The sequence below is a fragment of the Quercus robur genome, chromosome 2, assembly GCF_932294415.1.
Source record: "Quercus robur chromosome 2, dhQueRobu3.1, whole genome shotgun sequence".
Classification (NCBI taxonomy): Eukaryota; Viridiplantae; Streptophyta; class Magnoliopsida; order Fagales; family Fagaceae; genus Quercus; species Quercus robur.
In genome coordinates this window covers 92,825,744-93,044,959 of record NC_065535.1, presented here as the reverse complement: position 1 = coordinate 93,044,959, position 219,216 = coordinate 92,825,744, and the positions used below count along the sequence as shown (strand labels likewise).

The 219,216-nt window shown below is 34.4% G+C and overlaps 11 protein-coding genes, 1 long non-coding RNA gene and 5 pseudogenes across 25 annotated transcripts; 4 read left to right on the top strand and 13 right to left on the bottom strand.

The window, feature by feature from the left end:
* Positions 1-9,047: 9,047 nt before the first annotated feature.
* LOC126715873 (serine/threonine-protein phosphatase 7 long form homolog) lies at positions 9,048-17,622 on the bottom strand. Of its 2 annotated transcripts, none has more exons than XM_050416708.1 (9): positions 17,093-17,622; positions 12,965-13,076; positions 12,075-12,841; positions 11,884-11,974; positions 11,309-11,707; positions 10,312-11,067; positions 10,118-10,210; positions 9,909-9,972; positions 9,048-9,201 (listed from the first exon to the last, which is right to left on the bottom strand). In XM_050416708.1, exons 2-7 carry the CDS (start codon positions 13,073-13,075, stop codon positions 10,118-10,120), a joined length of 2,217 nt encoding a protein of 738 aa, XP_050272665.1. In that variant the 5' UTR covers position 13,076; positions 17,093-17,622; the 3' UTR covers positions 9,048-9,201; positions 9,909-9,972. The 2 variants fall into 2 exon arrangements, with proteins under 2 accessions (XP_050272665.1, XP_050272666.1); XM_050416709.1 differs by lacking the exon at positions 9,048-9,201 and adding an exon at positions 9,677-9,764.
* A 12-nt stretch (positions 17,623-17,634) lies between these two features.
* Positions 17,635-19,991, top strand: LOC126715875 (uncharacterized). 2 transcript variants are annotated; one of them, XR_007651947.1, is made up of 3 exons: positions 17,635-17,929; positions 19,118-19,324; positions 19,540-19,991. It is a non-coding gene; the product is annotated as an uncharacterized LOC126715875 (long non-coding RNA). The 2 variants fall into 2 exon arrangements; XR_007651946.1 differs by having other exon boundaries at positions 17,636-17,929; positions 19,118-19,286.
* A 639-nt stretch (positions 19,992-20,630) lies between these two features.
* On the bottom strand, positions 20,631-22,780 carry LOC126715874 (uncharacterized). Of its 2 annotated transcripts, none has more exons than XR_007651945.1 (4): positions 22,411-22,780; positions 22,157-22,253; positions 21,916-22,042; positions 20,631-21,025 (listed from the first exon to the last, which is right to left on the bottom strand). XR_007651945.1 is itself a non-coding variant. In XM_050416710.1 (4 exons), the coding sequence occupies exons 1-3, from the start codon at positions 22,676-22,678 to the stop codon at positions 21,917-21,919; spliced, it is 522 nt and encodes a 173-aa protein (XP_050272667.1). In that variant the 5' UTR covers positions 22,679-22,774; the 3' UTR covers positions 20,631-21,025; position 21,916. The 2 variants fall into 2 exon arrangements, 1 of the variants encoding a protein (XP_050272667.1); XM_050416710.1 differs by having other exon boundaries at positions 22,126-22,253; positions 22,411-22,774.
* Positions 22,781-27,398: 4,618 nt separating this feature from the next.
* On the bottom strand, positions 27,399-40,556 carry LOC126705533 (uncharacterized; annotated as a pseudogene).
* Positions 40,557-41,752: 1,196 nt separating this feature from the next.
* Positions 41,753-141,303, top strand: LOC126715870 (coatomer subunit delta-like). Of its 8 annotated transcripts, none has more exons than XM_050416704.1 (12): positions 41,753-41,773; positions 132,254-132,299; positions 133,557-133,596; positions 134,786-135,009; positions 137,005-137,247; positions 137,348-137,531; positions 137,849-138,153; positions 138,717-138,915; positions 139,013-139,166; positions 140,067-140,129; positions 140,237-140,333; positions 141,036-141,303. In XM_050416704.1, exons 2-12 carry the CDS (start codon positions 132,297-132,299, stop codon positions 141,123-141,125), a joined length of 1,602 nt encoding a protein of 533 aa, XP_050272661.1. In that variant the 5' UTR covers positions 41,753-41,773; positions 132,254-132,296; the 3' UTR covers positions 141,126-141,303. The 8 variants fall into 8 exon arrangements, with proteins under 8 accessions (XP_050272661.1, XP_050272656.1, XP_050272657.1 ...); XM_050416699.1 differs by having other exon boundaries at positions 132,212-132,299; XM_050416700.1 differs by lacking the exon at positions 41,753-41,773 and adding an exon at positions 49,540-49,596 and having other exon boundaries at positions 132,212-132,299.
* On the bottom strand, positions 43,876-57,671 carry LOC126705524 (uncharacterized; annotated as a pseudogene).
* Positions 67,397-71,922, bottom strand: LOC126705517 (G-type lectin S-receptor-like serine/threonine-protein kinase At4g27290; annotated as a pseudogene).
* Positions 74,637-79,500, bottom strand: LOC126715869 (G-type lectin S-receptor-like serine/threonine-protein kinase At4g27290). Of its 2 annotated transcripts, XM_050416696.1 has the most exons (8): positions 78,528-79,500; positions 77,561-78,066; positions 76,801-76,935; positions 76,470-76,624; positions 76,189-76,399; positions 75,829-76,066; positions 75,610-75,760; positions 74,637-75,350 (listed from the first exon to the last, which is right to left on the bottom strand). In XM_050416696.1, exons 1-8 carry the CDS (start codon positions 79,286-79,288, stop codon positions 75,033-75,035), a joined length of 2,475 nt encoding a protein of 824 aa, XP_050272653.1. In that variant the 5' UTR covers positions 79,289-79,500; the 3' UTR covers positions 74,637-75,032. The 2 variants fall into 2 exon arrangements, with proteins under 2 accessions (XP_050272653.1, XP_050272654.1); XM_050416697.1 differs by lacking the exon at positions 76,801-76,935 and having other exon boundaries at positions 78,528-79,499.
* Positions 82,867-87,373, bottom strand: LOC126715867 (G-type lectin S-receptor-like serine/threonine-protein kinase At4g27290). Its single transcript, XM_050416694.1, has 8 exons — positions 86,481-87,373; positions 85,581-86,086; positions 84,750-84,884; positions 84,462-84,616; positions 84,184-84,394; positions 83,818-84,055; positions 83,597-83,747; positions 82,867-83,324 (listed from the first exon to the last, which is right to left on the bottom strand). Exons 1-8 carry the CDS (start codon positions 87,248-87,250, stop codon positions 83,013-83,015), a joined length of 2,478 nt encoding a protein of 825 aa, XP_050272651.1. The 5' UTR covers positions 87,251-87,373; the 3' UTR covers positions 82,867-83,012.
* LOC126705507 (G-type lectin S-receptor-like serine/threonine-protein kinase SD1-1) lies at positions 93,199-96,168 on the bottom strand. Its single transcript, XM_050404565.1, has 6 exons — positions 95,988-96,168; positions 94,867-95,021; positions 94,606-94,815; positions 94,249-94,487; positions 94,030-94,180; positions 93,199-93,785 (listed from the first exon to the last, which is right to left on the bottom strand). The coding sequence occupies exons 1-6, from the start codon at positions 96,166-96,168 to the stop codon at positions 93,474-93,476; spliced, it is 1,248 nt and encodes a 415-aa protein (XP_050260522.1). The 3' UTR covers positions 93,199-93,473.
* On the bottom strand, positions 100,685-106,686 carry LOC126715868 (G-type lectin S-receptor-like serine/threonine-protein kinase At4g27290). Its single transcript, XM_050416695.1, has 7 exons — positions 105,200-106,686; positions 104,667-104,783; positions 102,211-102,371; positions 101,893-102,103; positions 101,520-101,757; positions 101,283-101,433; positions 100,685-101,101 (listed from the first exon to the last, which is right to left on the bottom strand). Exons 1-7 carry the CDS (start codon positions 106,488-106,490, stop codon positions 100,796-100,798), a joined length of 2,475 nt encoding a protein of 824 aa, XP_050272652.1. The 5' UTR covers positions 106,491-106,686; the 3' UTR covers positions 100,685-100,795.
* On the bottom strand, positions 115,120-119,447 carry LOC126705501 (G-type lectin S-receptor-like serine/threonine-protein kinase At4g27290; annotated as a pseudogene).
* Positions 123,772-128,825, bottom strand: LOC126715866 (G-type lectin S-receptor-like serine/threonine-protein kinase At4g27290). 3 transcript variants are annotated; one of them, XM_050416690.1, is made up of 7 exons: positions 127,482-128,825; positions 126,646-126,762; positions 125,287-125,447; positions 124,970-125,180; positions 124,601-124,838; positions 124,364-124,514; positions 123,772-124,210 (listed from the first exon to the last, which is right to left on the bottom strand). In XM_050416690.1, exons 1-7 carry the CDS (start codon positions 128,776-128,778, stop codon positions 123,905-123,907), a joined length of 2,481 nt encoding a protein of 826 aa, XP_050272647.1. In that variant the 5' UTR covers positions 128,779-128,825; the 3' UTR covers positions 123,772-123,904. The 3 variants fall into 3 exon arrangements, with proteins under 3 accessions (XP_050272647.1, XP_050272648.1, XP_050272649.1); XM_050416691.1 differs by lacking the exon at positions 126,646-126,762; XM_050416692.1 differs by lacking the exon at positions 123,772-124,210 and having other exon boundaries at positions 124,384-124,497.
* A 361-nt stretch (positions 141,304-141,664) lies between the features above and the next one.
* On the bottom strand, positions 141,665-150,761 carry LOC126715872 (kinetochore protein NUF2 homolog). The gene is made up of 12 exons (XM_050416706.1): positions 150,474-150,761; positions 150,137-150,358; positions 148,784-148,874; positions 148,523-148,702; positions 147,766-147,855; positions 145,968-146,075; positions 145,170-145,223; positions 144,826-144,940; positions 144,583-144,740; positions 144,402-144,497; positions 143,189-143,264; positions 141,665-141,902 (listed from the first exon to the last, which is right to left on the bottom strand). Exons 1-11 carry the CDS (start codon positions 150,635-150,637, stop codon positions 143,196-143,198), a joined length of 1,347 nt encoding a protein of 448 aa, XP_050272663.1. The 5' UTR covers positions 150,638-150,761; the 3' UTR covers positions 141,665-141,902; positions 143,189-143,195.
* A 30,739-nt stretch (positions 150,762-181,500) lies between these two features.
* Positions 181,501-184,703, top strand: LOC126715865 (glutelin type-B 2-like). Its single transcript, XM_050416689.1, has 3 exons — positions 181,501-181,844; positions 183,237-183,963; positions 184,266-184,703. The coding sequence occupies exons 1-3, from the start codon at positions 181,649-181,651 to the stop codon at positions 184,417-184,419; spliced, it is 1,077 nt and encodes a 358-aa protein (XP_050272646.1). The 5' UTR covers positions 181,501-181,648; the 3' UTR covers positions 184,420-184,703.
* Positions 184,704-191,202: 6,499 nt separating this feature from the next.
* LOC126705488 (uncharacterized) lies at positions 191,203-193,626 on the bottom strand. Its single transcript, XM_050404535.1, has one exon. It carries the CDS (start codon positions 193,624-193,626, stop codon positions 191,203-191,205), a length of 2,424 nt encoding a protein of 807 aa, XP_050260492.1.
* Positions 193,627-203,388: 9,762 nt separating this feature from the next.
* LOC126707548 (glutelin type-B 2-like) lies at positions 203,389-206,192 on the top strand (annotated as a pseudogene).
* The last annotated feature ends 13,024 nt before the right edge of the window (positions 206,193-219,216 follow it).

Genomic DNA, 219,216 nt, shown 5'->3' with positions numbered 1-219,216 from the left:
ACTCGAGTCTCTGAAACTCGAGTTCTACTGGGAAAAACAGAGGAAACCAGAGCAAGCCTCTTGGACCTCTCTGAGTAAACAGAGCAAAACCAGGAGAAAAAATTTCCTACTGGAACTCGAGTCTATAAAACTCGAGTTCCACTGGGAAAAACAGAGGAAAACAGAGCAAGCCTCTTGGACCTCTCTGAGTAAACAGAGCAAAACGTAGACAAAAATTTTTCCAGTAAAACTCGAGTCTATGAAACTCGAGTTCCACTGGAAAAAACAGAGCATCCTATTGGGCCTCTCTGAGTAAACAGAGCAAAACCGAGGGAAAAATTTTTTCCAGTGGAACTCGAGTCTATGAAACTCGAGTTCCACTGGAAAAAACAGAGCATCCTATTGTGCCTCTCTGAGTAAACAGAGCAAAACCAAGGGAAAAATTTTTTCCAGTGGAACTCGAGTCTATGAAACTCGAGTTCCACTGGAAAAAACAGAGCACCCTATTGGGCCTCTCTGAGTAAACAGAGCAAAACCAAGGGGGAAAAAAAACATTTCCAGTGGAACTCGAGTCTATGAAACTCGAGTTCCAGAAGTTTCGCGAGTTTTATAGACTCGAGTTCCACTGGAAATTTTTTTCCTCCGTTTTGCTCTGTTTAGGCAGAGAGGCACCAGTGGAACTCGAGTTTCATAGACTCGAGTTCCACTGGAAATTTAAATTTGTTTATTTTTTGTATTTAAAAATTGTAAAGGTCACAATTGTTGTTCTTCTCTACAAATGAGCTTTTTATAACTGTTTAAGGGAAAAACTTCTGAATAAACTATTAAATATGAGTAACCTATAGATGCATTGCATTGAATAAACTATTCCACTCCATAACACCAAATGAGTGCTTTTCACAATATAGTGAAATGATCTTAACTCCAAATAACCAAATAGAGACACAAGGTTTTGATCCAAAAAATGTATCAACTACATAGTTCTCTATATACAAAACATAAAATTCCTGCCAATCAAGGCTTAAATATCCACATCTCAATACATTGTTCGCTCTATACAAAATTTGCAATCACACTAAGAAATGGCACGGAAAAGAAAGTTATCCACCCTTTTAACTTCCAACTGTCAGGCATTGGGGATGGCTTTACTCGGTCCTTTGAAATCGTCATGATGGTACCTAATACAAATCACAAACAGAATAATTTTATCACATTTCCCATATAATGCAAAAAACAAAAATCTATCATTCATTATGTATGTCTTTATCAAATGTAAATCCAACTTACATTATTTTTGTCTTTATCAATTTTTCCCTGGTCGATGCATGTTCTGGCGCTCATGCATACGGTGCTGAAGCAAATGCATCTTCTGCATCGAATGTTGACGAGCTTCATCAAGAAATCTCAGTTCGTTCAGCAGTAGTCATAATTCCATTGATTATTGTGTGGACACACACACATATTCCTTGGAGTATTTTCTAGAAAATACATAGAGGAGGTACAAGAGAAGAAGATGTTGCTGGAAAAGCTACAAGTCAGAATGAATGAAGCAGAAGCAAAGGCCAACAAGCTTAAAGTGTCATTGGAGAATCTATGCGGTATACTGACAAGGTTTTTACATTTCAGATTTTGTTTTTATTATAAATTATTCCAATCATTGAAGACATTTTTCTTCCATAAGGGTATGTTAGAGCGCAATCAGACGATGGGAAATATATATCGTAGGAAAAAGTAGAACATGATCTGATAAAGGTTGAACAAGCCCTGCATGATGAAGAAGCGGTCTGCCTTCTTTTCCTGGACTCTTCACCTTCCAATGCTTCCAGAGGTTTGATATAACAGTGATATCTGTGCCTACAAATAACGCAATCATTCTAATCAAAACCCAATGCAATTGAAATTTTGAATATGTATGTCATAATAGTTTTTTTTTAAAAAACATTGAATCTAATACTTGCCTAAAACGACTATGTTTCTCAATGAAGGAATACAACTGGCTGCAACGTCGTAGTACTAAGTGCACAAAACTTAGTTATATTTGTGGGGTTTTTCAGTGGTTAAGGTTGAACCCACAACCTCTTTTGGTGAAAGGCACTTGTCATTGCAACAAGGCTTGACCAGTAGTGCAACTGCTAATTCTCACTCTTACCATTTTCAAAACGCATTATTAAAAGAAATTAATTTTAAAAGCCAATCAACCATACCTTAACCCTTTTCAAAAGATCTTTTGCATTATTGTCATGCTTGAACTGTTCTCTTACACGCTACAAATAGACAGAACAAAGATGGTAGAGCACAGAGTTAAGGAATTTAGGTGTTGATTTCAGTATCATTATGCTATGCGCAACTAATAAAGAAAACAGTATGTAGCCCCCTATATGGCAATTTGATACCCCTATACATGCACCCTACCTCGTCATCTTCCATAAAAGTTGAAGATAGTGGATCACTTTTCGACATCTTCTCCTGACCTTGTTGTAAACTGGGTAACATGTTTGTCAATTACGAGTAAGCAAAACAAATAAAGACCACACATAAGCACATTGCATGCGTGGGTAGAACATTTGTGCTGCAGTGAACTCGTCCTCATCACTTCGACCCATAATGTGACGACACCTGCAGCAAAATATAATAGAAGTAAAAATAACGACTACATGACCAGCATATTAAAGTAATAATAATAATCATCATACCATAATTCACGTTTTTATCCTTGAAACCGTATTCCTTTGTGCCATATCCATCACAAGAGGCTAGTGCTCATGAGCTTGATTCGGTTTATCGTTCCACGACCGCAGAAACTCCACCTTCCCTCCATCAGTATCCATCCCAACGGCCTTCCAAATCTGAATGAGGTAGCGCCCAACAACATCAATTTTCCTCAACTGACCTCCCATCTTATTGGTTAGCTGGGCAAACCAATCTACAATCCATATTTTCACTCTACACCCAGCAGATCTCAACTTGTTCACATTTATTTATAATAAAAACAAAATATAGTTCGTAAAAACCTTGTTAGTATACCACATAGATTCTCCAATGACACTTTAAGCTTGTTGGCCTTTGCTTCTACTTCATTCATTTTGACTTGTAGCTTTTCCAGCAACATCTTCTTCTCTTGTACATCCTCTTTGGATTTTCTTGAAAATACTCCAAGGAATATGTGTGTGTGTCCACACAATAATCAATGGAATTATGACTACTGCTGAACGAACTGAGATTTCTTGATGAAGCTCGTCAACATTCGATGCAGAAGATGCATTTGCTTCAGCACCGTATGCATGAGCGCCAGAACATGCATCGACCAGGAAAACAATCATAAAATTTAAAGGACCTTCATAGTCCAGCCCATAACAGACCTACAGAGTCTAGCCCATAAAGGACCTGCATTTGGGAAGTTAAAGGAATAAAGTTTAAAACAAATTTATGCAATAGGTCTTCCATGCAATAAGAAAAATCAAAATAATTTAGTTATTACATAATAATGCAATAAGTATGGAATAAATTTTAGGATTTCAGATTCTCAATAAAAATGGCGTACTAACCAGCACAGTTTCCCATTATTTACAAGTAAAATAAATAAATAAAATGTTTTAGGATTTTAGAATCCTAAATTATCTTTGTGTTTTACATTTATTTTTTAACATTCGTTATTATGTTCCACGGTTGAGATTCAGGATTTTGGAGTTGTGCAATATTGTTAAGGATAAATTGCTATGTTTAAGGATAACAATATCCAATAGAGTTTTGGTGAAAAATAAATGCATTACTTTTATTGTTTCAGTTAATCAATTGTGATCCTTGAACGTTGCGTTGATAATTTTTTTACAATTTCAAGCAAAAAAAAAAAAAAATTTAAAACCCATGTTTAGGTAATTTTATTCCTAAAAGTTTGCCTATTATTTAGAAGCCATTTTTGGATATGATTTTATAATTATAACTTTAAACAGAAGAGGAAAGAAAAACGTTTTTACCCGGTATTTTTATTCCTAAAATTTTGCCTATTATTTACAAGCAATTTTCTCCATGATTTTACTGGGCATATCTTGAAAGGAAAAAAAATTTAAATAAAAAAACCCCCGCGTTTTAGGTTTTTACCCGTAGAAGTTAGTCTATTCTTTAGTAATAATTGTTCCATTTTTATCTACTTCCGGTGTGCCTATTGTGGTGTATTTGGAGGGAGCGTAATTGGCGTACTTTTCAGGATAGGGACAAGTCCGATGACTAGTTGCTCGCTTATTTTAGTGCCTCTCTTATTGATTGGTCTAAGGCTTGGGGACTCACCTCTAGTGATTCTATCCCTATGTTCCGTAGTTATCTTCTCGGTAATTAATATGCTCTTTGTTGTCTCCGTTTGTTTTCTTGTTTCAGTTATCTCATTGTCTCTATTTTTTGTTTGTTTCCAGGATTATTCTCTGTTCTGCCTTGTGTTTTCATGAGGTACCTTTTAATATATATCTTTCTTACTTATAAAAAAAAAACAAAATTTCTTCCATTTTTCTCTCAATCTGTGGCAATTTATTTTTTATTTTTTATTTTTTTTTACAAATCTATTAGTAATATGTATATAATGGTCAATCACTCTCCTTTGCCTATATATTGTATGCTTCGAAATAGAGGTCACTGCAATATAATTAATTGATACGTGATACTTATCCAAATTGCACAATTTGTATTTCTTGTATAGAAGATCATACTCATCCACATTCCACAGTTGTTGTCTCATAATATTGTAATCAAAAAAGTCACAGTAATAACCCAATAAAATTGCATCTCGAAAAGCAATGACTAAGCTTTAACCTACAATAAAAACAGGAAGTAGTTGATTTGGAGGGAACATTACACCTTCGCCCAGGCTCTTCCTGACCAAATTCTTCGCGAAATTCCCTAAACAACTTGTGTTGAATTCTTTTTTGTTTTCAGACTTGGAACCATCACCCATCATGCCGTAGTCGATGAATTTGACTGCACGACTGGTAACATCGTGCTACAATTCGTCCAGATTGGGTTTCTCCATTCTCTTCTTCTGTGCAAGATAAAACCATTAGCGAAGAAAAGTTACCGACCTTAAAATGTGAAATGCTTAAGAGCATAACTAACATAACTAACACAAACGTAGTAGCACATTCTACAAAATTGCATGATAAGGCTATTACAAGTCCAAAACACGTAAGGTAAGAAAACTTAACAATTGTCTAGAAAGGAAATTTAGAAGCTTTGAGAGGTGTGAAGCGAGCACTTTAGATTTCAGATTGGTGTTTTGAGGAACCACAATTGAATGGATGACCAATGACAGCAGCAGGATTATTTTCATTTTCTTCTCTTATTAGATTTTATTGATCATTGAACCTTTAGAGTTACTTATTGTATACTTCCTGTGTACTTGGGCTACATATGTCTATTTCTTAATAAAACTTATCACTTGATAACACCAACGGTTTAGGCTATGTTCGCACATTTTTCTTCAAAGGAGAAATACATCTTCTACACTGTTCTGCAGTGCTCTTATTGCAGTGTTAAATGAAGAAAAGTATGGTATATGTTTGAAGTTTTCTGTAAAAAAAATTAAAATTGAAAGTTTTTGAAAAAATAACATATGAAATTAGAGAGTATCACAAACTATTAATGTTATAGTTGGCAAAAAAGCAATTAGTGCTATGCTTACTGATTAGAGCAATAGAAGGAAACAAATCTTCATAATGTCACTCAGTCACAACAGAATTACGAACGCTTTATGTAAGTGTACAATATTCTAGGCCAATACCAAATGCCATTTCAGAAACAATACAATTAGATCTTGTTAGATACAGGACCTGACCTACGACCCATGGATTGTCCACATGGATTAGAAGACTAAGAAAAGATTGAATTTAAACTAAGGATGACTTGATAAGCAATGTCAAGTAATGGATGAGACGATTATGTAGATAACTCCTCACTAAGTTAAAACTCCTCTTAACAAGAGAAATCAATGAGTGCACAGAAAATCTTATGTAAAGCTTCTAAGAGAAATCAATGAGTGCTCCAAAAATATACTCCTCTCTCTAGTGCCATCTCTTCAGAATCACCATCAACAGTACCCTAGAACTTGGAGTAACAGAATAATTTATTGGAGAGACCCCGGTAGCCTCTCTGGAGGCTCGTAAGAGAAGCTAAAGGTCCAGTTTGTGGTCCCATTTCCCTAGATTTCATTGATCTAATTTTAGAACAAATTCATGTATCGTAAACCAATTAGCTTTAGCTCATATATTACCTCCTCCCAGGAAAAACTGGGAGGATGGCATGGCTGTAGGTTCATGACCCACAGGATGCTGTGACTTACAAAAAAAAAAAAAAAAAAAAAAAAAAAAACATTTTAAGAACAGATTGATGTTTCCTATGTTTATATTTAACATGATGCTTGGAAAGACCTTCTCACAACCCTGATTAAAGACAACTTGGGGTTATTCAGCCCAAACATGTACCCCACCACCGGCCAATTCTGTTTTAGGTAAAAGTAAAACTAAAAAATAATATAGCCAGGATTCTAACTTAGCTAGTCTGGAAAATTGTGAACTCTAGCAAGGATGTATAATGTGCATCTATATAGTGTTTAGGAATGAATAAATTTGCAAGAGGAAAAGACATAAATGGGGAAAAGAAATATTTTTGCTCTTGTAACTATTAGTAATGGCTCAAAACAATCAGATATTTGTGCTCTAGTTTCTCAAAAACAAAATAATAAAGATATATAACTCTATATATTCAAATTCATTTGTAGTTAGCAATATAAAAGGTTTTTTTTTTCTTTTTTTTTTATTATTATTGGTGAGTTTACAAATGCACCTAGTAGTGGGTTTGAACCAGCAATCTTACCCTCCACCCTTTCTTATAAGCATTGTAGAATAATTATAAACATTGCTTTCAGTGCACAGTATCAATGCACCTCAGGAGGCAGTGATCCAAGCATGTCCTTCAATATATATGGTTCCAAAAGCTCAAAAAATGTGTCTGAAAAATGTAATGAAACAAAAGGTAAATCACCGAAAGAGTAATGTCTAAGGACTGCTAATATGGAAAAATTATCGCAAGTGAAGGGCTGCTATATATATATATATATATATTGCTCTTACTTCACAAGCAATTAGACCACAGCAGACACTAACTCAACCTAATTTTGCACTAGCAAAGTGTCAACACAGAATACATCACTCTCAAGGTGCTAGGAGAGCTGAATAACACTTGCACCCTTCCTAGTAACAAACCCAATCTTAAAAGGCGAAGGTAAAATAGAGTATAGCATTAGAAAAACTTCATCACAAGGAAAGCTCTCTAAGCAAACAGTCTGACCTTCAAAGTTTGTTAAACTTTCTAGCCTCATGTTATGTAGTTACGGCTATCACAAATTGAGTTACCAAGTTTCACTTAAAAAATGAACTTCAACCTGGACATCAAAGATCAAACTGCGTAGTAATTGAAGCATTCAACACAAGAAGACTCAGAGATGTAATGATACCTCTCTGTTGTACCGCCACAAACTTGGAGAAAATTTCATCAAAAAGGATGTCAGTCCTCTTGATATGAACACAGAATTCCACAGCAACTCCACCAACACAAGTGTATTGCTCTTTTATTTCAGAGTGCACAGAACTGCTTCTACTATTTGGGTTGTCCAGTGGTTCCATTTTCTCAACTTGGTTGCAAAATGCCACCAAAATATAAGAAAATACTTCATCTACATATGACAAAAGCAACTCCACAAGGTAGGGCATTATGGCCTCCTGTACAGCATCCAAGGTTCTAGGAAGGTCAATAACACCATGCGCCTGGCCATCATAAAGTGTCATTGACATGTTCAGTGCACCCATCCAATCACCCGCTTTCCACAGAACCTGAATCTGTTCCTTCCATGGGAGAAGGCGAGAAACAGCAAGATGCATAGGACCAAGGATGTATACTGAAGCTCCTCTTACAGCTATGCAATTGTGAAAAGCTTTCTCAGGATTTCCATAGATATTAATAAAGTGGGTATGGTATGCAACAAGATCATCTCCACCATAACCATCCAGAGAAAAACTTGTTTGGTGAATCATAGTTCCATCCTTAGCAAACAGACAGAGTTGTCCAGTTGATGTAAGAACAACCAGTATCTGGTCAAGTACAAAAATCTCATTACATGCAAAGCATTTACAATTATTTACTAGGCACCCAACCTAAATAACACTATTTAAATACAACAAAAGACAAATCAACAATATATGAATAACTAAATACGTACCTGATCATCCAACCAAGCCACACCTATAGCTGCACTGTCAAGAGACCATTTCCCATATACTTTTAGCTCTGATTTGATTAACTTTGCAACCTGAACTTTTCGGTCCCAAGCAATTGCGAGCAAGTAGACTCTCTCTGATGCTTCTACAGGTACGTTTTCTGTAACAAATTCATATCTTAGAAAGATGAAATGCAAATGTGGCTTTAACACATTTTGAACAAGATATAACCACTAAGAAGAACAACATCAATTCACAAGACAAAAGGTACATGGAATTTGTGCAATCATTTGAGGGCTTCATACCACCAGAGCAGTTTGATGGGTGACAAATATGACCACACCTTCTTCAGCTAAAGAAGAGCCTTCATTAAAGAGTTTCCAGCCAGCATCTCCACCTACTACACCTCCCATCATACTACCAAGACTGCTGGATGAAACTGCATTGTTTCCCTGAGAGGACAGGGAAGCACCTCCAGAGAATTCATCAAAAAGGACCGGTGAAGCTGATAGCACAATTCCCGTTTTTTGTCCATCAAGAAGACACTATTTCAAGTAACAATATGATCATTAGTTTGGAGATGATGTCAACTCACAAGCATATTATACATAGTGCCACAATCATAAATCACATATTGATGCATACTAACGTTTTACCTAGGTTTTGATGGAGAACCTATTGAGCAAGGGAACAACTGAGAAAGCATGCAACAGAACGAGACCCTTACTATCACCAGTAACTGCTTTAAATTGACGAGTAACCTGAGAATCCTGCCCCAGAAATAACTGGGAAAAACTGGTGCTGTATGCTCTCCAGTAATAACTTTTGCTGATGATGATCTCTGCACATCCCAAACAGTTATATGACCATCACCATAACCAGCTAAGAGCAGGTCCCCTTGCTGATTGAAGCGCATGGAAGTTACAGGGGCATGAGACCTATCCCCTTGCAGACCGAGCATCGACATCTGGAACATAAACAGCATGGTTTATTGAGTAAAGTTATTTCTGTCGTAACTACAACGTGGCTCATAGCAAAAGCAAATGTACTTAGAAGCTTCACAATTTAATTAAGCATCCAGATGTTTGCATACTGAAATTACCATAAAAAGCCAAATTCCTCACTTAACATGTTCGATTTCTGTAACAGAAGAAATTTAGATATTACCAATCAATGGTATCTTAACGGATAACCATATACTAAGGGCATATCTGAATAAGGGCATATCCGCATCAAGATCAAAGTATCCTAATGTGGTTGATCCTCTCCGTACGCCCTCAAGCCTCATTGGCTGAGCAGCTGCACCCTCTTCCCAATGCAAACCAGTAGAAGCATGCTTCTTCTCAAGCTCCTCAGCGAACTCCAATGGCTTCATAGAAGCAGCCCAGGATTTATTCTCCGCTCTCTTACTAATCCTCCTGCTCTCCAATTGCCCAATTCTGTCTTCCACAAGTTCAGTAATATCACTCAATGAAGATGCCTTAAACTACAAACTCAAGAGGTGGACCACTACCAAACAGAATGTCTATTCTGCTTCATACATTTACAAAGGGGAAGATCCATATCAACTACACTGACCTAATAGAATGTCTAAACCTTTGAACTAGATTGACAACACATAATTATAGGTCAACAAGCTTGAAATAAGTAATGTGCATAATAGTTGAGACTTACCCACAAACTCTCGACAAACTTGAAGATCTAAGAAATTTTCAAACTCAAAAATGTAACTTCCACCCTGGAATAACACATAAATAGAAATTTGCATACATCATCAAATGAGGGAAAATAACATTTACTACAATGGTAATGTATTGAAAGTCAATTAAAATCCTAAAGTTTCTAATATGTAAAGTATGAAACATAATTTTCAAGGCACTTACTCAAGGTTCACCAATTTTGTGTTTTTTAGCCCTCGTGTAATGTTTGTGTGGGGGAGGAGGCTGCGGGGCATCAACCTTAGGGTCATCATCGTGCTGCAAATTCCATTACATGCATGCAATCAATATTCTCCATAATGGTAAGAGTAAAGTGAAGTAGAAAATATATTATTACATTCAAATTAAAGTTATCATACCATAGCGGGGCCTCGGTGTCCTATTTTGTGTCCACCTGTCCCACACGTGGGTGCTCTTCTACTGTGTTGCGGTCTACCTCGTGGGGGTGAGGCCTGATGAGGGGGATTAAGGTCCGGTACATCAATATGTGGCTCTACAGTGTCAATCCCAACCGGAGATCCTAGAGGGTCAGATGAGGATGTGGTAGGTGGGTAATCCTGCTCTATGTAGAGGCCAGGAGTGGGTGCACTAGAGCCAGTGTGTGGGTATGAGGGTGTCTCGGGGAGTATAGGAGGGGTCACATTTTGGTCAATACTGACATCGAAATTGGGCTGCGAAGGTGGGCTGGGTGAAGGGACCTCGGGCTGAGGAGATGCATATGGGATGGGTGAAGGGATCTCATGCTGAGGAGATGCTTGCGGGATGGGTGGAGGCATCTCAAGAGTAGTTACAACCCGAGGGGTTGTTGCACGCCGACCACGGCCCCTAACTGCACTTGTGCTTGGGGTTGCTGTAGCAGGCCGAAGACGACCCCTAGCTGCGCTTGTGCTTGGGCTTGTAGTAGCACGATGACCACGGGTCGGTGTACTTACGGGTGCTGCACTTGTGCTTGGGGTTGCAGCAGCTGCTAGTTCAGTCTCATCCCCATTGTTTGCATGCTCATTTACTGCAGGACCACCACCAAGGCCAGCCACATTATTTAGGATACGCCGGACATGGTTGTGAGCTTGGCTGCCTTCAGGAAGCATCGCCAACAGCGCTAAATGGCTTTGAATCTGAAACGGAGAAAGAACCAACATCATTTATGTATCAATTAATGAATGAATAATATAAGACTTATGAATCTACTCAAAACTAACAGTTCTATTAGAATACTATATGTATCAAAAACTATTTCATTACATGTCAGTCAAAGCAAACCAGATTTGCTGAGAAATTCATAGAAATTGATTTTATGTTCATACATGTACTCAAGTAAAACGAAGTAGGCAATCAAATGTAAGTAGAACACATTACCATAATATCTAATTTAGCGCTGTTGCGGTCGACATACTTTCGAGTGACCGGACGGTACCAGACGTAATAGGCATGATTGCGGGGCATCTCACCAATCTGAGGAGGTGCACGACAAACTTGTTGTCGTCTCATTTCCCAAGAAATGATATACGGTCCATGCTCCTCCCTCCAATTCCTTTCCACCTTCCCACGTAAGTCGATTTTATGCAGCCTATCATCGTAGACAACATGGTCAGGCCGCTCCTGCGCCAAGCCAAACTGTCGAAGGACACGGTCTGGGTGGTGTCTCTCTACTATGCAAAAACACAGAAGCGGCACCCTTGCTGTCCACATATCCCTCCCTGCAACGCAGAACTCAGGAAGGTGGCTGAAGTGTGCCTCGTATGGCTGCCACACAATCTACGATAGAAAAAAAAAAAACAATTATCATAGCATCTTCAAATATGAAACAAGGGAAAATACATATATAAAGGGTAAAAAAACTAAAATTATAACAAAAGATATGTTAAAGGATGAAGCAATCATATTATTAACGAAAATGATCATAACCAAACAAATTTTTTGAATATTATTACCTGCTCTGGTTGCATTGTAACTAATAGCTCGCGATAGTGGACCAAGGCCATGCCGGATGGTCTACTCTTCGAGCTTGGCACCCGCACCCACCTACAATTACAAGCAAGCAAAAAACATAAGAACAATAATACAATTTAGTTACACAAAAATGTACATTGCAGAAGACACTTGGTATGAAGAAAAGACTTACTTAAATGCAAGTGGAGCATATGGCCATGGGCCATAATCACATCCAGGTGGGGGCTCTATCCTCGGGCACAAGAATGGCAACCTTGCCCATGCCCAATACTGGACCAAGGTGCACGCCCCACCAATCTGCGATGCCCCTTTCTCGCTTGCCCGACACAACTCCCTATATAACCAGGCCAGGCAACCACTACCCCAACTATAATGTGGCGGATCACGAAGGTTACGCATGAAGTCCAGGAACATCAAATGCACCCTATCTCCTGACTTGTCCATGAAAAGTTTGTCCCCTATTAGCGCTAACATATAGCACCGGGCATACCGGTGTATCTGCATCTCCGTTGCGTCATGAGGCAATGGCGCTGCAACGGCCTCAACAAGTCGGCTGATGAGAATTCTTTGCCCCACCAATGTTTTATTGTCATTCGGCGGAGTAAAACCCAGCAACTCCGTACACAATCGCCTCCAACCCCCATCATCCACCACAGCAGTCGGCCCAACCAAGACGTCACCGTCTATCGGAAGTCCAAAAATTACCTCCACATCTTCTAGGGTGATTGTCATCTCACCATGTGGAAGATGGAAAGAATGAGTCTCCGGCCGCCATCGCTCAACTAGGGCCGATATTAGGCAATTGTCTATCTCTCTTGAAGGGGCTCTAAACAATCCTTCTAGCCTTAGCAATTTGATAATATCAATGACTCGATTATCTTGCATCTGAATGTTTGCCATCTCCTTAGTGCGACCACGGCACGTAAGTGGGCCCGAGTCCTACAAAATCGATCAAAATGATAGCGGTTGTTAGAACTAGAAATACAACATTGAAAGAACTTGCTAACTAACAATCAAAGACAACGTAAATATTAAAGCAGTTGTTAGAACTAGAAATTTCACCTCGCCATTCCAAATGGCCTCTGATCGATGATATGGCTGTCGTGTCAACAATGACCTCTCACGCGGACCGGGGTCCAAGACCTCTAACTCCTCATCAATCCGAGGCTCCATACTGCAAACAATGCAACTGTGAGATCATTAATAGTGTAGGGGCAAAGGAGTGCTACTGTAAAATAGAATTTTCTTCAAAAAACGTAAGTTCGCAATCATACCAAAAAACATGCAAATCGATGATGTTTACGCAATCAAAGAAATTAGAATTGGTAAGTTAGAAAAAAACATAATGAATTTTTTGGAGTTGGAATAATTTTGTAAACTTTTACAATTAAAAGAAATTGAATTCTGTACCAAATAAAATGACTACTTTCATTAATTCTGCTTTGTGTTGGTTATGAACTTTTAGCATGCTTATTTATCAATTGGTTGAACATATATGGACTGTGTGAGTATCATGTTTCCTGCCACTTATCAATTGGTTGAACAATGGTTCAGAATGATTCTTCCCCTTATTGAATTGTAATAACTAGATTGAAGTCCATAAATGGATATTTAGACGTCTAAAATAGTTGAATTTTGCATATCTATGGTGTTGCCACCACACAAATAAGAATCTGGTTTTTGTAGTACATTTTAGCTTTAGTTGTACGTGGCTTACTGGCTTTTGCCATTGACTGAAAGGAACTTGGTTACTTGATTCCCCCTTGATCTTATGTTCACTAAAGTAGTCCAAACAACAATGAAGGCCCTATCTAAGCCCTATTGCTGTAAAGAGACAGCTTGAGAGTTGGCCGGACTTTCTATGTAATTAGTAAATGACTTTCTTAATTCTACAGGACTCTTCCTCATAGGCGTATGATTGTACTTCTCCCATGTAATGCTTCCTCTTATTAATTAAGGATATCTACTCAGAGTTCCCAGTCTGTGTACTTTTTAAATAATAAATATTGTCATTCAGATTAAATTTGAGTTCAGAATCACTAAATAGAGTGGCTGGGTATATTATTTTGATAAATGAAGGCTCTTTACTGAACTGCATGGTCTACATTCCACTTTCTAAAATTTAATGCACACTTCTTTACTGGTTCTGCTTAATGGTCAATCACTGAGAGAAGGCACCTTTGATGAAAATTTGAGTAAAGCTGCTTCGTTATATAAATTATACATCCTGTAAAGGGACTTTGTTTAGGTGTCTGTAGCATCTTATGTCAAACTGAAGCAGTCTTGATACAGAAAATTTCAAGGGGATGGGAGAAATTTTTTGTCGGTGTAATTAGTTCTGGGGGGCTCAGGTACACAAACATTGAAATGGTGCCCCCTTGTATGTCTGTCCTTGAGAGGCTTAACTTCATTTTATTATCTCTAATGTGTTATTTAAAGGAGGAGATTGCACTTATTTAGCTTGCTATGAGATTGGTAAGATTGAAGAGCATGAGAGTTTCAAGTCTTAAGTTTTAGTTATCATTGAATGATATATCAACTTATCATATTGCATAATCTTTGTCATGCAAAATAAATGACCATTGGGCATGGGGCATGGGGGATGAAAACTGCAGTGGTTTTGGCTGATATTTTATTGAATATTTGGGGTGATTTGGTGATATTATTAATTGCCCATATGCAACTTAAAAATCAAGAGGAATCTAATTTGTTATTATTATAATGTTTTCATGAGAAAATCTAATGCCTGTTTTATTTAATCTATTGGTGACAGAGTACTAATTTTATGATTTTTTTTGGGCAGAACATTTGTTAGTGAAGTAGTTACAGGATACCTTCCCAGTCTTATTCTTCAGTTGTTTCTGAAAATAGTGCCTCCTATAATGGAGTTGCTTTCATCTATTCAAGGATATGTTTCTCATAGTGATATAGAAAAGAGTGCATGTAACAAAGTCCTTTGGTTTACAATATGGAACATTTTCTTTGCAACGGTATTTTCTGGATCAGTTTTATATCAGCTTTCCCTCATCCTTGATCCCAAGAATATTCCTGCAAGGCTAGCTGTTGCGGTCCCAGCACAGGTGAGACTAATTTTCCACCTTTGAAAATTCTACCTTAGTGTTTTATATATATATATATATATATATATATATATATAAAATAAAGGCTAGCACAAATAATTCCAGAAAGTGAAACTTACAGAAGAATGATATTTTCTATTTATGGATTTTTTGTTTGACAGATAGTTCTTAATATATTTCCACCCATCTGGCTATGCCTTTTTGGCTAATATATGAAGGGATAATGATAAAACTGGCTGCATGCTTTAGGCAATAATCTGTTGTGTTTTTTTCTTGGATTTTATTGCTTTTTTAAATTTTCAAATGTGATCATTTTATAGGATGTAGAAATTACATGCTATTTGCTGAATTCGTTTCTGTTCTAGACAAATTTCTTAATTTGTCAAGAAAAGAAAAGAGAGATACTTATCAAAGAAAGAGAAAAAGAAAGGATAGTGGTAACATTTTACAACTCTGGTTACTTAACGGGTAATCCGACTACCCTACCTTTTGAATCTTGCCAAGTTTTTGTCCCCTATGCCCATTTTGATAGATACTTATAGTGTGTGTGTGTGTCCAATATAGTTTTAATTCTTTCCCGAATGAAGTAGTGAGTTATAGCATTGTATTTAAAATATGTGGAGTAGGGGGCGGAATAAAGAGTTTCAGATGAAGGGTTGGAGCATAATGGACTTTAAATATTTATATAGATCAAGAAAATGTTTTCAGTGATTATGTAGGCCAGTGAAAATGTATTTCAGTTATTTCTTTTCTTTGCAGATACAATGATGTTAGAAAAATCTTGACAATCATCTCCTAGTTCAGGTGGTTAAAACTTCCTACTTATTTTAGCATTTTCCTATTGCAGGAGCATGCTGCTATGGCTCTGCAGTATTTCCTTGGAAATCAAGCTGAAACAGCTCTACATTCTCTTCTGGTACCATCTCTTTGAGTTTATTGGGCTAATTATATTGTCTACTATTATTTTTTTGTACAATCTTATCATACATATTTAAGATTTATAACTTTCTGCTTTTGTTTTTGTAGCATTGGATCTGTAGTTATCAAACTTTATTTTCAAAAGTCTGCAGGTGTGACTCTGTTTCCCACTTTTTAAGATTTCTTTGATGGTGTTTGACTTCTAAATTTTATGTTGTTGGTGGTGCAGTAAGTGTGGACAGCTAACTTCTAACTTCTAACTTCTAACTTCTAATTTCAGCTTAGTGTTACCTCTGCACAATCACCCGAATGCATCAACTTCTTAATGTTTAGTTACACATGAGGTTCCTAACCTTTGGGTGGTTAAGAATTGAAAAAGACTTTTTTATAATCCTCGTCCTCTTCTTCTTTTTTTCCCTCCCTTCCCCCAGATAAGTAAATATAAATTAAAATTAAAAATGTAATTGCAGAAAACAGATTTGTGGACCAATGTTATATAAGATCCATAGGTTCCGGTTCATCCTGAGATGCAAAACACAGAATCGCTCTTGGTCCAAACACTCCAAACACAGGTATAATCCTCTTCTTCAACTAATATTTTTTTATCTTTCGTTCCTTGGCTTGATTTGAGTATTTTTAACCCAATAAAAAAAAATTCTTAGATGTATTGTTGACTCCATTTCCTTCCATTATTTTTCAGGTGTAAGTTCTCATTTTTTTCAAATGAATATTCTCACTTATTACTTCACAACTCATACACCGTTCATAGAACCATTTCATCAAACCCATAATTTGCTTTACAAACCCACAAACGAAAATACAATCAGAAAATTAAAACAAACCCAAAACAAATCAGTGAAAATACCATGAAACAAGATACACAAACAAATCAAACAAAACCCACAAACAAATCAAACAAAACCCACAAACAAATCAAATGAAACCCCAACAAACTAGATTAAATATCAATGTAATCCAGATATTAACACTTTTTAAACTAATGAAACCCAATCAAATGCTCAATCAGTTTTGCTAACATTAATTTCCCAAACAACCAAACAGAATAATATACATGCATTCACTGAAATGACATGAACAACCAAAACCCAGAAAGATCCGAAATTGAAAAACGAAATAGGAAACATCATGAAACTCCAAAACCTAAGATTGGAGTTCGAGAAAGAGAGAGTACCTTAGGCGCACGGTGGTTCAATGGGAGCAGTACTGACTTTGAGTGCCTCACTGTCAATGGGAGCAGAACTCAGTTTCGGTGGCTGAGTCTCAATGGGAGAACCACCTTCGGCACGGCGAGTTTGACAGAGTTTGAGAGAGTTTGAGAGAGTTTGAGAGAGTGAGTTGATTTTGAAATTTCCACAGTGAGGGGAAGAGTTTGAGAGAGTTTGAGAGAGTTTGAGAGAGCGGTGTCTGAGATTGAGAGATTTTGAACGGGTCTCTGTAGATTGTTTTAAGTGGGAAGGGAAAAAAGCGTTAAAGCGAAAGCGAGTTTATAAAACTCGATTTCCAAAATCGAGTTTTATAAACTCGCTATCCAAGTGGAAACTTTCGCCATGTCAGCAACTGAAAAACAACAAAAACGAGTCTTAAAAGCTCGATTTTTAAATTGGATCTCGAGTTTAAGAAACTCGAGATGCTATTATTACAAATTGTTTCGTAACAGGACAACTAACGAAATACTTAGAATTTTAGGGTTATTTAGCAACGAAAATCGGCTTTTTAAGTGGAGAATACCTTCTGTCCGGAGCTGGCAGAAAAGGACTTATTTACGCCACCAACCAGAAACTGCCACGCCAGAAATTTAATGAGGAAGCAGTACACTCTGTCACACAGGATTATAACTCAATTAAAACTAAAATCATCAAACACGTATCAGATCAGAAGCCCTTACCTGGAGAAACAGCACCAACGCCTAACCCATTCCATCTCCTCCTCTCCTCTGACCACCGGAGCTCTACCCCACCGCTGGAGTCGCCACGGCGTCGTTCTGAGCCGGCGCCCACCCAACCTCAAGGTTTGTTTTAATTTCTGTTTATTGTTTGATTAGTTATTTTCCCAAAATTTATTAGGTTTCGAAATTTTGATGGATTTGGTTTATTTTTTGGATATCAATCTGTTCATATTGGTATGGGTTTTGTTGATTTATATGGATTTTGCTTTTTTCATGGGTTTTGATTGGATTCTTAAGTGATAGGCCACCCACCTCTCTTTTTTATCTATGATTTATAGTAGCCTTTTTTTCTGAAGAAACAATTTCAAAAGAAGGGGAAATTGTCACAAGCTGGCTTACAACCCCAGCGTAAGAATCAATAATGAAGTTTTGATAGGTGCTGAAACTCTAGACAAGACCCAATCCCCTGTTTCGCTCCACACAGTTGATAGCTAGCAACACAACTCTTTTAATTAGAACCCAATCCCCTGTTTTGATATGTAAGTTTACGTTCTTTTTTCTCTCACCTTTTATTTTTATTATTGATGTGTTGTTGATTGCATACTCAACTCAGATTTATGTCATTGACTCATCTCCCCAGCAAGTTTCATTTTATCTAGTTGAGGTTGCCACATTAGGTATGCGCAAATTGACAGATCAGTGATCTGGGTTTGGAGTTACTTTAACAAGAGAGACATTGGTAATGATATTAAGTATCAATTAATTGAATAGTGGGGTCAGGGAAGATCTTAAGTTCAAATCTTTCCAATTAAACTAATTTGACAAATAGTAGAGAGCCTTGATATGTTATTTAATGATATTAGATAGTGTTTCAAGAACAAATTTTGATAGAAAGTAGCAGGGTTAAGATTGGACTTTAAAACTATTATGTTTCATTGACATGGCATTGATAATATTAACAAGCTTCAACTAATTACTAAAAAACGCACCGCCTTTAATCAAAAAAAAAAAAAAACTGAAAAGCATGAGTAAAAAAACTCCTGCCTCATCTCTCGAATTAGGATCAAATAAGTAGGGTGTGTGACATTGGAAAGTTTAACAACTGACACTCACATTCTATATTTACTTTAGGCTTGGTTGTGATACTTTTCTGTTGTAGTGTTTGTTGTATTCAACTTTACACATTAATAATACTATACTGTTTAGGCTTTAGAGTTTAGTTTCATTGTTTTTCAATTAAGTTTTGTTGATTATCAGGTTTTATGTAATTGTTACATAAATCTAGCTTATGTCAACTCATTTTTCTTACAGGTTTCAGTAATTGATATAGAAGGACCCACTCTATTATATCAAAACCACATTGCAAGTGAAATTTGTACTTGTGTCATCTCTCTTTTCAATTCCAAACCTGCATTTTACATGGTTTTGAGAGGAATGTTTTAGTGGTTGAGACAGAATTTGTTGAAGTTCTAGCATTCAGGTTAGAAAGTCAATGTGTTCCATCTTTTTGTAAAACAGGTATTAAATGCGGGCAAAAATAACTATTTCTAGGTTGCCCCGTTGCGATTATATTGTCATATTTATTTAATTTTCAGTTTGTGTTTCTTTTTTCTTTTTTTTAATCCTTGACTTAAATTTTTGGATTTGCTTTTCTTGGGAGCTTGTGTTCAATTAGGAATCCAACACTAAAATGAATTTAATTAAATGAGAATCTTGTTTTTTTTTTTTTACAGGTGTCTTTTCGACAAGTTTTCTTACTGTGTTTGTTGAATTCTCCATCGTCAACCTAGGCCTCTGGGACACAGCTGGTATCATTTATTTGATAGCTATTGTAATATTTTTAGCTTCAAATATAATTTTATACTACTTGTAATTACAATTTTCTCCTACTTGTAATGTCAATTTGCTCTCTATATGTAGCAGAGTGCAATTAAAGATATAGTTGGAGCTGTTTTATGTAGAGTTTATTGAGTTGCTGAGCAGGGTGGTCAAATGTACCATGCCTTTGTTGTGCTTATGTGGAATTAATTTGAACTTCTAAAAATTCAAATTGGTTGTTTGGTTTTGTATTAAGTGGTTGGATTTGCTCTTTACTTGTATCCTAAAACAAGTTTGTAATTAAACAAGTTTGCCAAATTGGGCAAGTTTGGTATTGTAATAGCACAAAATTTGAATTTATTCTCAATCGTTTCTTATGAATTTTTCTTCTCTTTTGTTTTATATAGGTTATTTTGAAATTTAAAATTACTTGAATTGAAAATATGAGTACGAGCAATAAGGAACCTAAAACAATCTCACTTTATGATATGGTGGAAGACTTAGTACATGATGAGTCAGAAATAAATGAAGATCAAAATTATTAGACTTGTCATTGAATGATTCAAATCAACCTTTTGTATGCAATAGGCATTTGGAACCATGTCTCGATATGGTATTTGATAAGTTAGGATGCTAAAGCATGTTATAATGCATATGCAAGGCAAAAGGGCTTTGGCATTCAAGTAAATCACGGCAGGACACTAAAACTTAGAAACTTTCAAAAAAATTTGTGATTGGTGACCTTTTTGCTAAATTACGACAGGACACTAAAACTTACGTGCAAGGCATGCTAGTGGAGTTTTAGTTGGTTTTGTGTATCATTAAGTGAGTAAGTAAAGCTTTTGGTTAGATGAAATTCCGCACAACTATTAAAATATCCAAGTAATATTTGCTCTAGGTTGCTATTTCTATCAAGAGAAAAAAAGTAGCCAAGGATTTTATATGGCTGAGAATTTCTTATAGATAAAGATAAAATTTGATAATCAATCCTGGGAAAGATAGAAAATAGTTTTAGACAATTTTTTCGTTGCTTATTATTCCTCTAGTGTTTAAATACAAATAATCTAATCATCAACAATTCATTATCAAATATTTGATATTCAAATACAACTATATCTAATCATCAACAATTCAAATATGGATATACATGCATCAGCTATCCTTATATGCAAAGCATCTCGTGCAATCTCCTTGGCTAACCCACTCCACCCTTCACACAAGTCATTCCCACCTTCAAACATAGCAATATATAACAGTTTCATCACTTGCATCTTTCATTTTGATCACTCAAGTGCTTTGTAGTACATAAGTTTCATTTCTTGGCCAGTAGTAGCATTCAACAAAAGATATAAGCCAAAATCTGAGACATAATGGCACATTTATGATATTCATAGCTTCCATCTGCCAATTTTAAACACAAATTTACTTTCATTAAAAATAAAATAATAACAACAAAATAAATTAAATAAATAAAAACATCGTTTATGGAATCTTTGCACTCTTGTACATTGCAATAAAGTAGACAGACAGGACAAGTTAATGTCTTCCACCACCAAATGGTCATGAAATGGAGGTATTTTCACCTTTTTTTGGTTTTACATTGGTTCTAAATATGTTTCAAGTTTAAATTGAAATGGAAAGTATCCTCAAATATACATGAATGAGAGAAGGATTTCAAGAATGGAAGATGTGGAATAGTTTATGCTAGTCTCAGCCATAAATAAATAGAGTTTAGAAAATATCTTGAATTAAGAAAAAGCACAAATTCAACCATCAAACAAGTACAACCCTAAACCACATGGCCTAATTAAAAAGTTCCCTATAGGCTGGAAAAGAACATATTATTCTGAATGCCTATTTCTGCATTGTGATTTTTCCAACGTCATTTTGCCTAACAAAACTAATGCAATTTTATACTCAAATCTCTAATCTAAGTTGATACCAAGCAAAACAGTCTGTGAAGTATTATTGCTATCAAAAAGTACCTGTGCTGCTTCAATCTCTAAATTCTGCTTCTCAATGTCAAAGGTACGTGGTTGTAACATGCAAATAAAAAGCAAATCTGATTTGCCAAAGAATGACTTGTGGTTTTTTCTTATCATAAAACATAATTTTCATTTACAATATAGGCACATAGTATAAGATTAATGTTACATGATGGAAGCTAACTACATGCATAGAGCATTAAGGAAAATACAGGTTAAGAAAATACAGGGTATGACAACTGTTACTCCTCACATCTGAAATTTATTCATGAAACTCGGAAAATACAGGTTAAGAAAACCCTGCACCTTATCTGAATTTTTCCACTGGTAAAAAGGAGAATAAGCCAGTTAACATCAGAGGAACTATAAAATGTTGATGGCCAGCAACAAGAAGAGGTTTGAAACACTTCTTGTAGTGCACCTTCTGAACTCCCTGAAACAAAAGAGAAGGGAAGGTTAGGTATGATCTTATGTAGTTTCCCAGCTCATTGCCTACATAAATAAAGCACTGGTTACCTGAATGATGTGTGTTAAAGAATAGACATACACAGCTTTCTCAGAACATAGCAAAACTAACTGCTTTGGAATGGCATCCTCCAATGAATTCCGTTTGCTCAGATCTGGAGCATTTGGGTCCTGCCCATCTGTGAAGCATTCAAATATAATTCTTTCGGTCAAATTCTTCAATGTTCTCAAGAGTATATTAACTAATCATCAAAGAAGTAATACTTAAGGATATCAACATGTATGACAGATTTTTTATTGCTGCCAAAAATGAAACCTGAAGCCAGTAGCACTTACCCAAGCTCTGCATGAATTGAGCTTTTGAAGGTTTCTTGGGTTGAACTCTGCTAGTGGTTAGCATGTTTCCAGTCTCACTGTCCAGAGTCAAGACAGATGAAACCTTTGTTCCAACCACTAAAACATTCTTCTCAAAACCATGTAAAATGCTGGTTTGGAATTGAAGAGAGATGACACCAGTACAAATTAACAAAACCTTGAGGTTGAGTGCGTCGACGCCGGATGATACCAAAAAAAAAAAAAATCCATATAAATCAACAAAAACCATACCAATATGAACAGATTGATATCCAAAAAATAACCCAAACCCATCAAAATTTCGAAACCTAATAAATTTTGGGGAAATAACTAATCAAACAATAAACAGAAATTAGAACAAACCTTGAGGTTGGGTGCGTCGGCGCCGGCTCAAAACGACACCGTGGCGGCTCCAGCGGCGGGGTGGAGCTCCGGTGGTCAGAGGAGACGAGGAGATGGAATGGGTTAGGCGTTGTTGCTGTTTCTCCAGGTAAGGGCTTCTGATCTGATACGTGTTTGATGATTTTAGTTTTAATTGAGTTACAATCCTGTGTGATAGAGTATACTGCTTCCTCCTTAAATTTCTGATGTGGCAACTTCTGATTGGTGGCGTAAACAAACCCTTTTCTGCCAGCTCCGGACAGAAGGTATTCTCTTTTAAGTGACGAACTATTATTAGTAGGCAAAAATTTCATTTATAATTTGTTACGGACATATTGTAAAAATATTACCTAATTAAATAGTAGTTCTTTGGTTATTTCAAATACATATTTGTTTTCTTCACAAAAGAAGTACACCTTTAGGGTATGTTTGGTAACTATTTTCTCTCATTATTTTTTGTTTTCAAAAATAATATTCATTTTTTTAAGACTAAAAAACTTGTTTGGTTATCCAAAATGGACAGAAAACAAAAACTGTTCTCAAAACTCAATTTGTGAAGGAAACCGAAAATATGCAAAATGTTGTTTTCAGTTTTTGATTTTCAAAAGTAAATAAAAACATGAATTTAATTTAATAAATCTGTCTCATTTAATGAGTTAGCATTAGAGTTCAAATCCTAGTAAAAATATATTTTAGTATTTTCTATTTTTTTAAACTATTTTTTTAATTTTAGCTAACCAAACATGCTTTTTATTTAAAAAATACAAGAAATTTTTTTTTTCTTTATATTCTCAGGAACAAGTTTTTGAAAATAAAAAACAAAAACCGTTACCAAACATAACCTTATTTTTCAAAATTGTTTTCATTTTTTCATTTTAAAATTTTTATTTTTCTCCTTCAAATTTGTTTATGATTTCATATTACCTATATTGTTCATTTCAGTCAATAATCTAGTATGTTAAATGCCAACTAAATGTTGTTCATTAAGACACATTATCCATATAAGCCATTTTTGTAAGTAATTTGGCCATTTAGTATCAATCTACTATAAGTATTGTCTACAAGTCACCCATATAATGCTAGGTGTCATTGTATTACTAACGGAAATGGATAACATGGCCAGTATGAAAACAAAATCAAAAATGAAGGGCCAAAATGAAAAGTTTGAAATGTAAAAGACCAAGATGAAAAAGACCTCAAACTTTTGAAAAATGATTGTGTAAAATTAAAAAAAAAAAAAAAAGTAGATTTTTGTGCTAAAATAGACAAAATATTTTAGAATAACTAATGCAAATACTCTCCATATGAAAAAGTCTTTGTCAATAAGGCCCATGAATCCAACCTCTCTGGGGTCCAAGAGTCCAACATCCTAATCCTGTCCTCAAAGACCTCAACGCCAAATTACGCAAATCACGTGATCTCTGGGACTTTGAGTTCGAATCACTAGAAAGTCTCAGTGAAGGATGTTTCTTAATTCTCACCATGATTTTTGTGAAGTCATTGATGCCTCCAAACAGGGATGGAGCTACTCTTTGACTAGGGGGGCCCATGTCCCCCCCTCGATTTTGGGGAAAACATTTTCTATAGGTATAGGTATATTTAATGTTAATGTTCAATTAGCCCAAAAAATTTAATCTCGGAGCCATGTTATGACCAGGGCTGTCACAACACCCCATATATATGTTGTTGGCTATCTCATATGAGAAGATAAACTTAGAGATGAAGATGAGAGAAAATTATTTCTCATTAAATAAATAAGCAAAGTGCAGCTCTGCTTATATATACAAGGAATAGAGGACTTGAATGAAACAAAATATAAGCAATTAAAAACAGGATTTTTAATTTTAACACAAATCAAGTTCTAGTACTGCACTTTTTGGGTTCTCAATATCAAAATTAGCCTGAATTCTCTCTCTTAATGACTAAAATATTGCAATTTTTAATATATATATATATATATATATATGTATTTTAAAGTCCAAACTTTGCCCCCCAAAACCTTCAGCTTTGGCTCCGCCCCTGCCTCCAAAATAGAATTTGATGTGAACACACCCAAAATCAAAGTTGATTAGAACAAAAAAATAAAAATAAATAATAGAAAAAAAAGAGGAAAGAGAAAATGATTTTTTAGGCGAGTTAACAACATAAATGTGACTACTGAAGGGCATTTTAATATTATTAAAATAGTTACAAAATGTAAATTGCAAGTTTTAATAAGTATTACCGTTTACTCAAAAAAAAAAAAAAAAAATCAACCAATTTAGAACCTAAAAGTTAGAGGGTGGAAAGTGCATTTTAATCAAACATTGTCAACTCAAATGTTTATGGCAACGTTAATGTTTACAGAGATTAAAATTCTGAGGGTGGCATTGCATTTGATAGCAATACTAGTAGGTGTCTGGGCAGTTAAAATTGTCAACCGTTCAGGAGAATGAAGCACTACTAGGAACGCAATATTCTGCGAAAAACAAACTCAACTTATCCAACTAATGAATCATATATGGTATGAAATTAATTCCTGACCACATTCCAATTTTTTTCAAGACTGAACCTAATTGGGTGCATATTCAATTCATTTTCTGGTTTTTTTTTTTTTTTTTTTTTTTTGCTGGTCCTATATGTGTAGTATATATATATGAACAAGGTTTTGTTTGTTTGTTTGTGTGTCACATTCATTTGTTATATATTTTGTTCTTGTTGCATCCATCGTAAGCAAGTCCGGGAAAGGTGAGTTCTTTGCTTGTCACTTGCACTTTTTCTTTGAGTGTAGTAATAAAAATCTTTGATTCCCTTGCTATCAATCTCAACAACCATCCAACTTGATCAACAGCAACTCCTAAAGAATTACCATCTCAAAGTTTAGAAGAACAAATTTGATGAAAGAAGAACATAGACTAACTAGCATACACATACAATCATACAAAATTGTCGGGAAATAGAGATATAAGCGAAATCAATAGAAGCTCAATTCCGTCAAAATTCTAGCTATTCTTTTCTCTTGATATTATCCAAGTAAGACATAGTGGAACAGATATTCTTAGACTGGTTAGACTTCCCTTGTCAGCAAGCAAGCGAATTAACAAGTTTCTTCCCCATCATCCCTCTTACCCCAAACATGAACACGAAAAAGAAAAAAAAAAGGAAAATTAGAGACCAAAATTGTCTTGGCTTTCCTTTTATGATGATTGTACTTTATCATTCAACCAAGATATTAATTGGTTTTTGGTATAGCTAGGTTTGAATTCGAATTTCTTATTGAACACACTCAACTGTGTTGGAAAAATAGCATGAAGTGAATAAGAAATTGATGTTTTCTATGTTCACTTGAATATGTTATTATAAGTGGTGAAAATCCTTGAGTCCCACATTAGAAATAATAGAAAATATGAGCTTTGGGCTAGATATTAGGTTGAGCTTTAGGCATATGTGAGCTAGGCCCACTTATCCAATTAGTAATAATATTTATTATTTTTATTATTGAGTCAGTTAGTCTGTGCACAGTAGTTATCTTTGAAACAGTGTTTTAGTTTTAAGTTACGTATAGTTTCATTGTTCCTCATTCATGAAAAAGAACTTTTCAGAGAAAACTCTCCTAGTGAGATTTTTGTTCATTCATTTTGTGTCAAAGAGAGAGAGAGAGAGGCATTGAGTAGTTCGCAAAGCACGACCTTGTGTGCTTCGTTTTCGTGCTAAAGATCATTTAATCCTGGGAGGCAGACGTCCACAAGTCTCAAAACATCACAGTGAAAGTGTGAGGGGCGAAATCTGCTTTAAGGAGATTGTGTAAAACATAAGACTTGATCTCAATTGTTCATCCTTTCATGCATTGTTCATCCTTTCACGTATTGGGTCTGTGAGTCTTTAAGTATTTGCAGATTTCTATTTATATTATTCCGTATTTGTTTATTGCTTTTGCCTATCATATCTATTTGTGTTACTATTTAATTTTAGATCTGTGTATTGTTTCTTTTTGCTTTATCACAAAAGTAATTTGTTAAAATATATCCAACAAATTGGTCCCCCTCTAAAAAAAATTTCTACTCCACCACTAAACTAGAGGTTAATTCTTGTTTAAGCCAAAACCCATGCAACTTTGTATTGGGAATAAGCTTATTTTGATATTTACATTTGGGAAGGAGGTTAATTTTGGTTGTCTAGGAGGAAAAGCCAATTGAGCTATACAAGGCTCTTGGCAGGAATAAGCTTCTTAAATGTAGAAGTTTTATTTTAAAAATGGAAATAAACATGTCAATGGGTTTCATTTGAAATAAGCTCTTCAAATGTGGCACAAGAGGAAAAGTGAAAAAAAAGTTAATCATGACTTAGTAGCTTTTATTATTATTGCAATAATTAAGGAGTAAAAATGAAGGAATTGATAATGTTGGGGAGTGGGGAAAATAATTTATGGGCCACCAGTTTCTTCCTTCTAGAGAATGTGTATGATGTGCAGTTCATCAAAAGTGTCAGATTCCATAATTCTAATTGCAATTAGGTTTATCAAAAAAGTGTCAGGTTCCATATTTCTGACCCTTTTTATCAAAAAAGGTTTAACGAAAAGAGTGGTGGCACACACTGCACCAAGTCAACTGAAGTCGTACTTTGAAAACATGATTTCAGTTAAATTAAGAGTTTGTAATAAAAATTAGCCTAAAGAAAATAAGCAGTACTTTACAATGAACACAAATTTTGCCACACATAACTTGTAGTGTAAAAGCTCCATCCCTCTAAACAAAAGCTATTAAACCGCACACTCTGTTATGAACAACACCACCTTGCTTCTTTCTTCTTCGTTCACTTCTTTTTGCTCTCAAGTCTCAAGTGATGTTATCCTACCTTGCTTCTAATGATGTAAAGGTGATTTCGTTTATTGAAGGCGCTTCAAGCATTCTTGATGAATAATCTTCTCCAACTGGAGCCTTTTCAGTGTAAAAACCTGGCTGGCTTGGCTTGGGCAATGAAATCTCACTGCTCAACATTAGAACCACGGATGACATGTTTGGCCTATCTTCTGGTCGTTGTTGTACACATAACAGACCCACATGAATGAATCGTAACAGTTCCGATAAAGTGCATGAGTTGTCGAAGAGTAAGAATTCATCTATAAGTTTCATTGGCTTATCTTCAATCCATAGTCTCCATGCCTAAAACAAAAACCAGATTTTGTTGGAATGCTAGAATTACATGAGTATTGTATGACCGAATGAGTTCGCATGTCAAGACTCACTTGAAATGGAGAGTTCATTTCATAGATAATAATTTTTGTATGCGTCTGTCATTTAGTAGTTTTAATGATGTGAAGCTAAATATTCCTTTAAATTTGAAAATTTTAATTTTTACAGTATGAAATGTGTCCAATTTTGTATGAAGATATCCTATACCATTGAAATAGTAATGAACTAATGTCAATGTTAATACTTACATGTCCTAGAAGATTAAGGAATTGGTCAGATTTACAAAATTCCTTGTTCTTCTTCCCACTTATGATCTCTAGTACTAAAACTCCAAAGCTGAAAACATCGGTTTTTACTGAGAAATGTCCATATCCGGCATATTCAGGAGGCATATAACCACTGTCAAAGCAAAAAGAAGTAAAAAAAAAAAAAAAAAAAAGAAGCTCCAAGCATAAGCTATAAATTTTTTTTAAGAATACTTAGTAATTACTCACTATGTTCCAACAATTCTATTGGTATTAGCCTCTATCTGATCTGTCCCAAATAATTTAGCAAGGCCAAAGTCAGAAATTTTTGGGTTCATATTATCATCTAGTAGGATATTGCTAGCTTTGAGATCTCTATGGATAATTCTCAATCTAGAGTCTTCATGAAGGTAAAGAAGCCCTCTAGCAATGCCACTAATAATGTTGTTTCGCATATGCCAATCAAGCAATTTACTCTTCGTTTGGTCTGCCAATTTTCATATTGTTATTAGTACACACCTGGCCAAAATCTCAACAAAAGAATTCATTAATAAAAGATGAAAGGGCTAAACATGAATTTGTTTGATTAAATGAGGGTCAAAGTTCAAACCAAAAATAAACGAGTCCAAACTTTTGTTGTGCATGTACTCATAGATTAACAATTTTTCATTTTCTTGAATGCAACAACCAAGTAGCTTCACAAGGTTGCGATGTTGAAGTTTGGCAATTAATATAACTTCGTTTTTGAACTCGATCAATCCTTGTCTAGAATTCTTTGAAAGTCTCTTTACAGCTATTTCTTGCCCCCCAAGGAATGTACCCTAAAAGAAAGAACTATAGTTATGTTTTGAAAATAAAATAGTTCAACTAGTTAGGTTGTTACTTACCTTGTATACAGATCCAAAGCCACCTTCTCCTAACTTGTTGCTACTTGCAAAGTTATCAGTGGCGTTAGAAATGACTGTCAAATCAAATATCGGTAACTCCATATCTTCCTTCTTGCCTTCATTGTTATAATCGTTTTGGCATCTTATATTCATTTCTGTAATAGTATGAAAGTCATTAAGCACAGATAACTTCAACAAATTGTTAAAAGCAAATTGTTTGACTACCTTATTTAAAGTTTCTTCTTTTTTTTTTTTTTTTTTTTTTTTTTAATCTATTATCAGGCATAAGAAATGATCAAAATCCATGTCTTATAAATTACCTTCATTTCTAAGTTTCATCCTCCTCACATATGAGACCAGCCCCACTACAAGCATTACCGAGAGTAGTATTGCACTGCATACTATGATTATTATATGAAGGTGCCTCTTCTTCTCAATATGATCTGAAAGATCAAAAGTAGAGTCAACAAACTTATATTTTTTACTGCATGCAATTTTAATTTTCCTGCCTTTTCTTTTATATTTTTTTTACTATATGATATGTCATATATATATATATAATTTTTTTTTCTCTTCTTTTAAGGGTAACTTTTGAGATGCATGGTAGAACTTCTTTGACATTTTATGAAACTTTTGGTAACAACAATAGAGTTTTACTTATAGCAGATTATGAAAATAATTTTAATACGCCTAAAGTGTGCCACATGAAGGAAGAAAGAGGAAAATAGGAGAAATTACACATTTCCACCTTAAATTATACCCCATTTAACACTTTCTCCAAGAGCTATCAAAATGAAAGATTGACCTTCTAAAATTATAACTTTGTAACACTTAAACCCCCTATGGTTTGTTTTTGGGTTAAGTCCAACAAAATTTAGCATTAAAAACCCAATTTACCCTACCCTCCAAAACAAACGGTAGAGAGTAAATTGGTCTTTTAATATTACATAATGTTAGATTTAACACCAAAATAGATGACATGGGGGTTGATCGTGCATTTCAATAGTTCGGAAAGTAAAGAGTAAAATGAGGTATAATTTAGGGTGGAAAAGTGTAATTACCTTGAGAAAATATTAAGATTGGAAACGTAAAAAACATTCACTTTTTTTTTTTTTTGAGAGTATAAAAGACATTCACTTGGCACAATTATAAGACAACTTTTTCTTACATAGTAAATGATGACATAATATGTGATTTTGAAATGATTAGTGCAAAATAAAAATGTTGTTTGTGGTGGACATTGGTGATTTTTTTTAATTCAATAATTAAAATGGATAAAGGAGGATTTAAACCCTAAATATCTCCGTTAGAAACATTAGGAGATGCTAGTTCAGTTACAAAACTTAGACGACATAAATGAAAGCTAATTTTATTCCAATCATAATAAAAATGTCAATAATTGTGAATAAAAGTTGTCAAAAGTACTGTCTTCATAGCATTACTTGAAAATAAAATTACTCAAAAATAAAAAGAAAAGCAAAGGGGATACTTAGTAGTGAAGCGGCCTCACGAATATAGAGCTCCTGCCCACCTATTTGTAGTACTACTATATCAACCAAATCAGCAAACCAAAGTAAGCAACCACTTCCTTCATTCCTAATATCTAAATTTGCATATGCTTTGCATGAGCAGTTTTTCAAACACAATTCTTCACATTCCTTAAGATACATGTTCCTATCAAACCAGGAAGAAGATGTGTCAGGCAATTTCACATCCTTTAAGTTGAGGAATCCATCTCCATCATTGCAACCTAATGGAGTCCCTCGAACACACTTACACACCCACCAGACCAATCTGCTGAATTCCAATCTTTTGGAAATTTTGGTATAAATCCATTCAAACATGCGCATACAGGAGACTTATTGATATTGCAACTAGCGTATGCCCCACAGTGGCCATAATTTTCACACTCATTTGACTGGGATGCAGATACAAGCTCCCAACCTTTGGTGTTATCCATCCATTTAAACTTTTGCCCAATACCTAATGGGTTTAACATATACCTTGAGAAAACAAAATTGCTCAAAAGTTAGAAGTTTATACTTGAAACATGTATTTTTCTCATTCTAACAAATTACCAATTGTCATAAAAACTAAAGTTATTGGGAAATAGTACATGTAACACATGACATTATAACAATAATAATAATAAATAAAAATAATCTCCCTCACGTGACATTGCATGTTCTCTTTATTGTTGTAAACTTGTAACTATCAATTTATAAAACAATAATTAAAAATAAATAAAAATATTGGTACCAAGATAAATTATTAAGCATCTAAAAATTAAGCCTATAGAAAATTGTAAATTTAATCATTTAATTATAATTCTAACATTTAATACATACCTCATTAAAATAGAATTGTTTAGGAGTTCATACTCAAAATAAATCTCTTTCTCATTCATCACGAATTCATACTTGAACTGATTCGGTGTTAACCATGGCCTCCCCGTAAAATAAAGGCCATTCCATGACCCTGATCTAACCTTTATTTTGTCTCCCTTCATAGCAACTAATTGTGGGAGCCCTCGACGATCAAACCCTTTTGAAATTTCACCTTGAGCCGGATCTTCTGCGCTCTTCCAAGATGTTAAATACCTATCTAGACCACTTACTAAGTCCCATCCAAGCTTCATTTCCGGTAGGAATGTGTCGCTAGGATAATCAAAACTCTGCCACAAAAGCGTCTTTGGGTCACTAATATTTCCATCTTTCACCACAAAATTTCCTGAATCCAAGAGCTGTGCAGTTGGATAATTGATCTTATTCCCTCCAGTTCTTGGTGTATTGGATGACCAAATAGTAGTATTTGTCTTATCTAGAAGGACAAGAATTCCTTTGTTGGTAACCTTTAAAACTCCATAGTGATTTTCAATTGGGGTTTCTCTGTTGGCTACCCATACAGCTGTTTCCTTAGATACCACATACCATATTCCCACATATCGGCTTTTCGAACTACCCGGGCTGAAGAATCCCAATTCAAAGATTCTACCAGCTGAAACCAAAGTCTCACCATCTCTGATAGATTGACTTGGAGTGATGGTGTCTAGTGTAGTGGAGGTTCTTAAGAAGGAGAGTAAGAAATAGTACACAAACAGAGCTATAAAGGCTTCCATTGATTTTCCAATTGGTGTATCAACCAACCATTCAAGTGAGTTTACAGGACTTATTCTTCGATTTTCTTTGCCCGACACAACATATAAGAACCATGCACAGTCCTTAAAAAGTATGTGAAGCAGTTAAAAAGACATAAACTGAGTGGTTTAAAATGGTTAGATTTAAAAAATCACAATCACAATCACGTTTCGTGTATGACTCGACAGCTCTTTCCCATAAAACTTTCTTTTCAATGACTTGCTTTTTAAGTCTTTGCTCGCTACAAACGAGTAAGCACTAGTTTAGTCAGATTCAAGTTTCGGCATTGGCGGTATTTGAGTCTGCTTACCTACCCTGTACACCTTACTTGGCCAATTGTCCGCTGGTGACTCCGTGAGCACTTGAAAGCTTGTGATTTGAATTGAGAGACGGAGATGCCACTGTGTGTGGGCTAAAGAGATAATAGAATCCCTTAGCAACACACAATACAATAGCTATCAATGATAGTGATTGAGAGTCGAAAAAAAAGTAACTTTCAGTCTCAACTATTAAATAAAAAAAAGTAATAATAAGTAAAAAAGTGAGAGTGGTAAAAACAATTTGTGAGTGAGATGGGATAATCGTGCTTGATCCTAATCCACATTTTCACAAACACTTTACCGTGACTTGCGCATTTATCTATACTTAAATTACATTACATACAGACCATCCTGACCTCAAGAAGGTATTTGGTATCAAATGATATCATGCTAGCGATATCAAAATTCAATAAATGTGAGACATGTCAGTAAAAAATAACTAACTCACTAATAATTGAAAGACATGTATTAGTTGATAGTTATTTTTGTATACATATTTTTCGTTTTATTGAATTTTGATATAAGTAACATAGTATATTTGATACAGAATATTTTTCTAATATATGGTGAGAACAATTCAATCAACGTTGAGAAGTGTGTCTGCCCGTAGAGTTTTAGTTAAACAAATGGTCCCATCAAAGAATTTGGGCCGAAAGCAAAAGTGCACCCAATTGATAACATAATCGGCTACACATTAAGCACTTGGCCCACAAAAAAGTCCATAATTAAAACCAATCTCCTATGTCCTCTCTCCTTTCATAATAATTTCCCACTCGTTTTCGTTCTTTCTCTCTCCCAGCAATCTTATCTCTCTGAATTTTATCTCATTATCTTCATAGTATTCAATTTAATTTATAGCCAGCCGAGTCGTTGAATTGTGCTACTCAGATGAGTTTTTCTTTGATTTTCCTACATTTTCTTGGCAACCAAACGATCTTTTATGCTATCCAGATTGGTCCATCCGCAATTTTTGAGTTTCGTTATTTTTTTTTGAGCAACACCAAGTATTGTTTGTACTTTTAGTTATTAATATTGTAAATATTATAAGTATAATATTGAAAATGTTGCAATATATATATTTTTGGGAATTTGTGGAGTATAATACTATTAGATCTAATTCAAAACTTCTGAATTCGTTAGATTTTGACAAAATTGAATGCTGTTTTGTAAAGCATTAGAGAGTGAAATTGGAATAAACCATACGCTGCTTTATATGTCATGATATGATGATGATTATGATGCCCATAGTTGAAGAAGGTATCTAATGCGTCTCTCGCGTTGTGTGGGTCCATTGTTAGGGAGATGATAGATATAGACACATATATATATATATATATATATATATATATATCTATATCTATATCTATATCCATTAAATAACATTATGAGAGCTCGATATAGGCATCATCCCTCACAGAGTGTGGGTTCCATATAGTTGTAAGGCCTATCCACTCTGAGAGGGAAGATGCATAAATCCAATGCATGAAGTAATTATTGTAATAATTAATTGAACTGTATATGCGTGCTTGCACTTGTAAGGGTTCCTTGTGTGATTTGGGTTATAAGTGATTGTGATTCATGTTGTAATATTTATGAGGTTGACAAGGATGTTTTATTCTTTAGGTGCCGGATACAAGTCTCAGCTTGTTCATGTGGGTTCTCGTTTATGAACAACCAAGATGGTAAGAGTTTTTACTTTATTATATGTATATATGTTTCAATCTTTTGTTTTTGTCATTTCTGATGTTGCTTAAAGTAGACAAAACTGAGGAAAGTAGACAATTTAACATATAATACCAAGATTTAGAATCTCTACTCTATAATACATATTAATTCATAGTTTGTTATTCAGGAAATGATCTGCCCACTAGACATGTAGAGTCATAGATTGGGGATCCAAATGTTCAAACTGGAGTAAGTAGTACGTTCTTATTCCCAAGTAAATGTAAAGATGAACTTTGTGCATAGCGCAAATTTCTTTTGAATTTGACTCTTAAATCGTTCTGTAATTTTTCAGTTTTTATTTAGGCACTCATACAGAGTTCATATAGGAGCCCCCAAGTAGGAAAACTCAACCAACTACTAGGTAATAGTTAAATAAAACATTCAAGTATCCTTATCAATTTATCTCAAAATTTTAGACATATAAACTGGGTTAATACCTGAAATGAGGATATCAAGTTGATTTAGCATCTACTTCAATGATAATCTTACGGATATTCAGGCAGACCATCCTTGAGTCCCCAAAGTTCCACTATCATTGTGTTTATTGACGAATGTTTCTTGAAAAACCTTTGATCCATAATACATTTTATGTTTTTAAAACTCTTATTATATTCTAATGTGTAATCTTTAGTTTATTAACCAAAAAAAAAAAAAACCTTATTTTAAATGTTTAACAAACATTAACTGCATGTGATTAATATTCTTTTAAAAATATTTACACATTACTTAATGAAAGAAAATTATTTATATAAAACTAATATGATGGAATTTTATTATATACATGAAAATAATATATAATATATCTTGATAAAGACATGTATTAAATACAAATTACACACATATGTGTGTTATTTTGAGGATTAAAAAATTATTGATATATTTAGCTTGGTCTCCTTAGATTTTTTTTTTTTTTTTTTTTTTTTGACTCCACCATTGAGCAAGAGCTTGATTATTGTTTAAACCAAAACCATGCAACTTGTCTTGGGAATAAGTTTCTAAGATGCAAACATTTATTTTAAAAAAAAAGTTTCTAAGATGCAAAAATTTATTTTTAAAAAGAAAATAAATGTGTCAATGGATTTCGTTAGACATAAGCTCTTCCAGTGTGTGACACGAGGAAATTAGGAAAAGGGGAAAAAAGTAATCATCATTTAGTAGCTTTTATTATTATTATTAGCAGCAAGGAGTAAAAATTAAGGAATTGATGATGCATGGGGAGTGGGGACTGGGGATGATACTATGATGTACAATTCAGCAAAAGTGTCAGACTCTATCCTTACAATTGCATATAGGTTTAGCGAAAATAAGCACTAATTCACAAGGAATGCATGAATTTCCATACATGATATCGTTCGGTATGAAGGCTCCATTTCTCTAAACAAAAGACATTAAACCGTATGTTCTGTTGTCAACTATCAGAATGATGGAAGAAAGAAGAAACAATAGCCTGAAGAAGACAAGACTGGAAAGAAGATTAAGTGAAAGTTGAATAAATAGATCTAAACAAATGTAGTTTTACCTTTGTTATTAGTTTGGGTGGCAGTTATGTGCTTCCCTCTTGTATATAAACAGAGGTCATATTCCTCTCTAATCAATGAAGTTCATATTCATACATTTCTAGTTTTCTAATATGAACAGCAGCACCTTGCAACTTTCTTTTTCCGTCACTCCATTTTGCTGTTGAGTCTCAATTGATGATACCCTACCTTGCTTCTAACATTGTACAGGTGATCTCATTTCTTGAGGAATAATCTTCTCCAAGTAGAGCCTTTTCTGTAAAAAAACCTGGCTGACTTGGATTGGGCAATGAATTATCACTGCTTAACATTAGAACCACGGAGGACATGTTTGGTCTATCTTCTGGTTTTTGTTGTACACATAACAAACCCACATGAATGCATCGTAACACTTCAGATAAAATGCAGGAGTTGCCTAAGATTAAGAATTCATCTATCAGATCCATTGGCTTATCTTCATTCCATTGTGTCCATGCCTATAACAAAATCCAGATATTGTTGGAACACTAGAATTACATGAGACCGAATGATTTCACATGTCAATACTCACTTGAAATAGAGAGTTCATTTCACGAATAATATATTTTTTTTACAAGTGTCTGTCATTTAAAAGTTTTAATAACATGACACTAGATACACCTTAATTAAATTTATAATATTTAATCTGAAGCATTAAATGTATCCATTTCGAATCGAGATATCCTAATATCACTAAAATAGTGGAATGTCAATGAAAATACTTACATGTCCTAGAAGATTAAGGTGTTGGTCAGAGTTACACAATTCCTTGCTCTTCTTCCCACTCACAATCTCTAGTACTAAAACTCCAAAGCTAAAAACATCGGTTTTCATGGAGAAGTGTCCATACCCAGCATACTCAGGAGGCATATAACCACTGTAAAATTAAAAAGAAGTAAAAAAAAAAAAAAAAAAAAATCTCCAAGCAGAAACCATAAAAGAAGTTTGAGAATACTCACTATGTTCCAATAATTCTATTGGTATCAGCCTCTGTTTGATCTCCCCCGAATATTTTAGCAAGGCCAAAATCAGAAATTTTTGGGTTCATATTATTATCTAGAAGGATATTGCTAGCTTTGAGATCTCTATGGATAATTCTTAATCTAGAGTCTTCATGAAGGTAAAGAAGCCCTCTAGCAATGCCACCGATAATGTTGTGGCGCATACGCCAATCAAGTAGTCTACTCTTCGTTTGGTCTGTTGATTTTCATGTTATTGTTAGTACATACTTGGCTAAAATCTCAACAACATAATTCATTAATAAAAGATGAAATGGCTAAACATGAATGTGCTTGATTCAATATCAAGGATCAAAGTTCAAACCAAAAATAAATGAGTCCAAGCTTTTGTTGTGCATGTATTCATAGATTAACATTTTTTCATTTTCTTGAATGCAACAACCGAGTAGCTTCACAAGGTTGCGGTGCTGAAGTTTGGCAATTAATGTAACTTCGTTTTTGAACTCATTGAATCCTTGTCTAGAATTCTTTGAAAGTCTCTTTACTGCTATTTCTTGGCCCCCATGCAATGTACCCTAAAAGGAAAAAAGTTTAGTTACGTTTGGAAAAGAAAATAGTTCAACTGCTTAGGTTGTTATTTACCTTATATACAGATCCGAAGCCACCTGCTCCTAACTTCTTGTTTATTGCAAAGTTATCAGTGGCATTAGATATGGTTATCAGATCAAAGATCGGTAACTCCATATCTTCGTTCCATCCTTCATTGTTAGAATCATTTTGGCATCTTGTATTCATTCCTGAGACAGTAAGGGAATTATTGAGTAGAAATCATTTTGACAATTGTATAGCTAAAAGCAAATTGTTGACCACCTTATCTAAGATTTCTTCCGCTTTAAAGATTTCAGATTCAAATTACCTGGCTAAAAATCTATTATCATGCATAAAAAATTGTAAGAATCCAAGTCATATAAATTACCTTCCTTTCTAAGTTTCTTCCTCCTTACATATGAGACCAGCCCCAGTACAAGCATTACCATGAGTAGTATTGCACTACAGATTATGATTATTACTTGATTTTTTTGGCCAAAGTGCCTGCTCTTCTCAGTGTGATCTGAAAGATCAAAAGTAGAGTCAACAAACTTATATTTTTTACTATATGATTTGCCATACTAATTTTCATCACTTTTCTTTTGTATTTTTTTTACTTTATGATGTGCCTTATAAAATTTTCTTTTCTTTTAATGGTAAGCTTCAAAGATGTATGGTAAAACTTGTTTGGCATTTTATGAAACTTTTGGCAACAACAATTGAGTTTTACTTAGCTCATATTAGGTAAACACTTTTAAAATTTTAATACGTCTATACTGTGCCACATGGGGAAAGAAGAAAATATGAAGTTTGGAAACGTAAAGGACCATCACTTGGCACAGTTATAAGACGTTTTATTTGTTTGCTTGTTTAATTTATTTTTATTTTTATATAGTAGTTGGTAATGTAATATATAATTTAATAATGATTCGGGGACATAATAAAAAACAAAGGTGATTTTTTAAAAAAATTTATTTATTTGATAATCCGATAGTTTCAATAGGAAGAGAGATTTGAATCCTAAATGTTCCTGTTGAAAATACTTAGAAGTGTCAGTTAAACTACAATACTTTTGATGATAAAAGTGAAAACTAACGTTATTTCAAGCATAACAAAATATATTAGTCATTGTTAAAAAAAGTTGTCAAAAGTGTTGTCTTCGTAGAAAATACTAGAAAATAAAATGACCCAATAATAAAAGAAAAGTAAAGAGGATACCCAGTACTGAAGCGGCCACACGAATATAGAGGTCTTGCCCACCCATTTGTAGCACTGCTATATCAACCAAGTCAGCAAACCAAAGCAAGCAACCACTTCCTCCATTTCTAATATCTAAATTGGCATATGCTTGGCATGAGCAGTTTTCCAAACACATTTCTTCACATTTCTTGAGACTCATGTTCCTATCAAACCAGGAAGAAGATGGGTCTGGCAATTTCACAATCTTGTAGGTGAGGAACCCATCTCCATCACTGCAACCCAGTGGAGTCCCTCGAACACACCCACCAGACCAATCTGCTAAATTCCAATCTTTTGGAGATTTTGGTATAAATCCTTTCAAGCATGCACATACAGGAGACTTATTGATATCACAGCTAGCGTATGCACCACAATGGGCATAATTTTCACACACATCTGATTGGGTTTCAAGCTCCCAACTTTTGGTGTGATCCATCCATTTAAAACCCTCCCCAATGCCTGATGGGTTTATCACATATCTTGAGAAAACAAAAATTTTGAAATGTTAGAAGTAGAAATTTATACTCATAAGTCATAACAAGTATTTTTCTCATTTTGGTATATTACCAATTACCCCCAAAACTTAAGTTATTAGGAAATATTATTTTTAATAGTTATTTTAACACCATCTCACGCACAAAATTGTTTGCTCTCCTTTATAAGGAGAATCAGGATTCAAATCCATTCCTCTCAAATTATTAGAATTAACAAATTATAAGAACTTATTTATAATATTAGTAAAAAACACTCCCCCACGTGGCATTGTCTATTCTTAAAGAGGACCAAAATTTAATACTCTCCATTATTGTAATTATCATATTATAAAAAATAATAATAATAATAATTAAAAACAAAGTATACTATGATAATTCACTAATTATCTTAAAAACTTACACTAAAATGGTAAAGAAGAAATCATGTAGCAAAGGGGATTCTTATTTGTACAAATGGTACTTTGAACTAATTTTGATGCAAAAAAAAAAAAGATGGTAAATTTTTCTTAAAAAAAAAAAAAATTAATTATTTACTCGTAATACTAACATTTAACGCATACCTCAACAAAGTAGAATTGTTTTGGACTTTATACTCGTAATAGATCTCTTTCTCATTCCTCACGAATTCATACTTGAACAATGGATTCGGTCTTAACCATGGTGTCCCTGTAAAATTAAGGCCATTCCAATACCCTAGTCTAACCTTTATTTTGTCTCCCTTCATAACAACTAATTGTGGGAGCCCTCGAAGATCTAACCTTGCTGAAATTTCACTTGGAGCAGGATCTTCTGCGCTCTTCCAAGATGTTAAATACCTATCTAGACCGCTAACTAAGTCCCGTCCAAGCTTCATTTCCGACAGTAAGGTGTCGCAAGGATGATCAAAACTTTGCCACAAAAGACTCTCAATATTTCCATCTTTCACAACAAGATTTCCTGAATCCAATAACTGTGCCGTTGGATTATTGATCTTATTCCCTGCAGTTCTTGATGTATTGGATGACCAAATAGCAGTATTTGTGCTATCAAGAAGGACAAGAATTCCTTCGTTGGTAACCTTTAAAACTCCATGGTGATTTTCAAGTGGGGTTTCTCTGTTGGCTACCCATACAACTGTGTCATTAGATACCACATACCATACTCCCACATATCGGCTTTTCGAACTACCCGGGCTGAAGAATCCCAATTCAAAGATTCTACCAGCTGAAACCAAAGTCTCACCATCTCTGATAGATTGACTTGGGGTGATGGTGTCTAGTGTAGTGGAGGTTCTTAAGAAGGAGAGTAAGAAAGAGTACACAAACAGAGCTGTAAAGGCTTTCATTGATTTTCCAATAGGTGTATCAACCAACCATTCAAGTGAGTTAACAGGACTCATTCTTCGATTTTCTTTGCCCGACACAATATATAAGAACCATGCACAGTCCTGAAAAAGTATGTGAAGCAGTTAAAAAGATATAAACTGAGTGGTTGTTCTTGTAAAATAGATGTAATTTTGTCTTTTCCTTCTAAAATGGTTAGATTTAAAAAATCACAATCACAATCACAATCACGTTTCGTGCATGACTCGACAGCTCTTTCCAATAAAACTTTCTTTTCAATAACTTGCTTTTTAAGTCTTCGCTCGCTACAAACGAGTAAGCACTAGTTTAGTTAGATTCAAGTTTCGGCATCGGTGGTATTTGAGCCTGCTTACCAGTTATCCTGTATAGCTTACTTAGTCAATTGTCCGCTGATGACTCTGTGACCACTTTCTTTTTTTTTGAGAAAGAAATCTGTGACCGCTTGAAAGTTGAAAGCTTGTGATTTGAATTGAGATGTGGCTGTGTGTGGGCTTAAGAGATAATGGAATCCATTAGCGGTCCACATTTTGCAATACATTTTGGAATAATTATACTACCACACATTTTTTAAGATTGAGAATAGGTGTACCGGATACAATAAAATAGCTATCAATGACAGAGATTGAGAGTAAAAAAAATAAAAAGTAACTTTCACCATTAAATATAAAAAAAGAGATAAAAAGTAAAAAAAAAAAAAAAAGGTGAGAGCGGTAAAAACAATTTGTAAGTGAGATGGAGTAATTGCACCTGATTTTAATCCACATTTTAAGACACACTTTACCACGACCTGCACATTTATCTATACTTAAATTACATTACACACCGACTGCCTTGACCTGAAGAAGGTATTTAGTATCAAATGATACAAGTCAGCGGTATCAAAATTCAATAAGTGTGAGACATATTAGAAAAAAATAACTAACTCGCTAGCAATTGAAAGACATGTGTTAGTTGGTAGTTATTTTTACACACATATTTTTCATTTATTAGATTTCGATATAGATAATGTGTTGTATTCTATACAAAGTACTTTTTCCAATACTTGGTGAGAACAATTCAATCACCATTTGTTAAGTATGTGTGACCGTAGAATTTTAGTTAAACAAATAGTCCAATCAAAGAATTTGGGCTGAATGCAAAAGAGCACCCAACTGATAACATTATCCGCTACTCATTAAGCGCTTGGCCCAGAAAAAAGCCCATAATTAAAACCAATATCCTATATCTCTCTCCCTTCATAACAGTTTCCCACTCGTTTTCGTTCTCTCTCTCTCACAGAATTAGAAATTAGAAGAGGAAGAGTATCAAGTAGATCAAGCTGGTGGGTAAGCTCTCTTTCTCAGATCTCAGCAATCTTATCTCTCTGAATTTTATCTCATTATCTTCGTAGTATTCAATTTAATGTAAAGCCGGCCGAGTCGTTGAATTGTGCTACTCAGATGAGTTTTTGTTTGATTTTCCTACATTTTCTTGGCAACCAAACGATCTTTTATGCTATCCAGATTAGTCCGTCCGCAATTTTTGAGTTTTGTTATATTTTTTTGAACCACACCAAGTATTGTTTGTACTTTTTAGTATTAATATTGTAAAATTATTAGTATAGTATTGAAAATGTTGCAATATATATAATTTTTTTTTGGACTTTGTGTAGTATAATACTATTTGATCTGATTCAAAATTTCCGAAATTCATTAGATTTTGACAAAATTGAATGTTGTTTTGTAAAGCATTGGAGAGTGGAATTGGAATTAACCATACGTTGCTTTATATGTCATGATATGATGATGATGATGATGTTGATGCCCATAGTTGAAGAAAGTATCTAATGCGTCTCTCGCGTCGTGTGGGTCCATTGTTAGAGAGATGATACATATATTTATTGAATGACATTGTGTGAGCTCGATATAGGCATCATCCCTCTCAGAGTGTGGGTCTCCTATAATAGTAAGGCCTATCCACTCTGAAAGGGAAGATGTATACATCCAATGCATGAAATAATTATTGCTATAATTAATTGAACTCTATATGCGTGCTTGTACCTGTAAGGGTTCCTTGTGTGATTTGGGTTATAAGTGGTTGTGATTCATGTTGTATTATTTATGAGGTTGACAAGGATGTTCTATTCTTTAGGTGCTAATACAAGTCTCAGCTTGTCTCTTTGGGTTCTCATTTCTGAACAACCAAGATGGTAAGATTTTTTACTTTATTATATTTATATGTTTCAATCTTTTGTTTTTGTCATTTCTGATGTTGCTAAAAGTAGACAAAACAGAGGAAAGTAGACAATTTATCATATAATACCAAGATTTAGACTCTCTACTCTATAATACATATTAATTCATAGTTTATTATTCAGGAAATGATCTGTCCTCTAGGCATGTAGAGTCATAGATTGGGGATCAAAATGTTCAAACTGGAGTAAGTAGTAAGTTCTTATTCCAAAGTACATGTAAAGATCAACTTTGTGCATAGCGCAAAATTCTTTTGAATTTGACTTTTAAATCGTTCTGTAATTTTTCAGTTTTTATTTAGGAGCTCATACAGAGTTCATATAGGAGCCCCCAAGTAGGAAAGCTCAGCCAACTACTAGGTAATAGTTAAAATAAAACATTCAAGTATCCTCATCAATTTATCTCAAAATTTTAGACATATAAACTTGGTCAGTACCTGAAATGAGGATATCAAGTTGATTTAGCATGTACTTCAATGATAATCTTATGGATATTCAGGCAGACCATCCTTGAGTCCCCAAAGTTCCACTATCATTGTGTTTATTGACCAATGTTTCTTGACAAACCTTTGATCCATAGTACATTTTATGTTTTTAAAACTGTCATTATATTCTAATGTGTAATCTTTAGTTTATTAACAAAAAAAAACCTTATTTAAAATGCTCAATAAACATTAACTGTGATTAATATTTTTTTTTTATATTTACACAATACTTAATGAAAGAAAATTATTTATATAAAACTGATATGATGGAATTTTATTATATACATGAAAATAATATATATAACAAATCATGATAAAGACATGTATTAAATACAAATTACACACATATGTGTGTTATTTTGAGGATTTAAAAATTATTGACATATTTAGCTTGGTCTCCTTAGAATTTTTTTTACTCCACCATTGAGCAAGAGCTTAATTATTGTTTAAACCAAAACCATGCAACTTGTCTTGGGAATAAGTTTCTAAGATGCAAAAATTTATTCTTAAAAGGAAAATAAATGCGTCATTGGATTTTGTTAGACATAAGCTCTTCCAGTGTGTCACACAAGAGGAAATTAGGAAAAGAGGAAAAAAGTAATCATCATTTAATAGCTTTTATTATTATTATTAGCAGTAAGGAGTAAAAATTAAGGAATTGATGATGCATGGGGAGTGGGGAGTGGGGATGATACCAAGATGTACAATTCAGCAAAAGTGTCAAACTCCATCCTTATAATTGCATATAGGTTTAGTGAAAATAAGCACTACTTCACAAGGAATGCATGAATTTCCATACATGGTATGAAGGCTCCATTTTTCCAAACAAAAGATATTAAACTGTATGTTCTGTTGTGAACAGAAGCACCCTGTAACTTTCATTTTCATTCACTCCTTTTTGCTCTCGAGTCTTAAGTGATGATACTCTACCTTGCTTCTAACATTGTAAAAGTGATTTCATTTATTGAAGCCATTACAAGCTTTCTTGATGAATAATCTTCTCCAAGTAGAACCGTTTTTGTAAAAAAACCTGGCTGCCTTGGATTGGGTAATGAATTGTCACTGCTTAACATTAGAACCACGAATGACATGTTTGGCCTATCTTCTGGTTTTTGTTGTACACATAATAAAGCCACATGAATGCATCGTAACACTTCAGATAAAATGCAGGAGTTGCCTAAGATTAAGAATTCATCTATCAGCTCCATTGGCTTATCTTCAATCCATTGTGTCCATGCCTAAAACAAAATCCAGATATTGTTGGAACACTAGAATTACATGAGGCCAAATGATTTTGCATGTTAATACTCACTTGAAACAGAGAGTTCATTTCATGAATAGTATTTTTTTTTACAAGTGTTTGTCATTTAAATGTTTTAATAACATGACACTAGATACACCTTTAAATTTATATTATTTAATCTGAAGTACGAAATGTATCCATTTCGAATGGAGATATACTAATATCACTAAAATAGTGGAATGTCAATGAAAATACTTACATGTTCTAGAAGATTAAGGCGTTGGCCAGAGTTACACAATTCCTTGTTCTTCTTCCCACTCACAATCTCTAGTACTAAAACTCCAAAGCTAAAAACATCGGTTTTCACTGAGAAATGTCCATACCCGGCATACTCAGGAGGCATATAACCACTGTAAAATTAAAAAGAAGTGAAAAAAAAAAAATCCAAGCAGAAACCATAAAAGAAGTTTAAGAATACTCACTATGTTCCAACAATTCTATTGGTATCAGCCTCTGTTTAATCTCCCCCAAATATTTTAGCAAGGCCAAAATCAGAAATTTTTGGGTTCATATTATTATCTAAAAGGATATTGCTAGCTTTGAGATCTCTATGGATAATTCTTAATCTAGAGTCTTCATGAAGGTAAAGAAGCCCTCTAGCAATGCCACCGATAATGTTGTTTCGCATACGCCACTCAAGTAGTCTACTCTTCGTTTGGTCTGTCAATTTTCATGTTATTGTTAGTACATACCTGGCTAAAATCTCAACAACATAATTCATTAATAAAAGATGAAATGGCTAAACATGAATGTGCTTGATTCAATAACGAGGATCAAAGTTCAAACCAAAAATGAATGAGTCCAAGCTTTTGTTGTGCATGTATTCATAGATTAACATTTTTTCATTTTCTTGAATGCAATAGCCGAGCAGCTTCACAAGGTTGCGGTGCTGAAGTTTGGCGATTAATGTAACTTCGTTTTTGAACTCATTGAATCCTTGTCCAGAATTCTTTGAGAGTCTCTTTACTGCTATTTCTTGCCCCCCATGCAATGTACCCTAAAAGGAAAAAGGTCAGCTAAGTTTGGAAAAGAAAAATAGTTCAACTGGTTAAGTTGTTATTTACCTTGTATACAGATCCGAAGCCACCTTCTCCTAACTTATTGTTTATTGCAAAGTTATCAGTGGCATTAGTCATTAGATATGGTTATCAGATCAAAGATCGGTAACTCCATATCTTCGTTCCATCCTTCACTGTTAGAATCATTTTGGCATCTTATATTCATTCCTGAGATAGTAAGGGAGTCATTGAGTAGAAATAACTTCGATAGTTGTATAGCTAAAATCAAATTTTTGACCATCTTATCTAAGGTTTCTTCCAGTTTAAAGACTTCGGATTCAAATTACCAGGCTAAAAATCTATTATCATGCATAAAAAATTGTAAGAATCCAGGTCATATAAATTACCTTCCCTTTCAAGTTTCTTCCTCCTTACATATGAGACCAGCCCCAGTACAAGCATTACCATGAATAGTGTTGCACTACAGATTGTGATTATTACTTGATTTTTTTGGCCGAAGTGCCTGCTCTTGTCAGTATGATCTGAAAGATCAAAGGTAGAGTCAACAAACTTATATTTTTTACCATATGATTTGCCACATTAATTTTCCTCACTTTTCTCTTGTATATATATATTTTTTTTTACTTTATGATGTGCCATATAAATTTTACGCCATATGAAATTTTCTTTTCTTTTAATGGTAAGCTTCTAAGATGTATGGTAAAACTTGTTTGGCATTTTAAGAAGCTTTTGGCAACAACAAATGAGTTTTACTTAGTGCATATTACGTAAACAATTTTAAAATTTTAATACGTCTATATTGTTCCACATGGGGAAAGAAGAAAATATGAAGTTTGGAAACGTAAAGAACCGTCAATTAGCACAATTATAAGACATTGTTTTTTTATTTATTTTATTTTTATTTTACTTTTACATAGTAGTTGATAATGTAATATATGATTTTATAATCACTGGGACATAATAAAAATGTTGTTTGTGGCAGACAAAGGTGATTTTTATTTATTTATTTATTTATTTTTATAATCCAATAGTTACAATGGGAAGAGGGATTTGAATCTTAGAAATTTCCGTTGAAAATACTAAGAAGTGCCAATTAAATTACAATACTTTTGACGATATAAGTGAAAACTAACGTTATTCCAAGCACAACAAAATATATTAGTTGTCGTTAAAAAAAGTTGTCAAAAGTGTTGTTGTCGTAGAATTACTTAAAAATAAAATGACCCAATAATAAAAGAAAAGCAAAGAGGATACCCAGTACTGAAGCGGCCACACGAATATAGAGGTCTTGCAACTCTTGCCCATCCATTTGGAGTGCTACTAAATCAACCAAGTCAACAAACCAAAGCAAGCAGCCACTTCCTCCATTCCTAATATCTAAATTAGCATATGCTCTGCATGAGCAGTTTTCCAAACACATTTCTTCACATTTTTTGAGACTCATGTTCCTATCAAACCAGGAAGAAGATATGTCTGGCAATTTCACACTCTTGTAGGAGAGGAACCCATCTCCATCATTGCAACCCAGTGGCGTCCCTCGAACACACCCACCAGACCAATCTGCTGAATTCCAATCTTTTGGAGATTTTGGTATAAATCCTTTCAAGCATGCACATACAGGAGACTCGTTGATATTACAGCTGGCATATGCACCACAGTGGGCATAATTTTGACACTCATCTGATAGGGTTGTAGTTCCAAGTTCCCAACTTTTGGTGTGATCCATCCATTTAAAACCCTCCCCAATGCCTGATGGGTTTATCACATACCTTGAGAAAACAAAAAATTCAGATGTTAGAAGTAGAAATTTATACTCATAAGTCATAACAAGTATTTTTCTCATTTTGACAAATTACCAATTACCCCCAAAACTTAAGTTATTAGGAAATATTACTTTTAATAATTATTTCAACGTCCTCTCATGCACGAAATTGTTTGCTCTCTTTTATAAGATGTATCATATTCAAATCCATTCCCCTCAAATTATTGTAATTAACAAATTATAAGAACTTAATTATAATAATAAAAAAAACTCTCCCCCACGTGGCATTGTCTATTCTCAAAAAGAACCAAAATTTAATACTCTCCATTATTGTAATTATCATTTTTTTTATAAAAAATAAAAAATAAAAACAAAGTATACGATGATAAATCACTAATTATCTTAAAAACTTACATTATTAAAAAATGATAAATTTAATTATTTAATCATAATACTAACACTTAACACATACCTCAAGAAAATAGAATTGTTTAGGACTTTATACTCGTAATAAATCTCATTCTCATTCCTCACGAATTCATACTTGAACAATGGATTCGGTCTTAACCATGGCATCCCGTTAAAATGAAGGCCATTCCAAAACCCTAGTCTAACCTTTATTTTGTCTCCCTTCATAACAAATAATTGTGGTAGCCCTCGACGATCTAACCCTGCTGAAATTTCACTTGGAGCAGGATCTTCTGCGCTCTTCCAAGCTGTTAAATACCTATCTAGACCGCTAACTAAGTCCCATCCAAGCTTCATTTCCGGTAATAACGTGTCGCAAGGATGATCAAAACTTTGCCACAAAAGACTCTCAATATTTCCATCTTTCACAACAAGATTTCCTGAATCCAATAACTGTGCCGTTGGATTATTGATCTTATTCCCTGCAGTTCTTGATGTATTGGATGACCAAATAGCAGTATTTGTGCTATCAAGAAGGACAAGAATTCCTTCGTTGGTAACCTTTAAAACTCCATGGTGATTTTCAAGTGGGGTTTCTCTGTTGGCTACCCATACAACTGTGTCATTAGATACCACAAACCATATTCCCACATATCGGCTTTTCGAACCATCCAGGCTGAAGAATCCCAATTCAAAGAATCTACTAGCTGAAACCAAAGTCTCACCATCTCTGATAAATTGGCTTGGAGTGATGGTGTCTAGTGTAGTGGAGGTTCTTAAAAAGGAGAGCAAGAAAGTGTATACAAACAGAGCTGAAAAGGCTTTCATTGATTTTCCAATTGGTGTATCAACCAACTAATCGTGTGAGTTTACAGGGTTTATTCCCTTGGTTTTCTTTGGCCAACACAACGTATAAGAGCCATGCACTCTTGAAGAGGTAGGTGAAGCAGTTATAAAGACAAACTTGGGGAAAATTGTCGTATACTCTGGGAGTATACTTCCTCCCTCTCACAGGATTGGGCCCTCTGTGAGAGGGAAGGAGAATACCTCAGATTATTCTGGTAAAATAGATGTAATTTAGTCTTTTCTTTTTTTAAATGATTAGATTTACATTAAAGAAATCACATTCACTATCTCGTTTAGTGTCTGGCTTGACAGCTCATTCCCACAAAACTTTCTTTTCAAAGTCTCTGCTCGCCACCAAAGAGTAAGGACCAGTTAGATTCAAGTTTCGACTAGTAAGGACTTGCTTTTCCAAGTCCCATAAAACTTTCTTTTGAATGAATTGATTTTTCAAGTCTTTGTCACTTCAAACGAGTAAGGAATAGTTAGATTCAAGTTTCGGCATTGGCAGAATTAGAGTCTGCTTACCCTGTACCTTACTTGGTCAATTGTCACTGCCTTTGACTCGGTCAGCAATTGAAAGGTGGTGATTTGATTTGAGAGACAGAGATGGCGCTGTGTGTGGGCTCAAGAGATAATGGGGTCCAATAGCGACACACATTTTGCTATTCATTTTGAAATAATTCTAGTATCACACTCCATACACATTTTTACTATAACTTGCACATTTATCAATTTATAGTTGAATTACATCATTTACACATGGACCACCACCGATACTTGGTGAGAAGTAATCTAATCACCATTTAACACATACACTAAGTTGTGGTAATGCTAATGTATGTGATGAACTGTGTTAAACAAATAGCCCAATCAAAAAATTTGGGTTGCATGCTAAAGTGCACCCAATTGATAACATAATTGGCTACTCATTAAGCACTAGGCCCAGAAAAAGCCCATAATTAAAACCAATCTCCTATATCTTTCTTTTTTTGTAGTCATCTCCCACTCGTTTTCGTTCTCTCTCTCTCTCTCTCTCTCTCTCTCAAAGAGAATTAGAATTTAGAAGAGGAAGTACCAAGTAGATCAAGCTGGTAAGCTCTCTTTCTCAGATCTCAGCAGTCTTTATCTCTCTGAATTTTCTCTCATTTTATTCATAGGCTTTATTTCATTTTCCTCAGTACTCTCTTCGTAGTATTCAATTCAATGTAAAACCGGCGGAGTCGTTGAATTGTGCTACTCATATGAGTATTTCTTTTATTTTCCTACATTTTCTTGGCAACCAACCTAAACTTTTATGCTATCCGGATTGGTTCGTCTGCAATTTTTGAGTTTTGTTTTTAACCACACCAAGTTTTGTTTGTACTTTGTAGTATTAATATTGTAAACATTATTATACTATTGAAAATGTTGCAATATTTTTTTGGACTTTGTGGATTATAATACTATTTGATCTGATTCAAAATTTCCGAATTCGTTAGATTTGACAAAATTGAACGTTGTTTTGTAAAGCATTAGAGAGTGGACTTGGCATTAACCATACGCTGCTTTGTATGTCATAATATGATCATGATTATGATTATAATGATGCCCATAGTTGAAGAAGCTATTCTATGCATCTCTCGTGTCGTGTAGGTCCCATTGTGAGGCCCGTACATTGTTAGAGAGATGATGTATATATCTGTTACATGAGATGACTATTTACTAATTTACTATAGTTGAGTTTTGTATGCTCTCTATATATGCATTCTCCCTTTCACAAAGTGTGGGTCCCATATAATTGTAAGAACCATCCACTTTGAGAGGGAAAATGCATTACATTCAATGTATGAAATAATTATTGTTATAATTGAGCTGTGTTTGCGCGCTTGCAAGGGTTTTTTTTTTTTTTTTTTTTTTTTAAAAATGTGATTTGGGTTATAAGTGGTTGTGATTCATGATGTAATATTTACGAGGTTGACAACGATGTTTTATTTTTTAGGTGCTTGATACAAGTACAGTATTACTTGTCTGCCTTTCTCGGCTGGTCTCGGTGGGTTCTGATTTCTGAATAACCAAGATGGTAAGAGTTTTTACTTTATTATATATATGTTTTTCTCTTTTCTTTTTGTCATGTTTGAATGCTATTGCTTAAAGGAGGCAAAACCGAGGAAAGTAGACAATTTATCATATAATACCAAGATTTAGACTCTTCACTCCATAATCCATATTAATACATAATTTATTATTCAGGAAATCATCTGTCTTCTATGTATGGACTGGGGATCAAAATGTTCAAACTGGAGTAAGTGGTTAGTTCTTATTTCCAAGAGAGAAATTAGAGCATTTTATATGTATATATCTGGTGCAGGTAGATGTGAAGATCAACTACGTGCATAGTGTAAAATTCATTTGAATTTGACTATTAAATCATTCTGTAATTCTTCGGTTTTAATTTAGGAGCTCATACAGAGTTCATATGGGAGCACCCATTGGAGGATGGTGGTTGTTAAAAGATGTTTAATGTGCAAGTGCAGTTGTGAAACCAATGAGCAGATTTTACTTCATTGTCTCTTAGCAAAAGAGGTTTGGTCTTCTGTATTCACAGCTTTCAGGGTAATACTTGTGTTGCGAAGGCAGGTGATAGATTTTGTTTGTTGTGTGGAGAGGAATGTTTTGGCCATCACAAGAACAAGGTGTCTGGCAAGCTACTCTGCCCCTTGTCTCATATGGACGATATGGAGAGGGGAATTGATGAAAGCTATCTTTGGAGGAAATTAAGAAGAGTTTTCATGAAATCTCTGTAATTATCCCTTTTTTTTTTGGAGATCTTTGTTTGAATATTATACTTAGATCAGGGTCGTCATGTAGTTCCAATGTTGATTTTTTGGATTATATGAATGTTCGCTTGTAATACTTTATGGACGCTTGCCTTTGGACACTCCTTCATTTTAGAAAAACATTTTATGTTTTTTGAAACTATTATTATATTGATATATTCTAATGTGTTATCTTTGGTTTATTTACAAAAAATAAAAAGACAAAACCTTTATTTAAAATGTTCAATAAACATTAACTGTGACTAATATTCTATAAAAAAAAAAAAAAATACTTACACATGACTTAATGAAGAAAAATTATTATATTGAATTATAGAAAACTGATATGATGGAATTTTATTATATACATGAAAATAATAGTTTGAATCAAGGTTGTCAAAATCGGGATCCTACGTAGGATCGTTGAAGGTAGGTGGGATCGTAGATCGTAGGATCGGATCGTGAATCGTAAGATTCTACATATTTTCAGATTTAAAGCAAAAAACACATTGATTATGACTTTGTATGTTAAATAATCACGTAACTTATAAATTCATCCATAAAAAAACTTAGATTTGCATCATATGATATAATTTGCATGTCATACATCGCTAAGTCTATACTAACGAAACAAATATATTTAAGTTTTGACTTAATGTATCTAAAAAGTTCAATAAATATTTAATTAGCAACCAAATACCAAAATATTTATCAAAACATATGGAAAATATTTTTAAGTTCTAAGTTCCAAATTTGAAATCCAAAATAAGTTAGCAAATGGAAACTAGCTAACTACAATATGAAATCCAAAAGTAAGATGAATATTAAGGTGAAGTGAACATTTAATTATTCTCATTCTAAGGTTCTTATAACCACCATCCTAAATTCCTAATCATCATCATCCATATCATCATCTATATAGACATTATATATTTGTATACTAGAGTTGTAAAAGATATCAAGATACAATTTCATACTCAACTATTCAAGTTATACCACTCAGCAACAATTAAAAAATATACTCAAAAAAATCAATCAATCAATATACAAATACAAGCATAACTGATAAAATTATATATAAAAAAAATTAAAAAAAAAAATTTAGTAATATTAGAACACAAATTAGTATATTGATCAAACAAATTTAACAATATTATAGCTTAAAATGTAGCAAAGCCAAGTCAAATTCTTCATTTAGAAATGAAGAAACATTTTTTCATTTTGATTACAAGTGAACTAGAAACTAGAAAACATTTTCTTAGGTTGACATAATTTTATAAAATAAAAAATAAAAAGTCATACCATCACAACATGAAAAAATAAAAATCCTTAAAACTTCATCAAAACAAAAAATTTATCCCAAAAAAAAAAAAAACAAAAAAACTATGTTTTTGGTAGGATCGGTAGGATCGGTAGAATCCCATACGATCCTACGATCCTATACGATCCTACACGATCCTACGTACGATCCTACCATTTTTACGATCCTAGTGCGATTTTAATCGTTTTGGTGAGGTGGGATCGTAAAATCGTGCGATCCTACGATCCAGATCGCGATTTTGACAACCATGGTTTGAATGGGGGGAAAAAGTAATCATCATTCGATAGCAATTATTATTATTTTTAGCAATAAGGAGTAAAAATTAAGGAATTGATGATGTATGTGTGGAGTGGGGATAATAGTTTGAAAGGAAAACAGTTTCTACTTTCTAGGGAACATGTATGATACTATGCTGTACAATTCAGCAAAAGTGTCTACTTCACAAGGAATGCTTGAAATTTGCTATACATGAAATCGTTCGGTATGAAGGCTCCATTTCTCTAAACAAAAGATATTAAGTGCAAGTTGAAGAAATAGATCTAAACAACTGTAGTTTTACCTTTGTCATTAGTTTGGGTGGCAGTTATGCTCTTCCCTCTTGTATACAAACAGAGGTCATATTCCTCTCTAATTAATGAAGTTCATATTCATACATTTACAGTTTTCTAATATGAACAGCATTACCTTGCAAATTTCTTTTTCAGTCACTCCTTTTTGCTGTTAAGTCTCAAGTGATGATACTCTACCTTGCTTCTAACACTGTACAGGTGATCACATTTCTTGATGAATAATCTTCTCCAAGTAGAGCCTTCTCTGTAAAGTAACCTGGCTGCCTTGGATTGGGCAATGGATTGTCACTGCTTAACATTAGAACCACGGATGACATGTTTGGCCTATCTTCTGGACTTTGTTGTACACATAACAAACCCACATGAATGCAACGTAACACTTCAAATAAAGTGCATGAGTCGTCTAAGATTAAGAATTCATCTATCAGTTCCTTTGGTTTATCTTCATTCCATAATCTCCATGCCTAAAACAAAAACCAGATACGGTTGGAACACTAGAATTACATGATCATTGTATGACCAAATGATTTCACATATCAATACTCACTTGAAACAGAGAGTTCATTTCACGAATAATACTTTTTGTACAAGTGTTTGTCATTTAAATGTTTTTAATAACATGACACTAGATACACCTTTAAATTTATAATATTTAATATGAAGTATGAAATGTATCCATTTTGAAAGGAGAAATCCTAATATCATTGAAATAGTGGAATGTCAATGTTAATACTTACATGTCCTAGAAGATTATGGCATTGGACAGAGTTGCACAATTCCTTGCTCTTCTTTCCGCTCACAATCTCTAGTAATAAAACTCCAAAGCTAAAAACATCAGTTTTCACTGAGACTTGTCCATACCCAGCATACTCAGGAGGCATATAACCACTGTAAAAATAAAAATAAAGTAAAAAAAAAAAAAAAAAATCTCCAAGCATAAACTATAAAAGAAGTTTAAGAATACTCACTATGTTCCAACAATTCTTTTGGTATCAGCCTCTGTTTCATCTCCCCCAATTGTTTTAGCAAGGCCAAAGTCAGAAATTTTTGGATTCATGTTATTATCTAGTAGGACATTGCTAGCTTTGAGATCTCTGTGGATAATTCTCAATCTGGAGTCTTCATGAAGGTAAAGAAGCCCTCTAGCAATGCCACCAATAATGTTGTGGCGCATACGCCAATCGAGCAATTTACTCTTCGTTTGGTCTGTTGATTTTCATATTGTTGTTAATACATATTCAGCTAAAATCTCAACAACATAATTCATTAATAAAAGATGAAACTGCTAAACATGAATGTGCTTGATTCAATAATGAGGGATCAAAGTTCAAACCAAAAATAAATGAGTCCAAGCTTTTGTTGTGCATGTATTCATAGATTAACATTTTTTCATTTTCTTGAATACAACAACCGAGTAGCTTCACAAGGTTGCGGTGTTGAAGTCTGGCAATTAATATAACTTCATTTTTGAACTCATTGAATCCTTGTCCAGAACTCTTTGAAAGTCTCTTTACAGCTATTTCTTGCCCACCAAGCAATGTACCCTAAAAGGAAAAATCCAGTTAATTTTGAAAAAAAAAAAAAAAGAAGTTCAACCGGTTAGGTTGTTATTTACCTTATATACAGATCCAAAGCCACCTTCTCCTAACTTGTTGTATCTTGCAAAGTTATGAGTGGCATTAGATATGGTTATCAGATCAAATATCGGTAACTCCATATCTTCATCCCAGCTGTCATTATTATAATCATTTTGGTCTTTTATATTCAGTCCTGAAACTGTAAGGGAGTCGTTGAGCAGAAATAAGTTCAACAATTGTATAGTTAAAAGAAAATTATTGACCACCTTATCTAAGGTTTCTTCTAGTTCAAAGACTTCATATTCAAATTACTTGGCTAAAAATCTATTATTTTGCATATGAAATTGTAAGAATCCATGTCTTATAAATTACCTTCCTTTCTATGTTTCAGCCTTGATAAATATAAGACCAGCCCCACTACAAGCATTACCATGAGTAGTATTGCACTGCATACAGTGATTGTGATTATTACTTGAGGGTGCCTGTTCTTCTCATTATGATCTGAAAGATCAAAAGTAGAGTCAAAAGAGTTATATTTTTTTACTATAGGATATACCATATTAATTTTTCTCCTTTTTGTTTATATATATTTTACTTTATGATGTGCCATATGAATTTTACGCCAAAATAGACTTAACACCAAAATAGACAACATGGGGGGTCAATCGTGCATTTCAATAGTTCAGAGAGTAAAGTGTAAAATATTGTATAGTTTAGGGTGGAAAAGTATAATAATCCCTAGAAAATATTAGGATTAGAAACATAAAGGACATTCATTAGGCACAGTTATGACTTATTAGACATTTATTTTTTATTTTTTATTTTACATAGTAAATGATGACATAACATGTGACTTTGTAATGATTTGTGCATAACAAAAATGTTGTTTGTGGTGGACATAGGTGATTTTTTTTTTTAATCCAATAATACAGTGTGGGAAGGAGGATTTAAACCGTGGACGTCTCCATCGAAAATACTAAAAGGTGTCAGTTGAGTTACAAAGCTTTTGACAACATAAATGAAAACTAATGTTATTCCAATCTTATCAAATATATCTGTAATTGTGAATAAAAGTTGCCAAAAGTGCTGTTTTCATTAGCATTACTTGAAAGTAAAATTACTAAAAATAAATAAATAAAAGAAAAGCAAAGTGGATACCTAGTACTGAAGCGGGCTGACGAATATAGATGTCTTGCCCACCCACCTGGACTACTACCATATCAACCAGGTCAGCCAACCAAAGCAAGCAACCACTTCCTCCGTTTCTGACATCTAAATTTGCATATGCATTGCATGAGCAGTTTTTCAAACACATTTCTTCACATTCCTTAAGATTCATTTTGCTATCAAACCAAGAAAAACAGGTGTTAGGCAATTTCACATTCTTGTAGTTTTGGAACCCATCTCTGTCATTGCAAGCCAGTGGAGTTTCTCGAAGACACCCACCAGACCAATTTGCTGAATTCCAATCATTTGGAAATTTTGGTTTAAATCCATCCAAACATGAACATACTGGAGATTTATTGATGTCGCAGGTAGAGTAGACACCACAATGGGCATAATTTTCACACACATCTGCCTGGGTTGTAATTCCAATCTCCCAACTTTTGGTGGTATCCATCCATTTAAAGCCCTCCCCAACGCCAGATGGGTTTAACACAAACCTTGAGAAAACAAAATTTCTCAAAAGTTAGAAGTTTAATTATTATACTCATAACAAGTATTTTTTCTCATTCCAACAATTCACCAATTGCCCTCAAAACTTAGGTTATTAAGAAATAGTACATTTAATCATTATTTTAACACTCTCTCCCAGGCAAAATTGTTTACTCTCCATTATAAGGAGAATCGAGATTCAAATCCATTCCCTTCAAATTATTGTAATTAACGAATTATAAGAATTTAATAATAACAAATAAATAAAATTACTCTCCCCCATGTGACATTGTCTATTCTCCTTTATAGGGAGAACCATGATTTAGTACTCTCCATTTCTGTAATTATCAAATTATTAAAAAAATGATAAAAAATAAAAACATTGATACTATAATAAAGTACTAATTATCTCAAAAACTTAAACCGTTAAAAAATGGTAAATGTAATCATAATACTAACATTTAACACATACCTCAAGAAAAAAGTGTTGTTTGGGACATCGTACTGGAAATAAGTCTCTTTCTCATTCATCACGAATTTATACGTGAAAAACGGATTTGGTACTAACCATGGCATCCCCGTAAAACGAAGGCCATTCCAAGACCCTAGTCTAACCTTTATTTTGTCTCCGTCCATAGCAACCAATTGTGGGAGCCCTCGATGATCAAAATATCCTGAAAATTCACCTTGGGAAGGATCTTCCATACTCTTCCAAGATGTTATATGCCTATCTATACCACTATCTAGGTCCCATCCAATCTTCATTGACGGTAATAATGTGTCACTAGGATAATCAAAACTCTGCCACAAAAAGGTCTTTGGGTCACTAACATTTCCATCTTTCACCACAAGATTTCCTGAATCCAAGAGCTGTGCAGTTACATTGTTGATCTTATTCCCTGCAGTTCTTGATGTTTTGGATGACCAAATAGTAGTATTTGTGCTATCAAGAACGACAAGAATTCCCTTGTTGGTAATCTTGAACACTCCTTGGTGATTTTTAAGGGGAGTTTCTCTGTTGGCTACCCATACAACTCCGTCATTATTAGATACTGAGTACCAAATTCCCAAATATCGGTTTTCCGAATTACCTGGGCTGAAGAATCCTAGTGTAAAGATTCCACCAGGTGAAATCATAGTCTCACCATCTCTGATTGATTGACATGGAGTGATGCAGTCATGTGTTGTGGAGGGTCTTAAGAAGGAGAGTAAGATAGAGTATACAAACAAAGCTGAAAAGGCTTTCATTGATTTTCCAATTGGTGTATCTACCAACTATTCAAGTGAATTTACAGGGCTTATTTTCTCGGTTTTCTTTGCCCGGCACATCATTGAAGAGCCATGCACTCCAGAAGAGGTATGTGAAGCAGATGAAACGACCAGAATTGAGTTATTTTTCTGGAAAAATAGGCGTAATTGATTTGTTCCCCCAAACCAGTGAAAAAAAAATCTCAAAAAGTGAAGACAAGAAGACTGAAAGGGTGATATGTCCTCTTAAACAACACATTTTTTTCATCTTTAAAATTTGGATCTGCACCAGTAATATTATATATAATTAGGATTTTTGTAATTCCATCCACGTGCCTTGATAAAATGTTTGTTAAGTGCTTCCTAAAACTTTGAGAGTGTAAATTGCAAACTAATTATTAAAAATTTAAAACAACATAGTTTTGAATGAAAAAAAAAAAAAAAAAAAAACAACTTTGTTTTAAGCTTAGTTGGTACTTAACAGACAACTCATTATAGCGCATTGATTCTATGACTTTTGTCAAAAATTATAGCGCATTGATGGAAGAATTTAAATCCAAACTATATGTAACATATTCCCAAATTTTAAGGATGCAAATTATAATTTACTTTCTTCTTTTTTATAATGTTGGATTTATTTTTATTTTTTTTTTGTATTAAAAAAAAAAAAATCACACTCATGTTTCGTCTATGATCCACAGCTCATTCCCATAAAACTCTCATTTCAATGAAACCATTAATTGAACGTAATAAGAGTCTTCTGTTGTAACCGTGCTTCTCATGTACTATAGCTAAAGAGACTTTCCAGAGAGATTCTGTTGGGATGTGGGTTGACGACCATTTCTTTTACCATACAGCTATCGTTTTCATAAAACGAAAAAAATAAGAGTTCTTTTCCTACCTGACTTGCTGTTTTAAGTCTTTGCTCGCCACAAACGAGTAACCAATAGTATTTTTTTTTTCTTCTTTATTATTTATTTATTTGGTCTTGTTAAAAAGTGTTAGAACATTTGTTATTGACCAATTTTAAGAAAATTTTAATAAAACTTTTATGGATAATATAAAAAGTTGTAACAAAAAAAAATTAGTTACTTTTTTCCTTTTTCTATAAAAAGTTTCTAAAAATAGTTTATAAATTAATACACTTAAGATATCTGTTAACATTTCCCTTTTAATAAGTCTTTACTTGTTAACTTTTCTCTTTTAATAAGTCTTTGCTCAATACAAACAAGTAACCAATAGTTAGATTCAAGTTTCGACAATGGAAGAGCTAGGGTGTTTTTTTTTTTTTTTTTGGTGGTTGGGGGTGGATATTGCACTGATCTCATCCTGCCAAAACCAACTAGTCCTAATCATAATTATTAATTGGGATCTTTGCAAATCATAAGTATTATTATTTGATATAAATGTGTGTTTAGGTATTTGGAATTTTAATCTAAACAATTAAAAAAAAATGTTCTTTTCTTTTGCTAAATAAAACAACTAATTGATGTGTAATGCTATATATAGTGCCCCCTTACAGGGGAGTAGGTCTCACGCTTGTGGGGTTCACCCCATCAACATGTGAGGGAGGCCTTAAATACACATGATACATCTAGTAATAATAGGGATGAGTCTCATACGTGTGAGATCCATCCATATGAAGGGGGCATATATATGTCATATGCTCATAACATATAATATTTTTTAATTGATGGCTAGTGCTTGAAATTCACAAGACTCCTAACAATTTTTTTTCTTCCTTTTGCTAAATAAAAGTCATAAAACCACTAATTGATGGCATAAACTTGATGTTCGGAAGATTCTTTATGGTCCGTTTGGATCGAGAGAGAGGGAGGGGGAGTAGAGTAGATTTGACCTAAAATTAGCATATTTTCAACCAATTTTACTCTACTCCCCTCCACTCCCTCTCCCTCCCCCTCTCAATCCAAACAAGCCCTTAATCTTTGGAGTTTTCTCTGATTTGACTTTGGGTTTAGGTTTGGGCATTAGACATGGTTTGGTCTTTCCTTCTCTCCTAAATTTCAGTCATATAATAGTCATATTCCTTCTTTTTTTAGGGAAATTATTGTGTACTCTCGGAGTACCATAAATGCGTACTCCTTCCTCTCATATGAATGGTGAGTCCCACTAATTAAATTCACGGTGAGACCCACTATTCATGTAAGAGGGGGGGGGATTACGCATTTATGGTACTCCGAGAGTACCTAATAATTTTCCCTTTTTTTAAATTCCAAGTTGTGACTTTCATTCCAAATTGAAAACCAAAGAAGTACAATAAAGAGTCCCAAACAAAGGGAAAATTATACCATTGAACCCATTTGTTGTGAGAGAGAGAGGCTACATGTAGCAGATATATGATATACTTTCTCTCGACAAAGATAACATATTAGTATTACAATTTTTTAAAAGCTGTTATTATATTTTAACGTGTAATCTTTAGTTTATTAACTAAAAAAAAAAAAACTAGATTTAAAAAGTTTTATAAACATTACCTGTGATTAATATTTTAAAAAAATTATTATATTGAATTATATAAAACTGATATGATGGAATTTTATTATATAAATGAAAATAATATATATAATAAGCATGTTAAAGACATGTTTTAAAGGTAATTACAGTAAATTCACATGTGATTAGTCCAGTTTTAATAACAACTACTTGTGATTTGGATTTTATCACTCTACCCACTTGAAGTAGGTTCTGTTAGAATTCCATAACTCACATGTATGTTTTAAAGGTAATTACAGTAAATTTACATGTGGTTAATTAGTCCAGTTTTAATAATAACTACTTGTGGTTTGAATTTTATTACTCTACCCACTTGAAGTAGGCTCCGTTAGGATTCCATAACTCACTTGTGAAATTTCACTGTTAAAAACATATATAAAACACATCATAAAAATAAACAGATCAAGATTTAAAAATGATATTTATAAAAATTTTGAAAATTTTAAATCTTCAATAAACACTAAATTCAAAACCCCAGATCTTCATAAATGGTTTTACGGATCTATTTATAGTCAGAATAATGTTCGTCTCTCTTACTCCACAATCCTCAAGCATAGAAAGCAATAGGGCTGTAAATAAACCAAGCTGTTCATAAACAACTTGGGTTTGGTTCGATAAAAAGCTCGTTCACGTTTGTTTTTTTATAAACAAGCCAAGGTTAAGCTTTGGTTTTAGGCTTGTTTAATAAACAAGCCGAGCCTGAGTAAAAAATATTGTTCATGAACAAGCTCATGAACACCAAGGCTCGATACAAAAGTAACAAAACAAGTTGAGTCTAGGCTTATTTATGAGTTTGGTAATAATTAAAATTGATATGAGCTTGACATATAAACTCATATCCTTCTAAGACTTTAATTAATTATAAGTTGAGACCACTCATCAAATCAAATAGGCTATGAAAGTTCAAAAACGTGTACAAAACACTTTTGAACGTTTAGACCCCCAAATTACAACTTAACCAATACAAGCAATATGTCAAACAACTAGTGTGCGGAAACTTAACACATGCTATAATACGGAATTGGTTAAAAACTATCTAAGCCATAACAAAATAAAACCACAGCAGATAATAAAAAGGCAAAGATAGAGAGGAAGGAAGATGCAAACACAAAGACAACACGCGATGTGTTATCGAAGAGGAAACCCAAGTCCTCGGCGAAAAACCTCTCCGCCGCCCTCCAAGTGGTCAATAATCCACTAGAAAATGTAGTTGGGATACATGAACAGCAATAGACCCTCCAAGCCTAATCTACCCGATGTACCTAAGCCCTCCAAGCTTCTTGCTCCAACGAGGTTGCGCCGAACCTTTTTCTTTTCTAGCTTCCCGGATTCCGCTACTAGACCGTAGCATCAACCAATGAAGATTGGTTCCTTCCTAACTGCTTCCCAGAAATCCAAACAACTGTCTCACAGTGATGATGATGGTGAGAACCAGGTTTGGTATAATGCCTCTCAAGGATTTGACAATGGAGAGGAAGAGAGTAGAGGAATTTGAAGAGACTCTAAGGTATAGATTGTGGGTGAAACAATCTTGTTTTTCTTTAGGGTTTCTCTCTCAAAATTCTCTCTGGAAGCCCTCTTTCAATCGTGGGTAAAAGGGGTATTTATACTGGAGTGGAAGAGGAATGTGAAACGTCAGGTTTTACAAAACAGGGGTGGCTCGCGGCTTGACCTCGCGGCTTGACTAAGTCACGAGATCCAGTCGCGAGTTAACCGTATGGCCAGTTGTCCTGTAGTGCTCCAGCTAGCATGACTGTTCATCTTCCAGCATGCTTGGCACGAGTGCTGCTTCTGGCGGCTTGCAGCCGCGAGTCACCCGCGAGTCCCAGCCGCGAGTCTCTGTTTTCTTGCACACTCTTGAGCAATCTTCACTCTATCTCACTCACTACCCTTACAACAAACCCACCTAAATACAGGGTTACTAAATGCTGAATTACAAGCAAATTTGGCACGAAATAAAGCCAATTAGATGGTTGAATAAATTCAACTTTACAGGCTAGATAATAAACTTGGTATAAGTTTGATAATATACTTGTGTTGAATTTCAAACTCAAAAACTTGATATTGAGCTTGATATAGAGCTCAAACTTGGCTTGATTAATGAACCAAGCCAAGCCAAGCCGAATCGAGCTCAAGCTTTTATACTTTATAACAAGCTCAAGTTTGAATATTACCAGTAGGCTCATATCAAGCTCAAGCCGAGGTTGAACATTCTACTTTTGCTATTGAGCCGAGCTTGAACATTCACTACTTGACAAAGCTTGGCTCATTTACAGCCCTAGAAAGCATACCCGAGCCACCTTTTAGCCTCCCATGTAGCAGCTCCTGTTTAACCATCTTTCTTAACTGAGTAAAACCTTTATAGCAATTTTAGAAATTAATCAACAAAACCAATATGACAATTTCACAAATTAAACAAACCAATAGCAATTTCACAAATTTAAACAAAACCCAGTTAGCATTTTTGCACTAGGCAAAGGTCCACATTGACGATTTGAATATATATAAGCAAGATTGGATTTGATATATAAGAAAACACTGGATTCTGACCCCTTAAAACAAAGACTAGATTCGATATATAAGAGAGAAAGAGAAAAATGTCAGAACATCCTCATTCCCATGCATCAAAATCCCGACTTCTTCACCGTCATCACCATCATCATCCTATCCTTCTTCATCAACCATGTCTTCTTCTCTCTTTCTCTCTGACCTTTGAACCGATCCACCCTCCCATCTCGTTTTCACATCATGCAAACCCCACCTTAGCTGATCTCTCTCTCTCTCTCTCTTTGTGTCCTGGGATTTGGGTTTGCTTTCTAAATGAGTTCAGATGTAGGTTTTGGGTTATGTAACAATCTACATTATGTGGGTTTTGGGTTTAATGTGCAGAGGGTTGAAGGATGTGGCTGATTGTGTGTTGTTCTATGTGCTTACGAGTCTGAATATATGTTATGGTTGTTGAAAGAGGTGTGTTCTTAACTTTTACACAACCCTAAATTTTAGATCTTCATTTATTTGTTTTTATTATGTTTTTTCTGTTTTTAACTGTGAAAAGATGAGGTGAGTTCACGGATGCCTAACAGAGCCTACTTCAAATGAGTAAAGCTATAAAATCCAAACCACAACTAAACACTATTATAATCAGCCTAAACATAAGTGGGTATACATAGCCTAATCATAAGTGGGTTTATTGTAATTATTCTATGTTTTAAATATAAATTATACATATGTGTTACTTTAAAATTATTGATATATTTAGCCTGGCCACTTTTGGAAAAAAAAAAAAAAAAGAAACACTTTACTCCACCATTGAGCTAGAGCTTAATTATGGCGAAAATGGCCAAATGGCCATAAAATCTAAACTATTTAGTTAGTAGACCGGTTTTGAAACTATATATTTTATTAACAATTCGAGTATAAGAGAGTCGATTTTGACCTGAAAATCGAGTCTTTGAGACTCGATCTTCATGGTCTATTCACATCTGATATGGCATCATATTTCACGTGGCAACTGCTTAAAAATCAAGTCTTAAAGACTCGATTTATAAGCCTATATATAACTAAAATTAAATCATCGCTATAATAAAAAAAAAAAAAAAAAAAAAAAAAAGACGACAAAGAAAAAACCCAGAAAAAATCAGATCCACCCAGGTCGCAGCGAACCTCAGGCCGCGCGAGCCTGGCGGCCTGGGTCGCGCGAGCCCTAGGCCGCGCGAGCCTAGCCGCGCGGCCTGCGTCACGCTGCCCAGGTTGCGCGACCCAGATCGTGCGACCTCTAATCTGGTCTCCCTCTCTCTGATCTGATCTGACTCTTTCTCCCTCTGTGATCTGATCCGATTCGGTGAGGTGAGGCTGCGCTTGAGACTCAAAGTTTTAAAATTTTTTTTGTTTATAAATCGAGTCTTAGAGACTCGATTTTGAAATGGTTGCCACGTGGAAAAAGATGCCACATAAGATGTGATTAGACCAAAAAAATCGAGTCTTAAAGACTCGATTTATTGTCCAAAATCGAGTCTCTTAGACTCGAATTGCTAATAAAATATATAGTTTCAAAATGGGTCTATTAACTAAATAGTTAGAATTTTATGGCCATTTGGCCATTTTCGCCCTTAATTATTGTTTAAACTAGAACCATGCAACATGTTTAGGGTAAGACTGGTAAGTTTCCTAAATGCAAAAAATTATTTTGAAAAAGAAAATAAATGTGTCATTGGATTTCGTTAAACATAAGCTCTTCAAGCGCAGGTAAAAAAAAAAAAAAAAAAAAAAAAAAAAAAAAAAAAAAAAAAAGGCTCTTTAAGCGTGTGACACAAGAAGAAATTAGGAAAAAGGGAAGAAAGTAATAATCATTTAATAGCTTTTATTATTATTATTAGCAGTAAGGAGTACAAATTAAGGAATTGATGATTTATGTGGAATGGGGATAATAGTTTGAAACCTGAAAGGCCAACAGTTTCTATTTTCTAGGGAATGTGTATGATAGGTTTAGCGAAAATAAGCTAACGTGATAGGCCAACGTGTATTGATGAACAATTCAGCAATATAGGTTTAGCGAAAATAAGCACTACTTGACAAGGAATTCATGAGTTTTACTATACATGATATCGTTTGGTATGAAGGCTCCATTTCTCTAAACAAAAGATATTAAACCGTATGTTCTGTTGCCAACTATCAGAATAATGGAAGAAAGAAGAAACAATAGCCTGAAGAAGACAAGACTGAAAAGAAGATTAAGTGAAAGTTGAATAAATAGATCTAAACAAATGTAGTTTTACCATTGTTATTAGTTTGGGTGGCAGTTATGCTCTTCCCTCTTGTATATAAACAGAGGTCATATTCCTCTCTAATCAATGAAGTTCATATTCATACATTTCCAGTTTTCTAGGGGAAATTACACTTTACCACCCTAAACTATACCCCAAATTACACTTTGCACCCTAAACTATTCGAATGCACAGTTTACACCCTAAACTATAACTATTGTTACACTTTGCACCCCAATGTTAGTTTTACGGTTAAGTTTGATAGAAATATAAAACATGTGACTTGCACATGTGAATTACTTAAGTGACACAAACTTAAAAAGACCAAAAACCCCCCATCTTCTCAATCAATTAAATTTTTTTTCCCAGCTCTCTCATGCATACCAGCCCCTCTCCCCAAATCAAAAATCCCTACAGTCATAAAATCCCTAAATCAAAATCATCTTCGGCACTACCCCATTGCTCCACCACCGTGACACCACTCTTAATTGTGGAGCAACACATTTTATTTATCAACTTTCAGATAAGCCGATGATTTTGCAACATAGCAAGTGAAAATTCCTAAATGGTTTTGAAGGAAAAGATGTTATGGTGGAGCAATGAGTAATGGTTTTCAGAATAACCCTCCATTCTAGTTTCCTGGATTGCTGTAAAAGACTAAATATGTGCACAAACAACAAAGAACAACAAATGACGATAGAAAAATTCAGTTGAAAGCTTTGTACATAATCCAATTATTAATATTGCAGAATAGTATTTTCTTGTCCTTCCCTAGGCATCAGGATCGAAGAATGTCAAATATCATCCATATCTACACACTTCCCATCCTTGAAGCACACTACCAACTATATAAATATGAATAGCAAAAAAATACTAAGCTACAATGAGCATGGAAATCTAGATCGTTATTTTTTTCCAGAAGGTTATCTAAAACATGAAGTCCAGAGACTGATGCTTCTAGGAATAACGGTAGTGGAGTGGTAGTGGTGTCAAAGATGATTTTGATTTGGAGATTTAGGGTTGCAAGGATTTTGATTTGGGGGAGAGGGGCTGATACGCACATGCACATGAGAAACCTGAAAAAAAAAAATGTTTTGTTTTTAATTGATTAGGAAGAAGGGGTTTTTGGTCTTTTAAATTTGTGCCACTTAAATAATGCACATGTGAAAGTCACATGATTCATATTTCCATCAAACTTAACTGAAAAACTAACATCGGGGTGCAAAGTGTAACAAGGATCAAAGTTTAGGGTGCAAATTGTGCATTCGAATAGTTTAGGGTGCAAAGTGTAATCTGGGGCATAGTTTAAGGTGGTAAAGTGTAATTTCCCCAGTTTTCTAATATGAACAGCAGCGCCTTGCAACTTTCTTTTTCAGTCACTCCTTTTTACTGTTGAGTCTCAAGTGATGATACTCTACCTACCTTCAGTGGCGGAGCCACGTTGGGGCCGAAGGGGGCCTTAGCCCCCCCAAAATTTTTGAAAAAAAATAGTAGATATACAATCTATGAGTCATCCAAACCAAATTTGAAAAATTTTAAGCAATAGATATGCAAGAACCAGACATTCACAAACTTACAATAAACATACAGATATTTCAACAATTATCTCACAAAATAAAATGAGAAAGAAAAAGGGTTTCTAGCTTTTCATCCATCGCCACAAGTCCGCTAGAATCTCATTCCAACGTGCCTAAAGCAATAGAGCAACATACGCATGATGCAACGGTGGAAACCATAACAAGTGAGTCTTCACACTTTTCTCAGTCTCTGGCATCCTAATCTGATCTGCTCTTCTTTTTTTCTTCTATTTTTCTTTTCATTACTTCTTTGGTTCTTCCGTTGTTTACGAAGTAGAGTACTAGAGTGTTACATTTTGCCCAACCAAGAAACACTTATCAATTGCCTGTTGCCTCTACCACGTGTATGGTTGAACTTGAAGTCTTCAAAAGCAATTGATAATACCCACACAAGTGGTTAGGTATGGGCCATATGATTTTTCCTTTTCATGCTTATTTGTTGTTAAAGTATTTTATATTATATAACATTATGAATGAATATAATATACTACAGTATATCATATCTAAAATAATACTATAAAATTTAATTAGTTGTATTTAATAATATTTTTTATACATTTAAATTTTTTATGAGCATTGAAAAAATATTTGTCTACTATTGGTATTTGTTGAATCTCAGTCATTATACTTAGTGGGTTATAATTTGATTGATAATATGGGCAAAGATAATAATCATTAATTCATTCTTCAAAAGAAAGAAAGATAATAATTCAGAAAATAATACACTTGTAGGTTTTAATGTAAAAATTTTGACATCTAATAAGCGTTCTTCTAAATTTTTAGTGATTGAACCAAAAGAGCATTCTTTTGGATCGTCAATGGTGGAACTTGAAGAGATTAATTTTAAAGCTCAAATGATTTAATTATTATCTTATATTCTATTTGGCCCCCCCAAAGATAAATTCCTAGCTCCGCCACTGTCTACCTTGCTTCTAACACCGTACAGGTGATCACATTTCTTAATGAATAATCTTCTCCAATTAGAGCCTTTTCTGTAAAAAAAACCTGGCTGCCTGGGATTGGGCAATGGATTGTCACCGCTTAACATTAGAACCACGGATGACATGTTTGGCCTATCTTCTGGTCTTTGTTGTACACATAACAAACCCACATGAATGCATTCTAACACTTCAAATAAAGTGCACGAGTTGTCTAAGATTAAGGATTCATCTATCAGTTCCCTTGGCTTATCTTCAATCCATAATTCCCATGCCTAAAACAAAAACCCGATATTGTTGGAACACTAGAATTACATGAACATTGTATAACCGAATGATTTCACATGTCAATACTCACTTGAAACAGAGAGTTCATTACAAGAATAATATTTTTTTTTGTACAAGTGTTTTCCATTTAAAAGTTTTGATAACATGGTATTAGATACACTTTTTAAATTTATAATATTTATTTTGAAGTATGAAATGTATCCATTTCAAATGGAGATATCCTATATCACTGAAATAGTGGAATGTCAATGTTAATTCTTACATGTTCTTGAAGATTAAGGCATTGGCCAGAGTTACACAATTCATTGCTCTTTTTTCGGCTCACAATCTCTAGTAATAAAACTCCAAAGCTAAAAACATCGGTTTTCACAGAGACTCGTCCATATCCAGTATACTCAGGAGGCATATAACCATTGTAAAAATAAAAATGAAGTAAATAAAAAATAAAAAATAAAAAGTTCATGCATAAACTATAAAAGAAGTTTAAGAATACTCACTATGTTCCAACAATTCTTTTGGTATCAGCCTCCATTTGATCTCTGCCAATTGTTTTAGCAAGGCCAAAGTCAGAAATTTTTGGATTCATATTATTATCTAGTAGGACATTGCTAGCTTTGAGATCTCTATGGATAATTCTCAATCTAGAGTCTACATGATGGTAAAGAAGCCCTCTAGCAACGCCACTGATAATGTTGTGGCGCATACGCCAATCAAGCAGTTTACTCTTTGTTTGGTCTGTCGATTTTCATATTGTTGTTAATATATACCCTACTAAAATCTCAACAACATAATTCATTGATAAAATATGAAATGGCTAAACATGAATGTGCTTGATTCAATAATGAGGATCAGAGTTCAAACCAAAAATAAATGAGTCCAAGATTTTGTTGTGCATGTATTCATAGATTAACATTTTTTCATTTTCTTGAATACAACATCCGAGCAGCTTCACAAGGTTGCAGTGTTAAAGTCTGGCAATTAATATAACTTCATTTTTGAACTCATTGAATCCTTGTCCAGAATTCTTTGAAAGTCTCTTTATAGCTACTTCTTGCCCTCCAAACAATGTACCCTAAAAGGAAAAAGTCCAGTTAAGTTTGGGAAAGAAAATAATTCAACTAGTTAGGTTGTTATTTACCTTGTATACAGATCCAAAGCCACCTTCTCCTAATTTGTTGTATCTTGCAAAGTTATGAGTTGCATTAGATATGGTTATCAAATCAAAGATGGGTAACTCCATATCTTTGTCCCAACCATCATTGTTATAATCATTTTGGCATTTTATATTCATTCCTGAAACAAGGAGTCATTATTGAGTAGAAATAAGTTCAACAATTGAATAGTTAAAAGCAAATTGCTGACCATCTTATGTAAGGCTAAAAGTCTATTATTATGCATAGAAAATTGTAAGAATCCATGTCTTATAAATTACCTTCCTTTGTAAGTTTCTTTCTCCTCACATATAAGAGCAGCCCCAGTACAAGCATTACCATGAGTAGTATTGCATTGCATGCTATGATTATTACGTGAAGGTGCCTTTTCTTCTCAATATGATCTGAAAGATCAAAAGTAGAGTCAAGAAACTTATATATTTTACTATATGATATGCCATATTTTGATGTGCCATATATATTTTTCTCTTCTTTTTAATTTTAGGGTAACTTCTGAAATGCATGGTAAAACTTATTTGACATTTTATGAAACTTTCGGTAACAACAATAGAGTTTTATAGAAATAATTTTAATATTCCCATGCCCCATTTTACACTTTGTTTCTTGAACCATCAAAATCCATGATTGACCCCAAAAGTTATAACTTTGTAACACTTAATCCCCTACCGTCATTTTTTATCTAAGTATAACAAAATTTAGTATTAAAATATCAATTTACCCCGGCCTTCCTCCAAAGCAAAAAGTATAGGGTAAATTAGTCTTTTAATACTACATTCAAATAAACTCAACACCAAAATAGACGATGTGGGGAGTCGTTCATGCATTTCAATAGTTTAAGAGGCAAAGTGTAAAATGAGGTATAGTTTAGGGTGGAAAAGTATAATTACCCCAAGAAAATAATAGGATTAGAAACATAAAGGACATTCACATTGGCACAATTATAAGAATTTTTTTTTTTACATAGTAAATGATGACAGAACGTGTGGTTTTGTAATGATTAGTTTATAATAACAATGTTGTGTAGTGGACATAGGTGAAAGCTTAAAAAAAAAAAAAAAAAAAAAAAACCAACTCAATAATTAAAATTGAGGAATGAGGATTTAACTCCTAAACGTCTTTGTTGAAAACACTAAAATGTGCTAGTTAAGTTACAAGACTTTTGACAACATAGATGAAAATTAATGGTATTCCAAAAATATATCAGTAATATTTGTGAATAAAAGTTGTCAAAAAGTGTTTTCTTCGTAGCATTACTTGAAAATAAAATTACTAAAAAATAAAAGAAAAGTAAAGGGGATACTCATGAGTACTGAAGCGGCCTGACGAATATAGATGTCTTGCCCACCCACTTGGAGTACTACTATATCAACCAAGTCAGTAAGCCAAAGCAAGCAACCACTTCCTCCATTCCTAATATCCAAATTTGCATATGCTTTGCATGTGCAGTTTTTCAGACACAATTCTTCACATTCCTTGAGACTCATGTTCTTATCAAACCAAGAAGAAGATGTATCAGGCAATTTTACATTCTTATGGATGAGGAACCCATCTCTGTCATTGCAAGCTAGTGGAGTCTCTCGAACACACCCACCTGACCAATTTGCTAAATTCCACTCTTTTGGAGATTTTGGTATAAATCCTTCCAAGCATGCACATACAGGAGGCTTATTGATATTGCAGCTAGCATATGCACCACAATGGGCATAAATTTCACACTCATCTGATTGGGTTGTAATTCCAAGCTCCCAACTTTTGGTGTCATCCACCCATTTAAATCCTTGTCCAATGCCTGATGGGTTTAACTCATACCTTGAGAAAACAAAATTCTCAGAAGTTAGAAGTTTATTCTCAAAACAAGTATTTTTCTCATTCTAACAAATTATCAATTGCTCCAAAAACTTAAGTTATTAGAAAATAGTACATCTAACATTATTTTAGCACTCTCTCCCACGTGAAATTGTTTGCTTTCCTTTACAAGGAGAACCAGTATTCAAATCCAATCTCCTCAAATTATAGTAATTCACGAGTAATAAGAACTTAATAATAATAAATAAATATAAAAATACTCTCCCCCTAGGTGACATTGCTATTCTCCTTTATAAGGAGAACCATGATTTAATACTCTCCATTGTTGTAATTATCAAATTATAAATTACTAATTATATCAAAAACTTAAAACTGTTAAGAAATTGTAAATTTAATCATAATACAGACATATAACACATACCTCAAGATAAAAGAATTGTTCAGGACTTCATACTCAAAATAAATCTCTCTCATTCATCACAAATTCATAGTTGAACCATGGATTCGGCATTAACCATGGCAGCCCCGTAAAATGAAGGCCATTCCATGACCCGAGTCTAACCTTTATTTTGTCTCCCTTCATAACAACTAATTGTGGGAGCCCTCGACGATCTAACCCTACTGAAAATTCACCTTGGGCAGGATCTTCTGCGCTCTTCCAAGATGTTATATACCTATCTAGACCACTAACTAATTCCCATCCAACCTTCATTGTTGATGGTAATGAGTCGCTAGGATAATCAAAACTCTGCCACAAAAGCGTCTTTGGGTTACTAATATTTCCATCTTTCACAACAAGATTTCCTGAATCCAAGAGCTGTGCAGTTGGATTGTTGATCTTATTCCCTGCAGTCCTTGATATATTGGATGACCAAATAGTAGTATTTGTGCTATCAAGAAGGACAAGAATTCCCTTGTTGATAACCTCGAGCACTCCATGGTAATTTTTAAGGGGGGTTTCTCTGTTGGCTACCCGGCCATACAACTGTCTCGTTGGACATCCCAAACCAAATTCCCACGTATCGGCTTTCCGAGCTACCTGGGCTGAAGAATCCCATTTCAAATCTTCCACCAGCTGAAATCAAAGTCTCACCATCTTTTATAGATTGACTTGGAGTGAGGGTGTCTAGTGTAGTGGAGGTTCTTAAGGAGAGTAAGATAGAATATAAAAACAGAGCTGAAAAGGCTTTCATAGTTTCATTGATTTTCCAATTGGTGTATCGACCAACTATTCATAATTCAAGTGAGTTTACAGGGCTTATTTTCTTGGTTTTCTTTGTCCGGCACAACATTTAAGAGCCATGCACTCCTGCATGCAGAGGTATGTGAAGCAGATAAAAAGACAAAAACTGAGTGATTGTTCTGGAAAAATAGATGTAATTGATTTGTTTCCCTCAAACCAGTGGAAAGAGTCTCAAAAAGAGAGGAAAAGAAAATTGTAAATATAACGATTGAAAGGGTGATATGTCCTCTGAAACAGCACTTTTTTTTTCATCTTAATAAATTGGGGTAATTAGATTTTTGCCTTAAAGTTTCCAAATTTGGATCTACACCTGTAATATTATATATAATTAGGATTTAAGTAATTCTATCAATTTGCCTTGATAAAGAGTTCATTAAGTGCTATCTCAACTTAAAATGACATAGTTCCATGGATTTAAAATTTGAAATTTTAGGGTATGAAATCAAAATTACCTCAAACTTTAAGAGTGTAAATTGCAAACTACTAATTAAAAATTTAAAACAATGTAGTTTTGAACAAAAAAACAACGTTGTTTTGAGCTTAGTTGATACTTAACCAACAACTTATTATAGCGCATTGATGGTAGGACTTTAATCCAAACTATATGTAACGATAAGAATACAAGTTCAATTTTAAAACTTTATGGGATAAGTTCAAAATTATTCCAAATTTTAAAGGTGCAAATTATAATTTAGTCCCTTCTTTTTTATATGATTAGATTTATTATTATTATTTGTTATTATTATTGTATAAAATTAAAAATCACATTCATGTTTTATGTGTGAACCATAGCTCATTTCCCATAAAACTCATTTTTCAATGAAACCACTAATTGAACGTAAAAAGACTATTAAGAGTCCTCTGTTGTAACCGTGCTTCTCATGTACTATAGCTAAAGAGGCTCTCTAGAGAGTTTCTGTTGGGATATGGGTGGACGACATTTCTTATACCATAAATTCATATTAGAGCTGCGTTTGGATTGGGCTGATTGCGTCTGCTTTTTGTTTTTTTGTTTTTTTTTTTTTTTTTTCATGCGTTTTTGAGATTGCGGTTACTGTTCATGCACTGTTCAAAGAACAGTAGCCACATAGTTTGACTTTTCAAACTTTTTTGGGCCAATCAGTGTACATCGTGTACTGTTCACGGATCCACAAATTTCACTTTTCAGCAATTTTTTCATTAAAAATGGGTCCCACGGTACTATTTACACATTTAAAAATTATTTTGCTACAGTGTTTTTCAGTTTCAGTTTTCAATTTTCAGCTGTATCCAAACGGACCCTAGCTATTGTTTTCATAAAAAAAAAGAAAAAAGAGTTCTTTTCCCACCTGACTTCTTGTTTCAAGTCTTTTCTCACCACAAATGAGTAGCCATTAGTATTTATTTATTTATTGAGTTCAGGTATCCTTAGAAAATTTGTTAATAAAATATTTTAAGAAAGTTTTAATACCACTTTTATGGAAAATATAAATTTTTTTCCAACAAGTTAGTTATTTTTTCTTTTTTCATAAAATTTTTATATAAAAATAATTCTTAAACTGATATCTTTACGGTATTTGTTAACTTTTCCCTTTTAATAAGTCTTTGCTCATTACTAATAAGAAAACAATAGTTAAATTCAAGTTCCGATGTTGGTAGAGCTAGGGTGTTTTTGGTTGTGGGTGGATATTGCACTCTCATGCATCCTGCCAAAACCACCTAGTCCTAATCATAATTACTAATGGCAACCTTCACAAATCACAAGTATTACTATTGGAATGTACTTGACATAAATGTATGTTTAGTATTTGGAATTTGTGTGTGTGTGTGTGTGTGTGTGTGCGCGCGCGTGCGTGTAGAGATAATATAAACAGAAGACATAAGATATAGAGGATAGGGAAAGAGGGAGTGAAAAGACAAAACTTGCAACACTAGTACTTACAAACCGAAAACTCACTCACTAGCTAACCAATGTGGTATTTTAGACCACTTATCTTTTTTTTTGGAGATAATATAGACTGAAGACAGAAGACAGAAGACATAGATGATGGAGAAGGAGGGAGGAATTTTAATCTAAAAAAGTATAAAGAAGATGTTCTTTTCTTTTGCTAAATAAAACAACTAATTGATGTGTAATGGTATATATAGTGCTCCTTCACAGGGATAGGTCTCATGCTTGTGAGGTTCATCTTATTCCCATGTGAGGGAGGCCATAATTATGCCTAATACACCTGATAATTATAGGAATAAGTCCCATGTTTGTGATATCCACCCATATGGAGGAGGTGGGCATTATATATATCACATCATATAACAGTTTCTAAATATATATATATATATATATATATATATCACATCATATAACATTTTCTAACTTATGGTTTGTGCTCGACGTTCACATGACTCTTAACAATTTTTTCTTTTCTTTTGCTAAATAAAAGTCATAAAACCACTAATCAATGGCACATACTTGATGTTCGGAAGACTCTTTAGTCTTTGGAGTTTTCTCGGATTTGACTTTGGTTCAGGTCTTTGCGCATTAGACACGATTTGGTATTTCCCATCCCTCCTAAATTTCTATCAAATAGTAATAGACTGATAGTCGTATTCCTTTAATTTTTTTTCTTTTTTTCTTTTCTTAAATTCCAAACGGTGATTTTTATTCCAAATTGAAAACCAAAGAACTAGAACAAAGAAACCCAAACAAAGGGAAAATTCTACCATTAGACCCGTTTGGTACGAGAGAGAGAGAGAGAGAGAGGCTACATGTAAGGTATACTTTTTGTTGATACCATTTTTTAAAGTTGGTCCAAAGCCCAAAGCCTGGTAAGAAACAGGGCCCAAGAATCCCCTATGAAGAAGTGCACGAGTGAGAAAATGGCAGAAGAATCCCCGAAATGTTATGAGAGAAGAGAAAAGCCCAAATATGGCCTCTTGCAGAGTTGCTTGGAAACAAGAAAGTAACATCCAACAGGCCCAAAGCCCAGTTGGGTGAATTTTTCCATACATGTACTCAGCAGCACCTTGCAACTTTCTTTTCCAGTCACTCCTTTTTGCTGTCGAGTCTCAAGTGATGATACTCTACCTCGCTTCTAACATTGTAAAGGTGATTTCATTTGTTGAACTTGAAGGATTCTCAAGCTTTCTTGATGAATGATCTTTTCCAACTAGAGCCTTTTCTGTATAATAACCTGGCTCCCTTGGATTTGGCAATGAATTGTCACTGCTTAACATTAGAACCACGGATGACATGTTTGGCCTATCTTTTGGTCTTTGTTGCACACATAACAAACCCACATGAATGCATCGTAACACTTCAAATAAAATGCACGAGTCACCTAAGATTAAGAATTCATCTATTAGTTCCGTTGGCCTATCTTCAATCCATAGTCTCCATGCCTAAAACAAAAACCAGATATTGTTGGAATGCAAGAATTACATGTGCATTGTATGACCGAATGATTTCACATGTCAATGCTCACTTAAAACAGAGAGTTCATTTCACGGATAATATTTTTTGTATAAGTGTCTGTCATTTAAAAGTTTTAATAACTGCTTTTAAATTTATAATATTTAATCTAAAAGTATAAAATGTATCAACTTCAAATGGAGATATCCTAACATCACTAAAATAGTGGATGTCAATATTAATACTTACATGTCCCAGAAGATTGAGGCACTGGCTAGAGTTATAGAATTCCCTGTTCTTCTTCCCGCACACAATCTCTAGTAATAAAACTCCAAAGCTAAAAACATCGGTTTTCACTGAGACTTGCCCATACCCAGCATACTCAGGAGGCATATAACCACTGTAAAAGTAAAAAGAAGTCAAAAAATCTCCATGCATAAACTATAAATGATGTTTAAGAATACTCACTATGTTCCAACAATTCTATTGGTATCAGCCTCCGTTTGATCTCCCCCAAACATTTTAGCAAGGCCAAAGTCAGAAATTTTTGGGGTCATGTTATTATCTAGTAGGATATTGCTAGCTTTGAGATCTCTATGGATAATTCTCAATCTAGAGTCTTCATGAAGGTAAAGAAGTCCTCTAGCAATGCCATTGATAATGTTGTGGCGCATACGCCAATCAAGCAGTCTGCTCTTTGTTTGGTCTGTAGATTTTCAAGTTGTTAGTACATACCTAGCTAAAATGTCAACAACATAATTCGTTAATAAAAGATAAATGGCTAAACATGAATGTGCTTGATTCAGTAATAAGGATCAAAGTTCAAACCAAAAATAAATGAGTCCAAGCTTTTGTTGTGCATGTATTCATAGATTAACAATTTTTCATTTTCTTGAATGCAACAACCAAGCAGCTTCACAAGGTTGCGGTGTTGAAGTTTGGCAATTAATATAACTTCATTTTTGAACTCATTGAATCCTTGTCCAGAATTCTTTGAAAGTCTCTTTACAGCTATTTCTTGCCCCCCAAGCAATGTACCCTAAAAGGTAAAAAGTTCAATCAAGTTAGGAAAAGAAAATAGTTCAGTACTGGGTTAGGTTCTTATTTACCTTGTATACAGATCCAAAGCCACCTTCTCCTAACTTGTTGCTGCTTGCAAAGTTATTAGTGGCATTAGATATGGTTAGTAGATCAAATATTGGTAACTCCATATCTTCCTTCCAATCTTCATTGTTATAATCATTTTGGCATCTTATATCCAATCCTGAAATAGTGAGGGAATCATTGAGCACAAATAACTTCAACAATTCTATTGTTAAAAGCAAATTGTTGATTAACTTATCTAAGGTAGTTTAAAGACTTCATATTCAAATTACTTAATTAGATAAAAATCTATTATCATGCATAAGAAATTATCAGAATCCATGTCTTGTAAATTACCTTCCTTTCTAAGTTTCATCCTCCTTACATAAAAGACCAGCCCCAGTACTAGCATTACCATGAGTAGTATTGCACTACAGACTATGATTATTACTTGATATTTTTGGCCAAAGTGCCTGTTCTTCCCAATATGATCTGAAAGATCAAAAGTAGTGTCAACAAACTTATATTTCTTACTATATGATATGCCATATTAATTTTCCTCCCTTTTGTTTTGTATTTTTTTACTTTATAATGTGCCATATATATTTCTCTTTTCTTTTACTGGTAAGTTTCTAAGATGCCTGGCAAAACTTGTTTGACATTTTACGTAACTTTTGGTAACAATAATAAAGTTTTACTTAGTGTAGATTGCGTAAATAATTTTAATACGACTATAGTGTGCCACAATAAGAAAGAAGAAATTATGATGATTGGAAACATGAAGGGCATTCACTTGGCACCATTATATGACATTAATTAAAAATGTTAATTGTTTGTGGTGGACAAAGTTGATTTTTTTTTTTAATTAATTCATTTATTTGATAATTTGATAGTTAAAATGTGGAAATGAGATTTGAACTAGGGAAGTTTTCATTGGAAACACTAAAAAATGCCAGTTAAGCTACAAGGTTTTTGGCGATATATGTGAAAACTAATGTTATTCCAATCACAACAAAATATATCAACAATTGTTAAAAAAAGTTGTCAAAAGTGTTGCCTTCGTAGCGTTACTTGAAAATAAAATGACTCAAAAATAAAGTAAAAGCAAAGAGGATACCCAGTACTGAAGCGGCCACACGAATATAGAGGTCTTGCCCATCCATTTGGAGTACTACTAAATCAACCAAGTCAGCAAACCAAAGCAAGCAACCACTTCCTCCATTCCTAATATCTAAATTTGAATATGCTCTGCATGAGCAGTTTTTCAAACATAATTCTTCACATTCCTTGAGACTCATGTTCCTATCAAACCAGGAAGAAGATGTGTCAGGCAATTTCACACCCTTGTAGTTGAGGAACCCATCTCCATCATTGCAATCTAGTGGAGTCCCTCGAACACATCCACCAGACCAATCTGCTAAATTCCAGTCTGTTGGAGATTTTGGTATAAATCCTTTCAAGCATGCACATACAGGAGACTTATTGATATTGCAGCTAGCATATGCACCACAGTGTGCATAATTCGCACACTCATCTGACTGGGATGTAGTTACTGGCTCCCAACTTTTGGTGTGATCCGTCCATTTAAACCCTTGCCCAATGCCTGATGGGTTTAACACATACCTTGAGAAAACAAAATTGCTAAGAAGTAAGAAGTTTATACTCATAATAGGTATTTTTATCATTCTGACAAATTACCAATTGTTCTAAAATAAGTTATTAGAAAATAGTGTATCTAATAATTTAATCATTATTTCAACACCCTGTTAGGTGAAATTGTTTGCTCTTATTTATAAAGAGAATCAGGATTCAAAGCTATTCTCCTCAAATTATTGTAATAACGAATTATAAGAAATTAATAATAATAAATAAAAAATACTCTCCCTCATGCAACATTGTCTATTATCCTTTATAAGGAGAACCAATGTTTAATAATCTTATTTGTTGTAATTATCAAATTATAAAACAATAATAAAGAATAAAAACATTGATACTATAATGCAATGATAAATTACTAATTATCTCAAAAACTTAAACTTTTAAGAAAATGATAAATTTAATCATAATACTAACATTTAACACACCTCACGAAAATAGAATTGTTTAGGACTTTATAATGATAATAGACCTCTTTCTCATTCATCACGAATTCATACTTGAACAACGGATTCAGTCTTAACCATGGCATCCCAGTAAAATAAAGGCCATTCCAAGACCCTGGCCTAACATTTATATTGTCTCCCTCCATATCAACTAATTGTGGGAGCCCTCCACGATCTAACCCTTCTGAAATTTCACTTTGAGCAGGATCTTCTGCGCCCTTCCAAGATGTTAAATTCCTATCTAGACCACTAACTAAATCCCATCCAATCTTCATTTCTGGTAGTAATGTGTCGCTAGGATAATCAAAACTCTGCCACAAATGACTATCAGTGTTTCCATCTTTCACAACAAGATTTCCTGAATCCAATAACCGTGCAGTTGGATTGTTGATACTATTCCCTGCAGTTCTTGATGTATTGGATGACCAAATAGTAGTATTTGTGCTATCAAGAAGGACAAGAATTCCCTTGTTGGTAACCTTGAACACTCCATCGAGATTTTCAAGTGGGGTTTCTCTGTTGGCTACCCATACAACAGTGTCATTAGATACCCCAAACCATATTCCCACATATCGGCTTTTCGAACTACCTGGGCTGAAGAATCCCAATTCAAAGCTTCCATCAGCTGAAACCAAAGTCTCACCATCTCTGATAGATTGACTTGGAGTGATGGTGTCTAGTGTAGTGGAGGTTCTTAAGAAGGAGAGTAAGGAGTAAACAAACAGAGCCGAAAAGGTTTTCATTGATTTTCCAATTGGGTATCAACCAACTATTGAAGTGAGATTACAGGGCTTATTCTCTCGGTTTTCTTTGCCCACACAACATATAAGAGCCATGCACTCCTGAAGAGGTATGTGAAGCAGTTAAAAAGACAAAAACTGAGGGGTTGTTCTTTAAAAATAGATGTAGTTGATGTGTTTCCCAAAACCAATGGAAAGATTCTCAAAAAGAGAAGAAAATAAAATTGCATATATAATGATTGATAGGGTGATATACCTTGTAAACAACACTTTTTTTCATCTTTCAAATTTAGGGTAATTTAGATTTTTGCCCTTAAAGTTTCAAAATGTTGATATTCACCCGTAATATTACATATCGTTTGAATTTAAGTAATTTGATCCATGCACTATGATAATGTGCTGTTAAGTGCTACCTCAACTTAAAATGACATAATTATATGGATCTAAATTTTAAAATTTTCAGGTGCAAAATTAAATTACCCCATACTTTAAGTGTTGAAATTGCAAACTAGTGATTAAAATTTTAAAACAACATAATTTTGAATGAAAAAATGACACGACGTTGTTTTGAGCTTAGTTGGTATTTAACGAACAACACATTATAGTGCATTAATGGAAAGATTTAAATCCAAACGATATACAACATTAGAAATACAAATCTAAATTTTAAAAATGTTTATGGGATAAAATCAAAATTAATTATCCCAAACTTTAAGGGTGCAAATTATAATTTAACCTTTTCTTCTTTATATGGTTGATTTTTTTTTTTTAATATTAAAAAAAATCAGAATCATGTTTCGTGTATGATCCACAGCACATTCCCATAAAACTTTCTATTCAATGAAACAACTAATTGAACGCAATAATAGTCTTCTTTTGTAACATGCTTTCTCATGTATTATAGCTAAAGTGGCTCTGTTGAGAGATTCTGTTTGGATATGGGTGGAGGACCATTTCTCTTAGCTACATTTAGATTAGTTTCAATCAATAAAGCTGCTATTGTTTTCACAAAAGGAAAAGAAGAAAAAAAAGTCTTCTTTAGTTCTTTTCCTACCTAACTTGCTTTTTTAAGTCTTTGTTCGCCACAAACTAACAAACAATAATTTTTATTTCTTCTTTCTTATTTATTTATTATTATTTTAAGTAGCGGTAACCACTTTTAGATTCAAGTTTCGACATTGGCGAGTCTTCTTTTCCTTCCTGACTTGCTTTCGTAATGAGTCTTTGCCCGCAACAAACGAGCATAACAGTAACCAATACTTAGATTCAAGTGTGTTTGTTGTTGGGGTTCGATATTGCACTCTCATCCTGCAAAACCACCCAGACCTAATCATAATTCCTTATTGATTGGAACCTTCACAAGTATTACTGAAATTTGATTTTATAATTTCAATCTGAACAACTATATATATAAAAAAAATGTTCCTTTCTTTTGCTAAATAAAACAACTAATTGATATGTAAATATGTAATGATATATATAGTGCTCCCTTATAGGAGTGTGTCTCATGTTTATGGGGTTCACCTTATCCCCATTTGTGAGAGGCCTTAAATACGTGTGATACACCTAATTGGATGAGTTTCACGCTTATGAGATCCACAAATATAAAGGGGCATTATATATGTCATACCATAAAATATTTTCTAATTGATTGCTTGTGCCTGACGTTCACAAGACTATCACAACAACTTTTTTTTTTTTTTTTTTCCTTCTGATAAATAAAAGTTTTAAAACCACTGATTGAGGACATGTAATTACTGTTCAGAAGTCTCTTTAGTCTTTGGAGTTTTCTCGGATTTGACTTTGGTTCAGGCCTTTCAACCGTCTTTGGTCATTAGTGATTAGATACGATTTGGTCTTTCCCTCCCCTCCTAAATTTCAATTAAATAATAATCATATTCTTTCTTCTTTTTTTTCTATTTCTTTTTTCTTCTTAATTACAAACCAGTGATTTTCATTCCAAATTGAAAACCAAATAAGTACAATAAAGAAGCCCAAACAAAGCAAAAATTATATCATTGGACCCACCTACTATAAAGGGGAGGTTACATGTAGCGAATACATGATATACTTTCTCTCTATACGGATAACATATTACAATAAATCTATAACTATCTTGTCATAAGAGGTGAAGCATGGTGGTTTAGCGCCCTTCTAGATTTGCATGTTCCTTGAGGACTTTTAAGTTGTTGCACTAACTTGTGTGCCATGTGTTAGAAGTGTGTGTTTAAATGTTTAAATTTACCATATTCTAATAGTTTAAACTTTTAGAAAAATTAGTCTTCATCACAGAGGAAATACCCCATTAGTGTCAATACCCCTCCTTCATAGATTTTGCAGTGTGGGAAGAGCATTTATATATGTGTATATGGGCCTGTTTGCAATTGGAATCAACTCATGGTGTATGTAGGCACAACCTGAGCAATTGCTTCAAATAAGGATTTCTCTTCCCCTCATGGATAATAACTTCTCTTTCCATCCGATGAGTTTCTTTTCCACCCGCCCCTTTCTCTTTTGAGCGTTATGACTAAAAAACACCAACGATTTATCAGTGTTGATCTTTTGTCTCAAGGCAACTTCATATACCTCAAGTATTTCCTTTAGCTTCTGGTACTCTTGGCCTCTCGTCCTACAGAATAGTATGTTATCATTTGTAAAGAATATGTGAGTGGAATACGGGCATCCTCGACATATTGAGATTCCACAAAGAATTTGGTTTTGTAAGGCTTCATTAATAAGCCTCGAAAAACCTTCTACACACAATAGGAAAATATATAAGGGGTTTATGCACCCATGAGTGGCCCTATTATTTAGTGTTGAATAGGAAACAATAGAAATACAATGCATAATCAGATTAATCCATTTTCAGGGAAACCTAATTTCTCCATCACTTTTTCAATAAAACCCCATTTCACCTTATAGCTTTCCTTCCTCTCTTCCAAAAATTTTTCCTGAGATATTTGTTTGGATATTGTACTTAGAATTGGGGGACGAGGGGGTGGGGTCATCATGTACTTCCATTGTTGATTTTTTTTGGATCATATTGTTTGCTTGTAATTCTTTAAGGAGGCTTGCCTTTGGACAATCCTTCATTTTTTAAAAATATCTTATAAAAAACTATGGTGAGGTATATAAATGGGTATTTATCATTTTATTTGTATACATTTTATGTTTTCTAAAACTATTATATTATATTCTAATGTGCAATATTTAATTTATCTAACAAAAAAAACCCTTGATTTAAAATGTAATTCAAAGAACATTAACTGTGATTAATATTATTTAAAGGATACTTTCACATGACTTAATGAACGAAAATTATTGTATTGAATAATTTGAATTACATAAAACTGATATGATGAAATTTTCTTCTATATACATAAAATTAATATATACAATAAATCATGTTAAAGACATGTTTTAAATATAAATAATATACGTGTGTTATTTTGTGGATTTAAAAATTATTGATATATTTAGCTTAAGTCCCCATTTAAAAAAAAAAAATATATATATATATATATATATGACTCTAACACTGAGAAAAAGTGTCAAATTCCATCCTTACAATTGGACTTAGGTTTAGCGAAAATGAACACTACTTCACAAGGAACACATAAATTTTTCCATACATAATATCGTTCGGTGTAAATTGTTAAGGCTTTATCTCTCTAAACAAAAGATATTAAACTGATCGTTTTTCTCTCAAGACTCAAGTGATGATATCCTATCTTGCTTCTAACACTGTAATGGTGACTTCATTTATTGAAGGCATTTCAAGATTTCCTGATGAAGAATCTTCTCCAAGTGGAGTCTTTCCTGCAACAAAACCTGGCTGCCTTGGATTGGGCAATGAATTGTCACTGCTTAACATTAGAACCACAGATGACATGTTTGGCCTATCTTCTGGTCTTTGTTGTACACATAACAAACCCACGTGAATGTATCGTAACACTTCAGATAAAATGCAGGAGTCACCTAAGACTAAGAATTCATCTATCAGCTCCGTTGGCTTGTCTTCAATCCATAGTTTCCATGCCTAAAACCAAAACCAAATATTATTAGAACACTAGAATTACATGAGCATTGTATGACTGAATGATTTTCACTTGTCAATACTCACTTTAAATGGAGTGTTCATTTCATGGATAATATTTTTTGTACAAGTGTCTTTCATTTAAAATTTTAGTAACGTGACACTAAATATACCTTTAAATTTGTAATATTTAATTTGGAATATGAAATATATTCATTTTGAATGGAGATATCCTAATATCACCAAAGAAGTAAAATGTCAATGTTAATACTTACATGTCCTAGAAGATTAAGACATTGACCAGAGTTACACAATTCCTTGTTCTTCTTCCCGCTCACAATCTCTAATAATAAAACTCCAAAACTAAAAACATCGGTTTTCACTGAGATTTGTCCATACCCGGCATACTCAGGAGGCATATAACCACTGCAAAGTAAAAAGAAGTCAAAAAAATCTCCAAGCATAAACTAATAAAAAGAAGTTTAAGAATACTCACTATGTTCCAACAATTCTATTGGTATCAGCCTCTGTTTGATCTCCCCCAAATGTTTTAGCAAGGCCAAAGTCAGAAATTTTTGGGTTCATATTATTATCTAGTAGGACATTGCTAGCTTTAAGATCTCTATGGATAATTCTCAATCTAGAGTCTTCATGAAGGTAAAGAAGCCCTCTAGCAATGCCACCAATAATTTTGTGGCGCATACGCCAATCAAGTAGTCTACTCTTCGATTGGTCTGTCAATTTTGCTATTGTTGTTAGTACATGTACCTGGCTAAAATCTCAATAACATAATTCCTTAATAAAATATGAAATGTCTAAACATGAATGTGCTTGATTCAATAATGAGGATCAAAGTTCAAACCAAAAATAAATGAGTCCAAGCTTTTGTTGTGCATGTATTCATAGATTAACAACTTTTCTTGTTCTTGAATGCAACAACCGAGCAGCTTCACAAGATTGCGGTGTTGAAGTTTGGCAATTAATATAACTTCATTTTTGAACTCATTCAATCCTTGTCCAGAATTCTTTGAAAGTCTCTTTACAGCTATTTCTTGCCCCCCAAGCAATGTACCCTAAAAGGAAAAAAGTTCTGTTATGTTTGGAAAAGAAAATAGTTCCACTGGTTAGGTTGTTATTTACCTTGTAGACAGATCCAAAACCACCTTCTCCTAACTTGTTATTGTTTGCAAAGTTATCAGTGGCATTAGATATGGTTATTAGATCAAATATCGGTAATTCCATATCTTCCTTTTTGTCTTCATTATTATAATCATTTTGACGTCTTATATTGATTCCTGAAACAGTGAGGGAGTCATTGAGCACAAATAAAGGAAACAATTCTATTGTTAAAAGCAAATTATCAGAATCCATGTCTTATATATCATGCAAAAGAAAATATCAGAATTGGATCCATGTCTTATAAATTACCTTCCTTTCTAAGTTTCATCCTCCTCACATATGTGACCAGCCCCAATGTTAACATTACCGTGAGTAGTATTGCACTGCAGACTATGATTATTACTTGATATTTTTGGACAAAGTGCCTGTTCTTCTCAATATGATCTGAAAGATCAAAAGTAGAATCAACAAAGTAATATTTTTTTACTGTAGGATATACCATATTAGCTTTCCTCCTTTTTGTTTATATATTTTTTACTTCATGATGTGCCTTATGAATTTTACGCCATATAAATTTTCTTTTCTTTTAATGGTAAGTTTCTAAGATGCATGGTAAAAAAATGTTGACATTTTATGAAACTTTGGTAACAGCAATAGTCTTACTTAGAGAGCAGATTATGTAAATAATTTTAATATGCCTATAGATTGCCACATGAAGAAAGAAATTATGAAGATTGGAAATGTAAAGGACATTCTCTTGGGACAATTATTAGACTTTTTAAATATATATATATATATATATATATTGTAAATGATAATATAATATGATTTTATTATGATTGGAACATAATAAAAATGTTGTTTGTAGTCGACATAAGTGACAGCAATTTTTTTTTTTTTTTTTGATAATTAGATAGTTATAATAGGTGGAGGGATTTGAACTTTGGATATCTTCGTTGGAAATAATAAGATGTGAGAGTTGAGCTACAAAACTTTTGGCGATAGGTGAAAATTAATATTATTCCAGTCCCAACAAAATATATCAGTAGTTGCTAAAAAATGGTTGTCAAAAGTGTTGTCTTCATAGCATTACTCAAAAATAAAATGACTCAAAAAATAAAATAAAAGCAAAGAGGATACCTAGTTCTGAAGCGGCCACACGTATATAAAGGTCTTGCCCACCCATTTGGAGTACAACTAAATCAACTAGGTCAGCAAACCAAAGCAAGCAACCACTTCCTCCATTCCTAATATCTAAATTTGCATATGCTCTGCATGAGCAATTTTTCAAACACAATTCTTCACATTCCCTGAGATTCATGTTCCTATCAAACCAGGAAGAAGATGTGTCAGGCAATTTCACCCCCTTGTACTTGAGGAACCCGTCTCCATTATTGCACCCCAATGGAGTACCTCGAACACACCCACCAGACCAATATGCTGAATTCCAGTCTTTTGGAGATTTTGGTATGAATCCTTTCAAGCATGCACATACAGGAGACTCATTGATATTGCAGCTAGCGTATGCACCACAGTGGCCATAGTTTTGACACTCATCTGACTGGTATGAAGTTAAAAGATCCCAACTTTGTGTGCGAGCCATCCATCTATATGCCAGCCCATTACCTAATGAGTTTAACACATACCTTCAAAAAACAAAATTTCTCAAAAGTTAGAAGTTTATACTAATTATTTATATTTTTCTCATTTTGATGAATTAGCAATTGTTGCAAATACTTAATGTATTAGATTAAAAAAAATATTTAATCATTATTTTAACACTCTCACTCATGTGACTGTGTTTGCTTTTCTTTGTAAGGAGAATCAGGATTCAAATCCATTCCTCCGAAATTGTTGTAACTATTGAATTATAAAAAATTAAAAATTAAAAATTACTACCCCACATGTGACATTGTTTGTGGGAATTCAATACTCTCATTTGTTGTAACTATCAAATTATTAAACAATAATAAAAAATTAAAAATTAAAAACATTAGTATCAAGATAAACTACTAATTGTCTAAAAAATTTAACACATACCTTAACAAAATCGAATTGTTCAGGAGCTTATAATTATAATAGACCGCTTTCTCATTCAACACGAATTCATACTTGAACAACGGATTCGGTCTTAACCATGGCTTCCCTGTAAAATAAAGGCCATTCCAGGACCCTGGTCTACCCTTTATTTTGTCTCCCTGCATACAAACTACTTGTGGGAGCCCTCGACGATCTAGTACTCCTGAGAATTCACCTTGAGCAGGATCTTCTGGGCTCTTCCATGCTGTTAAATACCTATCTAGACCACTGGCTGAGTCCCATCCAATCTTCATATCTGGTAGTAATGTGTCGCTTGGATGATCAAAACTCTGCCACAAAAAACTCTTTGGGTCACTATTATTTCCATCTTTCACAACAAGATTTCCTGAATCCAAGAGCTGTGCAGTTGGATTATTGATCTTATTCCCTGCAGTTCTTGATATATTGGATGACCAAACAGAAGTATTTGTACTATCAAGGAGGACAAGAATTCCTCTGTTGGTAACCTTGAGCACTCCAAGGTGATTTTTAAGGGGGATCTCTCTGTTGGCTACCCACACAACTGTGTCATTAGATACCCCGAACCATATTCCCACATACCGGCTTTTCGAACTACCTGGGCTGAAGAATCCCAATTCATATCTTCCACTAGCTGAAACCAAAGTCTCACCATCTCTGATAGATTGACTTGGAGTGATGGTGTCTAGTGTAGAGGAGGTTCTTAAGAAGGAGAGTAAGGAGTATACAAACAGAGCTGAAAGGACTTTCATTGATTTTCCAATTGGTGTATCAACCAACTATTCAAGTAATCTTACAAGGTTTATTTTCTTGGTTTTCTTTGCTCGACACAGTATGTAAGAGCCATGCACTCCTGAAGAGGTATGTGATTCATGTGAAGTGGTTAAAAAAGACAAAAACTGAGTGGTTGTTATGGAAACATTGATGTAATTGATCCCACATCCACCCCCCCCCCCCCCCCCCAAAAAAAAAAAAAAAAAAACCAATAGAATGAGTTAAAAAGAGAAGAAAAGAAATTTTTTAATATAATGATTGAAAGGGTGATATGTCATCTTAAACATCATCACATTTTTTTCATCTTTAAAATTTGGGGTGATTAAAATGGTTGCCCTTAAGTTTTCAAATTTTGGATCCACACCGTAATATTATATATCGTTTGGATTTAAGTAATTTTATTTATGCACTATAATAAGGTGTCTGCTAAGTGTCACCTCAACTTAAAATAATGACATAGTTTTGTGGATCTAAGTTTTGAAACTTTATGATTCTTTAAAAAAAAAAAAAAAGTTTTGAAACTTGACAATGCAAAATCCAAATGTAGGTTCCAGTTAACTCAACTGGTAAAGTCTTTAATAGTTGAATAAGAGATTTGGGGTTTAATCCCTATCTACACTAAAAACTGATTAGTGTCTTGATCTGATAATATAGAGCTATCATTAGGAGTAGACACCACTCTCTCTCAAAAAGAAAAAAAAAAATCCAAATAATTTGTAATGTTTGAAATTTGGATCAAAACTTTAAATCGGAGATAAAATCAAAATTATTACAAATTTTGAGGGTGCAAATTATAATTTAATCTTTTCTTTTTTAATGGTTAGAAAAAAATCACAATTATGTTTCGTGTAATGTTTCACAGCTCATTCCGATAAAACTTTCATTTCAATGAAACCACTAATTGAACTCAACATCTTCTTTTGTAACATGCTTATCATGTATTAATTATTAGGGTAAATTCCACAATCCTACCTGAGGTTTGTGATAATACCAATTAAGTTCAAAACATTCTAAAACCTACCAATTTAGTCCAAAAAGACAATTTTATCCCTACCCTTTAGGGATAATACCAATCTTCCTTTTCTTCCTTCTCTCTTCTCTCTCTCTCTCTCTCTCTCAGATCTCTCTCTCAAAACCCACCGCCCAACAAACCCATATCACTCACAGCCACTAGAAAAGCCACTGACCACCACATGCACTTACATCACCCACACCCACACCCACACCCACTGCTGCCTAGAAAACCTATTGCCTAGCAAACCCATATCACCCACACCATAGCCGGCTAGGAAAACCACCTCCCAGCAAAACCATACCACCCACAACCATCAGAATGGAACCATTGCCATTGCCACGGTGCCACCCAAAAACCAACAAAGTTTATTTTAATCCACTTACCTACCCAAAATCATAATCCACTTCCACCCAAAACATAACCCACCGATCTACTACTCAGTTACTGCTCCTTCACCCAAAATCACGAGACAAAGAGAGTTGAAGAGTTAGGGGGTGAGAGGGAGAAAGCTGAGAGAAGGTTTTCTTGCCAAAGGAGCTGCTGAGGCTCAAGCCGAGAATCCGACACCGGTCTAGCTCCCAAAGAGAAGGCGGATTCTCCCTAGGCGAGCAAGAAAAAGATGAAGAAGATGGGTTTTTGAAATGGGTATTTTTTTTTTTTTTTTTAAATTTGGGTTTAGGGAGAGATCTGAGAGAGAACTCAGAGAAAAGAGAGGAGATTAATGGAGACAGAGTGGGTGTGGGTGATATAAGTGTGGTGGTTAGTGGTTTTTCTAGTGGCTGTGGGTGGATATGGGTTTGTTGGGCGGTGGGTTTTGAGAGAGAGATATGAGAGAGAAGAGAGAAGGGGAGATGAACGTGAGATAGATTAGAGAGAGAAAACAAGTTAGGGACAAAAGTGTCTTTTGAGGATTAAAATGGGAGGCTTTAAAATGTCTTGAATCTAATTGGTATTATCACAAATTTCAGATAGGTTTGTGGAATTTATCCTAATTATTATAGCTAAAGAGGCTCTTCTCAAAGATTCTGTTGGGATTATAAGTTCTAAAAATCAACAAAAAAGCTGCTAACGTTTTCATTAAAAAAAAAAAAAAAAAAAAAAAAGTCTTCTTTTCCCACATGACTTGCTTTTTTATCTTAAAAAAAAAAAGACTTGCTTTTTTAGGTCTTGTACCCACTAGATAGATTCAAGTCTTGACATTGCTGAGTCAGTGGAGTCTTCTTTCGCTACTTGACTTGCCTTTTTTTCTTGTTTTCTTTTTTCTTTTTTTGCTGAAACTTGAGTTGCCTTTTTAAACCAGAAGATTTAATCAATGAATTAGAACGAATCAATCGATCCATTTTTTTTTATACTATGTTTCTAATGGATACGTTTCTTTTAGATCATGATTATATTTTCTTTTTTAGACTATGATTCCATATTCATAAAATTTATAAGATTTATTTCTAGTTTTAGATCTTTCAATAATAACTCCTTACTCCCATGGATCTATTTCAAATTCATGAATCATCCCAGGAATTTTTCTATTTGATTGTATAGTTTCTACCCACTATGTAATGCACACAACACAAAACAGATGGTTAGTCTTTGGTTGTTTCAAACGAGTAACCAATAGTTAGATTCAAGTTTTGACGTTGGCAGAGCCAGGGTGCTTTTTGTTGGGGTGGATATTGCACTCTCAATCTCTCATCCTGCCAAAACGAGTGACCAATAGTCCTAATCATAATTTTTGATTTGGACCTTCACAAGTATTGCTTCTTCTTTTCTTTTTTCCTCTCTTTTTTTCTTTTCTTTTTTTCTTTGAGTTAGTTACAATATGCTAACTTTTTTTTTTTTTTTGGGAAAAACAAGGAAGTGAAATATTATTACTAAAGAAAGTCTTTTTGAAATACATCTTTTAATTTGCTAACTTTCTAATTCAAACATTTTTCATCTTTTTTCTTTAAACCCCCAAGAACTTTGTGCATAGAAAGATATCAATTAAGGTTCTTAGCTTCACAAATATATTACTATTGGAACTTGGCATAAATGTATATTTAGTATTTAGAATGAATAATTCTAGTAAACGTGGCTTCTCATAAAACAAAAATCAAAAAATTCTAGTACACTTTGCCACAACTATTTTACATGGTAAATTATGAGTAGTAGAGAATAAAGATAAATGGTGAGTCTATATGATAGTGATAGACAACTGATTACAGTTTGTCACATAAGACAATTGTGGCAAAGTGTGTAGTACTAGAATTATTCAATTAAAATTTCAATCCTGAACAATTATTAAAAAAAATGCTTTTGCTAAATAAAATAACTAATTGATGTGTAACGGTATGGTTTGAGAAGATTAACCCATCCAAAAAAAAGAAAAAGAATTGAGAAGATTAAAATTATCTGCTTCACATTAGATTCTACTTGTTTACCAAAAAAAAAAATTGGATTCTACTTTCTATACTATGTAGCCCATTATGCTGGCCCAAGAAATCCCAACATTTTGGGTTGCATACAAAAGTATACCCAACTGATAACATAATCGGCTCATTAAGCACTTGGGTCAGAAAAAAGCCCATAAACCCAATCCCATATATTTTTCTCCTTTCATAAAAATTTCCCACTCGTTTTCGTTGTCACTCTCAGTCTCACTGCAAGAGAATTTAGAAGATGAGGAAGTAATTCAAGCTGGTAAGCTCTCCTTCTAAGAATCTAAGATTAGATCTCAGCCGTCTATATCACTGATTTTTCTCCCGTTTTATTCATAGATTTCGTTGATTTGTGCTACTCAGATGAGTTTTTCTTTGATTTTCCTGAATTTTCTAGGAAACCAAACGGTCTTTTATGCTATCCGGATTGTTCCGTCCGCAATTTTTAGCTTCGTGATTTTATTTTTTAAACTACACCGAGTATTGTTTGTAGTATTAATATTGCAATTATTATTATATTGAAAATGTTGCATTTTTTTTTTTTGGTGGACTTTGTGGATTATAATTGTATTTGATCCGGTTCAAAATTTCCGAATCCGTTAGATTTTGAGAAAATTGAATGCTGTTTTGTAAAGCATTAAAGAGTGGACTTGGCATTGCAACAATTTTCTGCTTTATATGTAATGTTGTGATGATGATGCCTATAGTTGAAGAAGGTATTTCATGCATCTCTCACATTGTTACGGTCCCACTGCGAGGTTCACACATTGTGAGAGACAAATATCCTTTACATGAGATAATTATTACTAATTTGCCATAATTGAGCTTTTTGTGCTTTCGATATATGCATCATCATTCTCAAAGTGTGCGGATCCTATATAACTGTAATGCCCATCCACTCCGAGAAGGAATTATTGCTATAGTTGAGCTTTGTGTGTGCGCTTGCACGTGTAAGAGTCGGTTGTATGATTTGGGTAATGATCAGTTGTTATTCATTTTTTTAAATCATGTTGTAATATTTATGAGGTTGACAAGAATGTTTTATTCCTTAGGTGCTAGATACAAGTACAGTGTTACTTTCCTGCCTTTTTCAGCTGGTCTCTGTGGGTTCTCATTTCTGATTAACCAAGATGATAAGAATTTTTACTTTATTATATATATTATAACCATTTGTTTGTCTCACTTCTGAATGCTGTTGCTTAAAGGAGACAAAACTGAGGAAAGTAGACAATTTATCATATACTACCAAGATTTAGACTCTCCACTCCATAATCCATATTAATACATATTTTATCACTCAGGAAATGATCTGCCCCTCTAGGTATAGACCAGAGATCAGGAGATGATTTTTTCTTTTGCTACAATACTATTTACCTTTAGGGTCACCTCTAAATCAGTCTGTTGAATATGAAAACTAGTCATTTACACCATCGAGTATTACTACAATGTCAATGTATCCCTTCTATCAGCATTCATTAGAATCTTTGATGTGAACACACCCAAAAACAATGTTGTTTTGAACAATAAATAGAAAAACAGAGGAAAAAAAGTGACGTTGTTTTTGGGCAGGTTTCATGATAAAAATGTGATGACCGACCATAACAGAAGGGGCTCATTGATATCATTATAATAGTCATTGGTGTTAATTGCAAGTTTTGAAAGTCGAGGGACCAAAACTTAGAGGGTGTAAAGTGCATTTTAGCCATAAATTTTCTATACTTATAACAGACCACCTTTCATGATAAGCATGCATCATTTCATGGCAACACAAACATGTATGAAGATTACAATTCTGCGGGTGGCATTGCAATTGAAAGCAATATTAGGCAGTTAAAAATTGTCAACCATTCAGGAAAATGGAGAACTACTACAAATGCAACATCCTGCAAACAGACTCAACTCATTCCAATTAGTGAATTATGGTATAAAATAAATTTTAAATCTCATTCCAATTTTCATTCAAGACTGAATCTATTTGGGTGTTGATTCAATTCTTTTTTTTTTTTTTTTTTTTTTTTTTGCTCTTCCTATATTTGTAGTATATATGAATAGGATTTTTTTTGCTCTTCCAGGAAAGGTGAATTCTTCGCTTGTCACTTGCACTTTTTTTTTTTGAGTTTAGTAATAAAAAATCTTTGATTCCCTTGCTATCAATCTCAATAACCATCCACATGATCAACAGTCTTGCTATGATGCATCTAACAAAATTTATTGAATTTATTTTTGCCTTTTTTTTTTGGAGGCTTTGAAGATTGCATGTTTCCTTGATGCTCGCTTTATTTCAAAGTCATGCTATTCTTTTCACCTCATTTCTATGTTCAATTTTCATTTGTGTGTGTGTGTATGTGTATGATATTAATAACCAAAAGATGGAATTCCAAGGTCTGCAATAGTCTATGATAGACAAGAAGCATACTAGACTACTAAAGAATTACAATCTCAAAGTTTTAAAAGATCAACAAATTCTACAAAAGATGATTGAAGACTAACTAGCAAACATACAATCATACAAAGTTGACAGGAACAGAGATTTAAGTGAAATCAATAGAAGCTTAATGCCTTCAAAAGTCCAGTATTCCTTCTTAGACTGATCAGACTTCCTTCACCAGCAAGCAAACAAATAAACAAGTTTCTTTGTAAAAGCTTCATCCCTCTGAATGAAAGCTATTAACTCTTTTTTATTAGACCATACATTTTGTCATGGACAACAGCACCTTGCATCTTTCCTCTTTGGTCACTCCTTTTTGCCGACAAGTCTCAAGTGACTATATCCTACCTTGCTTCTAACAATGTAAAGGTGATTTCATTTGTTGAAGATGCTTCAAGCTTTCTTGATGAATAATGTTCTGCAAGTGGAGCCTTTTCTGTATAAAAACCTGGCTGCCCTGGATTAGGCAATGAATTCCCACTGCTTAACATTAGAACCACGGATGAAATGTTTGGCCTATCTTCTGGTCTTTGTTGCACACATAACAAACCCACATGAATGCATCGTAACACTTCAGATAAAATGCACGAGTCACCTGAGATTAAGAATTCATCTATAAGTTCCGTTGGCCTATCTTCAATCCATAGTCTCCATGCCTAAAACAAAAATCAGATATACACTAGAATTACATCAGCAATGTATGACTGAATGATTTCACATGTTAATACTCACTTGAAATGGAGAGTTCATTTCACAGATAGCATTTTTTGTACAAGTGTGTATCATTTAAAAGTTTTAATAACACTAGATACACGTTTTGGGAACCCATCTCCATCATTGCAACCCAATGGAGAAATCCTAATACCACTGAAATAGTGGAATGTCAATGTTAATACTTACATATCCTAGAAGATTAAGGCATTGGCCAAAGTTACAAAATTCCTTGTTCTTCTTCCCGCTCACAATCTCTAGTACTAAGACTCCAAAGCTAAAAACATAAGTTTTCACTAAGAAATGTCCATACTTGGCATACTCTGGAGGCATATAACCACTGTAAAAATAAAAGAAGTCAAAAAATTGTCCTAGCATAAACTATAAAAGAAGTTTAAGAATACTCACTATGTTCCAACAATCCTATTGGCATTAGCCTTTATTTGATCTCCCCCAAATGCTATAGCTAGGCCAAAGTCAGAAATTTTTGGGTTCATATTATTATTTAGTAGGATATTGCTAACTTTGAGATCTCTATGAATAATTCTCAATCTAGAGTCTTCATGAAGGTAAAGAAGCCCTCTAACAATGCCACCAATAATGTTGTGGCACATACACCAATCAAGTAGTTTACTCTTTGTTTGGTCTGTCAATTTTCATATTGTTGTTAGTACATACTCAGCTAAAATCTTAGCAACATAATTATTCAATAAAAGGTGAAATGGCTAAACATGAATGTGCTTGATTCAATGAAGATCAAAGTTCAAACAAAAAATAAATGAGTCCCAAGCTTTTGTTGTGCATGTATTCGTAGATCAACAATTTTTCATTTTTTTGAATGCAACAATCGAGCAGCTTCACAAGATTGTGGTGTTGGAGTTTGGAAATTATTATAACTTCGTTTCTGAACTCGTTCAATCCTTGTTCAGAATTCTTTGAAAGTCTCTTTACAGCTATTTCTTGCCCCCCCCCCCCCTTTAGTTAAGTTTGGAAAGAAAATAGTTCAACTACTTAATTGTTATTTACCTTGTATACAGATCCAAAGCGACCTTCTCCTAACTTGTTGTTGCTTGCAAAGTTATCAGTGGCATTAGATATGATTGTCAAATCAAATATCGGTAACTCCATATCTTCCTTCTTGTCTTCATTGTTATAATCATTTTGGCATCTTATATTCATTCCTGAAATTGTGAGGGAGTCATTGAGCACAATTAACTTCTACAATTCTATTGTTAAAAGAAAATTGTTGACCACCTTATCTAATGTTTCTTCTCAATTTAAAAACTTCAGATTCAAATTACTTAGCTAAAAATCTATTATTATACATAAGAAATTATCAGAATCCATGTCTTATAAAGTACCTTCCTTTCTTAGTTTCATCCTACATACATATGAGACCAGCCGCTAGCATTACCATGAGTAGTATTGCACTGCATACTATGATTATTACTTGATTTTTATGGCCAAAGTGCTTGTTCTTCTCAACATGATCTGAAAGATCAAAAGTAGAGTCAATAATCATATTTTTTTACTATATAATATGCCATAATAATTTTCCTCTGTTTTCTTTTATATATTTTTTATGATGTGCCATATGAATTTTTCTCCTGTTAATGTTAAGCTTCTAAGATGCACGGTAAAACTTGTTTGACATTTTATGAAACTTTTGATAACATCAGTAGAGTTTTACTTAGAGCAGATAATGTAAATAATTTTAATACCCACTATAGTATGTGCCACATGAAGAAAGAAGAAAATATTAATATAGTCTGGCACATGAGGAAAGAAGAAAATGTTAAGATTGGAAATGTAAAGGATTTTTTTTGCTTTATTATTGAGAATCACATAAATTAAGGACATTCACTTGGCACAATTATAAGACATTTTTTTTAACATAGTAAATGACAATATAATATGTGATTTTATTATGATTAGTACATAATAAATGTTGTTTGTAGGGGACAAAGGTGAAAGGTTTTTTTTTTTTAATAATTCAATAGTTGTAATAGGGGAATAGATATTTTAACCCTAGATGTCTATGTTGGAAACACTAGAAGGTGTCAGTTGAGCTATAAGGTTTTTGGTGATATAGATGAAAACTAATTTATTTCAATCACAACAAAATATATTAGTAGTAAGGAGGATACCCAGTACTAAAGCAGCCACACGAATATAGAGGTCTTGCCCACCCATTTGAAGTACTACTAAATCAACCAAGTCAGCAAACCAAAGCAAGCAGCCATTGCCTCCATTCCTAATATCTAAATTTGCATATGCTTTGCATAAGCAATTTTTCAAACGCAATTCTTCACATTCCTTAAGACTCATATTCCTATTCAACCAAGAAGGGGAGTAAGAAAGAGTATACAAAGAGAGCTGGAAAGGCTTTCATTGATTTTCTAACTGGTGTATCAACTAACCATGCAAGTGAGTTTACAAGGCTTATTCCCTCGGTTCTCTTTGCCCGACACAACATATAAGAGCCATGCATTCTTATATTCGAATGGTAGTTCTGGATTAATACATGTATTTGATTAGTAATTGACTTTTTTTCCCCAAACCAATGAAAAGAGTCTCATAAAGAAAAGAAAAGAAAATTGTAACTTTAATGATCGAAAGGGTGACACGTCCTCTTTCAAGTTTTAAGTTTTAACATTACATTTCAGGGTAGAAAGATTTTTTTTTTCTTTTTTAATCGAGTTGGCATGGAAAAAACGAAGTTTACATGTCAGTAGCCGGTAGGTTTATATGTAAGACCGAGTAAACTTGAATAAAACCAACAGGTTGGATTTATCCCAACTAAAAATAGTTATCAGAATCATGTTTCGTGAATGAACCGACAGCTAATTCCCATAAAACTCTCTCTTAGGTGAGACTAGTAGTTGACCGTAGTGTTTCCATCAAAAAAAAGGTTGACCTTAGTGTACTTCACACAAGAATTTTTATATAGATTAGAGTCTTCTTCTCGTACTTGATGTGCGTACAAGTCTTTGCCTACTATCGTGATGACAATGGGTAATACCAAATATACCACTAGGGTCTTGATGAATTTATCATCATGGGCACAAAAGATTCGTTTAAACACTATTATTTGAACCACTTAATTTCTACCAAACATTATATAAAACGACATGAGAACTCCTACTACCAAGCCACGTCGTATTGGAAGTTGACGCTAAGTGTTTAATTGCTATTTGAAATTTCTTTCTGAACACTCATCCTATTTGGAATCTTGGATTTTATGTCTCTAAAAAGTGAACATTCTTTTAATATTTTCAATAATCAAAGTTTAACAAATTTTGAATAATTTAATCAACCAACCCACCTGTTAAAAGAAAAAGAAAAGTTTCTCCCAATGTTGCCGTCATATTTTTAAAATGTTATATATATTTCAAATTTAATTCTTTGATTTCTTTAAGTTCTTTTCATTGAATACAACATTTATTTTATGTGGCGTTTGGTACGGGAGAATCCACATTACCCCTGACATCTAGATTCTTAGGAATGTGATTCTTTGCAATCTAAATGCCCGGGAATGTAGTTAATCCTATGTTTGGTTTCATTGGGAATCTCTTAACATTCCTAGGAATGTGAGATAATAATGTTTGGTTTATTCCCAGGAATCTTAAATGAATTATTTATTTTTCCCATTCTATCCTTTGATTTGAATGTGAACTACCAAGTCCTTTAAAAAAAATCTTTCTCTAAATAAATAATGAAAAACAAAATATAAACTATTAATAATTTGTTGAGCAACACACACACAACAACAAAAATGAATACTTGGCAATAATGGAGGTTCCCTTTAAACTTTTTTTTTTCCACATGTTAAACCTAAATAGAACTTTGTTAAAGAATATATCAACAAAGTTGTTTATCCTGTTTATTTTATTTTGTGGAAAAAGATAAAGACAAGGGAAAATATATTGATGATTTGTTTTAATTTATATTTTATCTTAATTGCTTAAATGATAAGGAAAAATGGTTAAAATTGTCAATTTATAAAAAATACAATTTCCCTTAAACATGGGAATCTGAAAAATATGTATTATTTGACATGTGATGTAATTCCTAAAACATAATTCTTCCATACCCTACATCTAAGCTCTACTTACAAAATGTTAGACTAGGCTACTCATGATTTTGAGCCAATCTTCTTTCTTCTCCATTTTGTGGAACCAACTTAACCTATTATTTTCCCTCAAAAAAAAATTAACCTATTATTAAATTGGATTACACTTATTTGATTATTGAATTATTCCAATTGAAATTTTTATATTAGCATTTTTAACATCTAATTTTTGAAATATGAACTACTTATTGGCCTCACCTATGACCTTTTGGTGCGTGGAACACAAACCAAAAGATCCGCTATTTGAGGACCAATATACTAGAGAGAAACTAATTGCCATTTTTTACCACTGTACACCCTTAACATGATAGATCGATAACTTCACAAGTATAAATTCTTATGGAGTGAGGGAGGGTAATGGCGAAAGTTCAAGTCTCTATGAGGGAATTTCACAAACATATATGCACTTTTTTTTAGAGATTAGGTTAGAGTAGAATTTTATCTCAGATAAATAAATAAATAAATAAATTATATATATATAGACGCACACACACTAAGAGAGAGAAAGTAAGGAATAATGTATTTCTTAATATAATACTGTAATTTCATAATGGTTTAAGCATTGACAAATTTAATACTCCCTCTGTACCTAAATGTTGGTCATGTTTAGAAAATCCAACTTTTTAAGAGAACATTAATGTATGTCTATCAATTAAAAATGTACAAATTATCAAAATCGTCCTCATTAATTTAAATTATATAGAAAGAATGACTTTGTCTTTTTAAATAAAGTAAAAGGTAAGATAGGAAACAGGACTTCATTACTGGACATCCCAAAATAGAATGGAGAACTTACAATTTGGGATGGAGAGAGTAAATTTGAACACCGGTCTTTTATACGATAACAGAAAAATTTACCAATCGAACCAATTAAAATTTATCTACCTTTTAGAATTAGATTTCTTAGATTGAGAAGATTAAAATTAGGCAAAAAACACATTTTGGTCTCTACATTTTCAGCCGATTTCCGTTTTAGTCCCTAAGTTTTTTTTTTTACCGCTTTTAGTCCCTCTCCTGAAAAACGCTTTCATTTTAGTCCCTGTCGTTACATCAGAAACGGATATTGCAAACGTGGCAAACGGCAAAGTTAAATAATAATAAACTAATGTCCACATGGCCTAAATTAATAATAAAAAAAAAATTTTAATGCCACATCAGCATCTAAATTAAAAAAATTAATTTATTAATTTTAACTAAATAAAAAAAAATTAAAAACAGAATTAAAAACTAAAAATCTTATGAATTGAAATCTAAGTGTGCCTTGAACAAAAACAACAAGAACACAAACCCAGAAATTATTTAAAAAAAAAAAAAAAAAAAACTAACCAAACCCAGAAATTCCGATCTCAAAGCCAACCCACAACCACCAAAATAAAACCCACAACAACCCAGGCCAAGAAAATCAACCCACAGCCACAAATCATCGCCAAATCATTGTCACTGTTCGCGAACTCAACCACTCGCTCTCACTCTCAAACCCAGCGACTGAGCTTCCCTCTCTTCAAAACCTCAAAAGCCTTTGTCTCTCTGAGACTAAGAACCTTCGCGATCATGGCCGGTGCAGACGAATTCGTAAAAGGAAGCGTTAATGCAAACGGCGTCGCAGTGATCACACTCGATCACCCCAAGGCTCTCAACGCAATGAACCTAGGTTGGTTTCACTTTCCTCATCCGAATTTTATTACTTTTCGCTCTCTTTCGTTTCTTGTTTCCTCTATTGAAGTCTGAGCTAAAAGCGATTCGTTGAAATTCGTGCAATTTTGGATGAATTTGAGTTCTATAGCTTGAAATTGTTGAATGGAAAAAAAAAAAAAAAAAAAAAAAAGAAGAGAGGAATTTTGTGATTGAAAAATGTGTTCTTAACTGATGATTAGTGGGTTTGTGGCTGTGGGTTGATTTTCTTGGCCTGGGTTGTTGTGGGTTTTATTTTGGTGGTTGTGGGTTGGCTTTGAGATTGGAATTTCTAACTTTGATTAGTTTTTTTTTTTTTTTAAATAATTTATGGGTTTGTGTTCTTGGATCTGGGTTTGTGTTCTTGTTGTTCTTGTTCAAGGCACACTTAGATCTCAATTCATAAGATTTTTAGTTTTTAATTCTATTTTTAATTTTTTTTATTTAGTTAAAATTAATAAATTAATTTTTTTAATTTAGATGCTGATGTGGCATTAAAAAATATTTTTTATTATTAATTTAGGCCACGTGGACATTAGTTTATTATTATTTAACTTTGCCGTTTGTCACGTCTGCAATATCCGTTTTTGATGTAACGGCAGGGACTAAAATGGAAGCGTTTTTCAGGAGAGGGACTAAAAGCGGTAAAAAAAAAACTTAGGGACTAAAACGGAAATCGGCTGAAAATGTAGGGACCAAAATGTGTTTTTCGCCTTAAAATTATCTAATCGAAATTGGTCTTTAGAATATGTAGCCCAAAATGCTAGCCCAAGAAATCGCAACCGTTTAGGTACTGGGCCTAGAAAAAAAGCCCATAAAACCAAACTACTATATCTTCCTCCTTTCCTAAAAATTTCCCAGTTGTTTTTGTTGTCATTATCTCATCTCAGTCTCTCTCTGTGTAAGACAGCAAATTAGAATTTGGATCAAGCTGGTTAAGCTCTCTTTCTCAAATCAGATCTCAGCCACCTATCTCTCTGAATTTTCTCTCTTTTTCTTCAGTGTTCTCTTCGTAAGTGCTAAAAATTAAAGGTCCTTAGGTACCAATAGAATTGACATAGCTTACTTGAATGTAGGAAAAGTTTACAGATTATAATCATGAACATGATTCTGTATCGACAATTCTCTATGAGTTTTGTTAGTGCAAAGTTCTTACCGAGCCTCCAATAATGTAATTGTCATTTCATTGGTCGAAAATAATTCCTGCTTACTTGAGAAACAATGTGCTTCATTTGAATCTTTTTCCAAGAAAAAACCAGGTTGTTTGGGCTGAGGCAATGCACCCTCACTGCCCAACATCACAATCACAGATGACATGCTTGGCCTATCTTCAGGACACTGTTGCAAGCATAAGAGGCTAATGTGGATGCAACGTAGAACCTCTGACAATGTGGACGATTGTCTGAAGCATTCATCAGTCAATTCTAATGGCCTTCCCTCATTCCACAGTCTCCATGCCTAAAAATTTAAAACAATTCTGTTAGGTCCACCAATTTTTCATTGAATTTTTCATTGTTACTGAAATAGTCAGATAACTTGTTAAGAAAATTGGGTGTCTATGGACTTAGAATATAAAAACATGATTTATCATTCATTTGTCCAACTTATCTAGATAAGAAATCAAGTATTTGAAACTTACATATCCAATAAGGTTAAGGCTGTGGTTTGGATGAAAAAGCCCTCTACTTTTCTTCCCGCATATGATCTCAAGCAACAAAATCCCAAAGTTAAAGACATCAGATTTTGTCGAGAATAGCCCATCAAAAGCATATTCCGGTGCCATATAACCACTACAGGATATCACTAGTGTTATGTGAGAAAGACTAATTAGGAAAGAAAGTAGATTTACGTTAGAAGCATGTCAAGATATACTTACCAAGTTCCCATTACTCTATTTGTGTTTCCTTCTAACTGATCTCCTCCAAAAGTTCTAGCTGCTCCAAAGTCTGAAATTTTAGGATTCATCTCAATATCAAGTAAAACATTACTTGCTTTGAGATCTCTATGTATGATTCTCAATCTGGAATCTTGATGAAGATATTGAAGCCCCCGAGCAATTCCGCATATAATATTGAAGCGCATGGACCAATTTAACAGTGTACGTTTTGTTTGATCTGGTAAGTTTCAAAATCAAGTTAATTATATAACCCTAAATTTCAGCCAAAATTGGAAATTTTCTATATTTTATGAAATATTGATAACATAGTTGCACTAGCTCAATCAAATGTATTAGGTTTGTGGACTCAAACCAAAAATGAAGGAGTCTAGACTTTTATTGGGCATGTATTCATAAACCAAAATTTTCTCTTCTCCTTGAATGCAACAGGCTACAAGCTTTACAAGATTCCGGTGCTGAAGCTTGGCTATCAATCTTACTTCATTCTTGAACTCATTCAATCCTTGTCCAGAACTCCTTGAAAGCCTCTTGATAGCTATTTCTTGTCCATCTTCTAATATACCCTGAAATTCTCATATGCAGAAAGATTGCTAAAATCTGTAACAGAAGCATAATAAAATATTGTCTCATCATCTATCATTGTTTTTGTACAAGCATATCACAAGTTTACCTTGTAAACAGGTCCAAAACCACCTTCACCAAGCTTGTTGTTGGGTGCAAAGTTGTCAGTGGCACCAACTATTGTGGATAGGTCTAAGAAAGGGAGCTCAAGGTCTTCCTTTTGACCTTCATTGTTTTGATGACTTATGATTCCATTTGACTCCTTTTTAACTGAAATAGAAAAGAAATTTAGAAAACAAAAACAAAAGGAAAGAACTGAGTTATGAAGGAAACATGAAGTAATATATTGAGAATGACTGGGTTTAGTTGAGCTGCAATAATCACCAAAATCTCAAATTACTAAATTTCTATCATAGCAGCAATGATAATGACTTATAAACGCAGATACTTGCTCCCAGAAAGATACTATCCAACTTGAACATTGAAATTAAAATGAAACTAAATCTAATACATAGCGATATGAGCAGAGTTATGCTTATATAGTGATTTAAAGGAAATCAAAGTACCATTCACCAAAGAAAAAAAAAACTATGCTAATCAAACTTGAAAAGCTTTAAAATTCAACTTGTACCAATGAAGACCAGGCCTAATATGCATCTGTTAAGATCAAAGAGAGTTGTAGCTGGATTCGAGGTCAGCTGGGCCTCCAAAGAAGAAGAGAGAAATAGAGAAGATTTAGAGAATTAGAGAGATAGAGAGAAATTGAAATGAGTTCATTTTTATTGTCTAACTCAATACAACAGTAATAGGGCTTCCTAGGTCACAGATGAAAGATGTAATTTTTGTTGTGGTGGATAGGTGTAATAAGTTTGTCCACTTCATGCCCTTGGCTCATCCTTATACTGCTTCCAAAGTAGCTATTCTTTTCTTGCAAAATGTGTTCAAGTTACATGGCCTACCTTCTTCAATAGTGAGTAACAGAAATCCTGTGTTTACCTCTCATTTTTGGCAAGAACTGATGAAGTCACAAGGAGTTCAGCTTGCTATGTCGTCAGCATATCATCCACCAATTGATGGCCAAACTGAAGTAGTTAACAAGAGTCTTGATCATTACTTACGAGCCTTTGCAACTGACAGTGTGGATGTTCATTTGAAATCTCGACAGCAACTCACTGCTCTGTTGAAGCATAATTTGTTGGCAGCTCAAGAGAGAATGAAATTGTTTATTGATAAGCATAGAATTGAGAGGGAGTTTGCAGTGGGGGATTGGGTCTATCTTAGGTTACAACCTTAAAAATAAAGATCGATGAAACAAAGGCATTTGGGAAAATTATCTTCTAGATACTTGGGCCATTCCAGATTCTATAGAAGATTGGTCAGGTGTCTTACGAATTAGACTTGCCTCCAGACTCAAGACTTCATCCCATCTTCCATGTCTCTTGTCTCAAGCTTAAATTGGGCCAACATGTTGTACCAATTTCATCCTTGCCACCTGTGGATTTAGATGGCTTTCTTAATCCAGAACCTATAGCTATTCTGCAGGACAAAACTCAGCAGCTAAAAAGTAGGACCATCACTCAAGTTTTAGTCCAATGGCAAGGAGAAAGTTAGGATGATGTTACTTGGGAAAATCTATATTTGCTTCGGAAACAATTCCCTCACCTTATGGGCAAGGTGCTTTAATGGGGAAGGAATTGTTAGGATTGCAGAGTGTATTGCTGATGTAAGCTAGTAGATTGTATTGTATTGCTGATGCCAGCTAGAAATCTGTTTCTGGTGGTTAGTACAGCTAGCTACCAGCTGTAGATGGTTATGACAGTTATCAGTTAGAGTAGGATTGATTAAGGAATGTATAAAAAGGGGCATTACTATTGTATTGAGTTAGGCAATAAGAATGAACTCATTTCAGTTTCTCACTATCTCTCTAATTCTTTAAATCTTCTCTATTTCTCTCTTCTTCTTTGGTGGCCCAGCTAACCTTGAATCCAGCTACAACTCTCTTTGTAGCTCATTGAGTGTGAGATCAAATGAGTTGCGGCTTTATGGTTGGATCTTGGAAGGGGCGACCTAGAGGCTAGATTAAAATAATTGATAGGTTAGTAGAGCTACCAAAAGAGAAAGGGCTACCATCGGGTCAATGTTGCTAGAGTGAGCTGTCATAGACATCGGCTGCAAAGCGTGGTGGTATGTTATGATCCTAGTGTCCCACATGGATTAAGTATAAGCTTAACCATGTGTTTATAAGTTCTTGGACACCCTCCCCTTGCAAGCCGGTTTTCAAGGTTGAGTTCTACTTATGGATTTGTAACATTTGATACCAGAGCCAACCACCCCTCGAGGAATTGATTGTAGCTTTGTAATAGCATCTTGCTAATTTAACCATTCCAACAGATATGTACTAATATGAGCACCTTGGCCTATTTATTCAAGAATGTCCACTTGGAAGTTGGAACCCAATATTTGTTTTTCTCCTTTGGCTAAGTAATTAAGGAGAACACAATGAGTGTATGAAGGCCTTATAGGTGTAAGCAACGATAACTCAGTGTCAAAGTAAAGTTATTTTACCTTTTAATTTTGTCCCGATTTTGCAAATATAAAAGCCAACTAAGAGTGTTCCAGAAACTACAGCAACGGCAGCAGCAACTGTCACTGCAATCTTGATCTTGGGACCATGTTTTTCCTCTTCATAATTTAATTTAACAAAGCAACAAAAATATAGTTAGAATACAGCTAAAAGATATGAAAAAGCAAGGGAAGCATTAAACATAATAAATTTAAAAAAATTAAGCTATTACAAAATGGTGAATTACAAAGCTTAAGCTTAATTATTTAACCATTATTCGAACACTTCCCTTCACATATGGGTCCAACACTTGAGATTTTTAACTTTTAAATAGAAAATAGAGTGGAGACAAGGTTCAAACTCAATTTCATTAACTCTAATATCATGATAAATTACTGACTGTCCTAAAAGTTTAAGCTACTACAAAATAATAAAATCTAATCATTAAGTCATTATTCTAACAAAACAAACAAACAAGAAACAGAATGCAAAGCATACTGGAAACAGTAATTTAAATCCAAAAAAAACCCCACACCTTGTAGCTCTGAAGCTGACATTCTGATATATAAATCTTGCCCACGTGCCGGAAATTGTCTAATATCCATTAAATCACCAGACCAGATGGCGCAGCCACTACCTCTTCCTCTGATATCCGAGTTTGTATAAGCCATACAGGTGCAGTTGTTCAAGCATTTGACCCTGCATTCATCAAGGCTCATACTTTTGTTCACCCAAGAATATGTAGTATCCGGCAATTTCAAGTCAACAAATTTAACAAACCCATCTGTATGGCAGCTCAATGGTTTATTGCGTACACAACCTTGAGACCACTCCGTTAAGCTCCACAATTCTGGTGATTTAGGCTTGAATGCTTTTAGACATTGGCAGACCGGTGATGCAGTAAAGACACAATTTCCATTGGCTCCACAAAGTCCATATCTGTCACAGTAGTCCCCAGGTCTTGATGAGTAAGCCTCCCAAATTTTCTCTTCTTCAATCCATGTATAGCGATCCCAGGATTGGGTGGTTTGGTTCAAAACAGAAATTGAGATTAGAGACTTATTTTTGAGGGTGTACGTGTAGTACACTTCATTCTCATTAGAGACAAAGTTGTAATTATAAACTGGATTGGGGTTTAAATCTGGTGAACCACTGAACCTAAGGCCATTCCATGGACCAGTACGATAGAACTTTTTGTTACCCTTCCAAGTATAAGCTTCAGGATATGAATGAATTCCCATTTCTAACATCCCAAAAGTAAAATCTCCAGGAGATGGATCATCTGGTTTCTTCCATGCTGTTAAAAACCGGTTAACACCTTTCTTCAAGTCCCATCCCAACTTCATTCCTGGTAAAAATGTATCAGTCGGATAGTCGAAACTTTCCCACAAAGAGATTCTTGAATTTTCATCTTTCTCATCTGTTACTGTTAGTACAAGATTTCCAGAGTCTAAGAGCTTTAACACTGGATTCTTGGCTTGTCTTTGTGGACTTGTTGACCAAACAACACTCTTATTCTGACTCATAACCACAACACTGCCTGTACTACTGTTTATCATCAACAAGCCAGAGTCATTGATCGGGTTGAGTCGATTTGCAACCCAAACAATAGTTTTCGCTGAGATATTCTTGTACCATATTCCCAGGTAGCGATTGTTGGAACTACTAGGACTGAAGAAACCCAGTTCGAAGTTTCCATCTTTGGAAACTAAGGTGTTTGCTTCACTGATAAATTGGGATGTATTAATGCTATCTAGTGCAAAGGACACTTTGGAGGATAAAAATAGTAAATAAGGATGGACAAGAATAAAGAAAATAGCGCCCATTTGTTTCTAGTTTAAGACCACCTTGCTCATCACTCACAACTTAAACTTAAACCTATATGTTGGACACCAAAAACCGCATAGATCGTTGACACCACAATGGCTGACTTGTATTCCACGTATACACATACACACGACCAATTTAGTGTACTGGAATATTAGACCTAAGCTTTGCTCCACAGAAAAAGTGTGAAGGGAATGAACGAAAATGTGCCAAATTTTCCACATTTTAACCACGAGCACTGACTTTTCATGCATCAGAATGCCATGGTCCACACGGAAAATTATTGGCCTTTTATCTTCAAATGAAACTGGAGAGGTGACTTTACTGCCTTGTCTCATTAGATTGTGAGGGCAAATGCATACTCTTTGAAAAAAGATGTCCATCGCTGTTGTAATATATATGGCTTGACTTTGGAAATCAAAGTCCGTTACTTTGCCTACTTGGTATTGGAAACCAAGTCGCACGTCTTGCTTGTTTTGCCGTGAACAACAAGGACTAGTAAACCAAGTTCCACTTGGTTTAGGAATTGAACTAGACAACCTTAAGAGCATCTCCTATAGAGTAGGTAAAACCAAACTACTCTCCATTGTAGAGAGTGTAACTAGAAAAAAACGACTCCAACAGTCTCTCTCAAACCTGATGGGCTATTGTAGATTAGCAACTGATTTTTTTTCATTAAAAATTTTCAGCAACTAATATTTTATCACTTCTTTCTCTTTCTTCTTTGATTTTTTTTTTTTTTTTTTCTCTCTTCCTCTTTCTTGATAAAAGTGAGAAGAGTCAGCTAGGATGTTATTTGATGAGTGGATGCCAACTGCTGACCTAGCATTTATTTCAATGGTAATCTTGTGGAAATTTAGACTATGTACTAAGCTAAGTCCATCTCTAAGTCCTTAAAGTTTCAGCTATCATAAGTGAGTCTTCTATTCTCCAAAGCCCTTGTGCCCTTGCAATGAAGAAAGTATATTATGTTTCGGTAATACCAATTCAGCATCTGTTTTGATATTTCCTACCTAATAAATGAGTGACACTTGTTTCAAAAAACTACATTAGACCACTCCAATAAATAATTAATTTATCTTCCCGATAGTATAGAAGATTATGATTAATTTATTGGTGTAGTCTGATGTGGTTTTTTGAAACAGGTGTCACTCATTTATTGGGTAAGAAATACCAAAACAGAAATACCTAATAAATGAGTGACACTTGTTTCAAAAAACTACATTAGACCACTCCAATAAATAATTAATTTATCTTCCCGATAGTATAGAAGATTATGATTAATTTATTGGTGTAGTCTGATGTGGTTTTTTGAAACAGGTGTCACTCATTTATTGGGTAAGAAATACCAAAACAGATGTTGAGTTGGTATTACCGAAACATGATATACTTTCTCCTTGCAATGAAAATAATTTTAGCACTAATTAGAATATTAGCATTAATGACGGTCTTTTTTTAACTGTTGGATCTACTTAAATCTAATGATCTAAAAAAGGTGTAACTCTATGTAGACCCTCATTAATCCAATGGTTTAAGTAGATCTAGTGGTTAAAAAATACCCTCATTAATGCTAATATTCTAATTAATCTCATTTATTATCTCTTATTTAATACATTCCATACATATTTCTAAACCCAAAAAAATTTATACCATTGATTTTCTCTCTCCACTGCATGTTTCTTTCTTTTTATCTTTGCACGTTCCTCTCTCTATCTCCTCCACGACTTTTCCACCTACACAGTTAGGTCGCCGACAACACACAAAAAAAAAAAAAAAAAAAAAAAAAAAAAAACACTTAACATGATCTCCAGTTGAACTGAAGCAATGATTATTACTGAGATTTTATTTTTCTTTTCATTGTTTAATATGTTTTGTACTTATGCTAGACGGACTTGAATCCCCATTAATCGTCACAGAAAGATGGCCCTTGAATTTTTTTCAAAAAACTTAACATTAGCTTATAAATTAAAAAATAAAAAACTATATAATCACATCAAAGTTATTACAGTCTCCAAATTAAAATTTTGCTATATATTCTCCAAATGAAAATTTTGTATTCTCTATTTCTTTAATTAGTACTAACCACAACACTTTCCTTCATCAATATCTTTTGTCTCCTATGACATTTTCTTTTTATGATACCTTCGGCCAACCATGCCACTCTCTTATGGTCATTGGAGTTGTTGCCGACAATCCACTATTCATCATTGTCCATATTGTCAATGTTTGTCGTACATGCATATGCGATCCTTGAGCCACCGTTCTTCTATCGATATCCTCTAGTCAGTGGTGCATTGTCCTCCAATGACAATAGTCATCTTTTGGCTCCCATCCATCATTAATTAATAGTTGTCATTTACCATGATCTTGGGCATTTCAATTCATGTCAAGCTCAATCCATTCTACATCTAATTGGGTCATTTATGGCTTGTGGTTAATTTCTTTCTGCAGGAATTTTCATTCCAAACACGTGACATCTTCAAACTTTCATCTTGAATTTGAGAGGGGATATTCGAATATATTAGGATGTTATTATAACTATGTAGACCGTAGCTTTGTAGAATCCTATGAGCTATTAGGACAATTGAGTTCAAAACTAGCACACACCCATTCATCAAAAAATAAATAAATAAATAAACAACACACAACCTATTGTTTGTGAGATTAAAGTGTGAACCCATCTCATATGAGATTACACCAGGTGAGATTAAAGTGTAGTTGAGATTAAAGCGTAGTTGAGTTTAATTTACATATAAAAAAAAAAAAAAAAAAAAAAAACAGCACACAACTAGATGAGATTAATGCAACTAATACTTGTTTGTAATGGGTTCTTGTTGAAAAAACAACCTTCATGGTCATGAGAAAAGATCTGGAGTGTTCATGTTGATGAGGCAAGGAGCGGAGAAAGAGAGAGTAGAGAAAAACGTGATTATGGAAGAGAGAGACAGAGAGACAGAGAAACGTAGACTTTTTTTGGGTTTAGAGATAAGTATAGAATGTATTAAATAAAGGATAATAAATGAAATCAATTAGAATATTAGCATTAATGTGAGTCTTTTTATAACCACTAGATTTACTTAAATCCAATGGTTTAAAAAATGCTTAACAATCCAATGGTTTAAAAAATGCTTAACTCTTTAAAGTTACACTAGATGTAACTTGAACCCATCTATATATATATATATATATATATAAAGTTACACATACATAAAGAGAGAGAAATCAAGGAATAAGTGTGGATAAGAATAAAGGAAATAATGTCCATTGGATTCTTGTTTAAGACCACCATGCTCATCACTCACAACTTAAACTTAAACCTATATGGACACTGAAAACAGCATAGGTCATTAAATGAAGATGTGACCAAAGCTTTGCTCCAAAGAAAAAGTAGGAAGGGATTAAATGAAGATGTGACAACTTTTCCATATTTTAATAGAGCATTTATGCATCAGAATGCCGTGGTCCACACAGAAAATTAAGGAATAAGTGTGGATAAGAATAAAGGAAATAATGTCCATTGGATTCTTGTTTAAGACCACCATGCTCATCACTCACAACTTAAACTTAAACCTATATGGACACTGAAAACAGCATAGGTCATTAAATGAAGATGTGGCCAAAGCTTTGCTCCAAAGAAAAAGTAGGAAGGGATTAAATGAAGATGTGACAACTTTTCCATATTTTAATAGAGCATTTATGCATCAGAATGCCGTGGTCCACACAGAAAATTAAGGAATAAGTGTGGATAAGAATAAAGGAAATAATGTCCATTGGATTCTTGTTTAAGACCACCATGCTCATCACTCACAACTTAAACTTAAACCTACATGGACACTGAAACAGCATAGGTCATTAAATGAAGATGTGACCAAAGCTTTGCTCCACAGAAAAATTAGGAAGGGATTAAATGAAGATGTGACAACTTTTCCATATATATATATATATATATTTTTTTTTTTTTGATACAAGATAGAATTAACTTTTCCATATTTTAATAGAGCATTTATGCATCAAAATGCCGTGGTCCACACGGAAAATTAAGGGGCCGTTTGGTAACATTGTTTGTATTTTTTGGAAATACGTGTGGGTAAAAAGGTGTGTGAAAATACGTGTAATGTTGTTTAAAAACTGAAAATATGTGTTTAAATACATGTACCAAACGGCCTTAATTATTGGAATTTTATCTTCAAATGAAACTTTACTTCCTTGTCACATTAAGATTGTGAGTAAAAATGCATGCTCTTTGAAAAAAGGGCCCGAACATGGTCAAAACACAAGAGTTAGGAATTTTTGTCCTAACGACGTAAGCATTCACATTGCCTCTTGTAAATGATATATGTTAAAGGATTTTAGCATCAAAATTATAGAAGTATGCAAAAGTAGTGTGCAAAAGGGTGCATTATCTAGTATTGTAAATGTAAAAAAATTTACAATTGTGCTACAGTAGCATCTTATTTATATGATACTACTGTAGCACAATGGTATTCTTAAAAATTATTTTTTAATTTTCTCTCTCCTACTTTTTATTAATAATTCCAACAAAATTTCTCTCTTCTACTTTTTGGGTTTTATATATTTTATTGTGTAAATATATTATTTTAATGTGTTGTATTGGAAAATAAAAGTTAGGACGTTGGGTGTGTGTTGTAAAATGGTATGGTATAATTAATAAAGTAAGTTTTGAGATGGTAAAATATAATTTTTTGAAAAAACCGGATGTGAATGCTGTAGTACACAGGCTTGTGGAGGAAAAGTTGTAAATGAATTTTTTTAAATATAGTCAAAATGGTATTCATAATATAGAATTTGTAAATTAAACACTCCTTATGTGTTATTTGAAAATGTTTTTTTTATTTTTTATGAGACTTTTTTGGGGGGAATTCTTGTAAATTTTCTTCGGTTACCCCCCCCCCCCTTTTATGGTATTCTTCCTTTCAATTTTAATCATTTAGTTTTAATACTCAAAGGAGTACTCGGGTTGTAGGCTCATTAGTTGAGATCTCAAATTTAATCCACCATATTATTGATTTATAGTGTTTCAAGGTGTCATATAGGTAAGAAGTAATTAACCACTTCCTTAAAAAAAATCATTTAGCTTTAAACACACAATGATGTCTTTTATCTCAATGGATAAGACAGAAATTTCTTACACTAAAATAGGGGTGGCAAAATTTGACATAATCCACGAACAGGACTCGACTTGACATGAAATTAGCAGGTTATGGGTTGAGACTTGACAAGTTCGTGTTATATTCGGGTTGACATGACTGACCCATTTGATAAACGGGTCGGGTTAGTGTCCAACCCATGGAACCCATTTGACTAGTCTGACCTGTTTAATTAAATGATATTTCACCAATATACCCTTCAAACTCTAAGTATATAAACTTATTAGTTGTTATGGTTTATTTTCCTTAACATGTTGTGATTTATTATTTGTGATATTGAGATATGCTTTAATTTGAAATGATTATTTGTGATGCATTTACTCTTTAGTTCTAAATTTCATATTAATTTTTTTTTTTCATAATTTAGATCAATTTGGTTAATACTAAAATTTGTAATTTTTTTCGCTTTGATAAAATCTAATAAATGGGTCGACACAATTACCCATTTAATAAACAGGTTGTGTTAGGATTAAGGAATTTTGACCCGTTTAATAAACGTGTCACATTAGTGTTGACCCATATAGTCGAATACTCATTAGTCGACACAACACGAACACGAATTGCCACCTCTACACTAAAGAGTGCGTTTGGAATCAAATTTAAGCTTTAAATTAAATCAACTTTTAGCTACCCCTTTGGCCCTTTCCCTCTCTCTTGTGTGTGTGTATGTTTGTTTCTCCAAAAAAAAAAAAAGTTAATTGTTCCACATTGCTTAAGAGAGTATATTATGTATAGTATAACTTGCCCCACATTCCCTTAAAAGTTACCATGACTTTTGAGTGGAGTTTGTGGTGTACCTTTGTGTTAAAACCTCTTTTTCCTTCCCTTGTGTGTGTTTGTTTGTTTCTCAAAAAATTAAATAAATCAGCTTTTAGCTTTTTTTTAGGTACTATTTATGGATCCCATTGCATTATTTATGAGCCCATATTGTTGGAAAAAATCAACCTATTTTATGTATGTGCATCAACTATTGTGTTCATGGAAGCTCTCTTCAGTTCCAATGTGACAATGTTTTTGGTGGCTATTGTGTCAACGATTTTGGGTACTATTCATGGGTGACAACGTTTTTGAATACTGTTAATGGGTTTCATTTCTACGCTATTGTTGTTATAATTATCATTCATATTACGGTATTTCTTGTCAAACTCTAGTTGACTATTGTTATAATTACCGTTAACATTATGGCATTTCGGAAGTCATTTCTTCAAAGGTTAGGATTTGTGTAATTTTCCCTATGATTTTTAAACTTTAAATTTTGGGTTTCTTAGAATTGAGCTGATTAAAAAAAAAAATTAAATTATTTCCTCCACGTCAGAAGGCAGCCCAAAATGCTGACCCAAGAAATCCCAACGGATAACAAAACCGGCTTCTCATTAAGCACCTGGGCCCAGAAAAGGAGCCCACAAATCCAAACTCCTATAACTATCTCTTTTCGTACAATTTTCCCACTCGTCTTCGTTTTCGTTCTCTCTCTGTGAAAGAGAATTAGAATTTAGAGGAGAAAGCATGAAGTAGATCAAGCTGGTAAGCTCTCTTTTTCTCAGATCAGATCTCAACCTTCTATGTCTTTGAATTTTCTCTCATTTTATTCGTAAATTTCATTTCATGTTCCTTAGCGCTTTCTACGTAGCATTCAATTCGAAGTAAAATTTGTCGTTTGGTTGAATTGTGTTAATCAGAATTCAGATCGCGATTAGGTTTCGGTGAGCCACTGAGCTTTCATTTCATTTTCCCACATTTTCTCGGCAACCAAACGATCTTTTATGCAATCGTGATTTTATTTTTAAGTTTTTTAAACCGCACCGAGTATTGTTAATTATTTGTATTATTATTATTTTTTAGATGATGTTGCAATTTAATTAAAAAAATAAAAAAGAAAGATTTTGTGGAGTATAATTCTGCTTTGTCTAATTCAAAATTTCCGAATTAGTTAGATTTTGACAAATTGAATGTTGTTTTGTAAAGCATTAGAGAGTAGACATGACATTGCAATTATATGCTTCTTTATATGATGATGATGATGATGATACCACATGCATCTTTTACATTGTATAGGTACTACACGATTGTGAGAGAGATGATACATATATTTGTTACATGAGATAGTTATTACCATTTTGCAACAGTTGAGCTTTGCGCGCTCTTAATAAATGTATCCGCCCTCTTAAAGAATGTGGGTCCCATATAATTGTAGGGCCCATTCATGTGAGAGGGAAGTTGCATATAATAACTGATGTATGAAATAATTATTACTATAGTTGAGTTGCGCGTATGCATTTGCGCGTATAAGAGTTGGTTGTATGATTTGGGTCATAAGCGGTTGTGATTCATGTTGTAATATTTATGAGGTTGACAAGAATGTTTTATTCTTTAGGTGCTAGATGCAAGTATAGTGTTACTTGCCTGCCTTTTTCAGCTGGTTTCTGTGGGTTCTCGTTTCCGATTAACCAAGATGGTATGAGTTTTTACTTTATTATATATATATTTTTTTAATCATTTGTTTTTCTCATTTCTGAATGCTGTTGCTTAAAGGAGACAAAACTGAGGAAAGTAGAGAATTTATCATATAATACCAAGATTTAGACTCTCCACTCCATAATCCATATTAATACACAGTTTATCATTCAGGAAATGATCGACCCCTCTAAGTATCGATTGGAAATTAGGAGATGATTTTTTCTTTTGCTACAATACTATTTACCTTTAGGGTCACCTATAAATCGGTCTGTTGAATATGAAAACTAGTCATTTACACCATCGAGTATTGCTACAATGTCAATGTATCCCTTCTATCAGCATTCATTAGAATCTTTGATGGGAACACAGCCAAAAACATGGGTGAGTATCCCTTTTTTTTTTTAGGCTTTGAACATTGCATGTTTCCTTGATGCTTGCTTTAATTCAAAGTCAAGCTATTCTTTTCACCTCATTTCTATATTCAATTTTCATATGTGTGTGTGTATGATATTAATAAGTAAAAGATGGAATTCCAAGGTCTGCAATAGTCTATGATAGACAAGAAGCATACCAGACTACTCCTAAAGAATTACAATATCAAAGTTTTAAAAGATCAACAATTATACAAAAGATGAATGAAGACTAACTAGCAAACATACAATCATACAAAGTTGTCAGGAACAGAGATTTAAGACTTATAAAAAAAAAGGAACAGAGATTTAAGTGAAATCAATAGAAGCTTAATTCCTTCAAAAGTCCAGTATTCCTTCTTTCTCGAAATTGTCCGTGTAAGACATAATGGAATAGATATTCGTAGACTGATCAGACTTCCCTTGCCAGCAAGCAAACAAATTAACAAGTTTCTTTGTAAAAGCTTCATCCCTCTGAATGAAAGCTATTAACTCTTTTTTATTAGACCGTACATTTTGCCGTGAACAACAGCACCTTCCATCTTTCTTCTTTGGTCACTCCTTTTTGCTGTCAAGTCTCAAGTGACCATATCCTACCTTGCTTCTAACAATGTAAAGGTGATTTCATTTGTTGAAGACGCTTCAAGCTTTCTTGATGAATAATCTTCTGCAAGTGGAACCTTTTCTGTATAAAAACCTGGCTGCCCTGGATTAGGTAATGAATTCCTACTGCTTAACATTAGAACAACGGATGAAATGTTTGGCCTATCTTCTGGTCTTTGTTGTACACATAACAAGCCCACATGAATGCATCATAACACTTCAGATAATGTGCATGAGTCGTGTGAAATTAAGAATTCATCATTCAATTCCATTGGCTTATCTTCAATCCATAGTCTCCATGCCTAAAACAAAAATCAGATATTGTTGGAACACTAGAATTACATTAGCAATGTATGATTGAATGATTTCACGTGTTAATACTCACTTGAAACGGAGAGTTCATTTCACAGATAGCATTTTTTGTACAAGTGTCTATCATTTAAAAGTTTTAATAACACTAGATACACCAAAAGGAACCCATCTCCATCATTGCAACCCAATGGAGAGATCCTAATACCGCTAAAATAGTGGAATGTCAATGTTAATACTTACATATCCTAGAAGATTAAGGCATTGGCTAGAGTTACAAAATTCCTTGTTCTTCTTCCTGCTCACGATCTCTAGTACTAAGACTCCAAAGCTAAAAACATCAATTTTCACTAAGAAATGTCCATACCTGGCATACTCCGGAGGCATATGACCACTGTAAAAATAAAAAGAAGTCAAACAATTCTCCAAGCATAGAATATAGAAGAAGTTTAAGAATACTCACTATGTTCCAACAATTCTATTGGTATTAGCCTTTATTTGATCTCCCCAAATGTTTTAGCTAGGCCAAAGTCAGAAATTTTTGGGTTCATATTATTATCTAGTAGGATATTGCTAGGTTTGAGACCTCTATGGATAATTCTCAATCTAGAGTCTTCATGAAGGTAAAGAAGCTCTCTAACAATGCCACCAATAATGTTGTGGCGCATACGCCAATCAAGTGGTTTACTCTTTGTTTGGTCTGTCAATTTTCATATTGTTGTTAGTACATACTCAACTAAAATCTCAACAACATAATTAATCAATAAAAGATGAAATGGCTAAACATGAGTGTGCTTGATTCAATGAAGATCAAAGTTCAAACCAAAATAAATGAGTCCAAGCTTTTGTTGTGCATGTATTCATAGATCAACAATTTTTCATTTTTTTAAATGCAACAACCGAGCAACTTCACAAGATTGCGGTGTTGAAGTTTGGAAATTATTATGACTTCATTTTTGAACTCGTTCAATCCTTGTCCAGAATTCTTTGAAAGTCACTTTACAGCTATTTCTTTCCCCCCAAGCAATGTACCCTAAAAGGAAAAAGTTTAGTTAAGTTTGGAAAAGGATATAGTTCAACTAGTTAGGTTGTTATTTACCTTGTATACAGATCCAAAGCCACCTTCTCCTAACTTGTTGCTGCTTGCAAAGTTATCGGTGGCATTAGATATGGTTGTCAAATCAAATATCAATAACTCCATCTCTTCCTTCCTGTCTTCATTGTTATAATCATTTTGGCATCTCATATTCATTCTTGAAATTGTGAGGGAGTCATTGAGCACAATTAACTTTTAATATTCTATTGTTAAAAGAAAATTGTTGACCACCTTATCTAATGTTTCTTCTCAGTTTAAAGACTTCAGATTCAAAATACTTAGCTAAAAATCTGTTATTATACATAAGAAATTATCAGAATCCATGTCTTATAAAGTACCTTCCTTTCTTAGTTTCATCCTGCGTACATATGAGACCAGCCCCAGTACTAGCATTACCATGAGTAGTATTGCACTGCATACTATGATTATTACTTGATTTTTATGGCCAAAGTGCCTGTTCTTCTCAACATGATCTGAAAGATCAAAAGTAGAGCCAACAATCATATTTTTTTACTATATAATATGCCATATTTAATTTTCCTCTGTTTTCTTTTATATATTTTTTATGATGTGCCATATGAATTTTTCTCCTGTTAATGTTAAGCTTCTAAGATGCATGGTAAAACTTGTTTGACATTTTATGAAACTTTTGATAACATCAATTGAGTTTTACTTAGAGCAGATAATGTAAATAATTTTAATACCCACTATAGTATGTGCTACATGAAGAAAGAAGAAAATATTAATATAGTCTGCCACATGAGGAAAGAAGAAAATGTTAAGATTGGAAACGTAAAGGAATTTTTTTGTTTTATTATTGAGAATCACATAAAGGACATTCACTTGGCACAATTATAAGACATTTGTTTTTTACATAGTAAATGATAATATAATATGTGATTTTATTATGATTGGTACGAAATAAATGTTGCTTGTAGTGGACAAAGGTGAGAGTTTTTTTTTTTTTTTTTTTTTTTTTTTTTTTGATAATTCAATAGTTGTAATAGGGGAATAGATATTTTAGCCCTAGATGTCTATGTTAGAAACACTAGGAAGTGTCAGTTGAGCTATAAGGCTTTTGGTGATATAAGTGAAAACTAATGTTATTTCAATCACAACAAAATATATTAGTGGTAAGGAGGATACCCAGTACTAAAGCAGCCACATGAATGTAGAGGTCTTGTCCACCCATTTGGAGTACTACTAAATCAACCAAGTCAGCAAACCAAAGCAAGTAGCCACTGCCTCCGTTCCTAATATCTAAATTTGCATATGCTTTGCATGAGTAGTTTTTCAAACACAATTCTTCACATTCCTTGAGACTCATATTCCTATCAAACCAAGAAGATGTGTCAGGCAATTTCATCTCCTTGTAGTTGAGGAACCCATCTCCGTCATTGCAACCCAATGGAGTCCCTCGAACACACCCATCGGACCAATCTTCTGAATTCCAATCTTTTGGAGATTTTCGTATAAATCCTTTCAAGCATGCACATACAAGGGAGTTATTGGTATTGCAGCTAGCGTATGCACCACAGTAGGCATAATTTTCACACTCATTTGATAGGATTGTAGCAAAAATCTCCCAACTTTGTGTGTGATCCATCCATCTAAAGCCCTGCCCAATGCCTGATGGGTTTAACACATACCTTGAGAAAACAAAATTGCTTCGAAGTTAGAAGTTTATACTCATAATACATATTTTTCTCATGATAAATTGCTAATTGTTGCAAGAACTTAAGTTATTATTAAGAAATAGAGAATCTAATTATATAATAATTATTTTGAATTCCTTAAAAAATAATTATTTTAAAACTCCTTTATAAGGAGAACTAGAGTTCAAATCTCTTCTCTCTCTATTGTTGTAATTATTGAATTATAAAAAATACAAAGTCCTTTATAAGGAGAATTGAAGTTCAAAATAATTATCAAATTAAAAATAATAAAAAAATAAAACCCTCTCAAGTGTGGGCATAGATTATTCTTAATAATTGGATTCTAACACATGGGAATTTTATCTTTTTAAATAAGAAGTAAAACAGAGACTATATATCATTATAAATTGCCAATTGTCCTAAAAATTTAATCCATTAAAAAAATGGTAAATTTAATCATAATTCTAACATTTAACACGTACCTTAAGAAAGCAGAATTGTTTAGGAGTTTATACTCAAAATAAATCTCTTCTTCATTCAACACAAAGTCATACTTGAAAAACGGATTCGGTCTTACCCATGGCCACGCCGTAAAATAAAGGCCATTCCAAGACCCTCCTCTAGTCTTTATTGTTTTTCCTTCCACAGCAACTATTATTTGCGGGAGCCTTCGACGATCTAACCCTCCTGAAAATTCACCTCGGGCAGGATTATTTGTGCCCTTCCAAGATGTTATATACCTATCCAGACCTAAGTCCCATCCAATCTTCATTTCCGGTAGAAATGTGTCACAAGGATAATCAAAACTCTGCCACAAAAACTTCTCTTGGTCACTAGTATTTTCATCTTTCACAACAAGATTTCCTGAATCCAAGAGCCTTGCAGTTTGACTATTTATCCTATTCCCTGCAGTTCTTGGTGTATTATTGGATGACCAAACAGTAGTATTTGCTGTGCTATCAAGAAGGACAAGAATTCCTTTATCAGTAACCTTTAAAACTCCAGAGTGATTTTCCAGTGGAGTTTCTCTGTTGGCTACCCATACAACTGTCCCCTTAGATACCACGTACCATTTCCCCACATATCGGCTTTTCAACTTACCAGGGCTGAAGAATCCTAATTCAAAGTTTCCACCAGCTGTAACTAGAGTTTCACCATCTATGATGGATTGATTTGGAGTGATAGTGTCTGGTGTACTGGAGGTTATTAGGAAGGGGAGTAAGAAAGAATATACAAAGAGAGCTGGAAAGGCTTTCATTGATTTTCCAACTGGTGTATATCAACTAACCATGCAAGTGAGTTTACAAGGCTTATTCCCTCGGTTCTCTTTGCCCGACACAACATATAAGCGCCATGCATTCTTATATTTGAATGGTAGTTATGGAAAAATACATGTATTTGATTAGCAATTGACTTTTTTCCCCAAACCAATGAAAAGAATCTCATAAAGAAAAGAAAATAGTAACTTTAATGATCGAAAGGGTGATACGTCCTACATTTCAGGGAAGAAAGATTTTTTTTTTTCTTTTTTAATCGAGTTGGCATGGAAAAAACGAAGTTTACATGTCAGTAGCCAGTAGGTTTATACGTAAGACTGAGTAAACTTGAATAAAACCAACTGGTTGGATTTATCCCAACCAAAAATAGTTATCAGAATCATGTTTCGTGAATGACCCTACAGCTAATTCCCATAAAACTCTCTCCAGTGTGACTAGTAGTTGACCTTAGTGTTTCCGTTAAAAAAAAAGTTGACCGTAGTGTACTTCACACAAGAATTTTTATATAGATTAGAGTCTTCTTCTCGTACTCGATGTGCTTACAAGTCTTTGTCTGCTATTGTGACAATAATAGGTTATACCAAATATAGCACTAGGGTCCTAATGGATTTATCATCATGGGCACAAAAGATTAGTTGAAACACAGTTATTTGAACCACTTAATTTCTACCAAGCATTATATAAAACGACATGAGGACTCTTACTATCAAACCACATCCTACAGTAGTATTCAAATTTGACGTTAACTGTTTAATTGCTATTTGAAATTTCTCTCTGAACACTAATCCAATTTGGAATCTTGGATTTTATGTCTCTAAAAAGTCAAACATTCTTTTAATATTTTCAATTGAAGTTTAACAAACTTTGAATAATTTAATCAACCAAGCCACCTGTTAAAAAAAAAAAAAAAGTTTCTCTAAATGTTGCCGTCATATTTTTAAAATGTTATATATATTTCAAATTTAATTCCTTGATTTCTTTAAGTTCTTTTCATTAAATACAACATTTATTTTATAGGTTACATTTGGATTTAAGGATGAAATAAATATGTTAGAAGCATAATTATTATTGCCAATTACTCGGTTTTTTTTTTTTTTTTTGAGGAACCACTTGGTATAAATTTTAAGAATACGTTATGAATATAATTTAAATCATAAAATTACATTTGTGTTATGAATATTAAACGACATCTCATACCCAAAGAATTCCAAATTCAGATATTAATAAAATATATACTCATAAATTTTATTTAAGATTTTTTTTATAAAAAAAATTACATTTAATATTGAAATTTTAAACTAAAATCGATATCCAACCTTTTCTTGTGCAAGTAAATTTCATGCAAAAGTTTTTTGAATCCTTAGTTATGACTTGTCTTTTATGTCATTGCAATAACAATTTACATGTGCATAATATTTTGTATGACAATCAAATTTTAATTTATTTTATTACTTATATTAATTATTGTGGGGTGTCCGAGGACCAAGAAGAATAAGGAGTGGGATGTCCTGCACCCACTCATTTGTAAAGCGCATCTGACCTGAGAAGTTGGTCTACCTGAGAAAAAGATGGGGAAGGTGCTTAGAATCTAATGAACGCCCGAATGGGAGAAAAAGCATTCTAGGAAAGGATCAGCATGGTGGGAGGAAGCTTCCTGAAAGGGTATACCTTCCACCCCCGCATTGAATACTCTGTAACAACCTTATAAGCTACATTAATGAAGAAGTAACCTCTGAACAGTGTCTTCACAGCTAGCAAACCCTTCTACCACCTTCTGCAGAACCTTGATGGGACAAGTATCTAGGGGGCGTACAAGTGGAGGGTCAGGATGCCAAGAAGGAGGATATATAAGAGGAAAGAAGCTCTACAGGGAATGGGGGATATTTTCTGAGAGAAACGGAGTGAGAAATAGAAAATGAACAGTGTATTGCTTGATAAAACTAAAGTAAGACATATATAAGAACTTTTCCTCGGAAGTGACCAAGGAGCACTTTTTTCAACAATTGCTTGATTCATTCTTCCTTATTTGTGAACCACTTCATTAGCCCTAAGCTTAGGTAGCAACTCTATTGTAATTGCCTTCCCACCTCTACACAAAAACAATTCTATTGGGTTGAAGTGCAAGGCACTACTAATCTAAGTGGGCTTGGGCTTCCAAATCTAGCTCTTACAATTATCATTTTTCCAATTAGTTTTTCTTTAATATTATTTTTTAGTCTTTTCCCCTTAATAAATCTTTGGATTAAAATGTGGGTTTAATCCTTAGTCAATTAAACCTTTGACTCTTTCAACAATTTAGCCAAAAAAAAAAAAAAAAAGATTCCTTCAACAAATTTGACTTTTGTGTCTATTAGAAGACTAGAGTCTATTAGATTGGAGTTTTCTCAGACTTGACTTTTGTGTCTATTAGATTAAACTCGATTTGGCCCCTCCCTCCCCTGCTAATTATCAATTAAATATAGTTTTTTTTTTTTTTTACAAGATAAAAATTCTACTATAGCCTAATTTAAGTGTATGTGTGTGAAACTCCCGCCTGGAAACTTGAATTCCGGCTCTTGCCTCTCCCCCCCAACACCCCACAAGCACTTATACTTGTGGAGTGACCATCACACCAAGAGTGTGTGGTGGTAATAATAGTGATATTCCTAAGATGCATTCTTAGGGCATATAATGAATTCCACCAAGGGGAAATTCAATGTAAGCCTTTCTTAAACTAAGATATCTTTATTCTTTAGGCACTTGATAAAGATATCATACAACTCTCTCTAGTAGTGGAAGCCTATTTACTTCAATGGGTGCATTAGACACCGATTATATCCATAAAAATCTTAGACAACAAAAAGTTGATAAAGTATTAAAAAAAAAAAATTACCCATTGAAGAGAAAAGTGAGCTCAATTCTTAGAAACTATTTGAAAGATTTAATTTTCTTTAAAAAAAAATTGAAATATTTGATTTTACTACAATTTTAAAATTTTATATTATATTGGTATATACATATATAAAAAAGGAATGAAAAATATGTATTATTTGACATGTGATCTAAAGGAAAAATGAGGAAGAAGAAAAAAAAACTGTGGATGTAAATAAAAAGTTATTTAAACTAAGCTCTACATACAAAATGTTAGACTAGGCTACTCATGGTTCCGAGCCAATCTTCTTTCCTCTCCATTTTGTGGAACTAACTTGACCTATTATTAGATTGGATTATACTTATTTGATTATTAAATTATTCCAATTGAAATTTTTATATTGGTATTTTTATCATCTAATTTTTGAATAATGAATTACTTATTGGCCTCACCTTTGACCTTTTTTTGCGTGGAACACAAACCAAAAGATCCACCATTTGAGGACCAATATACTAGAGAAAAACTAATTGCTATTCTTTACCTTGCTAAACACCCTTGGCGTAATGGTTACTTTATAAATATAAATTCTTGTGGAGTAAGAGGGGCAATGGCCAAGGTTAAGTCTCCACGAGGGAACTTCACAAACATATATGCACTTTTTTTCTTAGGGATTAGGCTAGTGTAGAATTCTATCTCAGATAAATAAATAAATAAATAATATATATACACACTAAGAGAGAGAAAGTAAGGAATAATGTATTTCTTACTATAATACAATAATTTCATAATGTTTTAAGCATTGACAAATTTAATACTCCCTCTGTACTAAAATGTTGTTCATGTTTAGAAAATCCAAATTTAACCATGCTTATGTTGGTCATGTACAAATTTTCAAAACTGTCCTCATTAATTTAAATTATATAGAAAGAATGACTTTGTCTTTTTAAATAAAGGGTAAAATAGAAATTTTATTTATTAATTTTGGAAAGAGAACTTCATTAATGGACATCCCAAAATAAAATGGAGGACTTACAATTTGGGATGGAAAAAGTAAATTTGAACACCGGTTTCGATGACAGAAAATTTTACTAGTTGAACTAATTAGAATTTATTTACCTTTTGGAATTAGATTTCTTGGGTTGAGAAGATTAAAATTATCTAATCCAAATTAGTCTTTAGAATATGTAGCCCAAAATGCTGGCCCAAGAAATCGCAACCGTTTAGGTACTTGGCCCAGAAAAAAGCACATAAAACCATACTACTATATCTTTCTCCTTTCCTAGAAATTTTCCACTTGTTTTCGTTGTCACTCTTTCATCTCAGTCTCTGTGTGTGTAAGACAGCAAGAGAATTAGAATTTGGATCAAGCCAGTTAAGCTCTCTTTCTCAACTCAGATCTCAGCCACCTATATCTCTGAATTTTCTCTCATTTTCTTCAGTGCTCTCTTCATAAGTGCAAATAATTAAAGGTCCTTAGGTACCAATAGAATTGACATAGCTTACTTGAACGTAGGAAATGATTACAGATTATAATCAAACTTGATTCTGTATCGACAATTCTCTATGAGTTTCTTTAGTACAAAGTTCTCACCGAGCCTCCAATAATGTAATTGTTATTTCATTGGTCGAAGATGGTTCCTGCTTACTTGAGAAACAATGTGCTTCATTTGAATCTTTTTCCAAGAAGAAACCAGGTTGTTTGGGCTGAGGCAATGCACCCTCACTGCCCAACATCACAACCACAGATGACATGCTAGGCCTATCCTCAGGACGCTGTTGCACACACAAGAGGCTAATATGGATGCAACGGAGAACCTCAGACAATGTGGACGATTGTCCTAAGCATTCATCAGTCAATTCTAATGGTCTTCCCTCATTCCACAGTCTCCATGCCTAAAAATTTAAAACAATTCTGTTAGGGACACCAATTTTTCATCATTACTGAAATGGTCAACATGTTGTGAAATTAGATGTATGTAGACTTAGAATACAAAAACAATGTTTCTACTACATATCTTGATAAGAAATCAACTACTTGAAACTTACATATCCCATAAGGTTATAGCTGATTTCTGGATGATAAAACCCTCTGCTTCTCTTCCCACTTATGATCTCAAGCAACAAAATCCCAAAACTAAAGACATCAGATTTTGTTGAGAATAGCCCATCAAAAGCATATTCTGGCGCCATATAACCACTACAGGATATAAGTAGTTTTAAGTGAGAAAGACTAATTAGGAAAGAAAGTAGATTTGCATTAAGAGCATGTTGTGATATACTTACTAAGTTCCAACCACTCTATTTGTGTTCCCTTCTGATTGATCTCCTCCAAAAGTTCTGGCTACTCCAAAGTCTGAAATTTTAGGATTCATCTCACTATCAAGTAAAACATTACTTGCTTTGAGATCTCTATGTATGATTCTCAATCTGGAATCTTGATGAAGATATTGGAGCCCCCGAGCAATTCCGCATATAATATGGAAGCGCATGGACCAATCTAACAGTTTACTTTTTGTTTGATCTGGTAAGTTTCAAGTTCAAGTTAATTATATATCCCTAAATTTCAGCCAAAATTGGAAATTTTTTATATTTTATGAAATATTGATAACTTAGTTACACTAGCTCAAATGAATTAGGTTTGTGGATACAAACCAAAAATGAAGGAGTCTAGACTTTTATTGGGCATGTATTCATAAACCAGCATTTTCTCTTCTCCTTGAATGCAACAACCAACAAGCTTTACAAGATTCCGGTGTTGAAGCTTGGCAATCAATCTTACTTCATTCTTGAACTCATTCAATCCTTGTCCAGAACTCCTTGAAAGCCTCTTGATAGCAATTTCTTGTCCATCTTCTAGTATGCCCTGAAATTCTCATATGCAGAAAGATTTCTAAAATCTGTAACAGATACAAAATAAAAGATTGTCTCATCCTCTGTCATTTTTTTGTACAAGCATATCACAAGTTTACCTTGTAAACAGGTCCAAAACCACCTTCACCAAGCTTCTTGTTGAGTGCAAAGTTGTCAGTGGCACCAACTACTGTGGATAGGTCTAAGAAAGGGAGCTCAAGGTCTTCCTTTTGATCTTCATTGTTCTGATGACTTATAATTCCATTTGGCTCCTTTTTTGCTGAAATGGAAAACAAATTTATAAAACAAAAACAAAAACAGAGGGAAAGAACTGAGATATGAAAGAAACATGAAGTAATATTTTGAGAATGACAGGGTTTAGTTTAGCTGCAATAATAACCAAAATCTCAGATTACTAAATTTCTATCATAGCAGCAATAATAATGATTTATACACACAGATTCTTCTCCTACCCATCCTGCCAACTGGCACATCCAGACCACCGTCTCGAATGCTGTTTCCCTAGCAGTTTTCTTTAATTCCTGCCCTTTTGTGTGGGAAAAGAGGAACTGCAATTCTGCAGCCCACGCAGCTGCAAAACTTGCTCTTGCCTCTATACACTCTTGTTTTTTCAATAATGGTAATCTTCCCCCTGCCTTGGCGGCAATCTGTAAGGTTGATTACCCCTTTTGTTCTTTTCCTTCTTGTTAATGCATTGAAGTTTATCAAAAAAAAAAAAAATGCAGATTCTTTCTCCCAGAAGGATACTATCCAACTTGAGCAATGAAATTAAAATGAAACTGAATGCAATATGAGCAGAGTTATGCTTATATAGTGACTTAAAAGATATCGAGGTACCATTAACATAATAAAAACTGTGCTAATCAAACTTGAAAAGCTTTTAAAATTCAACTTCTATCAATTAAGAACAGGCCAAGTCTAATAAGCATCTTGCTAATTTAACCATTCCAACAGATGTATACTAAAATGAGCACCTTGGCCTAAATATTCAAGAATGTCCACTTAAAAGTTGGAACTCAATATTTTGTTTTTTTTTTTTTTTTACTTTTGCTAAGTAATTAAGGATAACACGGTGAGTGGATGAAGGCCTTATAGGTGTAAGCCACAAGCCAACCTCAAAAAGAGTACTCTATTCAAGAATGTCCTCATGGAATTCAAGTTCATTAAAGGTCTATATCATACCATTCACCAAGCAACAAATTGCCTAAGTTTGCGTAGTCTGATGACAGTGCCACGGCTCAATTTGTGAAATTGTTTTGCAAAGCACTGACAAACTTTGAACAAGATTATATCATGCATCATGATAATCCTAGTCCAAAATATTGTGTTATGAGATGGGAATAAGTTGACTTGATTCTGTTTATATTATTAATAGATTCCATTTATATATATATATATATAAAAGAAAAAAAAAAAAAAAGGGCGTTTTAATTCATTGTCATAGTGAAGTTATTTACCTTTTAAATTTGTCCTGATTCTGCAAATATAAAAGCCAACTAAGAGTGTTCCAGAAACTACAGCAAGGGCAGCAGCTGCTGTCACTGCAATCTTGATCTTAGTACCATGTCTTTTTTCTTCATAATTGAATTTGACACAGCAAAGGAAATATAGTTAGAATACAGCTAAAAGATATGAAAAGGCAAGGGAAGCATTAAACATTATAAATTTAAAAAGTTAAGTTGTTACAAAATGTTGAATCACAAAGCTTAAGCTTAATCATTTAACCTTTTTTCTAACACATCCCTTCATATGTGGGTCTAACACTTGAGATTTTAACTTTTTAAATAAAAAATAGAGTAGAGACAAGGTTCGAACTTAGTTTCATCAACTCTAATATCATGATAAATTACTGATTGTTCCAAGAGTTTAAGCTACTAGAAAATAATAAATTTGTTTTTTTGATAAGTAATAAATTTTATTGATATCAATAAAATGGATACCCTAGTACACAGGGAATGTACAAGGGGTCAACAAGAATCAAAAAATCAAGAAAGGAAGAGAATGATGGTTTTGCAGAGTAGCCAACCAATCTAATAAAGTTCTAAAGAAAAAAGTCTTGAGATCTGGTTTGGATCTCTCATTAACTTCAAAATACCTAATATTCCTTTCCCTCCAAAGACACCACATTAAGCAATGGGGAACAATTAACCATATATGACCATTTCTATGATGACCAGCTAGAAAATAATAAAATTTAATCTTTTTAACCATTATTCTAACAAAACAAACAAAGTAGAAACTGAATGCAAAGCATGCTGGAAAAAGTAATTTAAAGCCAAAAGTAACCCCACACCTAGTAGCTCTGAAGCCGACATTCTGATATATAGATCTTGACCACCTGCCGGAAATTGTCTAATATCCATTAAATCACCAAACCAGATGGCGCAGCCACTACCTCCTCCGCTGATATCCGAGTTTGTATAAGCCATACAGGTGCAGTTGTTCAAGCATTTGACCCTGCATTCATCAAGGCTCATACTTTTGTTCACCCAAGAATATGTAGTATCTGGCAATTTCAGGTCAACAAATTTAACAAACCCATCTGTGTGGCAGCTCAATGGTTTATTGCGTACACAACCTTGAGACCAGTCCATTAAGCTCCACAATTCTGGTGATTTAGGCTTGAATGCTTTTAGACATTGGCAAACCGGTGACGCAACAAGGACACAATTTCCATTGACTCCACAAAGGCCATAACTGTCACAGTAGTCCCTAGGTCTTGATGAATAAACCCTCCAAACTTTCTCTGCTTCAATCCATGTATAGCGGTCACGGGTATGGCCGGTTTGGTTCACCACTACTCTTGAGATTAGAGACTTATTTTTGAGGGTGTACGTGTAGTACACTTCATTCTCATTAGAGACAAAGTCGTAATTATAAACTGGATTGGGGTTTAAATCTGGTGAGCCACTGAACCTAAGGCCATTCCATGGACCTGTACGGTAGAACTTTTTGTTGCCTTTCCAGATGTAAGCTTCAGGATATGAATGAATTCCCATTTCTAATATCCCATAGGTGAAATCTCCAGGAGATGGATCATCTGGTTTCTTCCATGCTGTAAAAGACCAGTTAACGCCTTTCTTTAAGTCCCATCCCAGCTTCATTCCTGGTAAAAATGTATCAGTTGGATAGTCGAAACTTTCCCACAAGGTGATTCTTGAATTTTCGTCTTTCTCATCTGTTACTGCTAGTACAAGATTTCCAGTGTCTAGGAGCTTTAACACTGGATTCTTGGCTTGGTTTTGTGCTTTTGTAGACCAAACAACAATACTGTTATTCTGACTCATAACCACAACACTGCATGTACTATCGTTTATCATTAACAAGCCAGAGGAGTCATTGATCGGGTTGAGTCGATTTGCAACCCAAACAATGGTTTTAACTGGGATATTCTTGTACCATATTCCCAAGTAGTGATTGTTGGAACTACCAGAACTGAAAAAACCCAGTTCGAAGGTTCCATCTTGGGAAACTAAGGTGTTTTCTTCACTGATAAATTGGGATGTAGTAATGCTATCTAGTGTAAAGGAGACTTTGGAGAATAAAAATATTATGTAAGTATGGATAAGAATGAAGGAAATAATACCCATTGGTTTCTGCTTTCTAGTTTAAGGCCTCCTTACTCATTACTCACAACTTAAACACAAACCTCTATAGAATACGTTTGGATAGCATTTGCATCTGCGGCAGCAATAAGTTTGCATTTTTATGTGGGTCCCATGCACTATTTACAATACTCACAAGTACTTTTTTTAGCAAATTTTTCTTTAAAATTGAGTCCTACACTTCTACTTTACTATTCACACATTTAAAAATTATTTTGCTACAATATTTTTAATTTTCAATAATAAGCGGTATCCAAACAAACTCTACAGTATAGCACCTAAAATGGTATAGCCGTATAGGTTGTGAACTACAAAGGTTGACTTGCATTCAACATAACCAATCAAGTGCAATGGAGTACTAGACGAAAGTTTTGCCCCCACATAAAAGGAGAACTTTTCTACATTTCAACCAACAGAATTGCTTTTTCATGCATTGGTATGCTGAAGTCCACACGGAAAGTTATTGGCATTTTGTCTTCAAATGAAAATGGAGAGCTGCCTTACTGCCTTGTCGCATAGATTGTGAGGGGAGAAGGATATTTGAAAAAAGAAGTCTTTCGGGCAATTGCAGCCACAAGAGGACCCTCCATGGTCAGAATTTAGGAATTTCTGTCTCTTGAGGACCGAATTTTTTTAGTGCGCAGACTTGTGAGGAAAAGTTTGGTAGAATTTTTCTTATATGGTCTAATCAAAGAGTGACGATAGTTATACGTATACATAAAAATAAAAAAAATAAAACACGAATTTAGCAAGTGTGTACAAAAATGCATAATTCAGAAAATATAATATTTGTAGAGTAAACGATCCATATTTATTATTATTTGAAATTGTACTTTAATTTTTGCAAGTTTTCTTCTTCTCTTTTTTGGGATTTTTTTTTTTTTTTTTTTTTTAAGTTTTCTTGTATCCTTCCAGTTACGATCATTCAACTTTACTTAAACTGAGGTCTTTTATCTTAATGGGCAAGACAAAATTTCAATTCAATTGATTATATAGTGAATATGATTTAGAATAATTATGCTATGTTTAATAGCATCTGTAGTGATACTTAGGCTGTGTTTGGTTCGTGTAAAAGCATTTCCAGAAAATATTTCATTTTCCGGAAATGCTATTTTCCGGAAAGGAAAACGTTTTCAAGTGTTTGGCTGTCACAAAATTCATTTTACGGAAAATTAATTTTGGTGTTTGGTTCATTCAAACATTTTTACAGAAAATGCATCAAATCCAACAAGAGAAACAAAACGCTCGTCCGACGAGCGTCCGACGAGTGGCGCGATCGACGATCGCGATCGCACCACTCATCGATCGACGAGCACTCTCGTCGGACGATCGCGCCGCTCGTCGATCGACGAGCGCGCTCGTCGAACGCGCATCGCTCGTCAATCACGTCGCTTGTCGATCACGCCGCTCGTCGGCGCGGCGCGATCTGGGCTCTCTCTCTCTGATCTGGGCTCTCTCTTCTCTCTCTCTCTCTCTCTCTCCGGAAATGATTTGAAGTGAAAATGAGGGGAGAAAATCATTTCCGGGTCAAAGGTGAAAATATTGGTCAACCGGAAGTCATTTTCCGGAAAATATCATTTTCCGTGACAGCCAAACACGTGGGTTTTACGGAAAATGATTTCTGGAAACGGTTTTCACCTAATTCAAACACAGCCTTATATCTTCAATCCTGAGCTAAATTTTTTAGCTGTAAATATAAATAAGTTTTGTTGTTTATGTTGGGTTAGATATATGGAACATTTAAAACTTAAGGGGGCATTTGGTTCGTTGTAATGTTACATTACACCTTAATATTACGTTATTGTAATCTTACATTAATGTAATCTCAATACAAGAATACGATATTACATTGTTTAAGAAGGTGATGAGATTAAGATAATATACTATATTTTGTAATTTTAAATTATGGTAATGTTAAAAAAAATTAAATCAAATAAATCAAAAACTTTAATGTCACATCATCGTAATGTACATAACATTAAAGGCACATCACAGCGAACCAAACACCTTCTAAATGCCATTTTTGAAACATTTAAAGAAGTGGTATTTGATGAAATCTCAAAGAAGATTGGTCTAATTTCCCTTATAATTTTAAACTTTTAGAATTGGGTTAGTTAGAATTTAGCTGATTAAAAAAAATTAAAATGGTAGATTTCAATTAACTTGATCGGTAAAATCTTTTGTCATTAAATAAAAAATTTGGGCTTGAACCTTGAACCTCATTTACACCCAAAATATATATATATATATAAATCAATGTCTTACCCGGATAATAATGAGCAATTGGGCATTATAAATTAAAGGAAAGATCATTTTTATCAAAATAAAAATAAAAATTATTTGGTCCACGTTAAGGTCTAGCCCAAAATTATGGCCCAATAAGGCCCAATAGTATGGACTGCACTTGCAATCTTGTATGCAGAAGTGTCTGATAACATAATCGGCCTAAGAAAAAGCCCATAAAACTAATCTCCTATTATCTTTCTCCTCACAAAAATTTCCCACTCGATTTCGTTCACTCTCTCTCTCTCTCAAAGAGAATTAGAATTTAGAAGACGAAGTATCAAGTAGATCAAGCTGGTAAGCTCTCTCTTTCTCAGATCAGATCTCATCCCTTTAATCTCTTAATTTTCTCTCATTTTATTCCTAGAATTCACTTCATTTTCCTTAGCGCTCTCTTCGCAGTATTCAATTCAATGTAGAATTTGCCTAGTGGTTGAATTGTGTTAATCTGAATTTCAGATCGAGATTAGGTTTCATTGAGTTTTTCTTTCATTTTCCTACATTTTCTCGGCAACCAGACGATCTTTTTGTGCTATCCGGATTGATCCGCTCGTAATTTTTGAGTTTCGTGATTTGATTTCAGATTTTAACCTCGCCGATTACTGATGTAGTAATGTTGTAATTATCATTGTTATTATGATTTTTTCGCAGCTTTTTTGGATTCTGTGGAGGAAAATGTTATTTGATCTGATTCTGAATTTCCGAATTCGTTAGATTTTGACAAATTGAATGGAAATTGTATGCAAGATGATGCCTATAGTTAGTTAACGAAGGTCGGATCGGATATATAGTGAGGGGGGAGGATGCCTATAACCGTTGCATGAGATTATTATTGCTATAAGCTATGTCTCTGTTGCTTGAGATGATAATTGCTATAGTTGAGCTCTGTGCTTGTGTGCGTGCACGTGTGTAAAAGATGATAATTGCTATAACAAATGTGTGTCTGCACATGCACAACAGATTTGGGGTTCACACACAGTGAGAGGGAGGATGCACATACTCGTTGCATGAGATTATTATTGCTACATATAGATTTGTGTGTGTGTGTGCACATTTGTAAGAGTGGGTTATATGATTTGGGTTATATAAGTGGTTGTGATACCTGTGAGGTTGATGAGGATTTTTGATTCTTTAGGTGTTTGATACAAATACGGTGTTTCTTGCCTGCCTTTTGCAGCTGGTCTCTGTCGGTTCTCAGTTTTGAATAACCAAGATCCAAGATGGTAAGATTTTATACTTTATTATTATTTTTCTTAATCTTTTGTTTTCTCACTTCTGAATGCTGTTTCTTAAAGGAATTATGAGAATTGGATATAATTTCATTCCATAATTCATTAATTGGAATGAGTCAAGTCTCTTTGCTGGATATTGCATTGCTGCATACGGAGTATCATTCATAGTAGTTCTTCATTTTCTTGAATGGTTGACAATTTTTACTGCTTAAAATTGCATTCAACTGCAATGCCACCCTTAGAACTTTAATCTTCATAAAAGTTTGCATTACCATAAAGTGATGCATGATTATCGTGAAAGGTGGTCTGTTAGAAGTATAGAAATTTTTTGGCTAAAATGCCCTTTACACTAGTTTTTGGTTACTTCTAAATCAGTCTCTCGAGTTTTAAACTTACAATTTACACCTTCAAATAAACGATGTCAAATGTGACCCTTCTATTATGGTCTGTCACATTTTTGCTGTTAACCTGGCTACAAACAACACTGTTTTTTTTCTATTTTATGTTCAAAATGATATCATTCTTTTTCCATATTTTATGTTCAAAACAATTTTGATTTTGGTTGGTTAACACCAAGATTCTAATGGATGTTGACTGAAGGGATACATTGACATTGTTGTAATACTCAGTGTATAAGTCAAGAGACCAATTTAGAAGCGACCCTAAATTGACAAGGATACCTGAATATTTTACTATTAACACTAAGTAGTTGGTTGAGTTCTGCTATGGCAGGGCTCCCATATGAATTCTATATGAGCTCCTTTATAAAAAATGAAATATTGAAGAACTCTGTAATAGTTAAATTTGAAGAATTGTGCCTTAAGCATGAATTTGATCTTCTTATCTATCTGCACCAGATATATACATACAAAATGCTCAAATTCCTTTCTTAGAAATAAAAAGTTACAAACAATTTACTCCAGTTTGAACACTTTGACCCCACTCTATACCTAAAGGGCAGATCATTTACTGAATTATAAATAAACTAGGTAACAATATGGATTATGAGGTGGAGAGTCTAAAGCTTGATGTTATATGATAAATTTCCTACTCTTCTCTGTTTTTTCTCCTTTAAGCTTTCCCTGAACTTTTTGTTTAAGACTGAACCTAGTTTGGAAGCTGCTTCAATTCATTTTTGGCACCTTTTTTTTTTTTGGCTGTTCCTATATTTGTAGTATATATCTGAATAGGATTTTGTGTGTGTGTGTGTGTGAATTGCTTCTTTAATCACACTCATTTGTGATATAGGTTGTTCTTGCGGCTTCCATCATAAGCAAGTCTGGGAAAGGTGAGTTCTTTGCTCGTCACTTGCACTTTTTCTTTTAGTTGAGCAAAAAAAAAAAAAATCCTTGATTCCCTTGCTATCAATCTCAAGATTCTCAACAACCATCCAACTTGATCAACCGTCTTGCTTTGATACATCTAACAAAATTTATTACAATTATTTTTTCTTTTTTATTTTATTATTTTTTACGGCTTTGGAGAATTTCATGCATATCCAATCAAACAAGGTTTTCGGGAATAGAGATTTAAGTGAAACCAATGAAAACTCAATTCCTTCAAAAGTCCAGCTATTCCTTTCTCCTGAAATCATCCACATAATAGTGGAATAGATATTCTTAGACTGGTCAGATTTCATTGCCAGCAAGCAAACAAATTAGTAACTGTATATGGAATCATCCCTCTTACCCCAAACATTGAAAGAAAAACAGTTAACCTAAATTGTCTTGCTACCACATAGTGAAGTCAAAGCTGATTTACTGTTTCATCTTTCCTTTTACATATTACACTAATCCATTATAATTATGCCCAAATTTTGAATATTGTTCATTGAAAAAATCTTCCCCCATTCAGCTGTCCAGTCAAAGATTGCAACCTTTCAGAACCATTACCTTCCATATGTTCTTCAAATTTTTTCTGTAAAAGCTTCATAATGGTAAGAACTAATATCAAATTTACCAGATTGTGTGACCTCCAAGACATCCTATTTACTGTCCACTAGAAGAGAAATTGCTTCTTTTTTTCTTTTTCTTTTTTCTTAAAACTCTGTACTTCACTCCAATGCCACATCTTCACAACTGATCCTGTTCTACTCCAATATTCAAAGCCACTTTCCTAATAAAGCCTGGTTAAAAGTACTCAATTTCCTCATGGTCAAACCACATGGTATGTTGTTTATGGAATTTGGTTGATTTGTATTTTGAAGAAAAAAAGACTCATATTATCATAGAGCCTTCAGCATTTCTGTTGTCAAATGTGTTTACTATGGTATTTGCTGTATTTATGATATTATCTGTGTGTATCTATATATATATATATATATATATATTTCATATCAATGAAATGATTCTTTCTCCCTACATTTTGGGCAGAAAATACTTTTTGCCTTTTTTTTTTCACTGACTGTTCCTAGATGTGTTAAGTCTAGACCTGGATCTGTTATTGATTCCTTGCTCTGTATTTCTTTTTTTTTTCAGTGCTTGTTTCGAGGCAGTTTGTGGATATGTCTCGTATAAGAATTGAAGGTCTTCTTGCAGCTTTTCCCAAGTTGGTAGGAACTGGAAAACAACACACATATGTTGAGACAGAAAATGTGCGCTACGTTTACCAACCAATTGAAGCTTTGTACTTGCTACTTGTGACAAACAAACAGAGCAACATCCTTGAAGATTTGGAGACTTTGAGGCTGCTATCTAAGCTTGTATCCTTTTCTTGATGATATATATTCCAGTTCATGTTCTTGTATTGAGTTCAGCATGATTTTTTTGATCCACCTATTTGGATATTTAGGAGAATAATGAAGTTGTTGCTGTAATTATAACATGATTTGCATGGATCCAAATCCCGGTTTAGGAACTTTCAGTTTCAGCACTAAAATTTGCCTCGGAATATGGTTTGATATAGAAAGGTTTAGCAGTTGTTAGGGCATGCTGGAAGATGATTTTGGAATATAGTTAGGATTTTTTTCTTTGTAGGTTTAATTGAAAGATTTAAGGTCTGGTTATTTGGATTTAGATGGTTTTAGGAAAACAAAGATAAAGAAATTAAAAGCCTAGGTACTTGCACCTAGGTTTCCCAAGCAATCACACTGGAAAGCATGTGATTACACTCTTTCAATAGCTTCAAAACTTCTGAAGATTCTCTGGATTAGCTCTCCTAAGTTGACAGGTTACATGGCCAATCTAATTATGATAGATTGTAAGCTGACTACATTTATATGCTGATTTGGTGAGCTAAGCTTAGGGAAAACTATAATTTAAGGGCTCCAATAAGTGAGACAGCATGACTAGGGTTTATAAGTGGGTTGGGCAATAATTCATGAGTGACTGACTCTAGGATAAATTCAGGTTGTAGGGAATTCTGGGTAACAGCTTTAATAAAGTTTGTTGGATGACAGTTTAGTGTAGAAATTCATTTTTTTTCTGATTTGGGTTGTGTTGTAGATAGAGGTTAGTTATGTTTAGTCGAGGAGACAGCGAATCAATCAATAAACATAATTTCATTACAAAAGTCTACGAAAATTTGAAATTCCATTGCACATTAAGTTGTAACGGTAAAATTGTTTACTCAAGTAAAAACTGATTTAACCCCATACTTTTATGTGGCATTTGGGTCATGGAATATTTTAGGATGCCTAGGAATCGTCTCAAGTTATCAGGTCTTCCCACATTTGGTTGTCCGTGGCGTATAGGAGTCAAGATGCCTATAGGTATCGAGATTTCCACAAATTTTTGCTTATGTGAGGATGTGGATTCCCATTGAAAATAATGAGAGTCTGCTTCCCCATGGCTTGGGAATGTGGCTGTTTTAGTTGAATGACAAAAATAATATCAATTGAATTTTTTTTTGTTAGACAAACATGTAAATGTTTTTTTTTAAGAAAAATTTTGCGTGTGTTTTTATGCAATTTATTCAGCAATGTATTTGATTTAACATTGTAGCATCCTTATTAAATTTAGATTAACAATTAAACAAACAATTGTTGTAAGGTTCCAAAGAATAAACCAAATGTGGACATTTCATATTCCTGGAAATCTTGTTAGCTTCTTGATTAAACTAAACTGAATATCCTTATTCTGAGGCATTTGCCATTTTGGACATTACACTCCCAGCAATTTAATTGCCATGGTTCATATTGAATCTCCTAAACTAGACACTATGTTAGTGACTGAGTCACCTAGTCTTCAAATCCACATAACCCATGTCTCCATTGGATGTTGTATATAAGCCCACTCAGTAAAAATTAAAAGTTCCCAAATAGAAAGTTTGAAATTAACCACCAGCCATGCCCTTTCTCCATGGCTGCATCAATGGGCTGCTCCATTCCATGAAATCTTGAAAGTATTAGATTATGTCTCACATGACTATACAACTTTGAAACCATAAACATATCTGTATCAGGGGCATACTATCTTAGAGAAAATAACAATAATCATAATTGAATTTGAGACAATCAACTAAATTTGTCGATGGAATGCCCCAGTTGGCCTCCAACCATTATTTTATATTATTTGCATTCCATTTTTTTTTTCTTTTGATCCTATTGTATTCTTCGTAATTTTTTATGTTCACAATTTCTGAAGTTTCTGTGGTGTGCAATGCTTTTTAAGATATTTACATTAAAGATGCTCACAAAAGATATACATGTCAAAGATGTCAAACAGGGGCATTGAGTTTTTTCCTTAAACATTTCTAGGTACCTGAATATTCTTATCCTTTAGATGAAGAAGGTATTTGCAGGACAGCTTTTGAGCTTATCTTTGCTTTTGACGAAGTCATCTCTCTTGGGCACAAGGAAAATGTAACTGTTGCACAGGTTAAGCAGTACTGTGAGATGGAGAGTCATGAAGAAAAGTTGCACAAACTGGTATTGCAGAGTAAGATCAATGAAACCAAGGATGTTATGAAGCGCAAAGCTAGTGAGATTGACAAAAGCAAGGTATATTCCAGAGACCTGTTATGGCTTCTGTCCTTATTTTTTGTCTGTTTCCCCTTGTGTTAAGTCATCCATTATTCAATTCTTATTATATATTCTGCAGATTGAAAAGGGCAGAGGTGATAAAGGAGGGTTTGGGTCAATGTCTATACAGTCAATGGGCTCTGGAAGACTTGAGAGTAGCTTTAGTGATATGAGCATATCTGGTGGTGGTGGAGGTGGTTTTGGAAGTGGTTCTGGCTTTGGATTGAGCACTGACTTTGATTCCTTTTCTAGCAAGTCTAAAGGTTTGTTCCAGTTTATCTGCATGAATTGTACAAGGGCACTTCCAATTTTGATGATTTGTGGATGATGTTGATAAATAACACATGCTGTCTGTTCATTTGAATCTTCTGAGCACATTTGATTATTTATAAAAAAAAAATGTATCAACCTCTAGAAACAGGTGCTGTAATCTCTTTTAAGTAACACTGCAATGCTCTGTGTGTAAGGTTTACATTAGTTGCCTCTTTGCAGAACATAGGTGACTTTTTCTAGATTTGTTTTTGGTATGGTAAGTATTTCTCACTTAGAACACTTTTGACAATGTATGCATCATCCTTAGGTCGTCCACCTTCTTCTGCCACTGCTCCTCCAAAAGGTCTTGGCATGCAGCTTGGTAAATCTCAAAAGACAAACCAGTTCTTGGAATCCTTGAAAGCAGAAGGTGAAGTAATTGTTGAGGATGTGCAGCCAAAAGCAAGCCATTCCAAATCATCTGCTCCACCACCTACTGATCCCATCACTTTGACTGTTGAGGAGAAAATCAGCGTGACACTGAAACGAGATGGGGGACTTAGTAACTTTGATGTTCAAGGAACATTGTCACTTCAAATTCTTAACCAAGAAGATGGGCATATCCAGGTTCAGGTATTCTGTTTGTGTGCGCGCGCACATGTGTGCATAATTTAGGCAGTACTTTGGTTTCAAAATATTTTTTAAGCTTGGGACTTTCTTTTCTAACTAAGTAAAAACAATAGAAATGGGGTTGTACTTTTCATTTGCATCTTAGGAACTATAATAAAATATTGTTGCCAAGAGAAACTTCTCTAGTTGCATTTTTTTTCCCAGAAGTTTAATTGAAATTTTTGTCCTTGCTTTGAATTTTTTATTTAGTAACAATCTTTTTCTGGCTTCATATTTTCTGCAAACTCTATTTATTTGGATGTCGGCATCAGGAAGTCTCTTTTGCTCAAGCTTATTAGAGTTTATTGATAGAACTTAGAAATTTTGAGCCTCTAGTATACAATATGTTGAGCATCTAGTATACTACTTGTGTACCCAATGACTTTTCATTTCTAATAAATTTTTTTACATATAAAAAAATAATGAAATTATATATATTATCTGTTTCTGGCTGCGTTGAAACAAGTGACCATGGATTTTATGCTTTGTTTCGTTGCAATTATGATATATCATGCCTTATTTTTCAGATTGAAACTGGTGGGAATCCAGGCGTCCTTTTCAAGGCACACCCTAACATGAACAAAGAATTATTTGCCAATGAAAATATTCTAGGACTGAAGGACCCAAATAGGCCTTTTCCCACAGGTCAGGGTGGTGATGCAGCAGGTGTTGGTCTTTTGAAGTGGAGAATGCAAAGTACAGATGAGTCAATGGTGCCACTGTCAAGTGGGTTAAAAACTTAAAGCCTTACACTTCTCATCTTCCCGATATACAATTTGTGTTGTATGCTCTAATCATTTACATAAATAAATTTATGTTACAGTCAACTGCTGGCCCTCTGTTTCTGGAAATGAAACTTTTGTCAGCATTGAATATGAAGCTTCGTCAATGTTTGACCTACGAAATGTTGTGATCGTGGTACCTCTTCCAGCTCTTCGAGAGGCACCAAGTGTTAGGCAGATTGATGGGGAATGGAGGTGAGAAGTTCAAGTTTATTTTTTTTTCTTTAATTTTAACTTCTAATTTGTGAAGGTTTACTGATGGTTGCCATAACTGGCTTATAGACTATGAAGTCCTTGACTCAGGTTTTTTATGTCCTTGGGTATGTCTTACCTATCAAAAAAAAGGGTGTCTTGGTAAAAGTTAAAATTTCGTGAGATACTGGTGGTTTCCACAAGATGTTCACAATTTACATATATGGACGCAGAGACTTGGTTGACATTGATCTGTTTTAAATTGTGTTTTGTCCCACATTTTTCATCAAATTTTTGAACCCTCCAAATTCATTATGTACTAAGTTGTTTTAAAAGAATGAGTAGCTTTGGCCCATATGAAACTTCCTCCTCCCACAAAAAAGGATGGAAGATGAGGTCGTAGGTTCAAAACCCTTGAGGTGTGTGGGTAACTTACCTATAAAAGAAAATAGTGAACTATTGAGAGGGGGAAAAAAAAGGAAAAACTTCAGGGAAATTGTTTTGAATTGAGATTTGACTGTCTGTATTCTTACTCGGTGGAGTTCCATTCATTACTCTGGTACAAACTTTTCATTGCAGTTGCAAGCTACACCTAGAGGCTTTTATCATTTTTTTTTTTTTTTTTTTTGGGGTAGACAAGCACTTCTAGAACTAATTGTAGAGCTCTAGCAATTTGTCACATTCAGATCTTAAAATCACAATTTAAAATAATAATCAAAAGAAGGTGCCAAAATCTTTTTTTTTTCTTTCTTTTTTTGTACAGAAAACTTGAGAAAATGCTTATAGTTAACATATTTAAAATTATATCTTCCAAACATCACGTGGTTTAAACTTTAAACATTTTGGCTTCTTTAGTTTTTTTTCTGTATCCATTATATTTTATGCACCACTTATGTCTTGCAGGTATGACTCAAGGAATTCCGTCTTGGAGTGGTCCATACTTCTTATTGATGACTCAAACCGCAGGTGTGCAAACCTTGGGGTGTTATTTTCTCTTCAAAACTCTGTGCTACATATATTTTTAATACTAGTGCTTGCAGATTTCTTATATTTCACTTTTGAATCCTTGACAGTGGATCAATGGAGTTTGTTGTTCCCCCAGCAGATTCATCTGTATTTTTCCCCATATCTGTGCAGTTCTTAGCTACTAACACATTCAGTGACCTTAAGGTTTGCTCTTGCTTCTTATTTGATTTTGTTACAGGCTATGTTTCTGAGGTTCTTTCTGTAAGTTTTGCCTTCTGCTTTACTTGCTTTGCCCCTGTTAACTGCAACAAGCACATATGCTTTATAGCAATTCATATCTAGATCATTTTGGGCAGTTCATAATTTGATTTATTTAGTTGTCAATTTTTATTTTTTTTTAAGTTTCACTTTGTATAATCAAGCTCTTTTGTGCTTTATGATTCAGTATGTTCTTTTTTATAACACCATATATGAACCTTAGATGTCCTTTTTTACTTGCTCAATACTACTAAAGTGGAATATAATGCCTTAGTTACCATTAGCCATCTATAAAGCATGTAATTGAACATCGCACAAGCTTGCATCTCTAGTCTGATGCAAGTGAACATCACACAAGCTTGACTAAAGTAGAACCATATGTAATATTCTTGACTTGTTTCTTCCGAAGATGGTTGAAAAGGGTATTGGGGTCATTGTGATGCCCTCTTTTCTTTTTTCTTTTCTAAATCACCTTTTACGATAATGGGTATTGAAGAAAGATGGGGCCATTGAATCTCCACAGAATGTCTGGAATTATATGCTACTAATTTTTTTTCTCTTAATTTTTATTCATTTCATCACTCACCATCTCCTATTCTCTTATGATTCAATGCCTTGTATTAAGTTGTCTTTAAATTCCGTTTACAGGTTGTAAGTGTCATACCTCTGAAGGGTGGAGCCCCTCCCAAGCATTCCCAAAGAACGCAGTTGATCACAGAGAATTACCAAGTGGTGTAACTGGTGCTTACATGCTCTACTGGATTCAAATTCTGAATCAGCAGTTGCCTTTCATGTTATTCCTTTTCTACTTCAAGTGAAATAGCTAGACTTGCAATATCCACTTATATTAACCTGATTTTTTCTCTATTAGGATATCTGTTGGTATACATAAATGCAATTTTTCGGTATTTGCATAGCTTGATTTGTTTTCTCTAACATGGTACTCTAGCAATTGTCAAGTCAATGCGCATAATAGACTACCAATTGGTCCAATTCTTCTGCTCATTAATGGATGTGCATAATAGCAGTGCTCATGAAATAATAATTTATTACCACAAAAATTTTCAGGTGGAAATGGGACACAAATCTCTTTTTTTTAAAGGGTATTTGTCATTTTGATTGCAAATATTGTTGCTTTACCGCGATGTGGAAAGGGCAACAGTTTAGAAAGTCAAAAACCCTATTTAGAGGAAAAAAAATAAAAAAAATCACTCCCACCTATTGGAGGCATGATTATACCACCGCATGGCATCCTTGGTAGCTTGTCAGTTGTCACGAGAACAAAAACAAGTTAGTCTAATCTATATATACATACTCAAAACCCCAAAATAATAAATATCTGTAGTTTGTCAAGCTCTAACACATATACTTAGAGCTCAAAATACATGACTGCTAAAAAAGAAATTAAATAAATCTCAATCATTAGTATATATACATCTCGAGTTTGATGCATAAGAGAGTATATTACTCCTCACCTTGCATTTGACCGTAACGGCTTCTAAGGGAACCAGTTCACTGTAAAAAATAATTAAAAATGGACAAATGTGAGATCTGAAAAGCCCACTTAAAGGCTACGTGACATGAGAATTTAGTAAACATGCATGTATAATGAGACATTTCATGCTATATGGATATGCTAAACAGATAAATTTTCTCATAAGTGCATCTCATGTTTTCTCATCCTTAAAAACAACATTGTAACTTTCATGAAAAGATTAAACTACATCAGCATAATCATGAAATCCATGCTTCTAAATTTCATAAAATATTTCTTATGATCATAATAACAAAACTACCCATTAAAACAACATTAAGGTCAGCCAATCTGCTAAGTTTATAAAGGCTTGTGAAACATCCAATTCTACAGCCAAGTATCCAGCGCTCCCCTCAGGGTTGATAACTTCATCAACCAAGCAGATGGTTGGCATCCATCACAAGTTGGACTCAGCCAACAAAAGCCAAGTGCATCATTCGTCTCACTAATTGACAATCAAAAACAACATTTACCATGGAAGGCCCACTAATTTCACCCCTGCTGATCAAGTTTAGAATATACCATAAAACTTCACCCACTAATTCAGTGTAATGTAGCGTATGCACCATATTCTTAAAATATAATGCTCATGAAATATGTAACACTTCCAACATAAGTAAACAAATATTTTGAATTTCATGTACATGAATGTACACCTTTTTTTTAAAAAAAAATATTAAGTACTACTACTATGTAGACCCAAGTCCAGTCCTATTGAAACATACTGTGTGACATTTCTCAAACATTCATGCACAATAAACTTTTTAAATACAGTTCATGACATATCAAAAGCTCATATCAATCACTTACTTGAAAACAGCAAAAACAGGAACTTAGAACCAGAGAAACTCAAGTAAACTATTTATTATTAAATATATATATAAATAATTTAGCACATATATTATCCCCATGGACAATGTATAACTTAGATGATTATTACAAGCACCTACTATGATAATCTTAATGAAGCCAAGAAAAACACAAGTGCGAGGTATGACAACTAGAGCTTGGCTAAAGCTCAACATTACCATGCCTAAATCTAATAAGTGCCTTTGCAAAAAAATAACATTAAGCTTGAACTTAGCTAAAAAGCCAAGAAAAACATGAGCCCAACTTAAACTCTATGCTAGCATAGGACTGGGCCAAGGATTACTTCCATTTGTGTATCACAGGACCCAAGAATTCAGCTTTGCATGGAACATGATGCATTTTGCTGTCAAACCAGCTATAGAAATGATGAACTCATGCTAGTTGAAGGATAACATACCAACTCTTCAACCAACAACTGGCTCAGCTTCTGTCATTGGCAGCAAGACATCAATAGAGTTTGCGTATCGGTGAAACTGCAACCAGCCATAAAACATTGGATTATCTTCAGTTCAAAACTTACAGACATTGAAGGCACCAAAACAACTGACTAGGTGAAAGCAGTATTAAGAAAGAATTTAAGTTTAGTTTCCACATTTCCTAAGTGAAAGTAAATAGTAATAATAAATCATTGAAACAGCTTGATTTAGTTTCATTCAATATGGTTCAACACACTTATCCAAAAAAATATTACTATGGATCAACACAACCATGATTCTGAAATCTTAGATTCCATTTAGTTGATCTTTTTATTTTTAATATTTTAAAAAAAAAAATCAATATTTTTAAATATTTTTGTTGTATGTTATGAAGTCAATGCAATACAAATAAAAGCATGCTTGGTAACTCTGAAAGACGTCCTTGATAACTTCCTAAGCAAGTAAGCATCATTGCTTTTTCTTTTTTCATTTTTTCCTTGTTCTTCTTTTATGAGTGAGTTTTGGGCCTTTTGGACCCAATGGGAAGGAAGGAGAGATTTGAACCAGTAACCTCTGCTTCATGAGACGTGGTAATCATTTTCAGTTCCATATACAATCTTTGGCATTATTTCATGTTTATTTTTCTTAATGCATTACAATTATTTATAGTAATGCAGTACAAGTATCTATAGTGGATCCATTCATAATAAAGTGACTAAATTTTACTCTGGCCATCAACCTAACACAACCTCCTTTTCCCGGGCATGGAACCAGCTATGAACAAAATATATGACACTAAGCACAAACAAAGACAGAGTTATTTTTCTTAAGGCATTGACCACTTAAAAAGACTACTCAATATATTTTTTAATCATTTGGTTCTCTACATGTCTGATTCCTATCTTTATACCAAGGCCCTCTCTTTCGGAATTTCATTTAGGGTTTCATGTTTCTAATATGTTTGAATGATAAAGGTTCTGTAATTTCTCTTTTCTTTTCTTTTTTCCTTTTTGGTAAAATAAGGTTCTGTTATTTCACTTGTTTTGTAAACAATTTTTACTTTTTTTTTTTAAAAAAAATTCATATCCTGTGTTCATCTATTTCTGTGCATTGCAAGGGTAAAGTGGAAATTTCAATTTCATAAGAGACAACCATATACATATAGGTTCAAGAAGGGAATCTATTTAAGTTCACCTCTTTCACAATCTCTTCAGATTTTTGAATTAACGCCTGCACTTTAGCTGCCCCAGATTCTTTTATTGAATCAGCTTTTGAAGTTTTGGCATCCACCTATTAATTGCAGAACAGAAAAACTAAAATTTAGGCAACTTTGTATCAATGGCTAACTCCACAATGAAGAGGAGATGCAAAATACCTCCACTACCACAGCTTCAACATTCTTTTGCCTTGCTTCCAGCTCACGTCTCCTAGATTCCACCTCCAATCTCACATTATTGAACTCTAAGGTAGCCTCCTCACACTTCAAATCTCTTTCTTTCTCTAACTGATTTCTTAATTCATCCAACTGTTCAGCTGGGGATGAAAGAAGAAAGGTTTAAGCTGACAACTACTGGCTCAGAAAAGGAAAATACATAACATAGCATGGATAAGAGGTTACCTTTGGCTTGCCTTTCCACCAGTTTAGCTTCAAGTGACTTATCCAGTATTCCTTCATCACTAATTTTAGCTTTTAAAGCCTTAAAGTCCTTCTCAATGGATTTGGCAGAGTTTACCTATTAAAGGTGCTGATGTTATAAGCTTTATTATGAACAAAGTCAAAAATGACTTTATCTTAAGGATAGGACAGCTAATAAATTTTTCACAAATAAGGAAATTTCTAAATGGCCATCACTTCAGCACTTCATTCATTCAAATTACACAAATTCTTTCCCCTCACCAAACACAGAATCTGTCAAATCATAAACTGCAGAGCATAAGATAACCAGCAGAGCATATACTCACCTGTTCTTGTATAGCCTGCATCTGAGCAAAATGTTTTGACATTTTCTTGGAAACCTGTGAGAAAGCACACAAAGAAATCACCAATTACCCTTTATTTAAACTTTTTTTTTTTTTTTTTTGTTCACATGCATGTTTACTATGCTTAGTCTTGGACTACTTGGCACCATAAATCAGACAGTAATATCTACCACATAGGTGACTAACTTCTATGTGTTTACACAGTCTAGAAAAATTTTACAGAGAAACCAACAGCAAGATAAATGGTATGATTCTCAATGACCTTTTGACTACAATTATTTGAAAATTTTGAGGATATATGCATGCAAGCATGCATCTTTGTCCAATCCAGGAAATAAGGTAAAATAGCACTAGTGTGATTAACTTGTAATTCAATACATGGAAAACCACTCATCAAGATGACACCCCATTCAAATTGATTAAGGAAAAGCAACATGTGCACATAAAAGATGCCATTAGTATATGCTGAAAACATCAGATTAGTAGAAGTTGAAGAAGAGTGTCTCATTTATGAGGTTGATGGTAGCTTATGTAAACTGTGTATCATGTTGTCAAAAGCCATTTTAAGAGTGAAGGCATTAAAAATATATATATTTACCTGAAACAGCCCAACCAAGCATTCTAAACCATGAACATATTAACGCAATTTTTGACAGGCAAAACTTCCAAAAATCTTAAAATGAAAGAGAGCATTAACAATAGGTCCATGAAAAAAGTATGGCATGCAAACGAATGAGAAATGAGAATAAATGGTTAAAATGGAAGTAGTTGATAATACACCTTTGTATAAAGCTCAACAACGGAAGTCTTGTCCTGATAGGATTGTGTAGCTATTTTTTCAGCATTCTTTGCCGCCTCGCGAACTATTTTATTCTCCTCTAAAGCCCTCTTTAAGTAAAAATGTGAAGAAATTAATTAAATGTTGATAAGAAAAGCATAAAGAAAATCTTTAATGTGTGAACAATAGAAACAACCACACCAAACCAGAAAGAGAAAAATATCACAAAATTAATAGATTGCATCACATTTAAATTTTCTATCTACACATTGCAGAGAATGAATAAAAAATACTTTACTTTTGAAAAAAACTAATGAAACAAGAATGACATTGTAGAGCCCTTTTATTTAAAACCCATGATATGTTATCAAGGATCATAGTATCCACCACTACATGAATTTGGAAGTATAAAAAGAGATTTTATATTTGCACACAAGTTGCCAGATGTTTACCCATGCATGCACAATTCAACTAGCAAGAATGGAGGAACAAGTTAACAAACACCATAATTAACAATTTAACACACAAGTATAGATGATAAAGAAAAACCAATGAGAATATGAAAAAAAAAAAAAAGGAACCGTTTGGTGGGTGAGAGGGGCAAAGAGGGAAAGTTAGAGAGAGGTAGCTTCCATAAATTTCACATCCAACATTGATAAAGTATCACTTGTGCCAAAAGTTTTGTTTTTTTCATAAGTAAAAGTATCACTTGTCCCAAAAGATTATGTTGATAGTAAATTGTAAATTTTATCCTTGAACCATTTTTCTAACACTTCCCACTCACTTGTGAGCCCAGACTCCCCCTCAAAAATGGAGTCCAGCAAATGGAATTTTTTTAAAATTGAAGGTAGAGTAGAGACGAGGTTTGAACTCAAAAGTCATAACCATTGACTCTATTGTTCTCAAAACTTAAGCTGATAAAAAAATGTGAATTTAATCACTTAATCATTACTCTAACATTAACAAGATGCTCATCATTATAGGAACTGTGATGAATTCTAAGTTCTGGGAGCAATTAGTCTAACAACATTACTGACTTTGCTAAATATGAAATTTGCATCATGTTCAAGATAAGAAGACTTGGCAAGAAGAGAATAATAACCAATATGTGAAACTTGGGACATCCAAAAACTAAAGTCAAGAAATGAACATCTCCAGTGAAGTGATAGTTACTAAAATCCCACCCTAATGTTTAGCTTCACTGTTTACCCATGCTAGACACATTTGGGCCAGCATGTCAAACACCATCTGGGAACTTAAAAGAGAAAAAGCTATAGTACCATTCATTTCAGTTTGAATCCGCTGTGTTTGACATCTAATATCAGTGTTGTAAACAAACATGATCTTTTCAAAAAACTAAGTTGACCCAGGGTATTACCCATGACATTAAAGAAAAACTTAAAATGACCAGTATAATCATACGATTCTCAATCTCGTAACTGCCAAGACATAGTCATTTAGTGATTGAGTGCTGCCTACAATGAGTATAGGTGGGCTAAGGCCATTTATATATCACTGTGGAAACGTATCCATTGTTACCTCTTTATCTAAACCCAACTTCTAATGCGAAATCATATTGTGGCCTTTACGCTACAATGAGGTTTTCATAGCAAATGCTAAAACATATTACTAAGACAATTAGACCAAAAAGTTTAAACTATATTTGTTTTGTGTCTAACTGTAGCACATGTATTGAAGTTCAGTATCCTAAATGATTGAAATCTTGGATATAATCAACATAAATGTAGTACCTGTTTTATGAATTACCATATCATACTTTATTAGAGAAAAATAAAATACCTGTAACTTATCTGGTGACTGGACAATTTTCGAACGCAAATTTGCATTTTCTTGGACACTTTGTACTAGAACAAACTCAGCATTAGAAATCTGGAAGAAAAAGAAAAAACTGTAACAACAAGAGCAATAGCGGCTATAAAAAGAAGCATGCATATTTGTAAAACCAATCTAAATGATGAACTTAAAACAGGAAACTTCTTTTCAATAGAGCAGTAAGACCTTAAACTGTAGCTAATGTGGAAAGCCAGCTCCACATGAATAAAGGGAAATTTCTTAAAATATACAAAATTATTTACTAGAAAAATCTCAGGTAATGGTTCAAAAAATAATCACCATACCTCACTAGCACTTACAATCTAATAATGAAAAGATAATTAAACAATCTAACAATTACAGTAACACACCTTTGACAGATATCATTGCAGTCAAAGCAGACAAGACACAAGCACCACTACAAAAATGAAGTAGCTACTAATGGAATGAACAGGAACTTCACCGATTAAATATTAGCATACGCATATGCTTGCCCTTATTTTGTAGATATAATCAATCAAGAGTTCAAGTCTTTGCTATACATTTATCATAAAACAATGGATTGATTAAATAGTTTTTCCATATTAACTTTTAAACAATTTGATACTGCTAAGCAAAGAACTCAAAACAAACAACAAACAATTGCCCTGGTTGTCCTAGCAAACCCAAAATTTGTAAAACTAAGCTTAGAACTCAATCTGCTAATTTTCCATAACCTCCTGACCTTCTCATCCATTTCTCCAGCCTTCTCCTTTAACTTGCGATAAGAAGCTCTCATTGACATCTGTTGATTGTTAAGGCCTGCAATGGTTTGACGCAATTCTTTAACCTTTGCATCTACCTCTTGAACAAGAGGTAGCTCCCTCTCTCTTGCTTCATTGTATTCTTCAATCTCTGCATTCAACTGCAATGCAAAAACATTTAGCACATTTGGATGCTTATACAGAAGCATTCATTTTTTTTCTTCTGGATCTAGTAGAGAAACCTGGGAAATCCTAGCCTCCGACTCTCTTTGCTGCTCCTCAAGAAAGTCCAATTCATCCACAATTGGCCGTAGGAAATCTAGTTTCGCCTGTCTGAGATTGAAAGCAACCAATTAACATATAATAGAAGTTCAAAGATTACTGAACCAATTATACAAATTCTATTAATACATATTTCATTAAATTACAATTTTTACCCCCTTGTGGCTTGGTCGTACCCAGTGCACAAAGCTCCCTTTGTGGCTTTGTATGGTCACAATTTAGTTCACAAACTTTCAACTGCTACATTTGAAACCCCCCTAAAGTTTGGACTAAAATGAAATTGTAAAGTTCCATCCAAATTAACAGAATTTGCATTTTTTGGACAAATAAATCATCCCCTTATGATTTAACCCAATAACAATTTTATCCTATAAGTTTTTCAATTGTTACATTTTGACACCTTAAGTTTGGATTAAAATGAAATTGCTAGGGGTACTTTGGATGGAACCATAATGATTTCATTTTAGTCCAAACCTTATAGAGTCAAATGAAACAACTAATAGTTTGTGGACTAAATTGTGATAAGTCCAAACCACAATGAGGCAAATTATAATGTTTCCCTATTTCATAAACAAAGCTATAAAACTAAATTTCATAATAATGCATTTGAAAGTAAGAATTTTATGAAAATGTGCCAATCCTCTTTATTTTCATTTAAATCTTAACAACTCAACAATCACAAATCATTTCTTCGAAAATCCATGGTTTACTCAACTAAACAAACTCAATCAAAAAAGATAATTTTTCTTTTGACTGTAAATTGATATATAATAAAAGTCCAAAGATTATAGAATCAATCAAACAAACAAATCCTATAATAGTAGATAACTTCATTTCATTAATAAAGCTATTAAAACTACAATTTCATAATGCAATTGAAAGCATTTTCATATTAAATTCGACAATTACAAATCATTTCTCAGACAATGCATCGATTGCAAATGATAATTTTTTTTTTTTTTGAATGCCAATTAACATATAACAGAAGTTCAAAGATTACAGAACTAATTAAACAAACAAATCCTACTAGCAGATAATTTCATTTCATTAATAAAGCCATTAAACTACAACTTCATAATGCAATTGAAAGAGTATTTTCATATAAACCTCAACAGCTCAACAATCACAGATCATTTCTTCGACAATCGCATGGTTTACTCAATCGCAACAGAGAATTTCGCAAATTAGTACATAATAGAAGTTCAAAGATTATATAGAACCAATTAAACAAACAAATTCTAATGTAATTGAAATAGTAAAAACTTCATATAAAACCTCAACAACTACCACAAAAAATCATTATTAACCCTAACCTGTGAAGACCGAAATTGAGAATCGCGCTAAGAAAAAGTTCAGTCCGATCAGACGCAGGTTTGATGAGGTCTTTGAGGGTAAAACTCTTGGGACAATCCATGGAGGCCAGTACATCCTTGATCCGATTGTAGAGCTTGATAATCCGCACCGATTCGACGTGAAAGTCCGGATTCTCGAGGTGATCGAGCGCCGCGAACTCCAACTGTCCATGCTCTTCTTCCCTGCACAAAAACTCAAAACTCGAAGTTAGGGTTTTTTTGGTTTGGTTTGGATTTTGAAAATCGAAGAGAGAAATGAGAGAATCGAGAGGGAATGGAATATAAATAGGAAGAGTACTCGTGGAGACAGTCGATGTGGAAGAGGAGTCGAGTGTAGAGATCGGAAACGAAATCGAAGTTTGGTTTGGAGAGATCGTTCTCTGAAATGTTGGCGATTTGGGATTCGCTCAATATCGCTACTATTTCACCTCGAGACATCATTGGGCACTCGTACTTCGACATTTTTTTTTTTCTCAATTCGATTCAATTCACTGTAGGTTGAGATTTGAGAGAGAGAGAGAGAGAGAGAGAGAGAGAGAGAGAGGAAAGTGGCCCTGTGTGAGAATGAGATTGAATGAGTGACACTGTTTTCCCGCCCAAATCCTACTTGAAAAGAGTCTTTTGTAGTTTTTTTTTTTTCCAATTTCATCTAAAAAATAAATAATAACCTGCAAATTATAGCTTCTTTTTTTTTTTTTTTTGGAAGTAGCAAATTATAGCTTCTTAAGAGCCCATTTGGTAAAGAAGTTTGAGTAATATTGTTTAAGTGCTTTTGATATACGTGTGGATGAAAAAATATTTGAAAATGTGTGTTAGAACTAAGCTACCAAACAGGGCCTAAGTTTTTAGAGGAATTCATTTCAGTTCTCTAATTATAGATTTTTTATGTGAGAAATTTTTTTCAAAAATATTTTTTTATTATTTAATTGTTAACTTAATTTCAAAAATTTTAACAAAATTGAACAAAAAAGTTTTAATTGAATAAATTTGAAATTTATGGGACTCAATTAAACAAAAATAAGTGGGTTCTAGTTAACTCAACTAGTAAAGTCTCTGATGGTTGTATAAAAAATCTGGGGTTCAATCCCTGCCTACACCAAAAACTGATTGGTGTCTTGGTCTGATGATAAAGAGCTATTATCAGAAACGGACACCATAGGTTGAAACTCTCTAAAAAAAAAAAAAACAAAACAAAAATAAAGTTAGAGTAATTAAATGAATTTTAGTCAAACTTATAAGGTGCAATTTGCATTTTAACCAAAATAATACTAATAATCAAGGTTTTCATAACCAAACCGGACTGAGAGATTAGACCGTGAAAACCGAGAACCGAGATGAAAATCAGTTTTTTAAGCCTAAAGAACCGGATTTTTTGTTAATTCCGTGAACCCCTAAAACTAGGGTTGGACCGCACGAACTGATGAGAACCATGCGGTCCAACCCCTTAGCAATTTTTTTTTTTAAAAACAACTTAACACAATTTTATTTTACTTAATTAAATTATCCATCTCTTACAAGGAATAAAAAAAATTATAATTAAAATCTTTCAAAGATATTCAACTTTACTTCAAAAATTAATCATAAATTTTAATGTTTTCATGATTATTATTTTATTTTATTTTATTATATTAACTTTTTTATTTAATTATTAAATATATGCTTGAAAATCATTAAATTTCTCTCACATATATAGATATATTGTCAATTTTGCTAGTTTTATAGATTTAATATCTATATTTAGGTTTTAATTAATTATGATGTCATGATGGTTCGACCCCAGTTCGACCTCAAAAACCTTAAACCTCTCCCTTTTACGGTTCAATGAATGGTCCGATTATAAAAACCTTGCTAATAATAACTGTATGGACAAAGTTTGGAGCCTAAGCCCGAACTATATGGAATCCTAGTCCAAAAGGCTCAATACAATGAATTTTGTAGAGTATGGGACAAAGAACTAGATTTAGGTGAGTTGTGCAACGGCTTGCATGGGTTTAAGAAACAATCAGACAAGAATAAAAGCTATTATGATCAAAGGACCTTCCGTTCGAGGAGACTAGAATTTTACTTATAAACACAGATCACCACATTAGAGTTTTTTTTACATGCTACAGTATTCTCTTCTTCTTTTTCGCTCTCCCCTCTTCATGGGGGTTTTTTCTACATTATATAAGCTCTTCCTGATCATCTGGACCTTATACTTGTTGATCACCTAGACCCCCACTTGAACACCCATCCTATCAGACACCCCTTTCAGTCTTTTGTGAGTTATGGCAGCCAAGACAACACTGTTCAAGAGTCTTCTCCATATTAATGCGGCCAGAAAAGTAGCTACAGTGCATTTAATGTGGTGGTGGCAATTTTTCCTTAGATATTTTGAGTTTTTTTTCTCTTTTACGTGTTTAGGGGGCGTACTTCAATTGCTTGAATATACACTTGGTCTGGGTCTACTGTGTCCAAGGAGAAGTTCCTCCTTAGACTTTCTTCTCTTTGTCTCCCAATGATGAGTCTTGTAAAGTAGATCATCTAAGTCATGTTTCTCTCCTCGGACTTGTTAGTGTCCTCGGACAAGGCCCAAGGCCCAATACATTATTTTGGGCCATAATCCCCACAATAACAATAAGGCTAAAATGCAAGTTGTGCCCTTTAAGTTTGACTAGAATCTATTTCAGTCCTCTAACTTTTACTTTCGTTCAATTGGATACTCTAATTTTCAAATTTATTCAATTCATATTTTTTATCCAATTTCATTCAAAAAATTTCATTAAAGAAATTTTTTTCTCACATTAAAAAATATATAAAATTAATAAAAATATTTTATAGATTTTTTATGTGAGATTTTATATTAGTTAATTGCATACTTAACAGCAAATTTTTAACATAATTAGACAAAATACCTGAATTTAATAAATTTAAAATTTAGAAAACTAAATTGAATGAAAGTAAATTTAGAGTATTGAATTTCAATCAAACTTAGAAAGTGCGACTTGCATTTTAGCCTAATAATAATAATAGTAACGAGTAATAATGCTGCATACACAACAATTTTAATTATATTTTTTACTATACTTGATTTAATAGATTTTTATTAGTTTTTATTTGAGTCTACTACTAACATCATGAAAAAGTTATGGTTTTGATATGATGGAAGTATTGGGCTTATTTGGTATACAATTTATTGGTATTATGAAACTATTTGGTGTGTTTGGTATTGACGACACATTGAGTTGCAGGTGAATTGTTTGTGTAATTTCAATATTTTGTAACATTTTAAGTTTTTGACAAAATTGGTAATTTATCATTTCTTAATCTTTCCCTCTTTTTAAAGAAATTTATATGTTCAAGTTCAAGTTAAGCATGGCTTTTTATTTTTTATTTTTTATTTTTATAAGGATTGAGTTTACTTCCAACCAGTTTGGAGGAAAATTCGTTCATCTCATATTCTCATTGTATGGTGATATATGAAACCATTCATGTGTGCATTCCCACAAAATAATTAAAAAACAATAAATCACATAACATGCTGATCAACAATTAATATGACTTAGTCCCTAATTAAAGGACTTTGAATAAGAATATACTTATGTTTATGCATTGATAATGAAAAAAAAAATAGTAAAATTTCTTGCCAGAGTTTGCAACAAGTATAAAGATACAGAGGATAGCAAAGAAACAACTATATTTAGAATTACTCTTAATCATGTTTTTCCTTGTTTTCCAACATACAAATTGCAATTATTATATGTTATAGCATGAATGATCGAGAAGAAATAAAAAATGTTATAGCATGAATTGCTTGAATTAATTATATTTACTTATTATTTATTCAGTTGAGTGAATTAGACCCATTTTCATGGACGGAAGGGGAACCTTGACCCCGCTAAAAAATAGAGAGCCAACCCTTTGGGAACTTTAAAAGTTTGATCAGTGAGTCTTATTTTAAAAGGGAGCAAAAAAAGGAAAAGTTTAAAATCTAGGTGATTTGCAATTTTAATAAATTCATTTTATAGTAATACTGTCCTTCCAAGTTTCATATCAATTTCAGTTTTTTTTTAATAATTTGATAATTGAGAGGGGAGGATTTAAACAACGAACATCTTTGTTGAAACTTGAAAGTAAACTACTAGTACAAAATGTTGTGAATGATTTCCATCAACTCATGATGTCTTTGAATTTGGGATTTGGTTCAAACAAGCTTATTCCAAACTCAAAACATCATCAAACTTCGGACCTTGAGTTTGAGGAGTATTAAAGATATATATATTTGGGTTTATAATAATGAATGTATTGGCCCAAAAGACCCAATTATATAATAAGTTCACTTACATCTAACCATAGCTCATATTCTCTTTGTATAAGCCCTATTAGGGTCAATGTAACACACACCACTGACACCAGTAATGTCAAATATGCAGAAATCAAGGGTTTTATCCCATGGACATGAGCCACCAAGCTGAAACACATAATTCTCTCTCTCTCTCTCTCACTTTTACATCTCTATTATTTTTTCTATTTCCTTCAATTTATTTAGCATTTTTTCTAATAAATTTGATAGTTACAATGAAGAATAGAGATTTTAAAACGTTGAATGTCTCTATTAAAAACATCATAATGTGTCCACTAAGCTATGATGGTACATATATATATATATATATATATATATGAATTTGATACCTTGAAGTAGTTAGTTATTATATATATATATATGGGATAGAGTTTTACCTATAATTTTTAGATGTCTCTTCAAGTTCTTAATAGCTAATCAGAACTGGTCTATTGCTTGATATATGCTTCGTCAGAGATGAACCAATTGAAGTTCCAATTATAGTTTAGTTTATAGGGGGCAAATTTTAATAAAACACCAGATGCGGCTAGTGGAGGAAATCAAAGGAATCAACAGCGGAAGTGCTTGTTTGAAAATTAGCTTGAAGAATTTGTATACAATTCTTTAATTTTTTTTGTTAAATGGCTATTGTTTGAAACCTACCTTGAAGGATTTGTACAAAATTCTTCAATTAAAAAAAAAAATTATAATCATATTTCTACTATAATTGACAAGTTTCATTAGCTTCTATAAGTCTCTTGAATAACTTTTATTATAAATGAATGGTTTTCTTCCGAGTTAACACAATTATTGGTGAACATTGCTGACTTAGTGACTTGCTGTGTCACGTACTCATGTTATCTCCTAAGAATATTAGTGTATTGTTTTATACGTAAAACTTCCTTCAGTTAGCCACATAACCAATTTACACTAAAAGTTAGTACTCAGTAGAACCATTGGCCTTCAATAATTGGCCATCTTCTTCCTCATTGTAGCTCCCTGAAACTAGTGGTCTGTTTGGAAGTTTAGAGAGAGAGGAGAGTAGAGGGGAATGGTTATCCTCCACCTTATTTGGATGTTTTTAAAATTAGGAAGGGGAAAGGGAGTAATTAACCTTTTCTCTTGTTTGGATATTTTAAAATTAGGATGGAAAGGAGAGAAAATTATTTAAATAGACAAATTTACCCCTATTTGAAAATTGACTTATAATATTGGTCTATGATTAACTTATTAGATTAAATAATTATTTAATCAACATTCTATTTTCATCCAATACCATTAATATGATTAATTTATTAGATTAAATAATTATTTAATCAACATTCTCTTTTCATCAAATACCATTAATAAAAGTATAAAACTACTTTACATAAAAAAAGAAAAAAAAAAAAAAAAAAAGCAAAGAAAGAAGTATAAAACTATAATTATCTATTATAAAATAGTTAATAGTAATTTAGAAAACAAAAATAAATAGTAAAAACTAAAAACAAATAATAAAAATGAAAAATAGAATGTATCAGACAAATTGGTTTCCGGTTTCTCGGGCTTCTTCTCGTCCCAAACCACCATGTCCTTGCCTCCGATCACCGGCAACATCATCAGCGCCAGAAAATGGAAATTACCGGCCACCGAACGAGGAGTTGACGTCATCGATCTCGAAGCTCCACACTCAGTCTCAAACCGCCAGCATGAGAAGCTACTGCTACAGCTCTCCGACTCGTTGACGTCAGAGCTCAGGCTGTAGCTGCCGCACCGCTCACTCTACTCCTGGTTGGAGTCAAAGCCGGAGCCGGAACCGGAGGCTTCCTCCAACGAAAGGCTAGCCATTGATCTGGAAAAGATCAAAAGCTCACAGTGATCGAACGGCCAAAGGTGATTACAGTGGAAAAAGAAAGCAAAGAAAAAGAAAATTGGTTTGTAATTTTGTTAATTTAGAAAGGTTAAATTGGAGAATTCATTTTGTCAATAATTTATCTACTCTACTCTCCCTCCAAATCTCTCCAATTTGGGGGAATTAAAAATGAGGGGTTAGAGGTAGTTGAAACCCCTCCAAACCCCTCCCCCTCATTCCTTAAAAAACTTCCAAATGAGGTAATTGAATTACTCTCTCTCCCTTTACTCTACTTCCCCTCCTTTTTTTAACTTCCAAACAGGCCATAGGGGTGGCAATTTTTATTCATATCCATTAACCCGTTCATTACCCACCTTATTTGGATAAGTCTTAACCCAACCCATTTGAGTATTTGAGTTAAATGGATAAAGACCCATTTGGTTATTTAATTAGATGGGTCTAAATGGATAAACCCACTAATACCCACTAAACCCATCTAAAATTTAAAATTAAATAAACCCACTAATAACAAATAACCAATGAAACCTTCTACATTCTAAAACTTAAATAAACAAACCTTAGTCTCACTTTCCCTCAGATTTACTCAGTAACCAAACACTTTCCCAAACACTTTAACCTCTAGATTTTTAAGCTATATGAAATGGAATAAAGATGGACCAAGCTACTTATGGATGTAACCACAATTAACATCACTATGGTCGGGCTATTGAACACGGAGTCAGAAGTGAATTACGAGTCGGACCAATTTCAAACACTTTCCCTCAGATTTTCTCAGTAACCAAACAAAAGGAAATTCTAGAGAGAGAACGGGGATGGAATCGAAGTTCACCATTCCACTCTTTTCCTTGTCATTCGATTTCCCAAAGAAACGTTAATGCCCTAGCCCCAAACAAACTCGCGTTCAAACATAGAGAAAAGAGAACACCACTGAGTCAATGCCTCTCGAGTCAACTCTTGACTTGCCGATTCCGATGCATTTCCACCTATTACCACCACAGCAATCCTTTCGCTTCCTCTTCTTCTTCACTGATGAAACTGTGTGCTGCTTCAGTGCCTCCAGTATGGCACCGTTTGGAGTGCGTTGTTAGCTCCGCTGCTTCGTTTGCCTCTGGAGGTGGAGGCGATGGCGGTGGGGTTGGCGAAGAGAGCAGTGGCAGTGGAGGTGGAGGTGGATCGGATGGTGGAGATGCGAAGGCGAATTTGGTTGCCAATGGAGCTAGGAGATCTCTGCGTTGCCGTCTGATGTGATTGTACTCGACATTGGAGTACGCTCTCTCTCTCTCTCTAATATTGCTATGTATTTTGCTAAATGGTTGTGTTTTTGTGTTGTGTGTGTATGGCACCGATTACATTCCTGACCTCCTTGTCTGTCTGTCTCTCTCTCTCTTTCTCTAACGCTTTGTTTGGTTGCTGAGAAATGAAAGGAAAAAAAATTGATTTTTTTATCTGATGGGTCTTTTGTTGCAGAGAAAATGAAAGGAAAGAGAAGGAAAAAGTTATTTTTGAACTTTTTTTTTTTGGTTTTTTGAAGTTGACAACTTTAACTTTCTCTCTTTCTTTCTCTGATGGTCTGTTTGGTTGCCGAGTAAAACAGAGGGAATAGAAGGGAAAGAGTAAATGAAAGGAATTTTATGATCTTCAGTGATTTTTGAACTTTTTAATTTTTGTTTTTAAAGTTTTTAACAAGTTATTTATTTATTTGGGTTATATTGGGTTAAATGGGCGAGTTACTAATTAAATGAGTTGGGCGGGTAATGGATAATTAATTTATATATAAACGGGTCATAAATAGATAAATAGGTAATATACACCTAACCCATTTATGACCTAACCCATTTATGACCTTACCCGCCCATTTGCCACCCCTACCTGAAACTTCTTTAAATATATATATATATATATATATTAGGCAGAAATATAAATTATTATTCTTATATCTAGAAAAAGGAAATTTTTATTTTTATTCTTCCTCCTTTTATGAAATTCATAAGTTCAAGTTATTCACAGCTTATCTATAAGACTATAAGTACGGAGTTTATCTCCAAATCAGGTTAGAGGAAGATTCCTCCAACTTATTAATGAAATTATTTATGTGTACTTTTAGTTTTAGTTGCATAATTTATTTAGGTGGTGTTTGGTATGGGAGAATCCAAATTAATCCTGACATCCAGATTCTTGGGAATATGATGCCTTACAATCTAGATGCTTAGGAATATAACTATTCCTATGTTTGGTTTAATTGGGAATCTAATAAGATTCCTAGGAATGTGAGATTATAATGTTTGGTTTATTCCTATAAATCTTAGCTGAATTATTTATTTTTCTCATTCTATCCTTAGATTTGTAAATCTAGTATAAGTCTTTTAAAAAAAATAATAATAATCATCCTCTAAATAAATAATGAAAAACAAAATATAAACTATAAATTATGACATATTTATTAAAACTATAGTTGTAAGGACACAGAAATCAAACAGCTCAAGCCCACTTAGAACAGTGAGGTTTACACAATTCAACCAGGCCCAAATCAATGTATTTTTGAGAGAGTGGATCAAACAAAAAGGGAGGGCTCAGCTCGAGGACAAAAACAGGGAAGAAAAACAAAAGGACATGAATTAATATATGAAATAGGCTTATTACAAGCTTGCCTAAAGAGGCAAATCTTACCCAGAAGAAAACACTGTTCACTCTCTTCTCTCTTTGTTCTTGTTTTAGATTCTATTCCTTTCTCTTTTTTCGGATCCCCTTTTCTGGAAATTTTCTCTCCCTTATATGCTCCATTCCTCTTTACATCTTGACCCCCAACCTTTACCTAACCAAATTTTCATCATGACACCTGTCCCCTTAAACATCTGCTGAAAGTGGTAAAATGAGCTACTTAACTGTGAATTACATTGTTCAAGTCACTTCCCCATCAATGCAACTGATAAAGCTGTTGCCCACCATTTAATGCGGAGGCAACAGACTACTTCTCTCTGGAAACTTCCCCTACTTTCCATGAATCTCTCTCCTCCACCCATCCTTTCCACCTGGAGCTCCTAAGAGACTTTTGTCTCTTCTCCTCCTCTCCTCGGGTGAATTCTCTCCTCGGGCACATGATGTCTCAATAACAAGACTAACAGCTCAGCAATCCCTTCCTCAGTCCTCGAGCACCCACAATAGCCTCCTAAAACTTTGCTATTAACTTTGAGATAGAAGCAAGGTTTTATCTCAAACTAGCCTAATACGTGCCACATGCATTCCCACGTGGTAACGTCCCCTCACCTATCTCCAGTACGCTCCTGATGCTTCAATATCCAAGATTTCACATTTATGGTGTCAGGCGGTTGCTTGTCCCCACACGTTCTACAGTGCGATGATGATCCTACGGTCCTCATTTTATCTCATTTATGGGCATGAAATTTACTGCTCATTTTTCACCCCTATATAAGGAGGGGCTGCGGCTGGCTTTCTCTCATTTTACTTATTTGGAAATTTTCGTTGAAGCAGCAACCCGAGGAGAAATTCTTTTACTGCGCATAGGTGTGTTCAGATTCATATTTTTTTGCACAGATTTGTATTTCTTGTACTATAAAATTCCATGGGTAGATTTGCTAGGCTAGTAGACACACCTGAAGGCATGGCCGCCTTTAGGGCTAAGTATAGGATCCCTAATGGTGTTGAACTCTAACATTGCTTGCTGGGCAAATGGATGGTTATGAACAGACCTCACGGATCCGTAGTTATTCTGATGATCGCTTTCATAGAAGGTGGGATGGAAATTCCTATCGGAAGGGTCACTAGAGACTTCCTAATGAACTATAGGCTGACCCCCACCCAATGTTCCCTAAACATTTTTAGGGTCCTTGGGAGCGTAGACGTGATAAACCGAAAAATGGGGACCAACCTCACATGGCACGATATGAACTGGGTGTACAACTGCCAAAAGGGGATGGAGACTAAATACTACTTCAAATGTAGGGTCCCTTCCGTTAGGTTAATCTCCTGTTTGCTTGATTCAAGCAAGGGTATGGACGAGGACTTCCTTATCGTCTCGAGAGACTGGCATGATGAACTGCATTGTCCCACCCAATAAGGGGAACCAGGTAGGGTTCCCTCAGATCATAGACGTGGATAGGATCTTTCCTAATTTTTTTTTACTGGCTTATAACTCTTATTGTTTCTTCATTGGCAAACGAATACCATACCACCCCATCCAAGTATCTTGTGAACTTTACTGACCTAAACCGGATCCTCAGGTCAGAGATTTTTCTGCACAAGGATGGTTAACTTCAAGCGGTACACGTCATCCTCAGGTTTGAACCCATTTCAAAACACTTCCAAAGCCCGAAGAACGTCATTAAAGCTAAGGACTTACAATTAGCTTTAATTGATGTCATAGTCCTAGGCTTACAATTAGCTTTAATCTTCAAGTGGAGGGGTTTGATATAGGACGCAATCTACAATTTAATTTATTAATTTTAGTATTTAATTTGTAATTTTAGTTATTTTAGGTTTAGGGTTATTATTTCATTGTTTTTAGGTGCTTTTAATACTTTTTAGATCAAATTTGGTTCCTATTATAGTTAGGTATCAATTAGGAGTTATTTTAGAATATATTTTATTGTTTGTCAAATTTTACGGAGCCCTTTAATAGGCCCCTAAGTCTGTACACGTTTTTTGAACAATTATTTAATCAATAAAATTCATACTTTTGTCGTTTTATTTTTCCAGTGGATTCCAGACCCTTTCTCCTTGTGGATTCAAGGACTCTTGTGGACTCAAGAAACCCTTGTGGATTCGAGATTATTTTCAGAAACAAACATGTTTTGTTTCTTGTTTTCTAGAAGTAGATGTGTTTTGTTTCTTGACGCTTCCTGCATCACTTTAAATTTACAACAAGCTCAAATGTTTAATGCTTTTGTGCTAGACAAAAACAATAGGGAGCACTAACTAGACAAAAACAAGAAATCAAGGGAAGGAAAAAAAAATTCAAAACATTACACCAGAAATTATTTTTAGCAAGGAACAAAAAAGAAAACCCAAGTAAATCATCAAGCTTCATACTCAACGAGGAAACCCAGTCACTAATCAAATTAAAACTGAGACAAAATGAGAGCTAAGGGGTTTCAAAAAGCAAATAAAAGGAGAAAACAAAAAGAAAAATAAAAGAGAAAGAGAGGGAGAACCAGCGGCCACCAATGGTGGCGACACCGGCAATGGTACTGTGGGTGCAAGAAGAAGTTCAACTAAATATAAATATAGAATAATGAATGTTTTTCATTGAAAATAAAAGCTGAAAATTTATGTATTAACATTGTACTTATCATATATAAAAATTATAACAAACCAATATATGATCATGAGAGATGATGACCCAATTGATAAAGGACAGTTTCAAGATAAAATTTCTTAAGAAATTGTTGAAGTGTATCATACCTATACAAAGAGAAACATCCAGGATTTGTTTGGGACTCGTTTATTTTACTGAAATTGAAAATTTTTTTGTTGAAAGTACTGTAGATAAAGGTAAAAGTTAGCTGAAATAGTACAGTAGGACTCCTGAAATAATACCAAAAAGTACAGTGGGACCATGAATAGTAGCAAAAATAAGCTGAATAATAAAATAAGGTGTCTTTTTAATTGGTAGCCAAACGCACACTCAATTATCAAAATTTTCTATCCCCGTGACAATAAATTTTTATCATTAAATTCTGATTGCAAACTTGAAATGCAAAGACTAAAACACTACATTTTAAACACAATCAGGACCTAAAAGCATAGAATTCAACCAATGTAACATCTAATTAAGTAAAATAAGGATTTTAGCTATATCCCCTGTGTCACTGATCAATCCTTCTTTAATTTTGCTAGACCATATTTCACATATCTATTTGAAAATGTGCAATATTCAAGTTGTAGCAAAAAAAACAACCCAAAAAATTTCTCAAAACAAAAACTAAATAATGATTCCATGGTGAAATATATATTTCTAGTAGAACTAAAATCAAATCTCAACTATTCTAACCCCTAACCTAACTCTCCTCTTACCCAAATGGTAAGTTGCAATTTTTTCTTTGTTTTTGCTAAGGGGTCTGAGTTGGGAATGTTGGCAACGGTGACAATGGGTTGAAGGAAAGGTAGAGAGCAAGCGTGGAGGAGGGCAGCTGCGCAAGAGAGAGAGAAATTTGATTTTTTATAAAGGTTGCGTTTGGGATAGCTTATACTATTAGGCAGTTTATTTTACTATTTAGCTTATTTTTACTACTATTCATAAGTTTATTGTACATGTGTACTTTTTAGTGCTATTTATGTGTCACACTGTACTATTTCGGCTAACTATTAACTTTATCTATAATATTTTCAGTAAAAAAATTTTAATTACAATTAAATAAAGAGAATATATTAGGTCAGGAGCTCGCGTAAAATGTGTATTTTACGTCAGCCAATCCTAACCCGCCATGTCATATTTTTACCCACTAAGCAATAAACTTTAACACACAATTACCGTCAAATCTTCATAAATTAAAACCCAATTTCACCGTGTAAATCACAAAAGTGACCGCTGGAGATAGTGCCGATGATGTTGGCCATTTTTTAAATCTTAATGACTAGGGTTCGATGGAACAGTTTGAATAATATTGTTTGTATTTTTTTGAAATACATGTAAATAAAAAAATATGTAAAAATATGTGTAATATTGTTTAAAAATTAAAAACATGGGTTTAAGATGGTCTACCTATAAGCTTGGAATTCTAGACCAATTTTCTCTTCAATCTCACAGAGAGTAGCTAAAAACATAAAAGAAAATGCAATAACTCAGAAAAAAATCCGGCTGTTTACAAATCTCCAACAACTTCTCAGACTATCTCGTCGGACTCATTTCCAAAAGCTCTTGCTGTAACTGTTCTTCTGAACGGTAAGATTGGGTTGTGATTTTCTGCAGATTTTGGGTTTAATTTTTCTTTATTAAATTTGGTATTTGAGAGGGAGTGATAGTGTGTGTCATCGTTTATTATTTTTATGGGTAAAAAACGAAAAAAATTTCAGCTTCCACAGTCCACACTACAATGATGTTCTTTGATTTTTTTTCTTAAAATAAAAATTATTAATGACCGTGTTCGGTAGAGAAGAAAATTATAAGGAAAAAGCCACATAAATCTTCTCCACTTGTGTTCGGTAGCCTAGATTTTTAAAAGTTAAAGCTAAACAAAGTTTCATCTCTATTTAGTGTTTGGCAGCCAAGAAAACAAAAAGGAAAATCCTCATGTTCTTCACAAAGAAACCCAAAAAACACCCTATGGCCTTGATTTAACCACATCGGCCAAGGGCCAAACCTCTGACACAAAATTGGCATCAATCACCACATCAAGTGCCAAATACCCACTTCAGCCACACCAAAATCTAGTAAACCCAATGGCCAAAAGGACAAAAAAAAAAAAAATTACTGAAAGAAAGAGAGAGAGATTCAGACGGGATTTATGAAGATTTGGGGGTAATCGTGTGTGTTAAAGTTTATTGTTTAATGGGTAAAAATCTGACATAGCAGGTCAGAATTGGCTGGGAATTGTGACATTGCATATGTGTGGAGTCCACTTCTTTACGAGCGAGAGGATGCCTGTTTTCGAAATATGCTGAAATTTCTCATTTATTGCACATGTATGGAATCCTTTTTCTTATGAGGGGAGGATGCATGGTTCCGAAATACTGAAGTTTCTCGTAAATGAGAAGGCTGAGATTTATGACATTGTACACCTCTCAATCCAAAATTGATGGTGCTAGTCTGCTAGAACAGTACTTCTGAAAGATGCCTGATAAGAATGGATTTTTGATTGATCTGCACAGTATGGCAAAAAGCTGTATGCATTTTATCTTCTTCTTATCATTTTTTTTTGATGAAATCTTCTTCTTATCATTGTACCTTGAACCATAAAATCGTCAATTCCTTTATCATTTTTAAATTGAAGAAGCAGAGAGGAGCCGACGTGTGACCAAATTCTACGTATAGCCATTACTTTTTGGATAAATTTCATTTAAAAACTTGGTGACAGCTGGCTACCACTTTCATTTTTTAAAAAATTAACATTATTTTGTATTTTAAATTTTGTTATTTTTGTTCTTTGCACCCACTTCAAATTTTATATCATTAGAAAAATTTGAAGTTATTTACTATTAATTTGAAGTTACAAAAATTTAAAATTTAACTTTTGATTGATAATAAAACTATTAATTTTTGATATTTTAAAAATTTTACAAACATGAATAATAAGAATAAGATTTTATCTAATGATAAATTTTGTTTAAATTCACATTTAATAAAAAGATATTGAATAAAATCATAATTATTAACTACAGTTAAATTTGTAACCAAACTTTTTTTTAATAATCCGCTTAATGGGTTCTCTTAGTTTATTGGTTAAAAAGTCATTTTAAGAAAGTTTTGATAATAAGTTTATAAAAATTATTTTGTTAAAAAAAAACTATAGAAAACTCAGTTGCTCTTTTTTTCTTTCGTAAAATAAATTGAAAAATCCCCTAAAAAAATTGAAAAAAAAAAAAAAAACCAATACCTTATGACATACACTAACAATTTACTTTTTTTTTTTGTTTGTTTGATAAACAATTTATTTATTTTAAGGTAAAGAGATTGTAACTTTGTGAAATTTGAGGTAGATAGTCGTATGCAAGCACTTATCCAAAAATTGAATTATAAGTCCATTTGAGTTTTTTATTTTTATTTTTTGAGAAATAATATGTCTATAATATTTTCACAATATTTTTACAACAAATCTTAAGTGGCATATTATTACTTATTGTTATTATTAGGGCAAAAATATTATCTTAGTATTAGATTCAAATTTGAACTTGTGGGGGTAAAATTCATTAGTCAACAGTGGGCCTTGGGACCCGTGCGGAGCCCAGCCATAACAGGAAGTGAAGACATGGCCGGAAGACTTTTAGCCCTATCCTATTGGGCCGGGCTTGTTTAAGGGGCGTCCGAGGAGGAGTGTCTCCTCGGACGCACCAAATGGGAGTCCAATGCACACCCTGTACACGGTGAGAAATCGTCCCAAATAGAAGGAAAATGCTAGACGTTCAGGGGGCAACCACAACTGCCGCATTAAATGCAAGGAAGCTACTTTTCCAGCCGCATTAATGTAGAGAGGACATGAGAATAGTATTATCTTGGCCAGTGCAACTCACAAAAAAAGAAGGGGGATGTCCTATGGGACAGACACTCAAGTAGAGGCCCAGATGGTTAACAAGTGTAAGACCATTATCAATTGAAGGATGCTATATAAGAGAAGAAAATCCCCATGACTAGGGGATCGAAAAATTGATAGAAAAAGGAAGGAAGAGAGAAAGAGAGAAAGGAATTCTGTAAACAGAACATAAGAAGCACTCATACAGCCCCACGGACTGTTATCCCATGAAACTTAATGAAATATCCCCACGTTCAAATTGTTGCATGGCTTACTAATAATTACGTTTACTCTGTCAAGACCTAGTTCTGTGACCCACTCTCTACAAATTCATTGTTAAGGGTCTTTTGGGCCAGAATCGCCTGCTTGCTGGGCTTGGGCCCCAAAAATCGCTCTTACAATTGGCGCCGTCTGTGGGAAGAATTTGTGTCTCGACAAGTGAAACAGTAAGAAATGGAAGGATCAGGCCTGCGCCAAACCGGACGTTCAGATTCTCAACGGCAGGACAATTTTTTAAATATCGAACGAGGGAAGGACCAAGATAATCAACGAGAGGGTAGCGTTAACACCTTTTGCACGAGTAAAAGCCGCTCAAAAGGGAAGGATCATGCATCCTATAAGCAAAACGATCGAAAGGCTCTACAACAAGAGATTGATGATTTGAAGAAAAAGCTGTGCCGAGCACAGCAGAAACGTCCTTCACCCGGCTCGGGCACTAGCAGTGACGAGGATAACGAATACCGGCGAAGATCAAGAACCCCTCCGAGCGAGACCTTTTCCTACGAGGAAGAGAGGCCTCGCAAACGTAGCCACAAAAGCCCATCTTACCAAGGCCTGGCCAACGATGCCATGAGCAAGGCCCTGGATCGCATCTCCCAGTCGTCGTTCACGCGTAGAATAGAGAGGGCAGTGCTTCCTCGGCGGTTCCATCAACCAACGTTTGCCATATACAATGGTCGGACCGACCCAGTAGAGCATGTAAGCCAATTCAATCAGAGGATGGCCGTCCACTCCAGGGATGAGGCGTTAATGTGTAAGGTATTTCCATCCAACTTGGGACCCATGGCGATGAGATGGTTTGATACCCTCCAGCCGAATTCCATAGATTCCTTTAAACAGCTGACGCAGGCTTTTGGTTCCCGTTTCATCACCAGCACTAGAGTCCCTCGGCCCCTCGACTCCCTCCTATCCTTGTCCATGCGGGAAGGAGAGACGCTAAAGGCCTACTCGGATAGGTACTGGGAAATGTATAACGAGATAGAAGGGAATTATGATGACGTCGCCATCAGTACGTTCAAAAGGGGCTTGCTGACAGAACATGGCTTAAGAAAGTCCCTCACTGGAAAGCCAGTCACCAGCGTGCGCCAACTCATGGACAGAATTGACAAGTACAAAAGGGTCGAGGAGGACCAGCAGATGGGGAAGGGTAAAGCGAAGGTCGTCCCTCAGGAGAGGAGGGACTTCAGGTTGGAATGATTTAACAACAGTAACAGACCGAGAAGAGACTATATAGAGCAGCCCGGATCTATTGGGGCTCAGGCAGTCCATGCTGTGTTCCGAGAACCGCTTCACAAAATCCTAGAGAAGGTGAAGTATGAACCTTTCTTTCAGTGGCCGAACAAGATGGCTGGTGATCCTTTGAAGCGCAATCAGAACCTGTATTGCGCGTACCATCAGGAGCCAGGTCACACCACTGATGATTGCAGGAACCTGAAGAACCATTTAGATTGGCTCGTCCGAGAAAGGAAGCTGAGACATCTGCTGCATCGCCCTGAAGGATGGCAGGAACCATCGAACAATGAAACTAGACAAAGTACGTTGAGGCCACCCATTAGCACAATTAATGTCATTCTCGCCGCACCTGGAAAGATAGGCTCTGTCCCCTTCAAGGTAATGTCAGTGAGCAGTTTCCCAACTGAGCCAGACGACAGGGAATCCAAGAGAGCCAGAGTGAATGCCACGCCATTAATCGGGTTCACGGAGGAAGACAAGCAAGGAACTATTCAACCCCACGACGATGCCCTAGTCGTCACGCTCAGAATAAGAGGTTATGACGTGAAAAGGGTGTTAGTTGATCAAGACAGCGCCGTGGAGGTAATGTACCCTGATTTGTATAAGGGGCTGAACTTGAAGCAGGAAGACCTGTCGCCATACGATTCCCCCCTGGTTAGCTTTGAAGGAAAAATCGTCATTCCGAAAGGCATGATTAGGTTGCCTGTGCAAACAGACTCAGACGTGGTAGAAGTGAACTTCATTGTCGTAGATGCATACTCCCCCTACACAGCTATCGTGGCCCGGCCATGGCTTCATGCACTAGGGGCTGTGCCGTCAACCTTGCACCAAAAAGTGAAGTATCCGTCAGGAGGTCAAATCAAAGAAATAATAGGGAACCAGGGAATGGCTAGACAATGCATGGTGTCGGCAATCTCACGACGGCCGAATAGCGAACCTTCCACTTCAGCCGAGAACGGCTTATAGCAATCAATGACCCCGGTCCTAACTGCGGGTAGTGGAGGACCGGCCATGGAGGTGAATTGTGAGGAGCTGGAGAAAGTACTCGTCGGATCAGACCCTGAGAGGTTTTTTAAAATTGGTTCAGAATTACCGCCCCAGGAGAAGTCAGCACTGATTGCTTTTCTCCGACAGAATGTAGATGTGTTTGCTTGGGACCCCTATGAGGCCCCCAGGGTCGACCCAGATTTCGTCTGCCACCACCTTAATGTGAATTGGGCTATAACACCTAAGAGGCAGGCTCCTCGACGACTGTCGAAAGAACATATCAACGCCGTGAGAGAAGAGGTCGCAAGATTGAAGAAAGCAGGGGCTATCAAAGAAGTCTTCTATCCCGAGTGGTTAGCCAACACAGTCGTGGTAAGGAAGAAGTGCGGGAAATGGCGGGTCTGCGTAAACTTCACAGACCTAAACAAGGCGTGCCCAAAGGATCCCTTCCCTATGCCCCGGATAGACCGGTTGGTAGATTCAACTGTCGGACACCCTAGAATGAGTTTTCTAGACACCTTTCAGGACTACCGTCAGATACCCTTGGCTGTCGAAGACCAGGAGAAGACTGCTTTTGTCACCCCAGTTGGGAATTATCATTATAAGGTGATGCCCTTTGGCCTGAAGAATGCCGGGTCATCCTATCAAAGGGTGATGACCAGGATGTTTGAACAGCAGATGGGTAAAAGCATTGAAGTGTACATAGACGACATGGTGGTTAAAAGCAAGTTGGTTCCCGACCATATTAAAGACCTCGGCAACGTTTTTCAAATACTGAGAAAGTACAAGTTACGACTGAACGCAACCAAATGTTCATTTGGAGTAGGATCAGGAAAATTCTTGGGTTATATGGTGACTCACAGAGGCATAGAGGTTAACCCTGACCAAATAAGAGTCATCCATAGCTTGCAGCCTCCTCGAAACCCTAAAGAGGTCCAGAAGCTTACCGGTATGATAGCTGCTTTAAATCGTTTCATCTCGCGCTCAGCAGACAGATGCAGGCCATTTTTTCTCCTATTACACAAGTGGAAAGGATTTGAGTGGAATGAGGAGTGCGCTATAGCTTTCCAACAGCTAAAGGAATACCTCGCCCAACCACCGATTATGTCCAGTCCCGATGCCGACGAGGTTTTGTTTGCCTACATCGCAGTAGCCCCACATGCAGTAAGCTTGGTGCTAATCCGAGAAGACAACGGCACACAACGACCGGTCTATTACGTTAGCAAATCACTGCAGGAGGCAGAAACCCGTTATCTTCCCCTCGAAAAGGCTATCTTGGCCATCGTACAAGCCACACGAAAGCTTCCCCACTACTTTCAAGCACACACTGTAGTAGTGTTAACTCAACTCCCCCTAAAGTCCATCTTGCGCAGCGCCGATTACACATGCACAATTGCAAAATGGGGAACGATTCTGGGCGCCTTCGCCATTAGATACATGCCTCGCACCGCTGTAAAAGGCTAGGTCCTCGCCGATCTAGTGGCAGAATTTGCGGAGCCCACACTAGAAGGAAAAGAAGTGTCGGTATTACTAGGGGCTGATGAGAAGATGATCAGCACAGTTTCTCCGCATGGACACACTTGGTGGAAAGCATACATTGATAGCGCAGCGAATCAAAGGGGCTCAGGGGTAGGACTTGTCCTGCTTTCACCTAAAGGGATAACCATAGAGAAGTCATTGAGACTCGGATTTTCAGCCACGAATAACGAAGCCGAATATGAGGCGCTATTGGAAGGAATGTGGATGATCCGGAAAATGGGGGGGAAATCCGTGGACATGTTCTCGGATTCGAGACTCATTGTGGGACAGGTAAATGAAGACATGGAGGCAAAGGACGAAAGAATGCAAGAGTATCTGGTTCGGGTTAAGCACCTACAGATCCATTTTCATCACTTCCGCTTGACGCACGTACCCAGAAGTGGGAACACTCATGCTGATTCTCTCGCGACGTTGGCTACCTCCTCGGCTCAGCCCCTTCCTCGAGTCATTTTGGTAGAAGAGCTCATCCGTCCATTAACGGAGAAGGCCAACGGGATTGGAGTACATAACATCAGGACAGGACCGAGCTGGATGGATCCTCTAGTGCTGTACTTAAAGCACGACACCTTGCCACATGATAAGGTTGAGGCTGACAAAATCAGGAGAAAAGCTACTCGATTCTGGTTGTCGGAGGACTCCAAGCTTTACAGACGCTCGTTCTCGGGGCTGTATTTACTGTGTGTGCACCCAGAGGCTACTGAACTTATCCTGGAAGAGTTACACGAAGGAATTCACGGAAGTCACACGGGGGGTAGGTCTTTGTCTCACAGGGCCTTAACGCTGGGTTATTGGTGGCCGAGCATGCATAAAGAAGCCCTGGAGTATGTGAAGAAGTGCGACCAATGCCAGAGATTCGCCCCGAACATACACCAGCCTGGTGGAGAGCTGAACCCATTGTCCAGTCCCTGGCCATTTGCGCAATGGGGCCTAGATATACTTGGTTCGTTCCCCAAGGCAACAGGGAACAGGAAATTTCTTCTCGTCGGCACCAACTACTTCACCAAATGGGTGGAAGCTGAGGCGCTGGCAAACATTAGGGACGTCGATGTCAAGAAGTTTCTTTGGAAAAATATTGTCACCAGATTCGGCACCCCACACACCCTGGTGTCGGACAACGGGCTACAGTTTGACAGCAAAGCCTTCAGAAGGTACTGCAGTGAGCTGGGAATTGTTAACCGGTACTCCACACCAGCTTACCCACAGGGTAATGGACAAGCAGAAGCCGTCAATAAAACCATAGTGAATAGATTGAAAAAGAGACTAGATAACGCGAAAGGAAGATGGGTTGAGGAGATAGCCCATGTCTTGTGGACATACCGCACCACACCTCGAAGGTCCACAAGGGAAACCCCTTTTTCAATGACCTATGGAGCCGAGGCTGTCATTCCACTGGAAGTGAACTTCCCAACACAGAGGACTATTGCCTTCTGCCCCACTGCCAATGACAAACTTCTGGAAAAGAGCTTGGACCTCATCGACAAAAGAAGGGAAGGCGCGATGGTCCATTTGGCTTACTATCAGCAGAAGCTCAAGCAAAGTTACGACGCCAAGGTAAAATCCAGACCATTGGCGCCAGGGGATTTGGTACTAAGGAAGGTCCTGGGCACCGCGAGGAACCCTGCATGGGGAAAGCTCGGACCAAACTGGGAGGGACCGTACCGTATCACTTCCGTAGCCGGCATAGGAGCTTACCTTTTGGAAGACTTGGATGAACATGTAGTGCCATGCCCTTGGAATGTAAACAACCTAAAAATGTATTATTATTAATGAAAGATATAATTCTTGATGCCGTATTACTGTGCAGCCACTTAATCTAAGTGTTAAACAGAACCCAAGTCCTGCATGGCTCCTCGGACCACAGACTTGGGGAAAATTAACCGCTTAGTCATTCTTACTAGGTGTTAAACAGAACTCAAGTCCAGCCTGGCTCCTCGTACCACAGACTTGGGGGAAATTAACCGCTTAGTCATTCTCACTAGGTGTTAAACAGAACCCAAGTCCAGTTTGGCTCCTCGAACCATAGACTTGGGGGAAATTAACCGCTTAGTCATTCTCACTAGGTGTTAAACAGAACCCAAGTCCAGCCTGGCTCCCCGGACCACAGACTTGGGGGAAATTAACCGCTTAGTCATTCTCACTAGGTGTTAAATAGAACCCAAGTCCTGCCTAGCTCTTCGGACCACAGACTTGGGGGAAATTAACCGCTTAGTCATTCTCACTAGGTGTTAAACAGAACCCAAGTCCTGCCTGGCTCTTCGGACCACAGACTTGGGGGAAATTAACCGTTAAGCCATTCTCACTAAGTGTTAAACAGAACCAAGTCCTGCCTGGCTCCTCGGACCACAGACTTGGGAGAAATTAACCGCGAAGGGATTCTCACTAAGTGCTAAACAGAACCCAAGTCCTGCCTGGCTCCTCGGACCAAGGACTTGGGGAAAATTAGATTCGCAGCCTTTTCGCCTAATTATTAACTATCGTTCTTTTCACGTATTCATTCACTTATGCTTGGTTTTCAACAGTTATTGATGGAATAGACATCCATTCATGATGAAAACAAAAGAGAAGAAAACAATGATATTTGAAGGGAAATAACCTTTATCATTAAAACCCAAAAGCGGTTCTGTTTACAAACATTAGCAAGGCAAAACAAAACAAAATACAAAAGGTAAAACAAATAAAATCCTACACTACTTTCCTAAGAGCCCTGAGTAGGAGCAAGCTGATCATCTGCTGCTTGGGTCCCCGGGGCAGTCTCTTTGACCTATGCAATGATCTCATTAATACAAAGGCTGTCCTCGGGTAACTTGCCCTACGCGGCCTGCTTCGTACCCCCAGCTTCGGGAATGGAGGAGTCCGTTGGAAGAGGCTCTTCGGAGGCAACTTCGTCATGAATCTCACGTATGTCCTCCGGGAAAAAGATGTTCTCAGCTTTCCTGAGATCGGAGTCTTCCGGGACAACTGCCCGATCCAGGGCTACACCCCAGGACATGGTGATGTAATCCCTGCAAACGGTGGCCACTTCCTCGGTCAGCCTGACCTCAGTATCACGGACTCCACGATCATATGAGGCCGCCACAGCCTTCTCGGCAGCCTCCCTGGCCAAACGGGCCTCCTCCTTGGTTCTTGCGAGCTCAGCCTTGAGCGTTGAAACCGCCTACTGCTCTGTCGTAAGTTTTTCCTCAGATTGGCGGAGCTGTATGCGCAGATCGTCAACCTGCTTTGTGACATTCTTAAGGCCAGCGTCCGCGCTCGCATGAGCCTTCTTCACTTCCTTTATTTCATTATTCAAGCGATCAAAATCCTGTTTGAGATTGCCAGCGGTCTTCTCGGCAGCAGAGCTGGACGAGCCTCCCTATGCAAGTCCTCACGAGCCTTCTTGGCCCATTCCTCAGCAATATAAATTTGTTGAGTGACCTGCGCCCAAAAGGAAATAAAGACCTTGTTAAAACATGACGATAAGAGGGTACATAATATGAGAACGAGATAGAAGATTCCATTTACCATGGCCATGTCCCTCTTCAATGACATGAAGAGGTCTGGTTGCCGAGTATTTCTGAGACCCTCCATATCACGAGGCAAGAGAAGAGGCTGCTGCAAGGCCTCAGCCAAGAATGATGCCTGCCCTCGTTGGGATTCCCACAGGGTCGCATCCCAGGAGATCGGAGCGTCGTCTAATTCGAGCCTTGGCGACCATGTTCGTTGTTCCCTCCGAATGGCCGCCTCATCTCGGCTATCGACGGACCTAGTCCTCTTCTCTCGTGGCTCTTTCGTCTCCTTGCCCTTCTTCTGAGGCCGGGCCTTTTCGCGGCCAACCTCTCCCTCCTCCGATTCTTCTACATGCCTTTTTCGCTTTAAATTGGGCATAGGCTGTAGTGCCGCATCCGATGTGGGAGGGAGAGGAGGAGTAAGAGCCTTAGGGGCAATTTGTTCCTTCGGGACGTCCTTAGAGGATTGCCCCTTGTTCCTGTTGGATAGAAGGCCCCTGAGGCCAGACCTTGGTTTCAAGTTCATTCCTTCTTCCTCAGTCTCTTGGCTGGTATCAACTTGTGCGATGACTAAACCAGGGTCAGGAGCTGTTGAGGCACGGTCTAAATCTGTGTCGAAGTCCGAGAGCTCTAATACCCTGGCCGACACCTCTCCCTCCTCGGCAAATTGGAACTGGTCTATTTGTTCCTCTAAGGATGAATGCGAAGAACCAGCCTCCTCCTCTGGGACAACCGCTGCGGGAAGGGCGCGCTGGGCAGGCAGCTGAACGGGAGGTAAGTTTGTCGAAGCAAGAAACCCTGGTATGGATACGTCAATACGTGCCAATCTTGGACTGCCAGCCCTTATAGCTTGACCGGCGTCCACCAAGGATTGAGTAAGGGGAACAAAGTCCAAAATCAAAGGAGCCGACCGTAATTGTCCGTCCTTGCTTATGAAAATCTCAGATCTCAGGAGGTAATTTAGAGCCGGGACGTTGACTAAGCTCAGCCGAGGGGATGTTCGCTCCTTGTCTGCAAAGACCGTAAAAAGGGTTACATTAGTCCGAGGAGGCATGCAACCAAACCAATAATTAAAAAAAAAAAAGGGGGGGGGGGGGGAGAGCTCAAAACTAAGGTCCTCTCCACGGAATCTAGTTCTATGACACCCCACCTGGCGTTCCTGCCCTAGTCGGACAGTGAATGCTGTCGTGCCATGGTCCGGAGACGATTAAATGGTCGTCCTTCAAGCCTTTGCTGGACTTGGGAAGGCAGGATATCAACCTCACTTCATCGGTCCTGGACTTTAAGTAGTATGAGTCGCCGAGCTTATGGCATTCATAGAGATGAACCACGTCGTGCCATGAAAGGCCGAGGTTCATCTGGTCGTTTAAGGCGTCTGTGCACCCCAAGATCCGGAACAGGTTCGCAGTGCACTGGTGGGGGGCCAATCTATGACCACGCAGGTAGTCCCTAGTTATTCTCCCCATTGGAATCGTCATTCCTCCTTCCACGAAGGCTATCATTGGAATTGCGACCTCCCCTGTCCTCCTCTTGAACAAAATTTCCTCCTGGTGGCAATACTCTAAACCTACCTCCGGTGGAATACGATACTTCACCCTGAAGCCCGCCATACCGGCCGGAGAGTCTACCATTTTTTCAAGCCTACCCATCCCCCCTAATCCTAGACAACGCGAAGGCAATTTGCCTAAAGAAGAGTAACGAAGAAGAAGCGTGCACTTACGGGTAAGAAACTCGACGGAATCTTCAAGAGAATGACGGCGAAGGTAAGAGCGTGCTGAAGGAGAAGGCACTGAGATGTTCTGAGTACTGGAGTGTTCGTCAAAAGTGAGGAATGAACGCCTTCAAAACCTTATATACTCAGAGGGAGTTGGACAGACATACTCCCGCCTAGAGCAAATAAAATATTGTCCACCGTTGATCTGGTCTCCAATCGTTGGATTGAAAGAACGTAAAACTCCAAAAAGCTGCAGTTAATTCCCCCCGGGTCATTAAATGCCTTCAGCATTAATGAGGCACGTGAGGGCACACCCCCGCACGGGTGAAGTAGGAATCCACAATGAATTGTCCAGTAGGTATCAAAATCCCGCCTTTCCTCCTCGGACCAAGAAGAAAAAGCCGGAATTTTGAGGGGCTATTGTGGGGGTAAAATTCATCAGTCAACAGTGGGCCTTGGGACCCGTGCGGAGCCCAGCCATAATAGGAAGTGAAGACATGGCCGAAAGACTTTCAGCCCAATCCTGTTGGGCCGGGCTTGTTTAAGGGGCGTCCGAGGAGGAGTGTCTCCTCGGACGCACCAAATGGGAGTCCAACGCATGCCCTGTACATGGTGAGAAATCGTCCCAAATAGAAGGAAAATGCTAGACGTTCAGGGGGCAACCACAACTGCTGCATTAAATGCAAGGAAGCTACTTTTCCAGCCGCATTAATGTAGAGAGGACAGGAGAATAGTATTATCTTGGTCAGTGCAACTCACAGAAAAAGAAGGGGGATGTCCTATGGGACAGGCACTCAAGTAGAGGCCCAAATGGTTAACAAGTGTAAGGCCATTATCAATTGAAGGATGCTATATAAGAGAAAAAAATCCCCATGACTAGGGGATCGAAAAATTGATAGAAAAAGGAAGGAAGAGAGAAAGAGAGAAAGGAATTCTGTAAACAGAGCATAAGAAGCACTCATACAGCCCCACGGACTGTTATCCCATGAAACTTAATGAAATATCCTCACGTTCAAATTGTTGCATGGTTTACTAATAATTATGTTTACTCTGTCAAGACCTAGTTCTGTGACCCACTCTCTACAAATTCATTGTTGAGGGTCTTTTGGGCCAGAATCGCCTGCTTGCTGGGCCTGGGCCCCAAAAATCGCCCTTACAGAACTAATAACAACTAACCACTTATGGAATATTGTAAAAATATTATGAACATACTATCTCTCTTATTTTTTAAGGTAAAAAGATTGTGAGATTTGAGGTGGATAGTCATGTACAAGCGCTGATCCAAAAATTGAATTATTGAAGTCCATTTGAGTTTCAACTTTTAACTTTAAAGAATAGATATTCACTTCACAATAAATAAAAAATAAAAATAACTAAAAAAGGGGAAAAAAAATTAGGATTTCGCTATACGCATTAGAGCATTTGTAATGAGAATGCTAAATGTCATATGTTGCCTCTATTTAGCATTCGTCTCTCAAAAACCTCCACTATTCGAATTGTAAAAAAATTTCCAATACTGCTACATTACCGTCTTACTTTTATGACGGTACTATAGTATCTTGCATAAGTTTTATATTATTTCTCTCTCTCTCTCTCTCTCTTTCTCTCTCTCTCTCTCAGCCACTCAGGGTTTTTATTTATTTAATTTTCATCTCAGTTCTCACTCCCTCTCTGATTCTCTCTCGTTCAAAGCATGCCATCGAAGCTGGGTTGCTGGGTTGGTGATTGATGTTGAGATGGATTTGGGTCGGTGATCGATGGGGGCGACGTGGGGTGGTTTCAATGGTGGCGGTGTGGGTCTGGGTCGGTGGGTTTGGGGTGGTCTGTGATGGTGGGTTAATCTGATGGGTTTGTATTCAATGGGTTTGTATCAGTGGGTTTGTATCTGATGGGTTTATATCGGTGGGTTTTTTTTTTTTTTTGGGTAAGTCCAGTAGTTATATATAATCTGCTCAGAAACATGAATATATATATATATATATATATTGGTGGATTTGTATTTGATGGGTTTGTATCGGTGGGAGTTTGTATCTGATGGGGTGGTCTGGGTCGGTGGGTTTGTATCTGATAGTTGGTCTGTATCTGATGGGTTATTTCATGGTGGTGGTGGGGGGATTCTTGTGGCAGAGATGGTGGTGATGGGTGGCTGAAAAAGAGAGACAATGAGAAATAGATAAACATTGATGGAGAAGAAGGGTGGGAGAGAGATTAGATTAGTATTATTTTATTGGGTAGTTATATTATTTTAATGAGTTGAATAGAAAAATAAAAGTTGGGATATTGGGAGTGTTGTAAAATGGTATGATATAAATAATAAAGTAGGTTTTGAGATGGTAAAATAGAATAGTTTGAAGATTTCGGATGCGAATGCTATTAATGTGAAACTAAACTTTATGGGAAAAAAAAATCTATTTAAAGCTCGGAATGGAGTTGATGGAAAAATAAATTGGAATAAATTTTTTTTTTTAAAGGTAACAACAAATTGGAGCACTTCTTATTTTTTATGAGAAATTCTATATCTACAATATTTTCACAACAAATTTTAAATAACAAACTGTTACTAGTTGTTATTAGTGGGCAAAAAAATAATTTTAGTAATGGGTTTAAATTAAAATCAATAACAACTTATTTATGCATATTATTCCAACAAAAAAAAAAAAAAAATTATTCATTCACTACTCCCTATATCTTTTTTTTTTTTTTTTTTTTTTTTTTTTTTGTGAGAATCTTATGCATTCACTTCTTAAATTTCAATAGATAACATAACTGTTGGCAATAAAATTTATTTATTTTCTATTTTTTTAAGATACAAAGAATTTGAAATATTTGGCTTCCTTTCCACTAGGACGATGATTTGTTCTACCATCTGAAAGTGATTTTTTTTTTTTTTTTTTTTTTTTTTTTTTTTTTTTTTCTGTATAGTTGAGATTTAAATTAAAAATTTTTTTTTATAACAAAAAATTTTATTAGTTAAACAAATTAGAAACCACTTTTTTTTTTTTAATACAGTAATAAATATGACACAATTTAAATCTAATTTGTCCTCTCTAAATTTACTGGTGGACAAGTAGTTAAAGATGTACAACTTAGTACAAAGTGAAATACGTGTAAAAGGAATCAAAAGATAAAAGAATTGGAATGCCATATTTAGTTCCCACTGTCAAAAAGAGGTCTATTCACCTTTCACATGGGAATGATACTCACAAGAGCGGAGTCCACTTCCATACAAGAACAGATCTAGAATTTTAAGTTATCGGGGCAGAGTATAAAGTAAAAAAAAAAAAAAAAAAAAAAAAAAAAAGTTCAAACAGACATTCATATAGTATTAAAAAATTGTAAATACAAAAAATCGTTATTTATAAATATATTAATATACAATTATCTACCAATCAAAGTAAAAACAAAAACAAAATAATGTTTTTTTAAATACTATGAGGGTGTTTGGTTATTGATTTCAAAACATATTTTAAATTTTTTTTTTAAATTGAGCTAGGACTTTTTAAATTTTTTTTTTTTTTTGAAGTTAGAGCATTTACAGTAGTGATACTAAAAATTTTAGTTTTTAGTAGCTCAAAAAGCTACTTTATTTGTTTTACCACCTCAATTTACATTACACCCAATATCAAATGTTTTATTTTTTTATCAGTTCATTTAAAATAATATAAACAATTCATTAAAATCATAAGGAAGAGAGGAAATTTGAGTTTTTTAATTGAAGGAAGAGATATAATTTTAATAAAATATTGTATTTTATTCTTAACAACTTGCTACAATCAGTTAGTATTTATACCAGTTTACTGTAGTTGCAAAAAATTTAGCTTTAGCTTCTCCAATAACACATGATTTTTTTGTTCTTTGTTGGTAAAATAGTTTTTTTTTTTTTGGTGCTAAAATACAATTATTATTGTGAATATTTTTATTGTTTTTATTAAGTTTTTAGGTTAGATAATTGCTATTTGAATTATGCTAGCTAGACTGATTGCGAAAAATGGCCTTAATTACAAAAATAAAATATAGAATGACAAAAAAAAATATGGACCCAGGGCCAGGCCCTTGGGCCCCACTTGAGTCCGACCTTGCTTCTGTGTGAGAGAATGGATATTGGGATGCATGTACTACGTGCCACTTCCAAAAGGCGAGCCACTGACTACTGCCTCAACCAAGGACAAGTTGCCAGGCTGGCTCAACAACTCTGGGAGCTTTAAATGAACATTTTAAGTGGAGTATTTTTTATATTTAAATATTTACTAAATTTTTTATTTAAAATATATTTTTCTTGTTTTTTGAGATGCAAAATTACTAATTGGTTATTGCAAATTTTCTAAATCCATAACTACTTTATACTTTAAAGTCTAAACTTGTACAAATAAAAATTAATATATTACATGGTTCAATAAATTAATATCATTATAATACAATTGAGTTAATATGATATACATCAAATTATTAGTTAATGTAATAATTTATAATAATCCATAAAGTAAAAGCTTGCATAAAAAAATATATATGTTAATTTGAGTGGGTATACATTGGGTATGGGTGGGTTACTGGGTTAGTGAATGTGTAGGCAATGTAGCTGTGTGTGTGGGGGCTAGCTAATAGCTATATGCAGAGATCTCTTGCACTTGGGCAGTAGTTATGAAATTTTTCTCAACTTTTTTAGATTATAAAATATTATATACTCAACAGTTGAGTACTGTAAGGCTATCATTCTATAAAGTTGTGTGCAGTGTGCACTGTCACTGTAGAGTGTGATAGTGAGCAGACTATGCATTGTTTTTAGGATAGAATGGGATATTTGTAATGCAATACATTGATCAATAAAAAGATTAAATTTTTTTTATATTTGTAATTGAAATATATAGATAAATATATTATATATATTTTTTAAGTGGGGCTTTATTTTATTTGGGGCTTCAGCGATTGAATCAATTGTATCTATTGTTCAACGGCTTCAAACGGCCTGGCAAGTTGCGTCTTTTGTTCTTATCTATAAAATGTAGTGCTTAGCAATATGGCCACTTCATTATATTGCTCATCATTCTCTCAATGCAGTGCAAACTTGCTACTGTTCTCTTCTCCTGAAATAAAGGTATGGAATTCTTATGCTGCCAACACTTTCTCCTGTGGAAATTATTCTCAAATTTATAGCTCTTTATTTATGGATAGGAGCACATATATATTCAAGTATTTTTGAGTTTCCTCCATTAGCAACACACACACGGTCTTTATTTATGGATAGGAGCACATCTTCACGTACTTTGTGTTCCATTAGCATTTAGCAATACATACACACACACTCTTTTTTTATGGATAGGTAGTAGTGCACATCTTAAAGTACTTTATTCATTAGCACAACACACACAGTCTTTATTCATGGATAGGAGCACATCATTGGGTACTTTGACTTCGAGTTCCATTAGCACAACACACTCAGAGTCGTAGATAATCATTAGCATCCTCTAATGTGTCTTTTTATTTTATTTTAAATGGGGAAAGTAGGATAATAATTGAATCTTTATGGATGTATTCGCTGGCAATACTATAAAGTGTCAGTTGAATTTCAAGACTCTTGTCTATTTTAATATTTCTTAAGACTTTACAAAATAATATTTCTCCAAAATATTGATGAATGGCACGTGCTCATTTGTAGTTTGTATAAATGTTGTAGATAAATATATACCTAACTCTTCAAATTATGGACAAAGAGACACATCTTCATCACCGTTTATATATATATATCACGGAATAAGTTTGTCTAACTTTCGTAATGAACAGTTCTTTTTAACAAAATAAATTTTTTCCTAAAATTTGGATGAAATGATATATAAATATATAGCAAGATTAAAAAAAAAAAAAAACCAGAAATATTTTGTTAAAGAAGTTGCAGTGTGAGAGGGAATAGATTTATCTGAAACATTTATACAATTCTCAAGAGGGGCCATGTCATTTCAATTACGATTTGAGGTAGCGTAATTTGGTGAATCTCAAAAGACATTGGTGTAATTTTTTTTATTTAAAAAAATCATACATAAAACAATCTAATGATTTTTTTTCCTCATTTTTATTACAAAATTTGAAAATATCTCTCAAAATTTATCATCCCATATGTTTTTATTTAAATTAATCAGTGTAAGGGCACTTAGTTTGTTTTCTTTTTTAATTTAATATTATTACTCAATAATCCATACAATGCCTAGAACAAATTAAAATATAATATAATATGATTTTGTTTTTGTTTATTTTAAATATGAAAATTTGATTTTTATGAAAAAAATTAGAAAATAATTATGATAGTTATAAATAGTAACTGTAATTTATTGTGAATATATATGTATATGAAAATACACATTCTACCATAGTAGCATTAGACATTGAATTCTTACGATTGTGTTTGTAACTTTGAATATGGAACCATATATTTTATTATTTAAAGAAAATATGTTATTAGAGATTCTAATAGAGGGTTTAAATATAAAATAAAATTTAAATTCAATTAAAAAATACATCAAATTTATGATGTGTAAAATTGTGAGACCTCAAAGTTTATGTGACATAATAGTATGAGAACAATCAAAAATCAAACTTCTTCATTTTTTTATATATATTATAGATTGTTTCATTATTTAACAATTAAAAAATCAATCATCAAGCCCATCTACCAAGTGCTTACTATTGGAATTAGTTAGGTTAGAAGAGTAGTAATTAAGTTTTGACTTTGAAAGGTAGCTAGTTAAGCTATGTCTTCTCGATTTGCTTACTACTGGAATTTGGAATCAAGCTTAGCCAAAGGGGGAAAAATTGAGTATGCTCTCTGTTTACATTAATACTAACGAACATGTTTGGTTTTTTTTGTGGCATTAATTGAAGTGCAAACAAAGATGGAGTTTGACTTGACACCAAAGTTTGCCCAAAAGTTATTCGAGGGAGATGGTGGCTCATACTATAGTTGGTCAAGTTCTGAATTCCCTTTACTTCGTGAGACCAAGGTCGGTGCTGGCAAGCTTGTTCTGCAGCCACGCGGCTTTGCTCTTCCCCACTATGCCGATTCTTCCAAAATTGGTTATGTTCTTCAAGGTCAGTAAATATTTATGCATTTAATTTTTTTTTTTTTAAACGTATGACATTTGCTATCTAATCATCATACTTTATTATTAGAACAAAACATCAATAAGTATTGATTAAAAAAAAAAATGTTAGTTTTTCTAGGTGTAGGCGAGATTTAAATCCAATTCCTTATTCGAAGAGGGGAAAATTGTATTATATATCATTTAAATTAATTGAAAACCACAATAGATCTACATCTCTTGTCTTTTTTTAATTTGTAACTTTGGACTAAATAATGAGACCAATGATAACAAAAATATTAATATAAGAATGAGACCAATGACTTATTGCGAACTTAATTTGTTGCAAACTTTTTCTACTAAAAAAAAAAAAAGTGGTGGGCCTCTAAGGTTTTACCCTTAATGACAGTTTTTATGTTTGCATTAGAGGGAAATTAATTAATGTTAACATGTAGTAAAAAGTACCTTTATCAAAGGAATCCTTTGATTCCTAACCAATAAGGAAAAGGATCCTTATCATTTCCATAGTTAGTAAAATATTATATTGTATATTACACGGACATCATATGCTTTTTAAAATTCCCATTTATTGTATGAAAATTTTATTTTTCTAAAAAATACATCTTTTCTAAATTAAATGTGTAAAACACATATTCAACGTTTTTTGTATTATACTTTGTACAAAAAAACTTCAATTTGTTTATCAGAAAAAAAAAAAAAAAAACTTCAATTTGTCTTCCCTTCAATACTTTTATCAACAAAATAATTTTTTATTTTATATACGACAATATTGAAATGATCAAAATTAATATTTTTATTAAACATCAACAATATTTTCATATTAATATTTAGCAAAAAAACATTTTTGTGTTTTATTATAATCTTGAATTTTTTTTCATCTATTAAGATTTTCTATAATTTGAATGATTATATCTTATATATAATATGTCTGTATGTATATTAGATTTTAAATAAACAAAAATAAAATTATTTTAAGTTATGATACTACGAGATTATTTTTGGGTTCCATCCATCAAACCTACAATGAATAAAAGTAAAACCTAATACTAGGCTATTACTAGCTTACAATTTGGGAGGAGATTTAAACTAGATTCCCCTCCATGATGTTGCAATAATAATGATTAAATGATTAAATTTATAATTTCTTATAAACTTAATCTTTTGAAATAATTAATAATTTATCATGATTAAAATTTTCAATTTTTCACATGTTAAGTTTTTAAGACAACAATTAGTTTAATAGTTAAATTTATATTATTTCTTTGGATAATCCATGAGTTTCTGTGCTTCGATAATCCATGAGCTACTGTACCATTCCATATACGTAACAAGGGCTCTCATATTTGTGAACAAAAATCTTATTAACTTATAAGTAGTGCAGGTAGTGATGGAGTAGTTGGAATGGTATTACCTAACACAGCAGAGGAGGTGGTATTGAAACTTAAGAAAGGAGATGTTGTACCAGTAGTACTGGGATCAGTGTCATGGTGGTTCAATGATGGAGATTCTGGACTGGTTATAGTATTCTTGGGTGAAACCTCCAAGTCTTACATTCCCGGAGAATTCACCTACTTCATTTTAGGTGGGGCTCAAAGTATCATGGGAGGTTTCTCACCTGACTTCATTAGCAGAGCTTATAATGTGAACAAAGATGATGCAAATAAGCTTGCAAAAAGCCAAACTGGGTTCCTAATAATTAAGCTTCAAGATGGAAAAAGATTGGCTAAGCCCAACAAAGACAATACCAACAAATTGGTGTACAACATCAATGTTGCAGTGCCTGATATTGATGTCAAGCATGCTGGACTAGTCACATCATTGACTGAGGCCAAGTTTCCTTTCCTTGGACAAGTTGAGCTGATTGCCAAACTTGTTAAACTTGATGCTAAAGCCATGTCTTCACCAATTTATACTACTGATTCTTCAGTTCAACTAATTTACGTAGTGAAAGGAACTTGTCAGGTTCAAATTGTGGGCATTAATGGTAAGCAAGTCTTGGACACGGAATTAAAGCCTGGTCACTTGCTTGTGGTGCCAAAATTTTTTGTTAATGCCAAAGTTGCAGGCGGTGATGGACTGGAGTATTTCTCTATAATAACAACTAGCAAGTAAGCATCAGTTTCATTTTTCTCTACTCAAGCTTGAATATCTCATACTGGAGAATTCTATGTCAGACACAATTTTTTATAATTTTTTTTTGGTATGTACTATACTTACCTAATCTTAACGGTTATATCGAATATTACCTTATCTAATATATATTTTATAATAATAGATGAACAGTATAAAATTGAGACAAACAAAAAAAAAGTATGTACAATAATATGATCTGTCTAATAATATAATTATTGTATGTTTAATAATACTTATTCACATAAAAACTTAATTAACATTTATTTTTTCTTTGCAGGCCTGCCTTTGAAGATTTATCTAGCAAGGAATCAGCTTGGGGAGCATTATCTCTTGGGGTGGTAGAAGCTTCCCTCAATGTTTCCGCAGAGTTTGGGGAACTTTTCAAGTCAAATATCGGAAAGAGCAAAATCCTCATCCCTCCAGAGGATTAATCAGCTTGCAAATCAAATATAATGCTGTGTGGTTAATTATATAAAATAAAATATATATGTTTTTATGTAAAATTGTAACTCCTAAGGAATAAGCTATATTCTCTACTTTGGAAGAAGAAGATGTATACTCTTTTTGGTGGTGTAAGAAGCAGCTATATAAGCACTTATACTTGAGGAGTTGCAGTTGCATACTTATATGTCACAACTTTGTGAATTGTAAAACCTTTCCATTCAGGGTCAACACAAGGTATATTATAAGCTAAAATACAAATTGTATTTTCTAAGTTTAACTGAAATTCATTTCAGTCTTTTAACTTTACTTTCATTCAGTTGAGTCTCTAATTTTCAAATTTATTCAATTCAAGCCTTTAGTCTAATTTCTTTAAAATTTTTCCATTAAAAAAAAAATACTTTTCATGAAAAAATCTATAAAATTAATATAAATTTTTTATGTGAGAATTATTTTTCAAAAAATATTATTTTTCATTAGTTAATTGCATACTTATGGTGTAGCATCTTTCCACCATAAAATGTAAAACATCTGGCTTTTTTTTATTAGAGACAATTTTAACTTATGACATCATCTTCTGATAATTATTCTTTATCATCAGATCAAGAAACCAATTGGTTTTGGTGTAGGCAGAAATTAAATCTCAGATATTTTATTCGACGACAAGACACTTTACTATTTAAGTTAATTGGAACCCACACTATATCAGACCTAAATAGCAAAACCAAAGGGGAAAATGTGAGAAAACTTAAATTCTAGAATTAATACATCAAAAAATGATAACAACTAGATCAAGAGGGCTTACCAATTCATGTGGGCTACCTTCTCCATTTTTCAACTGTCTACACAGATGCTTGCCTGCTCAAGTCTGATTACTGTAAAGACGATTGTACTCCAGATGATTTTCTTAGTAATTTGGTGTGAAGTCTATCATATGCTCAGGTTTCTCTACTGTCTTTTGCTATCCTGCAGTTTTATTCTAGTTGAGTCCCTTAGACAGACTTATTCCACACACCAAAAAAAAAAAAAAAAAAAAAAAACCTTGGTCATGATCTGAGACAGGCAATAGGACATCTTTTTAGTCAATAATTTTATTCAAAGTAAATTTTTTAGTAGGTGAAAAGAAATTATACTGCTCATTGCATAACACTACTTCCTTTCCACCTTCACTTTTGTTTCTAGTTGTTCAGAATTGTGATTTATTGCTAAATACTCAAATGATTCATTTAGATAGGAATATTCGGGAAAATATGTTCTGATTTCAATTTCAATTTAAATAGTTTAAGTATAATATGAAATTTACATTTTTCTACAAATGAAAATTATGGATGATTTTTTTTTTTAAATTTCAATTAATTTTTTTTTTTGGGATAAAATCATGGATAAGGTTTTTTCAAAAATAAAAATCATGGATAAGTTTAAATCTCAACATCTCTTCAAACTTGGTCTCGATAAGAGCATGATTTTTGGTTAGATTTGGGTTAAGAGGTCGGAGGGATGCTGAATAATTCCACTGGTTTTGGCTTTTTTTAACGGGTAAGTTCAATTAAAAAAAAAAAGGATCGATCAAGGAGACCTTACATTTGTGGCAAATCTTATTAACAAGTGAATATATATGATTAGACATGATATAATTTTCAATTCATAGTATGTACATAACACTACTAAGGCATGGGAGAATGCGTAAGTGGTTGAATCTAGACTCTACATGTGGAGCAACTGTGAGGGAAGGGAGCAGAATAGGTGTTGGCTAAGAGAGTTTGTCTTGGTCCATGCTAAAGGCGTGACTACCTTGGGAAGGAAGTAAGATTTACACCTGGCATGGTACTCAAGCACTCACAAAAATGGAGATAGTGACTTTCTAAGGTCAGAGGCTATGAGGACACCCCTTATTAGTTGAGTGCACCATGAGTCACCTTAGGAACATGTGTACCGATCACAGTACTCCTGATATCCCCCTCAATGTCCAAGACTTATCTCCCAAGCAATGGTAAAGCTACCTACTTACGAGTTCCAATGCTACGTTGGCGTAGCTCTTATCCTTTAGTCAGCAAATAATATCATAGCTGTGAAAAGATCCAAAAGAGAGAGAATATGATGACTTGATACCTGTCTTTGTATTCAACCATGTTCGTGGTTTTTTATCCCTTATCTAGGGTTTTCCACGTACATTCTGTGTTGTTTTATTAATAAACTTCTTCTTCTTGTTTAAATGTGCGTCTATTTCATGTCCTACCATGGCTTTCTTTATTTCTTGTTTGAGTGTCATGTTAAAGCTTGCATCTTCTCGAGCTTTTTTTTTTTTTTTTTGAATAAACAGTAATACTTATTAGAACACATACGAAAATAATATTATTAGTATTTTAAACCGAGTTTATAATATATTATATAACTAGAGTACAACTACGAAAGGGCTTAACCTTTGTAGTTATAGACTGAGGTTATAAACAGTGGACATTAGACACATACAACCAATGTAGGATAAACATCCCTATTTTTTTTTAGTAAACAATAATACTTATTAGAACACACACGAAAATAGTAATATTAGTGTTTTAAATTGGGTTTATAATACATTACATAACCAGAGTACAACTACAAAAGGGTCTAACCTTTGTAATTGTAGATTAGAGTTATAGATAGCTGACACTAGACACACATAACTAATGTGGGATAAAAATCTTTTTTTTTTAGTAAACAATAATATTTATTAGAACACACATGAAAGTTAGGCCCTTTTGTAACCCCAGTCTATATTTACAAATGTTAGGCCATTTTATAGTTATACTCTGATTATATAATGTATTATAAACTCGGTTTAAAACACTAATATTATTATTTTTGTGTCCTACGCCAGCCAATGATATTTCCTTGGAAGAACGGAGGTTATTTTTTACGTCCCACATGTAAACCACCGCGTAAGGTTTCATTCTTGTGACATGATTTACATTTTCCAACCCCAGGGCAGACTCAATCACAACTTCTAAAGGACTGTAAGGGTTAGCCATAAGGTGTAGCTAGCTATTGGAGAGATTGGCTTGGTGGTTTTGTGTTTATTACACACATGAGACACGAATATCAGGCAATGCAGCTACAATGTTATAGACCAATTTGTTAGTGTAGCTTTCATTTGGTTTAGGCATAGTTTTTCCTTCAATGTAGCTTAATTATCAGAACCCCAGTTTGGCTTTTTGCGAGCTTATTTGCTTCATCCTTATTCATTTTATAAGCTCTACTGAGGAACTCTGGTGAGAAACCTCCCATGATACCTTGAGCCTCACTTAAAAGAAAGTAGGTGAATTCACCAGGAATATGTGACTTTGATTTCAACCAAAAATACCATAACGAATTAAGAACTTTTAAAACCGATAAATCAATAGTGTTATTTATGAATTGAATTTAAAACTTCTAAATTTACCTCACAGCCTAAACCGAAATCGATAAACCCACCATCTAAATATTTCATGGGGATGCTCCTACTAAATTATTATACTCTAATAGGGCACGTGTCATGAAATGTTGTGGTCCTAGCGGTGTATAATAATTGAAGTAGAATTGCCTTGCCAGCACCCTTATGCTAATTGGCAACCATGAGTTAATTAAGAACGTGGTATAAATGTGACAGCCAATAGACTTTTGGTGAACATTTATCCATAGAGTGATTCTAGGATCATAAATTATTCTACAACTTTTTTGCCACAATTTTAACGTGTCAGATTGTGATTAGTTAATTATCATTTACACATGGACCAACAATTTTTTCTTTACCAATCACACTCTACCACGTTACAATTTTGACAAAAAGTTATGAAAAATTATGTGGTCCTAGACTTTTCCTTATCGATATGGTAATATGAATGGGAGATGGGAATTCTTATCTGATTTGGTGGTCAGAAGGGGGCCTCTTTTTAAGACAGCAATTACTAAAATCAGTATCAATTTTACTATAAAATATTCACAAATATTCATGATAATTAATTGGAAATCTGTGTAATATATGGAAAATTTAACATAATCTAATTTATATATATATATATATATATCTATATATTAATATGATTGTATTTTTATATAGATTTTTTTAATAGTTTGATAGTTACAATAGGGGAGGAGGATATGAATCTAAAAGATTGAATGTTTTGGAAATACAAAAAAGTGTCAACTAGTTGAATTACATATTTTAGTATTAGACTTTAGACATATATTATGATCATGTTTGTATATGAAATTATATATTCTAATTGAGGGGGGTTTTGAACTAAAACGAACTGTATTCAATTTTATATATATAATAGATTAAGGAAAATACTAAAAAGTTACTACATATTTTACTACAAAAGGTTGTAAACTAACATGACAATGAATGTGACTAGTGTCACTACAACAAATGATGAATAAATATCTAAAGTATCTTTATATGATTGGTGATATATCAATTTGTAAAATTTATGCAGTAAAATTTGTTGAATCTCTATCATTACTCATAAATGAATATTTGAACTAACTTTTTATGATTAATTACAAATCAATTTGTAAAACTTATGTAACTTGTAGTCTAAGGCAACAACTCTCACAAAGTCTACTATCAATTTTCTCTCAAAAAAAGCAACAATAGGATAAATTTAAGATATAGAGAAAGGAGAAAGCAATGTGTTATGATCATTATTTACAAACATAATTTTCACATTATCTTTTTGTTAATCACCCGATTAACTATATATTTGTCGCTGTTAGAGCAAAGTCAAGTAGAGAAGTCAGATATTTAACAAACATAATTTTATCCATTAAAAAAAATTTCTGGCAGCAATGAATTTCGTGTACCTGTAAATGTATTTGAGGCTAGAAAGAACCGTAGCAAATAGCAATTTCCACTATATTTATAGAACTAAGGAAATCTGTATTTTTCTTTTTGAAAACAAACTTAGAAGGAAACCTTTTTTTTTTTTTTTTTTGAGAATAACTTAGAAGGAAACTCTAGATGATGAGAAAAATGGGGAGGTTGAGCACTCCATATTAAGTTTAAACCTGCACAAATAAAAATTAATTTATTACATGGTTCAATAAATTAGTATCACTATAATAGAAATGAGTTGATATAATATACATTAAATTATTAATTAGTGTGATAATTTATAATAATCAATAAAGTAAGAGTTTGCATTAAAAAAAATGTGATAACTTATTAATTAATGTGGGTCTGTGTGGGGCCAGCTTAATTTAGGCCTTGTGATGTGTTGGGGCTTGTGGACAAGACTTCATAGTGCACATAACAATTTGCAGTATTGTCCTATCAAGTTGTGTGCACTGTTATTGTGCAGTGCAGTTTAGGATACAATGTAACATTTTTAATGCATTTTATTGACCAATAAAAGTACTTAAATTTTTTTAAATTAAAATATATAGATAAATATATTATATATATAATTTTTTTTACAAGTGGGGGCCTTTTTTTTATTTGGAGGTTTTAAGCGATTGCATCTATTATTCAGCCAGCCTTGTATGAGAAATGTTAATACTGCAAAAAAAATCATAATTTTTGCCATAAACTTGCTTTGTGGCGAGTTGTGAGTAGTAGAAATGTAAACATTCACTATTTTTTCTCTAATACTCACAACTTATCACGTGATAAATTGTGGTAAAAGTTATGAAGTTTGTTGTGATACACTCTGGCATAAACAGTTATCTTCTATCGGAAGTACAGATGTCATTCACTCCTTGGCTGTTTATTTTTCAAGTGGACTTCGTCTTTTTTTTGATAAAGATAAACACGTACGTGTACTACGTTTGCAGGTGTACTACGTTTGCACCACCTGAAGTTGTAGATAATTTTTTGTTTGTCCTTTTCCACCCTGCCAACTCTATTGTTTTCATTTTGTTTAATTTCGGCAAAAACTCGTTTTTGTTGACTTCTAATCATTTTTATCTTGTTTGAAAGAACCGTTTTTGTCCTTATTGTCATCTTCCTTGTGAATCCCAAGCGTGCCCTTGTCCCTTCTTCCGTTTTCTGTTCATTCATTTCATATATATTTGAAATAAATTTATTTTTGATGGTTTAAATTAAATATGGGTCTTCTCAAAAAAAAAAAAAAAAAAATTCCAAAAGCCACAACAAAATGTTATAATATTTTCACAACACAATTGTCTTCAGTTGTGATAGAGACATGTATACTATTTTTAGGGACAGAACTAGAATTAGAAATCGAAAGGGGCAAATATAATTTTCTTGAGGAGGGTAAATATAATTTTTCTTGGTCTTATTTTCTAAAATCATAAATATATACCTACTATTTAATATTTTAAAAAATTTGGGGGGAGGGGGTGGGGGGACAGCCCCCCTCAGCTTGTAAATGGTTTCATCCTTGACTATTTTATTTATTTTTATTTTGACGTATGAAGAGTCAACAACTTAGCTTGTTGTGACATTTTGATATGCCCATAGAAAAACTAAATTTAAAAGTGTATCCACAACAACGTTATTTAAAATTTTAAATGATATGACGTTTTATACGCTATCAAATCTAAGAAACAAAACATTAAGTAACCATTAGAAGCAGGGACGAACGCAGGATTTTAAGCGGGGGGGGGGGGGGGCCAGAGATAAGCAAAATTTTTTTTTTTTTCAAATATGCATCCATATAGTATTAATAAACTATCAACCAAGACAAATACCCAAAAATCATTGTTTCTTAATATATTAAGATACAATCTACTAACAAAAACAAAAGATGTGAAACACTATTGTTTCTTTATACAATCATCTATGAAAAGGGAACTCAACGCTCTTTCAAATCTTCAAAATCATCTACTGTTGAATCCAAACTAAATGTCGAAGCTATATCCTTTTCAATGTATAACATCAAAGAGTCATTCAAAAAGTCATCTTCCATTTTGTTTCGAAGTTCAGTTTTGACAAGTTTCATAACTGAAAATGCTCGCTCTATAGTAGCAGTAGAAACTAGAAGAGTAAGCACAAGTATCACCATTCTATAAACAAGTTTGTAGTGTTCTGAATTTCCAGTTCTCACTAACCATTGAGACAACTCAGATAAACTTTTCAATTTTTTGAACTCTGGATCTTGGACTACATTATGCTCAAAATGATAAAGCTCCTTCTCTAACACTTGTTTGTCATAATCTGTGAAATCTTGTGGATAGAAATTCTTTACCAACAAACAAAGATCACTAATTCTGAAAGATTTTAATGCCTTTCGAGGTTCTAAAGCTGAGCTAAGCCTAAGCAACTCCATTGCATCTTCATTAAACCGATAATTTAGTTCCTGTAGTTGAGAATCTATTGAAGCATAAAAAATATTTACTCGATAATGATGCTCATTTGTAACGTTATCTGGTTGATTACGAGCTCGACCTCGCCTCGCAACATAACGAGCATTCATATCCAGGACATCAATGCGATGCTTCTCACAAAATGATATCACAGTGGTGAGTAAGCCATCCCATCCATCATCTCTAAATTTTTGGATAAGTGCTTTAGTAGATGAAACTAAATGCATGGCATTTAAAATGTCTTGAGATTGGCTTTGCAAAGCTTGACAAAGTTTATCAGTGATCTCCATAGTTTCCTTCTCAAGATGCAAGATGAAAACAAATTCAAATGAAGTTAAACCTTCATAAGCTGACTCTTCTTCTGTCCGATTTTCTCCATCAATTGCACCATCAATTATATTTTGTAAAACTTCAACAGTTGAACTAAACATCCTTAATAAGCTAGAAACTGATCTAAAATGTGAACTCCAACGTGTTTCTCCAGGTCGTTGTAAAGTGCCAATTTGATTAAGTCCATTTCCAGTCTCAAGCTCTTCAAGATCAATCAAACGTGCTATTTCATTAGCATTAACAACTTTCAATTGCTCATTGCGCTTGCATGAAGCACTAACAATTTTGATCAGAAAAAGCAATGTAAGAAAAAAATGACTAATGGGAACAACTTGTTTTGATGCTTTTACTAATGCCAATTGTAAGCGATGTGCAAAACAATGGATATAGTAAGCATATGGGCAATCATTCAAAATCAAAGCTTGTAATCCATTCCATATACCTCGCATATTGCTTGCTCCATCATATCCTTGCCCTCGAATATTTTGTATATCTAAGCAATATTGAGATAACAAAGAATATATCCCTTTCTTTAGAGTCAAAACTGTAGTGTCAACAACATGAATAAGCCCAAAAAAGCGTTCTTTCACAAAGCCTTCTGCATCAACATATCTAAACACCACAGCCATTTGCTCTTTCATGGACTCATCACGAGCTTCATCAACCATTATGCAAAACTTTGCATCACCAATTTCTTCTCGAATGGCCTTCTTCACTTTGGCTGAGAAAACATGTAGAATTTCCTTTTGAATCCTAGGTGATGTGTAGGTTGCATTTTTTGGAGCTTTTTCTATTATTTCAGCAACCTTCTCATTCCAAAAAGTCACAATACCCAATGATTCATGAAAGTTCCCACGATTTAATGAACTAAAACTTTCATCTCGACCCCTAAAAGCTATAGCTTGAAAGGCAAGATATCGCACAATAAAAATTGTGGCCTTCAATTGCAACCGATTATTTGCAATTTGTTCAGTAGTGAAATGATCAACTACCCTTTGCAAGTGCTGTGATTGGTTCATTAAATCCTTACACATTTGCTCAGCAACTCTATGAGCTGAGTTAGGATTTTTTCCTATATGAACTTGAAAAGAACAATCTTTGCCCCCAACCTTTTTCCAATTTCTAAATCCACCAACAATAAATGTATTTTGTCCCACAACCACATTTGGATTATGAAAGACAAAGCAGGGTAGACAATAAGCTGCATCTATTGTAGGAGAATATTCAAGCCATTTTGAATTATTTCTATACCAAGAAGCTTGAAAGCTACGATTGTGCTTTTCACTTTTTTTAAATGTCTCTAGAGGAGGTTGGTGCGGACCTTTTTTAATGTAAGCCCGTCGAATTTCATCACGTTGATTAACATGATATTCCCATATTTGTTTGCGTGTTCCGGGATCATAATCCAAAGAATCAAGGTCAATTCTTTGAAATTGTGTTTGAGAGATTGGAACATACGCATTTTCCGGAATTGGAACATCCGCATTTTCCGGAATTGGAATAGCAACATTAGTTGTTGGCAATTCCACGTTGACTTCGGAAGAATTTGAAGTTGGACATTTTCTTTTGAAAAAATCAAGCATTGTAGTTGATTTTTTCATGATCTACAAATAAAATAAAAATTATATAAGAATTACCGTTATTTTTTAAAATTTGTGTGATAATTTCTTATATTATATGATTTATTTTTTTTCTTTTTGTCTTTGGTCTGCCTTTAATGTCTTTGTGTTTAAACTGCCTTTATTTATGTCTCTGTGTTGTCTCTTCCTTTATTTATATCTTTTATGTTTTGTGTATCTTTGTGTTGTCTCTTGTCTTCATCTTCCTAATTCTGACCCACTAACCCAAATATCCAATGAATCCCACTACAGACAGTCAAGCACTACTAACAAAAACTTTTCTTGACTTTACCTTTTTTTTGTTTTTTTTTTTCTCCCCTGTCACTTGTCTTTGCCCAACAACAACTCCACTTTTCCCTATTCCCTATTATTATGTCCAACTAATGTCCAACTACCGGTCAACAAAGAAAAAACCATCTGACTGTCACTACAATCTCTACTCTCTCTATCTATCTCTTTTATCTATATAATGCAAGAGCCACAAACACAGAGTCACAAAGCCAAAAACCCAAAAAAAAAAAAAAAAAAAAAAAAACACAAACAGTTCAGTTCAGTTCAGCCGCAGCACAAGCACCAAATCACCAAATCAGTTCAGTAACTTCAGTTCATCAGTAAAAACACAAACAAGAAACACTCAAACACCACAAGCACAGTTTCTTTGATTCTCAGAATCTCAGATCACAGATTCACAAGGTTTTGAAATTTGAAGGAAAAGATAAGAGTTAAAGAGTAAATACCTATGATTTTGTGAAGGCTCGAAGCTGGGCTGGGCAGATCGAGAAACGGCAACCGGCGGCAGCGGCGGCAAGTGGATCTCGTCTCGCGTGGCGGCGTGGGTTTCGCTCGAAGCTGGGTTCACACTTCGCACTCTCTCGCTTTCGTCTCGCTCTTTGTCTCTCTCCGTCTCGCTCGTAGCTCTCGCCTCTCGGTCTCTCACTTTCCTTTTTTTTTTTTTTTTTTTTTTTTTACTTTGGTTTTTGCTTTCTTCGTTTGGTTTTGGACTGCTGAGGGCTGAGATTTTTTCCTTTTTTTTTTTTTTTTTTTTTTTTTTGTTGTTGTTGTGGATTGACATGGGTTATGGGCTCTGCTCTGAGCTGGCTGGATGATGGGCTAGGGGAAGGGGGGCCGGAGCAAAAATTTCAGGGGGGCCCAAGCCCCTTTTTATTTTTTTTTTGGAAAAAATTTACTTGCTAAATTTTTTTTTTTTGGGCCCAAGGGGGGCCCGGGCCCCCTTAGCCTTGTACCTGGGTCCGTCCCTGATTAGAAGGACATTCTCCATATAAAGTGAATTTGAGATGATCATGTTCCACTTATATCCTTGTGTTGATGTGAATCTTCATCGTTCTAGGCATAACATACTAATCTAAAATATGGACTTATGCCATTAACTTTTATAGTTTTGGACTCGACCAAATGATATTGGGAAAAATTCCTAATTGAAGAAAACAAGAAATGGGACTCACTCAAAAGTATAATAAGTTCACCACCTATGGAAAATCCAAAGTGATGCAAAATAATCCCCACCCAAAAGAAATCACCAAGGATATAAGACTAAACACACTCGCCACTCAATGGAATCTACCTAAATGTTGTATATACTATATATAGGTAAATACAAGGATAGATTGTAATAATGATGTTTGAGTTTGGAAAATATGGTTTCATAAAGTGAAAATTCGAAAATCTGAATTTTCTAGAATTTTTTTCAAAATTTTCTGGTGACTGTTCAGAAAAGTTGAAGAGGTTTCAATCTTTGTTAACCAGTTTATGAAAAATAAAAAATAAAAAACTAACTCTCCATACGTGCTTTTTCATAAATAGAGGCTTATGTTCACTGGAAAAATAACTAACTCTCTATACGTGTTTTTTCATGAAACATAACCCTATGGGTATAAATAGAGGCTTATGTTCACTTGAAAAGTAACACAAGAAACATAAGAAATTCTATGGTCATTCTCCAAAATTGCTATCTGTAGAACTCAATATCTTGTTTGTATCCTGGGTAGGACTGATATTGGGTCGGGTCGGTTCGGTTTTATTGTGATCCGAAACCCGACCCGATAAACATCGGGTTTGGTTGTCTGAAACCCGATCCGACCCGAAAAATCGGGTCTATAATTGGGTCGGTTTTCGGGTCTCGGGTCGGGCCTCGGGTTGGACTGGCATGGGATCACCCAAATGGGATTGCTACTGCTGAGTCCACTATTGATGTCTGATCTCTCTAAGGGCCAGACTCCATTTGTTAAGGTTTGGGCCTTGGCCCCATTCGTCTGGGAAAAAACCTAAAACCCAAAAAAAAAAAAAAAAAAACCCACATACAAAACCCTAAAGAAAGCACATCTCTCACCTTGCAGCCGCATCTGCTCCACTCCGCCCCATTCTCTCACATCCAACACGAAGGTCCTGTGTAGGAGCAGAGTATCATCGACGGCACTGGTGAAATCTTCTAAGTATACGAAGCAATCAGAGTCGAAACTGAGAGAGGGAACGGAGGTCCAAAGAGAGGCCCATCTTTTGGATAAAACGCCTGTTTTGATAGCGTCGTTAATGGGCAAGAAGCAAAGGATGCTGAGGAGGATCGAGTCAGGTAAGGCACTGATCCGATCTTCTTCTTCTAAGATGGTTGCGTGTTTGCTTCGTTTGGTTCGATGATCATGGCTCGATTCTTTTTCTTCTTCTTCTTCATCATAAGATATATGAGAACTTCAAACAGATTCAGAAGTCTATAGAACTGGGAGAGTAGCTAAGGGAGGCAGAGGCGGAGAGAAACCAACGTAGAGTAGAGTTTTTTTTTTTTTTTTTTTTTAAATCGGGTTCAGAATTTGCATATATAAGAGACCCGACGCCGACCCGAAACCGAAAATAACCCGAAATTTAGACCCGAAACCCGATCCGAAAATTTTCAGACCCGCCCAAAACCTCTCGGTTCGGGTCGGGTCGGTCGGGTTTTCGGGTGGGTCGGGTCCCTTGCTCAGTCCTAATCCTGGGGACAAATTTGTGATAACCCTTTAGCAACAAAAGTGTGGGGGACAAATATTGTTTAAGGAAAACGATATAGTGCCTCCAAGTTATCTATTTTCTGTTTGTCTTTTATGTTAATCTTGCTCTTCTATTATTACTTTGTGTAATATCCCCAACAATCTTAGACAATATTTGACTACAAGATAAGGAGTAAATGATGGTACAACTTTGAAATGTTGAACTATAGTTTGGTGAAATTGGATCGCTTTAATGGAACCAATTTTACACAGTAGAAAGAGCAATTGGTTTGGATTTGAAGAGTTCTTCAAATGATGAATCGATTATATAAAAGATTCAATGGAACAAGGCTTAAAGAAACAAGTTTCTTTGTTGGCAAGACAAGGAGATGATTCTTTCACATTATGAATGCATTAAATGTTCATAATTTGAACATTGAAGGTATGAATTTCTTGTTTATAGGCAATTTGAATTTCAAATTGATTGATGAGTTTCTTTGTTAGAATCTTTGCATGTGTTGCGGATTTATGTACAACTTGAGAATTCTGACATAGAAGCATTTATGAAATGATATCTGTGAAATAACTATTTCTTTGCATTGTTTGGAATCTTAGTATTGAAACTAAGTAATTCTAGGAGGTTTATTTATTTATTTATGGGCTTCTTGTTATCACAAGAAAGTTAGAACTTTGGTATATGGGTTGTCATGTTTTCTATGATTTCTAACTGAAATTGCTATCAACAAGTTCAGTCTTTTTCTTGTGTTGAATAGACGTGGAGTATAAACATTAATTGATGTTTTAATAGAATTGTTGATGCTACTGTTTTCATTAGTAACCATGTGAATAAAAAACACTACGGACACCCACCCACCTTGATGGTTTTCATGACATCTTGATTGATTTTAAAAGGCATGATGGGTTTTAAGTCATTTATATGTATATATATTTGACTTATCATTCCTTTGAGAATTTATATTAATTTCATAGGTTGAATAGTGCTTCTTATGACAAGAAGAATATGTCATGTTTCCTTTATGGAAAGAAAGACCATTACCTTTGAGTATATAAATTCTTAAAAAATAAGAAGGATAAAGATGGAAATGCCAATGAAGCATGTTAGGTTCTAAAGACTTAGTATTTATGTATTTAGAACTCTAATATGTATTGTTGGCAAACCATGATCAAAACAATGTGTTTAGAAGTGTTTTAGTCTTGCTCAAAGTTGTGTATTTAATGTAAAGTTGGAATCGAGCTAATGCAGAAAAGATTAATGCATTTCGGCCTGGCTCGATCGATCGAAGCTTAGGCTTGATCGATCGAAGCTCGGGCAGAATGTTTTTTTTGCAGATTTCCAACTCAGTCCTAATTGTTTAAAACGTTTTAGGGTTTTCTAATTTGTCCTAAGTATAAAAGGCAAATCCTAGCTACGTTTTAGTGTTGCTCATATTGCGGTTTGTGTAAATCTCTTGTGAGATCTAGAGGAGCTTTCCTTTACACAAACTTAGAGTTTTCAAGGAGGAGATATTATCTACACCTTGATGATCAACTCGGTTGCTGCCATTAAAGCTTAAAGAAAACACAAGCGGGTGTGCTTGTATTTGGTGGTGAATCCAAGAAAGAAGGAGTCCGTGGATTCGGAGCTTGCACGTGGTCGTGTCAGTAAGTTCTACTGGTTGGTAGCAATAAGAAGTTGAGCGTGGGAGCTTGTAAGTCTTATTGTATGAACTTCGATTCTTTCAAGATAGTGAATTCAAGTTTACCTTGAGGATAGTTAGGTCAAATCCTCCCCAGGTTTTTATCGGTTTGGTTTCTTGGGTGATCATATCTTGTGTTATTTATCTTTCCGTTGCTTTGCATGATATGATCTTTGTAATTGTGATAACCTAGATTTGTTAAATTGGACTAAGTAACAACTTGGCTAATTACATAGGTTAAATCAATTGTGTTTTAAGGGGTCTAAAAACTATCAAAGCAATTGTCATTAAGGACATTATTGCTATGGTAAGTGATGCATGTAATAAAGATCATTATATTTCATATGGTTGTAGTTATAAATCCTTCCGATTAGTGGTTTGATTGGGGTGCAATGTTGCATGTGTGCAACTACAAGGCACAATTCAAGACTTATGAGGAGTCCTCCATATAACTAAAGGTGTTTGTGGATATCCACAATAAGGCAAAAGTTTATGAAAAGTGCATTGTTGAAGTGAAATTGAGTTTTGGCAAGAAGTTCTTTTGGCCAATGCTATGTTTTTCACATACCTGATATCAAGAGAAGCCAATTTGTTATTTAAGAATGGTCGTGTTCAAGTATGGGACACTAGTAGGCAATGGATATGCTACTAATGATATGTTCAAACTTAGTATTATTTATCAATATGTTTTGGTTGTGCTTATATTATTTGTGGCATGCTAGATTGAGATTTTTAAATTTAAATTTCAAATTCTTGAAATTTATGTAAAAAAATGATATAATTTATATAAGCATGATGATTTGAATTGAATGGTGTATTAACTGAAAATGGTGAATATTTCTAAGTGTCTATTCTTCTTTGTGAGGAACATGTCATAATACACCAAAATGCAGTCCCTTATACACCCTAATAGAATGGTTTGGTCAAAAGAAAGAACTCTATCTGATATGGTGATTGTCATAAACTTGAGTGCAATCAGCTAAGTTTTGCTTAGTATATGCTATGTACATAATAGAGTTTCATCTCAAAGGTATTTCATATGTGTTATGAAATGAGAAAGTGACCAAATGCTTATCATTTTAAATTATGGGAGTGTTTAACCTCTTATAAAATGATAGACCAAAGAGAACTAATTAGTCGAAGAGCTATATAAAGCGTATATCTAGGTTTTAAGTAAATTCGAGGGTATGTAGTTTATTAGACTTAATGTCTAATATAAGAGCGAAATCAAAGGATATTGAATTTATTGAGTTTAAATTCAAAGATGGTTTCAAGGATATCCCGATACCTACTTAAACATGAGTAAATTACTCCAATGTTAAATCTCACATTAAGTGGTATTAAAAATTTAAACATGGTTCACCAAGTGAACAAAGGTAGAGTCAAAGTGTAAGAAATAAAAGGAATTTTAATCCAAATTTTATTTTATGTGAAGCTCTTGTTTACTTTGTTAAAGGTAATAAAAGTGTAGTTCTAATTAAATACCCATGGTATTCTTTGATGGAAGTGATCCTAAAGTTTGAGAAAGTTTTGTACTTCTAAAAAGATGTAGCTTTCTATTGTAAAAGCTATTAATGATGAGATAGACTCGATATTATTTAATAATAATTGGGTCTTAATGGATCTACCTCTAGTTTTAAAACCAATTGGTTGTGAGTGGGTATTAGAATAAGATATAAAATCTTTTGGTCTAAGGTTAATAGTAAAAGGTTTGAAACAAAGGGAAAAAGATACATTTTTGATATCTATACACTAGTAACTATTTGTGTTATTAGTTTGATATCTTTAAAACCATTCATATAATTTTAAAGAAATTCACTATATTCTATGATTCCATTTTGATATATGTAATTATAGTGTGTGTGTATATATGTGAATTTTGGAATGGTTGAGAACCCAAATTGTGAGGTTTAGAAACTCAAATTGTGGAATTATGATATCCAAGAAAGTGTGGGGGTATAACCCTTAAATGAGTCATGGACTCATAAGAATGCTAATGTGCATCAAAGATGTGCTTGATAAAGGTATTGAGAATTAACATCGAGGGATGTTAAATTCGTTGTGATTAAATTCTACCATGTGTGGTAGATGTCTTGAGTTTAAACAAGCACATTTTGTGATCCTATTTTGAAAGTACCTCTTTGTGAAATAAAGAGAGTACAAATGAGTTCATTAATTGAACATTCAAGGATCAATAATGAAATATTGGATTGGGTCTCCACATATAATTTGAGTATGCATCATATAGATGTGAAGTGACTTTCTTAAAAAAATGATCATGGTAAGAAAGTTTTCTTAAAAGACCTGTGGGTTTGTACTTCCTTAATTAATTAAATGAAAGTCTTTTATGAATGTAAATCAAGTATAGAAATATAGTGGAGATGTGCACTATATTAATCTCATTTTGAGATTTATGATATCTCATTTTGTTGAGATTTGAGTAATCTCATTGTGTTGAGATTAGTGTTGAGAACTTGCTTTTTAGATTTTGATATCTTTAAAGAGGCAAAGACACTCTGATTCCAATAATAAATAAAGAAATTACTGAAAGGGCAGATGCACAACTCGAGTTTGCTAGTGAATTAAGTACATGTTGCGCATCATATATGGAACTAAACCAGAATATCTATTATATAGAATATTCAAGATTAATTCTATTATTGATGTGAGTGATAATATCTATGTCTAGTTAGATAATCATTGCATGTGGGGGTGCTGTGTGTAAGCATTAAAGAAATAAGATGTATTTCTTACTCTACTATAGAATTAAATTGAGAGCATTGATTATAATGGTAACAGGCAAGGAAAGAAAATGGCTAAGGTTTTGATAAAGTGTCGTGGCCACGACCATAGTGAGCCATTCCTTGTACTATAATTGTGAAACCACAATGCATATGGTATACATGAGTTGTGTACAATGTGAACTTAGACTTAAAAGTTTAGGACAAGAATACGTAAGACAGGTCAAGTGTGGTTGGACTAGTCCATCGCCTACGTAATTCTATATATAAAATAGGTCCTTTACTGAAGTGTGTCTCGAGACTTGGTAAGGATAACATCCATTGGAATGAGACTAAAACCCTTCTTTTAAGAGAATCACCAATAGTGAGAACCCAACCTCGAACTGATTATATCTAAGAGGTTTAAAGGGTAACAATAAGCTATTGATACGTGGTTAGTAAGAGCACTAAATTTGTGTCTCATTTAGGATGGATTAGTGCAGACTGTTACGATGAAATTAAGGATGAGTTTTAAACTCTTAATGAAGTTCATAAATCATAAATGTCTGTGTAACAGGGACATAAGAAGGAACTTCACCTTTGTGAACATAGGAGTGGTGCCGCTTCTAGCAAGAGTAAAAGGGTTTTCTCTTATACACGTTCACTAAACTAGGTAGAGCATAAGGCCATAATAGTGCTAACAACTTGGATTTCTAAATGTATTGTGGATGTTCTCATGTATGTGTTGTTTCCGATTTTAACATATAAGAGTTTTGGTTTAAGCACCAAGCCACCATTAACTCTATTGATTTCTTGAACAATTACACTAAAGGGAGGTTTAAGTTGAAAGACACCTTCCATTATGCATGATAGCATATCAATCAAGTGAGACATATATTATTACAACCTAGTTGGGGATTGTTGTATATATAGGTATATACAAAGATATGTTGTAATAATGATGTTTGAGTTTGGAGAATATGGTTTCATTAAGTGAAAATTCAAGTTCTGGAATTTTCTAAGTGAAAATTCGAAAATCTGAATTTTCTGAAATTTTCTAGAATTTTCTACAGAATTTTCCGGTGACTGTTTAGAAAGGTTGAAGAGGTTTCAATCTTTGTTAACCATTTTATAAAAAAAAAAAAAAAAAAAAAAAAAACTTACTCTCCATACGTGTCTTTTCATGAATAAAGGCTTGTGTTCACTTGAAAAATAACTAACTCTCCATACGTGCATTTTCATGAAACATAACCCTATGAGTCTAAATAGAGACTTATGTTCACTTGAAAAATAACACAAGAAACACAAGAAATCCTGTGGTCATTCTCCAGAATTGCTATATGTAGAACCCAACATCTTGGTCGTATTTTGGGGACAAATTTGCGATAACCCTTTAGCAACAAAAGTGTGAGGGGCAAATATTGTTTAAGGAAAACGATAAAGTGCCTCCAAGTTATCTATTTTCTGTTTCTCTTTTATGTTAATCTTGTTCTTCCATTATTATTTTGTGTAATATCCCCAACACTAAAGAGATACATGGTACAACACAAGTAATTTTTGCATAATCATCCTATAATTTCTTGATTACAACCAACCAACTATATATAGTGCTTAGAACAAACCTCTAAGTTTTGGAGAATTAAATGACTACATGATTTCCAAAACATATAAAAAAGAAGGGTCCAATTTCATGAAAGTTTTTATACCACTTTCATGGGGAATATAAAAGTTACTAAAAGATTGGTTTTTTTTTTTTTTTTTCATAAAAAGTTTTCAAAAATATTTTATAAACCAATACCTTCAAAGTATCCATTAACTTTTTCAAAAAATGAAAAAATAAATGATATGGTATTTACCACAAAAGTGGATTTTAGGATTGACACAAAAAATGCACTAGGACCAACAAGATTGACTAAATAAATGGTGTAATACTAGCCTTAATGACCTTTGACAAGCAGAACCAACTATGGATAATTGGGCTGGAATTGGGCTCCAAGTCCAAACCAGAATTCCACTATTTAGGCTTGTAAGATAATTCAAAGTTTATAAACTGACTTAATAAAAGTAAAAAAACAAAAAAAAAAATTGTTGTTTAGAATACTTACGTAAAGAATAATTACTTGGCCACCAAAAAAAAAAAAATTGTTGTTAGTCCTTTGGCATGAAGCTTTCAGTTTTTTACTTTTAGTCCAACATTTTACTAAATAAGTAATAAATTACATGATGCTAAACTCACTCGTCCTACTGGCCAATAAATGTGATTTCTTTCGATAATTCATAAACTTCTGTACCATTCCCAAATATATATCATTGACTGTTAACTAGTGCAGGTGGTGATGGAATTGTTGGAATGGTGTTCCCTAACACATCAGTGGAGGTGGTATTGAAACTCAAGAAAGGAGATGTCATACCTGTAGCAATGGGAACAGTCTCACGGTGGTTCAATGATGGAGATTCTGAATTCGTTATAGTATTTTTGGGTGAAACTTCAGAGTCATACATATTCCTGGTGAATTCACCTACTTTCTTTTAAGTGGGGTTCAAGGTATCATGGGAGGTTTCTCACCAGAGTTGCTTAGTAGAGCTTATAAAATGAACAAGGATGAACCAAATAAGCTCGCAAAAAGCCAAACTGGGGTTCTGATAATTAAGCTACAAGAAGGAAAAACTACGCCTAAACCAAATGAAAACAACACTAACAAATTGGTCTATAACATTGAAGCTGCATTGCCCTTATAGGAGAAAATGCATTTTTCGTCCCTACATTTTAGGTCAATTCCCATTTTGATCCCAAAATTGATTTCTTTGCAAATTTCATCTCTAAAAAGAGAAAATCGTTTTTAAAATGGTTCCTGCCATCAACCCATTGACGGAAATCTCTTACGTTGCAGACGGAGTGCCCTTCTTGCTGACGTGGTCATTAAAATATTGTTAAAAATAATTATTTGGCATTTTTAAATCCATGTCAGCATTTTAATTTTTTTTAAACAAAGCCACGTCAGAAAATTTATATAAAAAAAGAAAATAATTTTTTTTTAAAAAAAACCTTAAATCTAATTTAATTAAAAAAATGATTTCTTATCATTATTAATTTTCATAAGAACATTACAACTTGTTCTTTGTGTTCTTCCCTATCAAACCTAGCAACGAAGAACTCAACCCAGATTACAAGAACACAAACCCAGCAACCAATAACTCAAACCTAGATCATAACAATACAAACGAAAAAAAGAAGAAGAAAGAAACAGAGATCAAACACAAACACACCCAGATCACAACAACACAAACGAAAAGAGAGAGAGAGAAAGAAACAGAGATCAAACACAAACACAGACCTAGATCACAAATAGAGATCAAACACAGACCCAGATCACAACAACACAAACGAAAAAAAAAAAAAAAAAAATTAGAGATCAAACACAAACACAGACCCAAATCCAAAATTTTCCCATTGTTTTAACGACATTAAGACCCCATGGCCTCTATGATCAAAACTTCGAAGATCAGCCTGTTGATATGCTCGCCGTTGGTCAATATTGGGTGTAAGGTTTTGAGTGGAGATGAGATTTTAAAATTAGAGAGTTTGGGGTCAGATCGGCGGTGCATGGTGGAGAAGAATCCTTCTCCAAATCGTTCACAAACCCAAACCACCGAAGTGGTGGCACTCTTCTTCACCGGAAAAGGCAACAACCTCAACGCCTGAGCTAGATTGGCACTGTCACAAACCAACTTGATTCGTCTTGGGTTGCTGGGGTTTGATTGTGGGATGGGTTTTGTGGGTCTTCAATTTAAAGGGTTAGGGTTTGTCGGATTAGGGATCATGAGATTTTGGGTTCTCTTGATCTTGATTTTGATTTTTGGGTGGTCATGCTGTTTGGCTCTTGAGACCGAGAGAGGTGTTCAGTGTGTGTGAGAGAGTGAGAGATGAGAACACGATGGAGCTTGATCTTCAATCTTTACAGCTTAAAAAAAGTAAATTTTTTTCTGTTTGTTTTTCATTTTTTTAATTAAAATTAAAATTGAGAAATCTAGCTTTTTATTTTTAATAAAATTAAAATTAAAATTGAGAAAACTGACGTGGTGCTAACATGGATTTAAAAATGCCAAATAATTATTTTTAATAATATTTTAATGGCCACGTCAGCGCCACATCAGCAAGAAGGGCACTCTGTCTGCCACGTAGGAGGTTTCTGTCAGTGAGTTGATGGCAGAGACTATTTTAAAAACGATTTTCTTTTTTTAGGGATGAAATTTGCAAAGAAATCAATTTTGGGATCAAAATGTAGGGATGAAAAGTACATTTTCGCCTTGTCAAGAATGGTGGACAAGTCACCCATTGACAGAAGCCAAGTTTCCTTTTCTTGATCAAGTTGAGCTGAGCGCCAAACTCGTTAAACTTAATGCTAATTCAATGTTTTCACCGACGTACACTACTGATTCTTCAGTTCAGTTGATTTATGTTGTGAAAGGGATTGGTCAGATTCAAATTGTGGGCATTAATGGTAAGCAAGTCTTGGACACTGAAGTGAAGCCTGGTCACTTGCTTGTTGTGCCAAGATTTTTTGTGGTTGTCAAACTTGCAGGTGTTCGTGGACTGGAGTGTTTCTCTGTAACAACATCTAGGAAGTAAGCATTAGTTATATTTTACTTATACACACGCACAAAGTTAACCTCAAATTGTTTTGTAGAAATTATGTGGTGACTTAAAGGATCATTTATATATATTTTAAATCACATAACTTATTTATTGAAGTATGTGAATTTTTAAAATAATTTAATAAATCATATGATTTAACAAATATGAATGGTTTTATAAATATTCACTTAATGGATTGAAAAAGGTTCTCCAAACAAATTTAGAAGAAAACTTGTCATTTAAATATAGTTGGAATGGTATTGCTTTTTACTAACCATTTAAATTCATCAAAAATATTTTATACATTAAAAAATTTGTTAGTATGTTTTTTTTTTTCATGCAGGCCTGTGCTTGAGGATTTAGCTAGTAAGGAATCAGTATGGGAGGCATTATCTCCTGCACTGATTGAAGAGCCTCCTTCAATGTTTCTACTGAGTTGGGGGAACTATTCAAGCCAAAAATTGGAGAGAGCACAATCCTAATTCCTTTCGAGAATTAACTAGACCCTAGTCATTTAAATATAATGTTTTATGGTTATATAAAATAAAAGTAACAACATATTCTGTTGTTCCTACGAAAGTACGAATATATTAATTAATAAATAAAATAAATATTCGTGGAATCACAAACATATGTACCAAATAAATAATATTTGACATACCAGAGAGAGAAAATCTGGACGTATTGTTGTGCATCAAATGTATTGTATGAAACTTTACTTTTTATGTACTGTTATAATTTCACAAGATTGAAAGTTATACCAAGTATGAGTATTGGATTATGTCATTCTCTTTCTATAATACATGCCATCTACAAAAGAATATATATCTCAACCGATGAGACAAATTGTCTGCCATATGAAATGGTCAAAGTTATACATACTGTACTTGAAAGGAAAAGTATTTATGCCTAAATATGAAGGTGTTAATGTGCTTGAATGCTCACCTAATGAGTTAGAAACTCTAACTTTAGATTCATCAGCAGATGGTGTGTTGAACTTGAACTATAGTTGTTGGCTTGTTGAATACAAGATGTTGTATCACATACATAGCAATCAAGTGACTTGGAATACGTAAATGATAGAGCATGCATAAATTTTATATTTCTAAAGTTGTAAAAAATGAATGCCATTTTCTGACTTTTGTTCACTTGACTATTGATAACTACAAATAGTACTCCTACTCTTTTAAGAGTACTGCACTGAGAATACTCTATATATACCCAGGGGCGGCTCTACATAGAGTTCAGGGTGGTCATAGGACCACCTTGATCGAAAAAAAAACAATTATTATATATAGTTTTTAAAAATTTAAGATTTTTTTATCTTTAAAAAACTTTGTGACCACTCTATATTTTTTTAAAGGCCAACATAATTAAAAATTGGACAAAATTTGGCAACAAGCTTGATTGTAGACTAAGATTACAACTCTATTCAATATTTTTTTTATTGAATGTGAATTTTAATAAATCCACCATTTAATTACATTTTCTTTTTAAATTCTCCATACTTGCATAATTTCAAGAAGATAAAAGATCAATAGCTATGTTGTCAATCAAATATTTAAATTTCAAGTTTTTGTAGTCTTAAATTATATATAAAAAATAATTTTATGGATTGAATAGTAAATAACATTTGATTGGCATGAAATTTGAATGCGTTTTAAGAACATAGACAACGTGCAATTCATTGATTAGATTTTCAAGATATGTAACAATGTTAATTCATTTAGTGAGAGTGACTACAACTAAGTTTATAGCCAAATTTTGTTCTTAAACTTTGGTCCCCTTAACAATATATTAGGTCCTTACAAATAAAAAGAAAAATTCCAAGAAAAATTTTATTTAACTAAACTTTTGAAGAGATGTAGCTTGCAATATTGATAATAAGATTATCATGTAACGATTTCAAAATTTAAAAAAAAAAAATTTAAAAGGAAATTATAAGATTTTATGTATTTGCGCGCGTGTGTGTGTGTGTGTTTTGTCAATGTATGAAGTTCTCTTTTTTATTAAATTTTGTATGATTTAAGTTTCTTAATGATCACCAAAAAAAAAAAAAAAAACAAAAAAATCCTAGATCCGCAACTATATAAACCATTACTATATTTCTACCTTACAATATATACTCTATATATCATATACTATATAATAAAAGTTGAGCTTAGAAGCCGTGATTGCGTCAAGTAGCTGCACCATATTGCAAATTTTTTTTTTAGATTTTTTAAAAATATATATGTAGGGCCACAATTTGTATCGACCCCAAAAATGATATTGGGTTCGTACGTTTTAAGGCTCAAACAATACAATTTGTAGAGCGTGAGCTTGAAAGGCTAGGCATTGGTCATCGAACAGCAGTTAGTCATGGTTTCTATGGAAATTTACACGAGAGTGGACTTGGCGTGTCTAGCAGGGTCTTCTTCCAGTGCGACCTGAGTGGCTCCGGTCCTTAGGCCTCATCCGAGGAGCTTAGTGTGCTTGTTATTCTCCTTCTTTTAGACTTTTTGGTCGGGGAGATGACCTCCTTTCCATTGGTTCTCTTTCCCTTTTATACTAACATTTGCCCTTCTTCCAGTGTCCACGTGTAAGCTCCACTTTCTGGGGTTGAGACTTGTCCTATCAGCCCATACTTAGAGTGGTTGGGGGTGGTTGCAAAAGGTGAATAGCATGGTGAAGAGTATGGACCTGTCAGACGCAGAATTCTTTATTGCAGTATTGGCAGCTTTTTCACTTGGCCTGTTCCTGCATTGAGCTCGTCCTGTCCTTTAGGGACTCTATGGGGTGCCGAGCATAAGATCGTCCTCGGCTATATCTTTAGGCCTTTTTTGGGACTTTCATTATGCGTCCTCGGCAATAGTTCTCCTCGGCTTGGGCCTTGGGCCCTAATGTAAAGTGGGCCGGGGCCATAAATTCTCTAGCCTCACAATAGCCCTTCAAAATCCTGCTTCCCGACCTCTTGGTTGGGGAGGAGGGTTTTGATGATGTCGGGCCCACATCATGGCTGGCCCAACTCTGCCCTTCATTAATGTCGGCGTCTCTTCATTTACCTGGGAGGTGCGCCGGATTACGAGACATTCCTTTAGATTTACTCATGCGGCGTCCTCGCCGTTTCAGTGTTCGAGACGCGTCTTTAATATGTCCCCTTCACGAGGCCACCCGAATCCTATGGTTGTGGATGGTGTTGGGAGTTGAGTAGAAAATGTCTAGTTTGTAGCACTTCTTGGAAATCTGCGTAGATTAAATGCCACCCAACCTGCCTTCCATATAAGAAGCAAGGCAGGAGGTCACTTCCTTTACGTACAGACCCTTCAGTCTTTCCAAAGTCCTAAACCTTCAACTACGCTTAAAATTTTCCTTATCAGCATAATCAAACCTTAGGGTGTGATATGTTTGAGGTAAAAACGGGGGTGAAGAAACCACATCCTCTCCAGAAGCTCCGGGTCCCTCCGAAACTCAAGATGGCTCGGTCAGGGCATGGTAGGCAGAGACTCAAGACATTTCTTCGCTTTCACAAGGTGGGAGCGATGCCTCCATCTTTTTCAGTCAAAATCCGAAGCAAGTGCTGGTCGCGTCAGATTTTTGGTGCGACAGCAGTAGGGTTTTTCGTCGTCAGTACCATCTGCTCTTTCGCGAGTGCTACTAATATGACACCTGCGTGTTAGGAGTTAGAGATGATGCGGGGATTAAGCATCCCTGCTTCTTCCTCTCTTCCTTCACTGATGCCTCTTTTCGCCTCCGCTTCTTCTTCTTTCTCATCACCGGGGCTACCCTGGTGTTTCTACTTCTTCTTCCTCTGCTTCTTCTTCTCTTCCATCAGCGGGGCCATCTTGTCATGCATAATCTCTACCAAAGCAGAGTTTTGAAGGATTTATCTCTTCCTTATATCTTTTTCTTTTTGCTTCTGTAGTTAGCTTTTGGTATAGGCTTACTTAAGCCCCTTATTGTACGCTGTACTGTTTCTTTGTTTTAATAAAAGATTATTCTGTTTTGTTCTACATATTCTTTCTTTTCTGTAGTAATTACTTTATGAATGGATGTATTTCATATGGGTGTTTTTTACTATTATATTTTTTTTTGAACGATACTTAGGGCAAAAACCCTTGTAACAAAAAGCTGTTATTTTGAACTTATTGAGACTGTTAAGCATAATAATACCAACCTACAGTAGATTAAACATACGAGACTAACCGTGATAACAGCTGAATGTCCTGTATTGCGCGTGAGGCAATTATCCGAGAATGAGTAACCTAAAATAAACCATCCGAGAGGGTTGCCAAGTACTTGGGGGCTTGACTACGTCCTTGGTAACACGACCTTAATCGTTTTTGGCATCTGGTCCGAGGACCGAGGTATGGCTATACCGGGCCTGAACACTCGTTTGCGTTAGTTCCCTTAAAATTGAGGATCCGAGGATAGACCGGGACTTCCATTCGGTCCAGGACTTAACCCAATTTTTGATAGGTAATCTCTCTATGGGTCAGAGTTCGAGGACCATACAATGCCCTAGTTCTGTCCAGAAGTTATAATAACAATTAATTAATAATAATAAAGATCTCTTTGTTTTTTTTTTTTTTTTTTAATATATATATATATATAGGCTCGGGTTCGAGGACCATACAATGTCTTTGTTCTGTCCAAAACGCATGATCTTTCTTTTAAATAGTTGGTTTCCCCATAGGCTCGGGTCCGAGGACCATACAGTGCCTTGGTTCTATCCAAAACGCATGATCTTTCTTTTAAGTAGTTGGTTTCCCCATACGCTCGGGTCCGAGGACCATACAGTGCCTTGGTTCTGTCCAAAACTCATGATCTTTCTTTTAAGTAGTTGGTTTCCCTATAGGCTCGGGTCCGAGGACTATACAGTGCCTTGGTTCTATCCAAAACTCATGATCTTTCTTTTAAGTTTGGGGGGATTAGCCCCTTGGCCAAGGTGTGGGACGTTGATCTGACGTTGGAAGCCCCTAGAACCATCCGCGCTACTGACGCTTCGAAGCATAGCCCTTAGTGGAACTTTATGTTAGGGCATTGCAACGGGCTGCTGGATGTGATGGAGTGATTTTCTCGATCCACCGCCTGTGCCAACGCGCAAGCCTTCCCACAGACGACGCCAATTGTAGGACCATAATTTGTATCGACCCCAAAAATGATATTGGGTTCGTACGTTTTAAGGCCCAAACAATGCAATTTGTAAAGCATGGGTTTGAAAGGCTAGGCATTGGTCATCGGACAACAGTTAGTCATGGTTTTTATGGAAATTTACACGAGGGTGGACCTGGCGTATCTAGTAGGGTCTTCTTCCAGTGCGACCTGAGTGGCTCCGGTCCTTAGGCCTCGTCCGAGGAGCTTAGTGTGCTTGTTATTCTCCTTCTTTTAGACTTTTTGGTTAGGGAGACGACTTCCTTTCCATTGGTTCTCTTTCCCTTTTATACTAACATTTGCCCTCCTTCCAGTGTCCACGTGTAAGCTCCACTTTCTGGGGTTGAGACTTGTCCTATCAGCCCATACCTAGAGTGGTTGTGGGTGGTTGCAAAAGGTGAATAGCATGGTGAAGAGCATGGACCTGTCAAATGCAGAGTTCTTTATTGCAGTATTGACAGCTTTTTCACTTGGCCTATTCCTGCATTGAGCTCGTCCTGTCCTTTAGGGACTCTATGGGGTGCTGAGCATAAGATCGTCCTCGGCCATATCCTTAGGCCTTTTTTGGAATTTTTATTATGCGTCCTCGGCAATAGTTCTCCTCGGCTTGGGCCTTGGGCCCTAATGTAAAGTGGGCCGGGGCCATAAATTCTCTGGCCCCACAATATACAATTTTCCTTCTCCTATAATTTCTAAGTTGATAAATATCTTAATTTAATTACAATTTAAATTCTTCACTTGATCCATCTAATCCTTATTTAATTATTGTACTATACTACATGTAAAAAGAAAACATTTATATATATAAAAAAGGTAGCAACGTGTATGTTAAAAAAAAAAAAAAAGCAGCAACGTAGAAGTCTAATGCATTGAAGAAATTGAAGAATTTTTTTGAAATTTTAGATTTTAAAAAGAAAACATTTATCTACACTTAAAAAAAAGAGGTTTAATGCATCTTGAATTGCAGCAACTAATATATATTAGATTAACATTGGACTTTTTGTTCATATCAACTTTTAATTACAAAGATCAACAAAACTAATTAGATAAACCCAATCCGAATCAAATATAACTCCCAAAACTAATTAGATAAAACAAGAATACATAAACTTCTAATTAAAATGAAATACAAGTAACAAAAAAAAAACTAATTAGATAAAGAGTAAGACGCATAAAACATAAAAATAAAAATAAAAAAACAGAAAGGAGAAGATGAATTTGATCACAATTGAAATCTTATCTGCATCAAATACTACTTCCAAATATTAATATTTTACTATTATATATTGACTTCTTTAATTTTCAAACTAAGTCTCTCTCATGGTTTTTTTAAAAAAAAATCTTTCTCTCTCCCTCTCCTAGAAGCAGTTTGACATGGAAGACATCACTACCACCACAGGCAAGTATTTTTTTTACACTTTACATGCACTTGATTTGTCTTTCAAATATGCATATAGTTTACACTTTACATACACTTGATTTGTCTTTCAAATATGCATACAGTTTGGTTGTGTATTTTATAATCATTAGCAAGATTAAAATGAAAATCCATTATGAGTTTATGACATTCAAGATTTATAGATCCGGCTAACAAAAAGCAAAGAAACACTATTCTTGTAAATAGATCATATAAGCAATGAATAATTGAAGGTAACTAATATGGTCATACATTTATTTTACATAATAAATTTGTATTGAATTACAAAATTTATCTACTTCAATTGTGTACATTTATTTTATAATAAATTTGTTTCAATAAACTATTCTTCTTGAATCATGAATACTTCAACAAACTAGGATGCTAATGCTGTTGCAATAAATTTGTTGTAAAAAAAAAAAACTGCAAACTCATCTACTTCGATTGTGCACATTTATTTCATTATAAATTTATTGTGAAATACAAATGAAGGTAATAAACTTAGTTGTGTATTTTTCATATTTTTTTTTCTTTGCAAGTACTTTTTAACATTTTTTTTTTTACTTTTCTTAATTGTATCTTTATTTATTTACTCAATGAAAATTCCTATAATCCTACTAACATATGGAAATTTTAAAAGATAAAATTTTGTAAACTAAATCATTTAAAAAAAAATGATTTTAATTGTTTGCACTATTTCATTATGTTCGCTTATGCAAAAATCTATATCAATTATGCCTACCTTTATCTAAAAATAACGTTATCAACAATTTTTTATTTTCATAGTTATCTTCAAGTATATTTACAACTTCAGATTAGATCATAGGGAATAATTTGTTGAGATTTTATATTAGAGTTTAGCTTGAAACTATACTATCTCTTAATAGTAAAATTTAGTTGGAAAAAAAAAAATTTGCAGCTAAACAATACTTTAAGGATGCCTACACAGAAAGCTACAAGTTCTCTTTTTCTCTCCAAGGTTATTTAACTCTATTGGTGCCTCCTCCCTCGCTTTCAAAGAAAAAAAAAAAAATCAATTCTCATGTAAGTCTCTCTACTTTTATTTTTTAATGTTTAGTAATTTATATTTTTTAATGTTTAATAATTTAGGTTTTTCTTAATTCTTAACTATTAAATTGAGGTTACCACTTAAATAAGCTTTCAAATAATTTTTTTTATTGTTTTTAATTATTTAATTCAAGATTTTTTTTTTCATTTTAATATGTAGTGCTTGAGCTTTAAAGCTTAATATATTATTTTGCAGACTCCCTTTATATTTTTTTAGCTATCTCTTTTTATATTAGTTACATAGTTAATTTTGGAGTTATATATGATTAAAAAAAAACTAAATCTTACGTGCATGCATTCATTATATAACTTAAAATAAAAGATTACTTCTCTTTACTTTATTTTAATTATCTATTTTATTATTTAATTTTAATTAAATTAAAAACTATTTTCTTATTTTCTTTAGTTTACACATGATTCTTGATTAAGCCGTGCATCGTACGGGCATATTACTAGTATATATAAAAGCAGAGATCTCATGCAGGAGAGCATAAAGTTCTGCCATGTGGCACTCTAATTTTGCATTTAGCTTTTTCTTTACCTCTTTTCATTAACTTATTTTTACTATTACCTAAAAGTTCACATTAACTTATTTTTACTGTTATGTAATTAATCTCTCATTAATTGCTTGAGTATACACCACACATTTCATGTCTTTTAGCATACCCACCATTTTAGTATTAAAAAAAAAATAATTAAGGACTAATAGTAATAGGTAACTAGGTAAGGCCTTGGAGAGAGATAGAGAGACACGAAAATGTTGTGGATTATTAAATGAAATGCATTGTTTCACTATTACCAAAGTAAAAGACCTGAGATTGACACAACATTTGTAAGAGAGAGAAAGAGGAATATGAGGAACCGCTACTTTCGTCATACTAGCCTTCCACCACCATCAAGCTGGCGAAACCCCTACAGGTAATTTTTATTTTTTATTTTATAATTAGGGGCTTAAATATGATTTTAGTTTAGGTAATTTGGTTAGATAGTGTTCGTTTTGTGTATATAAGCAGAAAGAATATTTGGTGCGCAATGTAAAACCATATTCTGCCATGGTTTTAAATCATCTACAAGACACATGCATACGCATTTGCCTATACCATGTCTTAATGCTGTATTATTGATAAGTAAAAGACGGTGAGAGAGTTTGACATATATTCATTTCATGGTATACAATCTGTGAACACAACTTAAATTAGTTGATTTTTTTGATGATGTTACTCTTTTGCATTTATTTTTGGTTTCATATTATTCTCAAAAAAAAAAAAAAAAATTTGGTTTCATATTAAAAAAAAAAAAAAAAAATCTTACATTGAGAATGCTACAAATGCGTAGTGAAACTACTAAAGTAAATATTAATATCTCAGAATGTATATGTTTCGTTACTCTAATTTAGTTTAATTTTTCTTTATAATATATGTACAACATTCTCCAAAACCGTCTTACATAAAATATTACAAAATTATCCGGGTATCGCACGAGCAACTTACTAGTACCAGTACTATATTTCTACCTACAAATAGTACTCCTCTACTCTTTAAAAGTATTATACTCTACACTAGTACTATATTTCTACGGCCACATCTGCCAAAAAGGAATACTAGTAGACCATTATAGCACTACAATTCTACAAATACACGTCTCAGTTTGCATTTTATTCTTTTATGATAAAAGTTTTTATTTTTTGTAAAGATAAGATGTTCAGCTTTGCTTTATTAGCCCACCATAAAAGAATAAAATGCAAGCTGATCAGTTTGCATTTTATTCTTTTATGGTGGGCTAATAGCTTAGCTTGTTGTGACATTTTATTCATTGGTATAATCTTAGACACATTTAGGAAAAATAATTAAATACATTCTGTGCTATTATTATTATAATAGTACATCAATTTTCTATTATTAATTGTGGGGGGTAAAAGACTAATAGGCCCACGTCGATGTCTACACTGGACCAGGGGCCCAGCCCAAGAAAAAATCCCTCCTCGGTCATAGGGAAAATCCTCCTCGGTATGGATATAGCTGAGGATGAGAGAGGCAACCTACCATCGGTAGTAACACTCCATATCGTTCCACAGAGCAGGAAAAACACTTAAGCAGAAAAGACAACAGAGAAAACGGAAGTGTCTAAGGGAAAGACTGTCATTATTGCATTCAGTACCTTGTGCCTGACACGGCCATACTTCTCTGTCTTTACAACTACTCCCAACAACTGGAGGGAAGGGCTGATGGGACAAGCACCTATCCCAGGGACCCCATTCAGGAAGAAGGAAACTACTATAAAAAGGGAATAAAGAGAGACAGAATGGGCGGGGCGGAGACCCCCCCAACACACCAAAGGTACCAGAAAAAGCTCCTCGGATTGTGCCGAGGACCAATTCTCTCTGGAAAACTCAGTCCTTGAAGAATACCGTGATGACCGTTGTCCATACACTAAAGTCTAACTCTTTGGCCCATTCTCAACAAATTCATTGTATCGGGCTCATTGGTCTAAGGTCCCATGCATTTTGGGCTTGGTTAGAAAAACGTGACCCTACAATTGGCGCTGTCTGTGGGAAGAGCTTGTGCATTAGCAAGTGCAACGGCTAATCACGGTGGGATCAAGCTCCTGCCAGTAGGAGTCCATCAGGAAGACCGTTGTGGCGGTGGTACAAGCTACACGAAAGCCTCCCCATTATTTCCTAAAACACACCATCATTGTCGTAACTCAGCTTCCACTCAGGTCCACACTTCGAAGCGTTGACTAAGCGAGAAAGGTTGCTAAGCGAAGCGTGGCCCTAGGGGCTTCTGACGTCAGATGTGTGCCTCGTGCACTTGACAAGGGGCTAATTCTCGCGGGCCTAGTAGTCCAGTCCGCTGAATCCCCTCTGGAGAAAGAAGCTGATGGCCAAACCAAAAACCTAAGTGCTAGACAAAACCAAGGTCTTGCATGGTTCTCGGACTCAAACCTATGGGGAAACTAGTCACTCCAAAAGCCTAAGTGCTAGACAGAACCAAGGTCTTGCATGATCCTCGAACTCAAATCTATGGGAAAACTAGTCACTCCAAAAGCCTAAGTGCTAGACAAAACCAAGGTCTTGCATGGTCCTCGGACTCAAACCTATGGGAAAACTAGTCACTCCAAAAGCCTAAGTGCTAGACAGAACTAAGGTCTTGCATGGTTCTCGGACTTAAACCTATGGGGAAATTAGTCACTCCAAAAGCCTAAGTGCTAGACAGAACCAAGGTCTTGCATGATCTTCGGACTCAAACCTATAGGGAAACTAGTCACTCCAAAAACTTAAGTGCTAGACAGAACCAAGGTCTTGCATGGTCCTCGAGCTCAAACCTATGGGGAGACTAGTCACTCCAAAAGCTTAAGTGCTAGATAGAACCAAGGTCTTGGATGGTCCTCGGACTCAAACTTATGGGGAAACTAGTCACTCCAAAAGCCTAAGTGCTAGACAGAACCAAGGCCTTGCATGGTCCTCGGACTCAAACCTACAGGAAACTAGCTACTTCAAGAAAGGCCTAAGTCCTAGGTGGAATAAAGGTCCTGTGTGGCTTTCGGACCTTTGGCTTTATGGAAACTAACACACAATGGTATCTTTCTAAGTGTTTAGACTAGGTACAGTCATGCCCCGATCCTCAGACCAGACGCCTAAAGCGAGTTAAAGCAGTGAATATCGTCGGAAACGTGGAAAAGAACCCTAGTACCCGGCAACCCCCTCGGACAGTTTATTTTAGGTTACACGTCCTCGGGCGGCCACCCCGTTCGTAGTACAGAACATGCGACTATTATCCCGGTTAGTCCTATATAGTTAACCTACTTAAAGTCGGTATTGTTGTGCCCGTCAGTTTTGATAAGTTCAAAATGATAACTCTTTATTGGCAATGGCATCGGTTTTAAGTACCGTTCGGAAGAAAAGACACCAGCACATCCATTCACAAAATAATTATTGCAGAAAATGAAGGATATGTAAAATGAGATAAAATCATCTTTTATTAGATAAAGAAATAGTACATTGTACATAAAAGGGCTTAGACAAGCTTATATCAGAAGCTAACTATAAAAAAAAGGGGCACATGGGAACGACGAATCCTCAATCTAGCTCCAACAGCAATAGCGCAAGTACGGATGGCACTGGCGATGGAAGAGAAGAAGAAGTGGAGGCGCCCAATCCACGACCTTGATCTAGCAGCAACCAAGCAAGTCTGGATGGCACCGACGATGGAAGAGAAGAAGAAGCAGGGACGCCAAAATCTCCATACTTGCTCTAGCAGCAATCGAGCAAGTATGGATGGTACTGGAAATGGGAAGCCCAAACCCTCACATGCGTGGCACACAGCGTCGGATGAAAATCCCAATGCTGTCGCACCAAAAATCTGATGCGACCTACACCTACTTCGGATTTTGGTTGAAGGAAGAGAGACTCCTTTCTTGTCCAGTCGAGGGGGAGAAATATTTTCAACCTTTGCCTCCCTTACCCTGACTGGGCCATTCTGAATCTCGGAGATACCCAAGGCTTCTGAAGAGGGTCTGGTTCCTTTACCCTCACCCAAACCATGACCATTTCACTCCCTAAATCTCAGTCACACTCATAATGGAGACTTTGGGAACCTTTGGAAAGTTAGGAACCCGAAAAACTCAAGGGTCTGCAAATAAAGGGGAGTGACCTCCCATCGTGCGTCTTATATAGGAGGGAAACCTGGTGGCAATCAATTCACCCACATCTTCAAGAAGGAATTATAAGCGAAATAAATCTCGCTCAATTTCCAAAGTAGTCTTCAGCCGTTGGATTTATGTCGCCTCGTGAAGAGACCCTTATTAAAGCGCGCCTCATGTACCTAAACGACAGGGACGCGACTTGGATAGACTAAAAGAATGTCTCACAGCCAGGAACGCGCCTTAGGCAAACGAAGAGGCTCTGGCATTAATAGAGGGCAAGACTTGGCAAGCCGTGACAGAGGCCCGACGTCACAAAAACCCTCCTCTCCGTCCGAGAAGCTGGACAGTAGGATTTTGAGGGGCTATTGTGGGGGGTAAAAGACCAATAGGCCCACATCGATGTCTACACTGGGCCAGGGGCCTAGCCTAAGGAAAAATCCCTCCTCGGCCATGGGGAAAATCCTCCTCGGTATGGATATAGCCGAGGATGAGAGAGGCAACCTACCATCAGTAGTAACACTCCATATCGTTCCACAGAGCAGGAAAAGCACTAAAGTAGAAAAGGACAACGTAGAAAATGGAAGTGTCTAAGGGAAAGGCTGTCATTATTGCATTTAGTGCCTTGTGCCTGACACGACCATACTTCTTTGTCCTTACAACCACTCCCAATAACTGGAAGGAAGGGCTGATGGGATAAGCACCTACCCCAGGGACCCCATTCAGGAAGAAGGAAACTACTATAAAAAGGGAATAAAGAGAGACAGAATGGGCGGGTCGGAGACCCCCCCCCCCCCAACACACTAGAGGTACCAGAAAAAGCTCCTCGGATCGTGCCGATGACCAATTCTCTCTGGAAAACTCGGTCCTTGAAGAACACCGTGATGACCATTGTCCATACACTAAAGCCTAGTTCTTTGGCCTACTCTCTACAAATTTATTGTACCGGACTCACTGGTCTAAGGTCCCATGCATCTTGGGCTTGGCCAGAAAAACGTGACCCTACATTAATAATAAATTGACATTTTAGTTAGTTCCATAACATATTAAATGAGATCTGAACTTATGATTTTAAATATTTTTTTAATAATTTATATAAAATTTTAACTCATGAGCATATAAGTAAATAAATAAATATCTATACTATTTGTCTATATATTTAATATATAAAATTAACGATAAACTCTAAATGGTACACCAATATTATCAAAACTGAAATGTTTAATTTCCCTAATCAAATCAAAATAACTTCTAATATGGTAAA

What these genes read in the sequence shown, in the direction of transcription:
- LOC126715873 (XM_050416708.1), bottom strand. Translation starts at nt 13,075, where the DNA reads ATGGAGCCTCGGATTGATGAGGAGTTAGAGGTCTTGGACCCCGGTCCG. An exon ending in TATGCTCCACTTGCATTTAA is followed by an intron (nt 11,975 to 12,074) that starts GTAAGTCTTTTC and finishes TTGTAATTGTAG; the next exon opens with GTGGGTGCGGGTGCCAAGCT. An exon ending in GACACCGAGGCCCCGCTATG is followed by an intron (nt 10,211 to 10,311) that starts GTATGATAACTT and finishes TGGAATTTGCAG; the next exon opens with CACGATGATGACCCTAAGGT.
- LOC126715874 (XM_050416710.1), bottom strand. Translation starts at nt 22,678, where the DNA reads ATGGTTTTTGTTGATTTATATGGATTTTTTTTTTTTTTGGTATCATCC. An exon ending in TCAATTCATGCAGAGCTTGG is followed by an intron (nt 22,254 to 22,410) that starts GTAAGTGCTACT and finishes AATGCTTCACAG; the next exon opens with ATGGGCAGGACCCAAATGCT. An exon ending in CTTTAACACACATCATTCAG is followed by an intron (nt 22,043 to 22,125) that starts GTAACCAGTGCT and finishes CTTTTGTTTCAG; the next exon opens with GGAGTTCAGAAGGTGCACTA.
- LOC126715869 (XM_050416696.1), bottom strand. Translation starts at nt 79,288, where the DNA reads ATGAAAACCTTTTCGGCTCTGTTTGTTTACTCCTTACTCTCCTTCTTA. An exon ending in TGTGGCCGCTTCAGTACTGG is followed by an intron (nt 76,936 to 77,560) that starts GTATCCTCTTTG and finishes TTGATCTTTCAG; the next exon opens with ATCATATTGGGAAGAACAGG. An exon ending in GCCTCAATCTTCTGGGACAT is followed by an intron (nt 75,351 to 75,609) that starts GTAAGTATTAAT and finishes TTTTTGTTTTAG; the next exon opens with GCATGGAGACTATGGATTGA.
- LOC126715867 (XM_050416694.1), bottom strand. Translation starts at nt 87,250, where the DNA reads ATGAAAGTCCTTTCAGCTCTGTTTGTATACTCCTTACTCTCCTTCTTA. An exon ending in AACAATTCGATTTTGTTAAG is followed by an intron (nt 86,087 to 86,480) that starts GTATGTGTTAAA and finishes TGTTTTTTGAAG; the next exon opens with GTATGTGTTAAACTCATTAG. An exon ending in TGTGGCCGCTTCAGAACTAG is followed by an intron (nt 84,885 to 85,580) that starts GTATCCTCTTTG and finishes TTGATCTTTCAG; the next exon opens with ATCATATTGAGAAGAACAGG.
- LOC126705507 (XM_050404565.1), bottom strand. Translation starts at nt 96,168, where the DNA reads ATGAGTCTTAAGGAATGTGAAGAATTGCGTTTGAAAAATTGCTTATGC. An exon ending in TGTGGCTGCTTTAGTACTGG is followed by an intron (nt 95,022 to 95,987) that starts GTATCCTCCTTA and finishes TCACAATTTCAG; the next exon opens with GAATGAATATAAGATGCCAA. An exon ending in GACTCATTTATTTTTTGTTT is followed by an intron (nt 94,488 to 94,605) that starts GAACTTTGATCT and finishes TGAAAATTGACA; the next exon opens with GACCAAACAAAGAGTAAACT.
- LOC126715868 (XM_050416695.1), bottom strand. Translation starts at nt 106,490, where the DNA reads ATGGGCGCTATTTTCTTTATTCTTGTCCATCCTTATTTACTATTTTTA. An exon ending in GTCAGCTTCAGAGCTACAAG is followed by an intron (nt 104,784 to 105,199) that starts GTGTGGGGTTTT and finishes TAAATTATGAAG; the next exon opens with AGGAAAAACATGGTCCCAAG. An exon ending in AATAGAGTAATGGGAACTTG is followed by an intron (nt 101,434 to 101,519) that starts GTAAGTATATCT and finishes GATATCCTGTAG; the next exon opens with TGGTTATATGGCACCGGAAT.
- LOC126715866 (XM_050416690.1), bottom strand. Translation starts at nt 128,778, where the DNA reads ATGGGTATTATTTCCTTCATTCTTATCCATACTTACATAATATTTTTA. An exon ending in GTTTTGGACCTGTTTACAAG is followed by an intron (nt 125,181 to 125,286) that starts GTAAACTTGTGA and finishes TGAGAATTTCAG; the next exon opens with GGCATACTAGAAGATGGACA. An exon ending in GCTATAACCTTATGGGATAT is followed by an intron (nt 124,211 to 124,363) that starts GTAAGTTTCAAG and finishes TTAAATTTTTAG; the next exon opens with GCATGGAGACTGTGGAATGA.
- LOC126715870 (XM_050416704.1), top strand. An exon ending in GTCAATGGTGCCACTGTCAA is followed by an intron (nt 138,916 to 139,012) that starts GTGGGTTAAAAA and finishes TTTATGTTACAG; the next exon opens with TCAACTGCTGGCCCTCTGTT. An exon ending in CAGATTGATGGGGAATGGAG is followed by an intron (nt 139,167 to 140,066) that starts GTGAGAAGTTCA and finishes TATGTCTTGCAG; the next exon opens with GTATGACTCAAGGAATTCCG.
- LOC126715872 (XM_050416706.1), bottom strand. Translation starts at nt 150,637, where the DNA reads ATGTCGAAGTACGAGTGCCCAATGATGTCTCGAGGTGAAATAGTAGCG. An exon ending in GGTGGAAAGGCAAGCCAAAG is followed by an intron (nt 144,741 to 144,825) that starts GTAACCTCTTAT and finishes TTTCATCCCCAG; the next exon opens with CTGAACAGTTGGATGAATTA. An exon ending in TTGAAGCTGTGGTAGTGGAG is followed by an intron (nt 144,498 to 144,582) that starts GTATTTTGCATC and finishes TGCAATTAATAG; the next exon opens with GTGGATGCCAAAACTTCAAA.
- LOC126715865 (XM_050416689.1), top strand. Translation starts at nt 181,649, where the DNA reads ATGGAGTTTGACTTGACACCAAAGTTTGCCCAAAAGTTATTCGAGGGA. An exon ending in AATTGGTTATGTTCTTCAAG is followed by an intron (nt 181,845 to 183,236) that starts GTCAGTAAATAT and finishes TAAGTAGTGCAG; the next exon opens with GTAGTGATGGAGTAGTTGGA. An exon ending in TCTATAATAACAACTAGCAA is followed by an intron (nt 183,964 to 184,265) that starts GTAAGCATCAGT and finishes TTTTCTTTGCAG; the next exon opens with GCCTGCCTTTGAAGATTTAT.
- LOC126705488 (XM_050404535.1), bottom strand. Translation starts at nt 193,626, where the DNA reads ATGCTTGATTTTTTCAAAAGAAAATGTCCAACTTCAAATTCTTCCGAA.